At 42.4% G+C, this 261,023-nt stretch overlaps 11 protein-coding genes and 1 long non-coding RNA gene across 38 annotated transcripts; 7 read left to right on the top strand and 5 right to left on the bottom strand.

Annotated features, from left to right (window-relative positions):
* Positions 1–30,461: 30,461 nt before the first annotated feature.
* On the bottom strand, positions 30,462–36,340 carry XAF1 (XIAP associated factor 1). Of its 2 annotated transcripts, XM_051635708.1 has the most exons (7): positions 36,163–36,340; positions 35,396–35,531; positions 33,520–33,772; positions 32,650–32,717; positions 32,031–32,378; positions 31,516–31,579; positions 30,462–30,605 (listed from the first exon to the last, which is right to left on the bottom strand). In XM_051635708.1, the coding sequence occupies exons 1-7, from the start codon at positions 36,192–36,194 to the stop codon at positions 30,577–30,579; spliced, it is 930 nt and encodes a 309-aa protein (XP_051491668.1). In that variant the 5' UTR covers positions 36,195–36,340; the 3' UTR covers positions 30,462–30,576. The 2 variants fall into 2 exon arrangements, with proteins under 2 accessions (XP_051491668.1, XP_051491669.1); XM_051635709.1 differs by lacking the exons at positions 35,396–35,531; positions 36,163–36,340 and adding an exon at positions 34,946–35,044.
* A 113-nt stretch (positions 36,341–36,453) lies between these two features.
* Positions 36,454–56,506, top strand: SLC13A5 (solute carrier family 13 member 5). Of its 6 annotated transcripts, none has more exons than XM_051635701.1 (14): positions 36,454–38,035; positions 41,126–41,226; positions 42,548–42,655; positions 45,467–45,595; positions 46,435–46,571; positions 46,999–47,213; positions 49,094–49,265; positions 50,412–50,534; positions 51,078–51,290; positions 52,053–52,174; positions 52,458–52,576; positions 53,812–53,973; positions 55,170–55,307; positions 56,052–56,506. In XM_051635701.1, the coding sequence occupies exons 3-14, from the start codon at positions 42,551–42,553 to the stop codon at positions 56,178–56,180; spliced, it is 1,764 nt and encodes a 587-aa protein (XP_051491661.1). In that variant the 5' UTR covers positions 36,454–38,035; positions 41,126–41,226; positions 42,548–42,550; the 3' UTR covers positions 56,181–56,506. The 6 variants fall into 6 exon arrangements, with proteins under 6 accessions (XP_051491661.1, XP_051491664.1, XP_051491666.1 ...); XM_051635702.1 differs by lacking the exon at positions 36,454–38,035 and adding an exon at positions 38,616–38,633; XM_051635704.1 differs by lacking the exon at positions 42,548–42,655.
* An 18,586-nt stretch (positions 56,507–75,092) lies between these two features.
* On the top strand, positions 75,093–79,285 carry MED31 (mediator complex subunit 31). Its single transcript, XM_051635933.1, has 4 exons — positions 75,093–75,163; positions 76,574–76,651; positions 77,288–77,384; positions 78,667–79,285. The coding sequence occupies exons 1-4, from the start codon at positions 75,154–75,156 to the stop codon at positions 78,857–78,859; spliced, it is 378 nt and encodes a 125-aa protein (XP_051491893.1). The 5' UTR covers positions 75,093–75,153; the 3' UTR covers positions 78,860–79,285.
* A 737-nt stretch (positions 79,286–80,022) lies between these two features.
* Positions 80,023–82,100, bottom strand: TXNDC17 (thioredoxin domain containing 17). Its single transcript, XM_051635934.1, has 4 exons — positions 81,915–82,100; positions 81,093–81,174; positions 80,734–80,809; positions 80,023–80,314 (listed from the first exon to the last, which is right to left on the bottom strand). Exons 1-4 carry the CDS (start codon positions 82,054–82,056, stop codon positions 80,246–80,248), a joined length of 369 nt encoding a protein of 122 aa, XP_051491894.1. The 5' UTR covers positions 82,057–82,100; the 3' UTR covers positions 80,023–80,245.
* Positions 82,101–82,357: 257 nt separating this feature from the next.
* On the top strand, positions 82,358–98,688 carry KIAA0753 (KIAA0753 ortholog). 2 transcript variants are annotated; one of them, XM_051635578.1, is made up of 15 exons: positions 82,359–83,190; positions 84,411–85,023; positions 86,308–86,414; positions 86,705–86,767; positions 87,584–87,799; positions 87,926–88,136; positions 89,231–89,430; positions 89,828–89,994; positions 90,759–90,848; positions 91,015–91,102; positions 92,425–92,598; positions 93,614–93,695; positions 94,344–94,464; positions 94,612–94,836; positions 96,998–98,688. In XM_051635578.1, the coding sequence occupies exons 1-15, from the start codon at positions 83,056–83,058 to the stop codon at positions 97,113–97,115; spliced, it is 2,610 nt and encodes an 869-aa protein (XP_051491538.1). In that variant the 5' UTR covers positions 82,359–83,055; the 3' UTR covers positions 97,116–98,688. The 2 variants fall into 2 exon arrangements, with proteins under 2 accessions (XP_051491539.1, XP_051491538.1); XM_051635579.1 differs by lacking the exons at positions 94,612–94,836; positions 96,998–98,688 and having other exon boundaries at positions 82,358–83,190; positions 92,483–92,598; positions 94,344–94,458.
* On the top strand, positions 97,359–190,872 carry PITPNM3 (PITPNM family member 3). 4 transcript variants are annotated; one of them, XM_051635577.1, is made up of 21 exons: positions 97,359–97,388; positions 98,682–98,823; positions 122,206–122,301; positions 131,097–131,204; positions 142,099–142,146; positions 150,966–151,042; positions 153,207–153,442; positions 157,162–157,351; positions 158,824–158,943; positions 164,520–164,701; positions 167,338–167,507; positions 173,730–173,900; positions 180,002–180,196; positions 180,892–181,040; positions 181,588–181,704; positions 182,379–182,495; positions 182,917–183,065; positions 183,940–184,089; positions 184,931–185,114; positions 185,514–185,642; positions 185,969–190,872. In XM_051635577.1, exons 3-21 carry the CDS (start codon positions 122,241–122,243, stop codon positions 186,275–186,277), a joined length of 2,862 nt encoding a protein of 953 aa, XP_051491537.1. In that variant the 5' UTR covers positions 97,359–97,388; positions 98,682–98,823; positions 122,206–122,240; the 3' UTR covers positions 186,278–190,872. The 4 variants fall into 4 exon arrangements, with proteins under 4 accessions (XP_051491537.1, XP_051491536.1, XP_051491534.1 ...); XM_051635576.1 differs by lacking the exons at positions 97,359–97,388; positions 98,682–98,823 and adding an exon at positions 110,439–110,701 and having other exon boundaries at positions 167,392–167,507; XM_051635574.1 differs by lacking the exons at positions 97,359–97,388; positions 98,682–98,823 and adding an exon at positions 110,439–110,701.
* Positions 190,873–193,498: 2,626 nt separating this feature from the next.
* PIMREG (PICALM interacting mitotic regulator) lies at positions 193,499–200,108 on the bottom strand. 3 transcript variants are annotated; one of them, XM_051635591.1, is made up of 6 exons: positions 199,336–199,566; positions 198,257–198,576; positions 197,079–197,413; positions 196,213–196,308; positions 195,316–195,362; positions 193,898–193,982 (listed from the first exon to the last, which is right to left on the bottom strand). In XM_051635591.1, exons 2-5 carry the CDS (start codon positions 198,545–198,547, stop codon positions 195,332–195,334), a joined length of 753 nt encoding a protein of 250 aa, XP_051491551.1. In that variant the 5' UTR covers positions 198,548–198,576; positions 199,336–199,566; the 3' UTR covers positions 193,898–193,982; positions 195,316–195,331. The 3 variants fall into 3 exon arrangements, with proteins under 3 accessions (XP_051491549.1, XP_051491548.1, XP_051491551.1); XM_051635589.1 differs by lacking the exons at positions 195,316–195,362; positions 199,336–199,566 and adding an exon at positions 200,043–200,108 and having other exon boundaries at positions 193,499–193,982; XM_051635588.1 differs by lacking the exon at positions 195,316–195,362 and having other exon boundaries at positions 193,499–193,982.
* Positions 200,109–202,961: 2,853 nt separating this feature from the next.
* On the top strand, positions 202,962–206,214 carry FBXO39 (F-box protein 39; the record flags this gene model as incomplete). The annotated part of the gene is given in 3 exon segments (XM_051636078.1): positions 202,962–203,174; positions 204,786–204,956; positions 205,483–206,214. Coding segments are annotated over 3 exon segments (513 nt in total), but the record flags the coding sequence as incomplete, so codon positions are not given.
* Positions 206,215–206,301: 87 nt separating this feature from the next.
* TEKT1 (tektin 1) lies at positions 206,302–214,071 on the bottom strand. 5 transcript variants are annotated; one of them, XM_051635584.1, is made up of 8 exons: positions 214,025–214,071; positions 210,556–210,799; positions 210,021–210,186; positions 209,649–209,777; positions 209,115–209,258; positions 207,716–207,938; positions 206,890–207,086; positions 206,302–206,606 (listed from the first exon to the last, which is right to left on the bottom strand). In XM_051635584.1, the coding sequence occupies exons 2-8, from the start codon at positions 210,743–210,745 to the stop codon at positions 206,447–206,449; spliced, it is 1,209 nt and encodes a 402-aa protein (XP_051491544.1). In that variant the 5' UTR covers positions 210,746–210,799; positions 214,025–214,071; the 3' UTR covers positions 206,302–206,446. The 5 variants fall into 5 exon arrangements, with proteins under 5 accessions (XP_051491544.1, XP_051491547.1, XP_051491545.1 ...); XM_051635587.1 differs by lacking the exon at positions 214,025–214,071 and adding an exon at positions 214,006–214,021; XM_051635585.1 differs by lacking the exon at positions 214,025–214,071 and adding an exon at positions 213,987–214,016.
* Positions 214,072–215,688: 1,617 nt separating this feature from the next.
* SMTNL2 (smoothelin like 2) lies at positions 215,689–230,720 on the bottom strand. Of its 2 annotated transcripts, XM_051635581.1 has the most exons (9): positions 230,213–230,720; positions 226,629–226,716; positions 225,650–225,889; positions 224,590–224,643; positions 222,957–223,032; positions 221,721–221,891; positions 221,029–221,146; positions 219,647–219,798; positions 215,689–218,456 (listed from the first exon to the last, which is right to left on the bottom strand). In XM_051635581.1, the coding sequence occupies exons 1-9, from the start codon at positions 230,615–230,617 to the stop codon at positions 218,330–218,332; spliced, it is 1,431 nt and encodes a 476-aa protein (XP_051491541.1). In that variant the 5' UTR covers positions 230,618–230,720; the 3' UTR covers positions 215,689–218,329. The 2 variants fall into 2 exon arrangements, with proteins under 2 accessions (XP_051491541.1, XP_051491542.1); XM_051635582.1 differs by lacking the exon at positions 221,029–221,146 and having other exon boundaries at positions 218,255–218,456.
* LOC127392308 (potassium/sodium hyperpolarization-activated cyclic nucleotide-gated channel 2-like) lies at positions 230,616–243,188 on the top strand. Its single transcript, XM_051636077.1, has 3 exons — positions 230,616–230,953; positions 240,526–240,565; positions 241,578–243,188. Exons 1-3 carry the CDS (start codon positions 230,616–230,618, stop codon positions 241,860–241,862), a joined length of 663 nt encoding a protein of 220 aa, XP_051492037.1. The 3' UTR covers positions 241,863–243,188.
* A 532-nt stretch (positions 243,189–243,720) lies between these two features.
* LOC127392086 (uncharacterized) lies at positions 243,721–254,788 on the top strand. 10 transcript variants are annotated; one of them, XR_007891184.1, is made up of 13 exons: positions 243,721–244,713; positions 244,911–245,058; positions 245,929–248,013; positions 248,105–248,155; positions 248,246–248,316; positions 248,500–248,546; positions 248,657–250,532; positions 250,785–250,982; positions 251,308–251,481; positions 252,084–252,210; positions 252,826–252,899; positions 254,167–254,269; positions 254,502–254,788. It is a non-coding gene; the product is annotated as an uncharacterized LOC127392086 (long non-coding RNA). The 10 variants fall into 10 exon arrangements; XR_007891186.1 differs by lacking the exon at positions 244,911–245,058 and adding an exon at positions 244,794–244,864; XR_007891182.1 differs by lacking the exon at positions 244,911–245,058 and having other exon boundaries at positions 243,721–244,864; positions 245,929–246,028; positions 247,790–248,013.
* The last annotated feature ends 6,235 nt before the right edge of the window (positions 254,789–261,023 follow it).

Below are 261,023 nucleotides of genomic sequence, written 5' to 3'. Positions count from 1 at the left end.
AGCAGCCCCAGCTCCTGCAGCCCCAGCTCCTGCAGCCCCAGCTCCTGCAGCCCCAGCTCCTGCAGCCCCAGCTCCTGCAGCCCCAGCTCCTGCAGCCCCAGCTCCTGCAGCCCCAGCTCCTGCAGCCCCAGCTCCTGCAGCCCCAGCTCCTGCAGCCCCAGCTCCTGCAGCTCCGCGGCCGCGAGGAGCACGGCGGGGCCCGGCCCGGCCCGGCCCCAACCACCGCACAGCCCGGCCCGGCCGCACCGCGACCACCGCCCGGCCCGGCCCGGGGCTCCGGGCTCACCCCCGCTCCCAGCAGCGCCCTGAGGGCTCCACCCGACACCTGCACGAAGGGGTTTCTGAGGGAGCCAGTGTCAAAGCACTTGGGTTTCAAAGAAACTTTATAAATGGGTAATACAAAAGAGCATGAAGGGTCAGCCCCAGAATGACTCCTTAGGCAGGTGTGATACTAAAGAGGAAAAAGTGGTTCTGAAGTGTTACCCTGTTGCTAGGTTACCCCACGCTGGTCAAAGATTTTGCTGTTTTGCCTACTAACTTCATCCTAAGAAAGCAAACATGGCATGTTGAGCTGCTATGGCAACCCACCTTAAACCTATCAAAACCAAGTCATAGTCTAACAGGTCTGTGTTAATTAGTACCACTGTGGCCTACCCGCTGAAGCTCGTCCTCGTGTTGTCAGCTGTGTGTATGTGGACACAGGGAATTCCACGTGGAAAATAGAGAGTTTAATACCTTGTTCACTCAGCTATAATTGATCAAGGACTTTGCTTGTGCCAAGAAACACCAGCATTATCTAGTTTTAAACTAGTTTTTGATAGTGCTGCAGATAGGTTCACAGCTAAAAGCTCAGCCTTTAAAGCAATTTTTTGGTGAGGATCAAAGTGCTGAATACAAAGGATACCCTGCCTAGTGTTTCTTTGCTTTTGACGATCAAAGTCAAAGCCCCTGACTATTGTTCACCACAGCTATTTTAGGAACAGTGCTCTTCCCTCCTCTTTGAGAGGGCCAGTTCACAAGAAGGAAGAGGCAGGAGGTCACAGTCCTGCATGGTACAAACAGGGTGTCTGGGAACATCAGACCTCAGGAGTAACTGAATTCATGTCTTTCATCATCAGGACATGCAGAATTGTAGCCCCAAAATTCAATGTGTTAGCAGCGATTAACACAATAGCTTTCACTTTCATTAACCTCTCCTATACTTTATCAAAGTACATGGAAAGGACCATACAGGAGTTATGGAACATCTTTCTCATTGTTCCCTCTGGATCTTTTTAAGACATAGATAATTGACACCATAAAACTGGGTAGTGCTGTGCACTGGGTTTGTGATCCAAACAACGCTGTTAATACAAGGGTGCTTCAGCAACTGCTGAGCAGTGCCTGCACAGCACCAAGGCTTTCCCTGCTGCTCAGGCTGTAGATGACAGATGGAACTGAGTCTGCAACATGATGCTGCGAAACACCACCTGGGAAGAACCCAAAGGGGAATGATCTGAGGTCTCAAAAAACTGGTTAGGAAAAATAGGCAAAGGAACAATTTAGTCAAAGAAGGCAAGACTAAGGAGGTCAAGGAGAGATGTGAAGGAGGAGAAAAGTTGCCAACATTAACATTAAAGAGCTCTTTTTGGAGACATTCAGACATGCTAAACACCAAACCTTAAAGAGTATGCTCTGAGACAGTCTACTAGTGAAAATCAATGCATGTCAAACTACCTCGAAATGCTCATACAAGGAAATGGCTTCTCCTAGAAGCTCTAAAGGATCATCTCAATAGAATGAGCAAGCTTCTGCTCTTAGGGTTAAAGGAAGTTATATTCAACCATATATTTCACTAGAAATAAAAATACCTATTGAACTAGTGAAGCACAAGTTACTGAAAAAGAAACATAATTACCTTCCTCTGAGAAATTTTTCCAGTGGATCATCCAGTTAATTAAAAAATATTAACCTTCTAGGGTCAAGCTTCCTCTGTCTAAATCTCAATATACCATTATTTTGTTGATAAGAAAACATTTAGAAATACGTGGGGATGTCTACCTAGCACACGTACATTTATACACTTTTTTGTAGTAGAAGATACATATGGTGATTAAGAGGATCATGGGAAAACAGGTTTATATTTCAGCATTATTTTAAGACCTGCAGTTGTTCAGTCTTACTCATCTGCACAAATGTGCTGATCATTTTAATAGCACATATTTACTGATAACACTTCAAGATGAGATAAGAATTCTCTGCCTTGTCCAGCTGGGGAACTTTCCAGTCACCACAATGTTTTGCATAGTCTCTTTTAGATGGGGGGCTTAAGTTCTGTCTTGAAAACACTGGTGACACAAACCTACAGGCAAGCTGGTGAGCTCAACTTGCTTTCTAATCAATGGCATAGTTAGAAACAGGCACAACAGGGTGTAAATCATTTGACTAATTTAAAGGTCTGCCTTAGCATGCAGTGAGCAGGACAATTAGTTCATTTCTTTGTAGATATGAAAAATACAGTCAATCAATACATCAGGCTCAGGTCTGGGATTTCTACACTATTACTTTCTGAAGTCTGGTGACATATCCCATTCCTGATGTCTGCTGGAGAGCTTTTTGTTAACTCAGAAATGCCAACTCCTGAGTAAATGATCCCTTTCTGCATAATTTCCATAAATGTCAGGATTTTAGGCTGGCTAGTGTTTTGTTCAGTGTTTGATATCTACAAAGGTACTACTTAATGTCATAGAGACCTGCATGAGATGCTGTTCCTGATGACTGATCACCTCCAAGAACAGAATCATACAAGTACTGATGTCAAAAAATCTGAAGAACCCAAGCACCCATGTCACATAGACTGACAGGAACAGAGATGCTCCCTGCCCACCGAGTCCCTTTAAGACCATTTACTCACTCTGCTAAGACACCAAACAGTGAATTAGCCTCCTGAGCATGGTTTTTCTTTTAGCTAATAATAATAATAATTCTGTCTTTTCCTGGAAGAGTACAGAAGATACAGAATTGTCATTGGGAATTAGGCATCAAGCACTATGGAAAAGTATTTACAATAAGCCAGGCAGAAGCAGTGAATTGCCTCTGGTTCTACCCAGACATTTCTAGCCTTCAGAAAAGGGATTAACTTCAAAGTAACAGGTGGACTTTTCAGCCTTGTTTATCTTCCCCACTTTTCCTAATTTCAGTTAATTTTTTTTCTTCACTAATCTAGGAAAGGGGTTGTTTGTTTTTTTTGTTTTGTTTTTTTTTCCAGACCTCCAAAGTGATTGTGCTTCTTTCTGATACATCATTTGAAGGAAGAAAAATAACATCCTTAGTCATGCTTACAGTGGGATCTCTATACACCTCATTCTTGGACCAGATATGAAAGTCAGAAGCATTGCTAAGGAAATCCAGTTCTGTCAGAACCTCTAATGCTCTTCAAATGTGTTGTGCTTTTATTGAAATCTAGTTTTGGGAAAAAAACCCAAGTGCTCCAAAAGTGCTACTTTTAACATTTTCAGAACTAAACATTAAAAATATTTTAATTTTGCTATGTATTATAAAATAAAGTAGCACTTAAAACCAAATAAAATATGAATATGTCAAGACTTTCTTCCTTCTACCAAGAGTTTCCTAGGTCAGAAGAAAAATTTAAAAAACCTGAAAGTCCCACACAAATGAGAATTTGCATACCCCAGTAGGTTGTATTAATATACTCTGCAAATTGTATTTTTTTAAATAGGAGTACCATTTGAGATTACTTAACACAACACTCAATAGAGCATCTCAAAAATCTCAATTTTTGCCATCAGTTACTGATCATATTTCTTTCACTTAACTACTATCTAGGAAAAGCTAAGATGATCACTCCCCTGGTAATTATGTGGAGCACTCCACACTAGATATAGTGGGAAGTGTAATTTACCTCCTGCAGAGTTGCAGCAAGGCTCTAATTCATTACATGAAAATTAAAATGCAGCTACATACATACATGTATTTTAGATGTGTTGGATTGTTAATTTACAATATATCACTACAATCTTTCTGTAAATGAGGTTCTGTCCTAGTTTGATGGGCTTTTAATTCAAGCCTCCACTGAATCTCTTCATGTTTGTAAATAAAGGAATTGCATTCCAAAGCCCAAATAGCTGTCAGGATTTATTTGCTCAGTTCTCACAGGCCAAGAAGGCCCTTGACAACTGGTGCAAGAGCAGCAGAGCTGCCAGACCCACAGCCCTGCTCTCCAGGGGCTTCTGGGGAGCAGGACAGAAAGCCTCTTGATAAAAGGGGCACTTTGGGAAAACAGACTGTCAAGTACTGGAGCCACTATGCTGGCTACAGAAGTCCCACAAGACTCAGTTTTCACTGTGTTAGTCAGGTAACCTGAGAGAAAGGACATCCCAGAGAAAGGTGATGAGCAGAGCAGTCAGCTGGAGGGGGTGATGGGCTAGAACAAACCACAGGACTGAGCACACAGTGCCAGGTATTAGCACAGGACAAAGCATTCCAGCATGTTCAGTCTTTTTTTAACTAGTCCAGCCTATAGATGAAAAGACTATTCCCTAGAAGTTTTATTTCACCTACATTCAAGCCATTACATTTTAGCACAAAACTACTATAAAGAATAAATCCGTCAGATTATTTTATCCTGTGTTTGCTCAAATATTTAGAGACAGCATCAAGGGAAAAAAAGAGCCACCAGTAACAGTGGCAATGCTTACCACTTAGAAAAATTATAATCACTAATGGTTAGTGATGTTTACTACTGTAGCACCTAACAGTCACAGGTTGACATCCCTTTGATCCAAAACACAGAACAGAAATTAATAGTCCAAGCTCACTCTGATGTCATTAGGTGATTTCTTCATTCATTCAGAGACAGCAGGTGCTTTGACCAAAAGCTACTCAAAGTGGAGTGTTCAGATGCATGGCTGCAGTAGTCCAGGGACTTTGTTAGGCTTCATCCTCCTTCCTCCAGCCCTGTTAAACCTCTATTTTTCCTTCACTGCAGGTGCATATTTCTTCATAATTGCCTTTCCCTGTGCAGCTGCTCTCCAGGGAAGCTGATGCTGCATCCATCCCTCACTGCTCAGCAGCAAGGAACAGTTAGGGTCCCTTTTTCCTCAGCCCTAATAAATATTTGCATGGTGTCCATGCTTATAGCTTCCTACTAGAAGGATACAATGACTCACATTTCTGTGCTACCCATTTAAGAAGATGATACAATCAGAGCAGAGAGATTAACCCACTACCATTGAGACACTTTTTAAAAATATTTTTGCTATCAGAAGCTCATTTAGAGGACTGCTTTTCTTTAAAAGCTCTAATTAAGATATTTGTCAGGTGATTTGAAGGATGCATTTCAGCTATTAGTTTACTTCATAATCAGCAGACCCAGATATTTCCAGCTGAGTGAGCTGCAGGACACAGATTTTTTTTTTTTTTTCCAGTTCACAAAGAACTTTGTTGCTGTTTGACTTGGTTCACAATCATTCTGAACATAGGAAGTTGAAGACAAACTACTGCAACAAAAGATCGTCTTTCAGAAAAGCCAGTTGATTTAAAAAATTATATCAACTGATTATTTCAAGAAGCCTCCCCTATCTGGCAGAAATTAACTGGTTTTCCTAAGAATACTTTAAGATTGACTTCAGGCAGATAAGATTATTCCAGCAAAGGTCCTTGTACAGAGGGTTATCATTTTCTAACATAAGCAGCCATAGGGTGTCAGGGTCAGTGTGTTTTGTCTGTGTAGCCAAAAATAATTTTATAGTCTGACCCTCCACAACGCTCATGTTTGCTTTGCCAGATACCTTGCAAACTGCTCATCTCTCCCTGAAGTTCATGGGACACAAACTTCATATTGCACAGTTTCCACTTCCATCTGCACAGAAGGTTTTGTGGCCCCACAATCCTGGTGTTCCCACAGCATGGGAAGCAGACTGTGGCCTGTGCCACCCCAGACAGGCACGAGGCATCTCTGCTACCTCTGGAGCACCCAGGAGCTGTTGCCACCCGCAAGGACACTGCTGCTGCTGCTGCAGTAACCTGCTTGGCCTTAGCAACCTCCAAATTCACCCTGGCCTTCAACTGCAAAGCCAGGCCCAGCTCCCAGCCCTGGCCTCCCCAACCCATCCCACACAACACAGCCAGGAAGAAGCAATACAAAAATCCAAGCAATTGATTTTTATCCCAATTTTTGATCTGAAAGACAGTGATACAGTCTTTACTGCCATCCCCACCCTCTGCACCCAGTAATGCACAGCCACATCTCAGACACCATTCTGTGCTGGAGGAGTTAATCAAGCATACGTGCAGTCTTCAGACAGAGCAAGACAAAGGTACAGTACTGCTGGGATGACACAGAGGATGCAAACACAGCCAGAGCTGCAAGGGGAAGAGGCCTCCTAAGAAACCCGAAAAACTTCCTGGGGCCAAAAATCTGTTTTGATGCCGTGCCAGGCAGCAAAAACACCAGCCCCATGAAACCTCCTCATAAAAACAGAAGTGGAAGCTTCACATGAAAAGGGTGTAAGGGCAAGATGACAATGAAGCTAAAATTAACACTGAACACATCTACAGAGGAAGCCCAGCCCTTGCAGCCAGTTGGCCACACACAGGGCATCACACAAGCTTTCTAGATCTTTCTGGTTTAGCCTCCACCACAGGATCTTACAAGTTACTTTGAGATATAAGCTCACAGTGCCACTGCAATCAGGGCAAGCATGAGCCAATACAGGACAACTCAGCAGTCACAGACCCAAAGTGACTCACCTGGCACCAGGGACAAACCTCCAGTTGAGCTGGTACTGCAGCTACAATGGCCATGGACAGGTCACAGTGGAGGTGGGACTGCTGCTCCTGCAGCACAGAGTAGAAAATGAGTAGAGTCCCTAGCTGAATTTAAATAGGTGTAGGGGGCCTGGCAGAGAGTTTAGTTCCAGGTGGGGCTGGTTAGGCACAGCTGGTCCATTAGCAGCCCCAGGGCCAGGACACCTGTGGGTATTTCTCTGGCTCCTGAAGCACGGGGAAGGGTCCTCTCCCTCAGGCCTAAATAATGCCTCTCTGAATAATGACACCAATTCCTCTTTTTCTCAGTTTCAGTTAGATCAGATCCCAAAACTAGTGGAATCAAGGGAAATCTTTCTACTGCTCTCTCAGGCACTTTGGGCTTGGCTCTTAACGAGCTATTTGTGGCATTTGAGTTTTATTCTGCATTTCAGATTGAACTTGTCGTTAATCAAAGCACCAGTGACACTATCAGAAAGACAATGTGACATTTCCATGCCATTCCACCAATTCAAACAGGATTCCGTGAAGAAGCTGACCTTTTCTCAGTTGAATTATAAATGCCAAAATTGCAGGAATCCATCTTTCAATTACTGTCACCGTGAAAGTAAAAAAATACTGGAGGCATTACACTTAAAACATTCCCAAGCCCAGGTGTATTTGAAATGCAACCTCCCCTTTCAGGATGGATTCTTTTTTTATGAAACACAATTAATCTTACATAAATTTTCCACACAAAGGTGACAATACTGCAGGTTAAGCACAGCTGCCCCAGGAGGGAGGACAAGCCAGGACCCCAGGTTACCCACAGCACAGGCTGGGAAGTGACTGTACCAGGGGGACACAGTCCCACAGCACCTGAGCAAGGCAGGATGGTGACAGTCACAGGTTGCATTGACAGCCCAGAGGTGAGCACTGCAGAGACCCTATGGCAAATGAAGCGGGAGAGGATGAAAGTCTGGAAATTGCTAGAGCAGCTCTGTGCCCAGGGAAGCAGTTGGTGCCCCGAGGTGCTCCTTTCCCTCCAGCAGCAGCCAGCTCCCCTTAGAGAGAGGGGTGGAAAGCACAGGCTCTAGCAGCTGGAAAGAAGGTTCCTTGGTTCCTGAGGAACAGTGTCCTTCTAGCATGCTTCTCTTTCTGAAGGTCCCTCCCACTTGTGCCAGAAAACTTGCCTCCAAATGAGTTTCCTGGGAAGCAAGAATAAAGCCCAGAACCATTTTTAAAAACTCAGCCTGAAGCATCCCCAGAAAAGTTCTCGTTAGCGGAAATGCTGCAAGGAATAAATGATCCAGAATTCCTGCTGCTCTGTACAGACAAGTTGCATTTTTCCTTTTGCTTTCTCTCTCCTTTGAAAACAACGAGGCTCCAAGTTCAGTTTGTCAAAAAAGTAGCAGATACTTCTGTTCAAAGTAACTATGCACACCAGGGTTGAAATTTCACACAGGTTCCACTTCTTTTTCAGTTCCACTTTTTATTTCAAAACAGGATCTTTCTCTGTAGACGTGAATGTCAAATGTTTAATCCATCCATCTGTGCCACTGTTCACACACCCATGAAGTTATAGGATGTTCACAATCATGCCTGAGCACCTGCTCTTTAGGAAAAGGATTGCTACTTTTAACACAGAGTTTTGGGTCAAAAAAGAAAAAAAATAATATATACCAAAGAGTCTGTGAAGACCCCTAAATTTCAGCTAATGCTTTCCACTCCCAAAGAATGCACATTCTGCAGGGATAAGTGACAGCATAAAGCCCTTAGATAGATGCATAATCATTTATTAATTACCTCTAATGCAGCCAGAAGCCCTTGGATATAGATATCCTGCAGTGGAATTATTTGTTATGATCCATCAGCATGACTTCCTTGGACTGGTCTGCAAGTTTTTTGAAAGGACTAACACACAATAAGAAACAAATGTTTTTTCTCTTCCTGTTCTTGCTCATTTTATCCCATCTTTTGCGTTATTCTTTCTTCTCATGGTAGCAATGCTGAATACCAACAAGACATGCATTTAACTGTGCTCAGTCATTTCCATACTAATTAATTCAGGTTCCAATATCTGTATTTTGTGCAGGTTTGGTAAATCTCCCTTAAATTGGTAATTTCAGCCCAAATCTTACGTGGCAGGGAGAATATTTTAGCTCCTGCCCATCTCTGCTCATGGTATCAGTGCAAGGGATTATTTTAATTAAAGTGCTGGGTGAGAAATTATTAGAATTATAACAAACAGGCCAGATCTCCCATTACCTGTGGAATTCTAATCCAATTTATAAAGCTTTCAGGCCAGTTAAACAATTTTAAAATGAATTTCAGTCAAGATGAAAAAATACTTTGTTGTGTGCTTGTTTTATTTAAGGTGCAGGATGAATAAGCCATAGAAGACAACAGAGAAGCATTTTTTCTTCTTTTCATTTATTAACGACACAAATGTGGTGATTACTCCGAAGTGAAATTAATCAGAAGTCTCCTGGCTGTTTAAATACAACTGTAACACTAGTTGAAATACTTAAAATACTTTGAAAGTGATGTTAGAAGACAGTGTTTTTCTACTGCTAATTGCTTTCATTCAAAATCTATTTATTCTGACTCCTATACTACAGCCAGATATTTATACTCTGTGACTCCAGACTAAGTGGGTCAAAAGTTAAAATCACATCTGGTTTTGAATCAGATTTAAGGACATCAAATCTTACTTCATTTCACAAACCTGGAATGAGGGCAGTACACAATAAAGCAAGACTGCCAAAGAAAATTCTGCTGCCCTGGAATATTCTGTTCTTCCACTGGCAGTTGCTAGGCAGCTCTTAAAGCCTTTTCAAGAGAGTATTAAATAGCCAAGAAAAGTTATTGAAATTATTAGATATGGGGCCACCACACAGGTACACAAAATATCGTTACCTTACATTACATATTTCACTAAGGTCAAAATAGTAATTATTATGTTGGGTTATGTTGTTATTATTATTATGAAAAAAAAAAAAGCAAGAAAATCGGAGTGATGCGGCAAAAAAGTTTTTACTATCCAGTATCAAGTGAAAGTATTGAAAAATAGGGTAGTGTGTAATTAGACATAAAGTGTATCCAAGCAGATATTTACAGTCTTCATTAGAATGCAGTACAATAAGTCATTGAAGGCAAAAATATATTCCAAATACAATAAAAGTCACCATCAATTTTGCAAGACAGAAAAACCTTTAAAGTGAAGAGGAAAAGATAATTTATTTGTGCAAATAATCTTCACCAAAAATGGCTATTCAGTTGTGACATATTCCATTTTTTTGAGCCACTTTTTACTAGTTTTTCAGTTTGCTTTTTGGCAGGGAAAACCAAAAGAGTAGAAGAAAGGAAAACAGGAATGAAAAAAAACCCAAACAATTCCATCTAACCCAGCATAAAATGTATTCCACAGCAAAAGCAATCAGGGACAAGAGGAGGAAAAAAACCAACCAAATCCTATTTTTATGCAAAAATTATATAATAAAATAATAGTTTAGGAGCTCACTGTATTCATAGCCCCAGTTTCAGTACAAATGTTGTATTTGTTAAAAAGAAATACAGGATGGCAGGGCTGGATTTATCACTGGAATTTGCAAGCTGCCATAAAGGATGTCCTCTACTAATGACAACAGCTGTTGGCTTAATAACCCTAGAAAAGATCATTAAATTCCTTCACATTTCCCAGAAACAGATGGAAGAAATGCAAAAGTGTTAAAACATATGGGAGAACATATTGAAATCCAGCAGCCTCCTTAGAGTGGCTAGGAGTCCTAATGCTGCAGTTTCCTCGTTTGCACGGGTCTCCGCGGGTGTGTAAGGTGTGTGTGTAGGGTGTGTGTAAGGTGGGGATCATGTAGACACTGAAGGAGGACAGAAGAGGCTAGATGTGCTGCAGGTGGTGTTTGCTCTGACAGCTCAGCTTCACTTGTGCAATGTTTGCAGACAGATTTTATTTCCCCTCTATTTCCTTGTTAGCGTTTTTGCACCTACAACTTGAAACATATAAAATCTCCACACACAGAGCAATCCTTTCATGAAAGATCTGATAATAACATGTAAATGCAGGTCACCTTCTACACTTCCTAGAGCATTATTAATTTCAGGAAATGGGAATTTAAGATCTGATTAAAAATAGTGTCATCACTGTACCAGTGGTTTGTATCTGGGACAAAAACTCTAGAAGCTCAAAATGAAGGTAAGTGCTAAACCCAATTACTTCTCAGAGGCACAACTGTGCACTGGAGTGCAACTCGTACTTGTAAAATAGACACTTTCTCTGTTAAAGATAAGCCTGAAGTCAGAAAAATCTGTGGAAACACAAGAACATTTAGCAGTTGTTTCCCTTATTTCACAATGTAGGGAAACCTTATAACCCACAATATTCTGTTCTTTTATGTTGCTTTCCACTTTAACATCCCTAAGCTCTGAACAGTTCAGTATCTCTATTTTGCAGCTGGGGAAGCTGGGGAATGAGCAACAAAATGCTTGCCCAAAGTAACCTAGCAGACAATGGTGGAGAACACATTAGAAATCCAAACCATAAACATGTTACAGTCTTTGCACAGATGGAGAATGAATTTCTTACGTTTTCAGCTTTTCTAAACAAATATATAGGAGCTATGGAGGAACAGAAGTACTCAACACCAAGCAACTATAGTTGTGTCTTCTATAGAGTGTGTCTTCTTTATCTATTGCACATCTGAAATAGAACTCCACTTGGTAGCCAGTAATGAGCTTTTCTGAACTTCTTCATTGGCAAGGCAGACACTCCTTTTCATTGCTCTCTCAGCAGAGTAATCCTATTTCTGCTTCTCAGCCCTTCTTAGTGTACCTGGCTGCTATTCTCTTACTCATTGCCCAACTTTTTTATTTACTGCAGAAAGAAAAATGGCTACTTTAGATAGTATTTTCTACTACTCAAGGAAATGCTTTCAAGCAGCAACTGAATTTGATTTACTATTTCCTTCCAATAATTTCCTGAAAGGTCAAATTTGCCTTTACTTTCTGTTATCTTCCCCTTCTGTGGCCATACAGAGATCCAAAGGCCTGCTCAGGACTTATCCTGCTCACTCCACTGACTAGATCATTCCTGTTGAAAACGTCACAGATCTGGCCCTGGGCATGTTGCCCTTGCCCTAGGTCAGTCAAAATGGCACTGTTTCATATCATCTGCAATGGAGACACATGGGCAATGTCATCCTTCAGAGGAACATGTGCATGACAGCAGGGTTTCTGCTTGAGGGGTAAGAAAGTACCAAAATGCAGAAAACATATTCTATTTGGGGAAAAAAACACTATGAATTAGACAGAGAGAAAGAATTCACAAAGGCATTTTTCTCCCTCTGTGTTCCCCAGTAGGTCTAATATCAGTAAGCCTCAGCTCTCCCAAATGATTCATTTAACCTTCACAGTTTAATCATAACAATAATATTTGTCCTTTCCTCACAGCATCTGATGATTGCTGTATTCATTACACTAGAGCCCTACATCCTCTAAAAGGAAGCACTCAGATGCTAGTCAACCACAAGGCATATATTTTCTCCCCAGGTGCTAGCCAAGTGTTTGGAAATAACCTTTGTAATATACAGTAACCACTAGACTGTAATAGCTTTTGTTCAGCGCCAAGAAAGGTTATAAAGTTTTGCAGGGATTTGCTCTGAGCAGACCTTGCCCCAGTTTTAAAGGACATTTCCAAAGTCTTTTTTGCCAATTCTTCCCTTCCTGGCAATGATCTGAGCACCACCAGGTGCTCAGGACTCACTTGAGTGTGAGAACTGCTTTTGGCACAGGTCTGTCCTGCAGGCAGCTCCTCAGACACAGCGAAGGTGCTCCAGGTGCTTGTGAGATGGACCAGACCCCATTGTCCCCTGGGTCCTTGTAGTCAAGAAACAAAGTTGCTTTTGGGCTGTGACTCCACTGGATTAGGTTCGACATCTAACCCAGAGTGGGATCAGCTTCCCCCTGGACTGCCATGCCTGTACTGACCACTCTGCCAGACCTGGGCTGCTGCCCCTCAGGCCCAGCCTGCAGACACCGACCTGCCACCAGCCAAAGCCCCTGCCCCAGCAGCCACCCGTCCGGGCCCTCCCTTCCAACACATCACCTGAAATTAACAGCTGTTAGGCAACATGACACTTTTGAAAAATCTATTTGCCAAGTCTCTGCATACCAAAAGCCTTGAAAATACTGCAAGGCCTGACTGCAAGACAAGTGTCTCATCATAGAAGAGAGTAAGAGCTGAAGCCAGACCATCCTGCAGCTTCCAGCATGCTCACAGGCTCCAGCGAGGAGCCCAGGCACTTTGGATCAACACCCCAAACCATCTGTTCAGTTTTTACCACCCACAGGGATGTGGAGGCTCCATTTTTCATGTTCACAAAGTCCTCCTGAAGCAGCACAAATAACCTGTGAGGCCACTCAGACAATTTGTCCTCGGCAAGACCTCTTTTCTAAGGGCAGCAAGAGGTGATGGGAAATGGGAACCAGCTGAAAACTGATGTCTGACACACTGCTCTCTGCAATTACTGCGAATAATAACCTCTCCACAGATTACATACTCCTGATAAAAGTGTGAGCCAGGGGGTGACACAGAGGACCAGAAGCTGCCAGCAGCTGCACCAGCAGAGGCCAGGCAGTTGCTAACGATGCCTGGGGCCTCACTCCCTGCAGCCGCCTGCCCAGGGGCTGCAGAGGGGAGTCCCAGTCCTTAGCAGGCTCGGCAGGGCAAGATGTGCAGCCACTGCAGATGCCCAGTGACACTGCAGCCACAGCTTGAACAACAGGACAGGGATGGGACAGCGTCAGCAGTGGCCCTGGTCCAGGGGCTGGGATGGTCCCCAGCTGTTTCTTTCTGCACAGGGCCCCAGAAACACCCTTTTCAGTGTCAGCCATGTGCTCTGTTGTCACCCTGCATGAAATACAGATGCCCAGGGAACACATGTACATACACCTGAAAATAGTTCAGATAGAGCTGCTGTAGGTCCTGGAAACCAGATAATTAGTTAGCATTGAAAAGAACAGGTAAATTCTCTTTTTCTATGTTTGAGACACAGCGCAGAATGCAGCCCTAACAATACACAGCAGGAAATACCATATATAGGCATCTCTGTATAAAGAATCACTCATACAATGAACTAATAGCAGAATTGCAAAATCGTCAGCTTCACCTGACACCAGCATCGATTGCAGGGCCTTTACACCCTTGAAATCCCAGGTTTACAATCGTACCCATCCAGCTGCTGCTGTCCCAGCAGACAGCCTGTGGTTCCACCAGCTTCCAGTGCACCACATGCCTTCCATCCCTGAATTCGTGCTGATTCCACCCTGAAGTTAAGATGCAGCACACTTTGTCAGTAGTGCCATTTACAAATTACCTGTTCTGAAACATCACCCTCCTATAAAAGCCAAGGCAGGATTTTTATTACACAGCACACTTTTTATTACAAATTATGCCCTTATTAAAATTCATAAAGGATAAATTTAAAGGAGAAAGGCTCTACTTCTTCTTCATTCATCTAAGTCACAGATTACAGCCTATTTGCCAGATTCTTCCTTTCTTACCTCCTCAGTAGGCTGTAATTGCACAGAAATCCAGGAAGGAGGATTTAAAGGCTTATGACAGAATAGCATGCAGTGGACACAAACTCCTTCTGGTATGTTATAAAATAACATTTTTGGTTCAGGAAAATGAATTGTACATTTTACTTGCTGAATTTAGAAGTGTCCACACACCAGCACAGGTCATGGGACAATTAGTACCCTTTCTGCTAATATAATCCCTCCCAAAAAATACAAATATTGAGCTAAATATTTGCCCCATGTAAGTCCATGGAACTTTATTGACTTCCTCTGAATAGCACTCGTTTATTCATGATCCAAACTGTCAATTTTAATCTGCCCTGCAGACAACTAAGTTTCTGCCTCACAGACCGAGCTGGATGCATAGTTTAGGTAGCTGCAATCATCAGCTGCTCGTTACTATCCAGAGAGGAACCATCCTCGTTTACATTTTACCTTGGTGCTGCTGAAGGTCTCTCTCCTGAGAGCCCCGGCCCCACGGCGAGGTGCAGTACCTGAGCTCACCACCACTTCTTGTCCATATTAACGACAGCAAGGGCTGCATCTTCCTACCATTGCTGCACTCCTGTGCTCCCACCCCCAGGCAGCAGAACCCAGGCTGGGGAGGGACTTCTCTCCATATGAGGTTGCACCAACCTTAAATAGCTAGAGAGAGCAACAGAAAAAGACACACATACAAAACAGCCCCAATTACTCCAAACAAACAAATGAAACCCCCAAACCGTAAGACAGGCATAGCTTCTGTCCCCAGGGACATCAGTACAACAGGATCTCTCTCTCCACAGAGCCCACATGACTGAAACCTCTGCTACACCATTTGGCCAAAGATGGAAAGCTTGGTGTGGTCTTAGCAAGGTTATAGTCAGATGCTTTAACTATGGTATTAAACATACAATAGACTAAAATTAGTCAAGCTTAAAAATCTGCATGTCTCAAAATTGATTTTTCTGTTACCCATCTGCAATGTTCTATATGTTGCACCGTGGCAGATTAAAAGATGAGATTTAACTACAGATGAGTTTAACTACAAAGTTTTGCTTCAAGGTAATTTCAAAGGAGGGCCTCTTAAAAGTTGTTTTCATTTTCTCCTGACTGTATTCAAACAGTACCATGTGTTTCTGACGCAGTGTTTTGAATGCGTGCTCCAGTAAAATGATAGATGTAATAGCTTCATTAAGTCATCAATCACGGATGAAAGACCTTAAAAATAAATAATCATCTTTGTTTGGGAAATCTATTTTTTTGTTCTGATAGATTAAAAATCTGCCTAGATATTAGTGTTCCAAATAATGTATGGTTTGCTTTAGTGAAAAAATAATCCATTAGATTCAAAAAGGCAGTCTGATAAAATGTTTTCATTATAAGATGTATACGTAATGATTTAAACATTTAATTAAATATTTCTATGCCAGTCCAAGAGATATCTTCTTTCCAGATACTTAAGACAGTTTAATAGATAAAAATTTAGTTTATTCATCTATAACCAAGAAGATTAATACCATATTTCCTTGTAAGGCCAACTCCTATCTAGTTACATCAACCTAGCAGCTCTGCTGCTGCCACCACGGCTGAACATCTGCTTCCCCAGAAAGACAAGCATCAAAGCTGGGACCCCACAGGACACGGTGCCCTCTGTATGAGCACTTGCATTTAAAACAAGACAAATACAATCCTTCTTCACCAGCTGGACTGCTGCTTACTGCACCATTGCCAGATCAGGAAAGTAGGAGCTCTCAATCTCGAGGCCATGGCTCAGTGGATATATGCATGTGACTGCACACAGAAGCCCTTACCATTTTTTAATCTTTTTACATAATTTACAATTGAATTTTGTTTTGTAACTCCCCAGCTTGGCAGTGAATGCAATTCCAATATAAATAAGCTGACAAGCAGTTTATGAGCTGTCTACAATACACTGCAAGTTCTTCGTACACACAACTAATTATAAGTTCACTCTTTCAAAAGACTTCTTTATCCTCAACAAAACCAAATTATAATATTAAGCCATAAATCTAGGTCTTGTCTCATTGTTTATTTATGGTAATTTTCATAAACTAATTGTTCCTGTCTTCTCTAAACTGATAGCACAAAATGAGCAAGTTTATCAAAGTCACCCCAAATTATGTATAAAGTAATCGTGTTTTTGTAAATCCAACTCAGGTATGTCATTGTTGCAAATATCTCCTGCATTACTCACTTAAGCAGAATGGCATTTTGGTGAAACTTTGGCTAGTAATTGATTGTTTTGAAAAGACATCATTTCACTTCACAAGGATACATGCAGGTTTATGTTTAATTTATATACACACACTTCTACCTGCCCTTCCACATACATTCCTATCACAGTGCATCATCACACCTGGAAATTTAAGCCCCATGGCTCTCTGTTCTGTCCCAAAGAAATCCTGTATGTTGAAAGGGTTAACTTCCTACACATTTTTTTGTTTTGCTAGCTTACTAATAAACTGTTATTCTTATCAATATTTAGGTAACTTTGGTTTTGAACACATATGTCAGTGGATGTCAGCATCAGCTGAAAACCGACTTTGCATTCATCATTCGTCTTGAGGAAAACCTTGGACTCTGAACAAGTCTTGGGAAGGGATTTATTGGTTAATTCTTCATTCAGTGGAAATGGTATTTCATTCCAGGGATCCAGTACATACTCTTAAGTACCTTAGCACACTGTTCTACTATCATTATAAGTATTATTATTGTTCTCCTGATCCAATGCTCTCTGAAGTCAACAAGACCCCACAATGGCAGCCCCAGCAGCTGAAAGTCTTGGTTTTTCAGAGAAACTGTCACACAAGTGCAAAGACTGTAGGCTTCTCATAAGCATCCAGCTACACTTCTTCATCCCTAGCACAAAGCACCCACCTTCAGAAGATGAAATGTTCCTTCTTTCTCTGATAATGATACGCTGCAGCTCCATTTAAAAACATGTGACTCTCTTCATTGTCAAAAAACTCTCAGACTTATAGCACATTTAAGACTATTAATCTTGGTTTCAGTCCCATTGGCAAAATATTAAGCAGCAACTCAAACAGTATTGCAGGATAATAATGAAAGCCTTACCCAAATCAGATCACATTGTACAAGCCATAAAGGCACAATTATCATCTCAAAAAGCTACCCAGCCAGCACAGGCCTTGCTGAGGCCTGGTTGGTCACAGGCAGGTTCAGAAAGGAAAGATCCCTCTAATTGTGAGAAGTATACAAGATACAGACTTGTGTATCACAATGAGGAAACACATTTTATTACTGGTATCTAATACCATAACAGATTATTTCCCTAGATACGTATCTGATCCGTACTTAGCAATGGCAATCTGTTACAGCGCATAATGTAGCTACTAATCCAGACCAATCTCTGCTCATTCTCACAGCTCAAACTTGTTATAAACTTCTGTGTTTAAAACATGGCTTGGAAGATACAATCACCAAATATTAACCAGCCAGCCTCTTCCAGAGCTCCATATCCCTTCTCCCCAGAAAGCCTGCTTTCAGCAAATGGTTAGACTCAAGCAGCTTGAAGCAACAACCCTTTATTTGTGGCAAAGGGCCAACCAGGAAGCAGGACACCAATCATTCAAAAATGTGAAAATTATGCACAAGATTCTTGTTTGAAGGTCCTCATTCAGAAATGGCCTAAAGTTGCCATACCTCAATCCTCCACAGCAGCTGAAGGCTAATTTACCTTTGAATGAAAATGTCTGCAGAAGAGCTAATGTGTTTTAAAATATGCAAAGTGACCTCACATTTTTAGCTGGATATGTCTCAGCGTTCCTGAGAGCTACTCTAGAGACCAGCTGCAATGCAGGGATCAGGTCCCCACCAGGAGCCACTCCAGCCTTCCCTGCAGACCTGCAGCGCAGCAGATGGAGACGCTGTCAGGGACAGCCTCACCACAGAGGCCAAGGCTTCACTGTGCCAAGATCCTCCTTCCAGCCAAAACCTTCTCTGCCTCCTACATGCTTTTATTCAGTTATCCAAAGATACACTTTACATATGGGCTTATTTCTGCAGAATTTTAGGGGGAAGCTGGTCACAAAGAGGTCTTTCGAGCTGTCTGCCTGTGCTGAGGGCCACAACATCTGGCCCTCACGGTGGTTCTCCTGCAGAGATGGAGTAAATCCTCAAATCTCTAATCCCTGCTTCCTGCTAGACCAGTCAGGAAAAAAGCCCCACAACACCACAAAAAAACTCCACACAGAAACAGGCCTTTCCCCAGCAGAATCACCTAATATGGAACATAAAGGCCTACTGAGGTTTTACTGGGTTATGCTTCAATCTTTATTACAAAGTTTATCAATTATTGAGTAATATTTACTTGAATTATTCAGCAACCTTCTTACATTTAAACAGGCATTTGGCAGCAGGGAAAGTGGAACAAACCATTTCAATCCATAGCTCTATAATCTAAATAGATAGGCTTCGCAAAAATAAAAGTCTCATTTCACAGTTAAAATTCATTTGCTGGACTCATTTCGTCTTCTAAATTTGTTGCCACTGCTCGGGAATGGCATGGGATGGGACCAAGAAGCAGCTTTTGGCTCTCAGGGCTCGGGGGGCCGGGCTGCCCCACGCCAGGGCCCTCCATCCAGGGGATGACAGTGCCACACCCCCGGTGGCAAGTCTCCCCTTACTCGCAAAGCAATCAAACCATTTTAATTACCTCAATGCTGTTTGTGCACAGCAATAAAACAGACCTGTTAAAGCTGAATCATTAATCATTTGAGCTAAATCAATAAGTAATTACATGTGCCGTACCACTGCGCTCATAAACAGAACCTTTAGCCCTAGACATACTGGAAATAAAAAATAACCACACATACACGTGCAAGAAAGAGGGAAAACAGCTGCTTCTCAGAAAACCTAGATTTCTTAAATTTTTCATAGTGAGATTTGCAAAGTTCCTGAGCTGTAAACGGGCAATTTCTTCCTAAAACCACTGTAGGGTTTTGAAACTTTTATTACCTCAATAGCAGATTCCTAATTACCTCATTTGGTATCATTTCTGCACCATTATTTTGAACACTGATCAGACACACACAAGGGCACACAAAGATCAGCAAAATTATTGCTCTGCACAGCTTCCCTGTACAGGCTTAGCCAGGGAGATGCACCCCATGCTCCTGACAGGCAGGGAGTCCGTGACCAGAGTACTTTTGTTCTGCCATGTGTTCTCATGGGTCCTAATACACTATATGAAGACAAATGGAAAAATATGGAATAATGACTTGGACGTGTGCTTATTACTGCCATCTCTGAGGCTTTCTGAAAAAGGTCAGGGGTAGACTCTGAACTTGTAAAAGACTGAGCATGTCTGAGTGCTGGGAACCATTTACAGAGAGATAACTGGTGTTTCAAGGACACGAGAGATTATTTCAGCAACTGTGGAGATTTATTTCAACCAGGGATATAGTGAATGTTGTAAATTCACCAGGGTGACTCCTGTACAGTGTGACAGCAGGCACCAAGGCAGGGGACCTGACCAGGAAAGCAAGGTACCTGTTCCATGCCAAAGTAAGCATTGGAGTTCAGACTAGGCGGTCTGTTTGCTGAGCTTTCCTGCAGACACCACAGTCCCACCTTCCCTCTTTTCATCACATGTAGGTTCTCACAGCTTTTTGAAAACAAATACCTGTTTTAGACTGCAGGTGAGTTGAGCATGCTTCTGCTCCAGCTTCACAGGTGTGGGCTGATGGGCACAAGTCAGGGTTCAGCAATCATGTCTCAGGGGTTTCCTCAAAATCTTTCTGACACACACCTGCCTCCCCACTGCCCTTCAGCTGCCCAATGCTCACAGGCTCAGAGGAAGATGAGCGGCTCTGGGCCCTCCATCAGCTTGCCCACTGTATAGAACAAGGCTAATCACACCTAAGAACAGAGTAAGGTGCCCAGCTAGTGTCTTCCTGTTCTCAGAATTGAGCCATAAGTGCATCTTTCATCGTGGTGCTTACCCTGAGACAGGGAGTCACCACCAGGCACCAGCATCCCAGCTCCTATAAATCACCTCTGTGTTTTACCTGTTTCAGTCTCTTTGGAGACAGAAGTCTTCCTTTCAAGAGGAACCTTGGTATTTTTCCAGCATATGTTTCCAGGATGGAAATTCTTGCACAGGACTGGAAAAAAAAAAAAAAAAAAAAAAAAAAAGAAAAAGATAAATAATGTTCTTCTAAGAGAAGCTCCATAAGATAATACAATTTTTATAGTGCCTGAAAATAACAATAAATTTTCAAGCTTTTGTAGAAATCAATGAATCTCCTATTTCAAAAGCTTTTGTGCAAACAGTATTTCCTTGAACTGATACAATACATTGAACTGAAAATTTTAACTTTAATGTAATTGCATCAATAGAGCAGTCACATTCCTCAAAACAGCTACTCTGAAGATGAGACTTTAAAGCATGGTTCATAAATATAGGAATGGAGAACAAAGTAGCTTCTTTTTTTGATAATTAAACAGTTAGCGGCTAAATTGCATTGTAATTGATTGGAAAATTGCTTTTCTTTAATGAGATTTAGTCACTAGGAAATGGCTTTTTTCTTCAATACGCCCAATGTGTGTTGGGTCATTTTAACAGCAAATTGCCCTGCTGGCCTCCTGTTTAGACAGTCTAGATTCAAGTCTCTGTAAGAGCAGACACACCCCCCAGCAGAGGAGTCTCAGCCTTGCCAGGGCTGGGAGCAGACAGCCCCAGCAGCCCTGCTGGACACCAGGCACCTGCAGGGGGGTGGGCAGCCACAGGCCTGTGCACACCTGAGCAGGTATGAGATCCCACCAGACTGAAAATAAAATTCATGTCCTGCCCGCTCTGCTCTGGCCCACTGCCCTGTGCCTCCTGCCTCCCTGCCTCTGCTGCTGAGGAATTCAGAATGAACAAGCCTCTCCCAGCTAAAACCAACAGCAAAAAGACCCTAAACTTCAGGAATGTAGGATTTCACACTGTTTCTCTACAATATTAGCTAAACTCCCTTCCAAATGGCAGGTCCCCAGCATGACCTCAGAAGGGAGGTGATGCTGACCGCTGGGCACGGGCAGATGGCACAGCCAGCTCTGCCTCCCATCACCCATCCCCACAGGGGCCCTGCACAGACACCTGCCCACTTCATCTCTCCTTTGTTGTTCTCAACTTCTTCAAAGCTCAGCAGGTGATGTTCAAATCAGAAACTGATATTACTCTTCATTAATATTGTAGTTCATAGAAGTTTGTTTATACAAGCCTTTGTGCCAAATAAAGACGATCCTTCCTCAAAAAGCCTGTATAATCTAGACAAAGCATGGTATAAAGCATTATTGTATCTTTTTTAAAAAAAGGTATTATTTTAGACCTAAGATACTACTATGACTCATAAAAGGAAGAAAAAAATTTAAAAGAGCAGCCTTTCTTCAAAACTAGAAAGACTATTAAAGTGTTTTCAAGGATATATTCAGGAAACAGTGCAAAAGAAATATTGTCCAGCTGTGTGGAGTGCACTGGGTAAGCATGTATTGAAAATAAATTATCATTTGACAACCCCTTAGTTAAAGGAATTTTCCAAAGCCTTCAAGAACAAAAGATTTCAATGAATCCTGATTACTGTGAACAACGTATTTTGTACAGTAACAAATGCAGTGTACAGCTAAGTCAGATTTTTGTTGTTTAGTTTCCAAGATCTCTATTGATGTGACTTGGATTGTGATATAAACAGCAGTGATTGCAATCATTTGTTGCTGCCATAGCAGCAGACAAAATTAAAAGGGCAAACTACAAAGCTGAAGTGGCATCATAGTTGTAGCTTCTAATTGCATGAGAAGCAAATGATGTGTACAGGATGGCAGCAGTACTTGCAGTATCTATGAAGCAGGTTTGCTTGCAGAGATCTAAGTTTAGGTCAGGTTCTGAAATGAGGGGCCAGCATCAGCTCTTGTGTTTCTACTAGTTTTCTCTGTCTCTGTCACTCTCTACAGTCTTAAATATCTGGTAACTGGAGTTAAACTTAAAAACAAGACTTCTAAGCAATCTTTGGGACATTTAGGCCATTACTCCATCCTCCAAGCTTCAAATCTGGAACTTGCTCATGACTATTATTCACCACTTTCATTATGAATTTTAGAAAATGGTTGATAACAGATTTTTATTTAAAACAAACAAACAAACAAAAAAAACCACAACAAAATGGAAAAAACCACACTGCTATGGCCTAATGGTGGAGCATAAGATGCAAATACACTCAAATAAATCCCACTAGCAGAGCTTTCAACAAAAAAAGCAGAAAAGCTAGTTCCACTAAAATGCTCTGGGTAAGGTCATTTAAGTATGTTTTCATCCTGTTTTCTGGCCTTGGCATAAAAGATATGAGTTGAAACTCTGGATATGCTGGGTTCTCCAACCGACCTCAGAAAATGGCTGGAAGATTGGCATCTCTCAGCTCCAGGTTTCTACAGGATGTAGAAAAAAAAAATTAGCTCTTCCCACGTTTTCCCTGACTTCTTTGGATAAGCTCCTGAGACCATTGCTTTCCTCCTATATTTACACACTCCTGAACATGCTGGGGCCATCAGCACAGCTAGGGGAAGGCATAATACTCATGCAAATAATGAAAAGGAACAAAAATTCACCATCTTCAATCAAGCTTCCTGTATAACAAAGACACATGCTTCAAGGATCCAGATATACCAGTTATGCACAGAGAGATGAGGCTGGTGAGAAGTAAAAGGGGAAAGCAGGTAATGTGTTGAGGTTATTTCACTGAGGTTTTCAATCAAGCTAACTAAGGAGTGTCTTTGAAAAATGGGTATTGGAAGCACAGGATAAAGATGGAGCTTAGCTCTTTAGGCATGTCTGTAATCAGCTGACAAAACCATTTAACATTTCCAGTACTAGACAGGGCAGAAAGTAGGTATTAGCAGTACATACAAATATACTTAATGATACATTATTGACCTCTGGCAAGTGTCAAGCTATGGAAATTCAAAGACATTCTCTGTCCTTATAAAGAGCAACCAGAAAGTGAACTTTTAAACTTCAATTAATCTAATGTCAGTTTCCTCTATCAGCTGTCTGTTACAGAAGAATTGAGGGCCAAAGGCTGAGTGGGCCCTGACGGGTCATCTGCTTTTGCAGGAGGACAAGGAGCTTGGCCATGTACAGTGCCAGAAAGCTGGGTTTGAATCCGTAATTGTCACACTTATCCAGCTCTCAATAACTGGGCAGGGGCCCTTCAGATGTCTGACTTCATTACCTTAAAGCAAACCTGACCTCTGAACACACTTTTGTAAAACTTAATAGGTAAATTATTGGCCAATATAAATTCACAGCTTTATCTCAAAGATAAAGAGCTCTCAAACACTTAAAAAGCAATTTTAAGTGGTGACAAAGAAAAACAAAGGTGCTTTACCTGCACACCAGAAGGGTGCATTGCGGGGGACAGAGCACGCCGAAGCAGCAGAGGGGCCCGGGGCCGGCAGGGCCGGCAGGGCTGCCCCGAGGCCGGCAGGGCTGGCAGGGCTGGCAGGGCTGCCCCGGGGCCGGCAGGGCCGGCAGGGCCGGCGGGGCTGCCCCGCTGCCGCCGCCGGGAGCCCCGCGCGGGGCGGCGGCTCCTCCCGCAGCGCGGGCGGGCCCCGGGGGCTCCGCTCCTGCGGCCGCTGCTGCCCCGCGCTTCCCGCTCGGACCTGCACGAGCAAGTACGGTTTTCTGAAATGAAACGGCAATGCCTCTACTTCCGTCCTTTTCGTTAGGCCGTTGTTACCATGAAAATGGGACAAAGATACTGCTGCCTACAAGTAGCCCGGCCGCGAATGGCAGCAGGCACAGTAACGTGCACGGTTACAATATTCATAGGTAAATTTTCATTATAATGAACAAAGACAGCTGTCTGCTTTTCTTCTGATTACCTGAAGATATGTTAAAAGTAGGTTTGCATAATGAATTACCAAGTGTAAGGTTCCTCACAAATCCTTGGAGGGCATTTCAGGGAGCTTGTTAAGGAACCAACCCCCGTAACAAACATCATCTGTCACCACGGGCCGGGAGAGGGCGGGAAGGCAGGAGCGGACCTTCCCCGGTCCCGGCTGTCGGAGGGTAGGGCAGGAGGCGGGAGGGAGCCCCGACCCGCCCCGGGACCCCCTGCCCGGGCCCCCAGCGCGGCCGCGGCACAGCGGGAGGAACCGTCGGGAAAAAGTCACTTTAAAAAATACTCAAGCAGCAATAGGACAAGAATCCAATGTTTTAAACTAGAGGCAGTCCATAATAAACAGTTTTGAATTCCTGCTGTAGACAGTTACCCTTTGGTAGAGTTTATTTAATGCAAGGGCCTACTCATCACAGTTCACACCATCTCCTCGACTTTTTAAAATAAAAACGTCAAAGGAAAATAGATAAAGATCCAATTACACATCTTATAATAAAATATGCATAAAGGTATGTCATAAAAGCAACAAAAAGCAGCTTTACTCCATTTCATAATTTCAAGTTTTCAATAGAGAGATACAGCAAAAGTTCAAGCTTTTGAAGAATTAAGTCTATTTTCAGTGTTTCTAGCAGCCATGTTATATGTGCTTTAATAATGTCCACAATACTGAAGCACAAAATCTCCATAAAGGATGAGAGACTTGATATTGCTCATTTTACCTTCATGTCTCTATGAAATTATTTGCATACTTACGCATATTTTTCTATTTGTTAATGCCATAAAAATAAATGCTTAAATGAAAATATATTTGCCATTCATCAATTTTAGTGCAGTTTATTGCTTCTCCAACAAAGTATTCAATATGGGATTAATTCTTATGTGTTATGTGTGTTTATATTTATCTTCTTGGTATTGCAAGAAAAAAATGTGTAGGCAACTCAGTGTAAAATCCTATTTTGTAACTTTTCGTTGCCCTCCCCAAACTACAAATACATGCCTAAAAGTTTTGATGTCTCAGAAAATATGCTCATATATATTCTATATTTTCACTATGCATCAGTAATAGAAAAGTAATTTAAGAAAGTCTAATTGATTTTGGAAAAATATTCTACACACCTTTTCTCATAGAAGTTTGGGAAAAAACTTTTTCTTAAAGAGAATTATTTTTGCCATTTGATTTACAGGTACTCTGAAAAATCTGAGATTAAATTATCCTCTCTTGATGTTATTTTGTTGCTGTCTTACTGAACCACTTTGAACAGCTCACTTTCTTTGCAGCATAAAGTAGCACAGAAAGTAGTAGATGGAAACCCCTTTGGAGGACTCCAGCAAGCACAGCCCAGCAACATTCATAGGTCCATGCTCTCAGCCAGATCAATGTTCCCCGCATGGAGCAGCTGAACCTTTCACCAAAACATGGAAGAACAGATAGAAGTGCACCAGCTTTTGCCAGCGTGGGTGCAGAAGGGGCAGTAGGTCCCACCACCCGTCCTCACCATCCTCACAGTGGGCCCAGGTCCCTGCTCCTGCTGAGGTGGCTCAGCCTCCACACGTGGAGCACAGCAGGCACTACTGAGAAATACCAGCAAACCACCCCATTTCTGCCCTGCAGGGAATACAACCTGTGTAAAGGAAGTCCTTCACCATCATTCAGAAAGGCTCACTGGAAACACTGTCTATCTTAGTCACAGAAAGCTCTTAATGCTCCCTAGAACTAACGCATCTTTGCCTCCAAAAACACTGCCATCACTCACTAGAGCTTGGACGTTCACACTAAGATCTGAGGAGGGCACCCTAGTGCAGGACCCCATCCATCTGGTCACTGCTTATGCTGTGGGACACATTAAAACCAGCTCCTCACTGAGCCTTGAGAATTTCAAAAAACTGGAGGACAAAGGTGGAAAAAAAACTGTCACAGCTTTTGAAGTGACCATTGGAAGTCTGCTTTTTGCAGGACCCAGGCGCTGTCATGATCCACCCCAGCTGCACTGAGGCTTGGTGTCAGGGTAACTCTGAGAAGGACTAAGCATACCTTTAGTACAACCAGCCACTGAAGAACACTCCAGCTCCTCCTCTCACACTTATGGGTACAAGTGCAACTTCCCAACATCCAGCCTGAATATTCTTCCAGTTACTGTCTCCGTGGGCTTGCTAAGCCTTCACAATCATTGGTCACAACAGTTATCATTATACTTCATGGTGCAGAAATTAAATGCCACCTTTTTACAAAGCCAAGAAAATGTTACTGAATTTTTCTTTTAAAACCAAGCTGTTGGCCTAACTGAATGGCATGTTTATCAACCTGCTCCCCAGCCTTGAAAGCAGCCTGCATGAAAACATTAGCATGACATTCAAGGAGGAATCTGCCACAATGCTTCAAGAACAAAATGGGGTAACACACAGGGATGCACAGCTATAATGAGGATGCTGTCCTTCTAGCGGGTTCCTCTCTCTTCCAGGGAACAAGATTGTTCCTGACAGCTGTTAATAAGAACTGATCCAAGTGGCTACACCACATCTGCACACATCCAGGCAAAGACAGCATCTAGGTCTGTGGACTGTGGGAAATGTGCCCTTCTGAAATAAAATACACAGCTCTGAAATTACTGGCAGTCCCCCACTTCATTTACTTCTAACACTCAATCTCCCCTACTGTTTACTTGTGCTTTTACTGCATTTCTTTCTGAATTGATGGGGAAAATGTTCATATAACATAGGAAATACCAGTCCCAGTAATCTAATAGTTTGCTTAGTTTTTGTGGCATTTTCCCTAAGTAATCAGAAAAGTAGTTGGGCTCTGGTTCTGCCAAGTTTTATCCTTATGTGACTCAATTCAGGCAACCAAGAAAGCCCTTCAACAGCAAAAGAAGAGCTGTCAATAATAAAGTACTATGCAACTTACACAGTTGGGGGTATGGTTTGTAAAAAAATATGCTGCTTATTTTTTCTTCAAACATGCTGAAGGGGTATGGGGACCTTATGTTGGCTCTTAACAGATAACTTTTGCCCTCTGGATTATTGAAAATCCACATCCCACAGAAGACAGCAATAAGTACTGAGATCCCACATTGTCCTTTCCAGCAAAAACACTGAGAAGCAGCAGTGGCAAATCCAAAAATAGGTCATTCAGCTTCTCCCCATCAGCTCACTGCAGGGTATATTGTCAGTTTAATTCCTTCGTTTAGTTCCTTCTGCTTCCTATAACACTGCTTGCAAATCACAACAATATATGGGAGCAGAATATGCCAGCTGGCTTTGCCATTTTTTGTACACACAAATCTCCTGCCTTCAAACAAGATTAGCCTTCAAGCAAAATTAAGACACACACAGCCCATGGTGTAGTGGAGAAGAAGACACCAGAATATAGCACCTAGGGCATGGACAAATCCAAGGTGTGCTTCGCTCTGATATCTTATAGATTTGTGTTGAAGATTTCACTGTGACAAATTGTTTTTAAAAAAAAAGTATGGAGAGGCATGTAGGTAAGGGAAGGAGGGTCATACAGAAACGGATTGCCTCCAGCCACTGCTGGAGAATAAAAATGTGCCTTAAGCTTCAGAGGAAATGTTACAATTCTAGTATATTTGAAACATCAGCAGTGTTTCATTAATATGATGCCATAGTCTCTGAGCATCTGTCCTGGTGAAGCTGAGCTTCCTTTTCTTCCTCTAAATGATACTTTTAATCTGATAATTTCTGCTTGGTAAACAGAACCTATCTTTATTGTTGTTGTTATTACTATTATTATTAATTATTTATTTATTTGAGAAACAGACAATAGCAAAACAAATCCTCATTACCAGGAAAACGATTGCACACTTATTTTTATGGTTTCTCTGGTTTTCTTCCACTCAGGACAAATCTAGGCCAAGCTTTTACAAGCTTTCCCTGTTGGACACGGAAGAGCACATTGAATCTTTGTTGCCATCTAGTGACCAAAATTATTCTCACTTTCACACTAATCTGGATTAATAATATGGGAAATTTTTAAACCAACGAAAGCAAAAGAGAAAGGAACCTTGCTTCTCACCCCTAACCTTGTGCTCACCCTACGCAAATCCCTTATGGACCCTCAGACCCCAGGTCTGCAGGACGTATAGACCACTGCTGCTGTCGTACAGTGCTCTACAGATGAACAAGTCCTTTACCCTCTGTCAAGAGCTCAGTAATTTAGAACAAGGTCATTCTACAAAAATTAATAGCGTTGTTTGTCTCCAGGGAGCTCACAGAGGTTGGAAACACGGATACCTTGCTGGATAGGGTAAGCAACAGCACAGCACCTCCAGGACCAGGGTAACATTTGATGTAGCTGTAACAGCCATTTCCTCACCTCAGGAGAAGGAAAGGTTGTTTACAGGTGTTTTCAAGATCCTTCAGAGAGGTATTTTCATTTGGCTCATATTTTCTGGGGGCTGAAAAGTGGTCCTGCTCTTGATGAGACAAGCTCCTAGCAGCTCCCTGTGCACAGGACACTGAACCACACCACAGGAAGATTTAGGAGTGCGCCAGCCCTTGGACACTTCACTTGCTGGTCTCTTTTGTCCAGATGCTGTTGTCTTCAATCTAGCTGGGAGCCTGAAGTTACTAATTACTGAATGGTAGCAGTGCCAGAGCCTGTGCAGCCTGAGAGCAGGACAGACACACTGGCGAGGCAGCAGATTCTCCTCCTCTCTTCAAGGCCAAGTCTCCTGCCATGAAGTGGTGTAGCGTGTGCCGGTGACACCAACAGCCACACGATGACACTGCAGCACAGAAAATAAGCCCCACTGTGCTTTTTAGAGAGGAAATACCGCTTTTTATTAAGCTAGGCCTTCTCTGCCCCCACCCCCATCTCCCAAAATAAAAGAGCTGTAGGGATAAGGATGGCCTTGTACTCTAATGTAACTTCTGGGACACTCTTCAGACACAGCCATTTTGGTTTCTCTGCCTTCAGACCTTGTTATATTTACCAGCCCTCTTCAAACAGACTTGGAAGAATAACAAATAATTGCTGGGAGGCCTGATAAATCCAGCTTTGTTGGAACCTGTAAAATCCACAATACTTGTGGAAAACCATCAATTCCTTTGATGGGATGTGTATACAAATAATAAGAATACTAAACTATGTGGAAGTCTGATGAGTGCAGCATAAAAGTGGATAAATTTATGCATAGAGTGATAGTGCTTTAAAGGACATGCTTCCACATTCCTTTCCTCTGCCCCAAATACAGAAAATTCTGTTTCATAGCACCATGTTCAGTGTTAGACCTGCTCCCCAGGAGTTCAAAGGTTCAGGGAGCCTCAGAAGCCACTGACACTTGTCAGGCCACATGACCAGTTGCTGTTGCACTCATGATGTTGGCACTAGCTCAGTGGCTACCAGGCTGGCAGTATCTACTCTTGGTGTATTTCAGTTCAGTTCTGCCCATATCGATAAGCCTATGATATGCATAAATGAGCCTGGGCCTTGCTGAATCACTGAGAGACTTTATGAACTCAGCCTGACTTTGCAACCCATGTGTGCTTGTGCACAAATGGTGCAGATATCAACAAGTTTGGATCTGAGAAGATATTACTAAATAAGTCAGCATGTATACATTAGTTCCAGACATCAGCTTATAAGATTGGACACTGCTGAAGGTGGATTGAGAGGAAAATGGCACCTTGTCGTAAAACTGTTCTGTTACCATGTTTTAGTGTTTATTGGTATGAGATACCAAGCAGCAAAGGCTGCCTCACAAATGTTCACAGACAATAGCAAAAAGCATCCACTCATTCCAAGTTCAACTTTTCCACCATTGGGCTTTATCAGTCTCCATTTGTACACCAGAAGATGAACACCCTCAGTTATCCCTGGACGTGTTTGCAGTCTCCCAAGACTAAGCTGGTTGTGCTAGCCCTAGGTTCAGTGGTTCACTGAAGTGAAGGAGAGCAGGACTTAATGTTTTTTTTATTTCACTGGGCCATGCCCTCAAAAACACTAAGGTCTCAGCTCTCAGTGAAGACAAAGGGAATTCAACATGACAGGGAATTCTCAATTCCTTATTTCCTTCTCTCCCCCAGAACATTTTTAAGTAAGCAGCTCTCCTTTCTGAAGTGGGTGGAAAAAGTACATTCCTATGGAAAGCCTACACAGAAGTATTTGAAATTACAACAGCTGTTGAGCCCAAATCAATTTTACAGTTTTCTGGTAAAACCTTTTAAATGCTTCTCTTGATAAGAAATAAAAATCTGAGTCACATATTCTTGATCCAGAGTAGCAAGTCACTTTTATTTGTCAATAAAGTTATTGCACTTTTCAGTGCCTTTGGTAAAGCTGAACTGAAGCTTGTCTGAAGATATGCCTCTATTTTCAGATTTAATCATAAATGCTGTAGAAAGAGTCTTCTGTAAAACAAACAAAGCCCAGTTATGTAATTTTTAAAAGCTTCAGTTTTACAGCCTTCCTGTGTCATCACTCAGTTGAACAACATAAAAAAACCACAATGCAAGTCAAATAATCTGTGTAATTACCATGTACTTATTTCAAGACTAGAGTCCTGTAATTCCAAACGAGACAGACTCCCTATTTCTCACTTTGATGCCTTCTCTCTTTAATTTACCAGGAGAGGAAAGTTTTACAAAGAGAAGTAATACCTCATTTACTGAGCCAAGTAGAAAAAGAACAGATTGCAAATAATTGCTTTCAGTCTCGCTTAATTAATTGGACTGAGAGGAAATGATACTGCTTAGGAACTGAAAAGCAGAGGGGGATGTTAGCAAAGAAAGAAGTGTTTAGATTCACAGCCTGTCTGGGAGAGGGTGAGGAAGGAGACTGACTTACTGCCTAGGGATCACTGCAAGCTCAACTGGAGGTTGTCTGGTATCATTATATCAATGCTTCTACTGAATATGCAATTTTTGCTATCGAGAAAAAATAATTTTACTTCTTGTTTTCTGAAACTACTCTGTAAGTCTCCATTCAGTGTTGGAGCAGACAGACCTGGGACAGAACATTTGTTCTGTAAAGTCTTTTGTGCCGATCTCTGCTAACAGGAAGGAAGGTACTACATTGCTCATAGTAGTGTAATTTGAGAGGCACAACACATTACTCTAAGTTAGAAGAGTGAAAACACACTGGCTCTGAAGCAATGCTTGCTTAATGCAACCTCACGGGAACCCACTGCATTGTGGAATCTAAAGAGCTTTGTAATATGCTGAGTACTCGCTTTTCTAGACACACTTCCTCTGCAAAACATCCCATTGTTCCTATTAACATGAATAATCCTGAACAATTAATTCTAAATTTCTGCAGTACCTTTTTCTCCATGGCTTGATTTTTGTTTCATCCCATTCAAAGATGTCAAATGTAGGCATTTGATCTAGAAAAATAAGTAACAGTCTATCAGAGGAGATTTTAACATTGTTTTCAACATGCAATCATATTCAGTAGGGAGGCAACTGGGCCCCTTTGTTGGGACAAAAAATCTGACACAGCTGAGATATAACATACTATTTGCTTAACAGGAACAGTATCAGCCTTCAGTAAATAAGGACAGTTGCTGAAGACTTTGCAGGATTTGAGCTTAAAATTTTACTTACTATTTACTTACTATTTTCCTAAAACTCAACCAGACTATAGGCAATGGATCTTGTTTGTGTAGATGTGAGCACAAACAGGCAATGGAATTTTAAAAATCCACACTTTACCTATGTCCAGCATTTCAAGAAGCTATGGAATCCAGAAATGGGCACTGGTACCCCAGGCAGTGAGGATCTAAGTAGTGCCTCTGGAGGTATGGCTCTTTGCATGTCCAATGTGTCACTTCTCACCTCATGTTTCTGAAGGGTTGGAAGTGGCAGAAGAATGTTGCAATGGGTACAGGTCACCAGCATGTCAAAAGACTGGGGGTCTTTAAGAGGTTGAGGCGATGTGGAAAGTCCACCTCTTGTGGGAGAGGGAAAGCCAATCTTCTTGTTCTTTGGGGGTTTAAGCAAGGTTTTGGAGGTCAGTGACTGATGCCTTTCTTTCCCCTTGGGACGGACATCTCTCCACACCAATACATTCTCAGAGGAGGAAGAGGGAGCCAGGGATGAAGACTCTGGTGGATCACTGCTGGGTTTTGAAGTTGGCTGGCCAGCAAGAACTTCTGTCAGCTTATGGGCTGCACTGCATGTATCCTGGTAAAAGGGAGCATGCATAATAAGGTGAAGCTCAGTATTACAACCAACTGCATGGTATGTTGTGACTTGCAACAGATACGACTCATGGGGGGGACAGTGGACACCACCTCACAGTGATGCATCAGCTGAACACACTGGATCATAAAACTACAGTTTGAAAAGCCAAGACATGCTTCCCTTTTTTACCCAATATATAGCTTTTCAGAGAAATAACCTGGCTGGAAATTGAGCACAGACCGTTCTCCTGATCAGTTTCAAATGTGCTTACCAGATGTTGGGAGTACTGGTCATCAGGGAATGACTTATTGCACTTCTGACAAAAATTGCCACCGGTACCTTCAGAAGGAAAAAAACATGGAGAGAAACACAGTACTGACACCAGTCATCTAGACAAGCTGCTCAGATCCACATATGGTAAAACTGGTTCTAGAGAACCACAGAATGCTGACTCTACTGTCCAAGAAGTAATTAAAGCTGTGACTACATTTTGCTTTTGGCACCACTCAAAACCAGTCCACCATCCCTTCTTGCAAAGTTCAAGATATTTGAAATTCCACTCCAGCCCTGTGTTTTCTGGCTCAAGAGGCTTCACTCCTACCCTGGCCTAGCTAATTCTGTTGCTAGGGGGTTTTGGTCTCTGTAGTTTATTTTGCCAACCAATGCCCCTACTGATGCCTGTTCCTTTCTGGAGTCACTGACGGGATTCCATAATTTTTTGTCTTGACATGCTCTGTCCAATACCTTAGGCCTAATAAAGCTGCTCTCAACTTCAAGAAACCAAGGTATGCATCACTGGCTTTATCTAGGAAGTAGAAGGAAATTCTAAATCCTATTTTTTTCCTGTGCAACAAATAGAAAGAGGAAGAAGTTCCATTTTAATTCTGATAGAAGTCATTTCACTTCTAGGATATAAAGGAGGCAAAAAAGAACATGGCCAAAGTGCTACCAGTCAGTGGAATCACTTTGGCTTTACAATAACCAGCATAATGGGAAGCAACACTTAGCCCTTTCACTGTGGGTGGGTTAAACAACAATCCCCTCCAGCCTAGAATACTAAGAATTTTAGAGAAGGCAGGGGAATTTTCATTGAGATTTAACAGAGTTGACCCAGTCCATGAAAATGAGGAATTTTGCTTACCAGTGGGGCAGATAAATGTTCCATTAGTGGATGTTTCACTGGTTTGAAAGTTCACATCCTTATGACAGGACAGACCACTGTTCTGACAAATCTCTTTGTGTTCATTCTGGTCTTTGTACATGATATATTTGTTACACTCCCCACACCACTCTGTCTGGCTGGCACAGGTGTTCAGGTGTTCCTGCAGCTTGTTGAAGGGCATTTCAAGCTCACAGATCTTGCATTTCACTGCTCGTTTGTGGCATTCCATGGTCTGCACATGAATAGATGAAATTATTGCAAATTTTCTATCAGTATTAAAAGAGGGCATTGGATGAGAGCAATAAGCAACTGTTTAAGAATGCACACACATATCTACACAACTAAATGCAGGCTTAGCTGTATTAGGAGTTTGCCTATCTGGGCTATCTTTGTGATTTTGGCAATATAAGGTAAAATGGGAATCAATAGCAGTGAAGATGTTCTGTGTCAGTATAGGTTAGCAACAGAGCACAAGACCACCCAGAAAATTCCAAAACTTCTGCCACCACCAGGGGAAGCCTGCTATGTCTTCACTGCTTTGGTTCCTTGCAGTGGTCAGACCACAGCTAGCATGGACAGGGGCTCTTGCTTCCCAGCCTCTGCCAGTTCTGGGTATCTCCCCCTTGGCTGTTTCCTCGACTCTTGCTTTGTATAACCACTCTGAAAACACAGGAGTTATGCTAGTTTTCTGTATGTTTGCCACATTAACTACTCATGTGTTCTGTTAAGTAACTGAAATCAATGGAATTGCTAAAACAATAAAACTAGTAAGACAGAATAAAAAGTCATGTCTGTGTATTCATTCTTCAATGCAGTACCTCTAGCTTTAGGGTTCTTAATGCTATACCAGAAATGCTACTGCCTTGCTATATGAAGAGCTGATAAATTTACTCTGCCTGTTCAGTTTTGTTAAAAAAACTGCATCGATGTCATAACTTTGTATGAGCAAGGTTTATGTCAGATCAGGCACTTCCATTTAACTTGCCTGCTCTGGCTAATTCCCAAGCACTAGAAGCATGTATCCATATATGTAATTTGTATTGCTGAGGAAACTGAGATACCACAGTGGAAGCTTTACTCTCTTAAGTTGTGTGCAAAAAGATCAAAAGTTGCTGTAACCAAGCCTGGCAGGTCATATCAGACACTTACAGATTTTTCTCGTCAAACAATTACAGAAATTCAAATGTAGTTAATTGTTGTGGTTTAACATGGCAGGCAGCTAAACACCACATAGACATGCACTCACTCAACTCCCACCAGGGGGGTGGGGGAAAGAATCGGGGAAAAAAAAGATAAAACTTGTGAGTTGAGATAAAGACAGTTTAACAGGACAAAAAAGGAAGGGGAAACTTATATAATAATATATAATAACAGAAAACAAGTGATGCACAATGCAGTTTCTCACCACGCGATGACCAATGCCCAGCCAGTGTCCAAGCAGCTGTGCCCATCCCCAGCCAGCTCCCACCAGTTGTTATTGTTCAGCATGTTCAGTATGACATCATATGGTATGGAATATCCCTTTGGCAGGTTTGGGCCAGCTGTCCTGGCTGTGTCCCCTCCTAGCTTCTTGTGTACCCCCAGCCTCCTGCAGGGCTGTATGAGACACTGAGAAGTCCTTGACTTAGTGTAAGCACTGCTTGGCAAGAACTAAAACATCAGTGTGTTATCAACATTCCTCTCATTCTAAATCCAACTCACACTATTATACCAGCTACTAGGAAGCAAATTAACTCTACCCTGGCCAAAACCAGAACATTAATATTGAGCACCATATTGTGAACATACTAATTCAGGGCTGAGAGGGCTTTTGCTATTTGCAAGAAAACCCTGAAGAACATGTAGCATTCCTCACCTGCTTGTGTGCTTCTGTTTGATGGTCTGTCATATCCTTTTGGGCAACTGGTTCATCACATTCTGGACAAAGAGTGAGAAACCGCAAGCAGTGGGCCTCATGGAGGGAGAAATTAGCAGCAGACACATCTCGTTTACTTCCAAGCACATAAACAGGAAAGAGACAAAGTAAATTAACTCATATGCAGTAAAATTGAGGCTAAGGTTCTGTTTAACCTTTCTAAGTTTAATTCTTTTTTTAATTGCAGTGGTTCAGTCTTTGTTCATATAATGTGCTCAGTGGCCTAGCTACTAGTTGAGACACACAGATCTACACCATCCTCATGGGCCTTCAACCTTTGACCCTATGAGAGATGGCCAATTACCTTGAAAAAAATAAATATTTTATCACTTAACTGCAAATATATCAACAGAAAGAAACGTCAGCCCTGGGGGGAAATGCAAGCAGCTGCTGGGTTTGGCATGGTCCATGCACTGACTCCTCTGCCAGATACTGCAAAATTACCCAGTGACATTATGTGAAGAGAACATGCAGCATAGGAGAGCGCTCTGGGGGAAACCCCTGCACAGCACAGTCTCAAGAAAGCAGCAGCCTGGAAATGTGAGAATACATACAAAACATTTGTGTGTAGTACTGGATGGCCAGCACACCCCTCCTGTCGTGTGGTGCTTCCTCTTCTGCCCCTGCTACCGGAGACCCAGATAAAATCCTAGGAAACTTCAAATCCCCAAACTTTGTAGGGCTGAAGAGGGAGAACGATCTCTTACCAGTTTTTGCAGAACCTGCTCTCTTCTGTCATGATTTTTCTTTTTATTCTGCTGGAGATCCTTTTTTCTACTGGTAGTGAGGAAAAAAATCGAAACTGAAAGCCTCTGCTGCAATAGCTCCACCCCAAACAGCTGCTGCGCCAGAAGTTCTTTAAAGGAGAAACAGCAGCACAGCCAGGCAAGTACTAGTTTTTAGGGCAAGTGCCACATGCAGGTTAGTTTCCCCGTTTCCTCCTCCCCAGAGCAGCGGCACGCGCAGGGCAGGGCGGGCAGCCGCGGGGCCTCTGGGGCGGACGGGGCTGTTCGAAGCCTGCTCTGCTTGAAGATGACCCTGCTCCTGGCACGAGGGTTGGACTAGATGGGCCTTTGAAAGTGCTCCCCGCCCCAAGCCCTTCTCTGCCCCACGTCCTCAGCCTCCAGCCCGCGGCAGGCGCGGGGCCCGGCGGGCCGTGGGGCCCAGGCCTCGGGGCTGTGTCTGTCCCTGCCTGCCCGGGAGGGCCGCGACGTGGCTGCTCGGCCTTGCCCTGGCAGACTCCCAGGCCCTGCTGTGGCCTTCGGACGCCTCCGGAGACCAGCGGATGCGCAAGGGGACCCCTGCAGCCTGCGCTGCCGGCCGGGCCGTTTCTCCCGGGGCCGCTCTGTCGGGGTTGGCGCTGAAGCTCCACAGGCCCCGGGTCCCACACACTCTGGCTTCTTACATGGGGAACTTCAGAAGAAATGAAAGTTAGAGAGGAAAAGGAGTCGAACTCCGTATTTTCATTTCAGGTCAAATAACAGTATCTTCAGGATTCCTGATGGAAGAACTAACATTTATTGAAGCTGATCCCTTACAGCAGCTTGATGCAAGCAGCTCTTCTCTAGTGTCACAGACCCTGTCCGGTGCGGAACAATGAGCCACAGGAGGGGCTGAAAATATGAGCTGACCTTAGTCTGCAAAGTGGAGACAATGATATCAATGCTTCTACTTTGCAAAGGTGTTGGGAAGAATAATTCACTAGTATTTGCATAATGTATTCTAATTGGGGGGTTGGACTAGATGATCTTTCGAGGTCCCTTCCAACCCCTATGATTCTATGATTCTATGATTCTATGATTCTATGATTCTATGTTGTACACAACAGAAGTCCCAGATGTTACTCAGAGATTGGTGTGGCTCGTTTTCCATCCAAACAAGCCACTTCTGTCCCGCGTTTTTCTCCAGGAAAAATAAAAAAAGAAAAAGTAAGCCAAATAAGCCATTATTTAGACCTGCAAATAATGAGTGTTTATCTGGATTTTGTGTCACAAATTATGTAATGAAGCAGAGAAAAGGCTTTGAACAAATATGTTAATGAGATGGCAGCTACAAGGGAGGTTGCAGAGTTGCCAATTCTGAATCAAATTTTTAAATGTTATTTTCTTCTAGTGTTTTTTTCTTCTGTAGTCACTAGCCTGTACAGCATTTTAATGTGCTTTAGGGCTTCATGGAAACTATATGGGAAATACCAATTCCAGGTCAGGAAAGCCTGACCAGCAACACACACTGACTGAGAAAACCCCACTGACTCAAAATTCATAATGAGGGCTTTTATGTAGAAACTTGGGCACAGGGATTGTAAAGAAAGAACTGTTCGTTCAGCATCTCAAAAGCTTTTCTTGGAAAAATATCAGATGCTCCACTGGGAACTTAGTTGAAAGATACTCCTAAAGCAACACAGTGGACTGGCAGTGGATGGAAAGTACTGATTGGAGAGAAAACGGAAAGAAAGGAAACAGTTATTTTCTCTGAATACTGGTAATAAATCCATTTGAATTCTGTGTAAACCTTCCAGTGCCTAACATTATTGTACAAGACCTCTTCTAAGCATCTTTTTAAGTCAAGCATCACATAGAGGTAAGTTCTGAGCTGGTTATTTTTTAAATATGATTTTCAAAAGCCCAGGTAGAAGACACTTTTTCTGCTAAGTCCTAGAATGTCTCAGGTCAGTTGTTCTTGTATTTCTCAGTGTTAAGTACGATAAGTCTTAACAGTCCTAGTTTAATATAATTTTGTCAAAACTTTTGTAACTCTGGGTGTTGCATGGAGCTTAAAACATGAAAGGATTTTAAAAGGAATGTGAGGAGAGTTTTAGAGAGGGAATAGCAGTTTTCTAGGTCAAGTGGACTGGCAAACTGCAAACAGGCAAACTGCACTTGTGTACTGGGACAGCATTTGAATTAGAGAAGGAAAATATATCTGTAATTAAATTAATCAGCTGCTACCTACAAAGGCTCCTTGCCACAGACAATCCTTATCCAGCATCAACAGGAGTAACTGGGATCATTGGCTTGTAGTTAATACGGTGTATCAGAAAAGCATCTTATTGGGTATGACTTAAACTATACTAAAATCTTTCTTTTCCATTTTTTCCACCTGGCCTGATGACCCTAGGATTCCTACCTTCCTGGAGGACTAGATTTCTAGTCCCTTTCTACTAACCCAAACAATACAGGTCAGCCTTTATTAAGTGGTCTTCAGCAGTGTCCCACTTCTGAGTAGTGCAGCTCTTTACAGTAGCTCACGTTTGAATCTGGTATCTCAAGTACAAAAGCAAAGATTGCAAAACTCTGTGTGTGGCTTGACAACGCTGTGAAGCTCATCTATGAATTTGATGTCTTGAAAGCTGCAGCTGTTTCAGTCCCAACTGTTAATATTCCCAACAATAAGTGACTCAGTCTCATGAGCTGGCTCGGGTGCTCACTGAACTTCATCAAACATATTCAGCTCACTAATTCATTAGAAACATGTTCGGCTTTCTCTGTCCAGTTAAACTCCAGTGAGCCCCAGAGCCACCAGCAGAGTAATGGAGAGCAAGCCAGAACAGGTCAGGGGCAGTTAGTCATGAGGTGGTCTTGGTTTGTTACTGCCTCATACCTGTGGTTCTTGGTATGCTTTAAAATATCTGTGTTTACTAGGGTAGAAGAGGAGCAAATGGGAGCAGTGGTGTCCCATAACCAGGGAAAGGGATTCAGCTACAAGAGACCTGATTCAGCTCCTGATTTCACTTCATGTCACTATTCATGCCTAAGCTTCTTTGCAACACCCTAAGTCTCCTTGTAACACAAAGATTTTCTTTCCTTTGTAAACTGATTTGAAACTTACTACCATAAAGAACAAAAGCAGCATATTATTAGTTGTTCCGGTGTCAAAATTTAGCCCAGAGGCTGCTATGACCTCAAAGCTAATTTTACCTACTGTCTTTAAAGCAGTAGTTAAAGACCAGGAAACCACTCATTTTGCACACATATTTGTAAATACGGCTCTGGTCTCTGCTGTGTTCAGAGCAGTATTGATTGGAGGAAAGGATTCTTTTTTCTTGAAGGCCTGCAGTTAGTGCTCAATTAGCATGAGCTGAATTTCAGGCTGTGTGAGGTTTTTGTTTGAATGATCTCTTTGAACCATCTAAAACTCCTCCTGCTGGAGGTTTTGCAAGCATGATGGGCTCTCTGCAGCTTCCTTTTGCCTGGCTGGCAGACTAGTTCTGTAAAGCAAGCAGCCAAAGTTTTGTCTGCCTTCTTGGCGAAGTAGAGAGGAAGCTCTTGGGCAAATTATGTGAAAGAGCTGCCATTCCTGTAGCACACTCATATCCAGCCAGTGCCAAATGTATCTTAGTTGTAAGCACAGAGTGAGTGAGACAGGGAACAGCTGGAAGACTTGCCAAATGGAACATGCTTCTCTGCTTCGCTGCTGGTGCATGCTGATTCCTCACAGAGCAGGGACCAGCCATGGCCTGCATTGTAAACTCCTCCCTCCATTTCATCCAGTCATTCTCTCTCCCTCCTGCATTGCACAGCTTATCCACCTCCTTATCTTCTATCTTGTCCTCACTCAGTATTCTTCTTCCTGCTCTGCCCATCTTGTTGCTGTTTGCAATTATGTGTGAATATGTGGTTCTAACATCTGGATTCAGTCAACTTCTCAGCAGCCTCCTGGTTTTTACAGTAGAGCATGAATTGACACATGTAAACCACCAACTGTTTATACAATAGTGCTGTAGGTATCTTAAATATGAAGCGTGCACTGGCAGGATAGTTTGAGCAAGGGTCAGAATTTACCTTTCACGATTATAGGTTCAGTTCAGTGCAGAAGTCCAAGTGGTATTGATGAGGCAGCTCCACGGGAAGAAGTGGGAAGTGGGTATTTATCTCTAAAGGTCAGGTGATTGATGGTCCTGCTTGACACCTCCCTGCTTTCCTCCTTTGCTCCTGCCTTTCTGCTGTGTAATCTCTTAGGAGGCCTGCACCATCTTCTCATCCCTGTCCCAAGTCAGATTGTCCTGAGAACCATAGGGAACACAGTGTTTCTCACATCTCTCCCCTTCTCCTCCCAAAGGTACACCCTTCTGCTTGACAATTGCCATATGAACAGCAGAAGAGGGTACTCCAGTATCTTTCAATCTGATTTCTATTATTCAGATACTTGTTCTTTTTTATAAATCCCTTTTTTGTTTTGTTCCATATCATAGAATGTAATTTGCATGGCACACTGAAGGCAAGTTTTCAGTAATTCTGCACAATAAGGAATTATCTATTCCCTTCTCTGTATTTGACAAAAGATGACACTGAGGTGTGGACTGGCTAATCGAACTGCCCAGAGGAGTCCCTGCTCTCATTCCTAGGTACAGCAAGCAAGTCACTTTTCACAGGCTTAGTCCCTCTCACAGAATCACATAATGTTAGGGGTTGGAAGGGACCTCTGGAGATGACCTAGTCCAACCCCCCTGCCAGAGCAGTTTTACTTGGAGTAGGTAAATGTATCTAAAGGTATCAAGATGTTCACAGCCTTTCTCTTTATTTTCTGTTTTCTGCACTGCATTTCATTCAAACAAAAAGCAAATTATATTTGCACTGGTATATCAAAGTGAACCTTAGTACAACTCTTTTAGAGTTAACTCTTTGCATTTTCATATTTAAGTGCTTGCAGTCCTTTTTCTTTGTTGACTAGGGACCATTTTTTCATTGGAGATGGTCCACAGGAATGCAAGTTCTGGCTGATTCCCCACTTTCTGCTAGGCTTTGTGCTGCTGTGAAGTTTCCTCTGTGTTGGTAAGTTACCCAGAGGCACTGCTGCTAAAGGTTTGAAAATTTGGAATCTGTACAGATCCGGTTGGCTCCTGTTTTCCTTAGTGGATATTCACTGCTTTTACAAACAGAACAGTAGCATTGGAGTGTCTTGTTTTGAACTTCTGTCACTCAAGTTCCTCTGGTCAGCAGAGGACAAATAGTGCAAGCTGTAGTTAGATCTCCCTCCTTACTTGCTGTGGAATCTGAAATATATTTCTGTGAGTAACTGCTTGGTAAGACTGTACTGAGAGACTGCAGGATCAAATTGTCAAGATACAATTTATGCTGCCTTCAATTTCAGGTGGCTGTTGACATCCCAGAAGCAGAACATATCAGCAAATTTTTTGTCTTCAGTCTAGTTTGCAGTCCCTCCCGTTGTTCCTTTCTGCCTTTTTGATAACGCTGGCCACCCTTTCAGTGGTGTCATCACTTCTGATTCTGTGGCTACACTGTAGATCAAATCACTGAAATGAGTGGCATTAAAAACAACTTTTCAAGTTAACCTTTCTTGGTTATTTTTAACCCAGGTCCCAGACATGCAATCCCTCACAAAATAATCAACAGTGAAACACAGCCATGCATGCCTGCACAGATCTTTGTTTTGGGGACACCACCCCTACCGTGGGTTTAACTCTCCATTTCCCTGAAGGAGCTCAGTCCTTCTTCACCTGTGTAAATGAGTGAGAGATGACCCCTCTCTTGGCATCATCAGCACCTCCCGAGGGTCCAGCACCTGAGAGAAGCAGTGTGTCAGCACTTTGGTCCCTGCAGATAACACACATTTTGAGACTCTTGTGCTTACTGGCAACTTTCTTTAGGCACTATGAGCATGGACATTTTTCTTAGAACATTCTCACAACGGGTGTGATAGCCGGACCCACAACCATTAAGCAGCTGCCCTTGCTCACGGAGGGTCTGCGCAGAGGCGGCTGCAAGGAGCGGGGAAGTGGGAGACGCCGCACGTTCCTTCCCATGGAGCCATGAGGCTCCACATGATGTAGCGGGCGGGAGGATCCCGACCAGATCTGGATCAGCTGAGGAAACCTCCCAGGTGTCAGGCGAAGGCCGGGGCACCGTGTGCTGCAGGGCTGCTCCCGCGGGGCCGGCGCCGGAGCGGCGCTCGCTCCCCCGAGGCGCGGGCGGGACGGGGCCCGCCGGGGCGGGAGGGACCGGCCCCCGCAGGGCGCGGGCGGGTCGTGGTGCCCCCCGCCGTGTCCCTCCCGCCGCGGCCCCGCCGCCCCGTACTTAAGGCGGCAGCGGCGGGCTCCGCTCCTGCTCGCGCCCTGACCGTCTGTCCCCGCAGAAGATGGCCCCGACGTGCCTGCGGCCGCTGCTGAGGTACCGGTCCTTCGGCATCCTCTTCCTCACGCCGCTGCTGCTGCTGCCGCTGCCGGTCGCTGTGCCGACGCGGGTAAGTGTCTGCGGGGCCAGAGCGGGGAACAGAGCCCGCCAAGTCGGCCCCTGCAGCCCCTCAGGAGCCCACCCTGCTACCCCCGGGGCTGCGCAGGGGCTCCTGCCCAGCCAGCCGCTCCGGGCTCGCGGGACACCCAGCCCGCCTGCCCGGCGGGGCAGGGCCTTGCTGCGGGAGCCTGTGCGGCGCTGCCCGCATCGCAGCACCTGCTGTGCCCCCAGAGCCAGCAGAGCCCCGTCCCTGCCGGGCCCTGAAGCAGATCCTCCCTGCCACCTCGTCGTCCGTGAAGCACTTCTGTGCAGCTCGGTTAGTTGCTTAGTCCCAGATCTTGGGCGCGTGCGTTGCACGTTTCACTCCCAGATGATCTCGGGGCGCTGCTGCTGAGCTTGCAGAAGGAGCTCTGTGCCGGTCTCTGTTCATACCAAGGGTTGTGGTGCTGGCAGGACTTGGGGCTCCCGTAGACCCAACCCAGCTTGCAAATTAGATGCAATTATTTTTGGGCCAAAGATAGATGCATGCGTAACTGGCCTGCACTTTTAGAGGTGTCTCTTGCATTATCTAGTCGTGGTGGCAGTGGGCAGAGGGATAGGACTTCTGGGTTGTCCAGGTCATCTGCTGCTGAGGCTCTGAGATGCTTTAAGGAGTGTTGCCGAGTGGCAGTCTTGATCAGTGGTGCAGTTGGAAGCTGCGTGTTTTGTGTTACGCAGTGATCATAACAGGGTTAAAATGCAATGTCCTCCAATTCACATCCATATTACTCCAGTGATGGCAATGGCATACCTCCTTTGCTTTCAGTGGAGTTATACCCGCTTAAAATTGGAATAACCCAGTGAAGAGTTTGATCTTTAATGTCTTGTAGCCTTCTTGGCAAAATGTGAAGGCTCAGTTTATTGTATGTTAGCCTACTAGAGGTTTAGAGTCTAATTTAATGCTAAAAGCAGTCTTTCTTCTGAGCAAACTGTATTTCTCAGTGTATTTTAAAGTACAGGAAAATGTCATGTGTATTTATAGCCAGCCTTTCTGGTTTACCTGTTTTAAGTAGTATCACCCCTGCTGTTCAGTTGAATACTGGTGCTTTATATAAAGAGGAATTCCTAAGTGTTGGCACTACTTGGATCAATACTAGGAAACATAATTTAAAAGAAAAAAAAGTGTGTCATTGGTTTTCCAGTATTTGTAGGAATATTGTGTCATCAGTCTAATCTGGGAAATTTCAGGATTTCACAATGGGAGAGTAACATTTCCATCAGTGATTGCTTTTTCAGCTCTCAGTGAGAAGGCAGATCACTCTGTTTCCTGTCAACTGTCAGAGACACCAAACAAACATTCTATGACTGTTTCCATAAATCACAGATAGATAGAGGTGTAGATCACATAACCGCAGAATAGTCATAGTTGGAAAGGACCTCTGAGATCACTGAATCCAACCATAAAAAAAAAAAAAAAATTTTAATTCCAGATCTTTGGTTGTTTGAATTGGCTGTGGTTGTTGGAGTTAATTTATAAGCGTGGTTGTATTTTTGAACTTCACATAAATTATTTACCCTCCATTAAACAAAACCAATGTTTCTTCTGTATTGGAAGTTTTACTCACTTAGGATCATTTATCTGTCTTTCATACTAGCAACAGATTAACCACAGTCAGTTCAAGCACTAGTTACTGTGGTACAGCATAAATTGTATCATGAGCTTACTTCATATTTATTAAGGAAAAAGACTTAAATAGGATCAGTCTGATATTTTTTAGTCTCTGAAGAAATATTTTTTCAAAACTTGTGCTGTACTTAATTTCCTGAAAATCTGAAGAAAAGAAATCAAATTACTTCTAAAGGCTGTTTTCTGGTTCTTAAGCTTCTCAGTAAAATGAAGGAAAACACACCCCTATTTATAAATATCACCTCAAAGCAATTCTAAAATGTCACTGTAATACTGTTTATTTTTGCAATAAAGTCCCATTTGTTGTATTAGAATAAAATTCTATAAACAAATACTCTAAATACGAGCAAATTCTGAACTACGAAACACTGAGTTAAGCTTAAAAACACTGTTTACTGTTGGCTAATGAATGTGTGCTTCTCCTAAGTTTGAAAATACAAACCAGGGCAGACTAGGTTACAGAAATCTCTGATCAACGGTATAAAAGACATTACAGCATTTCTCATCTGAGGAATTACCCTAGTAGCTAAGCACTGTATGATTTAAGAAAGTAATGAAATACATCTAGCTTGCTTAGTTACCAAACAAAATTGTAGAAGAGTTTTAGTTTAAGAGCTACTTAAAAAAGTTAAGAACTTTTAAATTATTCAGTGATAACAGTTTATAGAATCAGGTATGTTACTGGACACACCTCTAAGACCTGTGAATTTTAGACAGGCTAATTATCCACACTGGAAGTTTGGCCATTCGTTTAAAAGAAATTAATTCAAAATAGAAATACTAAAATCTACAAGCACTATTAAAATAAATTCTTGACTCCTAGATGTGAAATCTGCTTACCCCAACTGCCAAGAGGTAAGTGCACACTGCAAACTGCGTCCTTACCTTGGTGTGGAAGGCTGCTTCCTCTTATGCCCTACATTTTGTGTGGATGCCTTAGAGCAAACACTGGTCAAAAAGATGTTTTTATGCAAGAGTCTTCAGGACAAGGATAGAAAGTAAAAGTTTAAATCCTCATGTGTCACCTACCTATTTAGCATAACTTGTTAAGCTACAGGCACTTGAGTGTTTAGGCCCCATATAAGAGCTACCAGTGTGTTTCTTATCTTAAATAGTAGTTTTCTATGCCTAAATGTTTCTGTGCTTATGTTGCAGGAGGCCAAATGTGCATATATCATCATCATCATGGCTGTGTACTGGTGCACTGAAGTGATCCCGCTGGCTGTTACCTCCCTCATGCCCGTGGTATTTTTCCCTCTGCTTGGAGTTCAGAGCTCTAAATCAGTAAGGAACTTGTTCAATCCAGGTCTGATACAGGGATATCCACTGCTCTGATCCCCCATCAATATTGAGCAAGTTCTGTTCTGTTTTTGAGCACTTTGAGCACTGTTCAGGGCTCTTGTTTGGGAAGACGCTGAAATAAATACGCATTTGCCCAAGACGTTAAGGGTTGAGGTGGTAGAGGGGAGGGTCCATTTCTGTGTGTGGATCCTGCTGTAGAGCATCCCACTAGTGCTAGCAGCTTGTGTGTTCATAAGCCATCTCATGAAAGAGCAGTGCTGAGGTATTATCTGGGAGATTTCAAAATGCATGTGACAATCTTCTGGCAGGGTAGACAGCATGATGCCAGCAAGTACAGTGTCCCTCCAAAGCTTGTTCTGGCTGTTTGTGTTACTGCTTTAGTCTAAGGGAGAGAGGCTGTATTTAGGTACTGTAGCCCAGGTTCACTACTGGCCAACAAGCTGCTAAGGGCAGGTGTGGTTGATAAAGATACTGAGAAACTCATTTTGGAGCTCAGCATTTCTAGTACCCACACAATACTGCAAGCCCCAAATGATGTTTGAAGAAACTGCTGTAATTTTGAATGTTTTTAACTCCTAATGATCTATAAAGATGGTTCATGGTGCACAAAGAGCCCCTGCACTAGACAGCTTAGCACTTAAACAAGGGATCAAGACTTCAGAAAACTGGAGGTCACTCTGAGGCTGCAGCTGCCCCTTCCAAAAGTGTTGGGATGGGGCCTGGTGCAGTAAATGGTTTTGAGAGGCTGTGAGACAAACTGTACTAGGGAAGCCAGCAAGAGGCAACATTTGGAGCCCTGACCTACATTCTCTGTCTTCCAGGTGTGTTTGCAGTACCTAAATGACACAAACATGCTCTTTGTTGGAGGGCTGATTGTTGCAATTTCTGTTGAACAGTGGAATCTTCACAAAAGGATTGCGCTGAGGGTCCTGCTGATTGTTGGGGTGAAACCTGCACTGTAAGACTATTACATTACTTCTTCCTTCTCTGTGTCAGTTTAGCAGAGACCTAGGGACAGTGTTTAACAATCAGCAGAGAAGGGAACATCTTTAGCTGCACTTGTACAAAGTTTTCAGAGGTGAATTCTGGCAGCAGGAAGAATTTATCTGTGCTTTAGCCAAAACCAGCATCTGGCTAAATTCTAGATGCTTGCCACTGAGACAAAATGACAGACTTAATCGTGTGCAGACTAAGGAGCTAAATTACTTTCTGGAATTCCTTCAGTGAGGGTGGCAGAGCTGTCCTAAAAGGGAATCTAGTCCTGCTTTGTGTTCCTGGATGCTACACATATCCCTCTCTGAGCTCTACTCTTTACATTAAAGTGACTACAAAGCCTAGTATCATCTGATTTCTTCTTTCTCCTGTGCCTGTTGCTCTCTTTTCAGCCTCATGCTGGGATTTATGATAGTCACTGCCTTCCTATCCATGTGGATAAGTAACACGGCCACCACTGCTATGATGGTTCCCATTGTCCAGGCTGTTCTGGATCAAATGGACAACACAGAGTATGATGTGACCATGATGGAACAAGCACCTGGGCAAACAAACACAGTGATTGAGCTGGAGGAAAAGAATACATCAGATCCCACTTCAGTGCATGGTAAGGGCCTACCCAGCAGTGAATTGATTCTACTGAACTTGCTACCCTCAGAGCTCCTTGACCTAGAAGGAGTTTTCTGTGTCTTTTCCAAGGAAAAAATACAGTAACCTGACTGAAAATCCCTAAATGCATGACATTTAGGTTTTACAAAATGGCTTCCAATTTTGGTGGCTGCCATTTAGTTACGCATAGTGCTAGATCCCATGCAGATAGTTGAGTTCTTCAGTCTGGGGTCATCCTCCCATAGTTCCCCTAGACTTAACTGCTTGCTCAGGGAAGTGAAAAGCATATCCAGTGGGAAATACCATCCAATTCCTCAGTATCCCACTTTCTAAATCTTGTGATTATCAGTAGGAATTCAGCTTCTAAGCCACATAGGAATGTTTGAAGAATTTTGTGTAAACACAACCTATTTTCATTCTGAGGTAAAAAATACCTCTTTATTGACCAGATTGTATGTGAAGGTGAGGAGAAAATGATATTTTAAAAGGTACATGGAAGAGAGGAGCTGGTGTCATTTGAATCACAGTAGACAAACTACTATTTGGAACACTTTAAAGTGTGATCTGTTTCTTGACTCCACAAGGTCCTTCTGTCAATGCTGTGGTTCTGCAGTAGGTTTCACTTGATGTGAATTTTGCACACAAACTCAGTCTCTCTGATTTCACTGCTCTGCTGTGCTGTTACAGAGAGCTATATTATTAAATACCATTAAAGATCAGATCTGTGGTGCCTTTCTTTCTCCTTCTGTGTCTTGGGGATTTTCATGGAGATGCGATTTCCCTGAATTAGCAAGTTGATCTGCTACGATTCCCTGAGTGACACTACAAGAGCAAGTGCAAATGTTCACAGGGCACACCATGTCCTATATCTCAAGCCTTCTGCTGGGACACACCATGCTCATTTTCTGGCTTACATATCCATGGAAGACGGAGTGTAGAAAAGGGTGTTATGTGTGCCAGACATTGCCCTGTTGTGAGATTGACTCCTAACTGCCATATTTGCTTGGGGGCATAATTTAAATAGCACCATGATCTCTGCTTTTTGATTGCTTCATTTCTTACCTCACTTGTGAAGAGAGAATGTACTAAGATTGTGCAAAGCTCAGACACCACGTTTATGTAAGATGTTGAAGCCCACAAGAGAGCTGCTTGGTCACAGAGTGCTCTGTAAGGTTGCTCATTCCTAGCTTCCAAACAGTTGTATTAAAGATAAGTTTCCATATTTGAAAATGCACTTTTTAATGTTGATTCTTGACACCCAAAACCAGACTTCTGCTTAAGACCAGCAATAATTTTGCTGATTTTCTGTCCACTTAGAAAGATCTGCTTGGCTTTGCTGACTACTTTATTTTAACATGTAGTGAAGGAAATACATGTGTGTTGAAAATACCCTTTGGTATTGTTGACTTGGTTGTAGTTGCCATAAATTCATCATCTTGCTTCATCAGTTCAGTCAGACTTCAAGGTTAGACAGTTAACTTCAGAGATCACAGGACACAGCAGCAAAATTTCACAGTTGATGTAAACTGACACAACATACTAATTTTACCAGTTATGTCAGGCAAGAATTTGGTTTTGGGTGTGTTTTTTTTCTGCCCATATTCACAGCTGTTAAAGCTAGTTGGGTTCTTACTGTGGTATTGGAATGGCTCCAGTGACTACAGTATCTGACTGGTGGTAAGCCTCTTGTGGAACAGGACATTACTGCTGAGGAACAGTGGCAGATACGGACAGTTGTTACAGATATGTCCAATGTGGACAACAGCATCCTTGGGTCACGCAGACCCAGATTGTCAGCTTGTCTCTTCAGCCCCTCATGAACGTGAGTCCAAAGTATTTATGGACATACCTGAGGCAAGTTGTGTTCTTTGTGTCTAGTCATAAGTAATGGACAAGTCCCTGATGACCCCAGAGCTTCTGAGGAAAAGAACTTGAGGAAGCGTATATGTAAGGGAATGACACTCTGTGTATGCTATGCTGCCAGCATCGGAGGAACTGCAACACTCACTGGAACGGGACCAAACATGGTACTGAAAGGCCAGATGAATCAGTAAGTCATCCTTGCAATTTCTTTCACTGTTTCTGTGACCAACTGTCTAGTCTCAGATGATAGTTTCAGTTGCAAGCTATAAGCAATAACCAGTTGATGAACTGAAAGTGAGGAGTGTGTATGGAGTGATGGGCCTAATTTCTCTGCTTCAGCCTTTTATAGGCAGCTATGTGTTGGTATTGTAGGTCTCCTGAGAGACTGGAAATACTTGCTGGTAGTCAGCAAACAGCTAGCTGGTTGATCATGAGATGCTGGCTCTTCTGCCTCCTCTTTTTCAGCTGAAATGCAGCTCATCAGCAGGGGAACTACTGTGAAGAGCTTGAGAAGAATGTATGATTAAGTCTTCTCATAAGCACACCAAGTGGAATTAAAAATAGCTTAGCCTCTCCTATAAGACTATTCCTCCATGCTGTGGCTGTGGATAACTGTACAGATACTGTTGTATAAGTTAAAACTTTGTTAAACTGATTTTGGGAATTGATTTAAATGCAACGTAATCTACAGTGGGAATTTTGCAGACTCCACAGCAGTCCATCAACATTGCTTCCTTCTGTTGGGAGTTCTTCAGCCTCAGCTGCCGCATTATCTGTTGATTTTAACACCCAGCTGGAAACTGGCTATTGATATTTTTCCTCCAGTCATTATTGGTGGCTGCAGGGAATAACAAAAATTGCTGTTCGTAGAACACTGGCTTCATTTTTTCAAGCCAACTAGCAACTTCATCTTCTGTTGAAGTGAGTAGAAATGCAGTTACTCATTTCAAGGAGGACAATTCTTGTTCTGTTATTAGAAGGAATGGGGAGAAAGAAAGAGCATCCTGCCTTGGGATAAATAAGCAGGCATGTTGGAAGTAAAAGGTACCTGTGCAGGAGATCTCACAGCAGTGCCTGTCTTACTGAGACATAAAAGGTCAACATGAGTTCTTATATGCATTAAAGTAAAATACAGGAAAACTGAGGATCATTTAAGTTCTGCTCTGAAATCCTGGCTGCCTTCCCATCAATTCAGTTAGGCTATGGATATTGCTTATGATTAGTTGTAATGGTTGTCCTAGATTTACATGTGTTAGTGTCACTAGCACATACTTAAGGGACAGCAGATTACTAAATGTTTTCGCATTCACACAAGAAGTATTTTTCATTTCAGGTTATACCCCAACAATAATGATATTGTCAATTTTGCTTCCTGGTTTGGGTTTGCATTCCCAAATATGATTTTGATGTTGGTATTAGCTTGGCTTTGGCTACAGTGCTCCTTCATGGGACTCAAGTGAGTAACTATATGATACTGTGTAAACCTCTCTGCTAACGCAGATCAGTCTACTGAAAAATCTGGATAAAACAAATGCACTGACAAGTTATTAATTTTGTTGCTGAGAGCACTTCCATTTCACAGCAACATTTGATGTCTGAAAACATTTTGTATTCATGGGAGTTTCACTAGGGCAAAAGCTTTATTCTTTCTTAATGTTTAGATATAATTGCCTTTTTATTTTTCAATTTGACATCTTGAGTATTTCAACCCTAGAAGAGCTAGAATATCTGTTTTTCTATCCCTGATTCAAAACTGAGTTTTTCATCGCAGGTTGCTCCAGATTGGACAGGGGCTTACATCAATTAGTAGAACCCACTCTTCTGTGAAAACTAGCATGTCCTATAAAGTACTTAGAAACTGTTGTAATTTCTTTGTTTCTGACCTCTGCTGAAGTCTGTGTCTGTCCTCAGGAGTGGCAAGAGCTTTGGAGTGGCAAGAATGTTAAATCCCTCTAGTATGTTAATACTTACAGTATTTTCTTCTCCCTTTTTCTTAAAGCTTTAAGAAAAGCTGGGGCTGTGGGACAGAGAGGACTGCTAAAGAAAAAGCTGCATACAACGTGCTGAAGGCAGAAATGAAGAAATTAGGCCCTATCACTTACGCTGAATTCAATGTCCTCCTAATGTTTGTTTTGCTGGTTCTTTTGTGGTTTTCCAGACATCCAGGCTTTGTAAAAGGCTGGGCTGCCAGGCTCTTCCCTGAAGGAGAAAAGTAAGTTTTTTGTGTTTGTTTTGTTTTTTTCATTCTGTGCCCTTTTGGTTGTGAATCACATTCCCTTTCTCTTACGTGTCATTTTGAGTTTCGGGTCATTTGTTCCGATCTTACCTGAAGTCACGTGCTTGCTGGGCCTGATCCGAGTGCTTGTGTGTCAGATCACCAACTGATCTGTTGTTTGACAGTTTGTGCTGCAGCTAAGGCTGGAGACTGGGACATGGAGCAAGCTGAACCTCTTAAAGGAGGAGAAAATTCTGTAATGCTGGTCTCAGTCACCCTGATATACATGTTGGTATGAGCTCCGATCACCTGTGGTGTCATTCGAATTGTTGGTAATATCACCTCTAAACAATAGCTTAGAACTCACTGGCAAATCGATTTGGTGCTTTGAATAGCTTCTTTGCACAATGTCTGGGGCATATTAAGAACATAAAATGGATTATCAGGTCACTTCTTTACATACTTTTCTTTGAGATACAGCTGTTGAATCTTGGCTTCACCATGGAGAAGGAACCCTGCCTCCAGGAGAGGTTGTCATCTATGGCTCTGTTGTTAATGTGTATTGTAGGTAGTTTGTTGTAATTCTCTGTTTGTGTTGTGGCAGGTCTGAGAGACCTCAGTCATGAACTAATGACCCGTTTTGCTAATGTACAAGGCCAAAACAGGTTAACAAAGAGCAGTGAGTGCAGTGCTTGAGGGCATCCATCTTCTGGGAGAAAGATGTGTATTTTCTAAGCTATATTCTCTTTTCTTCTGTAGGTATATCACTGATTCTGCTCCTGCTGTGTTTATTGCCTTGCTACTGTTTATCCTTCCTGCTAATAAACCCAAATTCATAGGCTGGAATCCAAGCATGTCTGACCCTGAACAGACTGAAGAAGGTATTTAAAAGAGGAGTTGTAACATGATTAAACAGTTAGCCAGCTCTAGCTAACAAGGCAGAAACATACACTGGTTTTGTATGCAGTTCTTCAGGGTACCTCACCTCTCACTTAATGGGCAAGGCTGGGGCACTGTCCTGCTCATGTGCATTACCCTCACCCTGTGCAGGTTTCTCAGTAATACACATCTGCCTGTTGGGTCTTTCCCTAGTATCTTAGAGAACAGGACAAAAAATGTCTTCGCTCTCCTAAAACGTGTTCTGCTTTTCATTTCTCACTTCAGATATAAAAAAGCCATTTTTATCAGCCCCACTGCTAGACTGGAATGTGGTTCAGAGGAAGATGCCCTGGAGCATCGTGCTGCTGCTGGGAGGAGGTTTTGCTTTGGCTGATGCAAGTGCAGTATGTCCTGACATCTGTTTTTCTCTGACTCAAAGTTCTCTGGTTTGTTATCTAGTCCTGTATTACTGGGCATGCACCCAAAGCCAAACCCAGCAGAGATGTTCAGTCTGGAGGCAGATCCAAGTTAGCAAGAACTGGGAGAAGAGGTGAATGTGCCTCTCTTTTGGGAATTTGTGTGCTCTGACCAAGTTTCTCCCATTTATTCTACCTTTTGGAGGCTGCTGAGTAGTTTGGGATCTTCACTGGCTGGACAGACTGGAAAAGCAGCCTTTCTTATTTCTGTTATCATCCCAATCCCAGACCTGGCTAGAAAAAAAGAATTTCAGATACACTTGTAAGATTTTCAGAACCATGTGGGATTCATTTAAAGCATATATATAATCAGATTTAAACCAAACCACTACTGAAGTGGTCAAGAAGAAAATCAATCATTGTAGGTAGATATCTCCCACAGTTGTGTACAGTGGGGTTTCTTGAACTTCTTGTCAGTGACTGTTGCTAGGCAATATGCTAATTGCCAGTATGACAGACATAAGACCATAGCTTAATCCTATGCTCATAAATTCACATGAAAGGCAGCTGATTCCCAAAACAGGAAAGAATCTTGAAGTGAACTGTATTGTTCCTGCATCACTGATAAGATGCATCAAAATCAAAACAAGCCTTAGCTATCAATAGTGCTACACTTTGGGGAAGTTCATATTCAGATCTAAGCCAGGTAATTTTAAACCATAGGGCAAATTAAAGCTGTAGGGCTGTACATTCATCTGCATACATCATATATGCATTATTAAAGCTCTGGAGCATTAGAAGCCATCAAGTCAAAGGTTTTGTAACATGTTTGAGTCTGTCACTGCCTCTGTCTCTACATTCATACAGCATCAGTATCTTCAGAAATCTTAGAAAAACATGCCAGGAGACTTCAAAGTGATATTATAAGTATTTGCAGTAGTCACAGGAAGAATTGTTTCTATTTAGCAAAAACCATATTTTTGTAGCCAAAGTATGAGCCAGTATTTGAGTTCCAGCAAAATCAGGAAAGTGGGACTTGGTATTATGTCTAGTTGGCACTGAATTTATTTCAGTGACACATCATTAGACTTTCCTGGATGGTGTTTATATAATTAAGGAGTAATTTAGCATTATTTGGAAGGAATGTCACAAGTAACATGAATTCTCTGTTCATGAGCTAGGGGCTGTAAGCCTCACTGAGAACTGCCTTTTCTTCTTCTCAGAACTCTGGGCTGTCAGCTTGGCTGGGTCATCAAATGACTCCCCTAGGATCTATCCCACCCTGGGCCATTGCAACAGTACTTTCACTTATTATAGCTGTCTTTACTGAATGCACCAGTAATGTTGCCACAGCCACCCTCTTCCTACCTGTCTTTTCATCCATGGTAAGATTACTTCCATCCTGTTATCCTATGAACTGCAAGGTCAGTTAAACTGACAGTCTCTAGTGGCAAAGCAATATCATATGTATTGTTTTGAATCTTGCTCCTGTGTTAATCTGAAAGCCAGTAATTAAACAGTTCATCTGACAGGATACCATAACGGATAGTGATTTTAGCTGATGTTTGCTGTGATGTTGGTAGCATAATATGTCAAGTGGGAGTGCAGACTTTCTCCAGTCTGCCCTACTTATATACCTGCACCCTGAGAACCAGCTTCTTGGGGGAAGAAGTTAATTCAGGATGCCTACCCCATGGCACCTTCACTGAAAGGGAAGCCAGTTCAAGCCCTCTGTAAGGCTTGTCCCTTGGCCCTGGAGAAAGTGAAGTGAGAATCACTTTTTTAATACAGATCAACAAACATCAGTGACTTATTTGAAACACCAACTCAGAACTGGAAAAAGACACACACAAAAAACCCAAACCAAACCAAAATCCAGCACTTTTTATTCATCCCTTTGAATGGTTCCTTCATCTTCAAGATTTTATGCTAGCATGCAGGAAGTGGTAGGCTTGATTGTTAGAAATGTGTGATTTTCCATAGGAAGCCAGAACAATTTTAAAACTTAGGGAGGAAAACCTGGTAAGTTTTAATGCCTTTTCTGAGCAGAACTGAAATTGTAACATAAAGGAAGAAATAGGTTACTTTGTTCTTTAATTTGGAAAGTACAACCACTTTATTCTAGATCTTTTCATCAAAATTATGCCAATCAAGATGCTGAGCTATTAGTAACTTACACTGGCACTTAAGTTCTGAGTCCCACAGAGTTGCTCTAATGTCTGAATGCTACTCCACGTGCCTAGTAATTATAATCCCATCCCTGTGTTACTCTGGCAAAAGTGTGGTCCAAGGTCAAAGAAGAGACTTTTGGATAAATTTGACCAGCACCACAAATTATACCACAGAGCAGAACAAGCAACAAGAAGAATCAAGCATTGTTTTTAAGTATTGTGGGGCAGGAAATGAGCAGCTAGTTATCTTTAAGCACATGTGTGTTTCAGAATAAAATGCTTGTAAATTACTTTGGTGATATAATACCAGGAAACAAAATGAGCCCACGTGTCTCAATGGTCTGGGAAGTGTTGCTTATGCTTTTCTTTTGGAACTCCTCCAGTGTGATATTCTCTCCATTTCATTGCAGGCTGCATCTGTCAAGATCCATCCTTTGTATGTTATGCTGCCTGGTACTCTCAGTGCTTCCTTTGCCTTCATGCTACCTGTTGCAACACCACCCAATGCAATAGTGTTTTCCTATGGCCACATCCGTGTTTTGGATATGGTAAGATCATAATTGCCTGGTATCTTATCTGAAGTTCTCCATTGCCTTTATCCTGAAATATGGTGAGACTTTAATTTTCTTAGCTGAGTATCTCCAAAGTCCCAGGAAGCTTTTATGGGCTGTAACTACCACCCTATGTCCCTCTTTAGGTGGCATTAATACTGCAAGAAAGATTTGCATCTCTGAAGTAATAGTACCTTTCCCACAGGTTTTGGCAGACATACATCCCAGCCCAATTGAAATTAAAAACTGGGAAGTCGTAAGTCTCCTAAATGCTGAAGGGTTAAGAAGCACTGCATTTAGTGCTTTCCAGTCTTCTGGGGCTTTGGCAAGTGTAGCTGAAGCCTTGTTTCCACTGGAGCTGAAAGCAGGAGGTAACAATCAGTTGTCCTAGGCTCTAATCCTCTGATTGCCTGCCAGACCACACAGTGCCAGGTTCTCAAACATTTTCAGTTTTCCAACTGGAGACTTGAAGGGGGCAGAAACTTTTCTTTAACTAGTAGGAGAAACTTGCATATGCCTTAAAGCTCCTAGACTAGTTATGCAGCAAAGTGTTCAAAGGCTTTGCACAGTGTGTTCTCTGGTATTTCCATCTAAGCAAGAACATAGGGCAGTGTGTACAATGGCTATTTCTGTAACTTATTTGGCCACGTGTATTTCTTGTGTATGTGCAAACAGGCCTTGCTGCAATTTGCTGTGCTGGTGCTTGGTTACTATTGTTGGTTTGGACTTTTGTCCTCACAGGTTAGATCTGGAATAGTGATGAACATCATTGGAGTCTTCTGTGTCACACTGGCCATCAACACCTGGGGAAGACCTATGTTTGAACTGGACACGTTCCCAACCTGGGCAAACAGCACAACTAGCCAATGAGCAGTGAAGACTTCATGTGTTAAACAAGGAAAGGACCCTTAACATTACTCCCTGTTGCCTGAAGCCATATGCAGAATCCCATCACCACGTCATGCTAAGTGTCAGGTCTTCGCTGCCTTGTGGGAGTCACACGTCGGTTCAGGCATGAACCAGCTCAAATTTATTCTGGCTGTGCTGGAGCCAGAAGTGCAGTTTAATTACACAACCCTAAGGATCATGTGTCTGGATCATAAGTATGACCGAGTGATCCGATATACCTCCAATCAAGGTCAAGATTTAGAATTTGTTGAAATGTAAATAAAGAGAGGGCAGGCTGTTGCATCAAATGATTTGCACTATCATGTTACTGGTATGGACTTGTAAATCATTATCATTGAACGCTGCACTCAGGCAGGGGCTGAAAATTCATTAACTGTTACTTAAATCTGCAAGTCAGCATCTGTGCAGAGAAAATCCCTGTTGTCACTTGTCTAGTGACAGAAGGGGCATGTTATGTTGTGTTATGTTTTAGTGGCGCCTCAGCCATGTGGTGGAATCTTTCCAAGTTAGCATCCAACACATTTTCAGTGGCCTTGTTTTCATTCCCAAATCTCACTGCACTTATAACACCCTTACTGAGGGATGAGATAACATCATTCCATGGTGGTCATGGTTCAGATGATGTCTTGGGCAATGATGAGTTAAGGCTGGATTTGTGTTTCTTGCAGTGGGGCATTGGCAGGGCCAGGAGCCTTTTCCTCTCTCTGCCACAGGATATGGTTTCACGTGCCAACCAGTGTTCTGTTACTGCCAGCCTGGAAATGCCCAGTGGCTTACAGGACTTCACACTTACTGTGAAAATTACTGGATTAGCCTGTGATGTTCCTTATTAACTGGATTTTTTGAGTGGAGACAAGGCTCCAGTTGAAGTCCTTGTAAAAAATTAGGGGCCCAGATGTAAGGTCTTGTGCTGGCTGACAAACTTGGCATTTGTCTTGTGTACTCTGGAGTTCAGGTCTGTGAGAAAAGCGTTTTGTAGCACCTGTTTATGTAATTTCTGAAGCAGTAGTCCAGTCTACGGAAAGATTGGTATTTGACTAGGTGTATTTTTATCAGTGGTACATAGATGCTTTTCATTCAGCCCTGGAGATGAAGCTGAGTGGAAGATAAGGCTCTTTTTGTCTCAGTTTCCTCTCCTGAAGATGATGTCATGGTACCTGTCTGCCTCACAAAGGTGTTGTGAGGACATAAGGGGCAAATTCTGTGCTCATGTTGATTCCCCACCTCATGATAAGGGATGCAAGGTAGAAGTTATAGAATCAGAGTAATAGAATTCTGGCCAGGTCTGTCCTCTAGCATAGTAGTGTGCGTAGGGTATTTAATAGTTGTGTTATTAACATGAGTGTTCTTTACAGAACTGGAAAAATACTCACTTTTTTGCCTTTAAAAGTGAGGAAAGTATTATCCACAAAATGACCAGGTACTTTTCTGAGCAGAAAACTACTTAAAAAATGATTTTATTTTTGTGCCTTTATCTTCTGTGGTCTTTCAAGGTGCTGGGCACCATAAACTCTCCACTGACTGTTGTTCCTGGGTGCCTCCAATGGCACCCTGTCAACCCAACTGGCTGCACGTGGTGCATGTGAACAAACACTGTTCCACTTGGAGAGTCTATCCAAGGAAGAGGCCAGTTCTAGTGACAAGAAGTGGCTTGGTCACAGACATTTGTTGTCACCTAAAGGTTATCAATATTTGAAGAAACTGAAACCAGGAACAGAACCTTCTGTGCTTTGACAGCCACCACTTAATGCTGATTTGCATCTCTAGGGATCTAAATGCATTTGAGAAAAGGACTCTTTCTGCCTTCCATGGACTTCACAGCATGAGGTCATTTTACCAGTGCCAGGTACTTCATGGTGCTTGCTCTTCAATATTGCAAGTAACACACAGTAGAGCTTGCATGGGTGGGTAACACTGAGCTTACCTGTCTTAATTCATGCAGATCAAATCTTTTTTTAAAACAGGTTTAGCTAAAAGCTGTAGGATAGATACTTCCATCCTATTTGCAGAAAGGAATATTTTGAAAAAGTGCCCTCTTCTCAACTGGGGAAGAACTTGCCTCTGTTGCTCTGCAAGAAAACAAGTGTTATTTTCTTCCATGGTCACACGGTGATTTATTGACAGGAGTGCAGGGGCAGGGGGAACTACTATGGGGTAGTAAAGAAAGCTGGTTTTATTCTGACTGTGGTGTGTTTGATGTGTCACCTCTCTGTCCTGTTCTGAGACACATTTATGGCATCCTGTGATTTATTTATATTTAATTTAAATGTGTGAGTTGCAGAATTAAGAGCCTGGCAAATAAAAAATTACAAGAACTGCCTCTTCTCTGGCATGGATTGTTTCCTCTGTAATACAGAGGGCCACTTGTTCTTATGTTAGCTTCCAGTGTAGCATGGTATTGCTCCAGTAAGATCCAGGAGGGTTCACACCATAAAGACTCTGTGCAAAGCAGAGATTTGGATGCCCCTTTGAGGTGGCACCATCAGACCTACGTATAAATGGTTCCTCCTCTTTCCGCAGCTAAGTGAGAACTCAAGTTTCCATCTTTGAAAATGTTCAGGAGGGATCAAATCAGGTCAGAGTAAAAGATTTTGAGAATCTAAGAAACACAGTTTTTAAAAATTAATCTTGTACAAACTCTCCAGTTTAACAGGCACAAATAGGCTTTTCTTCAGCATCAAGCATGCATGTCGTCCTGTTCCAGTGCCCTGAGTAATTTGTGGGTTATTGACAATGGGTAATGCAAAGACAATTGCTTTGTTACTGGAGCTAGGTTACATCCCCTTCCAGCACTGCAGGATAAGTATTGTGATAGAGACTTGCCTTGCATGGCATTTATTTTTCTTCTCATCAAAGGGTTTTTTGTTCTAAGAAAGTGGCATTAAGGAATTCCTTTGACCTCCACTTCCAAACACGTACCACCAGAGCCAGCAGAGAACACAGGAGGAACTTCAGTGTGGACTTGGTCAGAACAGGTTACTGAGCCACACTGAACTAGCAAACAGTTCCTGTTTTATCATATGTGGGCAGAGTGTTACTCCTCGTGGTTACCGGGGATGTCAGCTGTCCAGCTGGCAAGTCAGCTGTCAGTGCTGCCTGGAAGGAGGTGAATTAATGATTTCCTATTTTCTGTTCATTCTCTATAGAACGTTCCCGACTTTTCCTTTCTTCTCTCAGAATATGAAGTTGCTAATACTGTTTCTGCAAATGTTGAGTGTCTCAAACTTGCAGAATCATTGTGTGGGCTGCTGTTATACAGGGTTTGTTCCTGCTATGTCATGTATCTGTGAGTAGACTTGTATAAGGCTCAATCAATTAAAAAGAGACAGTGAGAGCATAAAGCAAGAAGCCAGAAACTGGTTTATTAAGGCTTTTTTTGACTACTCAAACTTTTAGAAAGTTGCTCAACTTCTCTGTTCAGTCTGAAATGTATTTTATGCTTATCAACCTGTAAAAATAGTTTGAAATGTCATGCTAATTCATGCACAAAGACAAATATTAAATTATTTGCATAACTAATGAATAAACAAGATTGCTAAAGTCTGTGTGTTCAATCAAACTGTATGAGATTTGCTTTGACTCTTGAAGTTCCATCGCTTCGAGTCATGCAGGAATCCTGACTTCTCTTGGAAGCAAATAAGTAAGCCTAAGCCTGTGAAAGCATGGGAGAAAAGTCTTTGAATATTAACTCTAAAGCCTCAAAAACCAGAATAGGAACTCACTCTTTCAGTTTTGAATTACCCAGTTTTAAATGCAGACTTGCAATTTTAAGGGTTTGGCTTGTGATTTTGTGCAGCAGCTTGCAGTGCAAAGCAATACTGCACCCACACACTGGTCACAGAAAGTGGCATATCAGACCGTGCTAGCAGAATGTGGCAATTCTTGTCTATTATGTCAGTTGTTCCTTGCTTTTCCCCTTGTTAAGTGTCTGTGCCCTTTGTTGTACCTGCACATGAATAGAAACATAAAAAGTAAACTGTATTCATCAACAAACAGTTCCTTTATCTTCTTGTAGTGGCTTTCTCTCAAATGCTTTGTTCTTTAATCTGTGGTTTAGCATTCCTGTGTAGTAACTGTGAACTCCATATGCTGAAAATAACACACTTATTTATCCTATGCTTTTGCATTGCTAGTCAATACCTGTAGCTTTTCATGGTGAAGCAGAACCTGCTTCTTGGAGAGGGAAATTCTAAGGATTTTCCATGTCCTATATGGAATAGAGGCAAGTACAGCCCTCACCATTCAGAGCTGCAGAATACAAGGTAGGCAGACCACACTGAGGTGGTAACTGCTTAACAAGACGCCTGGTAAGCCTTTAAAAGCAAGCTCAGTATACTGCAACTATTTTTTTCTTATTTAGATTTTTCTGGAGCACTAAGTCAATAGTTGCCCAGTCAATATGGTGTCAATGTGGACTGTACTATTTCTTCTATAAGAAAAAAGATGTTTTCCTTTCCATGTTTACTTCAGTACTTTATTTACCCACGTGCATTTGCTCGCGAGCTTTATTTGGCACACAGCTCTTCAGTAAGTTTTCATCAACTGTTCCAGGTCAGAATGTGAGCCTCATGACAGTGTTCATAAAACATTATTTTTATATAGACAAACCATATTCTTGAAAGAACTGAGTGTTCCAGATACTAAAACTAGTTTGTTGTGGTTTCATTTGTGAACTGTTCTTTGTGAACAATAACATGGGTTGGGCCTTAGCAAATATTTTAGCAACCCAGTTGAAGATCAAATTTTCCATCAGAAACAAAGTTAACAAAATCTTTCAATTAAAGAATTATTATTTGTGGAGCAACTACCTATTTTACTTCAATATTTTGGCTTGGCTATACAGTAAAAAATAAGAAACCCAGGGGTTTTTTTTGTGCATATCCCTAAGACCAGTTGTCCTTCAACTGGGGAAAATGGAATTTCCTCTGAAAAAGGGGGAGGGGAGTGGGCAGAACAGACATAATTCAAACATACTTGTTATAGATTGTGTCCCAATAATTGACAGGAACCAGTCCAATTAATCAAATTGGTTTATTAAGCAAGCGGCAGCAAGCAAAACAGCGCTGGGCGGCCGGGGAGTCTTTGCTCCGCCAACGGCGCGCACCCACTTCCCGAAAGTAGCTGATTATATACTCTTCTGGTTCCCGTATATGTGTCAATCCTGGTATACTTTGTATCTCAGCGACGTATTGCTAGAGGATCGGTCTTGTCCCACCTCCTGATGGTCGTGAGGCTGAAGGCTCCTCATGTTTATCAGTGTCCTATGGGTGAACCTTTACAGCTTATCGCACAGCTTAGCTCTTCCCTTTGAAGTGTTAAAGAACACCAGATGCCTGTGATTTAGGTATTGAGGTGTCAAAGCACACTAGATATCTTGTGATTTAAGTATGTGAAGGGTCAAAACTTTGTAATTTTTCACCAGCCTTTAAGAAAGCCTGATTTGATTAACAAACATAATTTTATTTATTACAATTCCCCCTTTTTCTTTTACCATTTTGTTCATCAAATCTTTGGAGTTCAGCGTAACTTAAAGCTAATGTTTCTTCCATTGCCGATTCCTTATCTAATGGCTCGTATTTAGCCCTGATAAGCATTAAATGGGCAGCTTCCAGCCTGCCCTTTACAATTTCAATTAATTTGTTCAATATACAAGGACCAAATGTTAATCCCAAAATTAATAGTATCATAGGTCCCGCGATCGTAGACAATAGGGTAGTCATCCATGGGGAATAATTGAACCAAGATTCATACCAATTTTGCTGTGCTTCTCTTTCTTTCTTTCTTTTTTCTAATCCTTCTCGTAGTTTTGTCATGGTGTCTCTAACTACTCCAGTGTGATCTGCATATATGCAGCATTCCTCATCTAGAGCAACACACAACCCCCCTTGCTGTGCAAACAATAAGTCCAATCCTCGACGGTTTTGTAATGCTACTTCTGATAAGGATCTCAGGGAGGCTTCTAAAGCACTAATAGATTTCTCTACTTTTTCTAGATCTTCATCTACAGCTGCTCTGAGGGAACTGAATTTTTGATTTTGTTGTATTAAGGAGGCTGTCCCTGTACCGACTCCAGTTGCACCTAAAGCTACCAGCGTGGCTACTGTTAGGGCTGTGAAGGGTTCTCGTTTGTTCAAATGATGTTTTGGGACTGTTTGATATTCATAGGCAAATTCCTCTGGGTGATATATAATTTTAGGAACTACTAACACTTGGATACAATAATCCTGGTTTTCATTGAATAATTTCAGCGATAAGCAAGGAGTTACTCCAATGGAGGAGCAGACCCATTTGGTATTCTTTGCTGGTAATAACCAGTCAGCTGGTGGTTTCCTATTTGAGGGGATCGTGGCTTTACACAAGTGCTTCTTATTGTGGGGCACGTTCCCAATGCACCTCCCCTACCCGGTTACTTGAGCCAATGTAATTCCCTGGCTCTGACTGGTTTCCTTTTTCCACAGACATTGTGAGGGGTTTGACCCATTGATTCGTTTAGGGTTAGTAGTTACCCCAATTGCCTCATAAAAAGGTGGTCGAATGTTATAGCACAGCCAGCAGTGCTCTGTCAAGTTTGGATGAGTAGCATTCAATACTTGATAGCTGGCTTGCACCAATTTCCAAAGAGAATTGCCCCTAGGCTCCTGGGTGTTAATATTTGTTGCTGTTGTTGTAATAGTCTCAGTATCTATTCCATTAGGTATCCCTTTATCCGAAGAGAGGGATATTTCTCCTGCTAGTACCTCATTCGGTCCCACCAGATCAGGGTCATTAGGGACTATTTCTTTCTTTATGTAAATGAGTCCCCCTCTATCTGTTCCAGGTTCCCAATACCGTATTCCCCAAGTTTTTCCCAGTAGCCACCCTTCATCATAAGGTTGTTGTATAGTTAATTCTAGATGGGTGCAATTTCCAGGATTGATAATTCCCCCAGATCAATCACGCGGGGGGGGCCTGCATCCCTGAGGGCCCCATTTAACTGTCAAGTACCTATCTGGCCCTGCTCCTGGTTTCCAATTTGAGGCGATCGTTTCACATCCCCAATAAGCACAATAATACTGGTTGGGAGCATTGCAATATGTTCTCCCGGGATTGGAGCTTGGACACAGATAATACCCCATAAGATTCAAACAGGGTTTTATGGGAGCTAACTCACATAAGTGTGTTTTAAATGTTGGTGCCCCAGGACTAGTGACAGTTTGAATCACGTGATGATCCTCCCACCTACTTAATATCCATTTAAATGGCTGGTGAGAGTATCCGTGTACATTTACAAAATTTAGTAGAATTAGAATTAGAGTGTGTCGAGGAGGGTGGAAACCCGGCCGGTTAATAAATTTAGTTTGAACACTCAATCCAGTTACCCAGTCCTTTTCAGTGCTATCACTCCTCCCGGGGCGTTTCGTGCGATTCCCTTGATTAACACTGAGGCAGTCCTCCCAGTGTCTTTGTACAGTCCCACTCTTTGGGTTCTGTTCTCCACAGCTTTTTACTCCTCTGCCTCGCTCGTCGACTCGGTTGTTTCGAGCCACGAGGGGTATCATCTTCTCGGCAGCAGGGGTAGTCTTCAGGAGAAAAGTCGCTTATTTCTGTGCATTTCAGGTGAATCACACTGAACCCCTTTAAGTGTCTTGCGACAACACACTTTAATAACGTCAATTACAATGGAGCAGGTTCGCTAGGGTGATAGCAATAGCACGGGTTTAATACCCTGTGCAAATATCTCCTGCGTCTAGAGCCAATTTGGTGAGCTCACGCTCTCTGTCCCCACAAGGCTGGCAAACCCCTCGGGGGGGGTATCCCGTAACGGCAATGGGTCCCCCACCTTTCTCGACACCCTTTACAAATAAAACAAATAAAAAGGATAACAGTTACAGCTCGGAATGTCCCACTTGATTTTTATGTCCCCTGTATCAACGTAACCGTACCCCACCCATATGCTGTAGTCGCTCACTTGTACCACAGTTATCTGTGTGTCCATTTACAACCTCCTGAAGGCAATCTTCAGATCTCCGGGCGGGCTTGTCACTTCCCAAGAATAGTCTTTTAATGGTCCTTTTACGCGGCTCGCATGGGTCCAGCCTCTCTCTGCTGTCCGGATGGCTGTTTCTGTGGTGAGTAAAACGAGATAGGGCCCTTCCCAACGGGGCGTTAATGAGGACTATTTCCATGATTTGATTAGCACTTTGTCTCCTGGCTTTATGTTATGCATGGCTACATCCAAGGGGGGTCTCTGTACTACTAAGCCCTTATTCCGCAGCTTTACTCTCCTAGCCATGAGTTGAATTATATAAGGTCTAATTTGTGAATTTTCAAGTTGGGGACGGTCCTGCGGAATTTCTAAATCGTATGGCATCCCATATAACATTTCAAAGGGGGAAATTCCTACATCAGTTCGTGGCTGTGTTCTTATATTCAATAGTGCTAAGGGGAGGCACTTTACCCATGACATCTTGGTTTCTAACATCAATTTTGTGAGCTGTTTCCTTATTTCTCCATTTACTCTTTCTACCTTTCCCGAGCTTTGTGGATGCCAGGGAGTATGATATTCCCATTTTGTCCCTAAAGAGGAGAGAGCTTCCCTTGCTATTTTTGAAACAAAATGGGAACCCCTATCAGAGTCAATTACCTCAATGGATCCATACCTAGGGATTATATTTTCCAGCAAAGTCTTCACTACGGTTTGAGCGGTGGCTCTAGCTGTCGGGAATGCTTCCACAAAGTGGGTTAGGTGGTCTATGATTACTAATAAGTACTTATATCGTCCCACTTTTGGAAGGTCAGTGAAATCCAGCTGGATTTTAGCAAATGGTCTGTGAGCTAGTTCTCTTCCCCCCCAGGGCTTTTTCCCGTAACTGATGTTTATTGACCCTTTTGCATGTCATACATTCGCTAACTATTCTCTTTGCTATATTGTATACGCCAATGCACATATACTTTGTGGCAAATTGATCCACTAGCGCCTGAGTTCCCCAATGGGTGTCCTCATGAAATTTTTGCATAATTTTCAAAGCCAAAGGTTTTGGGAGAACTTCCCGGCCATCTGGGAGTTTCCACTTTCCTTTTTCTGTCTCCCTGATTCCCATCTGAGTCAGCTTATCTTTTTCCTGTACTGTAAAACTCAGGATTGAGTAAATTTTTCCGTGTAGATGGCAATGGCTATACTTGGGGTTGTCACATTCATCATAAATTAGACATCTGCAGGGGACTGCATCGATTCCAAAATCCTTCCAACACTCATAACATGGGAATTCGTCTGATTCCTTTCCACAATTTATACAGTCCTCCCGACTTCTTTTAGTCTGGATCACCATTAATGCCGCTCTTTTTGCTTCTTGATCAGCAAGATTGTTTCCTCTGACTAATGGGCTTAATCCTTTTTGGTGTCCTTTTAAATGTACTACGGCTATTCCCGCTGGTCCTCGTAATGCTTGTAAGACCTGGATTATTAATTCCTGGTGTATTAATCCTTTTCCTTGAGAATTTATTAAACCCCTTTCTTCCCAAATTTTTCCAAAAGTATGCACTACGCCAAAGGCATATTTTGAATCCGTATATATGGTTCCAATTTTGCCTTTTAAAAGTTATAAGGCTCTTAATACAGCATATAGTTCACAAGCCTGTGCAGACCAACTAGGACTCAGAGGTCCTGATTCTATTACACTAAATGTTTTTCCATCAATGATTGCAAATCCTGATTTTTTTTTTTTTCTTTCCTTCAATTACCCGGGATGATCCATCTACAAATAGCTTTTCTCCTTCTCCAAGTCCTTCCTCGTCTAAATCTGGTCTGATTTTCGTTTGCTCCTCAATGTTGTAAAGGCAATCATGATTTATTTTGTCACTCGGCTCCCCATACAAAAACTGTGCTGGATTCTGCAAGCTTGTTACCTCGAGTTCCAGTTTGGGAGAGGAGATAAGGATGCCTTCATATTTTAGAAGCCGGGCATGTAAACCCTTGGGGCAATACCGTCCACCGTAATTGTTGTTTCCGATGGTTATCTGGATCTTCCCATTCAAAAGCAAAGTAATCTCTGCAATCTTCTTTAAGAGGGCATGCCCAGAAGGCATCCTTCAGATCTACTACACTATACCATTGATTATCGGGCCCTATTTGACTCAGGAGGGTGTGTGGATTCGCCACCACCGGGAATCTAGCTATTGTTCTCTGGTTAATTTCTCGTAAGTCATGTACTAACCTATATTTTCCATCCGGCTTTTTTACAGGTAGGATGGGAGTATTAAAAGGAGACATACACGGTTCTAGCAACCCCCTTTCAAGTAATCTTTGGATCTCAGGTTTCAAACCTAACCTCCCTTCTCTAGGAAGGGGGTATTGTTTTATCCTGACCGGTATTTCTGGGTTCCTTATTGTTACTGAAAAGGGTTCAATATCTAACTTACCCACTGTTTCTGGGGTGTACCAGACTTCAGGATTTATTTTCTCTTCATCTATTACTCGTAAGGGACACAGTTTAATTTTTAGTGTTTCATTTTTAGCTTCCAAACCAATTCCTAATTCGATCATCAAATCTCGCCCCAATAAATTATAGTCTGCTTCCGGCATGAGCAGCAGGGACCCAATCCCTACCTTAGAATGGGTTTCAAAAAACACATCTTTTATTACAGGTACTTCAAAAGGTTCTCCTTTTGCTCCAATGACCTGTATAGTCGCCGAGGATATTTTACATCCTTGGGGCAATTTTTGAACGGTAGATCTTTCTGCTCCCGAGTCCACTAGGAACTCAATTTCTTGTTGCTGGGGACCCACTTTTAATTTTATCAAGGGCTCTATCTTTTCTCGGGTTCCCAGCAAATAGAGCCCCTGACACCCCTAATCTTCTTTAAACATTTTCTCATCCATCTTTCTCTTTCTGCAGTCTTTTTTTTTTTTTAACATGCCCTTTTCCTCCACAATAAAAACAAATCACAGTTCCCCGTTCTCTACCTCTTAAAGGTTCTCGAGTCTCCTGCCTTGTATGGCGAGCTTCAAACCCTTTTCCAGGCTAAAGGGTTCCTTGGAATAAACATAAATATGTAAAGCCTGGCATATCCAATATTCAAAGGACCCAAAAACGGGCCAATACAGGTGGTCACCTCTAATTTGTTTCCCACCCCAAACTTCCATGCAATAATGTATCATTTTTGCTTTATCTTTACCCTGCCTAGAAGGGTAATCATTCCAATATTTAATCATTATTCCTAACGGACTGTCTGGCGGTATCTGGGGTAACCTAACCTTAGGCACCGACCCACCCATGGGATCAGAAGGCTTGCTTTTCTTCTGTCCCATCTTCCGGAGTGCCTTCACACACACACACACAATCGCTTCCCCCTGTTTGTGGCCCAGTCCCTCGCGGGAGATGGGAACCGCACTACTGAGGGGTCCGCACTTGCTTCGTCCTCAAGGGGACGTCTCACACAGGCACACTCCGGGATACCCAACCCCAACCGAACGGATCACCGGCCTATACTTACTCACTCCTGAGTCTTCGTTCGGGTCTTCGTGCACAAAGTTTACGGGGTTACCGGTTTTTATTTGTTTGCTGTCGAATTTCGAGTTCGTCGGTAGAGGTTTTGGGTGTAAAAAACCCTCAACAGGGGCCGCTTACTCAGCGGGGCGCCTCCCCCGTGAGGTTTACAGCCAAATTGTCTCTATCCGAGTCACGGCACCAAATTTGTTATAGATTGTGTCCCAATAATTGACAGGAACCAGTCCAATTAATCAAATTGGTTTATTAAGCAAGCGGCAGCAAGCAAAACAGCGCTGGGCGGCCGGGGAGTCTTTGCTCCGCCAACGGCGCGCACCCACTTCCCGAAAGTAGCTGATTATATACTCTTCTGGTTCCCGTATATGTGTCAATCCTGGTATACTTTGTATCTCAGCGACGTATTGCTAGAGGATCGGTCTTGTCCCACCTCCTGATGGTCGTGAGGCTGAAGGCTCCTCATGTTTATCAGTGTCCTATGGGTGAACCTTTACAGCTTATCGCACAGCTTAGCTCTTCCCTTTGAAGTGTTAAAGAACACCAGATGCCTGTGATTTAGGTATTGAGGTGTCAAAGCACACTAGATATCTTGTGATTTAAGTATGTGAAGGGTCAAAACTTTGTAATTTTTCACCAGCCTTTAAGAAAGCCTGATTTGATTAACAAACATAATTTTATTTATTACATACTCTACTGTAGGCCTGGCATTCAAAGGTTATGGGTCTTGCCTACAAGAAGTATATTTAAATTTGCTCCCTAAGGAATCCAGCATTTTTGTTTGCCTGAATGCTGTATAATCTTGACTATAGGCACTGACAGGTTGGCTAGCCAGCAGCTAAAGAGAGGCTTTATATTCTTGCCAAATATTTTTGTAGGCATCCCTGAAACTGTGACTATTTCTGTGCCACCTTTACAATGACCAAGAATTAAAGTTATTTTCATCATGAGTGGTTGAGGTTGTGAGGGAGTATACAGGATATTTAGAGTTTTACTTGCCAGTAGGAAGGAATCTCACTAATAATATTTTCATTATTGGAGTCCATGAATTTCCAGCACTCTTTTCTTTATAAAAGTAACTGCAGCACTAATTCTAGTATAGTTAGATGATCCTGTACAAGAATAGGAGAATGTGATTTTTTGTTCCTGATTCTCTTACATCAGGCAGTTGAGATGGCAATATAAAAACTAGAAATAAACTTTTTTTTTTTTTTCCTGTTTAGCCCAAATAATTTAATTACATTAGTCATTTATCAGAATTTTAATTCTTGGGATGTCCTAGCTTTGATCCTTAGCTGACATGAACTGGCAGGTCTGTATAAACTTCAGCTGCTCGTTCTGTTCATACATAGGGAAAGTTAGTCCTGAATCTGTATCAGTAATATATTTTCATGCTTTGTTATCACTAGCATTAAAAATAACACCTACAACCCAATGTTTAGAAGTCTGGCTCCCCACGTAATTACTATTCTTCATTTGAGAACTCTGATTTGCCAAGGCCCCAGGTAAGTATAAAGCTCCTTCTGGTTTGAGTTTGCAGCTCAGGGTTCCAGGAGTTTGGCTCATTCAGCATTTTAAGGAGGAGCAAGTTGGATGCTTTTGCTTGTTTACCTTTAGCTTTCTTTATCTAGACCATTATGCCTGCCCCACCTCTCAAAACTTTGCCTGAGGTTTTGACCTCACTCACTACACAAGAACTCAGTCTCTGAGCTGTCACACAAGCTCTGTGCAACAGCCCAGTCCTCGTTTCTGTTCTTCATGTTTGGAAACAGAAAAAAAAAAAAAAAATTAAAAAAAAATGCCAGCATTAACATTTGTGCCAGTTTCAAAATTTACAAAACCCTACCGGCTAGTCTTAGTATAGACAAATCCAAGCAAAGTAAACCTAGACATCCAAAATTTACATTTACTCACAGTATCTCTGTGTGTGGCTCATCTGGCTCTTGAGCTCTTCAGCTATGTGACCACATTCATTCTCAGCTGCAGTGCCAGGAAACTTCCCTCCATAGAATTTAAAAAAATGTTGTCCTGTAAGGAACATGATGCCATGCACAGCCCTTGGTCTGTTTTTATTAAAACACCCTTGCCTGTAGTCCATGTGAGCAGATCTGTTAGCTTCAGCACCAAACTGACAATTTCTTTCTTGCTGAACAGAGCCAAAATACATTATAAAGGGGATACATTGTTAATTAATTCCAAATTCATGCCAACAATTTCCTTAGCTTTATATGTAATTCTTCCTGGCATAAATAAACTGGCATAGAAAATGGGTCAAACTACATCATATTTGGACTACTACTGGAAAATCAAATTACTGTCATGGTAATCCAAAACATAATGGAAAATAAGTTAAATTATTCATATTTGTAACCATTATAAAATAGATAACATTCCATTTATTGTTCTGCAAGCTTGCCTATGGATCTCAGACTTGTGAAGTTTTATGTTCCTTCATCATGGAGGAATGAGTTTGTTTCTGGCATGTTTGGCATTCAATAGGGTAAGAGTTCCTTCAGATCAGGACCCATATAGCCTGGCTCACTGCAGAATTCTTTCCTTGAAGCACCTTAAGAAGGGGTTCAAACAAAAAGAAATACCTTTGTGAGGATGTTTGTGTAGACCATTGTTTTCAAGTTCAATGCATATTGCTCCTGGCAAATGACTGACCTCAGATTCATCTGCCTTCCAGATGTCCTGAGACTAGAAGACTGGCATATTTCTAACACAGGTACTAAAGAAAGACATAAAATGCTTTCTGACACTTGACATTTATTCTTGAATTTCTCTCTGCTTTCTAATGGTTGCCCAAATCTGGAAGAGCACCACAGTCACGTAAGTAACACATTCCAGCATCTGCAATAAGCCACAGACTTTTATGTCTTTTTACACCATTTCACCAAATTTACAGCTCCAGTGAGTGGTGTTTGGCAGTCTTCAGATGAAGATTGTTCCACTAGGACTGTCATAGGCTGGCTTTTGAAAAGCATATCAGCTGCCAGTTTCTTGACCTCAAAAAATAGAACTCAGTGAACAGTTAAGCCTTTAATTAAATATGTTCTGACAATTGTTTCAGTCTCTGATAACTATGATCTTGTTTCTATTCAATTACAATTATAACATTGGAATAAAAAAATTGCAGACTTTGTACTGGCTTGTTATAAATATAACATAATGCATACTGTGTTCTCTGTTATTTAACCATATTTGAAGGAGGACACTCTCCAGTCTGCAGAACTCTTGTCTTGCAATCCATGGGTAAAATCCTTTAGGATATCATTATCCATGTCCATACAAGTTTGCACTCTATTCTAAAGCAGATGGGTAAACTTATGAACAACAGGGGATGTCTTGTCTTTCCAAGAATTGGGTATAAAATACTTGCTGTTCCACTTGATCAGTTTTCAGTCATGAAGCCTTGCTGGATCTTCTTTTCCTTCTGATCAAATGCACTATGTGCTGCTGTCAGAGATAAACCTGCATCGTCGCACTTCCTCAGTGTCCACCTTCAAGATCAACATGACTAAAAATGTCAGAACTTAACCTACAACTTCTAATATTCTCTGAAGCTCATGAGTGTAAAGTTTAAGCTTAGTAAGTGTAAGGCATATCTAGCTGAAAACTGTACTTTTGTCAGTTACAAGTATCTAGAGTGGAAAACACTACAGGTAACTAGGATAGTCAAACTTAATTAAAAGGTAATGATTTCCACTCTTTAGGCCTCAGAAGCAACTCTGAATTAATTCCTAGACATGAACATGCAGGATCCTTATCTACAGGAGATATTTTACTATCAATTTGAAATGGAGACTTAAAGTTCTCCAGATACTCAAGTGTCTTAATAATATCTCAAATATGAAAGTAGAGGCTTTTTATAGCAAGATGGAGGATAATTAATTTAATATTTTTAAAAATGTGGAGAATTCTGTGTGACAGCTGGAAAAAGAGGTTGAAATCCAGACACTGAGAACCAACGATTGGCCTTAGTGGAAACATTATGTTACTTCATGGACGTGGAAAGACCTTTCTGTATCCTGATGTGTGTGGTTTTCCTAAATACAGCATTAATAACCTTGATTTCATTTTCACTCAGCTACTGCCTGTAGTTACTAGTGCAGCCATGTGTCGTTTTTTGAATGCAGTTTTTTAACTTGAAAGAGATTAATTTCCTTAAGGTAGGAAACATCTAATCTATTTGCTTCTTAAAACAATGTGTCTGTGTTTTATATATAATCTACTATAATTTTAGCATATTCAGGCAAAATGTCTCAGGGAAAAATGAAGTTCCAGAAACATTTTAGACAAAGAACAACTGTGATGCCAGTCTAGTCCCTATAAAAGGAGCAATGAGGCAGGAATGGTGTCCTGGTTTCACAATAATTTGGAAAATTCCTGGCTCACAGTCATATATGTTAGCACTTATACCCTGAAAGCCTGACTAAACTGATACTTAAAAGAAGAAAATAAATCCAACTCTTCTTAGCAAATGATCTTACTTATTATACTATGATCCTGACTTTCAATTTTGTTCCTAGTTTTGATGGCCAAGAATTGAGACGTTTGACTGAACTCTGGCAAACCTACATAGTAATTTACTCCTGTGACCAATCCTTTTTTAGGATTCTCTCCTCTGAAGTCAGTCTTGGGAGAGAAATCACATTCCAGAATAGCAATGCAGACACGTGGGATCTGTTTGATCTCTGCTTTTAGCCCAAAGTCTGTGTTTACTGGGGAGTGACTTGTTATGTTTTGATATAGTAATAGTAGTATCCTGCAACCACTAAAGCCTCGCCTAAAAAAGGCAACCCTATTTTATTAAGAAAAACTATGCATAAATCCTTTTTAGATGTTTCTTGTAACCCAATGCACAGGGAAAAAAATAAATCATACAGCATAGGAAAAGACAGTATTACAGAAAATTGTTAACTAAGATACTGAAAATAGTTCAACAAATGAAAATAGCAAATCACTGGAAAAGAAAAAGGAAAAACATAAAATCAGTCAGGTTTAGGTAAGTCTGTATGCAGTGCAATGTTGCACAAGTGACTAGCCACACAATTGTTGTAGCAGTGAACCTAAGCTAGCTTGACAGTGCTAAGCCACTGGGGCTCCTGCTTCAGTCAAGTTCTGAAAATGTAGTTTCTAAGACCAGGCAGAACTAACTTCTGGAATAAATTTACCACCTCGTAAACCTGGGCTCCTCTCCAGGGTGATGATGCAACTGCTTAGTTCTGCTCTGCACTCTTGGAGCAGTTGTTTATTAACTAGTTTCACTTTTATACTTTTTTTATACTTTTTTTTTTGTTTTAATGAATGAAGAATTAAGTGCAGAGGTTGAGTGAAATCTGTGTGGCTCATTTTAAAGTTGCTATGAAAAATAAAACAGAGCCCAGGATCAAATCTTTGCTCAATATGCAGAAAGAAAGAAAAATAAACAAAATATAGTTCAGTATTTTAGAGCTGAATCTCTCCTTTCCATTCCCTTCTGCTTCAGAAGTGATCAACAGTGGCTTGTCTAGTTGTCCTGGTTTGAGCCAGGATGAAGCCAAAGTTGTCGCTGGTTTAATTTTTGATCCTGAGTGAAACTGTGACATTAGTACAAAGTTAAAATGATTTTTCTGCAAATACAAACACAAGATCATCTCTTTTTATCCTTACCTGCTCAAGCATTTCACTATCTGGGGGAAAAAAACATGACTAGAATGCTGACCCCAAAGCTACTCTAATGGAATTGGAATTTAGTTGCCTATAAGGTAAAAGCTCCCTTACATGACAGAACAGAGCATTATTCCAATGTTAATTTTCTTCAAAAAGGTCATTTACTCACTTGTACCTCATTAAATCTGTGAAGTTTGAGCATGACCTGTTCAGATCTGGAAGACAAGGTCATCCTGAGAAACCTGGAGGATGGATGACTCCCTAGTGGCAGCAATGATGAAAACATGAATGCAAAGATCCACGGCAAAAACAGGCATCTCCATCCACGTCACTGCCTCCCAGAAGTGCCAGGTAGGTAGAATGAAAACCTCGAGTCTTGAGATACTCACTGTGCATATCAGGCAGACTGCTCTCTAGTTAAAGATTGCTTTGGGACAGACCCTCCTGCAGTTCCACTGAGAGGGGCCTCTAACGTGAGCTCACTTAGAGTTTTAGACATTGTAAAACATCCACAGAAAGAAGCCATAAGATAAACAAACCCACAAAGCTGTTTCATAAATTCTGCTGTTCTTGGACTTATTTGGCTTATTTTCATTTCTGTTGGTGCATTCTAGCTCTAATGAAGTGATTTTTAAAAACACATTAAATTCTAACTTAAAACATTTTGTCCTGTTAGCAAAGCAGTAACCTCTTCATGTAAACCATGAAGAGATCAAAATGAAAATAATAATTTCTGCTTGATTTCTAACTCCAGAGCACCTTTTTAATATCCTAGGCACCAAATTGCTTACTGAAATAAGAAAGACTTCTGAATCCATTTCATAACGAGTCCATCGTTTCTGGAAGATCAGTTATGTTTCAGCTACCAATGTCCTCCACACCTTGTTGCTGTTGCTTGGGGCAGTCCAGAATGATGATCAATGTGCTCCTGAAATGTCCTTCTTACCGACCTACCAGAGGACAGGTCACAGGTCACAGGCTGGTTTACAATATCTGGGTAATACTGACAAAACGCTGACTTTTCCAGCCGTGTTGCTGTTACAAGGAATACTCTTTCTTTTGCTCAGGGGACGAACCTACAAACGCAGCTGTAAGGACTTCATGCCGACACCGCAGCACACCAGGATTAGCATTTTGTATGTGACTTTTAAAAATCATTATTAAATTTTGTCCAGATGGTAAAACCTTGCAGATTTTTGGACACTGCCGCATGAAGGTGGCAAGTAAAGTCTTCAGAAGTTCATTTGTTTTTCTGGCAAAGTTTTCAAACTGAAGTGTTTGATGTAAAACTGAACTTCGGCTGCTCCAAACACGCACTGGAGCTCGCACCTTGATTTCCGAATACTTTGCTTTTCGGCTGCTGCCGCTCCCCAGCGCGAGGCGGCCGCGGGGCCCGGGCGGCCCGGGGGGGGTCCCGCCGGGTGCCCCCCTGTCCCGCCGGGTGCCCCCCTGTCCCGCCGGGTGCCCCCCTGTCCCGCCGGGTGCCCCCCTGTCCCGCCGGGTGCCCCCCGGTCCCGCCTGCCGGCGCGGCCCCGCCCCCGCCCCTCGGCCCCGCCCCCGCCCCTCGGCCCCGCCCCTCCCGCCCCTCGGCCGCGCCCCTCGCCCCCCCGGCCCCGGCCCCGCCCGCCCCTCGGCCCCGCCCATTCGACCCCGCCCATTCGGCCCCGCCCCCGCCCTCCCCTCGGCCCCGCCCCGCCTCTGGCCCCGCCCCCCGCTCTCGCTCCGGGCAGCCCCCGCCTTCCCCCCGGGCCCCGCTGCTCCTTCCGCCGGCAGCGGGGGTCGCCGCCATCTTGTCCGCCATGGAGCCAGGTGAGGGCGGCGCTGCCGCCGCTGCTGGCAGCGCTGGGCCCGGCAGGGCAGCGGGGCGGGCCGGGCGGGCCGAGCGCTTGCGGTCCGGGGAGGGGCCGCCTGCGGCCCTGCCGCGCGGGAGGCGGGGGCGGCGCGGAGCGGCCCTGGCGGGCAGCGGGTGCTCGCGGAGCTCCGGAGCTCGCTTCCTCGGAGCAGGGGCGGTGAGGCGAGCTCCGGCTGCCCCGCACGCCCGTCGGCCTCCGCGCTTCTGCTGCGGGCCGCGCTGCCGCGGCGGGCCCGGAGCGCTCGGGGCCGGGCGAGGAAGGCGGGAGCGCGGCCGGGCCCGCGGCGCTGCCTGTGGAGCGGGATCCCGCCTCCCGGGTTCCTCAGTGGCTTCGGCCATGAATGGCAGCCCAGCTGCCTTTTTAACGTTTGCCCTTAGCTCAGGAGTCAGCTGCCTGGGAAGGTCGGGTCCTCGCCCAGCCCCGGCCTGCCCGTGTTCCCGTGCAGAGCGCGGGTTTCCGCAGTTCCCCGCGGCCCCGCGCAGCTGCTGTGCCTGGGCTGCTCTTCAGAGGCGTCTTCAGACGCCGCCTTTTCAGAAGCATGTCCGTCCTGTGAAGGCCTGTCCTGGGACCGGGCAGTCGGCCTCACCCCCAGGGGTCGGGAGACCCCTGAGAGCCCGTCTCCCGCCAGGGAGGGTTTGCTGAGCTGTGGAGGTGAAGACCCATGTATTCCCCATAACGCTAGGCAGGTGCTCAGGTCGTGCTGCTCTTGTCTTCTCTGTTCAAGTTTCTGGTTTAAGGACGTGGCCGTTTCCTGTAGCATGGAAATGCTCTGAGGTATGAGCTGGAGTCACTAAGAAATCAGAAACTTGTAACTAAAATATAATGGCCAATAAAATTTAACAAATTGCTATCGCCTAATATTTATGTCAAAAGTTTTAAAAGTTTTATACAAATAATCTTGGTTAAAGCATTTTATTTAGTCTTTGTTGATGCTACAGAAATTAAAAGCACTAAAGCCATTGTGGCCTATTTTAAACAGATGAAAAAATCACTGTAAAAAATTTTAAATATAGAATTATCATGTTACTTTTTTTTTTTTTTTTTTCTTCCCTGTTAGGATCACCTAGAGCTTATGTTCTCCAGTACTTACTGGTTTTCAAAATAAATACAAACATACGTGATATGATGAAAATAGGTGAGGGAAAAATCGGTGATAATCAGCCTGGATTAAATAACATTGTTTATACCAGTAGCAAAGAGAGTTTTCACACTGAAGAAGGAGGAGAAAAAAAACCCAAAACTATGGGGAGTTACTGCTTTTTATCCTGTTTAAACACATTATCTCTATTTATATGGTTCAAACTGAAAAAATTACTCTCAAATCTATTATGTGGGTCTAATTTGTACTGTTTTTCTCATGAATTAGATGATACAGGAAATCGACTTCGGTTCCAGCTGGAGTTAGAGTTTGTTCAGTGTCTGGCAAATCCGAATTACCTCAATTGTGAGTACCTGGAAGTAATTATCAGGATCCTGAATAATTAATACAGTTTCATGGTGTTTATTATTACTGGTAAAGTTAAATGGGGAGAGAGAGGGGTAAACAAAGAAAAAGGAATGTGTCTTTCATAGCATAAAGGTTGTCTGTAAATAATTTAATTTGTCTAGATTTCTGACAGAGTTTTTAAATTCAAAATGTTTTATTAGTTGAAAAAGAAAATGCATCTGTCTGGTGGAGAAAAAACATAAGTTCAAATCGGTAGTTAAAAAGTAGTTAACAGTATTCCTTTCTATGAAAACAATGTTACTAATGGTAATAATACTTTCAGGTACTGTACTTAATTTCCTCCAGTTTTGATGCTACAGTCAAGGTCTCCTGCTTCAAAAATCTCTTACAGTCTTTGCTGTTTTATGAAAGATACATACTGTAAGGGAGATGAGACTAGTTTATTATGCCTTGTGTGTTGACTTAAAAGATACTGTGTTTTTTTCGTTTTGAATGATCAAAATTTGATTGAAATTATAAAGTTTTTACTAACGTGCACCTTTGTATAATTTTTAAAATATGTATTCTTCAAGTTTAGCAGATTTTTTTCACACATCTGTAACTGACAATTTCTTATTTTTAATTTCATTTCAGTTCTTGCGCAAAGAGGCTACTTCAAAGACAAAGCTTTTGTGAATTATCTGAAGTATTTACTTTATTGGAAAGAGCCTGAATATGCAAAATACCTGAAGTAAGTGTTAAAATTACTTTGGTTTCTGCGTTTTGAAGATTTTATGTTTACCTGTACTGCACATCCTGTAACCTTATAGGCTTGCCCATTGTGTTTCTAGACCATCTAATTTTTACTGTTTCCAGTAGTTCAGATGTAGCAAGAATAGACAAGATACAAAACATGTATTTCATGAGTCGTGTATGAAATCTTAATTTTGCAGCCTATATTTGCATTTTACCATTTATTTAAAATTAAACTGTTGGACATTATGGTACAAAAAAAAGAGAGGTTCTCCTCCCCCTCCATTCTGCATTGGTGAGGCCGCATCTGGAGTATTGTGTCCAGTTCTGGGCCCCTCAGTTCAGGAAGGACAGGGAACTGCTTGAAAGAGTCCAGGGCAGAGCCACAGACATGATTAAGGGAGTGGAACATCTCCCTTATGAGGAAAGGCTGAGGGAGCTGGGTCTCTTGAGCTTGGAGAAAAGGAGACTGAGGGGTGACCTCATCAGTGTTTACAAATACGTAAAGGGTGAGTGTTAGGAAGACGTAGTTAAGCTTTTTTCAGTGGTGACCAGTGATAGGACAAGGAGTAATGGATGCAAACTGGAGCATAGGAGGTTCAAGGTGAGTATCAGAAAAAATTTTTTTCCTGTGAGAGTGACAGACCCCTGGGCCAGGCTGCCCAGAGAGGCTGTGGAGTCTCCTTCGCTGGAGACATTCAAAACCCGCCTGGACGCCTTCCTGTGTGATGTGCTCTAGGTGACCCTGCTCTGGCAGGGGGGTTGGACTGGATGATCTTTCAAGGTCCCTTCCAACCCCTAGGATTCTATGATTCTATGAAAACTGCTTCAGTTAGGCCCAGTAAGTATGTTTTAAGAGTGATTTTGCATTGCTGATTACACGAAGCAGAGGATGACTTTGCATTTTGGTGAGTGTGCAAACTCTTTCAAATTTTGGGAAAACAATTCTTGGTTATGCTTTTTGAATGAGCTCTGGAAACAGATATTGTAGTTGTTACACATTTATTTTAGTAAAATGTAGCCATCAGAAAAGCTAGTCTAGGCAAATATCTCTATTTATAAACTGTTGTAAACTGTTCGTGGAACTCCTTGTTTCCTACCCTAATGCTGAACTTTTAAAGTTGCAGTGTGTGGAGTATATACAGTCTTAAATGTTTTGATACTTGAGTAAAGCATGTACATGATAAAACTAACGTCATGGACTGCGGAATTATTGGAAGACTCCAGCTCTAGTGGACCTTGTAAAAATTTGTATTAAAGTATATTTATTTTTAATCCAGGTATCCTCAGTGTTTGCATATGTTAGAGCTGCTCCAATATGAACATTTTCGCAAAGAACTGGTAAATGCTCAGTGTGCTAAATTTATTGATGAGCAGCAGATTCTTCACTGGCAGCACTATTCACGGAAAAGAATGCGCCTCCAGCAGGCACTTGCAGAGCAGCAGCAACAAAACAACACTTCTGTAAAATGAAAAATGCTTGACGAGTGATCAGGTGTACTTCATGTCAGCTGAACTATTTAAAAGAGAAGAATGAACCTTTTCATAGGTTTGGCTCTGTGTATGTTTATTTTTTTATTTATCAGGGGACTGGTTTGGGGTTGGTTTTTTTCTTTCATCAACTAGAGAGAAGACTGATAAACACCTACTTGTGCATTTTATGTTTTGGACAATTCTGTAAGAGCATTACTTACTGTAGTTACTGATTCCTCTTTATTTTGAAAACCAAACCTAGTTTTGAAGGCACTGAGATGTAAGTATCTTAGGAAGCATGTTCCCTGGAGAATAATGGTGTCTCGGTGTTGCTGTGAACTCCCTCATCTACAACTGCAATACGAGCAAAGCTGAAGTGATGATACTGTACAAAATATAAATTGTAGATTTTTGCCTTGAAACCAAGCTGAGCTATTTCTTGTCATTTCTGTTTACCTGGTAACCATTGTTGCTGGTGGTCTTACAGTTTCCCTTACAACGTGTTACAGAGGTAAAAATTAAAGTGTGATGAGACACAGACTGCAGCAGTGGAGCAGAGATAAGTGATAATGAACTTAGAAGATAACTCAACAAAAGGAAATAGGCTGTAGCTGTATCTATTCCATTAAAACCAACTTACTTTCATCTTGGTTTTCTGCCAAGGAAACAGTGGCTGCTCTTAGGCTTCCCTACAGTACATGTAGTGAAAACTACGTGTTAACGACAGGTGTAAACACTTGCAGTGTTAGAGAAACATCTGCTGTTTATTCCTGTAGTTTTTATTTTAAGAACACAGGTATTAGCAGCTGTCAATAATTTAACTTTGGTATTTTAGATTGTATTTGTGCTGCATTTGTGTAGTATTTCATATCCTTGTAGGAGCAGGTACTGCAGCTGTTAACATTTAACATGATCAGTGACACCAGAACTGTCAGCCTTAACAGATAAGCTGTTAAATCTGTCACTGAACATTTATCTTAACAGCTTTAGTAGTTAGGTAAAGTCAGATTTAGGAAGAATAAGCAGGTTTTTCTATTTCTCCTATACCCTTGCCCCCCTTATTCACTATTAAAGGTATTAACTCTGCACTTAGTCTTACTCTTCAGTAATTGTAGGCTGCTCTCTTGGTTTATAACATGAGCTCAGTTCCTTTGAAAAAAGACTGTTTGCAAACACAAGTTTATTTGAACATGAAAAGAAAAATACATTTTTTTGTTGCAGAATTTCAGTGGAAGGTTTGGACCTATAATTTAACAACATTTATCTTGACTAGTCAAAAGCAATTAACTAGGAAAATTTAAAAAAAGACTTAAAAAGGAGTTTTTGAAAGGACACTGCAAATAACTTGAAATTAACATCTTTGTAAATGATTGACTAGTGGAGGATTTAGTCTTCAGTAAACAACATACGCACAAGCTCTGCTTTAAAGCATTCTTCTTCAACCAGTTTCTGAGGCTGAAAGAAAAGTTAAGATATTTAAGGAGCCATCTGTACATACTAACATTTTCTGGGGAGGGTGGGGGTTGGGATGGAGCAAGCAAGGTAAGAATAATTGAAAAATACTTGAGGTTTTTCTGGCCTTGGAAGAGGCACTTCTAAGAAAGTAGCTACTGATTTAGATAATATGCACATGTTAAAACTTGAGCTATTTTCTGTTTACTATGTTTATTATAGGCAACCTTACACAGAAAGCAGAGTAGTTATTTCTTGAGGAACTGTTTGAAACAGGAAGAGTGCATGGGTGGAAGTAAAAGAGCTGTTCCTAATGGTCTGTTCTTTTTGAAAACATGCATGACTAATTAATTTAGTCGTAAGTTCCTGCCAGTTTCCCATCTGAATGCCTGCAGATCCAGAACATAAAATAAACCACTTACTGTTCCATATTTAAGTAGTGTAGGCACTCCTGTTAGTTTCAGATTCTTCCGGAATTCATTGTTGGGATCTTTCCAGCTGTTGAGGAAGAAGGTATTAAGCACAGCTTGTAACAGTGCAGTTTGCAGTTAGACTGTTAAAATTCCTTTAAAAGGATGATTGAAAGGTCTTTGTCTCAACCTCCCAACCCACTTCTCACAAGCATTCAGATAGTTCACATTAGAGATGGTGTGGACCTCAAAACAATGTTTAGTTCCTTGCAGAAAAGGACAGTTCAGTCAGTTGTGCAAACAGGTTAGTTAACCTCCAGTCCACAAACAGCAAAGTTCTATCAGTTGTTGGCATCAGAACAGCTACTTACTAGGCTCTGTCTCCTACTAGGCAGTATATGAACACAGACCCCTCAGGCATGTTATGAAGTTCCTTCCTCACAACGGGTTCAGCTAGAGAGTAATGTTAAAAATTTGTTAGTAGTTAATACTGTAACTGTGCTACAGAATCACATGGATCTACTTTGACTAACAGGCTGCTAATTAATGTTTTGTCTGCTTGAGGTAGAGATCTGCATTTTGTTTCATCTGTTTATCCACAAGCTTTGCAGAATTTACATGCTCAAAGTTAAAGGGACTGGACTTTGAGTAAAAGTCAATTTCTCCTTTAACAAGTAAGAAAAATAATAATTTGTCTCCTGTTTGTATGAAAGCCTGTTGCAGTTGCCACACAATCCAGAAAGTTCAGTGCAGTGTTTACTGAGGAGCTGCCTTCGTATTCCACTGCCAGACACTGGTATCACTTCTGTCTCTTGACATATAAAGCAGAGGTGAATTAAGTGATCATAAGATTAATATCTAATAGTTTGCTGGGCCTTAGTACCAGCCTCTCCTAACAGCATTCAGTGGAACGTGGTTAGCGAAACCGAGAGCAGCTCTGGAAGCCTGTGAGCGAGGCAGCAGCTCAGCCAGCTCCTGGTCCCAGCCCGCGCTGCCACAGATGAACCAGCCTGGCAGCTGCAGCCAGAGCTTGAACCTGGATGGCACCCGGGCCGCCCCGGGCCCGCGGCGAGGCCTCTGCACCAGGAGCTACGGGCGGCCCGCCCTGCGTGCTCGGGAAGGGCTCGGGAGCCCCCAGCCCCCGCGGGGCCCAGGCCGGGGCTGCTCCGCGCCGCCCGCCCCGCGGCCCTCACCCGTCACGCAGTCCGGGCACCAGCTCCTGCCCTCGGCATTCTTGTCGCCGCAGAAGAGCGCGAATATGGGCTGCCCGTGGTAGCGCTGCGCCGTCCGCACGAACTCGGCGTAGCCGCGGACCTGCTGCTCCTCCCAGCCCATGGCGGCCGCGGCGCGCTCGGCCCTTCCCGGCGGCCTCTGCGGCGGCGGTTGCCGGAAGCGGCGTGGGCGGCGTCCGGGCGGGCCCGGGCTCCTCGGCGGCAGCGGGCGGGGCGGGCTGCGGGCCCGGGGCGGGCTGCGGGCCCGGGGCGGCCTGAGGGTCCCGGGGCGGGCTGCGGGCCCGGGGCGGGCTGCGGGTCCCGGGGCGGGCTGCGGGTCCGGGGCGGCCTGAGGGGTCCGGGGCGGCAGCGGGCCCGGGGCGGGCTGCGGGGCCCGGGGCGGCCGCTGGCAGGGCTGGGGCGCGGGGCTCTGGCTTGGGGCAGGGGCACAGCGGGCAGACCCCGCCGAGGGGCCCGTTGTGACCAAGAGCTGCGGGCAGAGGCGGCCGCGGAGGCGCCGGGCCCCGAGCGTGTGAGGCCGCAGGAGGGGGACGTGCAGCTACGGTGAGAGACAAAACCTGTAGTTCAGTGGCGGCAGCAGCGTTGTGCATTGGGTCCTCTTCATTTTTTAATTCTCAGAGGCAGATGGAGGAGGTGTAAGTTTCTGACAGTCTCCACACGTTGCTTTCGCATGTTTCTCTGTGAGGATGTTAGGTACGAGCATGGCCTTGATGTGTTTTCCTTTCACACGAACATTTTTTGTACTGACCCACTGCCTTGGGCTATCTTGTGAGCCGGTTTTCTGGTGTTATCGTTGCAGTATGCTGTTTCCCTTTTAGGTAAGAAATAGCTGTAACAGGTCTGCGGCAGGCTTCTTACAGTGTGAGCCTCACAGTCTGTCATGGTGCTCCCCAGGTCTCTGTGGGCGTGTGTGAAAGAAGGATAAAATTTGTACATTTTGCCTTAAACAGTAGGACTGTACTCAGCGTTTTGCATACACCTCTATGAGTATACATGTGACATTTTCCATTTCTGCATCCTTCCTTACATTGGTTGTCTATCTGTTATTCACATCAGATCTGGGATTGCTTTTAAGAAGCAGAAATAATGTATTATTCTTGTTATGTTCAAAGGACAAATAACTGATTTTCAGCTTCAAGCTAATGCGATGGGACCAAGCAAGCCAGCTGTGTCTGATGCTGCATTTGCACTCACTGCCCGGCTCTACAAGAATGAAGCACAGGCTTTACAAACACAGGTATCATTTGACTTCTGCAGTGATGCTGTGTTGGTTTTCATTTGTTACTGTTACAAAAATATTATGAGTCGCTTCGTGAGATAGCACAGTAGTGAGTGTTGAAGCTTCATACTTGCTTTCATGATGCTGTCATTCATAATCTTGACAGTGTCCTTTTGTAAGGGTATAGATCAGAAACTACATCTGTAATTATTATTTACCTGCCTGCTGTGGTTTAATCACAGCAGGCAGCTAAGCACTCAGCCCTTCACTCGCTCTCCCCCAGTGGGATGGGAAAGAGAATCAGAAGGGTAAAAGTGTGAAAACTCATGGGTTGAGATAAAGACAGTTTAATAGGTAAGGTGAAAGCTGTGTGGACAAACAAAGCAAAATAAGGAATTAATTTTCTACATCCCATCAGCAGGCAGGCGTTTAGCCCCACAGCTTTTATTGCTGAGCATGATGTCATATGGTGTGGGGTGACCCTTGGGTCAGTTGGAGCCAGTTGTGTCCCCTCCCAACTTCTTGCCTACCCAGTCTACTTGCTGTCAGGACAGTGTGAGGAGCTGAAAGGCCTTGATGCTGTGTAAGCACTGCTCAGCAATAACTAAAGCGTTATAATTCAAAGGCTATCCATGCATTTTTCATCACAAATTCAAAACATAGCACCATACAAGCTACTATGAAGAAATGTAACTCTATCCCAGTCTAAACCAATACACTATCTTCACCTCTTACTTTAAGGCATGGGAACAGAACCTAGCAACTTTATTCCATTTCTCCTTCATCATGCATCTCCTTCATAATTTCTCATTTTGTTACCTTTGTAAATTTAGTAATGCCTTACCAAATCAGTATGACATAATAATACCCATTTATATTGCTAATGTTAATTATTGTTATAACTCATTTATTTCATTGTTAGAACTCATAAAATCTTTATAAGGGCATTAATTGTCCATTGCCTAGTCACTTAGGAGCAGATATTTCAATGTCTGTGCCCACCCTATGTTGCAGATAAGTCCCTAATGTTATTTATAAGATGATTATTTTGAATACTGGGATTTGTCTGGGTGGACAGAATGCCTTGTGTGCATTAAAGAAGTACCAAAATGACAATTCATTTTAATATGAAAAGCAGATCCTTTTTCTTTACTATTGTATACTAGAAGTAAATAATGTGTGTAAAGCGTCCTGTATAACATCAGGTGTTTGTTGTTTTTTTTTACACTTTGGAACAGCTCCAGTTTAATAGAAATGTTCCTACAGTTCCAGAGAACTTGGCTCTCAGGTTCTCTAACCCCCGTCCGATTATAATAGAAAAACTGAAGGCATCCAGTGATCAGAGAACTCTGTCTGGAATTGAGGACCCCAGCATAAGAAGCTCTGGCATGTTTTCAGTGGTATCTGAGGAGAGGCTAAAACTAGCTACTCAGCTAGCCAAAAGGGACATAAAACGAAGACATCTTGAAGACCAAGTGAAACAGAAGGTGTTTGGAGATGCTGTCAAAAAAGTATTGTTGGTCCAGAAGTCAGAGCAGCAGAAGACCCAGGCATTTGAAAATCCGGAAAGTAAAAATGCACTGAAGTCTCCAACTTGCTTGAAATATCAGCAGAAATTTGGTCAGCCTTCCAGAGTGGAGACTACAACCTCTGGTGCTAAAGTTTATCTCTACACACCAACTGAGGGAAAGGTCATACCAGCTATTGTGGACTCTCCACTCACCCATGACAGAGGAGCAGACCCCAAGCCAACTGTGAACAAAAAAGAAGATAAAAATATGCAGGAAGTCCGAAGGCTGCAAAAGGAATTGAGGAGCTATGTCCAGAAAATTGAAGAGCTGTCTAAGAAAGGTGTAAGACTGGACAAAAATTATGTTCCATAAACGTACAATAGTTTGTTAATTTGTTTTTCTTTCTGATTTTTGGCTTGGATCGGGATCCGCATTTAGCATTGGATTTTTGAGAACCATCTGTATTTTCAGAAGTAAATAACAGCTAGCATGTCTAGCCAGTTTAAGCAATAGCAGGTTTAATATCTCTGAATGTTTGTGATGAGTTCCAGTCCAGCCTGCAATGATGGTAAATTAGTGGTAGGCTATTTAAATAATGGGAGTGAAAAAATATTGGTGTCTGTTGGACTACTGGCTAAATAATCAGACTGCAAAAACCAGTATCATTATTACCTACATTCTTATCAGTGGTGGGAAAGAGGGCAACAGCTGGTAAAATTTCATTTCACAAGTCTGACCTAATTTATAGCTGTGTAGTAGCATGATTAATATATGTCCTGACACTGTTGTGGGCTAACACTGGTTGACCGCAAAGCACCACACACTTGTGCTTATTCTCCTCCTGATGGGATAGGGAAGAAAAATTAAAAGCAAGAAAACTTAGGGGTTCAGATAAGGGTAGTTGAGTAAGGGGAGGAAAGAGGAAGAAAGAAAAAAAGCAAAACCAGCAATGTAAAGGCAATCGGTCACTCCCTCCCACAAGTAGAACCAATGCCCAGGCATTTCTATGAGAAATGGTTACCTTCCCTCCAAAAACCTCATTTTTTTATTGCTGAGCAGGGAATATCCCTTTGATCAGCTGGGTCAGCTGTCCTGGCTGTGTCCCCTTCCAGCTTCTTACACACCCCCAGCTACACACTGGCAGGGCAGAGCTGAAAAAAGAGAAAGCCTTGGTGTGCCAGTGCTGCTCAGCGAGGGCCAGAGCTCTGGCATGTTGTCAGCTCTGATTCCATCATAAATCCAGAACAGAAAACCAACTCCATCTCAGCCAGACCTTGTCACACTTCATTGGTTCTTTTGTAATAACTAGCTGGAGGTTTAAGCATTCCTAAGTTTGAGTACTTCACATGTGACTTTGTCATAAAAATAAAGGGTCACGTGATTTTGTAAGCTGTAACTAATAAACTATATTGTGTAAGAATGTAAAATTCTAAATCGAAACATGATGTAGAGTTAAAATGCTTACCTTGTCTTGCTGTTCAAGAAAGCCCTGCAAAATATGTGCTGCATTCTGTAGTGCTTCTGCATGAAAGAGGCTTATGGCTAAATTATGTTTGTTGTCATGGCTTAATCAGGATTTTCATAAATTCAATTAAGACAAAACTTTACATTTCACGCTTTTTAGGGAGACAGAGGGAAATTTTAGATCCTGATGAAGAGCAACGAGTCTGTGCTAGGAGACAGAAACAAGCTGCACGGTCAGCTCGGATGCTGTATGTACTCCAGCAACAGGTGGGAACCAGTATTTTAAATTGAATGTGTAGTAGCTAGTTCATTGTGATTAATTTGACAGAAGTGAACTGAAACAAGAAATTCTGTAGGGTCATTTCTGGACTTCCATGGCATTCTTGTTTAGATCTGAACAGTGTGGATAATTTCTTTCACCATTAGGCAGAGAGATGAGCATTAGCCTTGGAAGATTTGGACTTCCACTCAGATGTTACAGTGAAGATTGTTTGGTGTTAGACATGGAGCTAATTCTAACCAACTTTCCCCTCTCCCCTTCCTTTTTTCATAAACAGGTAAAAGAAATACAGGATGACTTAGAGAAATTGAGTCCTCATAAAATCAAACATCCTAAAATGGTAAGATGTAGTTATCCTTCAGGCTCCGAGTAAGTTATTGATAGAAAGTTTTCCAGCTAGTTGAAATTGATTGTCTGGGATACACCAGAGCTCTCTCCAGAAGGGAGATTTTCTTTGTATCTTGCAGCTGTTGTCTCGTCCTCACAGAATTGTGTGTTGCTTGGTCTAATGCTGCCTTTGCTGTTTCCCTCTTTAGTTCTTACCTGTCTACAGCAATCTAGAGTAGGTGGCTGTTGGTCTTTTGCTTTTGTGTTTTGCTTGTAATTCCTTCTTCATTCCACTTCTTTTTCTGAATAACACTGTGTTTTATTTTTGACTACATTTTTTAACTTCCAGTTGATGCCACTCAGTCTTATTCGCCTCCTTTCTGATTTTCTTTCTGCCCAGCATCTTTCAGAAAGATAGTACTGAGGTCATACCTACTGTTTGGCTAATATTGGCCCATAATTCTCTCGTGTATTTTTTCTGTTAACAAAAACTGGAAGTTGGAGAATGCTCTGTTTGTGGAATTGTTGCATGTTAGGGTCAAGTCCATAACTACAATACTCTGTTGGCATAGGTAGTAGGAACATCAGAATATGTTATAACCAAGCTATTTTATCTGAAGCTAACATGGCAATTGATATGAGTACTGTTGTATAGTACTTTTAAAAGATTACATACCTGTTTTGTTTTGTCTCATAAATGGCCTCATATCCATCAGAATTATCCCAAGCCTGAGTGGTTGTCCATGAAATTTTGGTAACAATTCTTTGAATAGCATCAGAATTCGTAGAGCCTAATAGCTATTAAAGCATTTATTTTTCTTTTTTTCAGTCTCTAGCAGTATCCAGATTGGCAGCAGCACACAGAGGAGCTGTACGAGCCTTGCAGGCATTTGCCAATCAGTTTGCAGAACAAACAGAGCAGCAGATTCTTACTCACCACAAGCAATTGGGCAGTCTCATTCGACAACTGTCCCTGTGTTCTGCCAAACTAGGAGTGAATTCTTCCATTTCTGACATCGTCATAGATATTTTGCTGCAAGTTGAGGTAGGAAACAATGTTTTTGGCAAGGCAGAAAAGATGTAGTGAAATATGTTAACTGCAAACCATGTTGTGTGCTCATGAAATGCCAGAATTCCTGAGAGTGATTAACATTCTGAATATTTGGTGCAGGTTATGGATTCACTGCTGGAAAAGAAACAGACACCCAAAAAAGCGAAGAAATGTATTTCATCATCTCAGGGCAAATCTCCAAGGAATACTGAGACATTTCCAGTCAGAAAGCAGCTTTCATCTCCAAAAGGAGAAAACAAACCTCTCATCTTAAAGGGACAGCATGGATACGAACCTAGAAAACCTCCAACTGCCCGGAGTCTCTTGAGTGGTTTGTATTTTGAGTTATTCAGTATTTTTTTTTAATCAGTTAACTTAACCATCTGCAGTTTGATTTTGTTGTATGCTATGTATTGGTCACAAGTGTACATCAGATTCATGTAGCCTTGCCATGCATTTTTTTCAGCTGTTTCCCCAGGATGATAGACCTGCAGGTTTTTATGCATTACAACTGTATTATTATCATCGTGTTCTGGGTTTTGTCCATGGGCTACACTTGATTGTTTTTCTGTAGTGGAAAAATGGCAGTTTACAAGTTGACATTAATGGTGCATACAAAATATTTCAAAATATATACTATACATAGATAATGCTGTATAAATATATTATTTAGGAATGCAAAGTTGCTGAATGGTAGCAAATGTCCCAACAAAGCTATTGCTGATTAATTGTTTACAGTGAAAAGATCTACAGTAGCTTTGGCTCAGAATTTCTTTGGTTTGTGTAGTTTCTCTACTTAAAAGAGGAGCAGTTGTGTGTTATTCTTGCCAATTCATTACAGTTAATGTCTTTTGCACAGTAATCACAGTTTCAGTACCTAGAAACACATTAACTGATCATTAAGCTGAAGACTTGAGGGTCTTTTTCACTAATTTCACTAAAATTCACCATGCAACCTTTGGGAATTGGTTTACTGTATTATTCTTTTACTTCATATAGGGAAGGAAACAGGCTTTATTTTTAAGCTATTGTGAGATAAATTTACTACCTGAGGTATTTTGACACCTCGTGAAAGCCATTGTTACATTATTATATAGCCTATATTGTCATATATATGTGTATTTTCAAATATCTAAATATGTATAAGTATATATATGCACATAGACCCCAACATCTCCAGTTCATTGGAACAGTGCAAGAAAGACTATTTAATACTTATCAGGAAGCATAAGAGTGGGTTTTTTTGTTTGGGTTTTTTTGGGGGCTGGGTGCTTGGTTTTGGTAGAGCTTAAAAGTTCATGATTAGGTGTACCTAACAGAAGTATCAAATGTAGAAATAAAGATGATTCTAGCACCTTTCAACTTGCATTTGGAAGTTTAATATTTTTGATAGAGATGAACACTGATATGTTGCAAATATTTCAGCAGTTCAGAAGGGAACCAGTTGTGCTCATATATTGCACACTAAATTCCGAGAAGAAAATGACCCACCTACTCCAGACAGAAATGCCACTTTACAAGGAAGCATAGATGCATTGGTGAGAGTTAGAGCTGTAAAAAAAGATCCCGTCCTCGAAAGTGTCCCATTGAAGAAGAAAGGTGTGTCAGTACCTACAAAATCACAGGTAGGGAAGTGCTAAAAGAATTTATGCTTTTTTCTTGTCGTCTGGGATTTGTTATATCATATTAGAGGCTGTCAAACTTTGCACTTCCTTACAATGTTTTTTTTATTCTGAGTTAGAGTCTAATCCTAAAAGTGTCAAAAGAAGTTTTTTCCCCATGAAGAGCAACGTTGGAAAAACTGAAACTGTTTGCAAAAATAATAGTTGTAGGATTAAGCCTGTGTTCTGTTCAGGCAAAGTTGTACTTCTCTTTTAATCAATTGTAAAGGCCTCCATGTATGTCAACTGTGCAACAAAGCCAGCAGGCATGATTTCAAGACAAATTCTGAAATGCAATGCAAAATACTTGAAAATTCTACAACTGGAATGTAAGTTTCAATGTGATTGTGTTAATTTTAAGGGAATGCAGAAATCTCTCCAATCAAGACAAGTACATCCTAAAGGAAAGCATACCCGATTTCAAGAGACAAGGATGGCTTTCCAGCTAAGAGAGAACAAACAGCTGGTCAAGGACAGAAGAACCTGCATTCCTCCAAGCCCAGTGTCTCCACCTGATCCATCTCAGCGGTACGTTCAGTCTAGTGGAACCTGTCTTTGCCCTGCCTAGTGGGAATGTGGCTCTGTCTGTACTAGTAAATAGGATGGATCTGACCTGGCTGTTAGACCATCAAGACATGTGTCACAGCACAGCTCACCACCAGATGGTTGTGTTCCTTTCTTACTCCTCACGAAGTGGTCTCATTCCTACAACCTGGGAAGAACCATTCCAAGTATTGTCTGGGAGTCACAGGCCAAACTGTGCTAGGCAGAGCATTGACAAAACACACATGTGCAGAATGGACACTCACACTGCATTGAAGAGGTAAATATTATCTCCCTGTTCCAGAAGGAAAAAACCTAGATCTTTGTCCTAGCTGGTAACAGTGCAGGTTTGTTTGTTTTAAACAGTGTTTGGCATCCTGTAGACCAGGGCTATCCAAATTTAGTTTGCTTTGAGACTTCTGTTTGTGGCAGTTAAAGCAGAAGATCCAACTGCTGAGCCAGCTGCTTGATCTGTAGTAGGCAGTGTGCAGGGTAAGATAAGGATCTCATTTGTCCAGGCACTATTTGTGTACAGGCATGAAGTTACCTGTTTGCCATTAGGAGAAACATAATTGAAGATCCCTGGTTCTCAACAGAATTTCCTGGCTTATATGGTCTTAAAGTCAGTATTTATTTTCTCTGTAAAGTTTTTTGCAAGTTCTGAACTAATACTCAGAATCATATTTTCATTCTTCAGTTTTTTGAATGTGCATGTTATAACCCTCTATATTATTGTTTTATTTTTGAAGACTAGCATCTCTTGAAGCAGAAACTTCAAGAAGAGCAAAGGTTCTAGCTGTCCCTAGCAGCAAAGAAATGAAAAAAATGCAGAAGTTAAGGTAATTACTTATATTGAAGAGCTAATAAATGGTGTCAGATCTGGTATAGTCTTCTCCCCACTCCCACTAGTACCCCTAAAAGTACATTTATGTGTTTAGGTTTTTAAAATTATTGTTGTCTTAACAAGTTTCAGAATGGCATTGTAATTTGTTCTTTTTTGTGTAGGTCACCAAGTGCTTCTCCAACCCAGCATGCAGACAAATTTGAGAAGGATGCATGGGAGCCCTTGGAACCTCTATTGGATAGGACACAGGTAGTACAATGAAGCTCATGCCACTGAAGCCCTTAGAGCTATAAAACCTTTATAAAGGGGCAACACACAGTTTATTTTCAACTTAATGCAACTCATATTTATGTGGTCAAGACAGTTTTGGATATTTGGAGAGTGTATTTCCATTTCAGTACGTGGGTCTTGAATTATTGCAATGAAACTTGGCAAAGCTGCATTAATTTTGTTCTTGTTGGCTTCTTGTTGAGTAGGTAAATTTTTAAGTTGTTTTTGAATGGTCATAAGAGTTCCACACTGAACATGACTAGCCTTGGTAAGATTATTTTAATAATTCTTATAATACCATATTTAATTACTAAATAAATTTGGACTAGCAGTATTAATGGTTAATAATACAGAAAGATTGATTATAATGAGAGGATTTACACTGTATTTAGAAGATCAGTCTCTCCTTAGAAACAAAGTGTCGTTTGAAGGATTCTTCATTTATGAACTACCTCAAACAGCTCTGACATTTAAGATCAATTTTTATCCTTGCCATATAGCAGAACGCATCTGGAAAAGTAGTACTGACTTTCCAAACTTAGCAATTTTACAGAATCACAGAATGATAAGCCACATCTTTGAAACAGCATCGTTGCTTGGGCATGCGTGCCTTCTAAAGTACTGCTTTTTAACCATTCACAATATGAGGCAATGAGCGCTCTTTCTAACGTCATCTTAACGTCATCTTTTGTATGTTTTCTGCTTGTTGTGACCTTGTATGCATTAAGTTGCTTAGGGGGAAACGTTTTCATATGAAACAATACAAGTAAATTAATAGCAATATCGTGCCATTGGTAAAATTAGACACAACTGAAACGTATCCTATATATTTACTCATTACCACTTGGAGCCGCTGTGAGGCTGTTCCTGCATGGTAAGTTAAATGTGTGTGGAGTGTTTTGTAAGATGAGGGCCTTCACTTCACTTTCTTGAATTGCTGGGTGATCTCTGAACCTGAGACAGTTTCTTCTCTAAGTTGGGAATGCAGTTGTGTAGCAAGCTTTTTCCATATTTACTCATTTTAGTGGTAGGAACATAATAGGCTGTTTTTATTGATTTGGCTTATTTTGTGGGTGGAAGGAAAATAGGAATTTATTTGGATTTTCCTTCAAGGGGAAAAGTTGAAATGACAATGGGATTATTCCCATGAGCTGCTGTAAGAAATGTTTGATTTGTAAGCATTATTTCCCCTCAGTTGTTTTTGAGGTGTTGTGTTGTGGTTTTTTTTCTTGCATTGGCTGTGTGTTTTTTTATTTTTCGGTTGGTTTTGTTTTTTGTTTGTTTGTTTGCTTTTTAAATAGCAGGTTGCAGCCAATGCAGATATTCTGACTGAAAAACTATTGGATGATCTTTTGGAAGACACTGCTCAGGAGCTGTGGAGGATGGAGCAGCAGGAGAGACTCCAGACAGAAGCTGTGCCCATGGCTGACACTCATAGTCTGGAGACAATGTTGCAAAGAATGGAAGAAATTGAAGTAAGATTTTTCTCTCTTGGTTGGTCTCATTAGTGCCAATTTCTTGTTTACTGTCCATAAATTTTAATATCTGTAAGTATCCACATTCTTAAATAAAGCAAGGTCTGACTGGATCACCATATGAAATTAAAGACTTGGAGTTTGCACTTCAGCGAAAGGTATTGTAAGATTAAAAGAATGTTTGCCCTAATGGTTTTATTGCTCACTTTAGTTTGCCTCCCACTTCAACATTTGTGACTTAGACCATCATATATGAATGGGTGGATCAGTACAGCCATTGTGTTGATTGTCCCGCAGATTGGAAAGTATTTAGAATTTTTTTTTTTAGTTTTATTTTTGGGGGGTGGGGGCAGGGGTGAGGTACAGGGTCCTAGCATTGTAGTAGCATGAGTGTCTCAAGGAAATATGCTTAGGCAATCCCTAGTGTTCTACAGGGCAACATGGGGAGGTCAAACAAATACATTGTTTTCTGTGTCCATAGTTATCCATCTTTCTATATAGATATTCATGAGGTTATAATTTACTTGACTTGAACTTTCTCATATATTGCTTTCTTAAAAAAATTATTTTGATCAGCTTTTCCATAGTTTTTGGCTCAAGTCCCATTTTGGCCTTCCTGTTAAGTGAAATTTATGAAAACTTGGAGCTGCCGAATTGAGTGCTATTTACTTCTAGAGACTGTGCAGTGCTCTTATCTATAGGAGGCATTTAAGCATACGTTTGAATTCAATGTCGGTGAGGCAGGAACATCTTGGGGGCCCTTCAGTTGTTTGACTAAGGGCTGTTGGTCTGAAATGGCAAGAGTTCCCATGGTGGTTGAGTCTTCAAGTATGGCATTTTGAACAAGATTATTATCTGTGATTTCACCCCCACTACTCCTTTGCTATGTTAACTAGGCAAGATAAGCCTGCTTTGGCCAAGGAGGATCATGACCTGCTTTCCTGTTGGGTGGTAACTAGTGCAGGTGAACTGCTAAGTATGTGTGCATTGATTCATTTGTTATGTTCAAAACTAGAGGTACCAGGAGGCCGTACGCAGGAGATTCAGCCAGATCGTGTACAGTGATTCGGACTTTTGGGCCCAGGAAGACAAAATGGGTAAGTGTCTTTCTAATGCAACTTGTTTTTCCTATAATCTATATCTGTAAATTCAGGTGTTTTGAAATCAAAGTCACTGGATTCTGTGTGATCACATAGCAGCAGCCAGACATATTATCTTACTACAGTTGCTCCATTCAGAGGACTGTTTCTAAAATACAGTTCTTAAATCAATATTCTAAAGACTAAGGATCTCTTCTGAGAGCAGGCTGGCTTTTTCTCCTTGCCTTTCTTGTGGCTGCATTTGGATAGAAAGCACTGTTGGTGCAATTTAGCTGAAGGATAGGAAACTTTAACATATACTTCCAATCATCAAATGTTAAGTTTGAATGTTGTCCCTTTTCTAGGAATTTATCATTCCTTAGCTTTCTTTTTTATCAAATATATTTTCTGTCAAAATGTGAGTAATGATTATTGTGCAGTAAAGATGATAATCCTTAAGTACACACTCCAGTTCATCTGTAAACTACTTGAATTTATTCCAAAAAGACAGCTATTTTACTTTCTAAGCTTGAGGTATCCTAAAGCCACTTCACTATGTTCTTGTTCAGTACTGTCTTCAGTTTTGAAAAAGGCACAGGCAGCTGCAGGAAATGTAGTTTTTCTCTTCCAAAGAAACAATTTTAAATGTTATTTTCTTCCTTCTAGAGCGACAGATTGCACCAATAGCTGAAATACCTGCACCTCCTCATCCAATTCAGATAACCAAATTAATTGGACACACAGAGTCAGAAATGGACATTTTATTTGAAAAACTTTTTGATGGCAAGTGAGTAAAATATTTGGCCATACTAAACTGTGGTGTGTATCAGCTGTGTGGCTTCATTATAGTGTTTTCATTACAGATAACTGTGGTTACTATTTGAAGAGATTTTCTGATCTACATCTGTCTGAATGATGTTTTTTTTATCTCCAGTGATATTGATAAAAACGAAGAAGCAGAAGAGAAACTGCAGACTGGAAATTACATTCCAGAGCCCTTGACTTCGGATTCTCTACATAAAGAGCGCTGTATGTCTCTCACCGTGCCAAAGCATATGCTCCAGAACATCTTGGATTATAAAAGCAGATACAGCCATCACTTAAAGCTTATTTCCCATGAGGCAGTAGGCAATTTCAACCCGTGGCAGATTGCTGAGAGGTATATGAACTATCTTTGTGTTTTTGAAGTTAATGTATCAGCTGATGAACAGGTTTTTATGTTCTTATTCGGGAAAGGAAAGTGGGCCGTTTAAATTCCAAATTGAATGACAGCAGCAGTTGGCTGTTGGACTGTCTCTGCTGGTATTTGGAGTTCATGATTTTTTAAGGTAGTTGGACAAAATGAAAGGATATGGGAGCAGAATGTCCAGGAGGAGTTATTATCTTTTACATCTTTCTATGGTATTACTACAAAAACATGTGTGTGAAATATAGGTTAACTTAAATTATTTTCAGAAGACTATCAGCAGGTAAATTGAAGGAAAACAAAATTAGTTGGTTTTGTTGTTATTTGTTTGGGTTTTTTCTGAGTGAAAAAGAAATAAAGTGCTGTAAATAACTGTGAACATTTTAATCTTTATGGTGAAGGATTATGAAGTTGATGTTTCCTTGAACAACAGTAGATATTTTTTAAGAAGAGACCACTGGTCTTAACGCAGGTTTCAGTGCTTCCTTTTCCACACATCTTCATGCTTCCTGGAGTTCACTGTGGGAAGTGTGGCACAGGTGGCTTACCATCCCTTAGCACAAATAGAAGAGATGAAGAAGCAGTAAGAAACTATGTCTCTGCTGTTCACTTCCTGGCAAATAAAATTTGTATAGTTAGCTCAGTGTCTGCTAAACAAGCAGGGCAATGAAATACCCTTGCACTGAAGCTTGAATAAGTGTTTTGATTGCTTGGTAACAGGTAGAGCAACTGAATTACATCACTGTTTATAATTTCCTTTTACTTTTCTTGAGTGATTGCCTGGAATTGCCTAGAAATAATTTTCAATATGGATGATATATTTCAGAAATCACCTATTGGTCTTTTAAAGTGCCAACCCCTAAAAAGCATGGAAATGCAGACTGGGCTTGAATCATTTGTCACAGAGGGGCCATTAATTCTGTTCAGAGTGGAAATCAGAAGGCTTCTGACTATGGAAGAAGAGAAGTTAAATAAGAATATTCTGAAATATTAAGAAAGAATTGCAAAAGCTAACTTCAGTTGTTGTATATGGGGTGATTTGCTGTAATTATCTGTATTGGCAGATTGGTCACCAGGCGTAATTGTCAGGAGTTTGTCAACTTCTGCACATTTTAATGTAGTTTTAATGCAGTAGCGTTGAAGGCAGTGACACAACTCCTTTCTTAAACTGCAGATAAGTAGGCAAATGTTTTCATACCTGTGGTTAAACCACTGTTTTTGAATCTACTGAACTAGACCACTGAAATACCCCTTGCCAGTTCTCAGTGCTGTCACTGTGCCTTCTGAACTCTACCTCTTTTTATATTTGGTGTGAGGCTCGATAGTTCAAGGAGTGGCACCTTGTTGGGATTGGCAGATGGATTAAATGGCAGTGAAACTCTCCTGAGAGCTGAACTCCACTGCTGCCATTTGTCTGATACATGTTTGAAATCAAAATACAAATTCATTCTGATCTCCAGCATGCTTCATTGACTTATTCTTACCACCAGGGGGCACTATAAATCTTTGTGTATAAAATAGTATCTCACAAGGTTTAAAAGAAACATTACCACGCTATGCTCAAAAGGTCTTAGAAAGCCTAACTTTATGATATATTAGAAGGTATGCAAAACTGAAGAGAAATTTTCAAGAGGCCAGTTAACAATTGTGTTCTTACACTACAGCAGTTTTTACTTCTGTGACATCTGCTGTGGTCCAGAGATCACTGAAAATGTAAACTTCTCACCTCACTTTACCTTAAACTTCATTGCTCTCAGTAAGGCCTCATTCAATGATAGCTAAGATCAGTGAGAAGCTTCCCATTTGCTTCAATGGCCTTTGGATGAGCACCATAGTATGGTAACTCTTATTAGCAAAGCAAGATTAGTATCTAAGAGTTTGAAAACAGGAAGCAACTGTTTCTCAACACTTTTAAGCCTGAAGTGTGTTCTTTGCTATGAACAGGCTGAGGAAATAATTTCTGGATCATATCCAACACATATCAGAACACATCAGATCTTTTCTTGGGCTAAGCAGTAGAAATAATGACAAAACATGAGTATTTGCCTTTTAAAGTCAAAGCATTGGTATAATTAGAATTTGAAATCCGACTTTCTGAACTGTTTTGTCTTCTTTATTTCTCTCTCACCTCCAGTCTTGCAGAGCAACTGACAGAAGAAGCCCTGTGTGATGTGGCAGCAGAGCTGCAGGATGTTTGTGAGGATTATGCAGAAGCTGTGTTTACATCAGAGTTTTTGCAGCCAGTGCAGTAAATGCTTTCACATCTGCCCTACCTTCAAATGCAACATCAGCCTCAGTCTTAACAGATTATCTCATTTTTTAATGTCATTTTTTTGTTGATTTTTTTTTTTTTTTAAGTCTAAGAGATTCTGTTCACCAAATTAATTAAGTTCATCAAGGATTCATCTCAGGTTTTTATAAATCCATTATCGTAATGTTTTCCTTTTCAGACTTTATAATACTGCATTTATCAGGACTCGCTTCTTTTAGCCAGTGTTTCAATAGAATGAAGTAAACTGTTACAGGTAAAATTTATGTATTTTTATAGGAATACTAATGCATTTGTATACCTGTATTACTTCACTCATTTTATGTGTGATCTTACTAGAGTAAAATACTGCAAGGAGGGCTGGGTTCAAGCAGTGTCATGGATTTAGCTGTACTATGCCTCAATTTTCTGCTTTAAAATAGAGAGAATCTTACTTACCTACCTCAGAAGGGAACTATGGGTTTTAGTTTATTCTTTTCAGTAAAATGCATTGAATGTATCTAATAGATGTGTTGGAAGAATGAAATGTTAGTGATGTTTCTAAATCTGAGATGGAACAGTCCAGACTAAAAGCTGTTTGGTTTGCTCTTTTGGACTTTCACTATCATGTAAGAAAGACTGTTGTCTGACCACCATGCTTAGCATAGATCCTAGGAGTAGTTCTTCTGAGGATGTGGCTATCCAGAGGGAGGATTCTTACAGCACAGCAATAGGTAGAAGTAAGCAGCATTGGCTGTACTCATAGGCCAACAGTCTACTTGGACTCTTGCAATTAACTTCTGAATTTAATGCCTCTTCTTTTGGTTTCTGAATATCACTAGGGCATTATGCACAGACAAATGAGACTTTTCAGTAGAAGCATATGATGGAGATTTTCTTTCTTTTTTCTTAAACTAGTCTAAAATATTATGATTTTATCAGCATTTACTAATCCAACCCCACATTCCTTACTCTTATGAATCCTATTGAAATCAAGAACAAAAAAATAAATGAACAATTGGCATTTCTGCAATATTGAATTAACTTGTTTAGTTCAAGTAATCAATGCACTCCTTTGGATTATGTGTGGAGAGAGAGATGAGTAATAATTATTTATGGTAGTATTCTAGGGAAACGCAAACTCACCCCTTGAGGTAAGCCAAAAACCAGTAAGGCAGCCTGTTTCCTGTGAGACTTTTCTCCAGTAGCGTTCAACCTACAACCCAATAATTTTTAATCTTCTAAGATTACTTTTTTATTGCCTCTAATCAGACTATACATTTTAAAATAATTTTGTTTTTATTGAAGCGTGGTTTACTGTTCTGTTTGTCTTGAAATTTACACAAAATGCAATGATGTAAATGCTACTGCTGATGTGTGACTTTCCTGACGTGCCATTTCTGTGATTCAAAATGCCGTCTTTTTTTTTTTTCTTTCTAAGATTATAGAGATAAGCCTACTTTTAAATCCAAAAGATCAAAGCCGTACTGTCTCTATGTATGTGTTTGTATGCTTGCTGAAAGTATTTTCAAGATATTTTATTTTTTAATAAACAACACTTGTTTCTTAGGACTTAACCTACTTTTAATTTGAGGTAACTTCCATCTGAACCCATTTGGAATAGTCAGCACCCAACATGCAAGGGAGTACCTGGTAACATTACAAGAGTCAGACTGCCATATGCCTCGAAAAAAACGTGATCATCTGTCAAGGTAAACATTCTTTCTTAAATCTCATGGTGCTGCGGGTGGAATCTGACTGATGATGCCAAGATGAACATTTTTTCTGGATGAGAGTTTTCTGGCATTTGGGTGCTTTCTTGAAGTGGAAATGTGCAGAGAGTTGAAGGTTTTTTAGGTAACATCTCTGACTTCATAGATTCAATAAGGTTGGAAGGGACCTTAAAGATCATCAAGTTCCAACCCCCTGCCGTGAGCAGGAAACCCTGCCTCTAGACCAGGTTGCACAAAACCTCATCCAACCTGGCCTTAAAATCCACCAGGGATGGGGCATCAACAACCTCCCTGGGCAACCAATTCCAGTTCCTCCCCACCCTTATAGTGAAGAATTTCCTTCTAATATCTAACCTAAATCTCCCCTCTCTCAGTTTAAAACCATTACCCCTTGTCCTATCACTATCTTCTCTGATGGGAAGCCCCTCCCCAGCTTTCCTGTAGGCCGCTTCCAAGTACTGGAAGACCGCTATAAGGTCTCCCTGGAGCCTTCTCTTCTCTAGGCTGAACAGCCCCAATTCTCTCAGCCTGTCTTTGTAACAGAAGTGCTCCAGGCCTTTGATCATCTTGGTGGCCCTTCTCTGGACCCTTTCCAGTATTGGCTGGTGACACAGGTCTATATCATTCTTGTGCTGAGGGCCCCAGAACTGTGCACAGTATTCCAGGTGGGGTCTCACCAGAGCAGAGGGGCAGAATCCCCTCCCTGGCCCTGCTGCCCACACTTCTTTTGATGCAGCCCAGGATGCAGTTGCTCTCTGGGCTCCAGCACACAGTGGCGGCTCATGTCGAGCTTCTCATCAACTACCACCCCCAAGCCCTTCTCCTCAGGGCTGCTCTCCAGCCATTCTTCCCCCAGCCTGTATTTGTGCCTGGGGTTGTGCTGACCCAGGTGCAGGACCCTGCACTTGGCCCTGTTGAACTTCATGAGGTTGCCACTAGCCCACCTCTCCAGCCTGTCAGGGTCCCTTTGGATCGTGTCCCTTCCCTCTCGGGTGTCAACCACACCACACGGCTTGGTGTCATCAGCAGATTTGCTGAGGATACACTCACTGTCCATATCTCCAACAAAGATGTTAAACAGCACTGGTCCCAATACTGACCCATGAGGGACACCACTCGTCACCTGCCTCCATTTGGATATTGAGCCATTGACCACAACTTTCTGGGTGTGGCCATCCAGCTAATCTCTGTCAAATCCATGCCTTGTCAGTTTGGAGACCAGGATGTCATGTGGGACAGTGTCAAATGCCTTGCACAAATCCAGGTAGATGATGTCAGCTGCTCTGCCACCATCCACCATCTCTGTAGCCTTGTTGTAGAAGGCCACTAGATTGGTCAGGCATGACTTGCCCTTGGTGAAGCCATGTTGGGTGTCACCAATCACCTCTTTATTTTCCATGTGCCTTAGCAGACTTTCCAGGACAATCTGCTCCGTGATCTTGCCGGGCACAGAGGTGAGACTGACTGGCCTGTAGTTCCCTGGGTCTTCCTTTTTCCCCTTTTTAAAAATAGGGGCTATGTTCCCTTTTTTCCAATCAGTGGGAACCTCACCAGACTGCCGTGACCTCTCAAATATGATGGACAGAGGCTTAGCTCTGTTTTCATCTGCGAGCTCCCTCAGGACCTGTGGGTGAATCCCGTCAGGTCCCATAGATTTATGCACCTTCAGGTTCTTTAGATGGTCACAAACCTGCTTTACACCTACGATGGGGTTAGGTAATTCATTCTCCCAGTCCCTGCTCTCACCAAGCTCTTCAGTCCTTCTTAAGGAACTTCACTTAAGGATTTTGTAATGCATTATTTACATATGCAAGCTGGACAGTTTTGAAGTTTCTACCTTGAAAATTTCGTAGGGCTTCATCTTAAAGTGACTCTGCATGTCATTGTTCCTAAGGAGAACTTCTTCAAGTTAGATAAACATCATACATGTGCATAATTCTTGTCTCAGTATGTTGATAGAGACTATATACAGGGCTGAAATGTGCAACCATATTACCATTGCAGTTGTTAACTGTGTATCTAATGAGCCATGTTAACTGGCCACGCATTTATTTTAAGCAATGTCTTGCCTCTGAGTCAAGGGGGTGAGGAGTGACTCTGGAAATCCTCTGTGAAGGCCCTGAAGACAGGACCATGCATTTGCATTCTACGAGCAGGTCCTGCAGCTCCTGAAAACATGCAATCTACTCTGTAAATATTTAACTGTGGAAATTAAATTGGTGTGCTTCTGGGAGTGAGGTAGTTATGGCAACAATGTTTGCTTTACCAGTGCTTTGGAGAGCTACTTTTTTCTACTAACACTGGACCTAATTCAACATCCATTAATGTCAATGTAAGAACATAATTGAACTCCTTTCTTCTCTTTAGCTTCCTTTGTCTCTGGGTTATTCCTGAAGGCTTAACTTTCTGCACATCCTGCTTCTCTATGGAGTACTTTTTTTCCACTAGGAAAAAAAGGTGGGATTATTTTACTGATTCACCAGCAATAGGAAAAAGGACTCTGTTAGTGATGTATATGTCAGTCAATTAACAGCTAAATAGAAGCTCTGCTTCAATATATCTGCTCAAGGTATGTCCTAGAAGAACATAATATTTTTCAAGTATATTCTTCCTCAGAAGACCCCCCATTCTCTCTTGCAGAATGCTTGAAGTACTAGGTGGCACTCATGTTTTAGGATGGTAGTCTGGTCCAGGAGAAGAGAAGCAGGTTGAAGGACAGTGGTCGCAACAGGTCATTTGTCATCTGTTTCCTTATGCTTCACCTGTGTGTTTGTGTCTGGCTGTTGTCTCTTGCCTAACAGAGGTTACAACCTGTTGGTAAAAGGCCTGCCTTGCTTCACACAGCTCCTAGCACAGGAAGGGAAGCACCTTCAGCTCCTAACCACTGCTACAGTTTTAATGTGGAACAGATTGGCCAGCAGAACCTGCCTTCTGAAATACCATTGAAAACAACTGAAATTATGTGAAAAATGAATATGAGAATGAAATGTTTTGATTTGCCAAGATGCTTTTGAACCTGCATAACTTTTAAAACAATCTGAATTCAGGCATGAATGTAAAAATTGCTGAAATCAGAGCTAATTCATGAGCTACGTGAGTTATGTGTGTAAATCCAGCTATAGATTCCAGCTCTAAAACACATAAGGTGGCCCCACACTAGCAAGGTTGTAGTCAGTGCTTTCCTTTTGCCCCATTTCCCTGTTAGTATTTTTGGTCGAGCTGTGCCAGGTGCACCTACACAAAGACTGGGTCACCCTGCCAGATGGGGCCATAGCTAAGAGTGGGCAGGTGCTGTGGCTGGTGTCCTAAGGACCAAGACGAAGCAATCTTGTCGTGGCCACGAGAAGGCAAGAGCCCGTGGATCTGTGCAGGAGCACAGAGCTGGGTGGGTCAGGCTGGCCACAGCTGCAGTGACTTTGGATTACATGGTCTTAGCCTGTTCAAGAAGGTAAGTAGTGTGAAAATGCTGCAGCTTGGGACCCTGGGGGCTATGCTTGCTGTTTCCACCTTGTGCTGTAGAAGGCGTTGCTGAAATACTTTGTGTGTTTCTAGGGCTGGGAAAGCTGCCTCAGTGACAGCTGGAGGAGTGAGACTGGTTTCTGCTTGCAACTGAGGTTTCTGGAGTGGGCCAGCTCTCTGGAGGTTAATATAGGTAGATTTCCTATAGGAAATACATGGTGCACCAGACTGTTAGATTACTGTGAGAAGTGGGGGAGAAAGGGATGGGAATAAAGAGAGAGAATGAGTTATGTCTTAGTAGCTCTCGGTGATGCTTAGCTAGCTGTTTAATACTGAGAGGAATGTTTCTCAGGACATAGATAATACCGATTTATTTTTGTAATGGTACTTTGTATATACTGAGACTTACAGCCTTTCCTTATGCATTAAGCACTTGTCCTCTACCCTTTGGTATCTGAAAGTCCTGTGGAGCCAGAACCTGGGTCACTGTTGATTTCTGAAGCTGCTTGCAAGTCTTTTGGACTCCCACTAAAATCAGTAGGCACAGAATGTCACGAGTGTCTTGATCTAATTCCCTTAAGGAACGCTGTGTCAGTGTTGTTTCTCATAACCCCGTTACATAAACCTGACCTGAGCCAGCCTACATGGCTGGGAGCGGATGCAGCCCTGATCCAGAAGGGCTAGATCAGTGTATAACAGCACCCTGTTGTAGAGGAGCAGACCTGCAGGACTGAAAGCTGGGGGCTATTCAAGACGCTTTAAAGTTTACTCCCTCATTGAAAGGAAAGCAGTGCTAATCAGTTATCACTTAGTTACAGCAGTCTAAATTCTTACTCTGTAATGCACTTGTCTCTAGCAGGTGGTAGTCAGTGAAGTTATCTTGATCAAACCAAATGCAGAGCAAGAGCACAATCAGTGTTGATGAAGTCATGGGCAGAAAATGCTTTTTTTTTTTTTTTTCCATTAAAATGCAATTATTTATTTTTTTTTGCTACCACCCCCTTTGTTGTCAGGGAAGTTTTGCTTGGCCTTTTAATGAGCAGAACAAAAGCTTGAGAATCTTACTTGCATCTGCCTGGTAGAAATTAAGCAATCCCAAATTTCTGCATGCTTTAACCTCTCTTGGGAATCTGAGTCATTTTTTTATTGCACTGATTAATTTTTTGTGTTTTGCTATTCCTTTCCTTCTGTGAGTCAAACATGAGAATAGCAATGTTATGAAGGTTCATGTCTGGGCAGTTGGTCTTTAGTTGTGCCATGGAATTCTTCAGAGGAACAAGCTCCTGCAATCTCTTGTGGAGTTTAGTGCTCAGAAATGGTAAAGATTTTGCCTGCATTTTAGGGCAATCTGCAAAGAACCTGGTCTGCATATTGTAAATTCTGCAGGCTACTCCAGTGCAGGCAGCTGAGTGGAAGCCAACTAGTTCACTCTCAAAGTGTTTTCACTGGAACTTCCAGTTGTCTCCAAGGTTTGTAAATGTGGCTGAAATTTAAATGAAAAGTTACACTCCCTGTAGCTGTTGTCTTTCAATTGGGAAAAGAATCTCATTCTGAACATGAAGCTAAGTAGCACCAATTACACAAAGGGTAAGGCTGTTTGTGCTGCCTTCCCCCTAACATCATCCCTCTGGCTTCCCTCTCATGCCTCTGCAACCAGTCTGAGTATTTAAGCTGGGGGGCAGAGAATGAGTAAACTTCTTTAAAAAGGGAAGAAAGAAAAGAGTGGTTGCTTCTCTTGTCAAGTCTTCCAGTGTGGATTCCTAACCACCTCAGGAGCACGTGCTTAACAGGAGGTGGCACCATCAGTGCCTCTTAAAGCGCACATTCTGACTCTTTTTCTTTCTTCTTCCTCTTCTTTTTTAACTCACTAGTAGTAATTTCTGTCCCTTTTTGAGCTGTCACAAAAGTCCACAGTATTAATGAAACATAAATAGCATTGTTCAAACGGACCCAAACTGAGATGCTCAAGGGAGATCAAGCTAGACTATTCCATATAGATAGCTCCTTAAGCTGGCTCCTCCAGTGTCCTGAAATCTGTCCAAAACAGAACCAACTATATTAGGTAAGGGCTGCCCAGAGAATAATATAGCCCATCAAAGAAAAGTTGGCAACTAGTACATTTGTTCCCAGTCTAAAACATCACCCTTTGCTTCTCCAGCAGTCCTCATTAAGTTTTCAGAGTGGGGTTGTGCTGGATCTAAAATATGTGCTTTTGAGTTCCAGGGACTTTACTTCTCTGCTTTGTGACAAAGCTGTTAATGGCACATTTTGTCTCTGAATCTAAGCCCAAATAAACTATCTTCTACAGCTTCAGATACCCTTCTTTCCTTGATTCCTTGGGCTCCTCTGCCTTACCTTGCTCATAGCATGACTGGAGTGTGAGTGTGGTTCATGCAGGTTTCTCTGTCGTGCGCCACAAGCCTGGCTGGGTGCCGGGAGCTGTGGGGCTGTGGCAGAGTGTGGACACTTTGCAGTGTCGCGTGCAGAGGCGGAGTGAGCAGCTTGCCCTAGCTGAGATTAGTCTGTGCCTGAAAAAGCCCATAGAAATTGAGGCTGGGATATCTGTGCAAACAGCTGCTGCACTGCAGAACAGCAATGCTCCATAGATGCTTCTAAAAATCCTGGTATCACAGTCTCTCACTCTCCCCTTGGCATTTCAATTGGAAAACAGGTGACTAAAAATAGCCTACAGTCGGAAGCACCCGGGGAGCCATGATGTCTCATTAGTCCCTTAGCATTTTAGCATTTAATTTTTGTTATCCTGAATGTATCTTGATAGAAGGCTTCCTAGCAACTTATTAAGCCACTATAACAATATTTTCAAAAAAACAGGCTGCCTTTATGAACTGGGAAACTGATAAACACTTCCACATCAAAAGAAAAAATGCCCTGTGCTTACCCACTGAAATGGAGAGACCCCACAATTTTATCCCTGTCTTCCTCTTTTTTTTTTTTAATGGAAAAATTAGACAAGGCTCAATAAAGCAGAGCAAATATCAGTAATATTGGAGATCAGAGAGTCTGGGTTATTCTTTAACAGTAGTTTATATTGGGGAGGCAAGAGACAAAAAAAATCTGAGCTATTCCATATTGAAAGAATGGGATATCTAACCAGAAAGATTATAGTATGAACAAACCAGTCGGTAGGTACGGCAGGTTATAGCTTTTGTTTTTAATTGGTAGATGCTGATTAACTTAGGCTTTTCCCTGGCTGTCTGCAGCAATCTAGATAAAAATTGTACTGTTAGCTTTGCTTGCTTATCTCTCCTTTTCCACAAAATGTGGTGTTTTGTCACTGTCCCATCCTGACTTTTGAGAGTGGAAACCTTGACAAATGTGACCTGTATTCTAACATTCTGAAAATTAAGACATTGCCCTTCTTTTCCAACTTCCTCCCCAGCCGGTGTCAAAACTTAAAAAGCTCCCAAAATTGCCCTAAAGTAACAGCATAAAAATCTACAGCTGCTACAATTTCATACTATTCCTTAAAAGTTTTGATTAACTAATTTCTGAACACTTGTTTTTATTTTGTGGAACTGGTCTTCTAGAAATTGCTCAGATCACTGTCCTTGGCATGCTATTTAGAGTGAGCAGGGAGGATCGCTTCTTCTAAGAAACTTTCTGTAGCACTAACAGGTATGAAAAGCCATGACTATATGGGCATATTTGAAAGTGGAAGCTTTCCTGTAAGGTCTAGAGCACATCTTCCATGTGCTCTCATTTGTACATAAAGAGTTTTTGTGAGCTGCATTTCTGTCTCCCATCTGGAACTGGAAGCTGTTTGCCCTGTGCTCAGCAAATCTGTCCCTTTTATTGAAGAATTCTAAACAGTGCAGAGAAAACAGACAACCTTGATTAAAGTAGTGATTCTGCAGTGTGAAAACAAATACTAGGTCTAAATCAATTACTTACAAAATCCTGCTTAAATCCTGGGATGGTAATTATTGTCAACTTTCTTTCCATCTGTTTTCACACCTTGTGCCTTCCTTCTTATGGAGCAACCAGTACTGGGGAGCACTGAAGTTAAAACAGCAAGTACCATTTTTCCTTGCCTGCATTTAAGAAGGCTTCAGCCCTGACATTATTGACTGGCACCAGTCTGCTCCTGCTCTGATGAACCTTTAGTTGGATAGGCACTGGCTGTTGAGTAGACTTTGAGGCAGGAGGAAAGAGCATCTTTCAGTTCAGATTCAGTGAAGTAACAGATGAGGGGGCTGACTGGTTCAGCACTGAGCCTCCCTCAGCTCTTGCTTCTGCAGCTCTTGACATCTGTCTTGGCCATCAGTTACTATGCTTCTCTGCAGGGAAGGACCTGTGATATTGTTAGGAAAATTTTCATTGCCAAACCCAGGCATTTCACTGGCTGCCTTGCATCTGTTGTGGATTTTTTACAGCTGTGTGTCCAGCTTCAGCTGCAAAGCTGAGTAATCCTGGTGTCAGTGCAGCCTTAGTAATAAGTGCTGTATGAGGCCTTTCTGGTACCTGGGATTAGCTAGACCCTCATCACCAAGCCACTTGCCTTCCTGCTGGACAATTCCCTGTACCTGGGAGTATTATAAAGTCTTTGTTGGGAGTAATTGCCCATCCACTGCTGTCGTCTGTTATGCCTCTGTGGATTGTGATTTTGTTCACTTTGGTGTCTGGCAGAATGCTGCTCTCTTCCAAAGGGCTGGACTCGTGACATATCCTGTCTCTTTCTATTTTGGCTGTTGGTGACATAAACAGTGGAGAGAGGCCTCTCAAGCTATTTGAAGTTATGTTGCCAAGAGTTGCCACCTCAAGGCCTGTTCTTGGATCCTGGACAGCTTCTTTGACTGTTTCACTGGCATGAGCAGCCACAAAGCAGGTATATCTGCTGCCAGACACTTTCTCAGTCCTTCTGAGTAAAGCGGCACAGTGCAACCCATTTCTAGTGGGTGGCTGACGTGTAACTCTTGGCTGTGAACTGCTCTACTGCCTGCTGTGTTCTCTGACTCAATGTGGTGTCTGCTCCTTAGGGCTGCCTCTTAAATTCTCTGGTGACTTCAGGGAGGGTCTAGGAACTGAGCTTAAAGGGTTCTCCTGACCTTCATTACATCCTCCTCATCATCTGCTTTCCTTGAATCCCTGACTGCTGTATCACCGAAGTCCCACAACTGCTAATGGAACTAAACTCAGCATCACCCCTTATTGAATAAAAGCAAACAGTGTTGCTTCTATAGGACAGATCTGCCATTTACCTTACTTCTTCAGAAGTCTCCTAATTTGGCTCTAAAGGCTGCTTAAACCAGATTGAACCTAGTGTCAGCAGGCAAAGCCCTATAGAAGCCTGACTTGAATTCAGTCCTGGAGATATTAACCAACCAGTCAACTTTCAGCTTTGCTGCCCTGGACCATAAGCATAGACCTAGAGCAATTTTCCCTGCCCAGTTTGGCTGTGGCTCTTACAGAGGTTATATGTGCCCTCTGTAATGCATGAAAAAACCTGTGTGTCATTATGTGCTGAAAGGATCTAGTTGTAATCTCTGAAGCTTTTGCAAGTCTTCAGGAGAAAGAAAACATTTCTGGAGGTGTATGTTGTCAAGGGCTGGCAATTGTCTGCTTTCACTATCCAGGACAAGCTAAATGAATCTTTTCTCCTCGAGGGAGGCCTTGTGTTTCCTGCTGCCTGCAAAGGCTGCAGTTAATGCCCGTTCAGGCAGCTATGCCAATGGAAAACTTTTTTATTATTATTATTTATTTATTTATGTTTCCCCAACAGTGACTGCATCTAGCCCAGTCCAAAAGAGTCATTAAGCATGAATGTGTGTTGGAATAATGGTGGTGTTTTGTGTGAGCAACAGCAGAGCTTATGCTTTCCTACATCCAGAACTATTGTGCAAAGGTCTAATTTCTTTTTGCCGCTTTGGGGGAGGGTGGTGGGTGGGGAGGCAGCACATCTGCAGTGACTCCTAGATGATAGAATCTGGGGCAGGGAAAAGGAAAAAGCTACTTTGTAAAGCATATTCTTCCAGTACAGTTTGCTGGTATCATTTCCACTAAAAATTGTTAAACAACATATGGGGCACTTGTTGATGGTGGTGCCAGTTTATGTTCAAATTACAAATCAATTTTATTAAACTGGTATCAAATACTAATCCAATCTTCTTTCAATGACTGGGTCAGAATCTGATTTTAAAGTGTGTTTTAATAGAGCCACTAATATAACTTTGATTAAAGACAAAGATTGCTCTTAAATTTTATTCAGGGTCTGCTTTCTCTAAGCAAAGGAGTGCAGGAAGGGATAGCTGAGCTGGCAGGAAAAAGCAATGTCTTTCAGGCTGATAAGGTAGTAGTGTATCGTGATCCAAGTTCCAGCCTGTGCCTACTGCCATATGTAAATACAGTAGCTTGGGATATCTCCTGCAGTGTGCCATCACTGCAAGGTATAAATTTGCTCTTTGTGATGTAAGTTTAAAGGAGTTGTTAAATGAAGAACCTCTGAGTAGGCGGAGCTCTGGGAACATACATCTCAATTCCACTTCTGCCTTTGGTCTCTCTACTTCACTTTTCCTGTCAACAAAAGGGGGTAGAAGACAAAGGATTTAGGAATTTAGTGTTTATTGGATCTGAGTATGGTATTGTTCATGGTCTCCATACAGTTCAAATTCTCAAGACATTTCAGAAGAAAAGTTATTCTTCCAGAAAAATTAGCTAAATCTTTTTGTGGCATAGAATATGGTGGTTTTGAAAACAATTCGCAGAGCTTGATCCACTCCAAATTTGTATTAAAATCCAATTAAAGCAGGTAGTTTTATCCCATTGATTACAAATCTGCTGCTTCCCAGAAGCAATGGTGGGAGGTCACATCTGTACAAGACACAAGCTGTTTGGAAGGTACTGCAACTTTCACAGCAGGAAGCAGCATGAGGAGGGAATTCACTACTCTGGTCCAAACAGCCTTTCTCTAGGATGGCTTTACTTGGTGGCTTAGTGATGCTTTAGCATCTTTGGGAAAGCAATCGTGGTCAAATCTTTTAAACTAGACTTCAAGTGAAACAGCAGAGACAATGTGACTCAAGACAGAATTTTCCAGTATGTAGCACAGTCACCATAGCTGAGGGAGGGTGAACTGTAGTTGGCTTACAGCTGTCTGATGGTGAGAATTGCTGGGAGTCGTGGCTATTCTACTTAAGCCTCAAATAAAACCACTTAACTCGCTCTATTCTCAGGGGTATTTGCGGTGACTCCTTCAGTGAACTACTAAGCAACACCCAGAGTAAATAATGCATTTATTTTTATACCTACCAACTTGGTATTGGCACAGGGCTTGGTTGTGTTGTGTTTACTTGGCTCTGTAATTGTATGCTTCCTTGGGCAAAAATTTTGCTTACTGTGCTTTACTTGGTGGTGTTCTGACATGTAAATAAAATACAAGCCCTCATAAGCTTTCTGCCTGTCTCCTCCCTTTATTCCCACAAAACAGGCTGTCACAACATTTCATCAGGTGAGTTTCTCCCAATTCTTGGAAGGTCTGGAGAAGATGATCTACTTTTGTGCTTGATGCTTTTAGAGGAATGCTACTGGTGAGGCTCCTGAAGAAGGAGGAAGCAAGTTGCCCTAAAAGTTCCTTAGTTCAGCTCTTTCAGCAAGCTGTAAGCTGCTTGCCTAAATGCTGACTTAAAAGGCCATGGGTTGCAGCAGTTCGTCCTCTGCATTGACACAGGACTTGGCAACAGTGAAAGGATTTTTGTTACTAAAATCCAGAGCAACCTCTTGCAGGAGCAGTTTGTACGGGCAGTGCTGCAGCAGGGACCGAATCCTGCGCCCCGCGGTGTCCGCTCCGGCCGGCAGCTCCGCGCTGCCGGGGGCACGGGGCGATAGACCCTCTCCCCGTTTCTGCCCTGACATCCCCGCGCCGGTGGCTCCGAGGAGCACACCTCGACTGCAGCTGGGCCCGGATCCCTCCTGGGCCGGGGCGCCGCGGGGGCTCCCGGGCGGGGCCGGCCCCGCTCTGGGCCCTGCCGCCCGCAGGAGCGGGAGGTCTCGGCCTGTGCCTCGCCCCGGCGCGGTCGCTGCGGCAGCACAAGGCGAGCGGTGCGGGCGGGCTCTGGGGCACCCGCCGCCGCGCCCTCCCCGCAGGAGGGCTCCGGGCCTCGCCGGCCCGACCCCCGCTCTCCGCTGCGCCTTTTAACGACGGCGGCTGCGCCGCGGCGGGCGGGCTGCGCGGTGGGACCGGGCGGTGCGGCGGTGTCTCCCGGCCGCGTCTTTTGGTGCCGCAGCCGAGTGGGCGGTGCGGGGCCTCCGCCGGGAGCAGATGGGGTGGCGGAACGCGGGGTGCTGGCGCGCCGGGAGAGCCCCACGGGCGAGCACCTGACGCGCCCGGTGACGGCTTGGCTGCGGGCGGGCAGCCCTGCAATGGCGAAAGCTCCGCGCCCAGGTGAGTGCTGAGCCCGCGGGGCGGGAAGGGAGCCCCGAGGGGAGCGCGAGGCCCGGGCGGGAACGGCCCCGAGGGGAGCGCGAGGCCCCGAGGGGAGCGCGGCTCCCGGTGCGGCTCCCGCGCCGTCCCGGCCCCTGCCCGCGCGCCCTGCGGACCCGCCGCCCGCGCCCTGCGCCGGCGGGCTCCGACTTGTGTGAACGAGACTCGGGTGCGTTTGCCCTCCTTGCATTTTCCAAGCAGGGTCTGTGCTGCCGTGGGCAGCCGCGTCGGCCGGTGTCGGTCGTCACGGAAGCGCTGCGCGGGGCTGCGGGGTGTTGGGGCCGTCCCCCGGTTGCCGCTGTCTCGCCCTCCCGGCTCCCCCGCCTGGTGCCGGGCCAGGAAGGGGCTCTTCCAGCTCGAAGCGGAGCTCTGTGGCTGCTGCCTTGTGGGGCCGGCGCTTGCTGCTGCCCGCTCGGGAGAAACACTCCGGAACGCAGCAGCCGCGGGCTTCCCTGGGCAGGGTAAACGTGTGCGGCTTGGCCGGGCTTGCTGGAGGGAGATGCAGATGCGGTCTGTGCTGCGCCTCGCAGATTCACATGTTTTAACTCGTGCTTCTTCCAGAGTCAGATCAATTTGGCGGTCGGTTGAATTACTGGGGCCAGCATCAAAGCCCCCAGTGCCCCATGTCTGATGGCAGCCCCGCAGCAGGTGGTGTGTGCTCTGTGGGCATGAGTGCTCGGTGTCAGCTGGCAGAACAGGGGAGAAACCTCTTGCTGTAGCAGAAATGGTTCTATTCTAGGTTGTGTGCACACGCAGCCTGTTGCCTTTGAAGGTGAAGGCCTAAATGTGCTGTGGCTGATTGCCTGCTGGTCTGTGTGTGACACTTGCCTGGTGTTTGGGTCCAGTTCTTAGCACAGCTTTACAGCACCATGATACTTTTAAAGCTAAACCCAAAGTTTTTGCTCTGCAATGCTTCCTTTTTTTTTTTTTTTAATTTATTTTTTATTGTTCTCCCAAAGTAAACATAGTAAATCAGTGGCAGCCCAGAGACATACAGCGCTCAGGAACATGAGACCATCAATAATTTCAGAAGATGTAAATTTAGTATTGGTCTAAATGGTTGTTTTCTATCCTTGGAAGATGAAGAAATAACCAAATGAAGGAAAAGTTTCATTGTTTGTTTTCTTTGGCATTGATTTGCACTCCTTTTAACTTTGATAGGAAAATAAGGGAGCATTGGTTTCAATTTCAGTGGTACTTTATTAATGTAGCCTGCATACATAGCTTGGTGCTTCTCTTGGATGTGATTCCACTCACTTCAGTAGACAAAATATGACTTCTGATGCCAGCTTTTCAATGTTGTCACTACTTAGTGTAGAGGAAGGCAAGAACTGGCCATTCACAAAGGTGTTCTGATAGAACATATCTGCTTTAGGAACAGGGAAAATGCTCTGCTTTTATAAACTGGGCCTTCTGAGTTTATCAACATGAGCTGTAATATGCACAGATGTAGAAATGCTGTGGCTGTTTTGCTAATAAGTACCCTGCCTTGCAGCACCTGCCAATGTTGTAGCCTTATCACAAAGACAGACCATCATTCTAGTAGCCATGAAATCTACTTGGTCACTGTTGGATGACATGTGTGCTTGTAAAGGAGTTTCAGAGGTGGTTGACCTGACTCATCTGAGTAGCCAGATCTCGCCTAGTGGATTCCAGATTTTAAGCACATGGAATAGCACCTGGGTATGAATGCTTGCACATTTTTAGGATTGCAGGTTGCAAAGCCATATATAATGGCATCTGTAGAACTCTTCCTGTTATGTTCCTGTAGGGGTGATGTGGTATCTGCTTTTCATCTCCTATTTAATTTTTTAACAGGGAGCAGTGACTCAAAAATGCCAGATCCTCCTCAGAAAGCCAAAATCTTGACACCCTGAAAGTATTGTCTTTCAGATGTGATGCAGGCAGTCCACCTACAGTCATTGCAGGGAAAGGATAGAGAATATTCATATCTGGTTTTTGGGTGTGAATTTGGAGGAGGTGATGATACTGCTGAGAGGGAGAGTGAAGTTAATTTTGCTGTGGGGAGGCTGGCATCTGAAGCATCAAGAAACAGCTCTAAGAGATGTAAATTTACAGGAAATCTTGATATAGAATTTAAAGCCTGAGTAGCCATGTTAAACCTACTCTCTCTCTTCCTCCATTTCATCAGTAGTCCCATAAGGTGCAAAACTGGATATGTCACTGGTACTTTAAAATAGGAGCTTAAAGGCCTGCGTGGCTTAGTTTCTTGGTTTATTTCCTGTATTCAGTAAGCAAGTATATGCCTGTCCTTACCATCTGCTGCAGAACTGCCAGTGGAAGGATGTACAGAATAGGTAACCAGGGACTTCTCATTACTGAACTGCTATGAAATGAAAAACACTGAGTGAGTAATGGGAGAGAGGAGCTGATTATTTTTGATGCTTCTGACCACAGTGGTGTCTGGACTGTTCTTCAGTTATCTCATTCACTTGACTTCTTGACAAAGGAACCTTCATTTTGTATGGACTTTCTTCTGCCTTTATGTCTCTGAGTTTGTAAGCTGTGCTCTTTGCCCTCCTTTAGATTTTTATCTAGGGACTCATGCAGCCACAATAAGAATACAGAGAGCTCCCCCCCCGACCCTTTCTAGCCTTTCCTGGTACCTGCTCGATCTTGCTGACTGTCTTCAAGCTGCTTCTCCTGCCTGCATCCTGTCCAAAGCTGCTTTCTTTCCAAAACTGACCGCTTTATTCCTTCCTTAATGCATCCCTTTACCTCTCAAATTTTCCTTTGTACCTTTCAGCCCTTTCCCCACCTCTTAGAAATCCTGTCTCAGTACACTGCCTCTGTCAACCCAGGACTGCTCTCAGAAGGAATATTGTAACATCTCTGGGCTGCAGCTTCTGATACACCTATTGATTTTGTTCACTCTAAGATTCTGCTTGCTTTATTGCCCTTTCAGAATTACCTTTCTTCTCCTTTTCTCCTGCTTATGTGCTCCTGGCTACTTGCTTTTCATCTTTGCTCCCTCTTAAACCAAAAACTTTTTCCTAGTGCTTGTCCTCCAAGCTCCCACTTGTGTCCCTTTTAATTCTTCCTCTTATATCCACTTTCTGAAGTGCCAGCAATGCTTCCAAGTCCGCAATTCACAAGACTGTAAGCATACACAGATTTCAGCAAGGGCAGGACTCAGCCTGTACTTAGTGTACTGCAGGTTCATGAATGGAAGGTATGGTTTGATGATCTGATGGCTTGCTGCCAGCAATAAGAGAAATCTTGTGTATTCCCACCTCTTTCCTGTGCCAGCTCCCAAGCTTTCCCAGCTCTTCTGTAGTCTAGTTCTGGGAACCTAACAGGTGGAAAATTCTTAGTTATCTTAAATGTTTAGAAAGTTTTTTTTCTGCTGGTTTTACAGTCTTTCCTGGTTCAGCTGCAGGGTCAGGTGACTGATTGCCTTCTCTGGTGGGAAGAAGGAATTGGGATCACATCTCTTAAAATCAGCCACTGAATAGGCGGTTGGATGCATCTCCCCTGCCTCTGCATGGGCCTCTCACTCCTTTATTTGCCTCCCATGTCTGACTCTTGATTTTCCTCCCTCTCCCCTTGGCCTGCCACTCTTCTGTTTTCCTCCCCCTCTCTCCTTTGGGGCTCCCACTTCCCCACTCTGGCTCCCCATCTTCCTCTGGACTTGTGCTCTCCCATTCCCCTCAGCATCCCCATCCTGTTTGCCTTGGCTGTGCTCGCTCTCTCAGCCTTTGGCCTCTTGCTGTCTCCCCCTTCTTTTCACTCTCAGCCTCCATCTCTCCCATAAGATTATCTTTTTAGATTTTCCTCCTCTCCTCTGCCTGTCTGGCCTTCCGCTTTCCCCTCTGAGAGCTCTCTCTCTTGGCCTTGCACTTTTTTCTTCCCTATGCCCCTTGGCCTTGTGTGCTTGCTCTCTGACCTCCCTCTTGCTTCCCACTTTTTATTTTTCTCCCTCTTCCCCTCTAGCCTCACCCTTCTATAGGCTTCCCACTCCTCCCCAGTTGCTTTCACTTGCAGTGGTTTTCATTTAAATTGATTTTTCAGTTCCGGTCTCTGCTACAGTTTCATTGTGTGACTTTGGATGAATTCTTTGTGGCATGACTAACAACAATAATGGTATATATTGTCCTTTTCTGGTGGTCTGTGCACAGGTGAGGGCTTACTCTGAGAGCACTTCAGTTTTCATGCTGAAATAGTTTGAGGGAGGATCAGCATCTCCCTCCATCTTGCCTGGGCTCCTGACTCTCAGAGAGTGCATCCAGTAGTTAAATTCCTATCTCTCTAAAGTACATCTTCAGTATTACATTTGCCAAAGAAGAAATAAAACAAAACTAGAAACTAACAGTGGGTAATTTTGGCCTCCAGTAAGTCTTAACTGCGTAGTCACTAGGTAACACTGTGTGGGTAGATCAGTTAAATCACTTAATGGGTAGGCAGGAAGCATCTGAAACCAGCAGAACAGAAGAAGTATTATGAAACAGCAGCCAATAGCAACAGGAAAGGTCATTCCTTCTACCCAGCATCTCTTTCCAAGTAGAAAAAGGACTTGTGCTTATTTTCTTAGGAAAAGCTTCCCTGAATCCAAAATGGTCACAGTTCTAAAACTAGTTTTGACAAGTGGAAATGTTTTAATCTATGTAACAGAGTGTATTTTTTATTATTTTTTAATTGAGATTAATTCAGTCTTGAATGCTTTGTTATGGAAAAGACTGAGTTTTCTATAGCTATGAGAACACTGTGTGCTTTTTTGTCTCTGCTAACTAGGTTGGTGTGGTAGTAGTATTCAGGAGTGGTTTTTTTATGGTTGCCCATCTGTGACATGTGCTTATGTCTAGGCTTGTTTGGCAAATGCTTATTACCAAGCAGAAGATGTAGCAAACTGTTAGACCTGCTGCAAAGCTTGAAATCTCTGATACTGTAACAGTGACATGAATTGCATTCAATTAGTTTTGTGGGAAAGCCTACTGCTGTAATCACATCCCGTGACAATTGTTCTTATGCCAGGCTGCTTGAATGCATCTTCTGGGAAGGTCTGGTGCCTAGGTGGTCTGTTGGACTAGCCTGGTACGTCAGCAATACTACCAGCGCACACGAAGGGCTGGGATGACTGGCATTCAGAGCAGCTTGCTTTCTTTCCATCTGTCCGTTTTGCCTGACAAGGTAACCATTGATTCATGCCTTGTTAAGGAGAAGAGGCCTTTTAGGAGATGCTGGAGTGATTCTTAAGCTGATGCTTCTGAGCTGTGCCTACTGTTCTGCTACTCTGCCCTCTCACAAGTATGCTTCAGGTAGAAAATAATTCCCAAAGTGTTTGTGCTGATGCTGCTGGTAAAGTTCTGCTGTAGACGGTGATGACTTGAGTAAAGGTTTTCTTTTTCAGCTGCAGTCAGTGTTTGTAAAAGCTAATTGAAGCTAAGAAGGCAGAACCAGTGAAGAAAGGTACCATGGCTGAGGTTTCATAGCAGGGCTAGGCTTTCTTTCAAATACCTTTGTAAAACAGCTTTTAATCTCATTAGTTCTAATGGCAGAGCCCTGTATCTTGGGAAGTGTTATGTCCACTAGAGAACATAATTTCTGTAGGCAAACGTTGCTTCCATTTTATAGAAGGTATTACTGTGCTCCCCATACGTTTCATCTCCAGGTATATTGCACCTAAAGAACCAGGGTCTACTGTGTGCAGTAATGGCTTATTCTAAGTCAGAAGTAATGCCACTTACTGGAATGGAACAAGTAAGTGCCTTTTCTTTCTCCTGACTTGATAGGCATTTTATGTTTTCCATAACAAATACTACTGGAACAGCATTTTTGGTACTAGTAGCAGAGCATGTGGAATTATTGAGTGACAGCGGTGAGCCATTCTGTCTTGTCCTATAAGTCCCAAGCACGCTAAGTGAGTTTTGGACACAGGGTCAATTCTGTGGCAATTCTTAGTCAAGTAAAATCCTGAATGTAAAAGAAACTTTGGCTTCTCCCAGAAGAAAAGCACTTGTGCATTTTTTTGAACTCTGCTCTTGAAAATGTTCCTCTTGTATCATTCTGTCAGGGTGCCTCAACAGCCTATGGGAACTACATGGGCTTCTTGTTCAACTACTGTGACTGGCAAATTAGTGATATAGTGAATTTCTGTTAAAGACTTTTCTACATGTTTTCCCCTTCTATCCATAGAAATTGTGATCCTGAAAAACTGAAATGAAATCTAAGTTGCTACCTTGCTTGCAAAAATTGCTGAGATCTGGCTGCGAAGAATCAGTCAACAAATGTGGTAAAGAGGTTTGTTGACATAGAAGTGTCAAGAGTCATTATGAGGAGTTGGCCTGTATTTTTGAAGTAGTGCAGATTCTCTGAAACAAAATAGTAAAATATGCAGCAGTTGACACTGTAAATCAAATCAGTAAGTCCAGGCAATACCAGAGTCTAATGTAATCAAGAAATGTTAATAGAGTCACATTAAGGTAGTTAATGCTAATCGGCTGGCACAGAAGAAAGCAGACTCAATAAGACTAATGCATTAGGGTGATGCAATGCAGTCCAGCCAGCTTAAATGCAGATGTGGAGAACTGCTGCAGTGAGCTTACACAGACTTGTGCTACTGACTGCTGTGGCTATGTTTAAGCTGCTTCTAAATCTAAAAGCATTCCTAGTGCAATATAATAAAACTAATGCTCCCAGGCATTTTTCTTATACCCAGAATTTATGCCTGGAGATTTGCGACACTTTTCCCTGAACTCCTTTCACAGTCTGCATCAAACTCCAAGGTCACTGGAAGTATAAGCTTTCTCTGTGTGGCCAGCACTTCTACTGATTTCCAGCCAGGCTATTGGTAGTTCTCCACGAAGCCAGTGTTTTCTTTGGAGTACTTCTGAAGGCTTTACAATATTTATATAGCCTTCTCCCTTCCTTACTCACTTCCTCCCTTCCCAGCAAATTCTAGTGACTAAAACAGAAGATTTTTATTCTGGCAAAAAAACAATCCCTACAAGGCCCTTTAAGCTGTTCTTCAGCCAGAAGTTCCTTCAACTTCCCAGTATTCATCAGGAGGCATTTAATCTAGATTAAGTAGCACTAGAATGATGTTGGTTAGGGAAGTACTTATGGTATTTCAAGTTATAGTTGAAAGTGTTAGTGCAACCACTGACTTTTTTTTTTTTCCCTGGTGGGAGGTGGATTTGTGTTTACTTCCATTTTTCCATGAGCAGCATACTGTGCTGGAGATGAACAGCTTAACACTGTCATGCCAGTGTTGGCTTCGTGGCTGAGGGAAATGGCACTCTGCTTTTGGAGAGGGCCTTAGTTCCATTCCTGAAAGCCACTGTATCCAACACTAAGGAAGTACAAACTTGGAAAATGAATAGCTTTCTATGTCCTACTACTGCTTGTAAGCATAAATTACTAGCAAAAATTAAAAAGTTAATATATTTTAAGAGAAGCTTTGAATGCCTGAACACTTCTAGAATGATTAGATAAAACATATGACCTGAAACACCTTAGAGCTGTTTTATCTATGGGTCATGTGTCTTGCAGCACTGCAGTTCTGGCATTGAAATTCAGTGCTGCTACATTTGTTTCTTCCCATTTTTGACTTCACAAACGCTTGTTTGTTTTTTAAATCTGTACTATGTGCTTTCATTAGAGCCTCTGTAGGCTGTTGTCAAGATTTCCATACCTCAAAACTGCTATCTGTGCAGTTGCAGCAATAGGAGCTTACTGACATTCTCTTCTCTGCATTCCCTCTGATCAGAATACATTGTGTATCATGACAGAGAGTATTTTTATCATTCAAATTGGAGTGTCTACACAATAATTTAATTTACATGCACATATACATGTTGGGTTTATATTCTCTCTCTCCACCACTGCCAATTTTCTCAGTATTGATCTGGTTTAACACACATCTCTTCTACAACAAAAGTAGAACAAGCTGCTGCTAGGGAAAAAAAAAAAAAAAGGAGGTGGATTTATTTTTTTCATTGCTTTCTGTATTGTGAGCTAAATGGTAAAACTTGATTGGCAATAAATTAATGAATGTAAAGATTCTGTAGTGGGGCTCTGCAGCTTTTGTGCTCTTCACCTTGATGGAAACAGTTAACGCATACTCATCTAATTTCCCCTCACCTTTGCTGAGATGTTATTATTTACTGTACTTACTCTGTTTCTGTGGTATGTCTGTCTAGCCTTATGTAGTGAACATAAACCTGCCATGAATATATGGGTTCTTTAAATTTTTTGGGTTCTTTAAATTTTTTGAGTTCTTTAAATAAGTGTTTAATACTAGTTAATGATTATGTAATTCCACGTCAATTTTCCCTTGTTTTAAGGAGTCTTGGGTTCTTACTGGTCTGGGAAATAAACAAACTTGTCCTGTTACATGCTAAAATGATGAGTAACAGGACATAAAGTGGAATTATATGGATTCACTGCATATGCTCTGATGCTGTCTACCTATTTCCTTTGATCTGAGTTTGCCCCAGGGATTTTCCTGTGAAGTGATGCGGTAGCCAAATTTCTGAATCCTTGTTTAAACACCTGAATGAATGGCCAGAGTTATTTACATGAGGCTGATACAGAGCTATGGCTTCATTATGATTACTAAGCTTGGAGCACGACACTTCAACTCATTTGATACGCTGACTTCGTCTGTATAGATAGATCCCTGCTGGGATAACTATTGTCCCCAGCAAAGTTATGCCAGAAGACATACAGTGCTGTTAGCCACGTTTAATGCTGCACGTATTTGCTGTAGTCTTATGAGGACAGTAATAGATGGAAAAAGCACTAGAATGGAGAGGACTTGTGGTTGTTTCCCACTACATTTGCAAGGTGTAAATCTATACATGTGTTTAGTTTACTGTTTAAAGATGAGATTTGTATGAGGATTTTGATTGTGAAGTCTAATCCCACTGCTCTATTAGAATTGAAGCCTGTGGTGATCTTTTCTCCTCCTTGGAAAGGCATAAGGTTGTGATATACATAAGATGCCTGTGACTTATGTTGAGGTCTGTTAACAGCAGCAGTAGTACTTCTGAGTGAGTCTTTGTACAGTCTTCAGAACTGTAGGATCCTGATTTAGACTTTTCCATCTGTTTTTTCTTTGGTTGATTTTTTTTTAATATATATATACCATAGTTGCATTTCAACTCTTAACTCCTATGCAAAGGGCATACTTGCTCCTCAGGCATGTGCCTAAGAGCTTGTTTTGCAAGGCAGCAGCTATTAACCCAATTTTGAATTTCCATAGGTCAGAAATGAAGGGTAAAGTCAGAACGGTAGAGTGTATCTTTTTCACACTGGTGTTGCTGCTCTTTAAGATTTTAGGTGCTTTTAAATAATGTTCAGGGCTTTTTATGCACTAACATCGTTGCTGAAGTAGTAGTTTGTTTGCCTAGGGACCGAAATCTGGGTGTTTAAAATAATAGTTCTTAGGCACTATGTATGGAAAATGGACTCGAGGAGTGTTTTTTTCACTGAAAATCAAAACAAAGTGTTAGCTTTAAACATTATCCATAAGATTACTGAAGAAAATGCTGGTTTTCAAGTTGAGAATCCTCCTTTTTTCTTTTTCTTAAAATTAGTACAAATTTATCTGTATTTTTAAGGGAACTGGGAATTGAGTAAAAATAATAGCTGTTACAAAGTCTTTAAGCAGTCACTCTGCTGTACCAATGAATCACAGCAAATGAATGATAATCATAATGAGGAATGAGTCTTCAATGAATCATACTTACTGTGTCAGGTGATTGCATAATTCAACAGTTCTTTTCAATGGATGCTTGACATAAAAAGAAAGTACAGGACCAATTGTGATCCTAGTATCTAACATATAGTTAGGCCTTTCTGGTTTACTAATTACAAATTAGTTTGAGTATGATAATCCATTGGGACCATCTAACCTGTCATGACTACATATCACAGAATCACAGAACCTTAGGGGTTGGAAGGGACCTCAAAAGATCATCTGTCCAACACCCCTGACAGAGCAGGATCACCCAGAGCACATCACACAGGAACACGTCCAGGTGGGTTTTGAATGTCTCCAGTGAAGGAGACTCCACAACCTCTCTGGGCAGCTTGTTCCAGGGCTCTGTCACTCTCACAGTAAAGAAGTTTTTTCTGATGTTTACGTGGAACCCCCTATGTTCCAGTTTGCACCATTGCCCCTTATCCTATCACTGGACATCACTGAAAAAAGCCTGGCTCCGTCCTCCAGACACTCACCCTTAACGTATTTATAAACATTGATGAGGTCACCCCTCAGTCTCCTCTTTTCCAAGCTCAAGAGACCCAGCTCCCTCAGCCTTTCCTCATAAGGGGGATGTTCCACTCCCTTAATCATCTTTGTGGCTCTGCGCTGGACTCTTTCAAGCAGTTTCCTGTCGTTACTGAACTGAGAGGCCCAGAACTGGACACAATACTCCAGATGCGGCCTCACCAATGCAGAATAGAGGGGGGGGAGAACCTCTCTTGACCTACTAACCACACCCTTTCTAATGCACCCCAGGATGCCATTGGCCTTCTTAGCCACAAGGGCACATTGCTGGCTCATGGTCATCCTCCTGTCTACCAGGACCCCCAGGTCCCTTTCTCCTACACTGCTCTCCAGCAGATCAGCCCCCAACCTGTACTGGTCCATGGGGTTGTTCTTCCCCTGATGCAAGACTCTACACTTGCCCTTGTTGAATTTCATCAGGTTTCTCCCCACCCAACTCTCCAGCCTGTCCAGGTCTTGCTGAATGGCAGCACAGCCTTCTGGTGTGCCAGCCACTGCTCCCAGTTTAGTGTCATCAGCAAACTTGCTGAGGGTACACTCTGTTCCCTCATCCAGGTCACTGATGAAAATATTGAATAGTACTGGTCCCAGTAGCGACCCCAAGGGACTCCACTAGTCACAGACCTCCAAGTAGATTTTGTCCCATTGACTACATATATGTTACTGTACCTATTCTAATGTGGTTTTGCTTTCCTGTCCTCAAATGAAAGCCCCAGGCTCCAGGAAAACAAAGCTGTCTGAATGAAAACAGCTCAGTGAATTAGAATTTAGTAGTTTGTCTGTAAATCTGTGAGCCAGATAGGATGGCACTTCTTTGAGAAGTGAAATTGAATTTAAATAGGATCTACTGTCATGTCCTGGGGAAATGCTGCTTCGTGTCTCAGAAAAAACGTAGTTTGAATTCACCAAGCTGTTCAATTCCAACACTCAATAAGGAAGGATTTCTCTTTTCAAGTCACTCCATTAGCTGAAATGTATGCAGACTTATCTTTAACACGAACTTATTTTAATCACTTTTTTAGGGGAAAGTGAGAGGTATAATTTTTGTGCTATCCTGAGAACTGTATGACTGTTGAGATGAAAGTGGGTATGCTGACCAAAATTATTGTCCTGAGCCATCTACACGAACTGTTCATTGGATTTTTTTTTTCTCTAATCCTGGAGGAGAGATGAGCATTCCCTTTGGCTAATGTGAGTCTCTCTGTCTTTCCAGCTGGCCCACGGCGATTAAGTGGTGCTCAGTGGCACATGCAGAATGTCCTCAAAGACTCTGTGGAGAGCTCCGATGATGAATTCTTCGATGCGCGAGGTCAGTACACCTTTTTGTCCTCCCTTTCCCATTCTTTCTCCAATTTTGAGAGTAATCAAGCTGCTTTGGGGATGAGCTAACAACATTGTTCCCATCAGGCTGAGATCTGAAAAAAAAAATCCCCTCGGATCTTCTCTCAAGGATTTGAATGGGCCTTAATTTACAGAAGATGGGTGAAGTCCTGGGGTGGGTGCATGAGCTGCCATGAACTGAAACTGGCATCAGAAGCAGTAGGAATACCGTAGCACAGAGCTTCATAGACTGTCTTGGGCCCAACTTGTTTACAGGTCAGGTAGCTTATGATGTTACAGTTGGAATGCTCTTGTTTACAGTTCCTGTTGGAAGCCATGATTGTCTGTGTTACTGATGGCCAACTTTTAAAACCAGTGGCCTACATTTTGTTCTCTGGCAAAACTTTCTCAGACCTCTGCTTGTTCAAGAAGCAGCAATATCTGGAATGCTTGTGGATTTAGTAGTGTAGGCTGTTGAGGTCAGACTGAGCTGTCCCCATATCCTCATGTTACCTGGAAGTCAGAAGTGAAGGGCGATGGAATAAAGCTGTTGAACGTTCTTTGGCTTTTGTAGCAGCCTGGATTAGTTAAGTACAGAGCAATCCATATGACTTTGAGCAACCTATCTACAGGAGAATGTCCCTAGCTATGGCAGGAGTGGTTGGACTAGATGTTCTTTAAAGGTCTCTTATAACCCAAACAATGTTGTGATTCTATGAAATGAAGATGGATTCCCCTCTCCCCAGATAGTTGTCTTCTTTTCTAGTTTAAAGTAAACCTAATCCAAAGTGGGGAAACTCAATTGTCCCATGGGAAACTTGGCTTGGGTTTGGATGTGCTTTTTGGTTTTAGTTTCATTGCTTCATTAATAGCACACCGAGCAGACATTCTGCCGATGTCTAAAGTGTGAAAATTTTTGCATGGCTAAAATTGTAACTAATTTTCTCAGTCTGTTGATATTTACGGTAGGAAGAGAAAATTCCCTCACTTTCCAGCATTCTGTTCTTCTTGGTTGAGGCCTGTTTCTGAGCAAATTAATTTTATTTTCTAGGGCTGCATTGGTGTCAGTCTCATTGCTGTGTGTTGACTTGGTGTCTGGAGATTCATGGTGGTATTGCAAATGGCAGTTGGTGTTTTTAAAGTAGTATTTGGCATTAAATATCTGCTCTCTTGCAGTGAATTTAATGTTTCAGGATATTTTAATTTGTGGGTGAAAATGTTGCAGGAATGGTTGGCGACAGGTTCTTGTGTTTTCATTCTGTATAAGCATGGAATTTGAAAACTTGGCACAAAATTCTGGCCTTTCCCTGGACACTACAACTGTCCATTGAAATTAGGCAGTTCTAAATGGAGATGGATATTGGAATAATATATAAGGAACATCAAATTATTTGTGTTTGGTTGATCATGAGATACGCATCAAATATCAGGTTGTTTTCCCTGTTCTTGTACAACAAAGCTTACAGTGATAACTACTTGGCTGGTGTGGAGAGTTCTGTATCTGAGATTCAAGAAGCAATCTACAGAAGAGTAAAGAAATAAGTGACTTATAAATAAACGAGAGGCAATTTTAAACAAAATTTATGGGTAGACTGTGAGACAAAGCCCAGCTGTGTGGTCTGATGTCACAATGTCATTTCATGCCCAGTCTGAAATCAGCTCAGATCTGCACTTCTGAGCTGGGATTTAACAGCCCATCTCTGTTTGAAGAGGGATTTGAGAGCTCTGAGTGAAGAGCTGTAAAGCTCTGTGTGTGTGCATGCACATGAGTGCATGTTTTAGTAAATAAATACATTGCTGAACGTTGATTATTTTCTCCTTGTTCTGGACCAAACAACTATCTTATCTGGAAGAGACTTTTAGCACAGGGCTGTTCCAGCTGTCTGCACAGAGAGAGGAAAGAAATATGGGTAAGCTGATTTGTCCTGTGTAATCTTTATTGTCAGTGGGTAGGCACACAGACACTGTAGCTGGTACTCAGAGGATCCTTTCACTTAGATTTATGTCTGTTTATTTATTTCCCCAAATAAATGCTTAATTATTATGGGAATTTAACATTTGATTATGAGTGCTGTAAATTGTGAATGGTACAAGGCTGGTGTGGATGTGTAACAGATTTTTGGGGAGAGGCTGCGTGGTCTGTTTGTGGGTTGGCTACTGCACCTTGTCTGAGAACTGTTGTTGAAGCATAGTAGATTGTAGTGCTATTTGGAAAGGTTAGATTCTACAGCCTTTGAGAAATGTGTTCAATTTTTTTGAGATATAAGGAGAGAAGGATTCTATCCACAGTGATACTGAAACAAGGTCATAGCTGTAAGAGTAGTGTGTGGTTCCTAGGAAAAATGTGTCCTGGGATTCTGGGACTGACATGCGGGTTAGAGCATGGTTATAAAAAGACACTGCAGACTATCTAGGCAAGTAGCTTATGAAAAACAGCCTATCTGGACTGATTTTGAGAAGAAATAATTTCTAGTACAGATTTCCAAGTCTTTTTCCATAAGAAAACTGAAAGAATCAAACATGTGATGTCTTAAGTCAGTGTTTGAGATGCACCTTCTCATTTTTCAAACACACATCCACAAAGAAAGAGAAATTTCTTAAGAGTTTGTAGGAAGAGATTCAGGCAGAGCCAATAGTTGCTGTGTGTCAGGAGAGCTCTCTGACATGAGTACATGTGCACCAATTCAGTCTGGTGTTTAATTCATCAAAAAGGAAAGAAAAAAAACAACCTGAAAAAAACTAATCCTTTGTGGTACTGTCAAACAGGTTGCTCCCTTCTCCTTCATACTTTATGCTGACAGAAATTCAGAAGAACCTTAAAAAACAAATTAGTGCAATTGACAGAAGACTCAGACCTTGATTTCTGTGTTTAAAATGAGTTATATAAATGTTTTAACTCAGAACCTTTTAAAGCAAGGAAGAGCGAGGGCCTCTGAAATTCTCACCTATTGGGAGTGCAGAAGTTATAGAAATTGGAGAAGTCGCATTACTGCTGGAATCAGGTCTCCCCCCAGCAAATGGATTTGCATGGAAAAGACTGATTTCAGTTTTGCTTGTATATTTAAAAGCTATGACATTCAAGAAGAGATGTGTGTGGAATATGAGGAACTGTCAGAGAAATCCAGTACAGTCTAATCTAGTGAGCTTTCTTAAATTCCTTCCTTCTTATAGCCCTACAGAAGGATTCCTGATTATGCCGTGTTGACTTTACACTGCTGTGTTTGACCCCAGCACAGAAGTCTTCTTGCCATTTCCTTAAGTGTCAGAGTTGGCTACACCTAATTTGCAAATGTGGATCTTTACCGCCCTCTGAGCCAGGGTGCAGGAGCTTGTGTCTTTTGCCTCAGAGAGTTAGGATATAATTTTGATGTTGCTGATTGCACTGTGACATTGCTTAATAAAAATCAAGTGGAAATTTTGGGGGAGGTGACTGCTTTTGGATTAAGGTACCAGGTAGGAGCTGAGATTCTCAGATATTTGGTCTGTGCTGTCCATGTTTCCAGTGACATAGTTTATGGCTGGGTCATTTTCCTTAAGTCTGTCATCACTGAAGTAATTTTGGTCATAGTGCTTCCAGGATGGTGGATTCTTCTTCCCTTTCCCCTTCCCCCATTGTCTGCCATTTTACTTACATTTTGAAGTAGAATCTACTGGAAGAGAGACAACTGTGTGGGAGATGTTACTGTGAAGCAGAAAATGCCTTCAGGGCATCGCAGAAATGTGTTCTGTATCATAGAGGGGATCACGGATCCTGGCAGTGAGGGGTAAGCAGAATGAAATACCAGTCTCCAGTTTTAAGCCTTTAATTTTTCTTTGACACTTTGTTACTGTGATATTGCTACCCCATGTGAGTTGAGCCCTGCTAAGGTAAATGGCTCTGCTTTACCCAGTGCTACATGCTTCACAGTCTGAAAACTTGCCATTAATGCTACTTTGCCTCTTGGCTGGAAGAGAGCTTCAGCTACTGAAAACTGTTGCTGAATTCACATCAAAGGGCTGGTGGACAGTAAAGACAATAAAGCAAGCATATAGTGCTGTTCATTGTGAGCTGGTTTGGTTTTTGTTGTGGTTTGGTGTTGGTTTTTTGTTTTGTTTTTGTTTGTGGGGGTTTTTTTTGTGTTTTTGTAGTGTGTTGGGTTTGTTTGGTTTTTTTTTGGGCAGCAGAACTGTATCCTGTGTAGGTAAGCAGTTTTGCTTGATGTGTATTTACAACTTGGGTAAATGCTGCATTGAGCAAATAGGCAGTTTTGGGCTTCTGAAGGGGCTGTAAGCCAGGCTACTGACACAGGCTGTGAAGAACAGGGATCAGCTGCTGTTGGGTGGATGATGAAAGGACTTGGAAGTGCTTACAGGGTGTTGATATGAATAGGTTATTTTGTGCATTCTTGAGAAGGGAATGGCCTCTAGGCTTTTTTATAGGCTGCTCCTCTGAACAGGGTCCGTAATATGGAATTGTTGTAATTTCATTGTGTTTCTAGGACTAGACTTTTTCTAGAAAATTAGGTTTAATAGCAAAGCTGAGGGAAGAGTCATGTATTCAAATGTGTATTTTCCAATATGTGAGTAAACAATAGTAAACCCCCCTATCCTCCCTTTTAGGTGATACTTGAGGGCATGAAGCAAAAGGTGATAACGAGGAGACATTGCAGCAGCATGTACTGATATTGCAGCGAGACAGTCTTTGCTAGACAGGCCACTAGAACAAGGCGCGTTTACCGCTACAGATCTCTGGTGATGTAAATAGCAGCCGGATGTAGTAATGAGAGAAGTGGAAATTGTGGAAGTTTGTTTTTTGTGGAAGTTGGAAAATGAATGGAGAAGCATGGGAAAAAAGATGCATGTGCATTGAGAACAGAAACTGTTGTGTGTTTTGGTTTGTGTGCCTGGAGGGGGTGTGTTGGAGTGTTGTTGGTAAGCATTTCAGTAAGTTTTGTTTTCATGTGGTGGTGCAGAAGCAGGGAATACTGTGTTTTTATTATCCACATGCCTCTTCCCTCCCCTTGGTCAATGTATTGCTTCCTAGACAGGCTATAAACCTTTGTTTTAACAGTTGCTGTGTAACTCTTCTCGCTGAGTCCATGTACTGCAAACTAGGTTGTATTCACACTCTGAAATGAACAATTCAGATTCTTCTGGGGTTTTTTATAACCTAGACTCCAGCCACTAGTATGAAGACAAAATTAAGGTTTTTCTTCTTGTTGTGGCCCTGTTATCTTGATTAATTTTTTTTCTTGATATCTTGGTTTTGTGCTAAAAAGTTGCTCTCCTTATTGTCCTGCCCTTTTTGGGGAGTTTATGCCCTATTGACAAGCCTAGCAACTTGCAGCTCTGATTTCAGCACAGGGCCTGCTGGCTGGGGCAGCTGGCAGAGCAGAGCACAAGTGGGAATCCAGACATTTGGAATTGAAAACAAAGCCAGTATATCTAAGCTTCTACCTACATACTTATAATGAGCCTTTTATCTATGCCCTGTGCACTGACAGAAATATTTCCTACATTATTTTAGCTCTGGGTCAGTTTCTCTTGACAGAAAGATGTATGACAGAAAAGTGTGATTGACTGGCTTGAAGTCTGGTCCGATTTGGGCACTGGACTCTTCATAGGAGGTACTGTGAGGAATTGGGTAAAACACAGATGGGTTGTGGGTACATGTGGTCTATTTTAGGGCACTGGTTTTCTGAGTCATATAACTATTAATTTTATTTCTAGGTTTTAATTTTTCCGATTGAAAACTACAAGAAATCCTTCCTGGCAGGTGGCTGGAAATTAGAATGATATTTAAGAGGAAGCTGTTGATGATGGTTATTATTAAAGTATTTGGGAGGTGATTTCAGCCTTTTTGTGGACTCTCTCAGAAGTAGCAAAGTTAACAGTTGATACCATGTTCATGGTAAGAGGCAAATGGCAATATTGTTTTTAGTGGGGAATCCTGTATCCATTTTCTGACGTACTTTAAATTCAAATAAACTCTGACTTCAGCAGTATTTCTGGGTTTAAACTAGTCCAGCTGATGAGAATCTGACCTATCCAGAAGCATACCTTCTTCTCTATTTCTTTATCTGTGCATTTGGCTTCTGATTTAGACTGTGAGGCCTTTTTTTCTTGCTTCCTGCCTGTGTAACTGTAGCAGATGTTATAGTTAAAAGCCTGCTGACAGCTTTGCTAAAGGTTGAAGAGGTGATGTGGAATACAGCTGCCTCATTTTCTCCAGCTGAGTTTATTTAATCTGCATTAAAAAATTTGTCATTAGTTTTGCCTTCTTAGAATAAGCCTTATGGCACAGTGTTCTGTATTACTGTATTCATATAAAATAGAAGCCAATTGATATGTGGTATGTATTTCAAGTGCAGCTCTGCGTGTGCTTTTTCAAAATTCTTATTCATAAGAGAATCTATGGTAGCTTTCTGCTAATTAAGAGTTGTTTTTAATTTACTGTATCTTCTTTTCCTGAAAATAGATCCAGCAGTCTCATTCATTTAATTTAAAAATGCTCTGCTGAGCAACTTGAATATTATTTGGAAATGCTGCTACAGAACTAAAGTGGAAGTTTGGGATGTCTAAACACTCCTCAGTGTGTTTATGCTCTACGGCAGCAGTAGTGTGATGTAAAATTCTACTATGCTTAGCAAAAAGCCTCTCAACGTGTGTGGATGCTAACCCTCATTCACTGAAGTACATGAATTTTAAGAAAAGGCTGAAAAATAAACGCATAGATACTAGCAAAAGAGGCAGAAGGTGTTTCTATGCTCAGAAGCTCTCTGGGTGATGAGGGAGCTTGTAGTGGAAAGCATATGTGTGGACTAAAGTAATTGGCATTATCAGTGGATTAAGCATAGCACCAGAGAAACTGCAGGAATTTGTCCTGGAGTGAGGAGAACCTGTCCAGGAGAGAGACAGCAGCTTTCACCTCCTAGACATAGATACCCTTACATTTCCTGTAATGTTTCTTATCTGTATTTCTTGCCTGTTATCTGTTATTTGTACAGAGTGCTCATCAATGCTTGATATTTTTGCAGCTAAAAGGACTTTCTACACAATGCAGCTGTAGTTGAGTATTGTGTTTCTTTCTGGGAGAATTTGGAAGCTATCCCAGACTCTACATTTACCCATGTGCAATTTGCACTTCAGAGCAGCTTGAAGTAAGAGGCAGAGGGCACAGCAGTGGGCACAATTAAAACATAACATTAGTGAACTGCTTTTGCTTTCTGAAAAACAGCTGGGGGCAAACCTCAGTTCCTCAAGCAAAGAAATAACTGGCTGACAACCTTGTAAACAGAGAATCAGGCACCTGTGTTTGAAATGGAGCAGCTGTACATGTTTTGACTGGTGATTCATCTGCCCTGGCTAACTACTTAATCTAGTGAAACCCATAGAGAAAGGGAGAGGTAATATTTTACTGTTTTCTTTTACTTCAGTAAGGCCATCTGGAGTGCCTGGTTTGGTGAATGTTAGAAAAGTGAAAGTGGTAAGAAAACAACTAGATCTAAATGTTCAAACAATTTTTGAGCCCTGTTTCTGCAAGAAATAGTTACTTAGCATCCTATTGATACCATTCCTGAGTGCTAAAGCCAGTACTGGGCCAGATCCTCACCCCAAAGCTATCTGTCTAAAATACCACTGAAAGGCCATCCTGCCAGTTCCTGCTGGATGAAGCAGGTATTTCAGGAGAAATGCTGCATGGAGAAGGCCAAAAGAGCTGCCTCCTCTGCTCAACATCAAGGAGCCCAGTGGCCCAGTCTTGCCTTCCCTCATTTCACTTCGTGGTAACAGTTAATGCAGACGGGGCTTGCTGCCTTCAGCCAGCCTGTCAGGGTGCTCCAGAGTTGCTCCATGGCTCATTCCCTCCCTTCTTACAGAATTTCAAATAAATCAGCCTTTGTGAGAGAAAGTGACAAACCTGTGCAAAATGCTGTTCTAAGTGGTTGATTTTCTTTGCCTGAGGGAGCAGCTGAGATTGCATCCAGTCCAGTAGGGGCTTTGTTGGATCCAGCTTCCCTGATAAGTCTGACAAATGACCTTTATGAGTGTTTGTTTCTAAAATATAGGACTTAGTAGGAGATACGACTACAAAGTAATTCAGAAGCTTTTATACAGATCCTCTTTCCTCCTCCCCAGTATCAGGATCTCTCTGAATAAGAGAGGTACATACATGAAAGCATGAAGGAATATACATTTTTAAATTGCTTAGAAGCCCACTGCAAGGCTTGGTTGCCAACAAACTCATGTTTCTTTTTTTGCCCAAATATGTGGATCATTTTAGCCAGAACCATTCTGGCCAAACTCTTGTGTTGTGTTTATGCCCATAATAGAGCCCTTCTCTCTACAAAAGGTGTAAGAGAGTACAGAATTTGACCCATTCTCTGAATCCGCCTGAAGAAGTAAAGAACAGTGATTATTCATTTTGTGTTCTTTTTTTTTCCTCTGCAGTCACCTTAGGTACAAAGACCATTCTAGGCTCTATACAGCCAGGGTGAAATGTTTTTATTAAATTTATTCAGAAAGGACAAATGTTTTTAAATGACTGCTCAAGGTAGGAGCAAAAATAGAGGCAGTCCCTTCTTTTCCATGGTTTTCCTGCACACAATGTATGAAGCATGTAGGTATGCTCTAGGGCATATCAGTAAGCAAGCTTTCCTGGAGAGTCTTATATATGCTAGCCTGTTATATATTACCACTAGGGACCATGATGGTTGTTTGTTTCTTTCTAAATTACTAGTTCTTTCTCTGTCTTTTTTCTTGTGTTCATAACTGCAATTTATTCTATTCTCCTTTTGCCTCCTACAGAAGAGATGGTGGAAGGAAAAAGTGCCATCCTCATAGGCATGAGCCAGTGGAACTCAAACGACCTCGTTGAGCAGATAGAAACAATTGGGAAGCTGGAAGAAAATCAAGGTAATGTTTAGCTTGCTTTACATATTAATTTAAAGTTAGCAAGAAAATCTGACTACTGAAGCAAATAGTTTTCAAAGATTATGTAAAAGCTCAAGCTTTTATCTCAGAATGTGATTTCACTGCTTCAGTAATGTAGAAGAAAGTAGAGGTCTGGCTGCAATGCACACTGCTAGTTAGAAATGCACCACTGCAAAATAAATCAGTTTTCTAAATAAATCAGTTTTCTACATAGGTGAGGCAATTATGTGCGTTTCCTTCTTTCCTCTGCCACCTTGTACTCTTAGGGTCCTATTGAAGCTACTTGTTGATTTTTAAAAACTATTTTTTCCTTACGTGTACTCACCTGCATCATAATGGAATTATCTGCTAAATGCTGATAGATTGTATTGCAGTGTTTTTAGTGCAGATAATTGTACAGTGCTTTTGTTATAGCTTAACAAGACTGAATAGTGTTACTGATTCAGCAATTTTAGAAAAGTCTGTTATTAGCAACCATCAGATACAAATGATAAAGGCAAGGAGGGAAGGAGGAGGAAGTTTGAAGGAAGATTGTTTTGTCTTCTGTGCCACAGTAAACTAACTTCAGCCTTAGCCCAATTGTTTATAGTAAAAAAAATTACAGCTCATTTAAAACTGGATTCTCTCTTTAAAAAACATTGTGTAGGAAAGAGAAAGATGACCTACGTGGCTTCTTTCCCAGGATACTTAACTCACTCGATGGAAAGATGTGAGGAGTATGGTTTGCAGCTTCAGAGATACTTTCTCCCCAACACCCAAATCTGGATTTACTTGCAGCTCTCAGAGAATGATGAGTTCATAGGCTTTGGTTCCAGAGAGCTATGTTATAATTCAGTTGGTCTCTAGGGCCAGTGCTTTTGTAAGGTGCCTGTGCAGAGGGCACAGCTTTGGTTCTTTTTCATGGTTTAATACATTGATTAATAAAGCACATAATTATGGGCTCTTTCAACAAGTTAACTTGTATGAGAAGATGCAGTATGCTCTGAGCAGAGCTGGAGACCCACTGGATTCTACTTAAGTAATGCTACTGTTCCAGTGTGGGACAGACAAGGAACTTAGGAACTTTATAAATGGCAGGTATATAATTTAATTTGATCAGTAATTCTTGGTAAGTATGACTGAGAGCACTTGACCAGCACAACCTTTCTTATCAGATGTAGAAATAAGTCTTTGGGGAAAAACTGCCAGCAGCATTTAAATTTATTGTTTTCATTACAGAAAATAACACAAAGGGCAATCAAGCTGAATTAAAAACCCATATAGCTGGATAAATTATATTGATGCAGATGCTCTCCCTGTTGTGGAACAAAAACATTTGCATATGTCATAGTCATGCATTTAAATTCACTCCTGGTGCAAAGTATCTGTCCACCGCATTACGGAAAACTTAATGTACTCAGCACTAGGAACAAATTCAGCCTGTTGGGTTACAGTGCTTTGCATTTCCTCCAACCATATTGAGTTTGTATCCTTACTTTAGGTATATATTGTTAAAATCTGTAAGGTTGAAGTTGTTGGTTTGTTTTTGTACTCTTGACACAGTGCAGTGAAAGTGAGGTGAAGAAGTCTGCAGATACAGCAAAGACTATTTGTATATTCTGAATTAAATATATGCTTTCTATTTCTTTACTTGAGTTTCTTTAAGTGGGAAATGAGGTTACTATACAACTAGCAAACCAGGCAAATACTTTTACAGAAAAAAGATGTCATTCAATCCAAGCCAGTAGTTGACATGGAAATTTAAACCTGTGTCGGCATTTCAAGGGGTGAAATCACAGAATCACCAAGGCTGAAAAAGACCTTAAAGATCATCAAATCCAGCCTATGACCTAGCACCACCACAATCCTGGGGAAAAAATGCCTTAGCTGGAGCAGACATTGTCTGCGAGATCAATCTATGTTTGTTTGAGTCCAGACCTGCATAAGACTTAAAATAAGGTCACATGAATAGTAGGGTTGTCTTCTCTCCATCCATTGCCTGACTCTAACATGTTGTATTTGACCTTCCTTGAATGCGGACTTGAGAACTGGAAAGTGCTACAAGAATTTAACATACCATTTCTCTTTTCTTTTCTCTCACACTCAAATTAAAATACAAGGGAATCTGGCAACATCTGAAGTGGATGGAGAACCACAGAGCTCCATAGGGAGACAATAAGCTCTTGCCATTGCAGTTGGAGATGGGCAGACCTGCTGTGATTCAGTCTCCATATGCAGAGATCAGACTTTACTGCTCTTTGCCCTTCATTTTGTCACCTCCTTCACCCTCCACCGCCTTCAATCCATCTTATTTTTCTAAAGAGTAGAAGAAATATGCAGCTGTCAAGGAATGGGCAATGCAGTTCAATGCCAGTGTATCTGGGCTTTGCCAGCTGTCCAGCATCACATATCCATGAACATGAAGCACCTTTGATTTCATTGAACTGCGGTGAGAAAAAGGTGTTGTTGTTGTTCAGCTTTAGTAGATGAGATAGGGTGGATGGTGATTAAGAGCTCATTTGGGAAGCAGTCAGATTTTATTGCTCTTCTGGTTCATAAAGAATTTATTGGAGATGTGTTGAAGTGTCTGCTTATGCACATTTGCTGTAGACTCTGAGGAAAATTACTTTAATGCTTCCTTAAAGGGTTTAGCCGGGTCTAGGGTCTGGCCAAGTGATACAGAGAACTGAGCATCTAAAACATCAGTTAAAATTTTAGCTGTATGAGTGCCAACAGTTATAACCATCTGAAGTAGTTTTGTGACCTCTAAGAAGCAAGTGAAGAAGCATTTCTCATTGCCAGCTTTTATGCTTCCCTCCTCCTCTCTCCATATCCAGTCCCAAATAATGAATGTTTTTTTACACTGACTAGCTCTTAGCTGGATGCTCCAGCAAAGACCTGATGGACTTTAGGGTCTGTGGAGTCTAAACTATCGTCTTGTTTATGGAGGTAAATCTGCTTTGATAAATGTAGTTGTTGAAATAGGGAAAAAGATGCATAGGTTGTGTTTGAAAATAAGGCCCTGATTACAACAGTACTGTTCTGCACATTTCTCTTTCAGAGACAGCCCTAGCTACTCAATGAAAGAACCAAATTCCATGCTTGGTTACTGCATGGAGTCCCAGTAAAGTGGCTGTGATATTTATTATTGCATGTAAGACAAAACATGACATTTGGCTCCTTTTTTGATGGAACATGTATGATCCTAGCAGAAATTATTTGTAATTAATTGCAATAAGAGAAAAATAGATAATAACTGAATACTGGCTTACCTGTTATTAGTTAGACCCTTGGTTTCATACTATAGAGTCAGTGCTTGGCATACCTCACAAAATACTGTTTTTTTCACTAGCAAGAGTGTAGTGAGTGCTCTGTTTCCTTTTAAAATAGTCTAACTGAAAATTTGCTGAAAATTAGAATGACTAATATTTACCTCTTGAGAAAACCAGTTTTGCATGTGTGTGTTTTTAAGCAGTTCTTGTGTTAAGTGCAGTGGTTTTAATCACCTGTTACCTTCTGTTTTATTAGTTTCATTGTTGTTCAGGTACCTGAAGCTCCTTTTTTTAAAAGTTGGTCCAACTTAATTGAAATTAATGTGCCGACACTTGATGCAGAGCAGTTTTGTGTCCTAGGCAGGAGTTCAGTAGCCAAGGTTTCTTAATTCTTCTCTCTCTTCTGACACTCTGTAGTCTTCCATGCAGCTCATACTTAAACATACTGAGACATACATGTGATTGAGGTCACTTTTGAAAATGTGGGATTTTTTTAACCTTATTTCACCCCCAACTCTGAGGGTATATGTTTGTGTACACTCACAACTTGCGTTGATTGATTGGCATGTGTGGTGGTATTTAAGACTAAGATGTCTTGGTAACATAGAATAACAATTGGAGCTGCTCCCAGAGGCTGGAATATGGGAATATGAGTTCATTGTGAACAGTGCATCTCCTTAGGGTAAGACGATCATATTAGAGAAGATTCTGGTGCAAGGGTACACCTAAGAGAATAGCAACCTCCTTTCAAGTAAGTCTTACCTTTTGAATGATTTGTAGGACCTTTTTCATCTCAGTCACTTTTTTTGCATGTACAAAGTGCAGAAGATCTTGGTATCTAGCAAGACTGCCACCTCATGACAAGACCACAAGAGAATTAGAAGATTGTAGTCACACAGTGTTTTGTTGATGAATGTTTTAAGTGGTTGTATGGCCCACTGAAGACAGAAGTCAATCAGGCTGTTATCCAGAGTAATCAAACAAGAGTTTCCAAGACTGGCATAGTACACCATATAAAAGGAAGCTCTACAGGGACAGTTGGTCCATTGTGAGAAGCAGAACTGTTCCAAAGCGATGGGTGATAATAGCCTCTATTGTCCTCAGCTGGTTGAAGAGGATTTTGTTTCAGATCCTGGATTCTGACATAACCACTGTTCTCTCTTGATTCATCTCTCCACCCTTTCCTATTAAAAGTACATTTATATCTTAAAGACAAATTTTTTCAGTCCCACTGAGCCACTCTATCACTCCCCCATCTCAGTGGAACAGGGGGAGAAAATATGACTAAAAGTTCAAGAATTGAGATAGGCAATGGAGATTACTTACCAATTACCATCTAGTGGGAGATGTCTCTTCCAATGCAGGGGGGTTGGAACTAGAGTATCTTTAAGGTACCTTCCAATTCAAACTGGTTTATGATTCTATGATGACTTTGGTGTCTGCAAAGTTGTTTGTCTTGCATTTTCTCACTTTCTCTCTCACAGCTGTTACACAGTGCTTTGTGCCACTCTGCACACTACCAGCATTGATGATGGACTCAGCTTTGGGCAGTGGTGGGTCTGTCTTCAAGCTGGCTCTGTTGGACGTTGGGGCAGCTCCTTTTGTCTTCTCACAGAAGCCACCCCTGTAGCCCCCCACTACCAACACCTAGCTACATAGACCCGGTACAATTACTTAATTTTTCTGTAAAACGATTTAAATTCCAGTTCTACCAGATTTGTAGCAGGGGCCTGAACTTCGGCTTCTTCTCTTAGAAGAGTCCCATGAACACTGGTCTGTTGGGTGTTTTGCAGTGAGTTGGTCTTTTTTGAAACCTTCCTGGGGAAGAAGTCACATTTCTGTGGATAATTTTGGTGTTAGTACATTTGCATTTTCCACAATGTGAACATTAAAAAACCCTACAAAAGCACACAAATAAAGAAGTGAAACAGGCAAAATCCTGATGAACCTTGACTATTTCTTTGTTTTGAAGCTTAATTTGTTCAACAAGCTTACAGCAGTCATCTTTATTTTCCCTAATCACAGCATCTTTAAGTTGGTAGGATGGGAATTGTCAACTGCTTCTCAAGCCTGCAAGAAGACATTAAAAAATCTGCTGCATACCCTGGGCTTGCGACATTATTTCTGCAATATGAAGATCTTTTAAAAAAAAAAAAATAAATAAAAGAGCCTGGCATTAGTGGTGTTTTTGTAGAACATAAAGTAAACAAGCAAGCCTGCAAACAAGTAACAATATAATTTCTGTAATGCAGCTTGCCACAAAGGATGACTATTGATTTAATACACCCTAATTAAATTTTAAGAGCCATTAGTCAGTTTTGTCAGCAGTATGCTAGTATTTTACTCTACAAATGCAGCTAATCAAATTAAAATGCTTCAAATGAGGATGAATTCTCAGGTAGGGAACTGACAAAATGCAATTTCATTTGTAGTTGTTTAAAACATAACTGGCTGTAAAATGCCTGTGAAATTCACATTTCCTGTGCTTCATATACCACACACACAGACTGTTGGATTGCTTTACTGGTCATCAGCAAAAAATAGGTGGATATAATCAGCTTTTACAACTGGAAGTTTTCATAACAAGTGAGTGAAAGGCCTTTCTTGGTCCTGTTACGCATGACAAGGTTACTCAGATCTTTTCATCTTTTAGCATATTGATTGTCTATCTGGAAAATAGTGCTGACAGTGACATTTTTCTCTTTCTGGGACTCATTTGAATTGTTGATTTAGATTAAGTTTTATTCTTCACATCCAGCCCATTATAAGGCTATGATTTGAAGCTGGGAAGTGCTACTGTTGGGCAAATTTTATTATGTCTATGTATGAAAAGCTGCAATTCCTGCCCTTTATGCACCACCTAGGACTGAGCTGTGCAATTCCTACTGGCAAATTTTGTGCTTCTCACCTTAAAACTTATGAAGAATTGTTCTCCAAAGACTGTGGCTTTTGAATAGACAACCATAAAATTCTGTTGAATTCACAGTGTTCCCACCCTCTCCAACTATTCTTTGTAACCAGTCTTTAAAAAAACATTACCTGGATGTTAACACTCAGTGATGTATTTACTGTACTTGTTTTTTGTGTGTGTGTGTGTGTGTGGAGGTTGTTTTGTTGGTTTTTTTAACTCTATTATAATATCTTTTGTATCTCATCTTTTTGCATCTAGCATAAAGGGGAAAAAAAAGGCCTGTTCTATATGTGAAGCAGCACATTTGTAGGAGATGACAGGGGCAACTTCCTGATGATTCCCTTAACTGCTATCTTTGCTCTGCTTCATAATGTCCACAAGGCACTGAACAGAACTGGAAGACCTGAATAATGGTTTTAAGATTAATATATATCTGTGGAGTAAGATATTTTATAGAATAATTGAATATTTCACGTTGGAAGGGACCCATAAAGATTATCAGGTTTAACTTCCTGCGCCTTGGAGGACTACCTAGAACTAAACCGTATGACTGTGTCATCCAGTTACTCTTGTATTTCACACTAATTTGAAACAAGTATTTTGCTTCCAGAAAACAGGCTTGTTTTCCAGGAAACAAGCATTTATGCTTCCGGAAAATGTGCAGCAATCATCTCAATTGCAGCACCTTTGCAGAGAGTACTGTAAAGAGTTACCCTTCTGAAGAAACAGGACTTATAGGAGTAACATGGAAAGCAGAATCTGTCCTCGCAGCTTTTAACAGAGGCTGACTGCATGGAAGGGCATGGTCAGTCACTGGCTACTTCCACAATAGCACACTGGACACCTTTGTGTTTGGTGTTGCTGTTGCAATTCTAAAGCCCTAGGATTCACAATAGCTTTTGTTGCACTAATAGAATTCATCTTTTCTGTTGTCTTGTGTGCACAAGGCTGCTATAAAGATTTGAGTAGATTACAGTGATTCTTATTCTGTTTGCAGAAAGTTTGGTTTTGTTTTGAAAGGACTGTTCACAAGGGCTATCTTTTCAAATTGCGTTGACCTCCCATAAATTTTATTGGGCATTCTGGAAACCATCTATTGTTTCACATTAAAAAAAGATTAATCTCAGTTTAACTCAATGAAGCTTGTAGAGTGTTTAAATATGTACTTACAGAAGTTAGTTAGTAGTAAAGCAGAGCCTGAATCTCCCTGTGCAGTGGTTAAATACACCTTTGACAAGGAGAATGGGCAAGGTGCTAGCAGTCAGCCCTGAGTTAACTGCAAAGTATGGCAGGAAGGCAGCTGTTAATTTGATTTTTTTAAGGTCAACTTTTTTTCGGGCTGGATTGAAGTGGGTTTTTTTCTCTCTTGTTTTCTTTCCGTATATAATTTGTATAATTTCCATGTATAACAATGGATATTGTATATATATTGTTCTCCCTTCATTCTTTCCTGTGTATAAAACTTGTAGAAATGGAATCAACTAATTTGTTTTCAGCTTAATTATATGTAGGTCTTGATTGTTTTGTAGAATTTTGCATTTCTAATGCTTTTTAAAAAAAGTTAGATTTTATTATTAGGTCAAGAGAATAAAGAGAAAGTTTGCATGTATGCCAACTTGACTGTTAATTACCATTTTCCACTTAAATGGGAATGGTTCATTTTTTGCATTGAATAACTTAGACACTTTATTAAGACACTTGTCAGTTGTGATGTAGTTACTAACTCATAGTGTTGGAAATTATGAGCAATGTTGAGTTGGATCCAGTAAACTCCTACAGGAAACCGTTGTTTCTGTGCAAGATTGGGTGCAAACAAAGATCCTTTCTGTGGTCTCTTCATCTGGTCTCATTTTTCATTGGCCCACTGATTCACTCTCCTTTGCTACATCTGCGATGCATCTCAGAGGTTCTCCAACATTTATGCAATGGTCAAAGTACTCAATATAATGGAAAAATCTCTACAGCCTTGTGACTCTGCTTTCAGTATAGTGATTCTTACCTTGTACTTCCATGTCTCTCTCCTCTGAAGGCTGCCTTGCCTAATTTTGTCCACAGTGCATGTTCTGTGTAAACAAGCTGCTCTCTTCCTTCCCCCCAGCAGCATGTGATCTCCCCCTCCTTGTCATGTCCTCCTAGAGTCATCAAATTAAAGGGTGTTTGTACATAGCTGACTGTAGCGTTTGTGCTGCTATTACATTTATTGCAATAGCATCTGCCACTGCCTAATAATGTGAAGAATGACAAATGGAAAATTTGCCTTAGTGGAGTGAACAGTGGAAGGGAAGGATGTAAACTAGAATAGTCAACAGTTTTCCAAAATGCATCAGATGGATCAGATGGTTCATGTAAAGAACAGATTTACTTCTAGCATCCAGTTTTAGAGAGAAGCAGTGAATTGGATTTCTGCAAATCAGCCATGGTAGCAGTTTATACTAGGGCATGTTACCAGTGTTCCTCAACTGCTGTAATTTATTTTTGTGATGCTGTGTGCTCCAGAATACACGTCAGCAAGTGTATGCAAAATGGAGGAAGCTAAAACTAGCCGCTAAAATATTTTTAGCTGAGAGCCAAGCTGCTACAGAGAGTATTGCTTTCCTTGTGGTCCCTCCACAATTTCATTTTTCTTTTTTTCAACCTGAATTGAGATCCAGTCCACAGGCTAAAATCAGCATGTGTTCTTGCATTGGGCCTGGAGTTTCCCTGGCTGCCATTCCCATCCAGAGGGTTATGCCATCTGTAGGTATATTACCTTTTTTCCTCTCCCCTACTTACCCAAGTGTGACACCAGTGTTCTATGTAGTGATAATGACATAAAAAAAAAAAAAAAATCAACAAACCAGATTTTTCTATTCAGAAATTAAATTTCACATTATTCTTGCTGGAGCAGAAGTCAAGTTCTAAAGTGGAGCAGGAACATTGTTCCAGCGGTATGGTTATGTTGTTAAGTCAATGAAGATGTTTGGAACAGAGAAAGTAATGCATACCATAAAGCCTACTGGCACTCCAGTGGTCAGTGTTCAAGACTGGATGCCTGGGGAAGAAGACAAAGAAGGATCCCTGTGATAGCTCAGTAGTGCTGAGGCACGTAGCTGTTCTGCTGTGCCATTCTCTGACACGGGGGAGAGCAAAACAAGAGACAAGAATTGTAGCAACTGCCCTCTGACATCTCAGTAGCACAGATCTGCAAATATACATATATGTTTATAGACTTTGTACCAGTGCGTAATGCTAAAGATAACTTTGTGAATCTTGTTTTTCCCTGCAGCTGCTTTCTCTAGTGAAGAGAAAGTTTATTTCTACTGATGTTACCCATCCTTTGTGGGAAAGTAAGGTGGATGCTATTATGGTTTCAACATCAACACTGCCCAAAAAAACGTTTTGTAGCATTGCAGTAGGTGATAGTGTGCAACTAGAGTAAGTGCAGGTTGTCTCTTGATTGCAGGCCTGAAAAGTGGGTGGTTGTGGTTTTTTTGCAGATTCTGTGCAAGTTACTGTGTGATGAAAATATCTGGACCTATCTGACAAGTGTAGTAATCGCTCCTTCAAGACCATTGAGTTCCTGCTGCCTTAATTTCACTAGTGTGATTTCTTTTGATAAAATTATTTTAATTTGGTGAGACTGTTCATAAACTAAGCTGTCTTAAGGAAGTCTCTAAATGTAGGACTAAGATCTTACTGATCCAGTAGTCTAGTTTTCAAGGACCATAGTTACACAGATGAAGAATGCTCTTAAGTGGTTAATCAGGCATGACATTTTCCCATCAAGTTTTTTTCCCCCAAGTTTTTCCTATTGTATAAGGGTAAATGTCTTCAGAAGCATAATTTAAAATATGGCTGGTGTGCACTTTATTTTAGGTTCATATTCCTTGAAGCTCTTGAGGGATGACTATGTGAGGAGAAACATAATGTTATTTAGGGGGCGTTTAGACTTGTCAGGTGTGATAGAGTGCAGTCCCTCTTGCTTATTTGAATATACTCAGATGGTAGGTAGGCTTCAGGAAAATGAGTTAGTTTTGCCTAGGCCTTTGAAGAAGGAAGCTAGAGAAGAGACTGAGAGATCTGTGTTCCCATCCCAGGTCTGACAGTAGCTGTGTGTTGGTACCATTGGGCTTTCATTTCTGTAGTGGTGGAATGGTGACAAAGTTGTTTACCCTCCATGGTAAAAATGGCCTGAGTGCTGTAGAAGGCCTTTATCTATTTGCACAAATTAAATTAAAGGCCCTTCTACTGCCATTTCCTTGTGATTCTGTATTTTAGGTTTTTTTTGTTTAGATCTGAGAAAATCCTTTTCTGCTTGCAGCTTTCCTTGGACAGGTGGACTGTGGGAGGGAGTCGAAGAACAGAGACTTTCTTAAAAACCATTGCTAATTAAAATGGAATGGGAATCTGTTTTGTGTTGCTCTGTAAGTTATATTAATTTTTAGTTATTTAGAGATTCAGTGGTTAATGCTACAGGTAGTCAAGAAGATTTTCAGCTACAGTTTCATTGCTTATGATGTCTTTCTTGAAACGTAGAGTAAAATCTGGCTTCTAGATTAAGCATTTTGAGGAGCAGATTAGATTATGCTGAGCTATTCTTGAAGCCAATAAAAGTTTTGGAAATCAGGATAGTGGTCAATTGCAAAATATTTATTGCAGTATGGTAGAAGAAGTAAAGAGCTTGATGTTAATGTAAAGCAATCCTGTTACATATCGTGGGTTTTTCCTTTTGCAGGTGAAGAGTCTGCATTTAGCTCATCTGACTTTCTGCAGGAAAAACAACGTGAGTTGAAGTTCCTCTCATTTTTCTTTGAACCAAGGCTGTTCAACAGCTGGAGATAATAGTAGAATGGAAGTGTTAGCCAGCACAGGTCTGGTGTTAGGTTATATCGAGAAAAGAGAGGTGTGTGGATTGGCAGACCAGGATTCTTTTGAGTTTTGTATCTATTTTGAATGCGGATTATGGAAATGTACCAATAAACTGTCTGGAGCGTTATTTGGTGCATTAGATAGTGCCTTATAGCATTGGCTAGAGTGGCAGAAGGGGAGCATTGGAGGGTGAATGCTTTGTGCTTTGGACTTCCTTCTACCCTCTCTGCTTGAGGAGGGGCAAGAGGTGTTGCTGTTGAAGTCTGAATACTGTAGGAGTGAAAGTAGTGCCATACCTGGCGTTGCTAGGGTTCCTTGGCTTCTGGTGCCTCAGTTTGAGGAGTGTATTCCCATGTCACTGTGCTGTTGATCTTTCTGTGCTTTTTCTTTGCTCGCTAAGAGAGCAAACTGGCTTACAGCAATGAGTGGTGGTAATGAGGGTATTTTTTTCCTCAGTCCTTTCTGGGAGCAATTGTTAGTTGCTCTCATTGAGTTTACAGTGAAATGTCAGTTTGCTGTTTCTGCAGCTATGTTCATAAGCCCATGTTGTCACTCTGTGCCAGCCCTTTGGAAATCATGCTTTGCCCAGCTCGTCAGGGCTGGTCTGTGAACCAGAGCTGAGGACCACTTGGAGCCTGAACCCTGTGTGTGGCTTTTACTCCAGTGCTTCACAGGAGTCATATAAAAGATCCATGTGTGAAGAAACAGAACAGAAGTTAACACAGGCACTATCTCACATTGTGGCTTCCAGAACAGGATTGGGCTCAGTGATGCGTGCCATTATTTTCCTCTAAACAGTGCAGATTGTGAAACTGCATCTGCAGTGTATTACAATATTCTTTATCATTTGTTAATAGAAAGCATATGTTACAGCCTTCATGTGAACATATTTCTCAAGACAGATTTGTCATTATTAGCGGCTAGTAATAGCAGAGCAGATGGCAAGAAACAGTGCAATTTTTCAAGGGAGTGCAGTAGTGGAAATAACAGGTTTCTGGGGGGACAATCACCACCTTATGTTTTGTACCTAAGAAAGTTCTCGTTTTTTGTTCTCATTTCCTCCGTAATTAACATTGCAAAACATTAGGGATGTTTGAAATGGTGTGGAAAAAGAAGAGGATGTGGCTTGATTCTTCGTACAGGTTTGGACTGCACCTCGAGTTCTCAGAAGTTTGGGAATGATCATGTGAATTATCTTCTCCTAGATTCAGGGTGCTTGTTTACTTATTTTTTTGTCATGGGTGGAACTGATGCTTTTAATGACTCGGGGTATTGAATCACTGTCTGAGCTTGTACTTTCACCTGGCTCTCCTCTCATGTTGATGGCTGATCTTCAGGTCTGATGTACATGAAGAGACTGTTGGGACAATGAGTTATTTCAGGCAAGGCTATAGACACAAAGCTTGCTTGAGGTCTCTGTAAGTTACTGATGAGCGTGTGCAGCATATATTATGTGTACCAATTCCAGGGGAAAATTAAGTCCAAAGCAATCCCTGCTAAAGACACTGGCTCATTGGTATCTGCAGTAGCAGTGTATGTTCCTATCTCTAGAAATACTTGGTAAATCTCTTCCCTAGTCATTAAATAACTTGACTCAGATGTTAGTCACTGTTCCTGAATATTGACTGCTAGACAAGAGTAGTATTATTTCTGTAACATGGTTGCATTTAATTTAGGACTGCGAGCTGTTTTCCTTCTAGTTCAGCAACAGGTGTCTGTTCCTGTTTCTACTCACCTCCTTCACTTTATTTTGCTACCGCATATTGCTAAGAGCTGCAGCACGCAAGTAATCTTAGGAAGTATTTTGTCTAGTGCATTGCACTGTATAGATTATGGAAGAGGTTTGTGAGTGTCTATTGAGGAGTCCTGGGTTTCCTGTTTGAAGAAAAAGATTGTGGTTCACTCTAAGGTGAGCAGGCGGCAGCGCTGAGAGCTGCTCCTTTAATTCCTGAGGGTTAGAGAAGGGGCCGGGCTTCCCGGAGACGGCGAAGCCGGAGCAGAGCGAGGAGACCTGAGTCTGAGCGGGAATCCTGAGAGGAACAGGAAGGCTGAGGTGGCGGGGCCGTGGCTGAGAACGGCGGCAGGTTTAACAGCGGCAGGTTTAACAGCGGCAGGTTTAACAGCGGCAGGTTTAACAGCGGCAGGTTTAACAGCGGCAGGTTTAACAGCGGCAGGTTTAACAGCGGCAGGTTTAACAGCGGCCGTCTCGGCAGCTCCTCAGAGCGCGCGGCAGGAGCAGGGAGAGGCGCGAGGGCGGGAGCGCGAGCGCGCGGAGAGCGAGGGCGGGCAGGAGCAGAGAACACCGGTAGCTTTCTCTAGCACGGTGACAACACGCCCTAAAACCGTATTGAAAAAGGATATGGGAACTTAGATGGAGGTTCTGAGCAGGCACGCAGCCGTGCAGGTCTCTGGCTGCAGCGAGTGCCTGAGCCTGGCACTGGTGCCGGAGGGAGCCAGTGGCACCGCGTGTGTGCGGTGCGAGCAAATCGATGATCTCCTCAGGCAGGTGGTTAGACTGACGGAGGAGGTTGAAAGACTTAGAATCATCAGAGAATGTGAGAGCGAAATAGATTGGTGGAGCCAAACCCTGAGGCAAGGGCAGAAGGAAGAGGTGCTAGAAGAAGTGACGGATCCCCTCCCCTCCTGTTCTCAGACAGAAGGAGAGAACTTTAGGGACATGGAGGAATGGAGGGAGGTCCGTCCTCAGAGAGGCAAGAAAAAACCCTCCCAACCCCCTCCACCCTCCGAATTGCCCCTGAAGAATAGGTATGAGGCCTTGGAACTTCAGGGAGAGGAAAATGAAGCTGGAGTGACAGATTTGTCTAGTGAACCACCTAGGACTTGTCGCTCAGCTCCACGCCTCAGGACTTCTTCAACTAAGAAGGAAAGGAGGGTAGTTGTGGTGGGTGACTCTCTCCTGAGGGGAACAGAAGGGCCCATCTGTCGAGCAGACCCATCCCACAGGGAGGTCTGCTGCCTCCCTGGGGCTCGGATTAGAGATGTTAAAAGGAAACTCTCTAGTATTGTAAATCCCTCTGATTACTACCCACTGCTGATTTTTCAGGTTGGTAGTGACGAAATTATTACAAGAAATGTAAGGGCAATGAAGAGAGACTTCAGGGCCCTGGGACGGCTAGTTAGGGGGTCTGGAGCGCAAGTCGTGTTTGCCTCCATACCTCCTGCAGGAAGAGGTGGAGAGATAAACAGGAAGAGTTTACTTATCAATGAATGGCTACGAGACTGGTGCCAAAGGCAGGGCTTTGGTTTTTTTGACCATGGGCTGCTATATGAGACACCTGGCCTGATGGTGGCAGGTGGGATGCACCTGTCCCAGAGGGGGAAAAGGCTTTTGGGGCAGGACTTAGCAGGGCTCATTGAGAGAGCTTTAAACTAGATGTGAAGGGGGAAGGGGAGAAAACTGGGTCTGTTAGGGGCAAGCCTGAGAGAAACATACCAGGGCCTGAAGGGGGGTGGTCTAAGGAGGATTTGGTTCCACCAGTGTGCTCTACTTGCTTCCTGAAATGCCTGTACACCAATGCACGCAGCATGGGGAATAAACAGGAAGAGTTAGAGGTCTGTGTGCGGGCTAAGGGTTATGATCTGGTAGCAATAACAGAGACATGGTGGGACAGCTCACACGACTGGAACGTGGCCATGGATGGCTATGTGCTTTTTAGGAAAGACCGGTCGGTGAAGCGAGGTGGTGGAGTTGCTCTTTATGTGAGAGAGCAGCTAGAATGTATCGAGTTTTGTGCAGGGGCTGATGAGGGGCAAGTTGAAAGTCTGTGGGTAAGAATTAAAGGGCAGGCTGGTATGGGTGATACAGTTGTGGGGGTCTACTACAGACCTCCTGATCAAGATGAGGAAGTTGATGAGGCTTTCTACAGGCAGCTGAAAGCAGCCTCACAACTACAGTCCTTGGTCCTCATGGGAGATTTTAACTACCCCGATATCTGCTGGAAGACTTATACAGCCAGCCTTTCACAGTCTAGGAGGTTCCTCCAGTGCATTGACGACAACTTCTTAATGCAAATGGTGGACAAGCCGACTAGAAGAGGAGCTGCTGGATCTTGTGCTCACCAACAAGGAGGGCCTTGTTGAAGCAGTGGTGGTCAATGGCAACCTTGGCTGCAGTGACCACGAGATGGTGGAGTTCAGGATCCTGTGTGGGAGGAACAGAATACCCAGCAGGACCAGAACCCTGGACTTCCACAGAGCAAACTTCGGCCTCCTCAACCAATTGTTAAGGGAAGTCCCATGGGACAGGGTGCTAGAAGGTAAAGGGGGGGGGGGGGGGGGGGGGGGGGGGGGGGGGGGGGGGGGGGGGGGGGGGGGGGGGGGGGGGGGGGGGGGGGGGGGGGGGGGGGGGGGGGGGGGGGGGGGGGGGGGGGGGGGGGGGGGGGGGGGGGGGGGGGGGGGGGGGGGGGGGGGGGGGGGGGGGGGGGGGGGGGGTGGGGGGGGGGGGGGGGGGGGGGGGGGGGGGGGGGGGGGGGGGGGGGGGGGGGGGGGGGGGGGGGGGGGGGGGGGGGGGGGGGGGGGGGGGGGGGGGGGGGGGGGGGGGGGGGGGGGGGGGGGGGGGGGGGGGGGGGGGGGGGGGGGGGGGGGGGGGGGGGGGGGGGGGGGGGGGGGGGGGGGGGGGGGGGGGGGGGGGGGGGGGGGGGGGGGGGGGGGGGGGGGGGGGGGGGGGGGGGGGGGGGGGGGGGGGGGGGGGGGGGGGGGGGGGGGGGGGGGGGGGGGGGGGGGGGGGGGGGGGGGGGGGGGGGGGGGGGGGGGGGGGGGGGGGGGGGGGGGGGGGGGGGGGGGGGGGGGGGGGGGGGGGGGGGGGGGGGGGGGGGGGGGGGGGGGGGGGGGGGGGGGGGGGGGGGGGGGGGGGGGGGGGGGGGGGGGGGGGGGGGGGGGGGGGGGGGGGGGGGGGGGGGGGGGGGGGGGGGGGGGGGGGGGGGGGGGGGGGGGGGGGGGGGGGGGGGGGGGGGGGGGGGGGGGGGGGGGGGGGGGGGGGGGGGGGGGGGGGGGGGGGGGGGGGGGGGGGGGGGGGGGGGGGGGGGGGGGGGGGGGGGGGGGGGGGGGGGGGGGGGGGGGGGGGGGGGGGGGGGGGGGGGGGGGGGGGGGGGGGGGGGGGGGGGGGGGGGGGGGGGGGGGGGGGGGGGGGGGGGGGGGGGGGGGGGGGGGGGGGGGGGGGGGGGGGGGGGGGGGGGGGGGGGGGGGGGGGGGGGGGGGGGGGGGGGGGGGGGGGGGGGGGGGGGGGGGGGGGGGGGGGGGGGGGGGGGGGGGGGGGGGGGGGGGGGGCTCAAAATAGCTGGACAACATTCAAGGACCACTTCTTGCAAGCACAGGATCAGTGTGTCCCAATGGGTAGAAAATCTAGTAAGGGAGCTAGGAGACCAGCGTGGTTAAAAAAGGAACTGCTGGGCAAACTCAAATGGAAAAGGAAAATCTATAGATCATGGAAGGAGGGGCTGGTTACTTGGGAGGAATATAGGACTGTTGTCAGAGAATGTAGGGAGGCAACTAGGAAAGCTAAGGCCTCCTTGGAACTTAACCTTGCAAGTCGGGTTAAGGACAATAGAAAGGGCTTTTTCAAATACATAGCCAACAAAACTAATACCAGAGGCAATATAGGCCCACTGCTGAATGAGGTGGGTGCCCTGGTGACAGAGGATTTAAAGAAGGCAGAGGTGCTGAATGCCTTCTTTGCCTCTGTCTTTACTCCTGCAGGCTTTCCCCATGAGCCCCAGTTTCATATAGCCCCAGTAGAAGTCAAGATAAAGGAGGAGTTTGCCCAGGTAGATGAGGATTGGGTTAGGGATCAGTTGCGTAATCTGGACATCCATAAATCGATGGGTCCGGATGAAATGCATCCAAGGGTGCTGAGGGAGCTGGCAGAGGTCATTGCAGGTCCACTCTCCATCATCTTCGGTAAGTCATGGGTAACAGGAGAGGTGCCTGAGGACTGGAGGACAGCAAATGTCACTCCAGTCTACAAGAAGGGCAAGAAGGAGGACCTGGGTAACTATAGACCGGTCAGCCTCACCTCCATCCCTGGAAAGGTGATGGAACAACTTGTCCTTGGCACTATCTCTAGGCATATCAAGGACATGGGGGTCATCAAGAGCAGTCAGCATGGTTTTACCAAGGGTAAGTCATGTTTGACTAACCTCATAGCCTTCTATGAGGAAATTACTAGGTGGATAGATGATGGTAGAGCGGTGGATGTGGTCTATCTTGATTTCAGTAAAGCATTTGACACCATCTCCCACAGCATCCTTGTAGATAAGTTGATCAAGTATGGGTTTGATGATCAGGCAGTGAGGTGGATCAAGAACTGGTTGAAAGGAAGAAGTCAGAGAGTTGTAGTCAACGGGGCAGAATCTAGTTGGAGGCCTGTGACTAGTGGAGTCCCTCAGGGGTCGGTACTGGGACCGGTGTTGTTCAACATCTTCATCAACGACCTGGATGAGGGTACAGAATGTACCCTCAGCAAGTTTGCTGATGACACCAAGCTGGGAGGAGTGGCTGACACAGCAGAAGGCTGTGCTGCCATTCAGAGAGACTTAGACAGGCTGGAGACTTGGGCGGGGAAAAACCTGATGAAGTTTAACAAGGGCAAGTGTAGAGTTTTGCATTTGGGGAAGAAAAATGTCATGCACCAGTACAGGTTGGGGGCTGACCTGCTGGAGAGCAGTGTAGGTGAAAGAGACCTGGGGGTCCTGGTAGACAGGAGGATGACCATGAGCCAGCAATGTGCCCTTGTGGCCAAGAAGGCCAATGGCATCCTGGGGTGCATTAGAAAGGGTGTGGTTAGTAGGTCAAGAGAGGTTCTCCTCCCCCTCCATTCTGCATTGGTGAGGCCGCATCTGGAGTATTGTGTCCAGTTCTGGGCCCCTCAGTTCAAGAAGGACAGGGAAGTGCTTGAAAGAGTCCAGCGCAGAGCCACAGACATGATTAAGGGAGTGGAACATCTCCCTTATGAGGAAAGGCTGAGGGAGCTGGGTCTCTTTAGTTTGGAGAAAAGGAGACTGAGGGGTGACCTCATCAATGTTTACAAATATGTTAAGGGTGAGTGTCAAGAAGATGGAGTTAAGCTTTTTTCAGTGATGACTAGTGATAGGACAAGGAGTAATGGATACAAATTGGAGCATAGGAGGTTTAAGGTGAATATCAGAAAATTTTTTTTTCCTGTGAGAGTGACAGAGCCCTGGGACAGGCTGCCCAGAGGTTGTGGAGTCTCCTTCTCTGGAGACATTCAAAACCCGCCTGGACGCCTTCCTGTGTGATGTGCTCTAGGTGACCCTGCTCTGGCAGGGGGGTTGGACTAGATGATCTTTCGAGGTCCCTTCCAACCCCTATGATTCTATGATTCTATGAAGAAAAATCTTGTGGTTCACTCTAAGGTGGCTCCTCACAGCCCTGAATAATCCTTTTTCGTAACACAAAATTAATATTTCTGTGCTACTGGTTCTGTTGTGAAGTTAGGTGTAACAAAGCTGACACTTTTTCATATTATGACCTTCAGAAAAAAAGTGAGTCTTCTGGACAGGCTTTTGGAAACAACACTTTTAATTAGAAGCAGCTTTAAATTGCAGAGGCTTCCAGAAAGCAACTGCATTTGGTGGAAGTTCAGGGTTTTATGGGTGTGTGCTGCTGTTGAGTTGGGTTTCTGGTGGGGTTTTTGTTGATGTGGTTTTTTTAAAAATATATATATTGTTTTGTTTTATACAAGTATTAAGTGACTAACCCTTTAAATTTTTAAAGGCAACAAGAAAATTACCTTGTTTTTAAATGGAGAGAAATGTAGCCACAGAGGTTAAATAAGTGTCTAGTGGTTATAATGTAGATAGTGGTACAATCTGCTGTAGAATGAGCTATTAATCCTAATGCAGAAGAGTAGAGAGTGTTCAGAATGTGTTTTGGAATAATTTCAGTGCTTCTACAATAACCTGGCCAGACTCTGCTTAATCAGTGCACTTAGTGAGTTGAAAATTACAGTCCTCTCTGGTAGGGTCTGGCAAACTGCCTATAAACATACGTCTAATGGAGTGGAACCACAGGGTGTGAACTCAGAATGCCAAAAAAAGTAAACTGAGTCATCTATAGCATAATGTGATGCATTTATTTTCTTCTGACATGCTGAAATAAACAGAGGAAAATGTATTCAAATTCAGAAAGCTGCCAGTGAACTGATTTGTTATTATTATTTAGTACATTCCTCTCTCTTTAATTCCTAAAACTTTTATCTGTCATGCAGGGTGGAAGGCTTCCCAGTTTTCATCAGAAAAGCTAACCCTTGTAAGATGAGTAGCATTTTAAGGCTGCAACACTGCAGTCAGCTGAAGTTTTAAATAACAAATTTCTGGTGTTGACATTCAGAAGGATTTCAAAGCCTCCTCCTCCCCCATGAAAGGGAGGAGGAGGTGTTACAGGGATAGGAGGATTCACATCTTGTCTGGAATTTCATCACTTTCTGTAGAACAGAAAAGCACATTTGCCTTCCCCAAAGAACTGACCCCTGTGACTTCAGCTGTAGCAATCCCCCCTCAGCGAGATGTTACAGTATTTAATTTCTCTATTTAAGTCTATTTAAGGGCTGCAAGAAATCTTTTCTGTTGTTCTGTTTGTCCACAGGATTTCCTGTGAAAAGGTCTGTCTTGAAACTAGAGATGTGCCTTACATCCACAGACGTCTGTAAAAGATGAGGCAGCCAAATACAATCAGTTGTGTCTCCTTTCCTTTCAGGTGAATTATATAGAGGCTCTTTGAGAAAGCAAAGGTTTCCGGCACAAGGCAGTATTGAAATACATGAGGACAATGAGGTGAGATTGTTTCCCAAAACAAGCCATGCTGATTTCCAAGGAGCAGACATGTGGAAATACTCTCCTATGGTATTAACAGAATTATAAACCCATTTGGTGGCTTAGTGTGCCTTACTCTTGTTCAGTAGGTGCATGTGCAATCATTGAAAATCACCACAAGATTTTAATTAACTTTGGTGGAAATGTTACCCTAGTTCTCTGAATACAAATGGTTATGTTAACACTTAATATTTTAGTAGAAATGTAGATTTTGTGAAGCAGATTCAGCAGCAGTCATGAAATTGATAGTAACAGAATTGTTTTGTTGTTTTTGTTTGTTTGTTTAGAAGCAGCAAAGAGTCTAAACAAGTTGAATTACTTCCAGTTGACTGATTACGGTCCTCTGTCCATGTATGGGACAGGCAATGGAAATGTCTGCTTTTCCATTTTTTAAGAATTCCAATCCTACAGCCCCCTGAAAATTATTACAGTCCTTGATTGACTTCACATCTACTTTTGATTAGCTCTTGAACCCCTTGTCTCAGTCATGGCTGAACTACTGCTGAGAGACAAGTTAGTTTCATTCACTTTGAGTCCTCCTGTGAAGGATACCAGTTAAATTCAGCTGAGAGACTTTTTATATCAGTGACTTTAGCAACTTTAGTTGACTCACTTGGATTTTTTGCTCTGTTTTGAAGTTTTCAGTACCACTAACCCATCAGCAGTGCCACTTATTTACAACTGGGCATTGACTGTGAAAGGAGCTACTCTTAGCTTTTAAGGGGAATTAAATTTTACTTCTGAATAACTGGAATAGAACAGTATGGAGAAGGAAGTTGTAAATTGCAGCAAGGAAAAGTAGAACCCTAAAAAATTCTTGTAAGATCCAGTACTTAAGCAGACACAAGTAGGTCGACAAAATGTCTTCACAGAGAATACTTCTGCTGGATACTAAAAATCATGGGCTGAACTGAGGTAGTGGATTTATGGAACAACTTCTGTTTCTCTCCTTTTCAACCATTTCTCTGTCACCATTATACAGGTGCTAAAGTTAGCAATTTCTTTGTCTTATCCATGTCAACAACATTTCTGATCTTACCCCCTCACTAAACTACAGCCTGAAAAGTGTGTGTGTTTCCTTGTCAACTTTTCTGATTAATGCTGTTCTGGTTAAACTCAGAACCATTCTCATTTTACATTTATTGTTGAAGACCATCACTTTTGTTCCAGAATTTAAGAATAAAGTGTCCAGAACATTGCCTAGTTCTCAGTAAATCACCCAATCTAGCAATTAACAATTTTGTTTTTTTTATTGCATGTTTATATTTAGTCAGGAACTAAAAGTTTTCAGGAATCATGTGATCCAAGGCAAAGAAGAAAATGGCAGTCAAGATGTAAAACAAACAAACAAAAATTCTAATATTTTAATATGTTTTTGTGTTCTTTGAATGCACATAACTCAGGGGGTAAAGAAGAAAAAAAGGCAGAGTTGTGAGAATTGTTTTTCCAGTCTCAAGTAGATAACATCTTGTTTATTCTATGGAGCACACCGATTATTGTCAGTGAGTGGATATATTCACATATTCATAAAAATATTTGTTAGATTATGGATATCAGCAAGGACACTTTTTTTACTCTTTCACTATATGTCTGGATAAGTAGTCCCATTTTTCATTTTAATAAGAAGTTGTCAGTCTCAAAAGGCTGAGATAACTGTCAGCTGCTTTTGCTGGCTGTTTTCATTGGCAGAGAAATTTGTCTTTTTAAAGCCTGTGATGATTTGAGTTAGAACCTTTCCAGTAAATGCAGCAGCCTTGTTCATGATACCTAGACAGACTTGCTTAGGCTGTCTGTGGATGTTGGAGTTCTTCTCCAGTCTCAATGTATTTAAAATACCTTTTGATGTACTCAAAGCTGTTTATAATCCTCTTTGGTCTGAAACCTACATTTGTGCTGCAAGGGTTTTCTGGCAGAGCATAGTGTGCTCTAGCTGGTTCAGACATACTTGAATTAAATGGAACAGAGGGCATGTACACACACCTCAGGGAAGGCAAATTTCACAAATAGATGACAGTGGAGGTGGGAGAAAAACATCACTTCTAACTGCTTGTGAACATGACAACAAATATACCAACACTGTCCCTAAAAATGTTTCCTCCCTTCTTATTCCCTGTTTTTTTCACAGGAAGGAGTTCAACATCAGAACTGCAAAACTCATGTGCTAATTTTGATCCTACATGGGGGGAACATCTTAGACACTGGAGGTGGGGACCACAGCAGCAAGCTGGCAGACATCAACACCTTCAGTTCTGTGTTTGAGAAAGTGACCCAAGCCCATTTTCCTGCTGCTTTGGGACACATCTTAATCAGACTTGTTCCCTGCCCAGCAATCTGTTCAGCAGCTTTCTCTCTTGTTTCCAAGTAAGTTGATTTGCATTTTCTAATGTTTGGCTTTGCAGTGTGGTTTAGAATGGCTTTCTGCAACCTGTCTTTTTTTATATAATGAATTGTTGTGAATCCTTCTTAATCTGTTACTTAGTGCAAGACTTGGAATTTTTTTAAAAAAGAACTAAAACAAACTACACAAAAAGACACCAAACCAAAAAGAAACCATGGTGGACTGCAACCTGTCATCCACATGCATCCTAAACAAAAAACAAACAAACAAAAAATGATCCAGAAGAAATCTGGACAGAAGAAGAAAACTGATAACTAGTAATGTTTCATCCTCCTGCCACCTGCTCCCCCCTTTGCCAAAACTGACCCCCAAAAAATCAGTAGTCAACTTTTATTTTAAAATTGAAACATGGCTAAATGTGCCTTTGGTTATGTCAACTGACATTTGTCTATCTTATGGCTACATAGCCATCTTTATGGCTATTGTGTGGACAGGATGTTATAGAAAATCCTCCTGGTAGTTTCCTGACTGATCACATCAAGGAAGAATACACAGAAACAACCAGGAAAGGAGAGGCATGTGTATGTCCAAGCCACTGCTCTGTAAAGCAAGAGGACTGATAGTAGAAGAGAAGCTGAAGCATCAGAGTGTTTGGGAGATCATCCTTGCCCTTTTGGGCCGTTGATTAGCACAAGGCTCAGTAGTGTTTCAGGTGTCCCATAATGCAGTGCCTGCAGGTCTCAACTATCTGGAAGAAGAGCTGGTAGAGCAGAAAGAAAGAATGTGTGCTGGCAGCCCAAATGAACAGAGGTCCCACTTCCTGTCTCTGTTTTTTTAATTCCTTCTTGTTGCAGTACATAGTATTCAAGCCACACTGAAAATATCCAAGCTGGATGTTTGAATGGCCTATAGAATCATTCCCAGTTATGACATAAGACTGGTAGTGCCTTGATATGTTCTTGCATGGAGCTGCTGGTGATGTACCCATTTGGGGCTGACAAAAGGAGAGATGTTTCCCTGTTCTCACATTTTGCAGCTTCATGCCAGCAGCTTTCGCAGCCAGAACTCCAGAATGCAGTTGTGGAACATAAACTTGTGGTAAATGTTCCATTTAGCAAACTGTGGGGGAGGAAGAGTGTTTTTAATTACCGTAATGTTTCATCGAGGGTGAGCCAGATAACTGACTAAGCAGCTGCACAGGATTTCTTGTTTGGTTTGAATGTATCCACCATTTTCTGAATGTGCAGGCAGGATGCATGCCAAGGCAGTACAGCTCTCTGTTTACCTTGGCATAGGCTTTGAATTACACTGTCTGTGTGCTGAGTGCCTGGGCTCAGAAGGCTTACACTGGGAGTTTTAATCTGAAAGCACCTATGCAATTCTCCTTCCTGCCTTGCAAACAGGGGCTGAAAGGAAAGGGATCTTTCAGGGCAAAATGACTCCAAGTAGTAAATGTTCCGGATTGTTTAATCTGGTCTGCTCCAGTCTACTCGCTGCACTTTCGGTTTCCTGCGTCTCTTGGATAAATCAGAAAAAGACTGTCTATGTAACCTATGTAAATCTATGACTGACCTCCTGTGACACTTATCTCTATCTTTGCTACTAAGGACAGATTAGCATTAAAAGCAAATTTCTGTTCCAGTTAGATGACTTGAGAGACATCTCTTCCCTTTTCAGGGAGTAAAATATCCCACAGTAGATCAACTGCTTTGTGCAACCTGGTCTCGTGGGAGGTGTCCCTGCCTGCCCATGGCAGGCGAGTTGGAACTGGATGATCTTTAAGTTCCCTTCCAGCCCAAACCAGTCTGTGATTCTGTGATAACTGTTATACTTTTTATAGGATGTGATCTGATGAGCATATGTCAATTCACACCTCAGACTAGAGCTCCTAAATTACCTCCTAAACTGGAGAATACTAATTGTAAATTGAGGCAGGTGGGGGGAGTAGGGAGAGAGAAGTTAAAAAAGACCAAAACAAAAGCTACATTTAGGAAGCAAACACTTAAAGAGGGGAAGTAAGCACATGAATAATCAAATGAGACGAAAATGTTCTGTTGGATACGTTTTGGAGTCCTCATCCCCTTGTGTGCTCCTTCACAGTGTTGGGTCCTACGATGTAAGTTCATGGTGTTGCATTTTCATAATCAATTGTTTAAAATACTTTTATAAATTAATTAGGAAGTGTATGGAGAAGTCCAGTCATAATTTGAGTATTTTGTGTCTTGTTTTTCGTTTATCCTGAAAAGTGGAGGAATAACTGTATGTTCCAGCACTGAGAAACAGGAAGTCACCAGGACTGTCAGCATGGAGTACAAATCGCCAAAAATCCAACAGCTATTTATTTTCCATTGACTCTGTTTTATGTAGTTCTCTTGTGAATATTTACTTCTATTATGAAAGCATTTGCAGGTATTTTTTTCCATTTCAACAATTCCTTTTGTAGCTTTTTTCCTCCCGTCTTTCTCCCTTTCCCTTTCTGAGGTGTTATCTGCCATTTATTATAGTAAATGAGGCCTTTTTGTGTAGGTTTAAAGGTTTGTTTTTCACTTTTGAGAGTTAGTATTCATAACTGTATGTCTGCTGTGCATTTGGGTGGTCTAATCAGCTGGCAAAAGGAAGCTGCTTTAATTAGTAAATAGACACAGCTTGACAGACCAGCTGAGCTCCAGGATATAGAAAGTGTTATACTACTTTGGACAAAAAATATCCCCAATCATTGGAGTGCTTCAGCAAGAGGCAAATGTGGAAATGTTCAGTGAAGCTCAGGACATGAGCACAGGCCAGCTTCCATACTGGAGCACTGCGAGTCTTCAGTTGTTCTTCCATTACCTGGAATACTCTCAAGGATGCAGGTTTTAGCAAAGACACAGACTAATCCCATTTCAGGCAGCTTGCTTTTTAATACCGTGATAGACCACCAAGTTTCTAATACAAAATTGTGTTCAAGTTGCCTGCCTGCAGCTTTGGATAAACTTTGACTGAGCTGAATTATCCAGAATACTTCTGACCTTCCTTTAGTCTCTTGGACTGTCAACTTACTCCAAGAGAATCTGGGACACACTAATGTGCCTTGCATCTCTGGCTCGCTGTCAATTGTTTTTTCCACTCATCAATAAAAATCAGTCAAGACACAATTAGCAAATTTAGTGAGAAACTTGCAGGGTGCACGTCCAAGCTAAAATAAAGCTGACATCCTATAAAATTTAAACTTGCATTTTCAGTCGAGTCACCTTCTTTTTGCAAAATGTAGCTGTGCAAACATTTATGTATAAATTCAGAATGTGTGCAGCTTTGTTCCATCTTTTTGAAAGGGTGGGACACCGCAAAAATGTTTTCATATGCTTTTAAGTAATGCATCTGTCATAGTTGTGTTCTAGGAAACAATATTCCATTGTAATGATTGCATCCTCTTCTTTGATGTAGTAAGTTGCTCTATGGAAAAAAAACAAAAACTGAAGCAGAATAATCTCTTTGCTGTTCTAAACTATGTCTACTTGCATATGGAAAAATTGCACCAAGGATGTTTAACTACAGAAATGCTTTCTAATGTGATCTCGTTCACGTAAAGCAGTGACTTCTTGATTTTTAACCAATTGAATTCTGAAAGAAAACGGTGCTTCCTATGTTCTCTCATTGTGAACTGCAATAGCCCAACCCATTTCTGTTAATAAGTAACTGTTTATTCTCTAGTGCTGTGTGCTGCCTCTTGCATTTTTCCTGATGCTAGCATGTCCTTCTCTAGCCTAAACCCCTACAGCTATGATGAGAGCTGTCTCAGCAGCAGTGAAGACCACATCCCACTGGCTGCCTTGCCCTTGCTGGCTGTTTCATCCCCTCAATATCAGGATGCAGTTGCCATGGTGATCAGTAGAGCAAATCAAGTCTACAATGAATTTCTGAAGTCTACAGATGGGGCTGGTTTTAATGGACAGGTAGGACTATTTTCTCTTATGTCGAAGTCAAATTCCTTTGGAGCAAGGTTATTTCTTTTTAAGCCACTGTATTGAGGGTTTTGAGTTGTAAGTGTGGGTCAATACTGCAAATATGGTCAAAGAATTAATGAATGACCTATGCAAAATGCCTTTTCAGTGCTCAGCATGACAAAGACACTTCTGGAATCCAGTGCAATAACTAACCTGGACTAACTCAGTTGGTAGAACATACTATACCTTCTCACAAGCATTTTGATCCCATAGCTCTTATGAAGTATTGCTACAAACTCTGATAGTTTATGAGAGCCTTAGCTGTGCAATGTATGGTAATTTAAGCAGTGAACAAAGCTTGCCAGCCCAAGGTAAACGATAATCAGTGTTACTGAGTTCCTCACACAGCTGCTTGTAGCAGAGAAGTTGGAACATCTCTGACTAATGTAAGGAATCCAACATGTAACTAGTACTGTTTCTCTTTTGCCTCCATCACAGTAGTAATAAAACAACTGACAGTAAAGAAACTTAGAAGACAAATTCTCAGCTGCCAGCAGTGTTGTATATTTCCTTTGTAGATTTGGGGAAGTCATGTAATTTTTCTGGTGTCACCCACTTCCTAGTGAAGCCACCTGCACACTTCTTACAGCTGATGTGCCATATTTTTTTCCTTATTCTCCATCTTTAGGCTACAGAACCCAGCACTTTCATGTTTCACATAGAGTAAATACAGTACTGCTATCTTAGTGGGTTACTGAAATTATTTTGTGATGGGGCCCTCTATGTTGCCAGAAAAATGTGCTTTCTTAAAGTACAGAAAGTACAGTGACCTTCAGACTTCATAACATGAAAAAAAAAAAAAGGCCATCTAATACAAGGTACAATGTAATCTTTGAAGCATGTATCTTATTACACAAACAAGTTATTTTCCATAGCAGTAATAAGAGTATGCCATGGTGTATCAGTATTTTTAGACTAAAATTTGGTTTGAAGGCAGTTTTAATATCCATACTAAACTATCACTGCTTGAAGCATTAAAAACAGCCCAGCTGCAGTGGCTTGAAATCTTTATGAGGCTGGTGTCCTGGTTTGATTGGCTTAAACCAAGACAGGCTGGTTGTCTGGTGATCTGGACTTTTCCTGCTGGAATCTGGCTGTAGGCAGCTGGAAGAATTCTGCCCATTTCACAGAACTCTCAGATGGTCAAAATAGTCCCTGGGACAGATGTTCTCAGCACAAGGCATATGTTTTGAGATAAAAGGAAGTGGGACAAAGTGGCTACACATTTTCAGCTGCAGTCGAGGTGTAAAAAAAACCAGCAACAAGGGTGTAAAGTAAGAGAGCAGTTCTTCTGCAGTGCTGTAATGTTTCTTGTTTCTTTTAAAACACTTGATGGTTGGACTCTGATCTCAGAGGCCCTTTCCAACAATGACGATTCTGTGATTCTACATCTCCCCCCCAAAATCTCTTTATTTCCTCAGGTGTGTCTCATTGGTGACTGCATTGGAGGAATTTTGGGCTTTGATGCCATCTGCTATAATTCTAACACAACTGACGAGAGTCGGAACAGTAGCAGGAGAGGAAGCATCAGCAGCATCCAGGTGAAGAGAAAAAATTCACACAGCTAAAACCTGTACATTCATTCCCTGGAGGAAATTGGCCCTGTGTAAATCAGAGAAGGCTTAAGGATTTTGTAAGCTGCCATGATAGCACAGTATTTTGCACATATATATTAAAAAATGCTGATCTGCAGGATCCGTTTTATAATATTCAGAAATCAGTAGCAAAGATTTTATCTGTAAATCTTTAAAATACGGTTCCCGAGTGCCCTTTATTGTATCCCTAACTGTAGGTGCAAACATTTCCTCTCTCAGTAATCTCTGGTAGGCTCATGTTTTTGCCAAAATCTTTTATATTTCTTTTTATAATGTTATAATTTGTTCACATTGGATCTGGAATTACTTATGCTACTGCCTGGGGTAGTCTAGCACTAAGATGTGTTTGTGAATAAGCTCTGGTGACTAGTGACAGAATGCTTCCTTCCTGATAAGGAATGTGTCTCCTGAGGATGGGTGAATAGACCACTGAGCATAACAGTGTTTATGTGAGTGCTACCTTTGGAGGGAAGGGAGGATTAATTCTTAACTGTGATCCAGGAAAGATTGTGTGATAGTAAATGTACAAATTTAAAAGTAATGTTAGCGTGTCAGCTTTGTTGTTGTGTTCAACACTTAAGAGAGAAAATTGAAGTTCAATTAATCTTATGTACTTCAGACTCAAGTGGATATGAAGAAGGGTTGTAGTGTATTAGAGCTGACACTGAGTGAGGTGCCCACACTCCATTCTTAGATGGTTTTGTGAACCTGGCCATATTGTTTAATCTCTTGACTCTTTAGTTACCTGTCTCTTAAAAAATGGGCTCAGTGATATTAACTGGCTTGGTTCAGTTGGGAGCTCTGTGTGAGGGGAGTACTCTTGAGCAAAGGGACATCCTCTAAATGTTTCCAGGAAGAAGTACTCACTGATAATAGCATGGCTCTCTGGATTCTCAGAAGCCATCCTCTGATATACCAGCACTGAAGACAGAGCATTGCAAGCAAGGTAAAGGGATCCTCCTGGATCCCAGTGCCATAAAGGGGTGATTGTGCAAGGGCTGCTGATGAGTCTGAGAGGAGGGATCACACTTCATGGAGTATAGGTTTGTTTGACTTCCCTGCTCTTATGGTTTTGACTTCTCTATATTCCTCTTTTTCTTGATACCACAGAGATTCTCTTCCCATTCCTCGTTATCCATCTTTTTTCTTTTCTTCTCCTGTCTTTATCTCTACTAATTTGTGTGTTCAGAAGAACTAAGTATGCTTTTCCTTCCTTATCTTGTCTTTTTGCCCATTGCTCTCAGCTTGCATCTGTGAAACACATTCAGGAACTTATTTTTTTTTTTAATTGGGTTTTGTTGGTTTTTTTTCCCTTCTTTAGTGTCTCCTGTAGAAGTGGATCTCATTGGAAGAGTTTGAGATGCAGAAATATAAGAGAGTTTTTTACCATTTAACAAATGTTAGGGGCATTTGTGAAACAAAACTAGTTGGAAATAAGGATGAGACTGAGGTACTCTCAACCATTGCCTTTTATGCTCTGGTTACAAGCTGTCAAAACAGAGTACATTAGGTTTATATAACTTCCTTCTTACTCTTATTTCAAAGTGATCCATGGTAATAAGCTAGATAGGTGATGCAGTGGCTATTGCATTCTCTGAATAGTTAACAGTTTTAATCACTAGAAACTTCCTTTTGGAGAGAGGGGCCTGCAAATTTATGAGGCAATGTCAATACAGAGGTAGAAGGGTACATTATTCTGCTACCCCAGGTGAGTATTGGTTCATTTGTGTGTTGTAGTCTCTTTTCAGTATTTTAGTTTCCAATATACACTGAATAATCAAATCAGGATTATCCATAGTAGGCAGTGACTTCTACAGTATAGGCAGAAATGTGAATGATTACTGAGATCACAATTGTTGCCTGTACATGCTTGTACAGGCTAGTATTTGAAAATTTACCTGCATGTTCAATAAAAGAATCTGCAGTAGACCAGATGTCTCTCTGCTCAGATCAGACTTAGTAACTCTTGCTCTTTAAAAATTGGTAACATTTGCAAATGTCAAAATACATAACAAAGAAAGCCAGTGTTGTTGTCATCGTCATCATCATCACACCATTCCCTGGGTTATTAAAGGATAGAAGGATGAAGTGAACTTGGTCCATCTTTAGGAGTGGAAACCTAAAGTCTTACATCAGCAATCACTGTAGTTGGTTGGGAACACTGTCACTTATCTGTAGGTAACTAATTCAAATCCCATTTTACTGCGGATGAGATTTTAATTGTGGCATGTGGGGGAGTTGTAGCAACGGAAAAGAAGCTTTTAACTGTTCAAAATGCAGTGAATAGTTTCTATACTGTTCACCACAACCTTCTAATATGTTGCCTAATGTCTTTTTAAGTGGTTTAGTATATTTTTTGGACCTGTATCACACTCCCTTATCCAGTTAATATACATGCTGAATTGGCTCAGTCTCTTGCGCACTACACAAATAAGATTGTGTCACATAGGTGAACCTAAATGCTCAAACCAGTGAGATTAAAATCTGGTAAGGTTTTCTGAATATGTTTGAATCTGGGAATTTTTAACAAGACTTTTTTTTTTAAATGTATCAGACTACTATAAATTGAACAATTTATCTTCACCATGGTGCCACAGTGTGCAGACATTTTTACATACTCTCATCATCTGAAGTAATTTTCACCACAGATGGCAGAGAAGGCCCAGGTGGTTTAGAGAAGTTAATTTCTCAGTGATAGTTCCTATCACCAAATAAACTTCTGTCTCTGTGAAATGGTTGTCAGGCTTTCCCTATTGGCTGTTCAGTAACATGTAAAAAGAATACGGTCCCAGTTCAGTCTCCAAGGGACTGTCACATGAACAGTTTGTTCATGGGATAAAGGCCAGCTCCAGAACTGGTGCTAACTATAATCCCCAGGCTGTGTGTTCTCAGGAATAAGATTATTCACTGAGAGGTCTCCTTGGCAGTTGAAGACCACAGGTGGAACAGCATAGCAAGGTTCGTCTCATAGATTGTATACTGCTTCTGTCCTGGTTTCATTTTCCAGCAACTCATCTGTGTAGTTCTGGAGAACAGATTAGGTTTGTCGACATCTCTTTTTGACATGGAAATTTACCCAACATGCACAGGGCTGCTAATGTCCTCCAGTACTGAGTGAGGTTATGGAAAATACCTGTCCTATGAACTTGTTCTTTCTGTAGCTTCAGAGAAACAAATTCAGTTAGCATATTTTCCAGTCTGTGTGCATGACTTTAGCCAAGTCTCTTGATCTATTGTGCCTCAGTCCTCACCTGCAAGCCTTGCATTCTTTTTCACATTCTCTGTTTTCTCAAGTTGGATTTTGCACTCTTTGCAAGTTGTTTAAAAGTACTGAGCATGATAAAGTCTCTTTTTGCTTGGGACATTTGCTGTTATGAGCTGTGAAGAGCATTCCAATGACAATTCAGTGGTGTAGTGCAGTGTCATGATGCTGTGTCCAAGAAGACGGGTATAGGGAGCAGTGCTGGCGAAAATGTAAAAGAGTGTGGGGAAAGAGTTGTATGGAAGGAGGAAAAGAACAAATTTGAAACTTGTCTTCTAGAACGCCTGGGCAATTTACCAGTGACCTTCCCTAGTGTCTTCTCACAGAGATCTAGTACCTTATCCTTCTAAAACTACTTTTTTCTTCCCTCATGTAACTGTCTGTAGCATGTATGCTTTGGAAGACCTGAGCTTTACCCATAGAAAATCAAGTTTAGAATGTGTTTATTTTGACCAATGAAAATGAAGGCTCTCTTCTGCTGTGCCATAATAGCATATCCTGATCCTGGTAACTCACTTTAGGTGATGGTTATTATTCTAGAGTTTAAAAATAGAAAAAAAAGCAGCTAGCATTTTACTGTGTCTGACAGAAAGATTGCGGCCAGTAAATCAACATGCACAACTGAAATTCCAAGTATGCTAGGTTAACCTTAATGATAACAGTGCAGAAGAGGGAGCTTGATGCTTTTCCCACACAGTATTGTTCTGAGGCTGTCAGACTCCTCCAAAATTTGACCTGAGATTGTCTTGTGACACAGAGAACACACCCTCTGCAAGGAGAGCCTGTTACAAAGTTTAGAGGACAAGGGTGAATTGTTGACAGCTTTCAGGGATGAAGGTACTAACTTTCATTATGAAAAAGTTCTGTGTAACACAAGCTAGTTATAAATAGAGCGGAATAAGATCTGTGTGACTTAAAACAAAGCGTTTGGTGTTATCATTGCTGTCAGCTCAGTGGCTTTCCAACAGTCAGCCTTCTTCCTGAGACCACTAGGAAATCAAAGAGACCTAAACAAAAATATTTAATCATGTTGAGTTCCTTGTGTCTGTTTTCTTGCCTCTGGCGCCTTGAAGGGTTCCTATTTTTCCCAGTGCTTTTAAGAAAGTAATGGGAGCCGAGATGATGACATATCTGCCATGTGATTTTAATAAAGAGAGCCTTAAAATATTACCAGGCTTTTGATGAAACTCTGAATCTTGACAGCACCCGTGGTTTTCAGAAGTCACCAATATTATTACACTTAAGAGTTTGACCTACAGCTCATTTAAATCAATAGATTTGTCAACGCACTTCATGGGCTTTGATTCAATCTCTAAAAATTGCCTTTCAGCTATGTGCATGTGGATTCGCCTCCACCTTGTATGTCACCATGAATATTCTTATTCACTCTAATGAATTTATTTATAGTAATAACACCAAATTGTAATTTATGCAATTAAAAGGGGTTTAACTGTATCTGTTCTGCCAGTGTGCCTTGTTGATGTTTGTTTCTTTGAAGTTTTGTAAAAATAACTGTTGGGCATTTTCACACTACCTTATTCTGTTGATCTGAATAGGAGATTTACACAGAATTGAATTACACAGTTGTTAGAAAGAAGCAGATCTTGTATGCCTCTTGTACGCAGATCTTACACAGAAATAGTGGGATTCAGTCCAGTGGCATTTGTTTGGAAAAGCAGTGCTTGCATGGGCTGCAGAAAGGGCTGCAGAAATAAAGGTTGGGGCATAATAGGGCTATGTTAGGGAGGATGCTGGTGCAAGCTGCACAAGTGCCAGAGGAAATGAACAATAAATAAATCTATTATCTATTAAGGGGTACATTAAAGATATGGTGGTACCACTGGTCTCTTCTTGCATCCTGCAGAAGTTCACATTTTTAAAAAATCAGGTTCCGCATCCACGGAACATGATGAGCAAGACCATTAATGTTGTAATGGGCATTTTGTGCACTCAGGTAAGATCCCTTCTGATTACCTTATGATATTTATGATAATGTCATGAGGGATAAAGCTTTTGTGTACTCCTCTTCCTCCTCACCCGCCCTAAAATTCCTGATTCTCCTTCCAGCTTCGAGACTATACATCTTATAGGGAAATTCAGTCTTCATCTCTTACCTTCTACTGCAGAGAGAAGGTGTAACCCCTTCCATCCTTTCTTGGATAAAGTGAGATCAAATGTATAAATGCCGCCATTTCATATAAGCTGTGTCATATTTTGGTCACTGTCTAAATCTTCCTTTTGCTCTGTTCATTCTCTGAAGGATAATCCCCTCTTAGCAGAGGACTCAAGTCTGGGTGGCAGCAAACGCCTGAGCAAAAGCAATATTGACATCTCGGGAATCATGGAGGATGAGAAGCCAAGGCAGCCGTTGCCTAGGAAACAGAGTGACTCATCCACCTATGACTGTGATACTATAACCCAGCATCATGCTTTCCTGTCTAGGTAACTAGCATTTGATGACTGAGTACAAGAAATAGGCTTCCCATTGAATGGAACCTCTCAGCACCACAGCAACAGAATAATTTCTAACGTTTGTGGTATGTTTCTGGTGGTTTGCTTCACGTTCTTCTGTATGCCTCAAAGAAAACCAAAGATGTACTCACAGGTGGAGAGTTTTTTATTTAATCATTACTCAGTTGTGAGAGTTTTGAGTATACCAAACTGAATGCATGTAGTTCCATTTCTTCAGTGCAGCTCCCACAAATCATGGGTGAATGCTTTATAATTCTAAATTTCTGTTACATTTTTATTTCCAAAGAACTCTCTGACTTCACTTACAGACTTTGTTATTTTGTATAGAGTGAGATATTTGCTTTAGTTGCTCCCATTGGTCTGTGAGCTATTCAGATCAGCTTTAAAACAAACACACCTCACCTGCATAAACATTTGGCTCAAATGAGGGGAGGTTTGGGGAGGAGAGTTAACTTACTTAACTTTCCTGGATCCTAAGAAAGCTTTAAAATACAGTGGGGAAGAAGAAGAACCGTTTCCCACATACAGATTTGATGGGAAGAAAACCATTCCCTTTGTCTCATTGTGTCTGCCTGTTCAAACCCATTTGGTTTATGACTTATGTTAATTCTCTGTGCTTTTTCCCCTTCCATCCATCATCTTATTTCCTTTATTTCATTGGGACTGATGAAGAAGGAGAAGTATTTTTGTGTGTTGAACTTTCAGTTTGGCTACAGCTGAGTGTAGTACAGACTTACTATCTGCTTTGCTTCAAGTTGGCAGTTTTGTTACTAGCAGTTTAAGGTAATTTTATTTGCTTGCTTTGACTGAATGTCCATTGCTTTGCTTTTGTTGACTATTCTGCTTTTATTTTTAAACCAGTGAGTTTTGGGTTTATCCATATGTTGTAAAGTGTCTTCCCTCTGAGGCAAAATGGTTGTTTTTTGCTTGGCTATGACTGAAAATTGGAAGATTTTTTTGGTCAGTCACTTTTAGGTTCTTATATAGAAGGAGTACTATGTTATGTTTAAATCACAGTGTTGGCTTATATAAAGCACTTCAGACTTTGGGGATAATAGCATAATGAAAGAAAGACAAAGGTAAGCCTTTTTCCATTTCCTGTGTATCTGATTTTAAACGGAAAGCTTACATTCAGCTATACTTAAGCAAGCAGATAGAAGAGTGTTCTTTTCCATTCACATTTTTGACTCCTCAGACTTTAGGCTGTTGCTAAACTAGTGAGGAATAGCTGCAAAAACACAGGCTAAAGGTGGCAGAAAAAATACAAATCAAACCAAACCATGTCATCCTCTGAGCCACCCTGTACACAGAGGGAGATTCCAAGCCTTTGGTTTTCTGTCTGTGAGACTTGCATAAGATCATTAAGACTTTTTTCCCCATGAGCTCATTTGCGGCAATTCAGTGGTCGTGTGTTAGTGTGAGTAATGAGGTTATGAAGCTTGCTCTTTCACACAGAAATGTCCTTGTCCTACATACTCTGGTTGTGTTTCAGTGTGTCAGCTTGTGCTTTTTTTGTATGAATGCTTTTGGCATGTAGAGGTAACTCCTAACTGCTGTGCCGGTGACAGATTTAATTCTTGGCTTTCTTCATTTCTTCCCTATAGGGGCCCTAACCTTGGGCCCCAGAGTTAACAGCATCAGGTTGTAAATTGAGAATGTCACTGTGTTCTCAGATTGAAAGAGAGACCTGGAGTTTGGTCCTGTTTTAGGACCAGTCTTCAGGATTTCTGTATTCTAATTTATGCTTGTCCTCTGATATGGAGTGTAGTGTGCAGATGACTCATGAGGGCTTCAGGTGCAGCTTTGGTTGAAGTCAGCATGGTCAGTATCTTTCAGTGAGGCTCGACATGCTCTGGAAGCATGTTCTGCTCTGTCTCATGTCTGGATAGCAGGTGTATATGCTAATTTTCTGCTTCTGACTGTAGTTACGTCATCTCCCATACAACTAAATGAGAGATGAGTCTTTTCTTGGTCAGTTAGGGATAGGTGATCGGTATTCACCTCATGCGTGTATGTCATACAAAGTAGATGAAAGTGCTTAAATGACTTAAAAGATTAAAAGCTGTCTAAAAGCATCACTAAGCTTAACTTGTAATAATTAGTTGAAAAGCAGTGAAATTCTAAGTCATAGCTCAGGGAATGGATTAGAACAATGCTTTTTACTTAGCCATGTAACAGACTTGATGACTGTAACCTTTTAATACCATTGTCTTTATACTTAAGTATGCATATATATATTCTTATATGCTTAAGTTTATAATTCTATATATACTTAAGTTTAGAATTTGTAGCAGAAGTTTCAGAATAAGCTTACATACATTTGTACTGTTAAAAGGGGCGGACATGAATTTCAGTCTTGAGTCCTTGTGTAAATGGCCAAAAATAGTTCTGCAGAAAACTTTTGCATGTTGCAGGTAGTAAATTCACTGAGCAGCCACACTGGAAAAAAGTGGCTGCTGTACTGCAATATTTATCTACACTGTAAGGCAAGTTGCTTGGATCTAGACACAGACCCTAGAGCTTTCTAAGCAGCCTCTTTTGGGAATGGATTTTTTGTCTGGATGCCCTATTCATTATTGTTGAATCAGTGCATTTTCTTTGCTCAGCATCCACTCAAGTGTGTTGAAAGATGGTGCAGACTTTCCTCCTGTGAATTCCAGTCTCTCAGAAGTAAACCTGGGCCGATTCGAATTCGAGGTGTCTGATTTCTTCCTCTTCGGATCGCCGCTTGGTTTGGTGCTGGCCATGAGGAGTACTGTTCTGCCTGGCCTGGATGGTAAGCTCTTTCTGGGGTCAGAATACAGGCTGCTTAATGACCTTTGTAAAACAGGAGACTCATATAAAAGGAGGTGAATAAAGGAGCCTTGTTAAAGACCAGGGCATGAGGTAAGTCTCTTCCTCTAAAAGATGAGAGTGTTAGTGTAGGTAGATACTGAAGTGCTGAGGGTTGTTCTGGGGATGTCACTGCTTACCCATTTACAGTACTGTGAGTTTTGCTCTTCTGTTAATCATATATTCTTTGTCATACAACATGAAGCTTACACCTTACCAAGGACCAGTCCTTGAAAAAGATAACAAAAATAACATCTGTGTTTGGTTCAGCATTGCATCTAGTTCACATTTGGCTTCTTGGGTAAATTTGGCCCCTATGTATATTGCTTGTGAGCTATTTTTTTCCTCTCTGGTAACAGAGGCTAGAGATCAGACACATACAGGCTTTTTTTGTTTTATTTCTAAATACATTTGGATTTTTTATTTAAAGTAAGAGCTTACTTTACTTTTTAAAATTCAGTGTGCATTTTGCCTCTTTGCATTATGTGAGGTTTGAGTAGCACAAAAAGTCACCTGCAATAGTGAGAAGAATCAGCAATTCAAGACTCCCAATTTTTTTCTTCTCAATTTAATGACTTTTGAGTAATGTCATTTGACTGAGCTTTCAAAGTCACATTCAATTTCAAGAATAAAGTGGAAGGTAATATTAACTGAAAATTATTATTCCTATCATAAGTAAAAAAGTTACATAACACATGTCTTTCAGACCCTTTAGAGTCTGGTAGGATTTTTGAATAGCAAGTTCCATGAATCATAGAATTATAGAACTATTCAGGTTGGAAAAGACCCTTGGGGTCACAGAGTCCAATCATCAGCCCTACTCTACAAAGTTCTCACCTAAACCATATCCACCAACACCACATCCCAATGACCCTTAAACACATCCAGGGATGGTGACTCAACCATCTCCCTGGGCAGCCTATTCCAGTGTCTGACCACTCTTTTTGTGGAAAAAAAATATTCCTAATGTCCAGTCTAAACCTGCCCTGTTGCAGCTTGAAGCCATTCCCTCTTGTTCTGTTGCTAATTACCTGTGAAAAGAGGCCAGCAACAGCCTCTCTACAATGACCTTTCAGGTAGTTGTAGAGACTGATGAGGTCTCCGCTTGGCCTCCTCTTCATCAGACTAAACATTCCCTGCTCCTTCAAGTGTCCTTCATAAGATTTATTCTCTAGGCCCTTCACCAGCTTCATTGCCCTCCTCTGCACTCGCTCCAGCACCTCGAGATCTCTCTGGAAGTGAGGTGCCCAAAACTGGACGCAATACTTTATGTGTGGCTTCACCAGTGCTGAGGACAGGGGGACAATCACCTCTCCACTTCTGCTGGTCACACTATTTCTAATACAGGCCAGGATGCCATTGGCTTTCTTGGCCACCTGGGCACACTGCTGGCTCATATTCAGCCACTTGTCAGTTAGAACCCCTAGGTCCTTTTCTGCCAGACAGTTTTCCAGCCACACATAATTAAATTCCTATTTGCATTCCTCATATTTTCAGTACAAAGCTCAGCTAAAGAGAATGGGAATTCATATATATTTTCTCACAAACTTTAGGCTTTTTGCTTCTATAAAAGAGCTGTGAGGGAAATGACCAAAACTTACACAGGTGATGGCTGGCTTTGAAAACTGCACTGCAACTTGTTTTTCTGTCCTAGAGATTTCTTTACAAGGTTAGAAACACTTCCTTCTGAAGATGGTGATGGTTTTGCTGGGAGCTTGGTGGCAGGAAGTTGAGGTGGGGTTTTGTAGGACTTTGTGTGGAAAAATCTATCAGCATTAATTTGCGTTCATTGATTCAAATTCTTTGAGCTTGAATTTTTATGTTTACAAGATGGCATGGTTTCCATTTAATGAATCAGAATGGACCCATTTACTCTGGAATCACATATGAAATAGATCATGTGTCTATTTCACTAGGTAACTTTTTAGAATATTAGAGGACTAGTGCTGATTAACCTATGCCAGTTGCTGCACAGTAGGTAGGAAATACTGGCAGTATTTGGTACAAGAGTACCTATCTGAGTGGCAAACCTGACACATTATTTTCATATAGCCAGCGCTGGCTGTCAGCAGTTGACTGTGTGTGGTGAGCCCTCCCGCCGGTCAGTCCTGATCAGTAAAAATGAAATTTATATTTCGTTTCAAGGGAATGTACAAATATGTTGAAAATGTGTGAAAATTTAATGGAATTGTGGATTTTTGCAAGAAGGGTTGCTCTGAAGTGATACAGTTTTTGTGTGTAATTCTCAGAGCAAGCAGAAAACCTTCCTTCCACGCTGTGCTGCATGCAAAAACATTTGTGTGTTCAAAAGTGTGACAATTACTTTTGAAAATCATAGCTGGCCATATAAACATGCCCTTTAGAAGTAATGTTGCATTCACAGACGTGAAGAGCTGCCTTCCTGAAACCTTACTCTGTGAAGTAAAATCACTGGGACAGGGAAGTTCTGCAAGTTGATCATAACCTGTCCCTGTTTGAAATTCAGGCAAAACATGAACAAGGTAAAAGTGAGTTTGCTGGGATTTGTCTTGGGTGGAAATTTAAAAACCAAAGTGACTTACCATATTTTGTCTATGTTTTGCATGACACCATAATGCTATTTTGAACTTCAAGCTCATCTGTATTACTGGGGAAGGCTGTAAGGCAAGAGAAGAAAAAAGAGACAACTTTGCCCTGACTGGTAAAGGAGGAGATTTCTGAAGGGTACCACAACTCTTGATTACTGCTTATGCTTGCCATTTATTGATGAGAATGTATCATTAAAAAGAAAACACCACGTCTGTAAGTTCTGATAGCTTCCTTTAGGAAGCTGTGTGAGACATGGCTAATAAGATTGGGGCAAACACAACTTCTGAGTCACTCTAGAGTATTTTGATGGTAGTTCTGTGCACAGGTCAGAATTCCGTTCTCAGACTCAAATTTGTAGTGCATTAATGAAATAACTATAAAGAGCTGGGATTCGGTAGACATGGATGGCAAATTTCAACACTGAACTGAGACTGTACATTTCTGAACTCTCTAGCCAATAATCCTTCTTTCCCCAAATAATCAGCGCTCACTTCCACCCTTCCTCTGTTATCCGATAGGGAGCATGCTTTGAGGGTAGCTCAGCTGACTTGCATTTCAAACACATTCCAAAGTGAGCAGTCTACTTGAAGTCTTTACAAGATGAGATAATTCCATTTTAAAGTGGTAATTATGTTGCAGTTGAGAGGAAAACAGGCAAATCGAAACCTATCAAGCAGCCAGCTGGAAGTTAGGTGAGAAGAATCAGCTGTCTCTTTTACTGAAAGGAAAGGTAGAAAGCTGCCTGTAAATGTGAGAAATAAAATTCAGGATATTTTAATTTATTTGTTAGAGTCAGTTTTTTAAATAAAAGGGAATAAATCTATGTCCAGAGGTTTGGCTGTTCTGTCTGCAGAACAGATACATCTTGTCATGTTTTATTTTATGAATATTTATTTATGGATAAATAAATATTCATGATAAAACCAGATCTTCATTCAATTTTTTTTTAATTTCCTTGCCAAATGCCTTTTAATTATCTTGTGTTGAATATTCTGTTGGTCCCTGAGTACTTCCTTGACAGTTCTTCTGGTTAACCTCTAGCAGTCTCTTCTGTGTTCTTCCTACAGCTCACAGTCCTTATTTTCTCAAGTACTGGACATCTGTGTGTCTCTAGCGGATTCTTCCATTCTCTGTGTGCTGGTTATCCTTGGAAGAGGCTATCTACCCTGAGAAAATGTCTGTTTTATTTGAATTCTGAATATCTCATGAACCTTTCGTTACACCAGAAGGTGGCGCTGTTCTGCCTCAGAGCGGGTGCAGGGGTAGGGTGTTGTGCGCTTGCGCTCAGTGGTCAGGCTGGGAACTAATACTGCTAAATGCCAGAGTAATCTTCTTTGGAACATGATGTGCTATATTCCTCTGCCAAGTTGGAACAGGGATATGAAAACAGCTGATAACTCAGAGGGCATGCTTTCTTGTTGCCACTAAATACCATAATTTGCCCTGTGCTGACAACTTTGGTAACCCTGCTCTTTGTGTTCCTGCCTTTCTTTGTCGCTCTGTGCCTTCTGTGCATATGCAGAGGGCAGACATGTACAGAAAAAGTTCCCATACAAGAAGTATTAGAAGGTACAATTAAGCACCTAAATTAGATTTAATTACATTAAACACTTTATGCTTGGCTCTGACAATTAAATATGACAGAAAGAAAGAATAAACCAATTAAATACCCACTAGGGAAGGAAGCTCTAGTGTGGTTGGATGATACCCAGTTTACTGCTCTACTTTATAAACACTAGGTCCCTAAATACATACATCAAAGTTACAGACTAGTAAAAATATATCTTTCACAATAATGCAGTGCAGTGCTTTACCTCACAGAATGTTTTTCATGCTACTTGGGCTCTGCAAGAGAATTATAGTTTCACTGCAAATAATTATTTTCTACCGTGGTTAAGTGTTCTCACACAGGTGACCTGTTTCCATTTTTTCTGGCAAACACTAAGAACAAAATATACCTTGAAGAAAGCCATCAAAAGTAGTCTTGAATCTTTGTGGTCTTGCTGGTGTTTTCCTTCTGCTTCTCTTGTGATGCAATTAACTGGAATACAGGGGAGAATTTACTCAGTTTTCCTAGCACAATAAACTGATGAACATGTTTTTTACCCTACTTGGAGGAAATGTTAAGAAAAAAGAGTACTTGATAGTGGTTCTCTGAGAACGGTAGAAAGGTACTTCACACAAGAGTCTCCCAAGCCATAGTTTATGCATGTGAATAGCTTAATGGTAGGAGAGAGACAAAACTGTAATGAAGCTCCTATTTGATAGCAGGAAAGAGGAAAGATACTATGCTGTCCTCAACAAGCAGTCTTGTTATCTCCCACTTTCTTTTCTTGTGCCACCAGATGTGCTGATTGATGCACAGAGCCATCCTTTCTAGAAAAAACAACAGCCATGAAAAGTAGGTTATCTTGCAGCTGGAAACCTGGTAATTGTCACTGATAGCCATATTAACATGTTTTAGAAAGACAGCTTGGAGTGAAAAAAGCTACACACAAAGCTTACTTAGTGACCCCAAAGATACCCACATTGTTCACTTTATGTGACAAAAATATTGCAGATTTAAAGAGATGTTGCACCATCCTCAGAGTGAGTCAGTGATTGCAAAATACAATGCACACTGCATGTCCAAAGAACAAAAAAGTTCATGGTTTGACAGAACTGGACCGTATAAAGGTATATTCTTATTAGAAGTGTTGTCCCAAAGCATTTCTTGAGAGGCTGAGTATTGACATCTTGGTGATGTGCACATAGGTGTCCTAGACAGTTTATCACAGAGCACGTGCAATAAAGTGGTTCCCTTGAATGTGATTTATCATCATACTCAGAGTATCTTGAGAAGGTTTTTACTTTTATGGTCAATAAAAGGTTAATTGTCTTACTAATCTGAGGAAAAAAAAAAAACCTGGTCTGCTTGTGGTGTGGCCTTTCTAGAGCAAACATTTATAAAGACCAGAAGAAAACAAAGTGTTGCTCTGACCTGCATGTGGCAATGCTGCTGTTACAACTCAGTTTTTAAGCTTAGAACACCAACGTAGCCTATATCTAGATTTGTTCCATTAATAACAGCAAACATCAGAACATGAATGTTTAGAGTCCTTCCAGCAACATGGAAAGCACTTGAGAACACTTGTAAGAATCTAGTGTTTTCTGATGTAGCTCATGGTGAGTTTCTGCGACTGCATCAGAGGAAGATGTATAGCGTCAAGTTTGCTCGTTGTTTTGCTTGTGTATAAATACCTTGACTATTGCTCTAGAAAACAAGAAAGATCCTAACTACTGTGGTTTTTAATTGATGGGGTTTTTTTTATTTGCATGTTGAGTGGTCTTGCGAGAGATGTCACTTAAGATAAATGCCACTAGATCTAATATTCCATGACAATTTCTAGTAAAACTCTAACATCTTTCTCCATGGTTTCAAGGTAAGTATGTGTTTGGCTTCTGCATGGGAACAATGCTGTACTGAACGTGTCATTTGACCAGATGAATGCTAATACAGAGTTTGCAGAAGACCTTGTTAACCATGGTTCTGTATAGACTCCTTGAAAATTGTAAAGGGGCAATACTGAACTCTTTCTCTGTCTCATTCTCATCCAAGTATGCCAGATTCACCCAGCCTGCAGCCAAGTGTACAGTTTCTTTCACTCTGCTGACCCCTCTGCCTGCAGACTTGAACCACTGCTGGAGAAAAGATTCCATCTCCTGCCTCCATTCAGTGTCCCACGGTACCAGAGATACCCACTAGGGGATGGAAGATCTCACCAGTTAGGTACAGTGCCTGATTTCATTGCCCTTCTTACCTGTTGTTCTCTTAAACATTCTCTCCTTACACAGCTCAAGATGATTTGGAATACCAATGTGCTAACATGCCAAAAACAAGTCATCTGGGACAGAATGGCACGGTCATATTTAGCAAGCGCAGAATCAAAGAAGATTATCAAGGAAAAGTTAATCTTCATATATGTGATATTGGTTGTGTTAAAGAGGGCCTGGAAGATTATACCACTGCTTTAGTTGAAGCGTCACTTGCAAACTTCCATGTCTTTGATACTATAATTTTCAACAATTTATTTTTACAATTAGTTTACCTCTAACTAGATCTTCAGATATTGTTTCTCTGGGTCACTTGTGGTTCATTTATTGCTAATATTGACTAGGAGAAATCAGAGCACTGGGCTAACTGTCTTTTGATTGCTCTTTTCCTAGGTAGGCTACTGAACAAGAGTTACGTTGAGTAATACATTTTTGAATCCAGGAAAAAATAGAAACATACTGATTTGTGGAAGATGTGGATGAGCAAGGTGCTAGTAAAATTAACTGCTGTTCTGACTTTATAGAAAATGAGATGAAATATAAGTGTAAAGTATCTTGACTTGTCATGTCATGCAAAAGAGGAATTGATCAGTCTGTATCTGTACATTTACATGTTAGATTTATTCTTTTTCCTACAGATTTAGACGTGAATTTAAGCCTCAGTAGGGTATTTCAAAAGGCTTTTCAGGATTCAGAGTTTAAGATTGGAGGCCGATACAGTGAAAAGGCAGTGATTTTTATTTGTTGGTTCTAAGAGAAACATGTAATTGGGAACCTGTTCTGTGCGCTAGGATACACACTCTTCTCACCCCTGTGCCTGAGTTTTCCTTCAATGGAAGTATAGACCCTACTTTGCATTCTGATTTGAAGTTATTGTAAAGCTTAACTGCACACTTGGAAATCCAGCTGGTTAGTTAGGCACAAATTCTGTCACTGAGACATATCTAGGCTATCTTGAAAAGTTGAAACCCCTTTACATAACTGTCATAGGAAGAATAGTTTGCTTAGGCTGTTTTTAAAATTGAAAACCTTGCCTTGGTACATTTTACCAGCTTTGTTGTGTTAAAATAAAGCCTTCAGATACAGTGGTTCTTGAAGCTGAGGCTTTAAATATTATTTGGGAGCAATTGGTGTTCTTTTTGAGTTCATCTAAGGCACCGTGCCAGAAGAGTTCCCTGCAGAGCTTGTAAATCTGGAAACCCTGCTTGTTTTATGTATTATAAAATAAAAATTCCTGAGTGCTAACAGTCAGCATATGTTCCATGGAATGGTTTTGCATTTAAACCTCTGTGTAGAGTAAAACCATCTCAGTGCTTTACACATAAGCTGGGCTGTATTTCAGTGAATGCAAAATCTTCCCATTTAAATGCAAGTGCTTTGTGATCCTTTTGAAGTTTAAGGTTCTTCATTCACGAAGGACTAGTTCTAGTGACTGTGTAAATTTTTTTTCCTTTTTCTGATGCCTGGGCTTATGAAAGCGTTTCTTAAAATGAGAGCTTTTGTGGTGTCAACTGGAATGGTAGTTTTCTAATCAGTTATGATGACACCTAGTCATACCAAACTCTAATTATTATGCACTGCTGAAGACAGCCTTTTGTGTTAATCTTTCATGTCATTAAACAATCTCATTCCCTTTCCTTTTCTCATAAAAACTGATGATTAAAATAAGAATTATTCTGTTGTCGTCCTGACATTCTTGATAGGTGCCTCTGTGGAAAATCTGATCTGGAAGCTGCATGAAAAAAATTTACTAACAGAAGACACTTTCACCATCTGATACATAGAACAGTTCAGCGATACACAGGGTAGAGAACATGATGAAAACTGGGGGGTGGTGGGATTTCTATAGCTGTTTTTCAGTTCTTGCTAATCAAATTAGGCACTTGGAGCCAACTGCTCTGTGCATGGCATTTACTTTGAAGCTTTTAGTTTTTCAAATTTAGTTTTTACTTTGGTTTTCAGTAAACATCTGAGACAAATGGGAGACTTAAAGATCAGGGCACATGTTTATCTAGACAATTGCCTTTTGCATCCAGCAGGCACCAATACTTAGCACAAAGTCTGTCCCCAGGGCTATTCAGTTTGTAGTAATGTGGTATTTTTGTGTATGTGGTGGATTGATGTACTAGGAGCTTAATGATGATGAAAACTGACTCTTACCAGGTTTGATTTTGACAGTAGCACAAAATTATTCCTCATTCTGTCAATTACTTGGTCACTTGCAACTGCATCTTCTGTTGATACAATTCCTAATGTGGATGTGATTACATTATTTGGCTATTGAGAAAATAGCTCAATGAAATACAATTATTTAAGGCATTATTTAAATAAATTTTTCTGAATGCATGTGAGAGTCAATACATTATATGTAAAGAGAAATTAGCAAATAATAAATTTTAATATCTGAAATAGCTTTGACCTACGCAGTGGATAGATAAAATGGAAATAATCATGTTAGGCATTCCACTTTTTCAGAAGTCACCTCTTAAGGGGACATTTATCTAGTGTTGCTGTGATACACAGACAAGTGAAGTCAAAAGAAACTGCATTGAAAGCGCTGCCAGACATACAAAGCAGGTGGAGAAAACATTTATCTTCGTAACTCTTTCTTCTGTGGCGATTGCTGACAGAACACATAGTAGTAGATAATGGTTCAGACAAAAATGTCATTTATAAATTGGTGGGTTTTTTTTTTATTTATTATAAGGGCGGTGTCAGAGTTCAGATTATGTTACAGCCCAGAGAAAGCCATGCTGTCTTGACCTTTCATTAAACAGCAGCTTTCTCAGCCGCTGCCTAGTTGATATTTCATAACCAGAGTGCTTTTGTAGCTATTGTAAGTGAGCCTTAGCTTTGTGACAGGTCTCTGCTCTGCCAGCAGTCATGTCTTTTGACACTTACTAACATGTGGGATTTAATTCCTCTTGTAGCTTTGCTGCTTCTGACATGATACATTATATCTTCTTCAGGGTTAAAAATATGCTTGTTATATGTTAATTCATAACACCTGGTTTCAATCTATCCTACTTCTTAGACATTTGCCATATCAGAACATAGATAATCATAATCGTCTTTACTGTTTGAGCTTCTACCTCACATTTGACTTTGCAGCACAACTTAAATATTGCAAAATTTTTCTCTCACTAATTTTTATTATAAGAAATGTGCAGAAGTGTTAGTCCAGGCTATGGCTGATTCAACTGGCCTGCTTCATTATAAATAGATAGAAATTAGAGTCTGAAGGTGCAGTACTTCTCCAATTGTATAGGGATAAAATAAAGTATTGTTAATTTTGTCTGGAGGCAGTTACTGTGTGGCCTTGAGAAAGTTGCTTTGCCTCTTTGTATTAGCTGTAACTATCATAACTATCAAAGATGAGACTCTGTAAAATTATCAGCCTTTATTTTATGTCTTACCAAGCATGCTAGTAAAATTAGATGAGTAGGATAAATGATAAGAACCTTTAGTGACTCTTAGAGCCGTGGGTATTTTCTGTGATTCTGTTGTGGACCTGGTGCTTAGGGACATGGTTTAGTGGTGAGCTTGTGGTGTTAGGTCTAGGGTTGGACTAGATGATCTTGGAGGTCTCTTCCAACCAAAGACATTCTGTAATTTTTGTGAAAGTATTTGTTCCATTTATTTAAATGGAAAAATTATGCGAGTAGACTGTCCTTGTCAAAAGTTGAGCACAGGGCTTTTAGGGAAAAAAAAAATAGTTTTACGTGTATTTTATTAATTTCCAACCAGTCTTCCTTTACAATTCAGCAAAGACCTGACCTACAGAGATGCAGGCAGGCTGCCCTACATGCTTAAAATAAAGATAATTTAGGAAACAGGAGAGAAAAAACTGCCAAAATTGCCTTCCGTTTTGTTAATTTGATCTCTCCTTAAGGAGAAAGGTTCCTGAGCTTAGAATAACAGTATTACAAAATAAACAATGGGTTTCAGGGCATCAGACCCCTTACCAAGCTAAACTTAAGCAAGTCAATAATATGGAAAAGGGTAAAAGATATGTTGGATGACTACATGTTTTTTACTCTATGCAAGGTTACTATTTTTACTTCTCTCTCCACCTCCATTTTAGTGGGAATGAAAATCCAAAACTCTTGCAAAATTCTAATGGTGGAGGGTTAGATTAGGGTCAATTTATGACTGTTTCAGCAGAGCAACAAAAGTTCAGGAGCAGAAATTTGTTTGAAAGCATCACTTTTTAAATTATTTATCAGAACACTGCCAGTCATGGAGATATAGCTCTAATTTGTAGGATTCATTGCACCTTCCTGTTGGTTGATGTTTGGATCAGGGTTCTGGTTCAGCTAGACCCCTGATGAGGCACGTTGGCAGCTTTCCTGTTCTTTACTGTTTATGTCTGTGGATTCTACTACTCTCTGCAGTAGGACACATCATTTGAGGTTTGTTGTCAGAAGTACCGGGTGCCTAGCTGTTCAGTATGTAAAATGACACAGAATCAGATCTTTTTATTGCTTCTTTGACCAAAAAAAAAAGGGAATAATACTTCCTCATCTTATGAGGTAAGTATTGGGAAAGAAGCGTTGTGTTTTCTCCTCAGTTGTCTGCATTGTAGTGTAGATTTTGCCTGAGACAAAGGGAGAAATAAAATTAGCCTTCCGTGCTTTACAACTTCCATCAAGCTTTCCTGTAGCCACAAATAGCTTTCCCTACTGTATGGCGTCAAGAAGGTTCCTTTGAAAGAACAGAACATTGCAGTTCCTCAAATCACGTGTTCCCATGGAAACTACTATTGGAACACATTCTGTCCAAAATACATATCCATCACAAATTGTTAGAATTTAATTTTTTATCTGATTTCCAGGGCAGCTTCTTGTGTTGTCTCATGCAGTTGAGATCTTCAGGCTTATGCCAAAGCAAGTGAGAATCTTTCTAGCCATGTCTGCTTTTGGAAGGGAGATTGTAGGGAGCTATGCAGCTATTCTGATAATCTGTAGACACTTAGACTTCCAGTGTATTTTTTTTTAAGTTATGGTGTCCTTGAAAGCAGCAACTTGTGTTCTACTGTGTGCACTGTTAATGGAGGTATTTGTTGCATTGAGAGCTGGTAAGACCTGAAAAGTTGAAGAGAAATTTGTTCCAGGTTTTCATTACATAAAGAATCGTATGACACAGCCCCCAACTCAAGACCATGAGGAAGATGAGCACAGCACATTTACTTTGATTTGGCTGAATGGGACTGAAATACTCTCAGATACAAAGCAATACATCATCAGGACTGTCTGCTTTCTTTATTGTTGTGTGCATTAAATTGGGTTTCTTTTTCTTTTGTTCACTGTACTAATCCTTCTGAGAGGATTGTTCTCTGACAAATAGCACTGGGGAATCCACTGCTTTTGATATGCACTTTGCTGTATATCCTCTCTCTCAGGTGAGGTTCGGCCTTACTATGTACAGGAGGGATGTGTAGGCTGCCTCAAGGAAAATTATCAGTAATGCTTTTATTAAAGTGCATGTCTGTTCTTACATGTTCCAGAACCCCTCTGGAGGAAGGCTGTGTTTTGTTTCCTAAAGCAGAGATGTTACCTGTGGCCCATAACTTTGTCAGTGGCATGAATGAACAAGAGTTCTGTTCCATTTGGGGACACGTAGACCGGCAGACAGCCTTGCTCAGGGTTCTCTTTGTCAAGTAATTTTGCTCTTGTCAAGAAGATGACAGAAGTATCACAGACTCCCAGGGCTGTGTAGCTCTTCTCTGAGAATGACTTGAAAATGTGTAGGATTGAGAGTGAAGGAAAATAGACTCCCTATGTCATTAACCAGGTTGAAAGATCTTGCAAAAGCACTCAGCTACCATTGCATTTTGATGACAGTAGTGTGTGCTTTCTCCATTTAGTCATGCTGTCTCGTGCTTCTCTTCTTATTCTGAAGGAATGTCATCCATGGTCATTAAATCTGATAATTTTCAAGAAACTGCTCATTAGCTCTGTATTTAAAATAAATAAGCACACATACATACTAGTTTCAAAGCCACACTGTTCATCCCACGAGTATTTTTTTCATTATTTTTATTTCTGTAACCTGCAGGTGATGCTATCCACAACCACAGTGCTCTGTTCCTTGAGAACTGCTCTTTAAACATACCTTTCTCTCAGGAGAGTCCTGGATCTCCAAACGCATCTGATCAACCACAAGGAAAAACAAGAAAGTTGAGCTTGGCCAGCACAAACAGTGAAAACTCAGGGTCAACAGAAAGTTTGCCATCTGCATACTTCACCAACAGTGAGTGAAGCCTGGTGCCCTGTGTGCTCTCTAATATGGCAGCAACCCTTCCCCTCCACATTCTTTCTGTGGAAAAATTGACTATGAAAAAGAAAATTGCCTACTTGGAAATTTGGGAAGAATAAGAACAGCCTAAGATGCTGCAATTTTAAATAACACAATTTAGCTTCCTCTTCTGATTGTAATTAAGTAGATAAAGTAATAGACATGAAGTCACAGTTTTATATTAAGTTTCCCCATTAAGGGTTCTGTACTAACAGGGGTTTGATAGCATGCTCCAGGCATGAATAAATATAGACAGATAAGATTTATTACTCATAATTAAAAGTGCTATAAATCCTTACATTGTTCTGTTATGAACTATAGTCATACATCAATATTCCATTGACTGTTTGGGAAGCATTTACAATTCTTACTCTTTAACACGATCATAGAAGTACTAGTCCTTCGTTGTACATTTTCCATGGACCAGGAAGCAATGGGAATCGTGCTGAGGTGGTTCTGCTCTCCAAAACTTGGACCAAAATAAAACTTTCAATTTTAGACATTTAAGTGATGGTACCTTTAACAGGCTCTAAATGTCAAGGTTAAAAAAGCAGAAGACCTCATTCAATTATTTAGCTTAAGATAAAGACAGCATTATTAAGAAGATATCATAAATAAATTTGATGCTATTTTGTTTGGGTCTTTTGTAGTTACGGCAAAGTGGTGGGGAACAAAACGAATAGATTATGCCTTGTATTGTCCAGATGTGCTGACAGCTTTTCCAACTGTGGCCCTGCCACATCTCTTCCATGCCAGCTACTGGGAATCAACAGATGTTGTGGCCTTCATTTTAAGACAGGTCATTTATCTTTTTTTATTTTTTCTCCTTGCAGCAAATAAGCTTGTGATTGTGAAATGCATCTTCCAAGGGTGATTGGTCTTTTAATCTTTATTTCAGTCAGATGGCTAACCGTGGTTGTATCACATACAACTGCATGTAGGAATGACAGATGTGGATTTACTGGAGAAGTGGACAGTGAGCCCACCATTAGCACTGCTGGCTGGTGTTCTTATTGCTGACTGTGGGACTGGGAGCAATGTACTGTCGTGCATACTTTACTCACCCCTCCCATGCTCCAGATCAGTATAGCCTTGTGTTATGTATTAATTTCCTCCTGTTTTTGAAGGAATAGCTGTTCAATAATTCCTTGAGATCAGGTGTTGGCCAACAGACTTAAAACAGTTTGTCCATACAATTAATGTGAGCACGGCTCTTTCTACTTTAATTGTGCTTTTGGCTCTGCAGTGCCGTTCAGCTGAGGCAGCAATGTACTTCTCCTTTCTTTGCCAAGTACCAGGACTCCCCAGGACATACACTGTTTATTAAAACATTAATATAATTTCAGGTGATGAGGTATGAAAATGTAGATTTCAAGGAAAAGGACAACCTGGATCCAGCAACATTAAGTCCATCCAACCCACGAGAAAAATGGCTACGCAAAAGGACACATGTCAAATTGAGAGTAAGTAAAGATCTGAATATTTATGGCAGCTATAGGACTTGGGTTTGGCAGCAATTTAAATGGCGTATGGTCTCCCAAAGTATGTGTTTATGTAACCGAATATTACTAAAGAGCTTGAAAACTGCTGGAGTAATCCAAAGGGAAACAAATCACCTGTTAGGGAATAGGAACAATTTATTCTTGGTTTATCACTACATGTTGAGAGAAAGCATATTTTGTTCTTTAAATAAAAGACAGGCCTTAACTTTCAGTTAAGCAAAGAGGTTGTTTTTCTGTTTTCTTCAGTGTTAGATGAATCCATAACTCAAGAAAAAATCTTTTTGTCATTGCTCAGATGCCACTTCAGTTAGAAATGTCAATCAAGATGTGTGTGTCTTGCACATAATTGTGTGCATCTGTGGCAATGTTTGAAGGAGAAGGTAACTGGCATTCCTTTAAATGTTCTCTCTTATTTGGTCATCTTGAGCATTCTCACTATAAAGTCTATTCAGGAACCCGGCATTCCTGGAGACCTGACTCCAGCTGAAATAGGAAGGCAGTTTCACGAGGTGCTCTAAGCTGCGGCGTGAAGTACCTCAGACGCACTTATCCAGGGCTGTGTTTCTGTCACAATTCATAATAACATAAGAGACAGTAGCAAATACTGCCCTTCCCACCCTCTGCTCTTATTTCAGAATGTCACTGCTAATCACCGGGCTAATGACGTCATTGCAGCAGAAGACGGTCCTCAGGTACTGGTTGGGCGCTTTATGTATGGACCTCTGGACATGGTAGCTTTAACAGGTGAAAAGGTACAGTCTGGGTAATAAATTTCCTTATTTTTCTGAATCTGCATTTACTAGAAACAGTTGTTGAATTTTTGCTTTTTTAGGTTTTGTCTACAAAAATGTAATATTCATGTGCAAGCTGAAATTATTTTTTTCTAGTTTAGGATTCCTGCCAGATTTCTGAGCTCTGTGTCTTCGTTTTACACCTGCATTGCTGAGTGCTTTAAATAATCAAGTCAGTAAAATCTTGTGTGTTAGAAAGCATTTTCTAATTGAGAGGACCTGTGAAGTTTTTACTGAGTTTTGAAGTTCCTTCAATCTTCTGTTAAGCTTTTAGTTCAAGGTATAGTTAGATATGTAAACATGATCTGTGCTTGGTAGGCCTTGTAAATAGGGAGTGTGTTGCCTACTGACATACTAGATGACCCTTCTGTTGTTTTTGCAGGTTGATATCTTCATAATGACTGAGCCATCTTCGGGTAGGTGGGTGTACTTTGACACAGAGATATCCAACAGCAGTGGCCGGATATCCTACAACATACCCAAACAGAAGAGACTGAGAGTTGGTGTGTATCCAATCAAAATGGTGGTCAGGTAATGGCTCCAAGCTGGGACTACAGCTGTGATCAGGAAGACACTGAAGTGTGTAAGATTGAAGGAGGTGCAGAGGGACATTTTGGACTGTTAGTTATCTTTTCTTGGCCTTGTCGCTGTCTTGTCAGCTTATCTTTGGAGCAGAGATCATCTGTTTACTGGCGAGTTTGGAGGTGCCCAAATTAGCACTAATGTCCAGACCTCTTGGGGACAATACATCATAAGGAGATGATTGCATTTTACATGCCTTTCAAAGCTATCTATGATTGCATTTCTCTTTTGGTCTAGGTTTGGGGTTAGGCTTTTGTTTTGTGGTTTTTTTACACTTACCTGGATTGGCATTCTCATGGGTAATGCTGATATTACCAGCTGTATATCTAATGGAGAAAAGTTGATTTGTGTAAGTGCATACCAATAAAACATGCATATAAATCCTTCCCTTGTAACTTTTAATCATTTGCCAGTGCTGCGGACTGCTGGCAAAAAAATGTAGCTAATTTCTGTGTGCTAAGTGTGAATGTGTTCATGTCTTATATGTGTACATATATAGACCTATATATACTTGTATATATGTTTGAGTAGTAGTTTGAGTGCTTTAGGCTGTCTTGGTTTTCTTTTCCCTCTCATTCTTTTAGGTATTTATACATGTGTGATTTCTATTGAAGTCACCTTCCAAATTTCTCCTTGGAAAGCTATCTCCTAAAAGTCTAAGTTTTAGTTGCCCCACATAGAACTGAAATCTGAAGCCCTATTTGACAGCAATTTTTTAAACTGTTGATCCAGAAAGTTCTAATTTCAGGTCCTAACTGCAATGTGCAGTAAATACATTCTGGCATTTTTCTTTTTACATGTATTTATTGTTTTGGCTCTCCAGAGGGGATCAGAGCAGTGCAACCAGTTACCTGACTGTTCTTCCTCGAGGAATGGAATGTGTTGTGTTCAGCATTGATGGTTCATTTGCAGCAAGTGTTTCAATTATGGGAAGTGACCCCAAAGTCCGAGCTGGGGCCGTTGATGTTGTCAGGTAAGTGAGTTTTGCACACCTCACTTTTTAAATCTCTGACTTTCCTGTTTGAACATAATAGGAAGGAAGAGGGCAGAATAGGTGTTTTATTTAACTAAACAAACAACAATTCTTTAAAGGCCAGGATTCTTTGCAGATAGATTTCTACATTTGCTTGGACATCAGGTCTGTCTGTTTATCAGAGGAATCTTAGGATGCTATGGTTTACTTTGAAATTTGTAGTTTAAGTTGCCTAGAGGCTAAAAGTTGCTTCTTGGAAATGTGGCAGTGAATTAATGATGATTCCCTCTGTTGTTATCATTAGCAATGTGTATTTTGTGTTTTGCTAACTTTCAATGAGGATATAATTCCACTTCAGAAATATCAAGTGCCATGAATGCAAGAGCATTTTTTGGAGGAAAAATCAAAAGGCATTTAATCCATTCTTGAAAGTCTGTTAATGTCACACTGGACAGGGAAATACAGCTCTCATTTTGGAGCTTAAATGGGACTGGAGGGATGTCAGTCTGCACTGCTTACAGCTGAAATGACAGGAAATCTCACTAAAGGTTTCAAAGATAGAAGGACTTGATGTGTAGCAAGGTCTATTCTAAACACATTTAAAAATAGCTCTCACATATAGTGTACAAGAATCTGTCTTGCTTCCCTCCATCTCTCTCAAGATGTAGACACTATTACTTAATTTCTCAATAGGAACAGAGATTTAGGCATGCTGCTTTCCACTTACTGGGGAATAACATCCAACTTTGAACTGGGTCTGTGTTGAGTAAAGAAGTGATGATCTGACCTGTGAGTATTTTTTCTTTCTGTACCTACATAATTTACCTGCTGTTTCTGACAGGCATTGGCAGGACCTGGGCTATCTGATTATCTATATTACTGGTCGTCCAGATATGCAGAAACAGCGTGTGGTTTCATGGTTGTCTCAACATAACTTTCCACAAGGGATGATCTTTTTCTCAGATGGACTTGTTCATGACCCACTGCGACAAAAGACCATTTTTCTCCGGAATCTCATGCAAGAGGTACTAGAAACCTGTTTGTAGTCTTAAAACTTTTTTCTAGAGCGTGTCATTCAGTGAAGTTAGGGATCTCCCATTCCTTTTGAAAAGTAAATTTCACTTGCTATTACAAAGTCTTTTTGCCATTCCTAATTTCCTTTTCTCACATTTTAAACTGCACAGCAGGCTGATAAAACATCCAAAGGGGCCTCCTGGCATGACAAATAAAAAAATGAACTGCTAGTTATTTCCTTTGTGGGTATTTGTAGTCCTTGCTGGCATGCAGGCAGGTTTAACTTTCTGTGATTTACAGAATGAGTTTGTTTACAATGAACTCATCTGCTGCTTCATTGCAAAACAAGTGCTGTCCTAGTAATGCATAGAGTTTAACAGTGTTCACTTTGGAAGTAATATTTGTTTCAGTGCCACATCAAAATCTGTGCTGCGTACGGTTCGATGAAGGATATTTCTGTGTACAATGTCTTGGCTCTGTCACCATCCCAGATCTACATAGTTGGGCGATCAACAAAGAAATACCAGGCACAGTGTCAAGTAAGTAGCCCTTGCTACTCGATCAGGAAGTCCTAGCGGGGAACAAGGAAATGCATGCATGTGCAAACACACACATAGAAATTATAAAGAGCAGAGACAATGTTTCAGAGAAAGAAGGGCAGTTTTGTTTCAGATGAGGCATTTTCTGATGGGGTGAATAGAGAATGGAGTGGAACAGGTCACTTAAAAAAAAGTGAGGGAAGAAGAGTGTTACTACTCTGTAGGTATCTAACTGGGATGCCAAAGGTAGGAACTTAATTTCTAATGGAGCTCCTAGGTCAAGGCAGCAGTAATTAGTCATTCCCTTTCTTTCCTTCGTATTTCAGTTCCTCAGTGAAGGTTATGCAGCTCACTTGGCCTCGCTGGAGTTCAGTCTCCATTCACGACCCAAGAAGAACAACTCTCGGATGATCTTGAGAAAAGGCAGCTTTGGCCTCCACTCCCAACCTGAGTTTTTGCGCAAAAGAAATCATCTCCGCAGGACTATGTCTGTGCAGCAGCCTGACCCACCTTCTTCTAACCCCAAGCCAGAGCGTGCCCAGAGCCAGCCCGAATCAGACAAAGACCATGACAGGCATTTGCCCTCTGTTGCTTGGGTTCGAGGTGGAGTTCACAAGTTTGAATCTGTCCCCTAGGGAAGCTTGGGAATGTACATCTTGGGTGCACCCCATTAAAATTGTAGGCATGCCTCAAAGACAATACTTAGGCAGCTTCCAACTAAAGAGATACAGAGGGGAACCTGTACCTTCAAGTCTTCCCTGCTCTGGAATCTGCCTTCTTACACCAACTGGGGAACTATATGTCTTTTCCTCTTGACATGTTTATTGGGAAATTTTAAAACAATCTAAAACTATTGCAAGTGCTTATAACATCAAAGCAACAGGAAATATCTCTGGTTATTTTTTGCAGCAGATGTAATGAAATGTGCAATAAGAGAAAAAACAGGCTGATTTTACTCAGAAGAAGGATTGTGGTATCATCTAACTAGCTGCACCTGAAGTAGTGTAAGCAGTAGGTCCCAAAGGTTACAGAGGTTTACACTTTGAACATTAAATAGTTGTATCTGTTTCCACTTCCCTTTCAATAGTGATACACTTGCAAGGGAAGCAGAGGTGGGAACTACAGTAATGGAGGTCAGGATTTGTACAGCAAGATGCTTTTTGGGTGCCTTAAACCCAAGATTTCCTTTCAGCTTACAGTGTTGGTCAACAGACCTCAATCAACATGGGCACTCACGTTTGTGTGAGGTGCTGGACATCAAGTAAATGGGAGAGAACTCCACTTCTGAACCGAATCATAAAATCTTTATGTCAGAAATAAATGTGTCTGCCACAGTTTGAAGCAGTTAGTGTTGCTGTATACAAAGTAATGTGCAAGTGTACAAAGATCACATTGTTTTGTGGAACTTGGTGACTGTACAAAATGTGTGAACTACTCTGAGTAAGGAGATAGCTCTAACCATCTCAGTCTGAGAGACAGATCCTAAGTTGGTAAGCTAAAAGGAGGTCTTTTACTAAGGGATCTGCAAACTTCAGAGCAACCACTTTTTTCATTATTCTAACTAGAATCTTTACACTGGAGGAGAAAAAAGTAATGGCATTCCTATGGGTAAATTCTTCTCATGCTTTGTAGCAACTGCTGCGTTAAGACAATCTGTAGCATTCAGAATTACAGCATTTGAGCTTCAAAAAATGGACATGCCAAATTATAGGTGCCAAGTAGATGTTTTCCTACTGATTTAAATTTCTCTCAGATCTCTCAATGAACTTACTAGAAGTCAAATTTTCCCTAATTAGTAGTATTTCTTAAGTGTTGTAGTGTATTTGGGTATAGTTGTAGTTATTTGAGTATAGTTGTAGTTATTTGAGTATAGTAGCAGTTTGCAGATTCTTCATGAAGATAGTTCCACGGCACTAAGTTCACCAAGAGAACTTTGATGACTGAACTGAAGTATGTTTTGAAGCCCACAATGAAGCTACAAGTGCACATAAAGCCCCATTTCTTTAAAAGTTAAAACCAGACTACTGACACTGAGAAAGCTTGAATAAATTATTATGCAGATGTGTTTAGTTTTAATTTCAGGGAGCTGGAGTGGAGAGAGTATCATGCCCTTTCATTCTTTCCCCTCCTTGCTTTCAGGTTTTCCATGTCTGTAGCTAGACCAAAAAAAGTCTTTGAACAACTCTATTGGTTAATGATTTTGAAAGTTGACATGGAAAGCAAACAAGAAATACAACTGAAAACTATTAAGACAATGCAGAAGTAAACCTAAGTCTATATTCCCTACTCACCCAAAAGTTTCAGTGTGCTTTTTAAAGGGATTAGTAATGTGGCTTTTGCCTTAAAAGGCAGAAAAGTCTCTTATAAATGGAGGTCTTTATTTTTTTAGGCATTAGTTGGCAAGATTTTCAGTTATCTATTTCAAACTTCCTGAAAGATCTCTGGCATATCATTAATATATTTTTTTTTAAATAATGCTTCCTTTAAGGGAAAGGGTAATAGTTTCTAAAGATTTAAGAAAGGTATTAAAAGTTTGATAACTCACACAAATAGGGAACAGGTAGCTACATTGCAGGGGCCTGGGCTTTTATGCTCTGTTGCCAAGTCAGCCAGCTACAAAAGCTAGGTTAAAGATAGCCACAAACTACATTGAGGCAGTCTTCAGGTTTACAAATGCTTTCCCAGCAGTATCCCACCTAGTTCTTTAATCCACAACCTGGAAGGAGTTATTCTGTGTTTCTCTTGTCCCACTGTGAGTCTCAATTCTAATCATATTGTCCATTTCTTCTCCTGTCCTCAGCAGCTAGGAGATTGCACAGGTACACTGGTCTCCATCTCTCCCCAGTCAGTTCACTGTTAGCATGCTCCTGTTTATTAGTTTAAAATAGGCATGGGAATCCAAGGCTTGTGAGAGAAGAACTCACTAGGCAAATTTTAAATGTGCTGAGGGGCCTAAAAGCATCGTTGATTGATTGCAGAGTTATTTTTAAGCACTAGGTGTTGTGTAGCTTGTCTCCTGACAGTAAGCACTGTTCCTGCTCCAAAGTTCAAAGCTAATGTTGCTTTAACTGTCTACCTCTACCATCCAAGAGCCTGCAAATTCAATGCTTTAAGTTGCTGTAGTAGAAAGGCCTGCTTCCTTTCAAAAGAAGGATCTGCGCATAATTCTAACTGTATTAAAGGAAGTAGCGTCTGAGCACAGGGTTAGAGAAATCTCCTAGGTTGTTAAGGTCTGTCTTTTACTCTTGCAGACACAATGTCATTTTGTTGGGTACCATGTCATGAAAACTCTGATTTTGTGTATTTCTGTTAATAACTGGGTCACCTTTACAGTAGTCACTGTGTTGGCTTTTCTTAAGAATATTATGAGCTAATAGCAGTAGAACAAATGCGTGTGTGTGTGTGTGCATGATTTAGAGTGGTAACAATTTCAAAGTTTCTACCCATGACATTGAAATCAACTGAAAATATTTTACCTAACTTCATTTTCTACAATATATGAGAGCTCATGTGGCCTTTGCATAATTCCAATACTATCTATTGCTCAGGGATGGGATGGTTTATCTCCTGATCACATGCCTCCAGCTGAGAACTTTGGCAAACAGTAATACAGGCATTAGCTTGGAGGGCAAAGCTTCATGTTGTTTGGGAGCCAATCTTCTGAAACATCAGATGCCAAACGCATTTGTTTTGATAGCACTAGCCAGTTGCCAGTAAATGGTAAAACAACTTACGTTGGAGCTGAGAGTATGTTTTAGACATTTCACAAGTAGACTGGCAGTTCAACAAATATTCTGTAACAATGGCTGGGGAACTCAGGCATGTAGAACCACTAGTTTGTTTGTTTTCCTCAGCTTTGCTTGAGGTGACCCCTGAGGTTTGCCTGATGAATTACTACTTTCATAGTATGATTTTTCAGTCATGTTTTCTCTTAAACCATTTCCTTCTGGTCAGAATTTTAGTTATACACTTTGTCCACCTGAAACTGCATGTAGTGGTTCATAGGAATTCAGTTTGCAACAGGATTTCAGTTTTACTTGTGCTTTCTCAGAAGGATTGTCAGTCCTCCTAAGCAGGCCACTTGTTGAGGATAAGCTTGATCCTACGGTTGTCTTCTCTGATTCCAAGTCCTCACTGCTGCAATCTCTGTGCCGTCAGCACTTAGACTTTCTAGGCTATGGAAGTGTTAAAGCATACACAGAAGAGAAAGGGACAGAGAAGTCAGACGGAAGGGTGGGTGCCCAAGGAACACAGGTAGACCTGTCAGGAGTTTAAGCACCTTTAGTGCCTCTAGTCTGTTACAGAAAAGCACATTCTTTTAACATGCTGAATGGAAGAAGCGTAAGTGAAACTGTAAAACATAACTGTTAAGGCAGCATACAAGTCAGTGCAAAGTAGCCCACTGCTGGAGGCATTTACTTCTCTGCCCTGTTGATACAGATCCAGTTCTAAAGTATTGTAAAAAAGAAAAAAAAAAAAAAAAAGACACCTTAACTGAAGTTTTGGTTCTGTTTTCACAGCAAACTTATATCCAATATATTTTTAAAAAACCCCAATGTCTAGTTAGGTGAGTTTGAAAAAAGATAAGAGTGCAGAATGTTCCACAGACGTGAATAGTGTGGTTGATCCAAACCAGTTTGTTTTTAATAACTGATTTTAAATTTTTAAGTGTTTGCATACACTAGTGCTCTTGGATCTTATTCTTGCTTGACAAAAGTACTCCTGTTTAGTTTTGTGATATGGTTTATATCTATTCAGCATAAAATTTTGTTGGTTGTAAAAATCAATGGCATTGATAATTCTTGTTCTTTTGGGTTCATGAAAGCTGCCATTTTGATGTGTTTACATGAAAATAGTCCTAGTTCTTACAGGTTACTTCACCTGTTCCTCTAGTACCAAGGGAAATCACTTCTAAACAGTTAAAATTTTCACTGCTTATGTAAAAGTGGAACTAGCAGTAAACTGCAGAAAAAAATTACACACAATCTACTATTAAAATAAGCAGAACAAAACCACTTTATCTGAGAAATCTAGCATTCTGCAAAATGGCTGTTGTTTGCCATTATTAGTGAACAAGTTGTCCTATTTATACATTGCAGGCTTTAGGCCAGGGCACTAGTAATGTGTGTACTTAAGCAAATGCCCAATACTGAGATTTTAGTGTCATTGTATACTTCACAGACTAAATTAGGAGGGAATAAAGATATTTTTTTCCTTCTTTCTGTCACGAGCTGATGCCATCAGAGGGTACTGGCTGTTTCATGTCTAAAATTTGCTAAAAAACTGTTTATAAGTGTGTTTAATTATACCTGAAACTGGTAGGTATTTTCAGTTTTTTAAATTGATATGTGCAACAATTGTTACTGAACAAATAGGATTTTCCCCAGGTTTTTTTTCCCCCTATTGCATCTAAGCCACAGAAAGGTGAGTACATCATAAATGTACTAGATTATTTGAGTATGGGCACCTTTGGAATAAGCTCATTGGCTTAATAATGTAGAGAAGAAATTGTACACTGCAATTTCACCATTTTTCTGAGTAGAGCTTGAAAATGTGCAATCTGAACTCAAGATTTCTGCATTGAATTGTTCATTTCAGGCATGCAGGGGAGAAAGTGGCACTTCCCGTCCTCATCTGGAGCCTGGTACAGGATAGAATTCTCATAAACACAAAACTTTCCAACTTACTCCTCAGCTTCTCTAAGAGTAATGGTCTGTGTTCATAGCTTCAGCAGAAATTGTGAGTTTAAGAAGGTAATTTGACTTCCATGGTATTTAATCACTGAAGTGTAAATACAGGTTCCTACAGACGATTCTAAATTCAGTCCCCCATAAAAATGGAGGTAATAACACATTTTTCTGGATGAAAAAAGCTCTTTTTTTTCAGAAATAAGAAATGGCCTGGAGCAGCTATGGACTCTGGAATTGAAGTCAGGTGTTGGTATTTCCTCTTTCCCTCTTTTTAGTTGAAGCCCAAGGTAAGGGGATTACAGTTTACCCTCTATTTGTATTTCTCTCAATAAGCTACATTTGAAACTGGATAGATGTGTGGGGGACAGGGAAACATGAAACAAATTTGGCAGTTCATTTTTAATTTGTAATAATATATAGAACTTATAGGGGGAAGACAGACAGGGGCAGGTTTACTGTGATGTGCTGGGAGATGGTATACCAGAGATTACAACCTATAAACCTAATTTACAGATTGCAAACTTTACAGATAAGTTTATTCTGGGAGGACTGGTGTAGGGCCCAGAATGGCAGTCCTCTCACAGAACCCCAAGCCTGCTGCATAACATATTTTTCTATTTGTGGGGGAGGGAAGGGGACAGTCCACTTAAACTGAATTCATACAAAGAAACTTGAAATTGTACATGTTCTTTCACTCTATGGTTTTATTAAGTGTGCATACTTTTAAATATTATTTGTCGGTGAGAAGGGTCTATCTGGTGACAAATGTTTATATTTCTTATGGCTGCCTTGTAAAGATTAAAAAATGTACAATAATTAATTTCTTAATATGAAATAAGGAGTAAGATTTCTACAACTGGTATAGATTTTGATGTGAGCTGGTTTTTAAAATCTTATAGCAGATTAGTCACTTAAATAAAACCTTCCTTGCCTTTAAGCAAACAGTGTCACTGATTATTCTTACCAGTGATGTGGGAAATATTAGATCATCATTGTACATGTCCTAGTAGCCAGTGGAAATAGTATAAATAGAGGCTGTTAGAAAACTCATAAGAAAATACTTCAGTAATGAGACACTATCTTTGTGAAAACTTTATAGAATTAGATTCAGTACATGCAAAGAATAACTTCAAGCTACTGTTCCATATAGAAAGTTGGTTAAAAAAACCCCACAAAACAAAATCAAAGCACTAAATCACACAAAACTATGTCAAGAAATAATACAGGCTAAAGCTCCCACTCATCTGGAAGCCTGGAAACCCAGCATTAAACCTTGACATCACGGCTGTTTTCAGTGTTTCGAGGCCTCATTAACTGTTTCAATATTTTAAAACAGTCTGACAAGAAAAAAGAAAAATCAGGAACAAGTGTAAAACCAATACCTAAGTCAGAATTTAACATGATTTATTCCCATATTTATACTTACTACCATTAACTTTTTAGTAGTTTCAGTTTTGCTAAATTACATGTGCATCTTAAAAATTGAAGGTTCATCTTAGAGTGAGTGTAATCTAAGAAGTATGTGCAAAGCTGCTACTACTCTGGAAAACAGCCCTGGTTTTGAATTCTAGAAGCTTGAGAAATCTTTAATTTTAAAGACTAAACTTAGCTAAACTGAATCACATACCAACAAAGGCTTGTCAAATGAATGTTACTTTTTATAAAAAATTAATAGCAAAATATAGGTATTAGACACTTAGCATACTTCATAAAATACCTGCTCTGTGGTATTGGCTAATAAAAGTAGTTGTAAGAGGTTACATTAATTATAGTAACCAGTTTCTGTGTATAATTAAAAGACATACGTGCAGTACAAAAGCAATATTTAACTTTACTGCAAAGATGCTGTTTAAAGCAGCAGCAAGAAATTACAAAGTTGCTCTCATTTGTCTGGAATCCAACTACTTAAGATAGGATTCATTAGGCAAATCTAATAGCAATCCTTGAGGCCATAAATTAAGAGTCCTAGTGTGGCTTCACCCTTGTGACATGAATGACCTGTTGCCTCAGAATAGCAGTTGTGGTCAGAACTCAAACAAGCCACTACTGTTACATTAACTTCCAGTTAAACATGATGCTCAACTTTTGGTTTGTTTGTATACAGAAAAAAAAGAATAGACTTTCAAAATAATGGGACTAGTATTTTTAGTATACAAAATACTCCTACTAAAACTCAAGTCAGTTGTATACCAGTCTAAACATTACTATGATCACCCTTTGTACATCTGTGGCCCTTGCTCTGGCCATTCCTACTGGTTAGTTCAACACAAGTTTGAAACTACTTACTGCCTCATCAAAGTCACATCCAAGACGGTCCCTTATCTCAGCAGGAGATAATAAACTCTAGTACAATTTTGATTCTGCTGTTTACTTGAAAAGAAGCGAAGTCCTGAGCTGCTTTGTTAAGAAAGATTATAAAATGTAATGGCTTGTTCAACATATAGAGTGCACTCTTTCAGGTGCTACACAGAGCTCTCCTTTACATATGCTCAGAAACTAACAATAGTTACAACTTTTCTCTGTCTAGGTACCAAGTGCTTGATGGAGTTTCTTTGCTTGCCTTCTGCTAGCTTGAGAAAGTTTTTGAGATCGACGTGCAGACTGAAAGTTTTGTGCCATTAGAGAATAGTAGTTGGATATTGCATGTTGCCTGCAGAAGAACAAGACTGCCATTAGCAGCATGAAATCAGTGCAGTTAATTAACTGGTTGTCATACAAACTGCTGGAGAACTGTTAGATGGGAGCAAGGAAGAAGTCTTGGACCTGTACACTTTCACTGCATAACTGTTCTAAACATGAGCAAGAAAATATTTTGTACCTTCAGTGAGCATAAAGAGCAGCACACAAATTAAGTACTGCAATACTTTAACAACAGGAGTGTTTCTTAGATCTAATCTAAGTCATTAAAATGAAGAAACATTTTAATAACACATGGAGCTGGCAACTAGAAACAGTTTGAGATCAAGGTTTGTTTCATTATGGAAAGACTGAAAAATGAGCTGTAACACTAAAACTCACAGCAATTGGATACAAGAACAGAAAGTCATATGCAAGACTGTAAGGGCACCTCCAAAAAGGTTTATTTCACAATTAATCCAGCAGGCAACCTACAAACCAGCCAGTGACAGAGCACACTGTATGCATCTACACGTGCAGGAGCACTGGACCAAATTGCTTAATGGAAGCACTACACATCACTAAAGTTTCAGTCAAGCATTTGAAAATGCTCTCATTTTTCATGAAATACAGCAATCACCTTCTTACACCTATCTTTGTTGCTAAAATAGGACATAGTATTCAGGCTGCAACTTCCTCTTTAACAAAAGTAACAGTTCCAACATGGTGGGTGAAGATCTTCATTTCACAATAGATCTCAGTGAAGGTAAGAGGCATTTACCTGGTAGCGATTCAATTAATTGACAGTAGAAGTGATGTTTAGAAACTTAGAGCAAAGAATTCCTGTTCCTTTCCATTTAGGTACAAGTGCTATGTTTAAAAATGCCCGCAGTCCAGGTATTAACTGCTGTTTATTGTGATGGAATTGTCTTAACTGCTAAGACAATGCTAGAGATGGAAAAGAAAGGCTGTAAAATTAGCTCAGGGTAGCGGTTTGTTCTGTTATACTTAGTGATCTTCATTAGTAATCAATGATGACTGACATCGAGTGACAAAGACATTAGTACCAGTAGTTTTCTAATCTGGAGTGAGAAAAGCTGCTGTTTGTATAGAAGTCCAACTTAGGGTTCATTGCAAACCCACAAGGTTTCACTAATCACAGTGTAGAGGTGAAGTTTTACAACTGCACAATGATCCCCTGTAGCAGATCACTATAGCTACAGTGAATATGAAGGAAGAACCCTGTGGTTCCGCTTAGTAATGCTTTAGAGTAGCACAAGTTAATAAACTTTTCTCTCTGGAAACAGTAGGTTTTCTCCCCACAGATGCATGCAGGTATAGACAAGGTAAGTGAACAACTACTTTACCTGGTTGATACTATCTTCAGTTACGAATGAGAGAAACTGTCATATCACTAACAGATGGGAGAATATTAGGAGTGAGATTTAGTGAACTTTCAATGGATATGATCATTAACTTAATATAAAACTTCACCTATGGTTATCTATAAATTATCCCATTGGTAAAAAATTGAATTTTGAAATTATGTAGGATTTTAAGCCCTTACCTTTGTAGATAAAGGTACTTAATGCTAAGCCCTCTATAGAGGTTTATAGGTACTTGGCATTTAATTATTGAATGCTTGACAGCAAGTGTTCGAAGACAGGAAGAAGTTTAGGGAATTGCCCTGTGACAAGACTTCTGACCTTTAGTTTTTACTAAGTACGTCTAATTCCAAATGACATAACCTTCACAAACACTGCAGCCTACCTCCTCAGAGATTAACCAAAATGTTGTATAAGAGGCTTCTGCATCCTCTAAATTTGAGTTACAGGCTATTTGTTAACATAATGCTACTTAATAAAAGGATTTTCTTATAAATATCCAGGCAACAATTACAGTGTCAGCACAATGGGATTTCCACTCTACTCCAGCCTGGATTGGCACCCCTTTTAGACAGAGGCAGGAAGGTACTGTTCTCTCCAAGGTAAAGGTAGGCTCTTGCTGTGAACAACTGACTTCCACAGCAAGAAACCTGAAGACAAGGAGAGCATTTCACAGTTTTTAGAAGCTGCAAGTCCAACTGCAAATTTAATCTGCATGGGTATCATGAAGAAAGAAAGGCTCTGCTACATTACAGCTGATAAAGTTCTAAAACTATTCCTCTGTAACTGAGTTACAGGGATTGCTTAGCCTGCAATTGGCAATGTCTGAGTGGGAGATAACCTGCTGCTAAAAGTTGAGGGACAGTTAGTGGTATTTACCTCTCCTCCTGCACAAGGGCTTCATCGAATGCCTGAGAGATATGCTTCAATTTGCAAATCCCTGAGGAGACCAGCTCCAACTCGCAATCAAACTCTCTGCAAACAGAATCATCATTACTAAAGATTAAACAGGACAGGCTGACTAGGTGACACTACCTAAGCCTCTATCTCTGCAGCAACAGCTATAGTTACCTCCAGACTTTACCCAGAGTTTAGGGCTGTACAGTCATGCTGTTAATTCCACTGATCAACTCTTCACATCTAACAGACGGCTGTCTTCCAATTCAAACATTGTGTTCAGATTCACAAGGCTTTGATTCAGCTTCTAGCTTTGACATTTCTTATGTGACTCTGACCAAAACAAAAACCTATGTGTGCATTATGATGTATTTACCTAGCTCACAACCCTTTGTCTAAATTGTGTTAAATCCTTGAGGCAAGAATCTCTATACTCTCTATAAAGATTTCAGCATAAGCAGAGGTAACTCTGCAATACAAATACCAACTTTGGAAAAGTTAGAGCCAGGTAGAAGGGAACTGCAGTGAAAGCATTTTTCTTTACCAAAAAGGCATCAGCAAAGAACTCAAGATATGTCTGTAGTGCCTGATGGGGACTGGTGCTGAGAAACACGGTGTAAACTTACCCAGTGGGAGAGTGATTTTTAGAAAGTTCTTGTCGTAGCACAAAATTAAGTTTCATGTTTCAGCTTTATGTAGTGCTCATTCCCTGTCTATAAAGGAACCTGTAACTACAGGAGAATAGGGATAGCAACCTTCCTATCTTGCCCTTCACCTTACAAGATAATCACAGTAATAATAATAATGATTTTTTAAAAGAGTATGGTTTAGAAGAGAATGTGGCTTACATCTTTCCTGTGGCAGGAGCAGGGGATGAATAAGGGCTCTTCAGTGCTGCTGCTCTTCTTGATCTCCGAAGAGAGACCGTGTCTTTACCAAGCCAGGAGGAGAAACCCCTCCATTCTCTATGTTCGGACATCCTTGTTGGCCCAGGCAAGGCTCTTCTGCTGGATCTTGGCGTGCCTTTGGAACTGGTTGGTGGAGTAACACTTTTATTATGGCAAGGAGTTTGAGGTGTAGTACTTCTTTTCTTGGTAGACCCAGTTGCACAGCTTCTGCTGATGGATTTAGCTGGAAATGTTACCATTGAGTGGACTGGGCTTTGGCAAGACTTCTGTATTTTCTGAAGGAAAAATAAAACCAATTAGCCTACAGTTTTGAACCAGAAAGACAGGAAACATTTAAGCTGAATCACTAGTCTTCATTCTCTTATCAGGTTTCGTCTAACATGAATGCTTCTCAACCCTCTGTACCCAGTTGCATTGGAGAAGTAATTTGCTCCCCTAGTCCTTGGAACTTGTCAAGGTCTTCAGCAGGCCTTGGAACAGAGCTCATGCTGCTCTTTCAAGCAGGAAAGAGCCAAGCTCCCTAACATATAATTGATGCAGTTAAACTCAGGTTGTCCACCAATGGGTGGTGCAAGCTCAATTTCGCTACCCTGGTTCCATCTAGCAGTTTTTGTCAGTCCAGATTTAGAGTGACTGTAATGAAGAACATAATAAGTAGCATGTGTACAGGAAAAGGTGTAAAGAAAAATAAATTCAAAACACTACACATTTCTTGGAAACTATTCTTTGCAAGCAGTTGCAGCCTCTACCTACCTTCCTTCTTGTGAAGGTCGTTCTGTCATACAAGAAGAAACACAGTAGGGGAAAATAATTTATTTAGTAATAAAATAGAAGTTTTTATGAAACTAAATTAATATTTCTTCTTTTCACCTTCCTCCCTCTTCTGCCACATCCAAAATTGGCTTTTCTCTACTTTAGCAAGAATATTAAAAACTGTAGTAATTAATAGAATCATAGAATCATTAAGGTTGGAAGGGATCTTAAATATCAAGTTCCAACCCCACTGCCATTACAGTGTGCAGGTGGGAATACATCAGTCTGTAGAGTGCAGAAATCTTAGTACTGAAGATGAAGCAAAAGCTTAACTCTATCCACACTCCACTACAAAGACAAAGTACCTGGGACACTGTTCCAAAAGCATTTTTTGCTTTTCTTTTAATACTCTGAAGAGTTTGACTATTCTGTCTTGCTTCCAGACTTTCCCAGGTTGGGGTCTTATGAAAATTCAGGTCTACTTGTTTTAATGGTACCCGATTTCTTAGAGACATGCGGAAGGTATTGAGAGAACTCAAAGAAGCCCTTCTCTTGAATTTGTCAGGTACAGGACTCTCATTCTCATCAAAGTCAGCTAGGAGCTGGTGTTTCCGCCAGGCCATTGTTGCCTTGACGTTTTGGAGCACAGATGTCATCTTGTTGCTGTTCTTGGTGAACCTTATTTCTAAAACAATCAGAATGAGAGCAAGAATTAGAGCATGGTACAGATCAGTGTGGATAAGGAGAAATGGAAATGTTTATACAATATATTCAGTTACATTTGCCTGAAACAACAAAATCAAAGCTAAGTAGACTTTTACTTGGAGGCTTGAAGTAGAACAGCATTAATTTCTACAGCTGTGTAGGTCTGTAGATGTCCATAGTCATCTTTCGCTGCTTTTCCAGTACTGGACATCGGACCTGCTAAGTTGTGAGACTCAAGCCGGTGAGGTGGAATGCTCTGTAACTGTAAGTTTCTCATTGGTGTCTCAGACTAAAGTCTCACATCCCAGATTTTTGCCTTCATTAATCAAAACAGCCTTCCACTGGCAGATGAAATTTACTCTGCTGCTGTATCCTGCCTGGGTTGCTGGCTGGAGGCTCATACTTCACTCATTTATGATTGTGGACAGGATTGTTATTGGCAAAAGATATTGGTGTGAAGGGCTAAAATGCTTGTTACCTATGTATGACAATTTAAACACATAGTTTAGGCAATTTAGACACATAGTTTAAATTCTTCATTTTCACTAGGTATCTAGCTAGGATACCGCTAGCAAATTACTTCTAAAAAGCAATTGAAAAAAATATATGTACTTTAGCAATTTGAATTAAGAGTTAATTAATTTTACCAATACTTCATTGCAGGTTTCTGTTAATTAAAAAAAAGCAAAAAAAGCTGGGAGATCTCAACCACATATTAGGAAAACCTATTATTCCTTACCATACCTGGTCTCCTAAAATGTTTCCATCTCTCACAAGCATCCTTATTTGTGTCAGAGAGCAGTAAGGCTTATTGAAATATTTTAATCCTGAAAGTGTTTGGGATATTAAGACCTTTATGTATCCCTGCTTGTGGGAACAAAGAAGGGCTAGTAACCGGGCAACCAGTCCTCTTCATAGCTACCAGTCTATCCAGCTTCCTTCTGATAAACTGTTAACTGCTGTTGATGAATTTGTGCTAGGAAGTATTACTCAGGTGAAATGCACAGAAGGGAGTAGCTGCCATCCCAGGGTTACATTTATCTGTTATCAAAGTGGCAGTGAACAGTACGACGTGGTGCTCCAGGTCATTCGCAGCCTCTGGCAAAGGCTGCGGCAGCTGCACGCCCGGCCCCGCCGCTGGGGCCGCGCTGCGGAGCCCTCCAGCAGCTCTTGCTGCTCGGGCAGGACTCTGCGCTGGCGGTCGCCATTCCCCGCGCTCGTTACTGACGGTTGTGGCCAGAGTCGCCCACACAACCGCGGCCTGTCTGGCAGAACCGGTTCTGCACGGCGGGAGACGGCAAAAGGCAATTCCAGCCCAGCCCACGCCGTTATTTCGCCCGCCAGGGACGGCTGAAACAAGTGCGAAATGCAAGACCAGCCTGGGCCTCGCACAGGGCCGGGGGGCCGGGGCCGCGCCGCCCCGGCAGCTGCTCGGGCTGTACTCACAGAGCGCGGGGCCGCCGCCCGCAGGAGCCTCCTCGCGCCGCCGCCGCCGCGTTCGAACGAGGCGCCGCCCCCGCCCGGGCTGGCGCCGCTGCTCGGCCCGCCCCATTGGCTGCGCCCCGCGCGGCCGTTACAGGGCCCGGCGCCTGCGCAGCGGGGGCGGCTCCGCGGGGCGGGCGGGGCCGCGCGTCGGGGCTGCGGCCCGGGCCGTGCGCTGCCCTGGGCCTGTGGCCCGGGGATCCCGCCAGCGGCAGCAGCAAAAGGATTTAGAGGCTGTGTTGCCGACTTGGGCGCCCAAGACGCGGCTCCTGTTACTTGTGGTAATTAGTTATGAGTTAACATCCTCAAAGTTTTTGTTTGTTGGTTTGCTTTTTCCTCCACTGGCTTCTGCAGCTCTTGCTGAAGGAAACAGCTGCTGTAACTGCACAGTGCTGTACTGGAAACCATCTGGGAGGGCCTTTGTAGGGAATCAGCCAGGAAAGAAAGGCCAAGTGCAGAGAATTCGGCATAGGGTTGGCTTGTTTTGAGGGGGTTTTGTGGCCTTTGGGTTTTGGGGGGTGTTGTTTTGGTTTTGGGTGCTTTATTGGTTATTTTTGTTCTACCCTAGAGGAAAATGACATGCAAAGCATTTATCTTTTAAGTACTTATACTGGAAAAATTGCTTTGGGAAGAGCTGTAGCAGCTTCTTGTTTTTTTTCAAAGGTTTGGTTTGCTTTCCTCACACCAAGTTAACCTTAGAGCTTACAGCCAGACACACTTCCATAGCTAAGGCTTGGCTTAGAGCCATGGGAAGCCAACCCAGTAGCACTGTAAGATACCTCGAGTCCCACCATTGGCTTATAAACATACTTGCTGTAAGTTCCCAAGAGCTGTGGATTTAAAAAAAAAGTTCTATGGTGTTTCTACTCCTGTGTTTTCACACACTATAATATGACAGAGTATACATGAATAAAAATCCCCTATCAATAGATGTGTTTCTATGTCTTAGAGCTCTATTTCCTGTTCTGCTCTCTTCAGCCCATTGGCTTTGTGTCTTCTAGATAGCTGCAGATGTGTTAGCTTCTTCCTTAGCCTGCTTCTGTCCCATCTCCATAGGGAAAGCTTCAGACTTTTCTCTAGTAAACGGCAGCCTGAGCACCATATTTTAAGGCTTGGCTCAGATCTCTGGAATGCCAAAATGGGGCCATTCACTAAAGACCTTTTAAATGACTGACAGGTCTGCAAAACAAAGAGCTCTTTGTGGTGTGTTTCTGGGAGGGAGGTGTGGCAGAGATGTACTAAATACAAGAGGTGGAGTCAGGTGGTAATCAGATCCACATGTTCAGTTTCTAAGTGTTATCTTGAGCTCTGAGAATTTGGATTGGTATTTTGAATGGGGAGAGAGGCAGAATCCCTAAGAATAGACGTGCTAAATGAACAGACAGTGGATACAGGCAGAGAGATAATGTGTAACTGAAGAACTGTAGGCCAAAAGGGAAGCAGCAGGATGAAGTTGAACTGGGCAGTCTTGTGGCTGTTTATGAAATTAAAATAGAAATATCTGAGCCTTTGTAACTGTAAACAGATTCTCAGGGATCTTCATGTTTTCTTTATCTTCTTATGGTGCCTCTGTTGTTTCCATATATTTCAACTTTTTTACCCAGCAGACCAGCACATGATAAGGAGGAAAGGTAGATTGGAGAGCAGCATCATATACTTTTGAGTTGCATCTTCTTGTAGTTCTGTCAGCCAATAAGCCTTGATTTTGGTGTAGATCATAAAAAAATATCACTAGATGTCTTTCCAGTTTCATTCCCAAGAGCTAAGGAGTGATTTACCAAGTGCACATGATAAGATGTGCACTATAGAGGTGGGAAGTAAACAGATTTTGAATTTTTTCCTCTTTTGCAAAGGTATTAACAAAACACTAGCTTTCTTTGCCCTTTGGATGTTTGCAGCACGATCTGTAAAAGGCCTCATTGAAACAAGCACATAACAGTTTGCATTTCACAGCTGAAGTTTGCAATTCATAGCTGAAAAGACAGAGGTTGCATTGCTTCCCTTCTTGGCAGTTTATCACTCAGCTGCCTTATTCTGTGAAAAAGTGACAGGACAAGACCTATGGCCTGTACCTGTCTTGTAGATGGTGACCTTTATTTCTCACTTCCTAACAGACTACTAAACAAGTCTGCTCTTCTTTGCCACTGTCTCCACCTTAGCCCTTTACCACTACCCACTACCACTGCTAGCCTTGTTTCTGGCCATTGGAGTGCAATGACTGAAAATCCTGCTTGAACTGAGTGATGAAACTTCTTATATTGCTTATTACTCTCAACAGGGATTATACCTGAATCTATGGCCACAGGCTATCTCAGATGGTAGTCGTGGAAGAGTACCCCAGAAGGATAAGATACGTTATTTGCACTTGTTTTATGCCAACAGTACTGTTCAAATATGTACAGCCCAAGGTAGTGGATGCTTTCAGACACTAGGTATCAGGCCACAATCCATTACAAGTTACAGCTGATGGTAACCAAAGGTTTCTAGAGGCTGCAGTTAGCCTGTCAGCAGCTGGTACCATTTCACTACTTAGGTAGATCTAAGGACAGAAGGTTAAAATGTGTCCTGTGCTTGTATTGTGATTGTTCTTCACTAATTGTTTTTTTGTTTTGTTTTTAGGTTATACTACAGTTTAAACCAAATAACTTGTTTAACCCTGACTGCTGGAGTACACAGGCAAAGAAAGGATTGATTTTTTTTTTTTGAATGTGAAGAAGGAAACTTTCATCCCTTTGCTTGGAAGCCTAGTATCTTGGGAATGGCAAGAAATCAAACCACAGCTCTCTTCATCTAGGTTTGGTTCAACACCCAGAAGTGAGAAACTGTCTTCTCAATGGAAGACAACACTGAACCTGATAAGAGCTCCTGGGCTTATCTACCTGATGTCTGTTTGGGGCAAACTTGGCCAAGAGAGCCCCCATATTGAATGTGGACTTCTTCTTTGAAAGAGTTATGAAGCATGATCAACTAGCCAGGATCCTGCTAGCGGAGATCTCGGTCAGGTGCATCAGTCTACAGAGCTGTCCTTTCAGTGACCCAGAATAGATAATGAGACCGACGCTCACTAACCTCCCAGCCTACTGCCATCTTCTGCAGGTAAGGGAAGCAAGTGACATCCTACTGCAGGATGACAAAGCTAGGTAATCATATAGGCATAACAGTGTAGGAATTCCTGATCAGTTTTATGTTCAGAGGGTTATTGTCTTAAGTGAGCCATTCCAGTGTTCCAGCTATAGTATAGTCAGATAATTATCCTTATTCAGCTGAAGTCCCTGTTGTGCTAGTCTTTTCTATCAGGCTGATGTCAGGTCACCCTTATATAAACCTGAAACACTCAAAATACTGGTGGTTGTAATATCAGCTATGAGCAAAAAGAACCTTCCAGGCAGGACATAATTTTTGTAAACGAGCTTTAGACCTACTCTGGTTGGACACCATCCTGCTTAGTAACTGATAACTTCTGTGTCCTTTCAAATTTCTCTGAACCCCACCCTTTGCAGTGAAAGCTGACTGTGAGGAAAATAGTCTTTACACCTTGTTTGCTTGCAGAGCTGTAGCCTGCATCAACCTACATTGATGGCTTTCCTCCATTTTGGCAATGCACAAATGTCTCAACAGCACATGTAAATGAACTGGTGCCCACATCAAAGCACTTTGGTGTCCCCAAAGATGCGCAGGGAGTGTGGTGGTGCAGCCGCACGGTGACAGAGTGGGCAGGGCCCCTCAAGGATGTGTGGCAGCCACTGGGCCCCCCCTGCCCTCGCCAGGGCGGAGGGAAGAGCAGTGCTCTGTGCCACAGGAGTCCACGGGTGCTGTGCTGGGGAGGGGACTGGCTGCCCACCAGGCACTGAGCGGGCTGTGGTGGGCGGAATGGGGGTGCAGGGTAGCGGGACCTTTTGTGTGCCCCGGAGGCTGGCGTGTATCCCAGTGGGGTGCTGCAGCAGTTGCAATGCGTGGTATGCTCTCCACGGGGTTCAGCTGGGGGAACTACTGAAGTGTATGGTGCCTCTGTGTCCAGATGTGTGCCTGAATGTCCAAATTGCACCCTCCTCCTGTTTTGTGGTGTTGTTGTGGTTGTCAGGGTGTAGTACCCAAATTTCTGAAGAAATCTGAATGTTGCCAGAGTAAGCTCAGTGCAGAAAACCTACTCTAGGTGAATGTGCTTTGGTAGGGTGGTTGGACTAAATGATCTCCAGAGGTCCCTTCCAACCCTTACCATTCTGTGATTCTGTGTGTGATTCTGTGAAAGATGTGCAACAGCTGACCCATGTAGATGATTGCATGCCTTAGGGAACTACACAGCCTTATACCTGACAGTTGCTGACAGCTTTCTTTTAAGTTCTGTTGCATTGCAGGGTTTCCAATGAACAACAGAGATCTGTAAAGCTTTCTAGAAATTGTCTTTGGATCTACTCTTGTATCTGGGATAATTTCCAATATGTCAAATAAGATCCTGGCGTGAGCTGTGGGTGTAGCATCTTCTAATGGTAATAGAAGTTGTCTGTCTCTTAGGATAGTGTGTTCACACAGGGATCCCCCATCTTAATGAGGCAGTAGAGATTACCTTATACTGTTGTCACAATACAAAATTGATCTGCTGACAATCACTTTTCTGTTGGTAAACTGGAAACTCTTGTTTATTGAATTCTAGTTACTGTGCTTATAAGCTCTGTTCAGTATTTCTAACAGTGTTCATTCTTTTTCAAGGAATTAACACTTGAATTGAACAATGACCATGAGCTGCTGGACAACATGCATCTACAGCTCATCTTATCATGCATGTTATTTCTGAAAGTCTGGGCATTTCCAAGTGTTACCTTTATGGAGAGGCTGCTACAAAACTGTGCAGAAAGCAAATGCATTTTGACTAATATCAAGGTAGAAGTTTGTGCTTGAAAAGTCCCATTCTTTCCTCTCTTCAATACTAAGAGAAAGGTGAGGTCCCCATGCCCATAGAAAGGTCACTTACAGAAATGTTACTATTAACTACCTTCCCTGTACTATGTGTCAGCATTATAATGAGCCTGGGAACCACTCACAGAAATGGGGCTTTCCAACCTATTTAGCCATGTACAGAATACTATAGAAGTGGAATAACAAGCCCAAACAGTGCCACAAGATGGTGAATTCAGTAGATCCTCCCAGATCTGTGCAGATCCCAAGGAGGCATCAGATCTGTAGGTAGAAGGAACTTCGCTCTTCTTAAAAATTCTTTGGTAGGAGATGAGGTTTTCGGTCAGTTTGGAGTGAAACCAGAGAAAAACCTTAAGATTTTACTCAAAACCAAAGAATTTGGCTTCTTTAGATTCCTCATTAGTCACAAAGGCTTTTTGTTGTCACAAGTTTTAATGGGCTGAACCTGCTCCATGTAGCTGACAGAAGTGACTGTCATTCATGCATACAGAGCAGGATTTACACAGCCCACCAAGACACTAGTGAAAAGGATGGGCTGTTGGGTGATATTTACAGGAAGTTCAAACACCTGATTGACTCAGAGCTTAATTACTTTGTCATCACATACCCAGTAGTGTAAACAACAGAGGGAGACAAGAATATCCAGTGACATCTGCAAGCAATGAGCAGATTCTTTGGAGGGATTTGAGTCTTGACAGCAGGGCTTCTGAAAGGGAGTACAGCAAGAGAGAGGCAATGGACACCTTTACACTCCATGCATTAAAATGCTGGACTTGGAAGCTGGCCTCCTATGTCTCCAGCATCACCTATTCTTGCCCTTGTTTTGTTTTTCCTCACCAGAGCCAAAGGAAGCAATGAGCCTTTTTCTACCCTTACAGGCATCTCTAGTAAAAATAAGGCCCTCCTCTTTTTTCAGCTCTTCTCATTGTAGTGCTTCAAACATCTTACCAATGAAGCCCATCTTGTTCTTTCCATTTTACAAATAGTGAAACTGAGACAAAGGGTGAGGAAGTGATTAGCCCAAAGTCAGCCTTGGCTTCATCTTGAGTCAGGTGTGTCAGCTGCACTATCCAGAGTATCACCATTCCCTACCTCCATGTTTGATAGAAACACCAAAATGTGATTTAGGATGAGACTCCTGCTCTAGCTGCCACAGCCTCTAGACCTTTCAATGGCAAAAGATGTCGTTGGTTGCACATGAGATAAATAATATGGAGGAAGGGATATTTATTCCTCTTCAGGAATTGTATTGCCAACCGGGAGATTTCATCAGGCATTCTGTAACATAGATAACTGTGAAAAAGATAGCTGTAAGTACTAGGTCTGTTTTAATTACCTTGCACAACTAGAACAAGGACAGCACTGAGCCAAACCAATAAATCTGGAGGTTTGTCGATGAAATTTCAGCAGGAGCTGCCTCTTTGGAGCACATACTATCTCCCAGTATGATGGCTTCAGAAGTTGTTAATGTAAACAGACTCTCTCATTTGCATGCAGAGCACTTCATCAATGTACAGTGTGTTCTCCTTGACCTGGATCTCCTCCTCCAAGGAAAGCTGTCGGCGGCGCAGACCTTTCAGCTCTGTTTCAGCCTGTGCGAGTGCATCCTTTAATCTAACCAGGAAAATACAGACAGTATCAAATAATAGCTGAAAACACATAGATAGTTTTTTACAAATGGGATAAGAATTTTGAGCAGGGGGGGAATATTTAAAAATGGAAGGGGCTTCAAAGGGACAATACCCATGCAGCTTCCCTGAAAGTGTCCTGCCTCTAAGGGAAAAGCAATTTCTATCTTTCCAGGGAGAATAGCTGGGATGCAATGTTACTTTGAGTCATTAAATTAATCCAGTAATCTATACTACATATTTTCCCCTCTGTCGTAATTTACACTTGCCTTTGAATATTTTTTGTAATCTCTTGAACTTCACTAATCAGCCTGCATTGCACTGTGTCATAACACAATTCCACATTGGGGCGATGGTTCCTTGCTTCCAAGCGGGTTTGAGCCACTTTAACAGGTCCTTCTTTATCAGCAATTCCTTTCTTTAAGGCTGCAATGTTCTTTTCCTGTGAGGCAGTCTCATCCATCACCTTAATTAATTCAACAGAAGGAAGTGCTGTACACTGTCTCTTACAGTGGGTCAAATAATCAACATCTTTAATAGTTACAGTAATAACAACCACAGTAATGCTTTTTATGTTGTTATTTCATCAAAGGATATTTTACAAAGGTCAGCCAGAATTATGATTCATTCATTGGAAAGTAGGTGACACCGTTCTGAGTGGAACTGGAGTTTTATTCTCAGAAATTAATTTTTTAACATTATCAATCAGTTTTCATGTATCAAACTTTGAGCACATTGATCCTGATATTATAAGTTATTAGGTTCTTATATCACAATTGAGAGAATTCTATAGGAGCCCTATGTAATCACAAGGGAAGTAATGACTTTACTGATGTCTGCAGCAACACTCACATTGAGTGAATGATTCCAGCAATTCAGCTCTGTAGTGGTGCACACAGAGCTGAGAAAATAAAATCTAAGATGACCTTAATGGGGGAAGTGGGGGAGAAAGTGGGAATGTAGCTGGGGTTGCTGGTATTGAAAAGGTAGAATTCTTAAAGCAAAGTATAGTTCAAGCCACTGGATTTAGAAAACTGGCAGACAGCTGAAGCCCACGGGTTTCCTGTTTTTCACAGACTGTCCCCTACCACTTACCATTGCAAGGAGTGTCTCTAGCTTGTGCTTGGCATCCTTGACTTCCTTCACCCTGTTTCTAAACGCAGCATTCACTGTCTCATATTGCTTGCGCATGTCATTCTCTGTCTGTGAGAGGATGCCACCAATCAGCACCCTCAGTGCCAAAGAATTGTTTCTCTGCTTGTCAGCCTTTTTGACATTTATGTTTGAGAAATATATCCAGTCTTCAGGGCTAACGAAACTGACGAGATTAAAAATAAAAAGTCATTAACTGGCAGCATCAGGCCTCTGTGACTTTGTAAATCTATAATTATTCCACAAAACCAAGAACAAAGCGGAACTATGAACCAGTGATGCTGGTAATTCTACAGATGCAAAATAAAGACCTCTCTGTAGCAAATGTTTCAGAACAAAGTAGGATGGAAATAACTTTGCTAAAGTCACAGAGCAACTTTTGTTACAAATTCCCTGATACACTATTAAGTTGTTGTGGGGGAAACACAGATAATAACCAGTATTTCTTAGAACACCTTTCATTAATTTAGCTGTTATTACAAATATAATCCAGCTGTTACTAACAATAGCTGGTAAGTATTCACACAAATCATTTGCTCGCTCACACAGTTCACCACCTATAAGACAGTAAGTTACTGTACCTGGCTGGAGCGATAGCTGGGAAGCCAGCCCCTAACTGTACACTAGTGGCTTGCAGGCAGGTGCTTGGAAAATTCCTCAGAGGGTTCCTTATTACATTTACTGTATATATAAAGCTGTAATTGTAATTTATAGGTAGCAGCCAACACCATTTTGGGTGCGGTCTGAGTTATACAACCTGTTGATGCATGCTGAGAGGTCAGTAGCAAAAACTGTCAGTCTCTCCTTGTTCCAGGTTGTCAATTCTCAGCCAATAGTGTCCCTAGGAGACTTGGGAGACACACTGCTTTTTCAATATGTTTCATCTTTTCAGCCTGTTTTTCTGTGGTAGCTATTTCTTCATCTAAACCATTCAACCTAACCCACACAGAAGGGGTGCATTTGACAGGTTAATGACTAATTCAGAAACTGACTCCACACCTCATGTTGCAGTCTAGCACTCTCCTCACTAGGACATGGGAGAGGAAGTTTCATTAGTAAATCTCTTCTGAGTTTAAGCAACATGTGAAATTTTTTCTTAGCTAACTGTGATCCTCAAAAACTTTTAGTACACTTGCAGTTCACTGGGAACATGATTATTGTGGGTTATCTTATAGACATATTAGATGGATTCTAAAGTGATGGACAGAAGTATAAAAACCAAACTGCGGCACACATATGATGGACAGCTATAGTCTGTTTTACACAAAATCTTGCTATTACTGAAGCAGCTCATACCAGATTTATAATTATTATATGTTCATTAAACTAAAACCCCACTTACTTTCCTTTTATATTCTCTGCAATATCAGCATATCTGATATCAGGAGTGTTGTTTGTCAAGCTAGCACAGTAATCATCAATCGTCAAAGCTGTGAATTTGTCCTTCAGATCCATTTCCAGGTTGTATTTTGCTGAACGGTTTAGTCTAGGAGGAAAAACAAGTGAACTGTAGCAGTCACAGGAGCCCCTAACATACATGCATACATGTAATATACATGCTGTTATGGAATTCTTTGAATGTGAACTGTTAGTTGCAAATTTCCAAAATCTAGATGGTACAATTCCTGTTGGAATTAAAGGTATAGGATTGGATCATGAGAAGACCAGGGATCATGTGCAAGTACTTTCAGGTCTAACTAACAGACCTTCTCACCGTTACTGATAGAATCGTATGAATTAGGACTGACCTGTAGTAACTGTTTAGTACTGAAGGTAACTTTGGACCTGGGCTCAGCCTGACCCTACAACTTTGCAGGATTATGGCTATCTCACTTTTCATCTAAACAGCATTCAGTTACACTCTTTGCCTCTGCACCTGATTTGCTCATTGGTTTGCTCCAATGTACGTTCAAGCAAAGCAATAACCCCCTGGAGGACTTCAGTTTCCTTCACCAGTTCCTGTTCCACTTCATCATGCACCAAGTCAACTCCAACTCGCCTCTGCCTAAACAGAAAGAGGAAAAGCCATCAGCCACATTGTTCAAAGGCTTTTTCTTGCCACACGGGCAGTCTTTCCTTTATGGCCTTGGTTCCCCAGTGTTATAATACCTAAATCAGACTGTGACTCTGCTTCAGAAAGAGACGGGCCTTTACTTCACAGCCTTTTTTATTATTTGTTAGAGGCTTCTTACCAGTTTTTTGCTGTTTGTTTTTTTCTCTCCCTGAATGCTTTTCTTAATCATCTCACCTGTTCAGGAGACACTTTTGGGCAACAATGAGTGGTTCTTTGCAGCTCTCCAAAGATTTCTCCAGTCTAGTCTTGAAAGTCAACAGCACCTCTGTTTCATGAACAATTTGCTCAAGTTTGTTATCTAATTCTTGCTTCCAGAATTTTATTTCTTCCTGTCTCTGTTCTGCAGAATGAAATTACAAACAGGTATTTAATACAAGCCCATCTTATATGCCAGAGCACTGTGGGTCAGAATTAGATATGGCTAAAAACAAACTTATTCCACAGCAGAGTGCTGTAGGCTGATGTGTGCAGACAGCTTTGCAGCCCCATGTCAGATGCTTTCTGTGTATTTTGGAGAAGTAACTTGTTTGTTAAAAAATAAGGAATCTGTCTCAAAATATTTTAAAAAATATTTTAATTTTTTTTCCATTAAATCAGAGAGCATGGAACTGACATATATTCCTATTCACTATTAACATGTTTTCTAAGTCCATCTTAAACATATAGTTCAAGCAACACATCCTGACCCATGCAGAACACACGGGATTACCTATTTTCTTGTTGACATCACTTTGAGTTTTCTGAGTAGTTGTTTCTATTTCATCCAGCAGTCTCTGACTCTCAGCTATCATGCGCTCTGACCTGGATTTCTGAGATTCTGTACTGGCACACTGCATCTTGTTTGCCATGTCCCATTCTGAGGGATGAAACTTGGGTGGAGCTTTCAACAATTTGGCCATTGTTTTTTTGAAACTTTCTGGATATAACCCAGGTCAGTTCTTGCAATGTGGAACCTGAAAACAGGAATAACGTTATATTTGGAAAAAGCATTATATTTGCAGAACCAAGATGGGGATAAGACATTTCTCACCATGAGAGTGAGAAAAATTCTTGCTCCTCTTACCTGCAAAAATTACACAGGTATGAAAAGACTTCTTGCTCAAGGCTACCCAAGACTTTGCTAAGGTGTAGGGGGGAGAGTTTGGAGTGAGAAAATAAAGAAACAGAAGAATTTGGAAATGTAAGCTCGGAGGCGAGAGAGAGAGAGGATTGAAAGTGGAACTGAGAGGAAAAGATGGGCTCTCTGCAATAAGAGGGAGAAGGGAAAGAAAAGGAGACATGAGGAAGGGTGGAATTACTAAATAGACAATCACAGAGAACTGAGAAAAAGTGAACCAATATAAAAGATAAATAGTCTCACACATGTTGGCAAAGTAAGCATCATTTAAGAGTATGGCTGAAGAGGTGAATGAAGTCTAGATTATAAAAAAGAAATTTAATGGTCATTATAAAAAAAAAAAAAAATTAAAAAAAAAGAGAGAGAGAGAGAAAATAGGACCGACCTGAAAATCTGAAGGAGAAAATACATCAGGTAAATGAGGAAATGGAAAAGCCTAGGAAGTGCTAAAGCAGAACAAAGAAAAAAGCATACTGGGGACACTGGTTTTATAAAAGGTGAAACCAATGTCCAAAATACATGCAAAGTCACAGCAATTTATAAATTTTCTTATTCTTGCACTACGCTCATCCAGTGTTCCTGAGGCAGCTCCTCACCCCAAATGCACACAGCTGCTTCTCAGCAACAGGCAGCTTTGCTCACACTTCAGCACAGATACCCTTAAAACAATCCCCCATCTCCCTTACACACCTCTTGGCTGATATTGCTCCTAGCCTGGACTTCTCCTAAGGTCAAACCCTGGCTAAGTGCCACGTCCTTAGTTCCCCTTCACTGGCAGAATGGGTTGCTCCCAGTTGCCTTCCAGCTTCAATCTCCACAGCCACAGTACATAGTTTCTTTTTAAATGTGCCACTAAATATCCCAGGAGGTGGCTCACAACAGCATGGAAGGTAAACAAAGCAGTTGCTATGGGAACAGCAACGCTGCCTATAGCAATCTTCCGCTATTGCACCGGATGTAAGAAGGACAGCACACAGAAGCCAGTGGTGCTTTCATTCACCTATTCCCAGTGAAGATCTGTCTGGAAATAAAAATGTATTCTTTGTACATTTATTGAGATAATGCCCAGAGCTTTGGACAGTAATTTTTTATCACTTTATTGCAAAAATTCATAAAGATTGTGAAGGTAAATGAAAAGCATGTTAAGTATCTAGCTGTCTAAAATGTCAGTCATAAAATGTCCTTAGCAGTGTGTTCCATCTTTGTGGCAACTATATTCTTTCCTGGTACAAAAGAGACTGGGAGTCAGAAGAAATGAAGGAGGCAAAAGAGTATCACATCAGATGGTACAGTGACGTCCCCTCTGTATTGCCCTGCTGAAGTTTCAATGAGATTAGGGTTTCTCAGAGTTCCCAACGAGGTTCAAAGAGATGGCAAAGTGATAAAAGAAGCACGTAGCAGGGATCAAAAGAAGTTGAGCTGGTCCAAAACAGAAAAGTGGGAAGCAACTGCTATTGTTTGCTGCAAATACAGTGCAGTGATAGCTATAAAGCTGCAAATGATCTTTAATTTCAAACAGTAGCTAAATTGTCTCTGTGATCATTAAAACTGGTACCTACAGTGCTTCCTTATGCCTGCTGCTATGTAAACAGAAATCTGCACATATTCCAGTGGAGCAAAAAAGGGATTTTAGCTGAAGAAACACTCTTACAGAAAAATCCAGGTATTTCAGAGTTAGCCAAAGAAACAATACAGACTTAAGAAGAGTCATCTTTCATTAGAACTGAAGCCATTAGCCTGAGAGGAAAAGGATTTAAAGATTCAGGAAGCAGCAGAGAATGAAGTGCAAGAGAAGCAAGGAAAATGAACAATATATGCTAACTGATGCAGGAGGATGGAAAGCTGTGGTCACAGACACAGAATACTCCTAATTTGCAAGGTAAAACAAAACCACAAATAGGCTGAACAGTGATTAGGATCTACTACATAGACCACTACTGAGGCAGACCTGTAAATCAATGTATATGGTACTGCACACATAAAGCCTGTAATTATTTGTACGAGATGCTTGAATGGACTGTCTCTTGATTTGTCCATTCTGCCCCCTGCCTTGGTCTAGATAGACTTTTCCCGCGCCCCCATGGAATATTTTTTAACAGCTTCTTAACATAACATGCTAAAATGTGTTGGCTGAAAGCAGTAATTTTTGTCACATGGCAGCTGGAGCAGGAACTGGAGCCCATCTCCATAATAACTGAAAGTTTTCCAATTACTTAGGATGTGAACTCAAACCTAGTCTGAACAGAGGTTTTACTTTGGCCAACATGAGTCACATGTATCAGGCTGCATAGGAGTCCTCTTCCACAAAATTTTATTATGTATAATTTCACTAACATTCCAAGGCTTTTAGAAATAAGGGGAAATTAAAGAGGGATGACAAAATTATTAATAATAAACTGAAATGCTGAGATATCTGAACAGCAGCTTAGAAAATTAATGTCTTATGTTTCTGAAAATGTGCACAGTGACTTTGAAAGCTAAGGAATCCCCGAGTGATGATCCTCACCATCACTGTGAGACCTGTGGGAATTAATGCAGTTTTGTTGGGCAAACCCCAGTAGCTGATGCTGTCCTGACCCCACATTGTGAGTGACAGCACCAGAGAGTAATTAATTTGTCGTAAACAACCCTAAACCTGTTCTTCATTGTTAGCTTACTATAAAAGATTATTTTCTTTTAAACTGTTAATAGGAAATTTACAACTGATCCTTCAGTATGAATTATACGACGTAAGAAAGCTTCATTTTTATCTCCGATGGTTTTCAGGAGTTGAACCATTGTAGACTTCCTGAGGCTCACAGTGCTGCGCGCCGAGTAACAGAGGTAAAACCAACGCAGCAACTAGGGCAGTTCCGAAAGGAATGAGAATGAAAAGGCTTATTAAGTCCGGAAAACCTCTCGCGAGTTACACGGAGAGTAAACGACCCCGAAGCAGCCAGGGGTCCGCCGGCCCGGCCCGGCTCCTCCCGCCCTTCCCCGCCGTACCCTCCGTTCCCCGCCGTACCCTCCGTTCCCCGCCGTACCCTCCGCTCCCCGCCGTACCCTCCGCTCCCCGCCGTACCCTCGCTGCCGCCGTCAGCTCGCCCCTTCCTCCCCCGCCCCAGTCGCCTCCAACCGCCGCCCCGCGCAGGTGGTACCGCCAGCACCGGCCGGTGCAGACGTGCAGAACTCTCCGTGCTGCGTCCTCAGCTGGGGAGCCGCCGGGTGCACCGACATCTGCACCCCCCTGCCCGCGCAGCACCGAAAAGCCCGATCTCTGCAGGGTGAAAAAGTCTGTGCTGCTCGGTACACGGGGGTTGGCGAACTGGTACCAGCTCCTGTGCTGATGAAACGCCATTCACTCACCACATCCTGTATTAATGAACGGTTTTACAAAGGAGCACTCCCACACCTTGGTGAATTGTGTCTGGAAATACATGTTTGCTGTGGAGGAGTCTAAATAAGCAGCATTAATGACTCCAGATCTAAATTAAATGTGTTGCCATGTTCCTTATTAAATGCATTAAAAATACCACGATAGTCTCATTCTCCAGAGGCTTAAACTGTCAACCAAACTGCTGTGTGACAGTGCATTGAAGTGGGATAACTCTCTAGTTTGTGCTGATACGGCAGCGTTGTTAACTGCTTGCTTTCAATACTGCTGAAAACTGCAAAGCAGACTAACGTAATAGGTCAGGATTCTTGTGTTCCACTAGCATCTGGAGTAAGAAAGGCTCTGAGAGATTTGGGAGTTGTTCAGCTCAGAGAAGTGTCTGGGGAGATCTTATTGTGGCCTTTCTGTACTTAAAGGGGGCTTCTAAGAAAGACAAAGACAAACTTCTTAGCAGGGCCTCTTGCAATAGGACAAGGGGTAGTGGTTTTAAACTAAAAGAGGGTATTAGAGTAGGTATAAGGAAGAAATTTTTTATAATGAGTGTTGTGAAACACTGGCACAGATTGCCCAGGGAGGTTGTAGATGCCCCATGCCTGAAAACATTCAAGGTCAGGTTGGATGGGGCTCTGAGCAACTTGATCTAGTTGAGGATGTTCCTGCTTATTGCAGGGTGGTTGGACTAGATGACCTTTAAAGGTTCCATCCAACCTAAACTACTCTATGATTCTATTTTAACTCCACTGATGCTTCATCTAGCCATTAAGCTATTTTAGCATAACCAGAAGTGACTTTTAAGTGCACTTTACATAAAGCAATACCAACTTTATTATGGATGCTTTAAAATTATCCCTGTAAGCCAGGCCAGGTTTAAATTAATGACACAGGTTGAACCAAGTGGGCTAGTTTTATGTCAAATTACATGTATCCAAGAGTTTGCACTGGTTTGAGCATATGTTTAGATTAAAAACTTCACTTGAAAAGCCACACAAAAGGGAGAAATTATGAAAGGCATCTATCCAATTATTGTATTTCCAAGGAGGACTTCCCTGCTGTGGGAAGCTCTATGCAAACATAATTTTAAAAAGTCAGTGATATCTCTGCTGAGATTATTTTGAAAATCTTGCACAGAACAAAGTAATTTAGCCTTTAAAGGTAGGATCAAGTTGTCAATAAACCACCTTAGATAATATTGAATTTTAGGTACAGTGCAGAAACATTAGAAAAGCCTGTAAACACTTAATATATATAATATATAACTTAATATATTGTTATCTTTATCACTCATTCTAAACACATTTACTGTCATACATACACATGCTTCATTTTTTCAATCTAAAAATACTAAAAATCCATTGGGGCACACACTACATACTTTAATTTCAGTTTAATCATACAATCTAATAGTCTAAAGGTTGTGCATACAGGCCAGACTTCTTAATGCACAGTTTTTCTAAAATTGTCATAGCACCATCTCCCTTATCTTCTTACACACGAACCACCAGCAGTTAAAAATCAGCTTATAGTCTTCTACTTCCATGCAGCCAGTTTGCTGGCACGTACCAGGTATCTTTACCATCACCTCTCTGAAATCAGAAGGCTTTTGAAAACCTGTACAAATAGATTCTGGGTAGCTGTGAAAACAAGCTAAATTATAGAAAGGAAATAAACTCCTTCTTGGGAATTGGCAATAATATTACGGTTGAAAACTTCTTTACTGTAATTATTTGCTACTAGGTCTAAATTGGCCAAGCACTTATCATGTCTTTAGCACTTACATCACACAAGAAAATCATCTGTGACCTGGGACTGTGAAGGAACGTGATGTATAAAGCCAGTATTACCACTCTAGCTATGATGGAACTTGGCTCTGCTAGTCAATATCAAGTATTCTGCTGTAAGAATGTAAAGGTGTGTATCGTGTGTGCCGGTTGCAGACAGATTTCTCATCATGGTTATTCTAATAACATCTCCAGAACACATGTACAGTGTATTTATCCTTACAGTGCACGTGGGGGAGGAAGAGGTGCACAGTTTCTCCTCAGAACTATGGTAATTCAAGACAAAGTAAAAACTGAAGACAGTGGCAGTCATACACGAACAGCCCACCCAAGGTCAGTCTGCTTGTACTAAAGCTGTGAGAATCCTGCTAATCTGACCAAGTATCTTTCAGATAAATACATTCAATGTGTATTTAGAAGTCTTCTAGACTGTTTCCATAGTGTCATAGCAACAGCCTAGCAACACTTCAAACAGAACTTGATCCAGATCTTCAGCAGTTAACTTAGACTTCACCTTTGTACACTTTTGGTTTTGTGTTTTTATGTTTTTGTTTTGTTCTGTTTTTCTGAGCCTGCTAACAAAGTAGTGGTTTCATTCATGGTTTCTCAAGTAAACTTCACTAGAAAATGAAGCTGAACTATTCCAAATGCCACTGAACTTCTGTGTCTTTTTAAACTGAAATTCAGAGCACACATCACGACTAGAATACAGATCTAAGCAGAAGCTCTGGATTCTTTTAATTGACTTTACTTTGTTATCTGTCACTTCACTCTAAAGAGAAGCAGTAAATCTGAAGAGCGTTTGACATATTTTATTATAAATGGTCATCAATACAGAACCAAAGTAATTGTTATAAATATCTACAAAAAGCACAAATGCAGATTAAAAAAACATTCTCTAGCATGGGCAGAGGCCTCATGGCTTTCAGTTTTTACTTTCTATGAGCCTGTTCTTCGGGAAGAAATAATTTAAAAATGCTTCTTTTTTTAAAGTATGCCTTTTAAAATGGTTTTGTTTTTACCATTCACTCTAAAAACAAAGCTCTGTTGATTTATCAGAGAGAAAACCAGAAAGGGTGACACATGATGTTCTTCTCCAGTAAACCTGGAGTAAACCCACTGTATTGTGGTTTTCACACTAACTTGACTGAGAACAGTCCAAGGTATTCCAAAACTCCCTCATCTCTAATACTTCTTTGGCATATTTCCTGACCACCTCAGAGTCAGTGTGAGGACCAAGCAAGTTATGAAGACTTCATTCCTGTCCACACTGGAGAGTTGCTCTCCCCCAGAGTTCAGGTCAAAGCACGCTACAGTCCTGCTTCTCTTACAACTGTTCAGAGGACTTTGTACCTTGCTAGCTCCCCCCTCTCCTATACTCCTAAGACATGGAAACACTCAGCCTCATACGCTGAAAAGCCCCAGCTGTTGCTGTTCTTCATGATCAAGATACTAATCCAGGCCTGCCAGTAGAGGCTTTAGCACGCCTCTAAGCAAATCACTTCAGATTTGACCATTCCAGACAAATGTGGTTGTGTAATGTGGTAGTTATCTGTCACCCCGGCCAGCAGCTAAGAAGCTGTGTTCTCTGTCTGCTTTAAGAGAACAGAACAATACCTGTTTGATCTGTGTGTGTGTGTGTGCATGTACGCTGGAGTGGTGGGGCAGGGTTGGCAGAGAAGCAATATTGCCCTAATGGTTGAGGACTTCAGGTTGTTACTGCTGAAACAGAATTCTCCTTGTCCCTCTGCTATTTCTTTTGTGCTGTGCTCAACAGAGAACTGAAACTGAAGGTGCTATCTTCTGGAGTTTGACCTGCATTTTAAGAGGGAACACCTTCATAGCAGAGTTGTGTCTCACTGCATAAAACTGTCCTCAGCCTCACAGAGATAGGAGCAGCAAATTAGCTTCCTGTGATCTTTAAACACAGGAATATTCAAAGTCCAATCTACTACTAGCACCAAAATGACAGCATTTGCCTTTCCCTATTTTTTTTGTTCTTTTTTTTTTCCAAACATATTTCTATATTATTAACATGCTGATGTGTTCAACACTTCAGGGCGCTGCTCAGCAACACTTCAGTTAGCCATGCAGTTGAATGTAAGCAAACTGACAGTAAAAAGCAAGAAATAACACTGTGTTCCATTTGCAAAATGTCACTCTTTGTATTAGCATACTCTACTTGACTCTTCTGGCTGGAGAGGTGTCAATGGCTTTATTCAAAGTGTCGTAGATGATTGTATAGAGACTGGACATAGGTGAAGACACACATGGGATCTGGCTTGTGACCCATCATCATCATGTCATCCACTTCTATCAAACGATCACAGTGAGCCATTTTCCTGTAGTAATAATAAATACAGCAAATCAAGAGTTACATCTAAGGCCTGTAATTACTTCCAAGATTACATTTGCTGCTCTGATTTGAGCATCACTGAGGCAATTTAAGAAATCCTGAGGTTTCTCAGTACCATTTAATTTGTCAATTAAATGATCAGGGTCATGTTGGAGACGTGATTTTAGTGACCATGGAATTTTCCTGTTCTTTCCCTCTCTTCCTGTATACTGGGATCTGATCCAAAGCCCTGTGGGGTTGTTTGTTGTTTTGTTTTTGTTTTTTCACTGACTGCCATTCACATCTCTGATATCTGTAGCATGTAGCCCAGTCTCATACTCCTCTGTCCAAGGACTATCTTAGAAGAGAACAGTTAGTTTAAAGGCAATCACAGCTATGAAGTAGTAATTTCTGTAGATACCTCATACCTATTGTTACTTACTGTTTTATGCATGCTGTCTTCTGTTCTCCCCTCTGAATTCAACTTTCATTCTTGTTCAACCAAAGCAATGTATAGACAAAGGTGAACCCTCCCAGAAAACCCAATTCCAAAAGTTAATCGACTTGCTCCCTGCCATTCAGGGGTCATGTTTTTTTCCAGGGGCTGGATTGATATATTGACATGACTTAAATTTGAATCAGGTATCAAGCAGGTGAGATTGGCTAAGAAACTACAAATAGTAGTTCCTATGGACTGTCAGTAAACACAGGATGCTTTGTGCTCTATGAACTCAGATTTCTTTTTTGTTATTGATATTGGCAAATAAAGAATCCTTCATTACTTCAAGAGCAAAGTAGCAAAACCCCCAAAAATCAAACACAGAAAGTAGGGGGTTCTCCCTCTTGTGTCCAAGCATAACTCATGAAGCTGATTTCTCAAATTTAGTGTGTCAGTGCTAAGGCTGATAAGAATAATGAAGGTGAGAAAGCAGAATCCAAGTACTGCCTGAAGAGTCTGAAAGATCTGACACAGGACTCCAGTGAATTATCCTGTGCCTGGTAAAACCACCTCTGATTTTAGACTGCTGAGTCTTCTGTTCTCTGCATTCTCTGTGCAGAACTGTATTCTCTTTTGGCATGATACCTGTAACCTAGTGATACAGGAGCTACAGGAAGAATTAGTAAACTCTTTACTCCTGCCCAGCTACATTAGACTTGAACCGGTTGCACTTCAGAGAGGTCTAATGTGATACTCACTCAGCCATGGTGAAAGCCAACTCAAAGTTCTGTTTGCAATTAGCTGGGTCAAGCTTATTATAATCAAAAGCTTCAGGAAAGAAAGAGTGCACAAGAGCACAGAATGCCATCCCATCATTCCAGCTTGAGGAGAAATTCTGGAGATCAACGTGCTGTCATGATGAAAAAAACATGCATGTTAATGCATCAAAGGGGAACAAGGAAGGGCAGCTGCTTTTGCTCATTGCAGTATTTTGTCCTTCTCTCCCACTAACCAAAACAACAGAGCACAGATGTTATGTTTTTCCTATCCTGTTAATCTATCCATTAAATTATTTATATTCTGAGAAAAAAATGGCATGCTCAGCACTGAAAGCCTTTTGCCTGAAATGCCCAGACACATAGCAGACACACAGTCAAGGTCCTTGAGATCCAAAGCCCACTGAAAATACTTGTCAACATCAGTGATCTCTGGAGCAGGCCCAGTTTACCAGCTCAATATCTGCAGAAATGAAGGACATGGCTTATCCCTGTGAAGTATTTATAATTGAAGAATAGTTGACTGTGAATAACACTAGGTGAAGACTATGCTTGCTCACTTTGTTACTTTCAGCTACCACAGTGAAAAGAAACTCTTGTCTCATGCTGCATATTCCCATCATATAAGATTCAGGCCCCACATTTTCTGGTAAGCAATTTACAGTAATTTTCACTAGCTCTGCTTATGTATACTAGAATTTAGAGTTCAGCAATATTAATGCACATTTTACAAAACACTGAAAACATACCACATTAAAAAAAAAAGGGGAAAAAAAAAGGGGGAAAAAAAGCCTTGAAAAGATTTTCTTTCTTCTGGAAATTGATTTGGCAATTGCAGTTTAAGGCCAGGTAAAATACTAAAATCCTAACTGTTGAGTTCTTTCAGCTGTACTGATGTTACCTCATAGAAATTAGCTCATTAGCACAGTGTGATTCAACCTTAACCATTTACTACAAATTTGCTTGTCCAATGCCAGTAGAGTACTGTTCTAATGTGTATCAAAAGGGCCACAGTCTCCATTTACTGGCAAAATGTAATTCAGATCTTGCTATATATATTGAGAATGCAAAAATCACAACCCAGAAAAAAATGTGAGTGTATACTGAAGTCTATCCATAAGCACAAAAACATAGGCTCTCAGACAAACACTAATGCATTGCTTTGACAGACATACAGACTCATGCACTGACTGTCTTGAAGAGCTGCCCGTGCAAACCATGATGTTTATGTTATCATCACAAAACTTGATGACCTTGAAGAAGTTAACTCATTGTCTAGCATGTTTTACATTTACTTTTTGAGTATGTTTTTTTGGCAAATTCTCCTGAAAAAAAGAGAGCTGAAAGTGCTAGCATATCTTCACCTTGTATCCTATGGTTTTTGAGCGACACCAGTCTAACAGAATTTGTTTAATGCTGCTAGCGCTGGCAACCCCAAAACTCTGCGACCTCTTCAGCTTAGCTCTGGCTTCTCCTTTTCCTCTGGAAAATTAACAGAGACCAGATTAAATTACATTCTGGAAAAACTTAAACCTACTTATCAGTAACATGTATGCAACCCTGCCCAGGTCAGTCCCTGTCCAGGTGATATTTGAGAAATATGTTGATGAAACTTGTCAACTTGTTTGTCCTGCAAGATAAACTCATTTTCATTTCACTAAAGCCAGGATTCCAAGCACTGTTCTATTTAAATCATACCCCCATCATAGTGCATAAGGAACAGCCCACACTTTTGGTCCTTAATGAATGGCAGCAGAAAGTCACTGTATTCCCAATCTTTTATAATGATGGAGAAGGCAGCTCTCACAGCACTCTTTTCTGTTAAAAGGCACCTGCTTCTTCAGCTGAACGACTCCAAAACGGGGTGGGTCTGTAGCTGTGAATTTCCAGGGCTTAGTCTGTGAAGTCAGCAAAGCTATATGAGACCTCCTATTGTCCCTTAGCTTAATATCCTACATGGAGAGAGTCCTTCCATCCACCTGTCCTCTGCTGATAATAATTGACAAATTAGTTTTCCAAGAACAAACACATTCTGGACACAAGGGGTGTGACATACTTTGCACCATCGTGTTCAAATTTCTCGAAAAGCGCTTTCCTGGCCTGTGTTCCCGTGATCCGTGGGAGCGTCTGGGAACGCACCAGTTCTCGTCTTCTTTCAACTTGGCGGTGTACAGTGGGAGGAGAGGAGTGAGAGCTGGTGGTCACCTCACAGTAACTGTCAGTGGCACTGGAGAAATGTAACATTAAAAGTATGTGGTTAAACAAAAGTAACTGCAGTGCCAGGAGTCAGCATAAAGGTCCAACTGTTGCCTACTCTAAACTTTCCAAAACAGCCATTTCCAGAGAACCTGAATGAGTCAAAAGCAATTCAAGTACAAGTCAAAGTTTTATTGACAACAGCACTTAAGTGTAGAACAGTCTAAGTTATTTTCTAAGAGAGACATAGCTGGAAGTGTCACAAATACTTTATAGCACTGAGTAGAACAACAATTAGCAGTTAAAAGAAAGTAAAAAAAAAAAGTCGTGGCCACACAGGAGCACTAAATCCTTTTAATTTCCAAATTGGGGTTCCTGGAGGGTAAGTCACATTTTAAAAAAGGAACTTGAAGAGTCATTCAGGAAGTACTTTTGAAATTTTTAATTATAGTACACAGAATCCTGCACTCAGGTCAGTGTTGCTTCACGGACCACAAGCTGGTAATTTAATCAAGAAATACAGGATTATATTCTAATTTGTGTTTATTTAAGCCATAAACCACTTCAACAGCATCAATGAAGTAAGAAACACATTGCATTTGGAAGTGTTCCCCATGACAGAAATGGGGAAACTGAAGCAAGAGCAATAATATCTGTGTCACACATTAATTTGGGGTACAGATGGAGGTCAGATCTGACAGCAAGTTCTCTTGGGTGCTTAGCATATCATGATTCAAATATCGAAGGGCTGATGTTGGAACTAACTCAGAAGAAATCTAATGCCAAATTTGGGATAATTTTCAAGGCAGATGCAAGCCCCATTTAAGAGATTTAAATTGGCTGTCCTCCCATTTTTCTTGCTGGCTGTTTTGCATGCTGAGGATGCCTGGATATACCAGTAGTAATTGTGATACCATGTAATCCTATACTAAGCAACTGCAACTCGGAGTGAATCAAGAACGTGTTGTAGTCCTCAGTCCTCAGCAAGGCATTTATCTACAAACTAAATTCTAGGCTAGCCGAACTAAGGATATTTGATGGCAGTCATTATGTTGTTGTTTTCCAAAACAAACAAGATGTCAAGAAAAATGCATACCTTTCACTAGTTTTGGTTCCACTGCTCTTCCCATAGCTCTCAGTTGAGACACACTTAGTGACAGAAGTGGTATTCTCTGTATAAAAGCAGGAAAAACAAGATGCATCAGGGTAGAAACTCCTTTTATCTCCTTTCCTCATACATTTTCAAACTGTTTCCTGACAGCCACACATTCATTTTTACTCACCACAATGAAAAGCTGCAGGCCTCTGTCTAACTTCCAGTACAAGCTAACAAGCTGGGGAGGGATTTTCTCCAGGGATTCTATCCCTCTCTAAAACTGTTGCACTGGGGGGGGAGGATAGTGTAAACATACCAGAAAGGGCTGTGAGGATGCCTTTTATAAAACTGCAGTGGGAGGGTTGGATCCTTTCAGGCACTTGTGCAGACCTCAAAGGAGGGCACACTGCCATGGACATTTCAGTGAAGGGAAGAAATGGTGCCACAGCTCAGCTTACAACAGTCATTCTGGCAGATATAAGGAGTCCTGGGAAGTCTGCCATGATTGAGAGCATAATTTGAATTACCTAATTTCCACAAGGAAACATTTTAGTTTGTAAAGTAAAACAGACTCCAAACACTGCAAATGTGGCTTAAACCCAACTTTGCATCTTCCTCCCCCCACACTTGAGGTTCTACCTTTTGTGCTTTCCCTCTTAAGAGACCAGTTCTGGACTCCAGCTACGCTCTGGGAACACAGAACAATGGAGTGGCTTGCCCAGATTTAATATGCTAAAACCAAAACTTGTTGTATAAGCCTGCAGCTCATTTATTGAAGGCTCCTTCTATATACAAAGAAGAAAGATCAGCATCTTATAGAAGTTGTACAACCTGATCACTGTAAAAACCACTCTCTGAAAATTCTGAATGGAGGAGCCCACTGCTTATAGAAGGGATTCAGATCAACTAGACTTCTCACGTAAAACACCCTGGGAACTGTCAGCACACACATGTGACAAATTTGGGACCACAGACAATTGCCAGATATTTGTGCAAATCTCAGAGGTTTTAATCTGTTTTTAAACTGACACTTCGGACCACTGTGAACTGCCTGTACATTGTGCAGACAGTAACAGCCCGGTGACATCAATTGAAAGTACTTTCTGATAGAGCTCAACTTATCTATTTTGACTGAAACCAGAAATCCTTAAGGCATTTTATCCATTGAGGTATTAATATATGGAGACTACTTACTGCTATTCTGCTCAACGGAATTTGCTTCAACATCCATAGGCAGACCCACTGCTCTCCAAATGCGATTACCTTGCATTCAGTCACAGTTTTCACTTGGTAAGCTGAAAACTTCATTGCTCAAACTGTCTTTTCTGCCACACTTTTCTGGCACCTATTGTTTCCACTGTAGAGATGGCCTAGCAGTACACTTGTACACCACTGTGCAAATAAGGATAAGTATCCTTTGCTTTTTTAATGGATTGAGAATCTGATACAGCAGAATAAGTTTCCATGATTGATACCTGGGAAACTTAATCTGCATGTTGTCTTGTTAGCAATTCTAATAGTACCATGTACCTACTAATTGGAGCTACATGCTCAGATCTGAATCCTCCAGACGTGGAACATGGAATCTGTCTCAATTTGTGTTGTGTAAGGACATGCTGATAGGAATACTCACCTCCAGTGGCAGATGAATCCATTGTTCTCACCATACTGGAATTCCAGGCTCTCACTGAAACACCAGGAAAAAAAAAAAAAAAAAGACAAAGGAAGGCTTTGCTACATTCTTAGCTTTAATAAGACAGAAGTTGAAGAATAAGGAATGTAGTGATAGGACGAAGGTTAACAGTTTCAAACTGAAAGAGGGGAGATTTAGATGAGATCATGGGAGCAAATCCTTCACTGTGAGGGTGGCGAGGCACTGGCCCAGGTTGCCCAGGGGAGCTGTGGCTGCCCGATCCCTGGAAGCGTTCAAGGCCAGGTTGGATGGGGCTTGGAGCAACCTGGTCTAGTGGAAGGTGTCCCTGCCTATGGCAGGGGGTTGGGACTGGGTGTTCTTTAAAGTCTCTTCCCACTCAAACCAATCTGTGATTCTGTGATAATCTGCAAACAATTATTGTCTCTTGCTGGCAATTCCTTCTGGTCTCTGTAATTTCTAACCCGTATATGTAGTCTGATCTGTAAGTGTCACTGTCACTAAATGTATAAAAAATACAGCTCAAAGACTGATTACTTCAATGTGAATGAGATTTTAAAATTTTATTTCAATTTATATATAAGTAAGATTCTGCAGTTGCTCTGATTTGTGTGTATGTGTCAGTTGGCTGTTGGTCATTCCTCCCTCCAAATAACTGTTGAACCTGTGTAGCTAAGTATCTACCTAGCTTCTCAAAGAGTCTCTGGTCTCAAAGCACTGAAAACTCCTGCAAATTTAATTAAAATAGTTGGCCATATCAAATACATACTTATTTAGTAACTGTGCTAGAAGATAGGCTGCACTATTAACTGTATTAGGCAGCAAAAATTCTCAGCAGACATGACATTATAGCCTAAAGCTCCACCTTGGATCCTCAGTACTCTAAATCAGAGTGTCCCAGGATTTGTCCCATGGGATATGTAGCCGAAGAAGTAAGGTTTCATAATTACTAGGTCACAGGGCAAGCCCCATAGCACCAGTTTCTTGGAAGTAAAGAAATGGAACATAGCTTCAGCAAACAAAATAGTTTTGTCTCTTTTACCTGACTGGTCAGAAGTTTTCACTGCCATCGCATTTTTGCTCTTACTCTGTCCCAGCAGGCCAGCAGGGGTATTAGTTGTTCCTGTAGAATAAATGGTCTCCCCTGAAAACTTCTCAGAAATCCTGGTTACTGCAGTAACAGGAAGGTGGGGCATCTGTAAGGTGACTGCGGGGGCATGGGCTTCAGGGGAAGAATCTGGCATGTAAGAAGAGGTCAGTTCATGGGAAACTTTTTCCTGATCTAATGAATAAAAAGAAAAGGAGAGAGGAAGTAAATTTATTTGTAACAAAGTTACAGACCAAAATCCATGCAACAACTTTATTTTACAAGTCATTAGAATTACTCCACCAAGTTCTCCCTGTGGGACATTATACCATTTCCAGCACACTGCAGAAACAACCCTAGTAAGTGATCCTTGCAGCAGTCATACCTGTCCTACATGAATCTCAGCAAGAACAACTTCCTCAGATCATTAATCCACTAGCATCTTCATTTGGTAAGCCCCTTCTCTTTCTGTGTGCAGCCCCTGTCCCCAGTCTTCTGCTGTGGATTAGGAAGGAGTACTTTTCACAGCTTTATGAAATGCTGTGTGCCTAATTTTTCTCTAAAATAGAGATAAGTCCCTTCTCCACTGAAGGATGAGGGAAGCAGACAGATCATCTGCAAAACTTTTTGCGATGCAAGACTACAATGATACCTAGAACAGCAGGCTTTATTATCACTAGTGCTCCAAGATAATGTGACAATAATAGTGTTTCATTTATGATACACCATAGTGCATGATTAACAATAACTTAAAAATTTAAAAGTCAAACTCCTAATTAGGAAATAAAGTTAAATGGTATCAGTGCCAGAGTATGATACCCATGCTGAAACCATAGCAAGACTGTAATGCCTCCAACTTGTGAGAGCTGCTCTATGACTCCCAGGATCTGGTATTTTACAAGCAGTGCTACTTCATTTCACACCCTGTTCCTACCTGATGAAGACTGATGCCCATTTTCAATGATGGAAGAACTAAAAACTCTTCTAAACTCAGGTTTGTGGTGGTCATCCAGGTCTACACTCTGTCAGAACAGACAAGAGACACAACACTTAAAACTCAAACAGCAGCAAAAGTTAGGATAATATCCAGAAACACCTGCCAAGAACAGGACTTCCTTGTACATGATACAAGAAGGGAACAATTATCTAACCCCAAGAGGCAAACCTGTAAACAGAGCATTGGCAATGCAGGACTTTTATCATCCTTCACATATTCTCAAAGATGCCATGCACCACATTTGTTAGAGAAAAGTATCACCATCCACTGTGAAGGTGAGCATTGACTGAGATTGCATAAAACTCTTGATGCAGAAAAAAATGACGTTCTTATAATGTCTTGTAAAAGCATTAAATAAAGTATGATGGTAGAACTTTACAACTGCATTATAATCTTCAAGGCTGCTAGATGCCAGCAATAGCTGCACCATATTTACCCTTTTATTCTTCTACTAAGCCATTGTCTGTCAAATAACACAAGTATTTTCTAACTGTAACTGACCCTGAAGCTTGAAGAAAAAGCGTTGAACACCATGAACATATTAGAAAAGCTTTTGCAAATGGAATAATCACTGAAGAACAGTAGAGACACTTTTCACAGAACCTTTGTTGAAGCAAGGCTGGTTAAAAGTGGACAGCGCGGAACAATTCTACCTTGGCAGCTTCAGCAGGTGCCCACAGCTATGTCACTATGAATCAAACCAAACTAAACCAACTGTTAACTGTTGGGTGGAATCAGGCCAGTAGAGAGAGACAGCAGTGGGCAATATTTGTTTAGCTCTTCCCAGTTGGTCATACCCAGCTGTTCATCTCACCACTGCTTTGACCACTGCAGGCAGATTCTCTGCAGTGCTCTGTCCAGCAACCTGTCCACATTGTGCACAAACTCTTCTCACAGTATAAAAACAGAACACCCTTACAGTATTTTTAGTCCTCCCTGTTCACAAAGGCATCATGCTCAACCACAAACACTATGGAAAGATCCTAAGTGATAAAGCTCTTGACAATATGTGAAAAGTCAGAACTCTTCCTTTCAAACAATGTCAGGCAGGTAGGAGGGGAATCTCAGAGACTGCAAAGGATGGCAAACAGCAACAAACTGCTCAGTGAGGGATAAATTCCCAGTTGTGCAGCTCTCAGAATCCAGCCTGGTTAGAGAGCCAAATTAAACTTTGGAGTTAAAAAACCAGAAAGACTCACCTCAAAACCACAGTAGCTTAGTGGCCTTTTAATGTCAAAATCAGCATTTAATGCCTAAATGAGCATTTAAGACTGTTGTATACCAGATTTCAAGGACAGCAAAACAGAGATTGCTTGAAGGTTAGAATTAGAAGGAGATGTATATCCTTAATTCTGAACTATGCTTGCAACTACCTGGCTTCACTTTTTCCAATTACATTACCTTGAGAAATAATCTAGCAATATTAGAAAATAATAGTTCAGATACTGAAGATGCTCAGAATCTCCAGTATCCAATCTGCTAAACGTAGTCTTAACTCATATCCAAAGTATTTTGCTAGGAATGATGAAGGCAACAGAACCCAGCCTTTTGCTTGATTAAAAGACCATCAACCACACAGTAAAAAGGAACTCAACCAATAAATCTGTTCAGTAGCAAAAGAGCACGTTTTGATTTGCTACTATTTCCAGGTATTATTTGCTCCTCATATCTCATACTTACGTAAGTATTTACTAAGGCTAGAAGTGTCACCAATTTCATCACAAGTGCTTGTTTATCTGAAAACACACACAGTGTCATTTATGGTACTCTGTTTCAAGTGCTTTGGTCAGATAACCAAAAATTGCAAGCAACCAAGAGAACACTTCCTTTGTTACAGAGAATGTAGGGGACTGCCACAGTGACCAAGGCTTGCGCTTTAGCCATTTCAGCACAGCCACATCAGGACCTTACCCACAAAATCATGTTTTCACTGCATGCACTTGATGTGTGTAGCTCCAGCTGCATCTCCCATGGTTCTCAGTACTGAAATTCCTTCTTGGTCAGCTATGCTAACTCAGGAAGTCGTCCAGCCTTCCAGGGGAAATTGTTGGGAGGGCATTGATGAACTATCAGTAAGATGAACCCTCAAAGCAAAGTGGGAAGGTTCAAAGGGAAGGTTCAAATCAAAACAAAAGCTCATTTTGTGCTTTAATGAAGACTGATACCTAAAGCTGGATATTGCCATAACCTCTATGCAAGACTTTTCTCAGTACATACTACCATGTAGGGAGCGATGATGAGGCAGGTGAGATGGTGTGAGGGACCACACCACACCCCCTTGTCCCATCCACGTTACTCAGCTCACTTCTGTTCCTTGCAATACAAACAAGTGTGGATGGCTCCATGGAACACAAATGAACAGATCGAGAAGTTGTGTGTATGCTGTTTACTTCTTTCATGTGAGAGAAAATACAGTAGTTGCCATGACTAGGCTGGAAAAACACATGAAGCAGCAGCTTTACCTTTTCCCTTGCCCAGCTGTAGGAGGGCCTTTGCCCCCATTCTTGAGTCAGTAGGAATTAAAAGGGCTGGAATGTAATACTGACTCTGCTCAATCCTGTCAAATTAACTGATTGAATTTCCTTTCCAAGCTTTTATTTTTCATCCCCAAAGCCTGAACAGATCACTGACCAGCCTTTCATGCTCCAACAGTCTTATAAGACATGGCTTAACCAAGATTACATAGAATAGGCTGTCATCTGTGAAAGCCAAGTCTCCAGTTTTGCACAGGTTTTTTTGACTGAATCATGGTGTACTGTCTGGTTGCCATCTCATGGTGTCAAGGATTGTACAGGAGTTCTACAGTCTTTCCATAGAGCTGGACACACAGAAAATGTATTACACAAAACATCCCAGAGCCAGATGAGCTTTCCACTAACTGGGGTTCCCGCGCACTGAATTAAAAGGCTCCAATACGCTGCAGAGTTTTATCACTTGGATGAATGTGTGGCTTTGTTCTAGTTTAGGTCATGGAGACCACACCAGCTTGTGTGAGGCTCACCTCTCAGGGACAACCTGCAACAATTCAGGACAGTAGTTGTGCAGCAAAGTTGCCTCACTGTGGGATGCTAAGTCACTATCTTAGAAAAACAAGTTCCCAGCTGCTATATGCGGAGCTGTTCTGCTTTGTGAGCTTACCAACTGGCAAACAGCATTGCTGGCATGCAGATTCCCCTGAGTCTAGTCCAGAAAGGATACAGAGATATTCACATATGCTTGTATATTGATAGCTGAGACTCTTCAGCTTCTCCCTTCTAACCGCGCTGAACTGACAGGTTGCTACCAGTAACCAAGATCCCAGATTGACCAAACAGTGCCATCATCAGGAACATCTCCAGGTGGCATCAGGGCCGAGACCGCTTCTCGGAGCGCCTCCCAAAAGCCCACTGACTCTGCACTGCTAGAGGAGCCAGCCCCGTGTCCCTAAAACTCTGCCCCACAGCAACACAGAGCCTAGCAACACTCGTGAAGCATCTGCTCAAGAATCCTCTTGGCTCCCCCCTCCTGCTGTCAGCACTTACATGGCTCCGGCCAGTGACCGCTAGCTTAGCATGGCTAGAGAACGTGCCAGCGGCCGAACCCTGCCCCCGCAGGCCGGGGTCCGCGGCCGGGGCGCTCCCCGCCGCCTCGTCCGCCCACTCCTGCGGCAGCCCCGCTGACCGGCCGAGGGCTTCCACCTGCCGAGCCAGGCGCTCCAGCTGCGCCCGCAGGCGCCGGTTCTCCTGCTGCAGCTCCGAGACGGTGTGTGCCAGGGGGCTGGCGAGGCGCAGCACCTCGTCCACCTGTCGGCCGACCCCCTGCTTGAACACCTGCATGTCCGTATGGATCTCCCGCACGGCGCCCCGCAGCGTGTCCTCGTAGCGCCCCAGGGCCTCGCAGACCGTCTGCGCCTCCCGGCCGCTCAGATCCTCGATCTCGCCGGCCATGGCGCCCGCGGGCCGCGCGGCGCCGCCGGGAGGCGGGGGCTGGGGAGCTCGGCAGCCGCTGCCGGCAGCCGCCCGGCACTCTGCCCTCCCGCCGCCGCCTCTGCTCCCCTCGGAGGGCTCGCCCCCCGCCCCGCCTCCCGGCGGCTTTAAGCCCGGCCCCCGCGCTGCCCGCCCCCCGCCTGGCAGGGCCCGCGGGCCCGGGGCGGCGGGAGAGGCCCCGGAGCGCGCCCGGCGGGGGGCGCCGCGCGGCAGCGGAGCGTGCAGGGACCGCGGCGGGAGCGGGGCGGGCGCGGCCGGGCTGCTCCGCTCGGCGTGTGCGGCTGCACAGGCGGAGAGGTAACTGCGGGGCGCAGCGGCGGGAGAGGGAGGGAGACGGGGCGGGGGTACCGGCTCGTTCACAGCTGCCTGGGGCTGTGGCGGCCTGAGAGGGCCGGGGCCGCGGCCTCGCGGTGCAGAAGGGAGGTGAAGGAGGGGAGTAACAAGGAGGAGAGAGTGTCTGGTCTTTGCCGGGTTGCTTGGATGATAACGCTAAAGATAAAGGGCAGCTTATCTCTACCAGGAGGAGCGCTGAAGCAAGGGGAGGCGAGAATGCTCTAAGAGAGAAGAGAGACAGAAGGGCACAGGCGTGCACCTTTAGACACACGTGCCGAAGGCCTTCGTGTCCCTTCGTGCACAGCAGTGTGTGCACACACCCACCGCGCTCACCCTCACTCAAGGCGTTTCCCACTGTAGGCTGCGATTCGAAGGGCATTAGGGCTAAGCTGCCAAATCATCCAGCAGATCCCATGTGTGTGCATGGGATGCAGAGATGGGATGCAGAGATGAGATGCACATTTCTGTGAAACTGGCCGGAGCCATGATGAGGAACGCTCTCGGGTTTGTTCTTTATTGCCTACTGCAGCACAAGAGAATACCTTAAGCATAAAGCTTCATAGAAAAAGGAAATCTGGAAGATACTTTGAGCAAATTTCCACCTTCAGAGTTAGTTTATATATGTTTAGCACTTTATGTCAGGTAGCTACAACTTTTTTGGTACCATACAAGATCTACTGAATCAAACTAATTAACTCACATATACATTTACCTGCATGCCTAGACTCCCAGATGTTTGCAGTACACTGCAGAGATAATTGAACTAGGTGATCTTTAAGGTCCTTTCCAAACCAATCCCTGCAGCTCTGTGTTAGAACCTTTCAGAAGTGAAGCAGGACAAAGATGCACACTGTAGTTTAAAGCTTTTTGGTAATTTTTGTATGTATAAACTTGTGCTTCTCTGAGGGCATGTGTATGTGTGTGTATTTGTATGTAATATTTACTCATTTATCTAAGCTACTGATAACTTTAAATATGAACATAGCTCTTGCTTTTTTCCTGTACCCCTCTATGTATTCCTTTTCCTTGCCCTCCCCTTCTCTTACCCAAGCTCTTCTGTGGGACCTATCTCACAGCAGTGAAACAGTGCCATAGAAAAATGCCAATGTCTTACAAGGTAATGACTGCTTTCTTACAGAAAGGAGTCATCATTTAACAATTGCCAACAGTTGTTCTCTTAACATGCAGCAGCAAGTAGCTGAGCCTGTAAATCTAGAATGGGCAGGGAAAGTTGAAGGAATTTTGCCTTGACTTTTAAACCCACCTCCAGGCTGCAAAGGTTTTAAGTCAGTATGCGTAAAACTCTGGAATAACAACAACAACAGTGGAAGTCGATTACCACTTGCTCATAGGTAATTTCTTAACATATACAGCCTTATCTAACAATAATGTGTGTGTGTGAATATTAAAGTTGACTGTTCACAGCTATCAGGTGTTATCTAATGGTACTACTACTGTAATTCTTTGGGAAATATTCCTCCTTCCATGGTAAAGATACTGATTTTTTGCAATATTTTTAATTACTAAGGAAGGCTTAAACTTTTTCACAGATTATCAGTCTGGTTGAAAGTTCAGTTTTCTGTTAAAACTTGTTTTGAAGGAAAATTTTCAACCCACTCTCAGAAGGGTTTAACAAAGCCAAGAAAATCAAATTCATTTGTTGTTTCCAGACTTAGAAACCATAGAATAATCATGAAAAACCTAGTCTTTTTAAAGCTGCCTCTCATCCATGCATTTAGAACAATTTATAGTACAAGTCAGGATACCAACAATGCAGATGTTTCCTAACATCACAAGAAATTTACGTACAACCTTCCCTTTTGTCTCTCTGCCCTGCCACAAATGAGGAGTTGGCTTTGTACTTCAGTAATCTAAAAGCACACCCACATTTCAGTTCCTGTTTGAAATCTCCTTTTGAGCTCTCGCATGGGAATGTATTAATTTCCAAAAGCCTGTCAAAACAGATAGTATTTTAAGTCATCACCAGGAGTGAAGCCTGAACCAAATGATACGACTCAAAGACGTAAAGATGACAGATTTCAGAGCTTAAATTTACCTAAGAAATTTTGATGTCCAAATCATTCTAGGAATGTGATGTTCAGCTCTTCTTTCCTCTCTCTGCCTCAGCACCAGATGTTATTTCTTCAATAAAATCCTATCAGGAAATAGGATTTATTTTGAAGTGGGAGCAATTAAGGACCTCTTTTCAGTTCTGAGCCACAGCTCCAAGGCCAAGATCAATGGATGTGTTTCAGTTCATGAGGTCTTAATAGTCCCCTGAGCACTTATGTTCACCACCTTTTTAGAATCAATCTGGAGTACTAGAAAAACTGTCCTAGAACAGCAACAACATGCCATTTCATTAAAACAAACTCTGATTGCTTCTCTCCATTTCTCCAAATGAGACTTCTTGACATTTATCTGCTATGATGAAATAAATTCTCTTCTGCCAGCAAGAAAGAATTCTTGGTTTTCACGTCTTTAGACACAATTTAGAACCTCAAAGATCATAAAATTCCAGCTAAATTAGCTGATAACATGGCTTGGCTGCACATCATGGGGAGGATGAACAAATAAAAAATGTGTTGTGGTTACATCCAGTATTTCTAGAGGAAGGAAAGACCTGACTGAAGATATATGACATGTGGAAAACCTAGACAAGGACTATAAAATCCTCATAATCTGATTTGGCAAAAGCTCCCAGCAGAAGAGGAAACACCCAGGAAAACATGACTTGGAGCTCCTCAGTCTCATTCTGCACAAAGCATGCTGATTAATTACGACACAGCAAATTTGTATCATACCTCATTGCCCAGTGATTTCCAACGGCAGACACAGCTTTCACCATGCTGGCAAAGCTTCATAAACCAATAGGGTCGCAGGGATCAGTGCCAGCAAGGAAGCTGTCCCTGCCTTGAGAAAAACAGTATCAAGGAAGAAGTACTTTCCTTCCAGAAAGTCAGTGAGATGCAATTGCTGTGTTCTCTTGACAGCTAAGCCACTGGGATGGAAAATGTTTTCTCTGTGGGAATGCTGCTTTTGGCAAGGTGTCAGAGGATAAAGCTGTCACCAGTCCTGGTCACAGTCATGTTTTACATGTCTCTTACTATCTTTTGCTCTCATATAGTTACTGGTGTCCTTTATCAGGCTGAAGCAAGAGATAGTTATCTCCTGTGATATGTTGCTTCCCAGGGCAAGTCTGTCTCTCCCTCCCCTCTCTCACTTCCCCTCTCCTCAGCAACTTGAAAACTGCACCTTGAATTCTGTAAAGTAACTGAAGGCCCTGCTCTCTGCTATCAAAAGAGTCTGAAGGGCTTGCTGTGACATATGCTGGACAGCCCTGGTACTGGAAACTTCCATACTGCTGCCAGCCAAAATTCAGTTCACCAAGAGACTAAGACTGTATCGCTCCACCACTGCCAAAAGAGCTGCAGGATCCTTAGGATCTTGGTACTGAAAGTAACAGAGGAGTAAAGAAGTGACAACAGAAGCTAAAACATAGTGCTCAAGAGCAGGCAGTAGGATGAGGAATGGATGTGTGGTGTTGTATAAGCTCCTCATGTTTCAGTACAGAAGAAAAACATAGTAGGTTTTTTATCCCAGAAGGCATCTGTTCATCCTCCTGCTGACTTCCTGTTTCCCAGTGACTGGCAAAATGCCTTCCTTTGGAGAAAATTCACATAGAAGGGCTTGTAGCAAGAGTGTTTATTGTTTAAGAGCTTAAATCCAGAGAAAGTATGTCACAAATTCTGTCCCTTCTGGCAATTATTCCTTAGCAAAAAGTTTCTCTAATTTTCAAACCGAGCATCTGTATGGGCATGCGCTTCACACTGACAAGTAAGAGGTTACTGCTGTGTGAGGGCAGTTTGCTCGGGAGCTTGCCAAGTTTGTAGCAAGTCTGCATTTGACCTGCAATGGAAAAACATTATTATATTTATATTTGTCTGACAAAAGAAACATGGGCTTTTCAAATTATGCCAGTCCTTCCTCAGTTTATCCTAATCCTGGCTTAAATCTATATGCCAAAACCAGTGCTGTTCCTCTCCCTGGTATTCCAGCTGGGAGTGTTCTGAGAAAGTACAGAATAAATTTTCCCTGCAATAAATAGCTCATGTGGTAGTATCTTCACTTTTGCCCATTTGTTCTCTGCTAAGCTTCTTCCTAACATCCTCATGTCCTCTGCTGATTCTGATTGGGTTGGCCTTTTTCCACTCTGTACTGGGAAAATGGCTAAAAAAAGAAAGCTATCAATCAGCTTCTGCTCATTGCCAGATCCTGTGCTTTGTAAAGATGGCTTGGGTGAGATCCTGCTGGCCAAGTCAATAGGAGATTTGCCGGTGACGTACAGGATGCCAAGTCAGGCTTTTTCTGCAAGTGGCAGTCTTGGCATTTATTGCAGAAAGCACCCTTTTGTAGTAACAACAACCACCACCAAGATTTGGTCCCAAAGGAGTTACAAATTCACTGTATAGACTGGATGTAGATGTGCAATGGATTAAGAGTGGGAAATGTTTCTTTATTATTCATATTTAATGTATTAATCAGTTTTCTTATTTTTCATGCCAGGCCAGATGCTTCTAAAACTACAAGCATAAGCCCGAGTTGCTCCAGCCGCTCTGTAAGAGACATCCTCCTTGCACTAGTCATCTTCATCCCTCTGCTTTAGTTCCCCCATATGCAGAATACAGCTAATAACATCCCCTGAGGTAAAGCACCTTTTGTTGACTGTCTTGCCCAATATGGTGGCCAGCTGTTTTGATCATGGACTGTTTTTTACCATGTGCATTACTGGGCAGCATCTGGCAGAACTGGGAGCTCTCAGTACTCCTAGAACAGAAGAAGTACACATAACACTGGCACCATTCATGAGGCAGCATGCCATCATAACCACCAGCTTAACCCATCAGCTCTTGGCACATTCACAGGTTGAGACTTGGAATCTTGATGACTATAACCAACCACCAGGATACGTGTCCAGCTATTAGGATGTGACATTTTGCCAGCCTACGTTGCCACTTTTCGCTGTCTCTGACAGACTTCAGGCTACCAGAGTTTAAGCAGCAACCTGCAAGACAGCTGGAGAGACACAGGGAGACCATACCCTATACCAGCAAGTGGTCCCTATCATCTTCTGTGGTTCACTACTGCTTGCTGTCATCAGTAATCCAAAATTAATCCTCTAACCAATGCAGTTAGAGAACAAGATTCAAAGTTCTAGGTTGCTGCCAACAAGACAGCTTGAATTAAATCAGCCTACATATTTAAAACATGCTATAATGACTGGCAGTGTCAATATGGAGCTGAAAAATACCATTTGTAAAAGCACTGGCTTAAGCACGCAGCTTCACAGCATCAGGCAAAGCAGAGGGAATGATTGCATCACTGAACTGCATACATGTCCACTTGAACTCTGATTCAAAAAGTTGGATATACCTGTGTCCATATTTACATCTGATTGGCTTTGTTCTTAAAGACAGATATCCCTGAGTGTTTTGTTGCGCTTCAACGTGACAAAAGAAACATAGACTTGCAGTGCCAAAGCAAGTGCAAACCACATGGACACATATGCAAAAGACCATGGGTTTTGCACTTAGTATGTGGAACATGATTATTACCAGAAGGCAGGCGCACATGCAGGAGGGTTGCTGGTGCCCTCCGTATGATTTCCCAGTGTGTCGCGTGCCGACCGGCACAGCTCATAAAGTCAGTTGTGTGCTGCAGCTGCACATGGTAAGTGCTTTGCTGTCAGATTTCCTTACTTCAGTTTTGTTCCCCTTTGGCTGTCTTTTGTAAACTTACAGAAGTTTTGTTTTATGAACTCCTTTAGTTCTTTTTGTTTGTGTTATCAGACCAGTCACAGCAGGGACTAGTAACTGGGCTCCAGTGTTCTGTCTGCCACTGACTTTCCTGTAGTCACTGGGCAAGCTATTGAATCTCTGGGACTACTGAGGCTTAATTCTGCCAAAACTGGGATGACAGGAAGTGGATGTGACTTGAGTTTGCTGTAAGGCTTCTTTAAAAAGCCAGAATCGTATTAGGAAAGTAGGTTCCTATTCCAGGTAGCTTGGATATGTTACTGGGTTCTGTAAACTAGTCTTCCTGGACAGCCCTGTTGATAACTTTTACATTTGGAATTACAATTCAGCATTGCAGAAAACAAGCTGATACATCAGAGGATTTCCCTCATTCCACCTTTTGGAAGTTATTCCTCTGCAGGGAAGCCAAGGATCATGCCTATAATCTCCCACTAGCGAGCGTCTGAAAATAGATGCCTCTATGTCTCGGTTCACTCCTGTTGGCCAGAGGAGTTACACCTCCAAAGCTAGTAGGGCTATACCTGGATTAAACCAGTGTAAGAAGAGTAGGGGAGTGCAGCCCACTGATCATGGAGTTATTCTGCCTAGTTGAGGAAGGGGATAAGGAGGAGTAGAGTGCATGTAAACAACTGCTGCTCAGGTGAGGCTTCAAAGCCTGAAGGTATGTGAAATTACAAGATTTTAGCAACTAAGGGAACATAAACTAAATATTAAAAATAAGTTATTTTCTTAGTGACTTATCTCTTGGTCATTAGTTCTAATGCGCAAAGCTTGTTTGAAAACAGCTGAAGATAACAGTTACTTCACTTAATTTGTGTGGGCTAATGGCCAAGACTCCTCAGTTGATTAAGATAACTGACAGGCAACTTTCCTGTGTCACCCTTGCTTAGCACCAAAAATTATCACAACACTGAAGGACGATGGCAGACAGTAACAGTGCACACACAAGGCATGTGCCTGCAGGTATCTGCAGAATCACATATATCCACAGGTAGCAAAAGGAGCAGCTATTCCCTGATTTGTGCAAGGTTTTTCAGCTCCTTGGGCCCCCCTTCACTCACCACAAGGACTAACAGTCTGTTACACTTCAGGATGCCAGGCCCTGTGAAGGGTAACGTGTAAGAGACAGCAGTTGCTGCCATGGCTGCAAACTTTGTTTTCTCAATACTCATCTCAGATAACATTGAGGCTTGGTCATCCTCTCCTCAGCAAATTACTATCTGATGTTGTGTCTTGACAGCGTTCCATGGACAGTTCCAATTCTTTCCAGATCAGAGTTCTATCTTTTCATGGCAGAAGACAACCTGATACTCTGGCCAGCTTTCACAGGACTGCCAGCCGAGGGAAAGGCCTCAGGGATGGGACATTTGTTTGTCAGCACCTGTCTCAAAGTGCTCTGTTACAGCAGAAGTGGAAAAAATCTACAGCCACTTCACCAAAATCAGTTCCTTAATCAATCTCCTCAGCACCTGCTTCAGCATGCACAGCATCTTACAATGTGGCTTATTATTAGCCATTATTTTCCACAGCACTCAGCTTATCCAGTCTGGGGGCAGTGGTGACACCACTGGAAATTTTGAGACCAAGGCAGAGCTGGGCAAAAGGGAGAAGTAACTGTGAGCTTTATGGGGCTCTGGTGGGTCTTGAGAGGGACCCAGACCCAGTGTCTGCCAAGCAAATCCCTGGGAGGGAGCATGAAAGCTTGCTACTGTAGCAATTTACCCTTAGATTTTTGCATTTGAAAGGAAAAGGGTCACTATGGGAAGGTGAAGGCTCCGTGGTTACCATCCCATCAGGCTTGGACACCGATGTGTGTTTCCATGGATGGGGAGCTCCCTCTGTGGAGCTGCCAAAAGACATGCAAAACTCTGGCTAAAATGGCCAGTGCTTTGTTTCCAAACTGTTGTCTCCAAAGTTGCAACTTGCTTTTGTCTTCATTCTAAGAAAAATATTTTCTGAGCATCTGGAGAGTTTCAGGAATGTCAAGAGACCAGCAGCATGCTGTTCTTACTCATGCCTCAGGTGTAATCTGCCAGTAGGTATCCCACTATCTCACTCTGCATTCCCCAAGTGCTTCATAAAATACTTCAGCTTCCATTACAGAATTCTTTTGGGCTCTTTGACCATTTATCAGGCAGGGCTTGATAGTGGCTTTCCTGTCTGATAATCCTTGTTGATGAGCTCCTCAAGCATTCTCCACAAACTCTCCCAACACATTTCTATGTACCACATAAAAATCCCACTGTTTGGATGGCGGCCTGACCTGTATGTTGGTTTTTCTCTTTGGAGCGTGTTGTGAAAGAGGTTAGTTTTGGTTGATGCCATGGTAAGTGCTGTCACCATTTTGATTTTTGTGTGTGTGTGTGGTGTTTTCTTATGTTTTCTTTTTGTTTGGGTTTTTTTGATGTTCAGGTTTGGATTTTTGTATGCGTGTGGTGGTTGTTTTGAGCGATTATTTTTGACAGATGATGCAGAGGAACCTGGTGACTACAGGAACATCTCATTTAGGTGGTGGTGTTATTTTTGTCAAGGATGGATTCAGACCCCCAGCCATCTGAAAGATAAGTTGACGGATTGGGGTTTGGGGGAGGGGACAAAGTTGGAATTTGCAGGGAGAGGTTTTGAAGTTAGTGCAGGGGCCAGAGCTGTCCAGGAACAGTCCCCCTCGTGAGTGTCTCCGCCCCCTCACGCGTGGGGAGCTCGGTGCATCAGCCATCATGTATTGCAGATGAGGAGCATTGAGACGTGCGTCCCCTGTGTGCTGCTGAGTGGGCAAGGGTCAGGCAGCAGCAGTGCTGAGGAGGAAGGGGCAGGGGCACACACTGAAGTGTTCAGGTGGTGAAAGTCTCCTGCTGGCATCAGGAGCTGCAGTGAGTTGTGCGTCCTGGCCCATTTCTGCCACTCTTCTCCGGATGTCTGTCTGCCTCCCGTCTCTGTCTCCTTCTCTGCTCTCCCACCTACCTGTATGGCTTCCAAAAACTTCTTCCTCTGCCCGCACCTCTCCCGCCCCTTTGCCCCTTCCTGGTGCCGTATCTGCGCCATGGCCAGTTTCTGCCCGGGCTGGAGCACAGGATGGTCGGTAGCACCTTGCAGTATCTCTTACCTGAGTCACAAGCCCTGCACAGGAAGCCTCGTTCTCTGCGTGTGCTGTAAGTTGGGCTGAGATGGGCGGTTCTGCGCTCGGCGGTGCTCACTAAATAAAAGTTCAGGGGTGCTGCCTCCCAGTGGCAGGGGCTGTGTAACGCAGCTCGATAACGGCGCATGCGCGATAACGCGTCTCGAGGCGTTCGCCGCTGTCAGTCGGCCACAGTTTGGTACAGCCAGCTCAGCAGCTGCGCATGCGCAATGGGACGTTTGGGTTTGCTCTCTGCTGCCGCCCCATGACCAAAATCGGCAACTGCAGGACAATGGCTACTCGGGCGCAGTGACGGGTGTTCAATCCCGTCTATTAGTCTTCATATTGATTTTAAGCGTTCAAATCACACTGGCTTTTAAAGCATGTGTTCGTTGTCGAGCTGCCCTGTTTACCTCGAATCCTGCTTTCAGTCAACTGCTGTCCTATCCCTCATTCTCATTGATATATTTCATTGATAGCTCAGATTTGTTAGTTTAGCTGTAATTAGAATGCCTATGCAAAAAGCACACAGACCTCAAGTCTTGTCATGCTACATGACAGCATCAAGTTGACATGCTTTACATTGTGTTTTTTTTTTTATTCAGATGCAGAGCAACAAGCTGCCAGCTAAAGGGCACAGAGAAGGTGAGCAGAGTGCCAGATAAAGGTGAACGGGCATCCAGCGTTGGAGTATTGGCAGGACAGTTGTTGGTTATGACTAGCTAACGCTTTTCTGGCTTTATTTTCTGGGTGCAAATGAAAGTGGGAAGTGAGATATTAGCGTTGGGGCAAGATGAGTGACTGCTGGAGTGCTGAAGTAGCAGGTTTTGAGGTGCTGTGTTATGCAGAGGGACAGTCAATGGAGGGGAGCAGAGTGCCAAAAGGTGAGTTGGCCGACAGCGTTGGAGAGAAGATGCAGCTGGTGGCTGTGCTGACTGCCTTCTAGGTGTTGGGTTTTTTATTTTGAAGGTGCAAAGCAGGATGTTGGTAGTGCAGGTGACTTGGGGAAGGTGAGCAATGACTAGTAGGCTGAAGTAGCAATTAGTTTTCAGGTGTCACATTGTCGGTCAGTATGAAAGCGTCCCTTGGTTGTGTTCGTAGGTGGTATGTGAGCCTGGGGGTGGCAACGTGTAAATGGCAGAGACCAGACGGGCGAGCGTCCAAGGGGAAGGAGCAGGAGGTGGGAATGAGTGCGGGCGGGCTGCTGTTTCAGGCAGCATCTGAGTACATGCCTTGTGCTTTATGTGATGCAGATGCTTCAGGCAGGCTCGGGGCACGGAGGCGCCTGCTGGCAAGCGGTCCAAGGCGAGTCAAGACTTGGCTGGGCCAGCGTTTAAGAGCAGAGAATCGTGTGGCAGCCCAGTGAAGCGTTTACCGTTTGGGTATGTGGGTGCCTTTGGGATCCGATGGGCATTTGAGGTGAGCTGGGGTGGTAGGGAGAGGGAGCACGGGGCCGGTGGCTTTGCACAAACAACAGTAATCTTGTGTCTTTTGGAATCTTGGCTGCTACAAGCAATGATGGTTGCAGTGTCTGGTAGTGGATCTGTGTGGAGCAGGCGAGGGGAAGGCCAGGGCACTTTGGAGGGAGGGGGCTGTTGCAGAAGAGGTCTGTGTCGACCGCCGTGATGTTTACGGCTGGCACTGTGTTTTCTTGCAGCAGATGAAGAGGAACCTGGTGATTGCAGGAGTATCCCAGTTGGCTGATGTGGCTTCCGTCGAGGATGGCTCCTCGTCCCCAGGCTGCTGGGAGCTGGCTGGAAGGAGCAGGGAGCGCTGCCCCACGGCGCGTGATACAGACGTCAGCTCGGGAGTGATTTTCCAAACTGGAAGTGCTTTGCCTTCCAAGAGGTTGTGTTTTAGGAGCTTCCCAGCAGAGCGACTATTAAGAGATGATGTACTTAGCAGTCAAAGTCACCAGCAACAAGACTTTTCACTCTCCTGAAAAAAAAAGGGAAAAAGCTGAATTTCGTTCCAAAGACTCCAGCACAGCACATGCTCCAGAAATGGGTGGTGTTGCTGCTCCTTACACTTTCTCAGTTGTAGCAGTTGGGACATCATAAAAATGTGTTCCTCCCCATGCTTCGGTACAGCCAAAAGCATTAGCAGCTGGGCCAGTCCTCTGTGGTAGCCTTATGTATCGCAGCACTGGCAGGGGGGGGTGATTTTCTTTGGTGTTTTTTGTTTGTTTGTTTTTGTTGTGGTGGTTTTTTTTTTCCCAAAGCACTGGCGATTGTTGGCTGTGATTTGCAGGAAAGTTCAACCAAAGCTGTGGTAAGATTTTTTTAAAAAAACAAATCATAATAGATTGAATATAGTACAAACAATTGCATTCCCTAGCCTAGAATTTACTAACTTTTTTGCTACTCAGAAGTATCTTATGGCCTTTAATGCTGGTGGGGAAAATGAAATACCCTATCAGTTGTCTTGAATACAAGTGTTTAAGAGAAGGCAACTTGGTGTTTTTGTATCTGTTGCTAGTGGTTATTTTTTCTTTTTCTAGAGCTGCCTGTGCTTTCCTACTGGATTTAAAGTAAATAATCCAAAGTAAAGCAATGCTAATTTGATAAATGTATATGAGAAAAAAAATTGTAATAGCCTTTGGCTTTACTGATTGAATTTAGATAATAGTATATGAATTCACGTTGGTTAATACCATGCAGCCCTCAGTTTAGTTTATTCTCCTTGTTGCATGTGTAAATATAATATAAATTTCTCTATTTACTGTGCACTGCTTTAAGCTCCCAGTATTAATTTAATCTAGTACCATAGTTTGCATTCAGGTTATTTTGCTGATTGTTAAAACCTTCTTATTCAGGAACAGATATAAAAATATGTCATTGGCATAGATTTCTGTTTGATTATGCTACCTTTTATGGATAAACAAAGAAGTCTGCTTAATTCAGTACAATGACATAGATTGTATATAGAAAACTTCAGATGTTTCTTTATAAGGTCATTTAGGTCAGTATCTGTCCTACAAAGGGAAACCAATTACGTCAAGGACATTATTATTCAGATGATGGCTTGTCACTTCTTGAATTAAATCCTCATTGTTCAGGGTTAGTTTCTTTTCTTGGATGCTACAGAATCACATTTTTCAACTGGCAGTTGCTTAAAGAGTGTGTGTAAACTCTTCCCTGTTGTACCATCTGACTGTATGCACATAGATGAAGTCTTGAATTATTATTATTATTTTGCATAGTGTCCATCTAATGTGATGTAGTTTATACTTTGTTCGCAATGAAGCCCTTGGGGTTCCTTCACTAGATGAGGAAACCTCAGCTTTTGTTTTCACATGGTTCTTCAATCAGTGTTATACTACCTTGCAAGGCTTCTTCAAAGTAGGTTTGTTTTGTTTTGATCAAATTGATACTGAGAGTTTCTGAAGGCCTCTAGGAGCCTGCCTGTAGCATTGTATCCAGTGGATTTGCATGACTCCTCCATTAGTCAGTATTTCTGTTCTAATGCCTGCATAACACATTGGCTTGTCAGCCTTCTGCACCAGCAATTTTGAGTTACTCTTAGGCAATATTTGCTTCATCACCAAGTCAGTGACCACTCTTAAAGTGAAGTTTAATAGTGAAAGTTCATGAAATCTTGACTCGGGAATCTTGTCTCTATGCAGCCAGGTTGGTCTCTTCTAAAATGACTGGTATTGTTGCATTCCTGTTGAATTTTTGTCTGCAACAAGTATGTCTCCAACATGTGGTGGGTTCCTGAGTTAAGCAGAGCATAGCTGAAGAAGACTGAGAAAAGCATGAGCGTGTTGTAGACTTTCTAATAATTAAAATGACAAAGTGCAGTATCATAGGCTTTTTTCAGGCCTAGATTCAACTGCTGTGTATTTCTGAAATGTTTGAAGATTACCTCCTTCCTAGGAGATTAACTCCCTGTCAGAATCCATAGAAGGCTGGAGAACAAAACCTTTTGTTCTGTAGCAGTTTTATATTTACAAAAATGACACAGGACTGACAGTTACAGGAAGTGATGAGAAAGAAAATAAGAAATATTTAATTACTGAGATGGGTTTCTGCTTAAAGAAACAATCAAAACCAAACAAAAAATGATAACTCCACCCCATCATTAATGCTGTCGTGTTTGGAATGTGGGAGACAAATCTGTGAGGACAAGTTGGTTAGAAACAGGTAGCATTGGTAGGGGTAAGCAATAAATATGTTTTCCATTTGGTTATCACTGTGTACAAGAAGTGTTCAGCCACTAAGCTGCTGGGGAAATAGTGATCTCTTTCTGTGTATATCCTCTTTATAATGGATTGTTGAATCGAAAATATGTTAAAACCCTAAAAAGCACATGTCTTGTATTTTAATGCTTTTTGATTGGAGTCTAAAAACACCCTTTTCTGGGATATTAATAAAGAGGACCTTTTTTGCCTTGGACACAGGTACAGAAAAGCCTGCAGGAAAAAAAAAAACAAACCCAAAACATTCAAAATACCAACTCTCCCCAGCATTAAAAGGGGATATATATTTAAAAAAGAGAGGTTTCCTGAAGAGAGACCCTGGGAAGGGTTCACAGTTCAGTTCCTTTGGAGGTTATAGCTGATCATACAAGGTGTCAGTTGGTGCTATGCAGAAAATTCTGGCCAGGATATGTACATTTGCTTTATATGCAGGGAGATTATTTAAATGATAAGAAAGATTGTGTGTGTTATTGATTAGGATAAAAAGTTGTGTGGTTTTGGCATGTCTTGCCCCCACCTGATGTCTTGTCACCTAACATGCTAGGTCAGGTGCCAAGGGGATGCTTTGGTTCTAGCAGACAGTGACAAAGCAGTAAGTAGCTCGTTAACTTAGGGATTCTGTAGGGACTGGGAAGAGAAAAACATCTTTACAGAATATTTACATTGCTGTAGACTTAGAAGTGAAATGACCGTGTCCGTGTACACGTCCTTTTGACTGACTAAACCAGTGGCCTAGGATTAAGGTAATAAAAGTGTCAGCGTGTTTGAGTTCTTTCCCTTTTTGTACAGACGAGCGAGGTGCCAGCGTGCAGCCTGCGCTCCGCTCTCCGGCTCGCAGGAACCCCGGGCGCTCCGGGCCGGGGCCGCCCCCGTCGCTGTCCCCGCCTGCCCCGTCGCTGCCGCCGCCCCCGCCGCTTCGAGCCGCCCGCTGCGGCAGGTCCCGTTCCGCTGGGGGGGAGCCGGGCCGGGGCAGCCCCGGGGCAGCGGGGGCAGGGGAGCGGGGCAGGGGGCGGACACCGCCGGGCACGGGCGCCGGGCACCTCCCCGCCCGGCCAGAGCCCCCCTGAGCCTCCCCCGGCCCCGCTCGCCCCGGGCAGCCCCAGCCCCTCCCCTGCAGCCGCTCCCCGAGCCCCCTCCTGCCCCGCCCGCTGCCCGCGGAGCGTGTCCAGAAGCCCCGCGCGAGGAGGGCCCGGCCGGGGCAGCTGCGGGAGCGGCGGGCACCGCTGCTGCTTTCCCTCTCCGGGGCCGCGCTTGCCCCTTCCTGCCCCGGGGATGCCCGTTTGCATCTTGCCCGGCTCTGACACAGTGAGACCAGTAATTCTGAGATCCCTTTCATCAGTCTCTTCACCCGAGTAGTCCTCGAGAGATCTTTCCAGGGGCGGTTTCTCGTGGGCAGGTCCTCACTGCTGTCTTTTCCCTCCCCGCCCCGGGGCGTGTCCCCAGAGGCAGGTGACAGGACCAGCTGCTGCTCCCCAGCCCTTAATTCCAGCTGGTGTTCCAACTGCCCCTATTCCCAGGGGATTGTGGGGAGGGCCCTGGGCGGGGCCCGGGATATATGAGCCCCCGCCTGTGGCCGGGGAGCTCAGTCCGCTCTGGGGCTGTTGGAGCTTTAGAGCTGTGTGAGTGTGTTTTGAAGCTCCTTGGAACAGGGGCACCCGTGTTGTGCAAGAGGCTCTGGGTAAGCAGTGTGTGTTGTCAGAAGGATGTTGGTTGCCTGCAGCTTTTTCTGCTGGAGGTAACTTCATATGGGCTGTTTTGGGGTGAGAAGGTGGTTTAACATTCTGTGGTGCATCTTTCTTTTTTGCAGGTGATGAGGGACCTGCTGACTGTGGGACTCGTGGAGTTGATGAACTGTGGAGCTTTCTTTAAAGGAGGATGGCCTGAGACCTGTGGCCCCTGAAAGCTAAGTTGAGGGATGGGTGCTGGGGAGGGCTTGGGGGAGGTGGGGACAAAGTTGGGAATTGCAGGGAGGGGTTTTAAAGTCAAGAGCTGGGGAGAGGGCTGTCTGGGAACTGTCCCTTTGGGCAGGTAAAGGCAGTGGGTTACTCTTCAGCTTGATGTCAGCGTGTGCCAGGCAGGGCAGCTCCAGCCTGCGTGTGTCATGGTGTAGTTTGTGTGGTCTGTTGTCTTTTGTGTCTCAAACCCTCCTTGGGTCCCAGTCTCCTCTTTGTGCTCCAGAAGTACAGCACTCATCTTGCAGCCCATCCTTAGGTCTTGAGCATCATCTGTGCTCACCCTCGTAGTGCCCATGGGGCGCTGCTTTTCTTGCCTGAACTGAAAAGCCCCGCTGGGCCTCGCGAGTCGGGTGTCTCCTCTTGATCCTCTTTTTGCGCCGGTGTTGCGGTCGGTGTCGTCAGCCCCGCTCTGGAGGCTTCTCTTTCGCAGGGAGAATCTCTCTTTTCTGGGCATTCTTCCCTGTGTCCTTGCATTCTTGGGTCTTGCCAAGGCTTCTCGTGCATCCGCGTGTTTCGGTTCTGACTGTAGCTTCTTGTCACGGTTTGCCATGTTTGACCTTTCTCTGGGGCTGCCTTATGGCTTCCTTACTGCTGAAATCACAAGTGAATTGAGTATAGGAATATTGGGACTAATGTGTTAATTAAAGGGATATCAGTTCAAATTGCATGCCTGTTAAAGACTTGTGCAAACTGACCACTGCTTGACCTAAGCGACTTGACTTTGGACTGGACTTGTGACTTGACTTAGCCTGAGTGTCTGGAGTGATGAGGCCTTAGGCTGTGATTCTAATTAATCTTTAGCTGAACTCCTGTGATGAGCCTTAGTTAGACCTTCACTCTGCCAGCTGTAATAATATGGAAACAAGATGTGGACAATTACTCAAGACGATCTTCTGAACTGGGAAGATGCATTGACTGAAAGTTAAGTGGGAGCAATTGGACAAAAGCAGAATGTGGAAGACTTTTCCAGCTGAGAAACAAGTGGAAGAGAGCAAGACTGGAAGCACCCAGCTCGAGCTGCAGTAAACTGGTTCTGTGGCAGAACTGAGGGTCTGAGCTTCTCTCTCAGGTTGGAGGTGAAGACTGGATCCAGCTGCACCTAGGCTCTGCCCTGAGAAGAAGCTGAGAAACCAAGGAGGTCCTGTCTGAAGCTCACAACTCGAAAGGAGGGACTTTCTGGACTCTTCAACACTCATCTCCTGCTTGTGGTCCTGTATGTCTTGCCACCTGGTGGCATCTGCATTGGAGCAAGAGTTTTTTTATTGCTGGGAGTTTCCTCTCATGCTCGTGTCACATCCTTTTTGTTTGTGTGTTGTGTCTCTGTGCTGTTGGGTTGGAGCTGCTCTCTCTGGAGGCTGTAGCAACTGTGGGGTTGGGAGAAGAATAGCAAGGAGAGCCTGTGGTTCATGTTGCTGTGCTGTCTGTGCCTGTTGGGGTGCAGATGGAGCATTTGAAGTGAAGTAGCAGCCCTCAGCAGGGGAGGGTGGTCATTTTCATAGTGATTTTGAGAGGGGGTGGCTGGAGCCACCTGGGAGAGGCTGCTGGAGCCATAGCCAAGCAGATTGGGTGTCCAGGTTGTTAAGGCCTGAATGTGTGGGGCGTAATGTTCACCTGTTTTTTAGCTCCCTTGTAGGTAGTTAGGATCTAGAAGATGTTCCTAAATGGGAATCTCTGGAATTGCATCTGGCTGATTGCTTGTTACTGCTTTTTCAGATGCAGGGAGAGGAGCCACGCGGCAGAGGGTGATGGAGGAGAGGAGCAGAGCGCAGTGAGGAGCTGGGTTGGTGCGTATTGAAGAGTCTGGGTGAGTTGTCCCCTGGGTTGTGAGGGGAGGTGTGAGTGGTGCCTCTATCGACTGGCTCATGGTTTGGGTTTGTTTTGTAGGTGCAAAGCACCGAGGGAAGCGGGAGATCTGCACTGAAGGTGACTCGAGCAAGGTCAGTGACAATTAGCAGGCTGAACTGGCAGTTGTTTTCCAAGTGTTGTGTTGTCAGTGTGTGATGAGCATCCCTTGTTTGTGTTTTCCAGGCTGCACACAGGGCTGGACGTGGCAACCCGTGACCATCAGAGGCCAGACAGGTGAGCCACGAAGGTGAGAGTGGTAGATGGGAATAGCTGTGGGCAGGCTGTGGGCTCGGGCAGTGTCTCAGCGTGTGCTGTTTGCTTCAGTTTTGCAGCCTTGGAGCAGTGGAGCAGCATGCCAACGGGCCATCTGTGGAGATGACACAGGCATCAGCCAGGTTGGTGCCTAGGAGAAAGTTACCTGTGGGAACTCAGTGAAGCATTTACCTCTTGGGTGTGTAGGTGCTGTGCAGGCTGCAGTTGGGACTGGGTGCGTGTTTGGGGTGAGCCAGGGTGGTAGCAGGGAGGGTCGTGGTACTTGTCACAAGCACAGCAGTGATTTGGGTCTTTTGGTATCTTAGATGCCGCAAACAAGGATGGCCTCAGCATCTGATTCTGGAACCAGCAGGTGAGGAGAACATCATGGGGGTTCTGAGCAGGGGATGTTGAAGAGGTTGGCAGTGGCTGATTTTGTGATGCTTATCAGTACTAATTGTGAGTTTGTCGTTGTTTTTCCAGATCACTATGAGGAGCCTGGCGATGGCAGGAACATCCCGGGAAGGACGGCTTGTCGAGGAGGAAGGCTGCAGAGCCCCGGCCATCTGAAAGCTAAGTGGAGGGGCTGGGAGGAGGGGACAAGGTTGGGGATTGGAGGGGGGGTTTTCAAAGTTGGTGTAGGGGAGAGGACTGGCAAGGCACAGTCCCCTTGGGGCAGGCAAAGGGACGGGTTACTCTTCAGCACAATGTCAGCGTGTACAGGGCAGGGCAGCTCCAACCTGTGTCTGGCGTGTACTTCGTGTCGTCTGTTTTCCGTGTCTCAGACTGTATGTTCTTTGGCTCTTGGTGCCTCCATAGCTCGGTGACCAGCAGGCACCTCGGTAGCCCTCCCAAGAGTCCGGAATGCATCACTTCACTGGCACAGAGCCTGTTGAGCCCTTCTCATCTCACAATTACAGCTTGACGCGTGGATCTCTTTGGCGTGTGTCACATCCTGGCCGTTTCTGAGCGTTCATCTCTTGCGGTGGCCAGCCAGGTGCTGCCTGCAGCTCTGCTTTTGAGTCTGCTGTTTCCACAGAATCGTCATCTGGGGTTTCATCCCTGTGTCCTCACTGGTCTTAGGTCTTCAAGCATGGCTTCTCACACATCCCTTATTCTGGTTTTGATGGTAGCTTTCTCTTGTGTGTGGTGGCAATTGCCTCTCCTTGGCAGGTCTGCTTTAGATCATCTGTACCATCGTGGCATTGTAGGGCTTCTCTGCCAGCATCATCTTCCCTATGGGAATTGTTCTCCTGTCCTGTGGTCTTCTCGTGTATTGTGGTCACGTTGCTGTACTTGATACAGTGGAATCTTTCACTGAGCAAGGACAAGAGAGTTAAAAAAATTACAAAGGTCTTATGAAATAAAGATCTTGTGGTTGAAACAAGAAGATAAGGAAGTACTAGCTTTGCTTAAAATGTGGCAGAATTGCCAAAGTTGGTATAGGTGAGTGATCTCTTCTGCTTGCTACAAGATCATGCATGTGGAAACCAGACCTCCAGCACTTAGGCTGCCCACCTCCAACTGAAGACCTACCCACTGTGTCTGCTGTACCTCGAAATCAGAATGAGAAATTCACTAACCAATCAGAGTAGAGTAACTCTAAATATGTATTAGGTGGAGGAAACTAACCACAAGTGCATAAATGTACATAGCCTTGCTACTTCAGGGGGCAGCTTTGTGTCTAACCACCTCTCACCCTGTGTTTGCATAAATGAAAATACCTTTGCTCTGTATGTATTTTGGCATCTTGCGTACCAGGTGAAGGACCCCACTTTTGGTATAACAAGGTCAGTCACAGTGTCTGTGTGTAGTCCTGGTCTGTGTGCGAGGGTTGGAGCTGCCCTGCCCAGGGATGCAGCAGTACTGATGACAGGGTAGTGTAGCTTTATGGGGGTGTGGAAGCAAGTTGATTTGGACCAATGCTGTTGGCAGAGACCATACGGTCCATCTCTGGGCCAACGGGTAGGCAACTGCCACAGTTGTGTTGACTTTCCTTTACGGTCCGGGGCTAGGATTGGATCCAGCCGCACCTAGACTCCTCTGAGAAGGAGTTTAGAAAGCAAGGGGGTCCAGTCTGAACCTCGTGACTGGTTGGGAGCAGCAGTTAGTGTGGAAGGGGAGCGGGTCAGATCTGGAAGGTGCCTTAGCTTGCACACATGGGGATTTCTTCTTTTAGCTGTAGTGAGAAGGCACATGCAAAAAGCAAACATACCTCTGGTCTCAGGAAGCTGTCTGTCAGCATCCAGGTGACTTGCTTTATACATTGTTTGTTGGTTGTTTTGGTTTTTTTTCAGATGCAGAGGAACAAGCTGCACATGAAAGGGCACAGAAGAGGGGAGCAGGGTGCTGGATGAAGGTGGGTCGGCATCCAGCGTTGGAGTATCAACAGGGCCGTTGGCGGTTCTGACTAGCTTACACTAGTCAGAAGGGGAGCGGGTCAGATCTGGAAGGTGCCTTAGCTTGCACAGATGGGGCTCCCTAGCTGGCTTTTCTTCTTCTAGCTGTAGTGAGAAGGTATATGCAGAAGGCAGAGAGACCTCTGGCCTCACCAAGCTACCTGTGGTTGTGTGGGTGACTTGCTTTACAGGGTGTGTTTGTGTTGTTTCAGGTGCAGAGCAACAAGCAGCACGGCCAAGGGCACGGAAGAGGGGAGCAGAGTGCCGGCTGAAGAAGGACAGTCATGCAGCTCCGGAGTATCGGCAGGACAGCTGGTGGTTCTGTCAAGCTTGAGCTTCTCTGGCTGGATTTTCTGGGTGCAAATCCAAGTGTGAAGCGAGATGTTGTCAGCAGAGCGGCCTCTGGCAAGGTGAGTGATGGATGGGGTGCTGAAGCAGCAGGTTTGAGGGGCTGTGTTATGCAGAGGGACAAGCCAAAAGGCACGGAGGGAGCAGAGTGCTGGAAGGTGAGTTGGCTGACGGTGTTGGAGGGAAGAAGCAAGTGGTGGCTGTGTTGGCTGCCTTCTAGGTGTTGGGGTTTTTATTTTGGAGGCACAAAGCCAGGAGCAGAGCAGGACATCAGCACTGCAGGTGATTCGGGGGACGTGAGCAGTGACTAGTGGGCTGAAGTAGCAGGTGTTTTTCAGGTGTCATGTTGTCAGTTGTTCTAGGAGCATCCCTTGGTTGTGTTCATAGGTGGTACACAAGCCCTCCTAGTCCCCTGGGGTACCTGCCTGGATGGTTCAGGATGGCCTGGTGCTGTGCATTGCATTTCCAGAGACAAACAGCAGCTTGGCAGCTTGTGGTCAGGACTCTGGAGAGATTTGGGAAGGCCCCAGAGCACCTTCTGCATCCTCTCACAGTCAGCATGTGAGTGAAGTGATGCAGGATTCCCACCACCGTGGCGGCCCCATGTGTCATCCTCTTCCCCTGTGGTTCCAGACTGTCAGCATGGGAGAGACTTGCTTCCCCTCCAGGTCCAAGTGTTTCCCAGTGCATGAGGGACCTGCCACAGAACCTGAGCTTTCCTATTGCATTGAGTGAAGAGCTGCATAACACTTAGAGCCTGGTGTAGGTTGGCTTCTTCCTGCTAAGAAGCCATTTATTCACAAAATGCTTTTCTTTGTCTAAGATGGAGACATACAAGTAGTGGTGACCTGATCTGTGCTTGTGAATGGACTTGATGGAAAGTACCAAACTTCTCTTTTGTTGCAATTGGTAATGATTTTTTTGGCCTCAAATGTTTTTTGTACTGCTTCTCAAACAGTTTCCCAGCCTTTTTTTAAATGTAAGCAAACTGATAGAAAAACCAGCACTCAGAATATTGATGGAAAAATAATTGTGAACAATTTGAGAACTTCACAGATTTATTTATAAGATTTATTTATTTGAAAAAGTGACACACTTGTTGCTAATCAATTAAAACCTGGCTGTGTTGGGCAAGCCTCCTGGAAGTACCCCTGATTTCCTAGGAACTTGCTGGAGGAATCCCAAGGCAGACTGACCATGACACCTGAAGCAGATACCAGCCACCGGTGTGTTCAGATGCTGAACAAATATTTCTCATACTCCCTTTCAATTGTTGGAAACCTGCCAGAGGTAAATCCCATCTTTAATTTCTGGAGCTTTGCTGTTTTCCTTATTTTTCTGCCTCAGGTGCATGATCTGAGGTGTTAATTTGAACTTGGACTGGAAGATGCATAAAGATAAGTATTTTAACTGCAGAAAGCAACCAGGGAAGACATTCCCAAGTGTAAGTGTGGTAATTAATAAGATTGTAATGATGAGAAAATTAGAGTTTCTTCTGGAAATCACTAACAAGTTACAACCAAAGAAGGAAGTGGATGTCAGGATAAGGGATCCTATGACCATATGGCATTGGAAGACATGGATTAGGACTTCTCTCTGTGGTTTGGCTTGACAAAAGCAGTGTGGAAAAGATATCTGAGGAGGTTCTGCTCCTCTGTCTCATGACAGAAGAGGAAAATGCATAATGAAATGTGAAACTCTGAAGTAGGTCAGTGAGTTTCCATGTTCTGCTTATTATAGGGACAACTGAAATTCCCCATATAGATTCTGTGCCTTAAATGCAACAATTCAAAACTGATCTCAGCTGATGCATTTCTTTACCCAGTGGGGTTCTATGGTCTCTGAGCAGTCTTATCAGCTGAACTGCTGGGATTTTCCGTTTCTTTTTTTTTTTTTTTTTAATAGATTTTACATGACTAAGAGTGACTTATGTGGAAAATCAACTCCAGGAACCTTATCTCAGTGAAACCCAAGAAAAGGTAACATGCATAAATTAGGATGAACTATATTCCAAGATAAACTTTTTTAATCGGATTAAGAGAAGATACAGAGACCTGAGAGTATTTTAATGTTACATAAATAGTTTTTTATTTATATAACAGTATTGCCTTACTTGGTTTAGTTCTTCATGTAGAAAAACTTACAGGTATGTAAAGCAAAAAGTTCTGGTCCTAGGAGGCAGTATGGGTTACTTTAATATGTGCCAGTTGGTGTGGGGAGAAATTAATTCTGTTGTAGTAAAAATATCTCCATCTTTAGTAGAGCTAGCAGACTTTAGTTTACAAAAACTTTAGTACCAAAAAATACATTAATAAAAGAGGCTAGAAAAACATATTGGAAATATTAGTCTGCACTTCCAAAGTATTCTGTTAACAATTTTAAATAACGATTTTCCAGAATTTGTTGGGGGACTGGGGGTAGGGAGAAATGGAAAGAGAAAACCTGGAAGAGCATGTCATTTACTGAGTGCTACAACAATTTTCCCTGGCTGCCTGGAGCCTGATAGCTGGTTCCAGCTCTTCTACCTTCAGTAGGGATCAGTGGGAATCTCAGCAGGAGGTTTAAACACCCCCCTCTGTCTCCCAGCAAAGGTCTGCTGTTGTGTGTTCACATCTCCTTCACACTTTCCCTGCTCCTGCATTTTCTCCAAGATCTTTTCTCCTCCTCTTTTGAGGAAGATGCCAGAGTGACAGTAACAAAAGCTGGAACTTTTGGTAAAAATACATTCAATATTTCTGCATGTCATGGACTTCTAGGCAGTATTAGGTGCTTGCTACAGCTACAGCCATCTCCAGGTTTTCTCTTAACTTTCTGCAAGGGAGCTGTGCACAGTGGTAAATAGCATGATGCAAATCAGACTCACCATAAACTCCTGTGAGATGGGCAGTTGTTGTACAGAGCATCTTTGAAAGGGGAGCAAAAGCAAAGCTCAAGGGATGACATGATACCTCTCTAATGGTTTCCTGACTGATTTGCATGTATGCAGATTTATGCATTCTGTTTGTATGTACTTGTTTCCCAAAGCTCTGTATGATTCATTTATTTCATCCTGGTTTCGTAGTAGCTTGAAACTTATCCATGCACTGTTCAATATCTGGTCCTATTGCCCTCAAAAGTGTTGAGGTTCCTCAATCACATTCAGCTGTTCCCCCTAAATGACTTCTTCAGGATCAGGTTGGAAGCACCTGAAGAACAGAAACAGTCTTTTCTTAAGCTGTAATGACAGGTACATTTTCACTTTGTCAGTTAAAAGGTAACTAGGTCCACAGATGAGGCTCTGCAGGAATGGTTCAAGATGCAGCTTCTCCCAGCTCAGATGCATTACACAGACTTGCAGACTGCTGCTGAGGTAAATCCTTTTCTTATTTTCTCCCCCTCAACAGCAGAATTCAAAGCTCTTCTAATTGCAGGGGACCTTGGGTGGTTCTTCCTAGAGAAATTAAGTGGACAAATTAAAATGCAGCTTTCATGGCATTTTCACTGACACCTCTTGTGCCTGGAGGTCAAATGTTTTCATTTATTTATGGAACTTTGCATTGTTATACTGAAGTAGAATTACTTTTTTTTTTTTTCTTTTTCAGTTTGGCAGTGAATAACATCTGCTTGGAGACCAGAGGAGTCAGTTGATAAAGGATGGGAAGCTGTCAATAAAATGTTGGAATGATTGTATTATTTTCATTGAAACTGGAATTTGTTTAGCTTTTCCCTATGTCCTCTTCTTAAGATCACTTAAGATCTAATTTATTTCCTTTTTTTCTTTTATATCTTGAGTTGTTATAAAGAAGTCAATTAGAGAGGCCCAAAATTACCATTACTAGGCTCTGTGTTAGTTGCACATAATGATTAAAATTCAATGTGTTTTTCTGAATTCCTCATTGCTACATGTCTGCTTCAGGTTTTGCTTAAAAAATTCTTTCTATGTTTGGCAAAAATAGCACAGTGACCAGAGAGTGGGTGGCAGAAGTGCTGGGTTGGTTGCCAGTGAACCTTGGTAAGAGCTGAGGAACAGTCTGAGTTGTCTTGATTTGGTGCCTACTAATATTTTGAGCAGGAAAAAAAAAATAAAATTAGTTCCCTTATAATAGAAGAATTCTGGAGCTGGATGTGCTGTGAGGAACAGGACATAGGTACCTGGAAAGCAAGACTTGCTGGGCTTGTCTGGAAGTGTGTTGATGTATCTGCCTGCTTCCCTGCTGCTGCAGGTCTTTGCTTCACATCGATTGATCAGGAACCCATGTGTTGCTGTTGTCCCAGCAGCCTTCCCGGGCCTGGCTTAGTGAGAGAGCAAATGTGGTTTCTGAGAGCTCAGGAGAAAAAATAAACCCACAAAGGCAGGAGGCAGCTCGTTGTTGGGCCTGGTCTCCTGCGGGAGGTTTTGCCAGCAGGGATCCTCTCCCTGCAGGTGGCTCAGCTCCTGTGCGGAGCAGCTCACCTGGAGGGAGCTGCGTCCCTCTGGGCACGGGATGCAGGAACCTGCTGCCACCCTGGGGCTGGCCCCGGGTGCCCTGAGCTGTGACAGTGGAGCAGGCACCAGACCCCTGGGGTCTTCCATCCCTGGGGCCACCTCTAGCCCGACTACCCATGAGGGGTGATGGCAACAGGAGATGGTACCATAGCCCCCCTGTGACAACAGCCCCTGCCCAGAAAGCCCTGCCCTCGGGGGTCACCTCGACACCCGTGTCCACCCTGCTCGGTTCACTGTCTGCAGTGAGGAGGAGGAAGGCTGCAGGCTGTCCCTCCTTCCCACGCAGTCGGGTTCCCCCAGCCAGAAAGGCTCTTGCCATCCAAGTGCTTTTTGTGCCTTTTGGTCAGGGAGCAGGGATGGCCTCACTCAGCCTGGTCCAGCTGCTGGACCTTGACCTGAGGACACCTGCTTTTGGGGCTGTCCAGTATCGGGCCCTGTAGCAGCTGCTGCTGGTCCCGCTCCAGGGCATGCAGGACCTGCCTGCCCCCTCCTGGGGGGGCTCCTGCCTGCCCCAGCACCCCTGCCCTGGAGAAGGAGGCCATCAAAGATAAAAGACTAGTTTCTACCCGACAGGCTGATCTGGACAGGTGGTGCTGTACTGTCTGAAAGACCATGCCAGTGAAACAGCTGGTCATTATTTGGCAGATCTTTCTTCTTCACAGTGACATCCTCAGAGTGATCTGATGAGGCAAAGCTAAATTGTCTGTCGCCTGTTAAAAACATGTCCCGGGAAGGAAAACTGCAGCAGGTATCTCTGTAAGTATCATTCAGTCGCAAATTCCAGGCAATTTTTTTTTCCTTTTATTTTTTCCTTTTTTTTTAACCAGAACTCCCGATGCATCATTAGCATCTCAACACATGGATTCCTGGAAGGTGCCTGCAGTATCGACATTATCAGACTCGTAACTGCCCCATACATAGTCTTTCCCCAAACCCAAGTTTACTGCACAGCCAGATTTATCAGGAAAACACAGATAAGTTGACTTGCAGCCTGAGTGCACCCCAGGGGGGGTTGTTCTGAGAGGCCTGAAAGAATTCGGGCAAGGAGTGGCTGTCTCACTACTAAAAAAATATCTTTGTTTTACTTCTAGGAGAGAAATCCCAACATAGAATCACAAGTAGGTGATAACGGCAGCAAGAGCGGTGGCTCTTTTTTTGAGGACAGCCCAACAATGCTCTCAGAAATTACAGATGCAGGAGCCCCTGGCAAATGGTTTAAATGACAAAGGGGATACATCAAGAAATCTTCAACTGTTCTTTTCTTTCTTAGAAGGACTAACAGCTCTGCAAGTATTTCAAGTTCTTTTGCTCAGACCAGTAAGGCCCGCAGGGAGAACCTATTGAGGCTGCTGGGTTCTTCAGTGTCCTAAACCGGGAGCGTAAACCCTGCAGAATCTGCACTTCCAGTGTTCCCTTTTTCAGGGACAGAGAGAAAAGGACATGTCTGGTCATCAGTGCATGAGGTGAACAGCTGGACCCTCTGGTTCCAGTCACCAACAGCCAGTTGTGTTTTCTCCTCACTTGTGGAAACTAAAAAAGTGAAACCAAGCTGGGTTTTTGTTGTGGTGGTGGTGTTAATTTGGTTTATTGAATTTTTTGTTCGTTTGTGGTTTTTTTAATGCACATCATCTATGGCTCACTCTGATGATATTTAGTTGGCAAAGTTTTCACTGAAATCCATAAAAAGTCAAATAATACAAGGAAGTCTGCAAATACAGATCCATTGCCTTAGTCCAGGGAGGTTCTTTTCCTGTTTTGCAGAAATGTTTTCCTATAGATGTTCCTGACCTGTCTTGGGGGCACTGGACAAGGAGATTGGACCTGTCACATCTCAGGGGTATTTCATTTTACCCGAGCTGATGGCAGATCCTGTGTCCCCGAGTGTTTCACCCAGGACCTACAGAAATCCACTTGTTGCTTCTGGGGGAGGATGGGGGGAACCGGTGGGGAGCCAGGACTTCCATCTGAGCTTTAACCCCCACAGAGCCAGTGCCCAGAGCTGCTGTGATAAAGGAGGTTTGCAAGGCAAAGGTCTGTCCACAGATAACGTCATGTAAATGCTTCCCTTGGCAGTGGAGGGCAATTCCATCACCAGACACTGACTCCAGAGCACTTGGAACTCTCCTCTCCAATGTAAAAATCAGAAGGGGGAATCTGTGCTGGATCAGTTTGGGAAGGAGTGCAGCCCATTGGAAGGAGCCACACCAGAGCAGTTTGCGAAAGGCTGTATTCCTGGGGAACAGATCCATGCTGGAGAAAGGGAAGAGCACGAACAGGAAGGAGCAGCAGAGGCAAAGTGTTCTGAACTGACGCCCAGCCCCGTTCCCCAGCCCTGTGTGCCACTCAGTGGGGGAGGACATAGAGGGATGGGTAATGATGGAGTGAAGTGGAGCCTGGGAAGCAGGTGGGGGTGGTGGCTTAGATGTGTCTCTTTTAACCATCCCAAATCTATTTGACTTGGCAATCAATTAAGTTGTCACCTGGTATTACTTTGGGGTTTTTTCAGTGCTTGTTCCTGACAGCACATGCTGATGACGTTCCACCAAGCACGGGATGTGGGGTAGGATCTGCTGGAGGGGTGGCTGGTGCCACCAGGGCCCTGAGCTGTGGCTGCACAAGTGCTGGCAGGAGGCAGCAGGTGCCAGGGGAGGAGGACTTGGCCATGGGCAGTGGCTGCTGCCACACTGCCAGGTCCTGTTGCCAAAACCTCTGCAGGCTCATCACGTTCTGTAAGGTGGTTTTTCTCTTGAAACTTTTTTTCTATCCAAATAAAATCACTGATGTTGCCCCCCGGCCTCCTCAGAGATACATACAAGGTCATAGCCATAGAGGGGAAATAGTCTGTCCCTTGAGCCTTTCTGGGGAAGCAGCAGGTGCAAAAGACATTTTCATGCAACACAGTTAGATTCAGGAGCTTATTTCCAGGATGTTACAGAGGAGTATCAATAGATTCCAGAAGAGACTTGAAGTCACGGACACCTTCCAGCTTGCACTTCAGATGGTCCTTTCTTTTGTCCATGCAGCAAGGATGAAATACTTTGGTAGTTGTGTGTCATGATCCTAAGCAGGCAGACCTGAAGCCTTTCTGAAGTGTTTAGGTAAGAGCTTCAAATCTAGAGACTTCAGTAGTACACAGGAATCACCCATCCTTATCCAGAGCACCAGAAAAGGATCTGTGAGGGTTTGTCTCAAAGGTTCGTCTCATCTGTCTCTGGCAAGGGCTCAAGTTAATGCATTAACAGAAGTTAAGAAAGTGTGGGAACACAGGCCTCTTCTGAGTACTTTCCCAGCTTCCAGCTATTTACAGCACAGGGAGTTCCTGAGCCAGGTTTGGTTTAAATAAATGCAGTTTATTTAAATGATATAAAGTCAATGGTAAAATTAAACCACCTGGATGGATTAGGTGGGCTGCTGTTACACCAGCTCTGACAGGTGACTTCTCCATCCAAAGGCCTCTCCCAGTGAGGGCTGTCACCAGGCAGAGGAGCAGATGTCACTCCTGGACTCCATGCACCCGGGAGGAGCAGGACGGTGCCTCTGGGAGGAGCCTGCTGCTCCCACAGCTTCTGCTCACCTGCAGCCATGGTCGGGTAGGAAGCAGCTGCTTCCCCTCCCAGTCCCTGAGCTCCTGCAGAGGAAAATCCCGGCTCAGGCCACTGAGGAGGAGTTGTGTGAAGCCTTAGGAGACAAATAATTTCTGATGGTGCCTTTTTATTGTGTAGTGGCTGAACAGCCGGTTTTAGAAACCATGGTGGTTTCACAACAAACATGTTTATCCCTCTCTACAACTCCTCCATGCACACACGTTTGCAACAAGCAGCAGGCCCTGTTCAGTGCAGGGCAAATCTGCAGCTTGGAAAACAGCCAGCTCTCAATGTCCTTATTTTTTCCATTTGCCTTTATAGACTGGAACAGATTTCTTTACTTTCTAGTGCATTAATTTCTGAAGATGCTAAGTAACTTGGCAGATTTTTCATAAAGGGCAGACAGACACCTGTTGCAAGGGTTTCATACTGATAAGAGGTTACGCTGGAATGACCCCGGGTTTGCTTCAGGTGGTGCAGGAGGCACCTGCAGCCACATCATGAGAACACTTTTCACAATGCCATTTGGCTTTTCACTACTCCGCTTCAGTAAAGGAGCCAGAAGTGAACAATATTTTCTTCTAGTGTCTGGAAAAGGGTGTCACAAACTTACTGACAGTTTCATTCACAATTTATTTAAGAACATGACTCCAGGATGCAAACAGAATCATGATGCCAGTCAGTACCTGGGAGATGACTTGGAGTCAGGCAAGAACTCTTTCGGTGATCTAATTCTTTTTTACCCTTACAGCGATCATCTTCAGAATGTTATGAAACACTGGAACTCTCGAGTTTTTACTCCAGGCTTGGGCTGCCCTCGGCGGGCAGGGGGCTGTGCACTGCAGGCACAGCTGCGGGCAGGGGCGGCGGCCGACACCCGTCCCGCAGGGAAGCGCTGGGAAAAGCAGCTCCCAGAGCACGGAGCGGTGCAGGGGCTGGGTCTGTTCCAGATTGCAGAAGGCACCTGAACGAAATGCAGTTAATTTCATCTGCCGCTCCCCAGGGGTCGGCACGGCCGGGCCGGGGGTCCCGGCTGCCCCCGCACACCCCGCGGCCGGGGGGCTCCGGGAGGGGCTGCTCCGGGAGAGACCCCCCCCCCAGCAGCACAGCCAGACAAACCAGCACCTCCCTGGCGCCATCGGCCCAGCCCGGGGGGCAGAAAACAATGAGCGATCAAACCAACGAGCCCCTCGGGACTTTGGGGCAGCCGGTTCCCGGGCACCGAGCGCTGCAAACGAGCCCTTTGCTGAGGGCTCTGCAAGACCCCGCAGAGCTCCCGGCGCGGGGGTTAAACGGCAGCTCGCGTTTCTCTGCAGCCCGGCTGACATCAGGCTGCACTTTTTGAGGCACTTCGTGAGGATCGTGTACAGGATGGCCAGGTTTTGTTTTGTGCACACTTGATCAAACGTCGCAGAACCTATGAAGCAGGTTCTGACCCTTTTCCTGCTGATGGCAATAAACCTATCAGGAAACCTCGGCGAGCTCTTTTTCGGCAATTACACTCACCTAATGAGGTAAGCCTGGCGGGGTAAAACAAAAGGCACTGCAGATGCCTAGGTTTATTCTCAGAAATAGGGTGTTGCCTTTGAGTTGAAACCTGCAAACAGGAACGGCTGCGGGGGGCGAGGCTGTGAGAATAGGTGACAAGCGGGGTACGACTGCCTTTGGACCTCAAGTGAAGCGCTGGAGGGTTCTTTCTGCCACCGGATTTTACGGATTGTACTTTGGCGACCCAGACGGGACCGCGCTCCTGCACCTCGAGGGATCCGGGGAATCGCAGAATCTCCAGCCGGCAGCGAGGGATTTTCGGGAAGAATCTCTGACCCCCGAACCGAAGAGCTCGGAGCAAGTTCCCTGGTAAGGCGAAGGTGCTTTTTTTGGGGTTTGGTTCGGGGCTCGAGTCCCCTGTTCCGTTTGGGTTCGAACTGTGTGTCACACCGTATGTTACGGCCCCTTTCATTCAGGACGCTTTAAAGCCTTTCCTGTACCCTTGTTTTTAAGCTGATGAAGCACCTGGTGAGGAAATCTGGTTTCAAGCTCTGGATGTCTAACAT

Source organism: Apus apus, chromosome 18 (genome assembly GCF_020740795.1).
Source record: "Apus apus isolate bApuApu2 chromosome 18, bApuApu2.pri.cur, whole genome shotgun sequence".
Taxonomy (NCBI): Eukaryota; Metazoa; Chordata; class Aves; order Apodiformes; family Apodidae; genus Apus; species Apus apus.
This window is presented reverse-complemented; position numbering and strand designations above follow the sequence as displayed.

Bases quoted from the DNA above. Each gene is read 5' to 3' on its own strand.
- LOC127392308 (XM_051636077.1), top strand. From the start codon at position 230,616: ATGGCGCCCGCGGGCCGCGCGGCGCCGCCGGGAGGCGGGGGCTGGGGA. The intron at 230,954-240,525 runs GTAACTGCGGGG...TTTTTTATTCAG, and splicing joins GCGGCTGCACAGGCGGAGAG to ATGCAGAGCAACAAGCTGCC. The intron at 240,566-241,577 runs GTGAGCAGAGTG...GTTTTCTTGCAG, and splicing joins AGCTAAAGGGCACAGAGAAG to CAGATGAAGAGGAACCTGGT.
- SLC13A5 (XM_051635701.1), top strand. From the start codon at position 42,551: ATGGCCCCGACGTGCCTGCGGCCGCTGCTGAGGTACCGGTCCTTCGGC. The intron at 46,572-46,998 runs GTAAGACTATTA...CTCTCTTTTCAG, and splicing joins GTTGGGGTGAAACCTGCACT to CCTCATGCTGGGATTTATGA. The intron at 49,266-50,411 runs GTAAGTCATCCT...TTTTCATTTCAG, and splicing joins CTGAAAGGCCAGATGAATCA to GTTATACCCCAACAATAATG.
- PIMREG (XM_051635589.1), bottom strand. From the start codon at position 198,547: ATGACATCTGTGCTCCAAAACGTCAAGGCAACAATGGCCTGGCGGAAA. The intron at 196,309-197,078 runs GTAAGCCACATT...TTCTGTTTGCAG, and splicing joins GCTCCTGCCACAGGAAAGAT to AGAGTTTGATTGCGAGTTGG. The intron at 193,983-196,212 runs GTAAATACCACT...GTTCTTCTGCAG, and splicing joins GCCCTTGTGCAGGAGGAGAG to GCAACATGCAATATCCAACT.
- PITPNM3 (XM_051635574.1), top strand. From the start codon at position 110,680: ATGGCGAAAGCTCCGCGCCCAG. The intron at 131,205-142,098 runs GTAATGTTTAGC...TTCCTTTTGCAG, and splicing joins GAAGCTGGAAGAAAATCAAG to GTGAAGAGTCTGCATTTAGC. The intron at 183,066-183,939 runs GTAATGGCTCCA...TTGGCTCTCCAG, and splicing joins CCAATCAAAATGGTGGTCAG to AGGGGATCAGAGCAGTGCAA.
- TXNDC17 (XM_051635934.1), bottom strand. From the start codon at position 82,056: ATGGGCTGGGAGGAGCAGCAGGTCCGCGGCTACGCCGAGTTCGTGCGG. The intron at 81,175-81,914 runs GTGAGGGCCGCG...ATTACTCTCTAG, and splicing joins GTGCCCGGACTGCGTGACGG to CTGAACCCGTTGTGAGGAAG. The intron at 80,315-80,733 runs GTAAGTGGTTTA...CTTTTCTTTCAG, and splicing joins CACTACTTAAATATGGAACA to CCTCAGAAACTGGTTGAAGA.
- TEKT1 (XM_051635584.1), bottom strand. From the start codon at position 210,745: ATGGCCAAATTGTTGAAAGCTCCACCCAAGTTTCATCCCTCAGAATGG. The intron at 209,778-210,020 runs GTGAGATGATTA...CTTTCTGTTTAG, and splicing joins CAAAAGTGTCTCCTGAACAG to GCAGAGGCGAGTTGGAGTTG. The intron at 206,607-206,889 runs GCAAGTGTAAAT...TTTCCTGGTTAG, and splicing joins ATTACAAAAAATATTCAAAG to ATTAAAGGATGCACTCGCAC.
- XAF1 (XM_051635708.1), bottom strand. From the start codon at position 36,194: ATGACAGAAGAGAGCAGGTTCTGCAAAAACTG. The intron at 33,773-35,395 runs GTGAGGAATGCT...ATTCATGTGCAG, and splicing joins AAACAGAAGCACACAAGCAG to ACCATGGAATGCCACAAACG. The intron at 30,606-31,515 runs GTACTGCAGAAA...TTTGTTTTACAG, and splicing joins ATCAAGCCATGGAGAAAAAG to AAGACTCTTTCTACAGCATT.
- SMTNL2 (XM_051635581.1), bottom strand. From the start codon at position 230,617: ATGGCCGGCGAGATCGAGGATCTGAGCGGCCGGGAGGCGCAGACGGTC. The intron at 224,644-225,649 runs GTAAAAGAGACA...CTGGTGTTTCAG, and splicing joins GAAAACTTCTGACCAGTCAG to TGAGAGCCTGGAATTCCAGT. The intron at 221,892-222,956 runs GTATGCATTTTT...ACATTTCTCCAG, and splicing joins GGAACCAAAACTAGTGAAAG to TGCCACTGACAGTTACTGTG.
- MED31 (XM_051635933.1), top strand. The intron at 76,652-77,287 runs GTGAGTACCTGG...ATTTCATTTCAG, and splicing joins AAATCCGAATTACCTCAATT to TTCTTGCGCAAAGAGGCTAC. The intron at 77,385-78,666 runs GTAAGTGTTAAA...TTTTTAATCCAG, and splicing joins GAATATGCAAAATACCTGAA to GTATCCTCAGTGTTTGCATA.
- KIAA0753 (XM_051635578.1), top strand. From the start codon at position 83,056: ATGTTCAAAGGACAAATAACTGATTTTCAGCTTCAAGCTAATGCGATG. The intron at 85,024-86,307 runs GTGTAAGACTGG...CACGCTTTTTAG, and splicing joins TGAAGAGCTGTCTAAGAAAG to GGAGACAGAGGGAAATTTTA. The intron at 88,137-89,230 runs GTTTGTATTTTG...CAAATATTTCAG, and splicing joins TGCCCGGAGTCTCTTGAGTG to CAGTTCAGAAGGGAACCAGT.